Source organism: Marmota flaviventris, chromosome 2 (genome assembly GCF_047511675.1).
Source record: "Marmota flaviventris isolate mMarFla1 chromosome 2, mMarFla1.hap1, whole genome shotgun sequence".
Taxonomy (NCBI): Eukaryota; Metazoa; Chordata; class Mammalia; order Rodentia; family Sciuridae; genus Marmota; species Marmota flaviventris.
Window position 1 is genome coordinate 195,230,982 of NC_092499.1, and position 243,793 is coordinate 195,474,774.

At 49.8% G+C, this 243,793-nt stretch overlaps 2 protein-coding genes across 3 annotated transcripts; both read left to right on the forward strand.

The window, feature by feature from the left end:
* Positions 1-88,047: 88,047 nt before the first annotated feature.
* On the forward strand, positions 88,048-103,883 carry Sall4 (spalt like transcription factor 4). Of its 2 annotated transcripts, none has more exons than XM_027946453.2 (4): positions 88,048-88,177; positions 97,991-100,309; positions 101,085-101,365; positions 103,450-103,883. In XM_027946453.2, exons 1-4 carry the CDS (start codon positions 88,048-88,050, stop codon positions 103,870-103,872), a joined length of 3,153 nt encoding a protein of 1,050 aa, XP_027802254.2. In that variant the 3' UTR covers positions 103,873-103,883. The 2 variants fall into 2 exon arrangements, with proteins under 2 accessions (XP_027802254.2, XP_027802255.2); XM_027946454.2 differs by having other exon boundaries at positions 97,991-98,995.
* An 8,895-nt stretch (positions 103,884-112,778) lies between these two features.
* Atp9a (ATPase phospholipid transporting 9A (putative)) lies at positions 112,779-233,829 on the forward strand. Its single transcript, XM_027946392.2, has 28 exons — positions 112,779-112,920; positions 142,315-142,459; positions 144,173-144,286; positions 151,067-151,175; positions 163,555-163,613; positions 165,265-165,316; positions 166,940-167,034; positions 170,792-170,872; positions 172,160-172,235; positions 178,535-178,611; positions 179,787-179,947; positions 182,134-182,276; positions 183,214-183,326; positions 191,879-192,091; positions 203,945-204,106; positions 210,502-210,594; positions 211,806-211,889; positions 212,701-212,871; positions 215,361-215,459; positions 217,228-217,317; positions 217,429-217,573; positions 218,622-218,686; positions 220,849-221,004; positions 223,156-223,220; positions 224,017-224,125; positions 224,698-224,755; positions 226,469-226,672; positions 229,390-233,829. Exons 1-28 carry the CDS (start codon positions 112,853-112,855, stop codon positions 229,524-229,526), a joined length of 3,144 nt encoding a protein of 1,047 aa, XP_027802193.2. The 5' UTR covers positions 112,779-112,852; the 3' UTR covers positions 229,527-233,829.
* Positions 233,830-243,793: the final 9,964 nt, after the last annotated feature.

The window sequence follows — 243,793 nt, forward strand, 5'->3', positions numbered from 1 at the left end:
CCTGCCACAGCGAGTCTTGTTGAACTCCAGCCCCTTGACATGCGCTAGAGAGGAGAGGAGGTCGAGCCTTAGAGGCATGACTTAATTCATCCTCAGCTGTTTAGGAGCATCCATTCTTGAGCCGATGCTTCCAGAGGGATCTTTGGCAATACAGGAATAAATACCACGAAAAACAAGCATCTATTTTCCAAAAATGACCCAGGTAGAATTGATACCTTAGTGCCTTTTTGTATACTCTTAAGTCACTTAAAAATGCATTTACTTGGGGTTGGGGATGTGGCTCAAGCGGTAGCGCGCTCGCCTGGCATGCATGTGGCCCGGGTTCAATCCTCAGCACCACATACAAACAAAGATGTTGTGTCCGCCGAAAACTAAAAAATAAATAATAAAATTCTCTCTCTCTCTCTCTCTTTAAAAAAATGCATTTACTAGTTCATGTCTACGTCTTAGCACCAAAATAAACCAAAAAAGCATTAATTAGTTTATATTAAATAGAACATATAGTGAAAAGATACTTGTATAAGGATTATTCTGCCATAGGAAGGAAGGAAGGAAGGAAAGAAAAAGAAAAAGGGCTTGGGTGGAGCTCAGTGGTAATGTGCTTGTCTTGCATTCCTGAAGCCCTGCACCAAAACAGAAAGATTTAAAAAGAAGATGGAGGAGAAGAAAATAAAGAACCTGGGTATCCATCTGGTGGGCATTGGGTACATTAAGTGCCGTATAGACCCCCTGGGCACTAACCAGCTGTTAACGGGAATGAACCAGAGCAGAGAGTGACCAGCTGCCAGCCCAAGCTGACCCAGTGCCTGACTATCTACAGACCACAGGCTAAGAGTGGCTTTGATGTTTTTTCAATTTTATCTCATTCTTTGTTTGTTTGGTAACTGGGATTGAACTTAGGGGCACTTGACCACTGAGCCGCATCCCCAGCCCTATTTTGTATTCTATTTAGAGACAGGGTCTCACTGAGTTGCTTAGGGCCTCACTATTGCTGTGAGGCTGGCTTTGAACTTGCGATCCTCCTGCCTCAGCCTCCTGAGCCACTGGGATTACAGACATGCGCCGTTGCACCTGGCTCTTATTCTTTTTTGAGACAGGGTCTCACTGTACTGCCTGGGCTGGACTCCAACTCCTGGCTGCCCTTGATCCTCCCACATCCTCAGAGCCTCCGCCCCACCCCTGACAGCTGGGACTACAGGAATGCCTCTTGTGCCTACTTGAGTTTTACTCTTTTTTTTTTTGCAGTGCTGGGGATTGAATTAGGGTCTCATGCATCCTAGGCATGGGCTTTACCACCAAACTACATCCCCAGCCTGGTGTTTACATTTCTGAATGGTTGAAAAAACAAAAACAAACAAACAAAAGAATATTCATGGTACGTTAAAAAATTCATGAAAATCAAGCTTTAGTGTCCAAATGTATGATTGGAGCAAAGCCACGGGTATCCATTTACACGTCGCTGACTTTTCATCTCTGTCCCCCCTTCGCGGGGAGGCTTGGGAACTGTACTCTCTCGCCCTTTACAGGAAAAGACCAACAGGCTCTGGAAACACTGGCAGGTGCAGCCCAGTGGCGGAGCGCTTGCCTAGCACTCAGGAGACCCTGGGTTCCATCCCCAACATCGGCAAAATTAAAAAAAATTTAAAAAGCATAATGTCAAATTTGAAAAGCCAGGTGAAGAAAGATATGTGTAAAGGGATACTAGTCATGCAATTTAAACAAAAACAACAACAACAACAAACCACTGTGAATTGTTTTGGGATGCTTATGTGCCTGATAAAATATAATAAATGGGCCAGGCATAATGGCCCACACCTGAAATTCCAGCCTTTTGGGAGGCTGAGGTAGGAGGATTGCAAGTCTGAGACCAGCCTCTACAACTTAGGGAGGCCCTCAGCAAATTAATGAGGCCCTGTCGCAAAATAAAAAATAAAAAGGACTGGGATGTGGCTCAGGGATAGAGCATCCCTGGGTTCAATACAACACACACACACACACACATACACCAAAACAAGGCAATATAGAAATGAAAATGCTGAACAGTCAAAGCCACTGTGATGTCTGGGATATTTTCCAGAGGTTATTTTCTCTTTGTGGATGGTAATAATTTAAAACAACAACAACAACCAGAAAAGATCTTTATTCTGGATAATATTTTAAAATTTTCTTTACAAAATAAATGTGAATATCTTACAAGTCAGAGCAAATCTGGATCTACCGCCGGGCCGAGCCCTTTAGGATAAGACGCGGGCCTGCAGCCGCTGGCTTCCCATGCAAGTGCTACCCCAGCGAGGGCCAGGGTTTGCAGCCCTGCGTGGGCAAGCTGGGCCCCGACGGTCACACGTCTGGAGCCCCAGCCTTGGTATTTCTCACACTCTGTGCCTGAGCCTGCTCTGTGCCCTTCCCTGGGCACAAAGGGGAGGAACAGACAAGTCCCCTGCTCCCCTTGCGGCTGCCCTGGTGTCTGCTCCCACACCTGCCAGGGCCTGGATTACTGCTCCCGTTTACAGACATCTTTATGAGGGCATCCACCTCAATAACTTCCAGCAAAATTATAGTGGGGAGTGGGGGGGACTCCGGCTTCCCTTCCCCAACTCCGGGCCCCTCCCTCAGGCCCCCTGTGAATGTGAAGGGTTCCATTTCTGCTTTTATGCATTTGGCGCAAACATTTCTTGTGGCCCATAAACACCTTGGCCACTTTACCAGTGCCATGAAAGATGTTTATGACCCAAATATGAAGAGTTGGTGAGAATCAACGCTTGGGCAAACAGGCTGTGTTGTTGGGGAAGGAGTGTCTTCTAAACACAACCCAAAGCACCCAGGGCCCGTGTGTGCAGATGGGTCCGTGCTGGGCACACCGTGCTCCCAACCCTGGGGACCATCCAGGAGGCGGGCTCTTTACTGTGGCTCTGTGGTCTTCAATGGTCACCGGCTTCCTGTTTGGGTGTTTTTATAGCATTATTGTGTTGCAGAGTGAATGAGGCAGAATAAAATCCGAAAAGATATTGGGCCACAGGTTAATAAAAATCCATTTTGTCACTCCACCGCCTCCCCCAGGGCGGCTTCCTTTCCAGGGCCCTCGGTCTCTTTGTATTGACAGATACCATTTGCTCCTTTACGATGTGATAATAAAAACCTTCAGCCTTGCTCAGTGTTGGGCTTCCCCTCCCCTGACAGGAGGGAGCCAAATGGCTTCTAGTGCCCTCAGCAGGCAGCTTTTCATTAAAGATGATAACTGCAGATGAATGGCATCCAAAGGGCATTCGAGGGAAACAGCAGAATTCAGCCAGGGAAGGGGACAACTGTGGCCACGTGCACATGGCTCAGACGGATGCAGAAATGGTTGCATTTGTAAAACGACCCAGATTTTATGCAATTAAAAATATCTGACGGGCGTGAAGGAATGCTTGAACGAGTCGAGACCGAAGAGCAAAATACAAAAAGCACCGAAAGCAAACATCTAACATGAGGCTCCCTCGTTACTCCATGGTTATGTGTACACAGCAAGAGGTTTAAGCAGTAGTTGCCTAATATCGCCTTTAATCCACCGTATAGTGTGTGATAACCCAAATATTTTCTTTAATTTTCTGTCGTTAATTTGTACCTGGCATTTGACTCTGCAGATAATTTAAAGCAGGGCATGGCGGCCCTCATCTGCAATCCCCGGGACTCAGGAGGCTGAAGCAGGAGGATCATGAGTTTGAGGCCAGCCTCAGCAACTTTAGCAAGGCCCTAAGCAACTTAGCAAGACCGTGTCGCAAAATAAAAAAAAAATTTAAAAAAGGACTGGGGTTGTGGCTCAGTGGTTAAGCACCCCTGGTTCAATCCCTCCCCAGCACAAATAAATAAATAAAAGAGAAGGGAAAAAACAACCTCTGGAGGTTACATGTTACGGAGCTTTTATTTACCTACTTTGCAGCACTGGGGACCCAACTCAGGAACTCAAGCATGTTAGGCAAGCACTCTCCCACTGAGCCGCATGTCTGCACCTTAAATTTATCCTGAGACACTCTCCCTAAGTTGTCTAGGCTGGTCTCAAACTTCGGATCTTCTTGCCACAGCTTCCCAGGTGCTGGGATTCCGCCTATAAAGTCTTATGACATCAGTCATTTTCAAAAGCAAAGGTTTCTAGCCAGCAAAGCCATGTGATTCTTTTCTTAAAACATCTATTATTGGAGCATTTTATTCCCTCATTCAAATCCCAGATTCATTATACCTGCAAGTGGCAAACAAGGCCATATTAGTTGTGACTCAAATTGTACTTCCTAGACCAGGTGAGTGGTGATGGTAACGACCGATGTTTTTAAAAGAACAGACAGATTGCCAGGTCCTCACATTAACTCCCTGACATCTAGACCAATGATTTCACTGAGCACTACTGCCTGTATCCTCTCTGAAATGTCTGGGTTTTATGTTGTTGTTGTTGTCGTCTTCACTCTTGTGGCAGTACTGGGGATTGAACCCAGGACGCTCTACCACTGAGCTCCATCCCCCGCCCTTTTTACTTTTATTTACTTGTTTATTTATTTATTTATTTAGCGGTGCTGGGGATTGAACCCAGGGCCTTGTGCATGCAAGGCAAGCACTCTTCCAACTGAGCTACTGTTTGTTTATTTTTTGAGACAGGGTCTCAGTAAGTTTCCCAGGCTGGTTTCAAACTTGCAATTCCCCTGCCTCAGTCTCCCCGCGTAGGTGGATTACAGGTGTGCACCACTCCATCCTGAAATGCTGTACATACAAATGAACCTACATATGAAACACAAGGCACATTTTTGGTTGAAAAGCACAGATGTGAAAACACATTTGACAATTCTGTCAATGGTGGGCTTTTTTTTTTTTTTACTGACCATAAAAATAAACATTTCAGTATATATAGATCAGCTTTAGTCTTTTTTTTAAAAAAATGCGGATTTCTGGTGTTTGGTTATAATAAGGGCTGAGCTTACTGAGAATCTACTGTGTTTAGCCTGATCCTAAACCGTGTCTGAGCATCACGTCATTGGTTGTCACCATTGGCCAATCAGTCTTCTGGTGTCCTCGTTCTACAGAAGCTGAGGAACTAAGAAGGTAAGTGGCAGAGAAATGATTCATGCCTGCTCCACTAATGGACGGACTGTTTCCAGTTTTTCCATCACAGTCCATGTGTAGTGGTGAGCATCCTTGCCCATCTATTTTTCTTAATGTTTTATCTTTTTAAAAAAAATTTTTGGTTGTAGATGGACACGACACATTTATCTTATTATTTTATGTGGTGCTGAAGACCAGACCCAGGGCCTCACAGAAGCAAGGCAAGTGCTCTACCACTGAGCCCCAGCTCAGCCCCTTGATCATCCATATTTATACTCCATTCCTGTGGGTTAAACTCTAGGTGCAGAGTCAGATTGAGAATTCTGTCTCTTTTTTAATGTAGCCAGTGGGTGGAAGAGACTGTTCTGCACATGTCTCACCCTGGTTGGGACCCACAGACTTTGGAGCCCCACAGATTTGGACTCAATGCTAGGCCCTGACTCAATAGCTGTGTGATCCTGGGAAAAATCACTCTACCTCTCTGAGCCTCAGGCAAAATGGACAGAATGTCATATTACATATTTTATGGTTCTTACAGAATTCGATAAAATGATATTTGTAAAGAGTCTGCATCCTATTGATGCACCGGCACGTCTCTCTCTAGAGCATCAGAATGGGAGATGACCCATCCTGATGGGTGGGAGAGGAAGAATAGCAACCCCAAAACATGTGCACATCCTACCCCTGGAGTCTATGAACATGTCACACCACGTGGCAAAGGGGAATTAAATGAAATGGAATTAAATCTGCTGGTTAAATGGCCTTGAAACAGGGAGATCACCCCAGATGTCAATATGGACCCAAGTCACCACCATGGTGCTTGTAACTGAAAAGGGAGCAGGAGATAAATTTTTGTTTGTTTGTTTTTCTTTGCTGATCACCAGGACCTAGAACCCTGCATGGCACACAGTTGGTGCTCAATAAATATTTGTTGCAAGGCAACTGGATGCATGCATGACAGGGTCCCATGATAACGGGCTTCTGAGACCCCTCTGATGACCTTGGCCTTCTCAGACCCCACCCTGTGTAGAGCCCCTACACTGAATAGGGGAGATCTGTGTGACAGTGGGTGACCTGGGAAATGACAAGGTGTGGATTATCTATTTCCTGGTGTTACAAATCCTAGGAGATCAAAATAAGATGAAGAGCCAGGCCCAGGGATACCCTCCTGTATTCCTAGCCACTTGGGAGGCTGAGGCAGGAGGATCGCAAATTTGAGGCCAACCTGGGCGACTTAGCAAGACCCTGTCTCAAAATTTAAAATTGATTAATTAATTAAAAAGCCAGGTGTGTAGCTCAGTGGTAAAGAGCTTCCCTAGCAAGCCTGAGGGCCGGCGTTCAATCCCAGTACCCAGCCCCCCCCCCCCCAAGAGAAAACTCTCTAGAACTATCTATATTAATTCTAATAGCCACATTGTCGTCACACTGACATTTCCTGAACACTTGCACTGGGCCACACAAATAATCGAGCAAGTCTTCCTGTTTTAAGGTCAGCTGATCGGCAGCCTTGATTCTGTCACTGTAACCATATAACACAGGGGATAGAGGACAGGGAGGATAATTTTGGTTGTCTTCCCCAACAGTTTTAATAGCAAGTGGCAATCCTGTAAGTAGGCAGGGTCAGAATTTCCATTATCTCCACAAGGATGCCCTCGGCCCCCAGGGAGTCATCCTGCTCTTGAGTGTTTTCTTTGAACACAGAGAAAAGTGCTGAAGAAGACCGGGAGGGTGAGGAGAGCACTGACCTCCCCGCGCACCAGGCGTGGCTTCTCTCTCCCTTGACCACCCTGGAGGGGGTTTGCATCCTCGGTCTCCATTCCGCGCATCTGTCTTATGGGCTTCCCCTTCCCACAGGGGTCGTCATCTACGCGATCGTGTAGGAAAGGGAGCTACCCAGGTAGCAAAAACAAGCAGAAGGTACTCGTCATCCTGCACAGGGACAGCCCCAGTAGCTAGATGGCAGATCTTTGCTGGGGACAGAAGGGTTTGCAGGGGTGCTCTACCCCTGGGCTGCAGTCCTCTCGGTTTCCATCCTGCCTGGGCAATCTTAGCACATCAAATTAATGCAGAGACTGGGGACAGCCGGCCCTGCATAATCTGTCACCTTCCCAGAACCACAAACACCATGTGGACTTGGGAGCAGCCCCTTTTGCAGAGGTCAGCTAAATGCACATTCCACATGGGTGACATTCAGGAACCCGCTCATCTGTTCATTTCTGATGGTTTACGTACCAACTAAGAAATAACAACCATATAATTTTTTTTGAGAATTGCTGACCTCCAGGGACAGGAAAAGGATGATTCCTGTCCCATCCTACATTCATAATCTCCAGGTGATGTCATAACTTCACCATTTCCTGGCTGTGGGTCTTTGAACAAGTTACTCCCCTTCTCTGTGCCTCTGTCCCTTCACCTTTAAAATGGACAAAATTAAGAGGGTGTGGACTTGGATGAATTTACATATTCAAAGCACCTTCAGCAGAGCCAGGCACACCGTAAACAGTACATTTAGCTCTTAACCTTCTCATTTTCCCCAGGTAAGATGTGGAAAGCCTGAGACTTAACCATCTGAAGTCCTGGGCTCAGGGTCACACAGTGGAACAGTGCTGTGTCCCCAGTCCCGTCCTGCCTCGCTCCAGCATTCATGGTGTTGACTAGGAGGAGTCAGTGCCCTTTTTCTTAAAGGACCTGATAGTAAATATGTGAGGCTTTGCCCATGAGATGACCTTGGTTAAAATTCCTCAACTCTGCTTTTGCAGTACAGGAGCAAACACCAACAATAGCAAAGGAGTGAGCTTGGCTGTTTTCCAATAAAACTTTATTTACAAAGGAGGCAGAGGGCCAGATCTGGCCTGTGGCTTCTGTCTGCCGGTCTCTGACGTCCACTATTCCACAACAGGCGCCTGCAGTGTTCACGCCCAGGATTGAAGCTGTGCTGAGACAACAGCTCTGTGGCAAGGATTTCCTCCAGCTCCCGCTGTGTCAGAATTTTACATTAACAGAGTGAAGGTTTCATGAGTGCTCGGGGAATGGAATATTGGGTCAGTAACTATTAGCTTCACTTGTTTCCCTTAGAAAAACATATTCATTGCAGTTTATTTTCTTATTCTGCAGGGAAATGTGTACACACTCATTCTGTGGATTTTCATTACAGAATGGGTTTCAAATAGCTGGGCATGGTGCACACTGCAATCCCAGCCGGGAGGATTGCAAGTTCAGGGCCAGCCTGCGCAATTTAGCAAGGCCCTGTCTCAAAATTAAAAGGGCTGGGGATGCAGCTCAGTGGTAGACCATCTCTGGGCTCAATCCCCAGTACCACCTCTGGAAAAAAAAAAAAAAAGGGTTCTGTGTCAAGTCACACTATTTTGATTGACAGGGCTTCCCCTCCACACTACTGAAGCCAGATAAACACAGATCCTTGGACATTTAGGCCTTTATTCAATGTGGCCTCATTTTGGCAATGGTTCCTTGAGAATTTTCTTAAAAATTGAGAGCCACAAACTTCTTTGTCATGCTTAGTCTTGCATTCTTTTATTTACTTATTTTTTTAATGATCGTTTTATTCCTTTATTTTTATGCAATGCTAAGGATCGATCCCAGGGCCTCGCCCAAGCTAGGCAAGCAGCTCTGCCGCCGAGCCCAGCCCCGCCCGATCTTGCATTTTTGTTTGCATGGACGAATGTGGGCAAGTAGGAGAACTGGGCCGATCTTGGAAGCTTTTTGAAATTTTTTGGTGTTTCGAGATACGAAGTTTGCATTGTGAAATCTGAGTCACTTCCAGATAACTACAAATCCCAGATCTGACTGCCAAACGGCAGAGTTTGATTCTACTTAAGATATTTCACTGTGAGGCCTGCAGAAGGTAGTCTCGTGGACTTTGGCTCTTGAGAAATTCCTTCCTCAAAGATGAAATTAATTGGGCCTCAGTTACCGTGTACCCTGTGCGCTCGCTCGGGGGCCCACTGTCTTCCTGGCTTCTGGAGAGGCACGGGGACCCCGGAAGAAAGGCGGGGAGGGGCAGGCCAGGACTGCGGGGACCCTTTTAGTCTCTCAGTTCATTTCTATATGGCTCCACCTGGAAAGTTAACTATTCACATTACAGATAATACAGTGAAATCCAATCTCCTGAGCTAACAGAAATGGTTTAACTGGCTGATCAGCTTCCTCCCTTATCGCCAGCCTTCCCTCTCCCATTTTGGAAAATAAACAGAGGATTTATGAGGAGCTGGGTGGGTCCAGGGTGGTGGAATATGTGTGTTCTGACAGATATTTTACCTTGAGAAGGTAAAATGAGGGGGAAAAAGGACAATAGACACAGGCGGTGTCCCAGGAAGATCAAGGAAGCCATTTGGCCCTGCCTTCAATTCAGGGCCTAAAATGTGGATTTTTGACATTATCTTCAGACAAGGTCACACAGAGAGTCAGAGAGAAACACGGGGAAAAGGAAAGGAAGAATGGTGTTCCACGGACAGTTTTCCCTCAAAATACTCCCGTGTTGGTTTTTCTGTTTGCTTTTAAAAAATTTTTGGTACTGGGCATTGAACCCAGGGGCGCTTTACCCCTTGAGCTACATGCCCAGCCCTTTTTGTTTTGTGATAAGATCTTGCTAAATAACTGAGGCTGGCCTCTAACTGGTGATCCTCCTGCCTTAGCCTCCTGAGTCGCTGGGATTGCAGGTATGTGCCACCTGTAATGTATATTATTTTTCAATATACATAGAGTCAAATACAAAATGAATGTAACTGAGCTTCTCTTGACCCCAACGTCTACTGATGATAAACTCAAAAAGAAACCGCAGGTAGCTGGGCACGGTGACACACTCTGGTAATCCCAGCAACTCTGGAGGCTGAGACAGGAGGATTGCAAACTTGAGGTCAGCCTCAGCAACTTAACAAGACTATGTCTCAAAATTTTAAAAGAAAAAAAGGTAGGGTATGCTGGGGGTGTGGCTCAGCTACATCCCTGAAACTCTTGGGTTCCATTCCCAGTACCTAAAAAAAAAAAAGTGGCTGTGGGCTCCTCCCATTTTGTGGTTCTTGCTCACTCTGATGTCCCCCACTCCCCAGATCAGTTATTCATTCCCAGGCACATAACTGGTCCTGAGGGCCTCAGGGCTGGCCGCCCGGGGCATGTCACATGCACTCTGACTGGCAGGCAGCCTGCCTGTCTCAGCCCTATCTGTGCATCTTCCTAACCTGTGACAATCACTTCCTGGAGATTAAGCTGAATTATTTGGCCAGTGACTCATGAATCCTTTTCTCCCTTGTCACCTTAATTTCATGCCCCGCTTTCTTGGAATGGTGGGGTTCTCCTCCTTCAATACGAAAGCTCCCTGCTTGCTGGTGATTTAGATTCTAATCTGTGTCAACTGGGAGGATTATTTGGAGGAAACCGGTGAGCTGCCTCCACTGGAGGCCCCGGCAGGCCAGGCTGCAGGACCCCGCGCTGTAGGAGCGGAGGGTGAATCCAGCCGTGACGTGTTGCTTGGTTTCTTCTTATTGCTGCAAGCAGAGCTGGTTTTTGGAAATGGCAAATCAACTGCTCACATCTAAACCTCAGGCACCCTGTAGGTATGCAGGTTGCTGGTCCTTTTGACAAACAGAGGTCTGACCACTGGGCTGGCTGTCCCAGGTGGCTGCAGTGCCCTGGGGAGGCAGCACTGGGCTTTCTAGGTGGCCACAGCCTGCTTCTCATGCTGAGGCCCTGGGAAGGTCCTGAGGCCACCCAGCCAAGTGCACTGAGCACCTGCTGTGTACCGGACGGACATGCAGGAAGGCCCAACAGATGCAGCCCTGCCTTGAATACCTATCTGTCAGGGAGACAGCAATCACTCAGCAAGCCACGACTGAGCCGCCTCTGTGCCAGACACCGCTCCAGATAGGAGAAGACCCTGATCTCATGGTGGTCGCTGTGGGGGGGTGAGGGGAAAGAGACCAACAATAAACAAAATAATCTAAGTAACATATACAACCTGCCAGAGAGTAGTTAGTGCCATGGGTTTTAAAAGGGAGGTGGGCACAGCGGTGCAGCTTGTAACTCCAGACTCAGGAGGCTGAGGCAGGAGGATTACAAGTTCGAGGCAAGCCACAGCAATTTAGCAAGATCTGTTCTCAAAATAAAAAAAAAGGCTGGGGATGTAGCTCAATCATGGAGCACCCCTCGTTCACTCTCTAGTAATGCAAAAATAAAATAAATAAAGGAGGCATCCGGATGGGCAGGGATTGCCATTTTCTATCCAGGGTGAGAGCAAGGCATGGCACGTGGAGAAGAGTGTTCCAGAGGCTCTCAAGTGTATGAGCCACGGTCCCCTGTATTTTCTTTCCTTCTTTCTTTCTTTTATTTATTTGGTACTGGGGATTGATCCCAGGGGCACTTTACCACTGAGCCACATCCCCAGCCCTCTTTATTTTTTATTTTAAATTGCTGAGGCTAGCCTTGAACTTGTGATCCTCCTGCCTCAGCCTCCTGAGTCCCTGGGATTACAGGGGTGCGCCACTGCGCCTCGCTCACATTTATTGTGGAACTTGATGTGACTGATTTGATACATACTACCTCAATTGATTCTTATTCCTATTTATTTTGTATATATATTTCCTTTATTGAGATAAATTCACACCCCATAATAGTCACCCTTTTGAAGTATATACTTCTGAGGTCTCAGAAGATTGTACAGTTATCCCCAATATCTAATTCTGGTCCCTGTGTCTTTTGTGACCTCATCTCAGAAGTCACACCCCTTCTTTCCTGCCGTGTCCTGTGGGATCAGGGCTCAGCCCCACCTGGTGTGGGGAAGATGATCAGGGACCCTCCTGGAGACCAGTCACCCCAGTGCTCAATACCAATGAATGATCTTGTTAACTGAGGGGACTGAAGGCAGAGGGGCTAGAAGGCACTGCCCCTCCCCCACCTGCACACCTGGGTGAGTCACTGTCAATTCATCTTCCTTACCCACGAGCAGCACTGGACATCGTTCATCTTCCTTGGAACGTCTACTGAGCTTCTAGGACTTCACATCTGCTTGCTTTTCCTCCCAGTGCACACGTCCCTCTGCCCTCTGAACAGTGCGTCCTGAGCCAGGTCCGGGGACTTCCTCTCCTGTCACACTCCCGGGGGTTCCTGCCCTCACTCAGCATCTGTGCCTTTCCCACCCCCCATCCGCTCCCTGCACTCCAGGGTCAGCCGCCCCTGCCTCCTGGCCTCCTCCACCGGGGCCTGGACAGACTTCAAGTGCATCCTGCGCCAGGCTGAGCATCGTCAGCTCAAACCTGCTGCTTCTCAGGGTTCTCCATCTCAGCCCTGGAGTGCTCCTGTCGCGACGCCTCCCTTTCTCTGATGCACCCGGCCGTCTTCCCCTTAAAATCTTCAGGGTGAGCTGTGGTGGCGCACGCCTGTAATCCCAGCAGTCATGGAGGCCGAGGCAGGAGGATTCCAAGTTCAAGGCCAACCTCGGTAACTTAGGGAGACCCTATCTCAAAATAAAAAAAAAATTTTAAAAAATAAAGGCTTGGGGGTGCGTCTCAGGGCACCCTGGGTTCAATCCCCAGTGCAAAAAGAAAAATAAAAACAACAGTGCCATCTCTGACCCCTTGCTCTGGGCAGAGCTAGTGCCATGTTATGAGGGTCCTCAAGTCGCCTTTTGGAAGGCCCGGTTGCCAGGAGCACAGGCCTCCCGCAGCCACAGGATGCATCATCTCAGAAGTGGCCCTCCGGCCCGGCTTGGTGTCAGATGACAGCATCTGGCGACATCTTGACTGCCACTTATGACAGATTTCAATCCAGAACCATCTGACTAAGCCGCTCCCACATTCCTGACCCTGGAAACTGCGAGATAGTGGAAGCTTGTTGTCTCAAAAGACAGTGAGGTCTTGGGCAATTTGTCACCTAGCGATGGAGACAGGAGGGCCCACCGAGGCTGTGGAGGCGCTGCAGCTGACACGGGCAGATCACCGCCTGGTACCTGGAACCCAGCCCTCTCCACTGCCGTCCTCTCAGCGCCCGCCTGCAGGTCGTTGCCAGGCCCCTTGCAGATGGGGAGACGAGACCTGGCCAGGCCCCGAAGGGCCACTTCCATACCGGCCACAGCCCCAGGCTGTGCAGTTCCAGAGGAGGAGTGTTGTCTCTGTCTGGAGCTGGGGAAGCCCAACCCAAGCTCCTCCAGAGACGGCAAGGGCGCTGACAGCCAGTGGTTGGTTGGGGACCGCAAGGGACACCATGACCTGAGAGTGCTTCATTGCATGTGACGTGATCAGTCCCAATGTTCCTGTCCTCTGTCAAGTGCAACCTTCTGAGTGGAACCTCATTCCAAATACTCCCATAATCCATTAAAAAAAATTGATTGAGCACCTACTACATGCCAGGTTTGTGCAAGGAGCAGGTATGTCCCTTAGCTCCTCAGAGGTCACTCACAAGCCCCCCTTCCTTTGCTTCTTCTATTACAGAGGTTGGGAGTCTAAAACACTTTTATCTTCAGAGACTCTCCTGCAGCACGTAGATGCCACATGACACTACAAGGGCCAACGATGCGCAGAAGTTCCTAGGAAAGGCAGTGTTTTTGAATTTTAAAAACAAAAACAAGAAGTCATTTGTCTCTCCCTCCTCCTTCCACCCTGGGACTCAGATTCAAGCCTGGAGGTGCTGCAGCCATCTTGTGGCTGTGAGGACAAATGCTGAAGATAGGGCAGTGGAGATATGGGGAACTGATCCCTGAAGACATTCATGAGCAGGAGAACTGATCCTGGATTTCTACTCCCAGATTAATGATGGCATGTGACACATAAATCTTTGTCTTTGAAGAAACTTTCTTTTACCTAGAGATAACCATTTGGGGGTGGGGTACTGGGGATTGAACTCAGGGGCACTCAACCACTGAGCCACATCCCCACCCTATTTTGTATTTTATTTAGAGACAGGGTCTTACTGAGTTGCTTATCACCTCACTTTTGCTGAGGCTGGCTTTGAACTTGGCTATCCTCCTGCCTCAGCCTCCCAAGCTGCTGGGGTTACAGGCATGAGCCACCTGCACCCGGCTGATAATCATATTCTTTGACTAATTCATTCCATAAAATATGAAAGCTAAAAAGAACCTGGGGAAGTATCTAGCATAGATGGATACTTTTTGACTCAAGATGTATTCCTAAGAGGAGTGACGTCCTGAGATGGGAATCATCGTGCACATACAAAGGGAGAGGGCCACTGCCACAGAGCACGGGGAATTCTGAGCTCACCAAGTCTAACAGGTGTCCTTGCTGCAGGACTTGTCAGGACCTTCAGGATCCCTGTGAATTTTAGAATATTCCAAAGGCCGGGCACAGTAGCTCATTCCTGTAATCCCAGCTATTGGGGAGGCTGAGGCAGGAGGATCACAAGTTTGAGGCCAGGCTGGTCAACTAAGCAAGACATTGTCTCAGAATAAAAAAATAAAAAGGGCTGGGGAGGTAGGTGGCTCAGTGGTAATACCCTTGGGCTCGGTCCCCAGGAATGGTGGAGCGCCTTCCTAAGAAAGGAATACCCTAAAATATTCAGCCACAGAGCCCTGTCTCCTGAGGAGCATTTCTCTGGGTGTTTCCCAGAACCCACTGGAGACAGGTGGACAGGAGACCTAGGCAGGTCTCCAGCAGGAGCTTGGGCACCCTCTCCTTCCGGTTGTCAGCGGGTTTCCCAGCTGGCGGATGCCCCCCACCCCCAGCTCTCCAACCCGTGCTCTTCTCTGTGTGGACAGAGGCTAGGCCTCAGTGTTCTAGGGCAAGGCTCCAGCCTGGGATGCAGGCCAGAGAGGGCGGAGCCAAGGAGAGAAAGACCTGCAGACCCCCCTTCCCACCCTGGCTTCCTCTCCGGGGTCCTCCAGGGACCTCCAGATCATCTCCCCTGAAATACAGAGCAGCCCTGCCCCACAGGCACACTGAACTCAGGATGAGGAGGGGGTGGGGCAACCGGCCTCCTCCTGAAGGCCACCTGCTCCCTCCGGGAGTTCTGGAGGGAGGCCAGTGTCCCTGTGCCCAGCAGACAGCAGTGGCCCCCCGCGCGAGTCATCCAGCAGCCCTGCACACTCTGCCTAGTGCTGTCCGTCCAGGGCACCCAGGTCAGGGTCGAGGTCCATCTGTGCTGCTGGCTAACCGGGGCCCCCCAGGGGGGACCGGTGGGGAGGTCATGGTTAAAACACATTCTTTTCTTTTATTGCTTACCTCCCTGTAAGTCATCAGGAAGGGAGTCAGACCGTCAGAGGGTGAGCCAGGCACAGAGGGACCGGAACTACCAGCCTGGGCCACGTCAGCCTCCGGAGAAGGCCAGGGTTGAGCCTGGGCCTCCAGCCTCCTTCCCTCTCCTCTCCAACCTCCACCTCCTTCCTCTGTGTCCCTTGTCCACCCTGTTCCTTTCCAGGGCCAAGCCACCTCTGGGAAAGACAGGAAAAAAGCTTAGCCTCACAAGCCTCAGGACAATAAAACACTAAAGCAAGCAGAACTCCGCTTCCGGAGACTCCCCTGGGGGGCTCTACACATGCTATTGCGTGACCAGTGTGGACATATGTCAGTGGACATAGGAAGCAGACACTGCTGCTAGCCAGCCCCCTCCTTATTCATTCATTCATTCATTCATTCTTTTGCTCTACTGAAGATTGAACCCAGGACCTCAGCATGCTGAAGAAGTTGCTCTAGCCCCTGAGCTTCATCCCCCACCTATTAGCCCCATTTTGTAAAGGAGGAAGTGAGTATAGAGAGGTTAAGAAACTTGGCCAAGTCAGGTGTCACACATGCCTGTAATTCTAGCAACGAGGGAGGCTGAGGCAAGAGGACGGCAAGTTCAAGGCCAGCCTCAGCAACTTAGGGAGATCCTGAGCAACTTAGGGAGACTCTGTGTCAAAATTTAAAAAAAAAAAATGATCCCGGGATGTGGCTCAGGGGTCATTTTTTTGCTTAGCAGGTGAGAGACCCTGAGTTCCACCCCAGTGTGGCCAAGGAAGAAAGGAACTTGCCTAAGACCAAGGTGGAGGGCTGGGTTTAGACCCCGACAATTCCAGATTGCATCTGCTTAACCACCATCCAACTCCCTGGAAGGATTGTAAGCAGTGGTGGGTGTCCTCAGAAAGCTCTTTAAGCAAATGCACATCTGATTTGAAATGTTTATGCATCTGGGAATATCTCAAATTCTCAAATCACACATCCTTCTGATTTCGTGTTTCTAAAATACCCAAACATTGCACCAACAAAAACATCAGCACGGCAGTTCTTAAAGAGAGCACCGCGTGCAAAGATCTCAACATCTCAAAAAGTAATTGCTAATTACGAATAAAACCCAAAAGGAAACGAGGGGGCTGTTTGAGGAAATACAGTCCTAGAGTGGGGTGTGTCGCGTCCAAGGCAGGAATTCGACAGGAGTCTTTTCAGCAAGGCTGTCCAAGAAAAGGAACCCTTGGCCTGCTGCAGGATGTTTGATCCTGTCCCCGTGTTAATAAAGTCTCTGCACTCTCATTGGGCCAGCGCCTGGCTGTGCTGTAAAAGGCATTGTCCCCAGAACGTATTTAAATTTCAAATGCATGCCTAATAAAACCGAGCCCAGTGCTGGTTAAATTCTCCGCATAACTCAAGGGGTTATTTCATTTCATTCCACTTCTTTGGAGTTCTGCAATTGAGTTTTGTGCTCTGCTCCCTGCCCCCAAGCTGGTCTTTCTCCCTGCAATCTGCCTGTGGCAATTAGCCTAAAAGATATACCTTTGTGTTCTGGTTTGGTTTAAAAAGGCATTCATCTTGGTTACAGGGAACCGTCTATGCTAATGTGTGTTTTATTTTCAGCGAGTCTCATTGATCTACACTTTGTATTTCTCCCTGCACAACTTTTAAAGGGTCAGATTTCAAAGAGCTATAGCCTCTCCTTGGGGAAGTGCTCCCCCCATGTTTCTGGAAAGGCAAGTGGAATTTCCAACCCCTAGTGCACACGCATGGATTTGTTCACAGGAGTTTTGAGGGTGCTCAGTCTTGAGGCTAAGGGAAGGAGAATTTCTGAAGGTCACCACTGAACTTTTTTTTCTTTTTTTTGTAGTGCGGGAGCGCTGGCTAGGCAAATTTACCACGGAACCACACCCCCAGCCCTTTTTTATTTTTATGTTGAGACAGGATCTTGATAAGTTGCCTGGGCTGCCTCAAACTTGCGATCCTCCTGCCTCAGCCTCCCAAATTGCTGGGATTACAGACATGTCCACCATGCCCCGCAGTTATGTGTACATTGAAATGGCTTTTAGAAAAATATACAAGTCAATAAGACGGTTTCCTGGGTATTATTTCTAAGGTGAGGGTAAATGTGAAAAAAAAGTGAATCAACATAAAGATGGCTTAAGCAAAAAGATTAAATAATTATAAACAGATGATTCCCAGATATGGGGAAACACAAAGAGGGTCGTACGACAGGTTAAGAGGGAAACGGTGACTCTCTTTCAAATCCTCCCTACACACATGAAAAAACTGAGGCACAGGAGGAAGTGGCTGGTCCCCCCAGCTGGGTCTCCCTCTCCTTCCTGGGTGGTGCCATCTCGGTGGAGGCCTGGCCCCTCTGCAGCTCAGCACTGGGCCTGGGCATTCGACCAGGTGAGGGATAGTTCCCGGCAAGAGCAAATCTGTCAGGGGCCTCTGGGAATGTCTTCCACCATCTTAACAAGGGACAAACATCCACAGCGTCAGGGCTAATAAAATGGCACCTCCACACGGAGGGCGGCACCGTAGAGAAAGGAGGGAGGGATCTGTGTCTGGGTCCCAGGGCCCAGGGGCTGCCCGGCCAGGCTGCTGGGTGGGCAAAGCTAGGAGAAGAGCAGGAAGCATCGACTCCCCATCTAAGGAAGGGCAGGGAGGTGTGCAGATGTGTGTCTGCCTGCCTTCAAAAATAAATGATGGAAAGGTGACCTAGAAACGTTCAAAACCAGTTGTCCACAGGGGAAGGAAGGAAAAAGAACTTTCTCTAAAAACTACTTCGGTAGATTTGCCATTGGCCCCGCATAAGTATTTTTCATAACCGAAACCTCGATTCAATTTTAAAAAAGAAATCTATAAAATTTGAATACAAAATGAGCTTCGTGACATCTGAACTCGAGAGCCTTACTGCAGAGGGGAAATAGCTCAAGTGCTTACAGCTTCACAGCTGGGGCAGGTTTGCTGGGTGGGGCTCGCAAGCCTTGGGACTGAGGCTCTGCAAAGCATCCTGAGCTACATCAGCCACCGCCGGGTGGTTCTTCTGTCCTCAGATGGTTATTGGTGATTGTGGAATAAAGCAAACATTTATCGCCTAGGTAAGAAATTACTTTTTTAAAGCCTTTTAAATCTCATTGCAGGTTAATACATATTTATTCTATAAGAAGTTGAGCAAGGTAAGTAAACTTCATAAAAATCACCCATAATTTTATCATTCAAAGAAAACCAATTTTCTGTATATAAGACGTGTGCATGACTTTACAAAATTGACATCATTTTTTTTTTTTTTTGTATTAGGGGATTGAACACAGGAACACTTACCCACTGAGCCACATCCCCAGCCCTTTTTATTTTGAGATAGGGCCTCACTAAGTTTTGGGACTGGACTTGAACTTATGATCCTCCTGTCTCAGCCTCCTGAGTTGCTGGGATTATAGACATATACCACCATGCCCACCTTGGCATAATTCTTATACATATTTGGTAATTTGTTTCTTATTGTAGCAATATGTTTATGCGCGCACATGAGCGTGTGTGTGTGTGTGTATGTGTACACATATATATATTTGCTACAATAAAAATATATATACAATATATATACACACATATATAACATAAAATTAGTCATTTTAGCTATTTTTCAGTATATGGTTCAGTAGCACTAATACATTTCTCTTGGTAACTGTTTTTTAAATTAGTGCATTAAATTTGTCATAGCCCTAAGTTTTCCTGCACTTGCTAGATTGTAATCTCCCTGAGGACAGGGCTTTTCAAAAGTATTTTTCCAACTTGATTCCATATCTTAGTAAAAAAAAAAAAAAAAAATCCCACCACACATATGCAACATCTATGCAGCCCTGTCAATTATTTACTTAATATTTTCCCTTAAAGCAACTCACATTTTTACTTAGCTTAACAGTATGCAATTATCCTCTTGAAACTATAGACTTGGTAAACCGGTTATACATCCTTCTCATATGAGCTGAAATAGATACACAATTTGTAGGATCCCAGTGTTCATCCTCGTGGGGCTTACATCATCCTTTGAGCAGCCAGCTGTGTGGACCACCTTTTGGGAAAGTTCTAGCCCATCACAGTGACGACGAAGTGGGTTTTAGGGTTTCTTCATGATTGCCCTTGTATTTGAGTGTACAGTGTCTGAGTTTCAGTGAACTTTGAGAACTGTGTGGCCACCCCACAGTCAGAACCCAGAACAATTCCCTCGGCCCCTGAGATGATTCCCTCGTCGATGTCCTTGCTGGTCTCCTGCGGCTGGGGCAAGCTGTTTCCTACTTTCTGTTGGACAGCTAACCCCGTTCCTCTCGGTACTGTGTGTGTGAACCCTGTGCCAACTTCAAAGCAGCCTGGGATTTCCCAGAACTAAGGTGAACACCCAGACAGGTAAAACTTCTCTGATCTTTCTTGTATTTTAATTTTCTGTCTCCTCAAGATTTTTTGCATTTTTAATTTTTTTTTTAGTTATAGATGGACACAACATGTTTATTTATTATTTACTTACTTACTTATTTATATGTGGTGCTGAGGATTGAACCCAGAGCCTCACACTTGCTAGGCAAGAGCTCTGCCACTGAGCCCCATCCCCAGCCCTGATTTTATGTATTTTTATCAAAAAAAAAGAAAGAAAGAAAGTCATGGCTTTTGTCATATCTGAGCACAACTAAATAAAGACAAATGATACGAACATTTCAAAGGTGGAGTATCTCAGATCTAACACCCGATACATGTGGTGGCCTGATTGGGGTTTGGACATCTCCCTCCCCTTCCCGAGTCCTTCCTCACCCTCCAAGAGGCCACCCAGCCCTGACGGCAACACTCCAGCCCACGGGCCACCTCCCCACTCACTTGTGTCCAGGACAGGCGTCACTATCCAGCATTGTACTCTTAAATTGAACCCCGAGGCGCGCCTCAGAGTCCTGCACCCCACCTTCCAGGCCATTGCTTGGCTCTGGCCGGCGAGAGGACGTGGCCTGCTGTTCTGATTCAGTCCTCGGTTGAGGTTGGACCATGTCTCTCCTGGCCTCCTGGATCTTCATCCACAAGTTCTCCATTCTCAAGGCCTGAGTTTGCTTTCCTCTGTGAAGACCCGGCTCCAACTCTTCACTTAAGGGCGAAGGAAGGTGTGGCCACACAGGACCCAGGGAGCTGTTCTCTGGAGCGATGGAGCAGTTCTGGAGCCTGGTTGTGTTGGTGGCTACGCTAGTCCATGCATGTGATCACGAGCATCAGACTGTAGATGTCCAAAGTCAATTTAAGAAGCTTTAACACCAATGAGGGCGGGTGATGCTATCACAGAGTTAACCTTCAACTAACAAACAGCAGCAAACCAGTTTCCAACTCACCAGACAGGTGGCTTCATGTGTCATGTAAGTCGGTGCATCTATGTCAGGAGCCTCCTAAGGTTGGAAGGCGTTGGCAAGTGCCAGGCGTAGTGGCATGTGACTGTAATCCCAGCAGATAGGGAGGCTGAGCCAGGAGGATCACAAGTTCAAGGCTAGCCTCAGCAACTTACCAAAGCCCTAAGCAACTTAGCACCCTGTCTCAAAATTTAAAAAATAAATAAATAAATAGAAGAACTGGGGATATGGCTCAGTGGTTAAGCACTCTTGTGTTCAACTAAAAAAAAAAACATGTTGGCGAGAGCAAAAAGACCTGTTTGATTTTGAATGTCTCTATCAGGACTCTTCAAAAGTGGGGTAGTTAACTACTCTGAGGACTTAGGCACATACTTCCTGCCTCCCTTGTTGCTCCCTAGATTCTAGCTCAAGCACAAAGGCCTGTTCGTCACCCCTTCGCTGCCCCTGGAACTTTGGCCAGAGTGCCCTGGAGTGGTCACCTTGCCTGCTTCCCCTGGCTTCTGGTCAGACTCCTGCTCAACCTCCTAGGGCCCCTCCCCTGGTCAACCCCAGTGAAGAGGTGGCTGCAGGTGGACTCCTCAGCCCCTTTCCTGATCTGGGCAGGGAAAGTCTTCCTGAAAGCAGACCACTGGTCCAGGCCCCACAGACCTGATCTCCTGTGGTCAAGGACAGGGCACACTGACAGCTCATTGACGGGAGCTATTCTAACCGTGATCGTCTGAAAACCTGTTAGGAATACAAACTCTGGGCTGGGGGTGTAGCTCAGTGCTGGAGCACTTGCTTAGCATGCACAAGGCCCTAGGTTTGATCCCCAGCACTGCAAAGAAATTTTTGAAAAGAAAAATACAAATTATCAGGCCCAACTCAAGACCTACTGAACTAGAAAATCTGGGGGTGGAGGTCAGTGATCTGTGTTTGCACAAATCGTCTAAGCAATCAATTTGAAAGCCATGGACCTGGAGTAGGGGCCTCTCCTCCTGACTGCCCATCACCCACCATCAGATCCCAGCAGGTGGGAAACAACGGTGTTGGCCAAAGGTTATGGCAACCTTGAGTGTACCTAAGGGCAGAACAAACAGAATCCACTGGAAGGGCCAGGTGTGGTGGTGCCCACCTGCAATCCCAGCCACTCAGGGGGCTGAGGTAGGTCGGAGAATCCCAGGTTCCAGGCCAGCCTCAGCAACTTAGCAAGACCCTGTCTTAAAATAAAAAATAAAAAGAGCTGGGATGTGGCTCAGTGGTATGACACCCTCAAGTTCAATCCCCGCTACCAAAAAGGAGAAGGAGAAGAAGAATTCACTGGAAGGGTTAGGATGGAAATTCAAAGATTAGGTTCACCTGGGACTTTTTAAACCACAGAGACCACCCAGGCTGGGGCGTGGGTAGGCTTCTTTGTGTGTATGTTGCCAAGGATTGACCCAGAGGTTCTTTTCCACTGAGCTACAGCCCCACCCCTTTTTATTTTGTATTTTGTATTTTGAACCAGTATCTCGCTAAGTTTCCGAGGCTGGACATAAACTTGCCATCCTCCTGCCTCAGCCTCCTGAGTTGCTGGGATCACACGCCCGGCTTGGTAGGTCTCTTAAGAGCTCACCAGGTGCTTCAAACCTGCAACCAGAGCTGAGAGCCATCCTAGATGGGCATTTCTCAGAGTTTAGCGCATGAGGAACACCTGGGGGTCCCGCTGACCTTCAGGAAGTGGGGTGGGGCCCCGTCTTCTTTCCCAGCAAGCTCCGAGACGACACGGGGTCGCTGGTACGGCTGCTCCTCGACCCCACTTCCTGTCATGGCTCGTCAACTCTGCAGACTTGTCCCCAGAACGTAAGTCTGTGACCCCCACACCCACCCCCGTCTGTGCCCAGGTTCCAGCCCGCCCACCTCCCCACTCTGGCCCTCCTCACTGTCCAGCTCCCCTGGACACCTGCCGTGGCCTCCAAGCTGGCATATCCTGCTTCCCTGACAGCACCCGTTCGCCGTGTATCGGGGATGACCGCCTTGAACTTGGGCTCAGATCCTAGGGCCACATTCCCAGCTCACGTCCCCTCGGTGAACCCCACAATCTGCAGCCTCCCCGCCCCCGCTTTCTGAGCTCACCTCTTACTGTGATGTCCCCGCCACGTCACTGCGGCCACACTGGCAGTGTTCTATTCACTGCACACAGGACTCGGCCCACCCAGCTCAAGGGGAGAGGACTCAGACGGTTTAGTCCCCATCCCCTCGCTCCCCTCACCCTGCTTTGCTGTTTAGGAGCTCGGTGGCCTCCTGCGTGGTCTGTGTCTCTCTGTGACTGTGCCGCGTGCCTTTGCATCAGCGTCAGCCCTGCCAACAGGTGTCCCTTGGCCACACTGTAATGCGGTGTGGGTGCTCGCTGTGGTTTTTTTGGATGAGCCGATTACCATGTGAATAGTCTGTGTTCCATTTTGAAAATAACCAAAGTGTTTGCTGGGAGCCCAAATAATGTAAATGAGGGAAAGATGGACTGTTTCTGAAATAGGAGACGGGAGAAGAGAATAAAGCCCTGTATGGGACAGCGGTCCCTTGCAACAGTGGAGGACAGGCTCCAGGAACCCCCGGCACCCAAATCGGAAGGTGTAGGATTCACACAGAACCTCCCCACATCCTGCGCCTACTTGAAACCACCATCCCTAGGTGACTCGTCAATGGCGGTGACACTGTATTGTTTGGGGAATAATAACAAGGTGAAAGTCTGTGCATGTTCAGCGCAGACACAGCTGCTGAAAAATATTTTCAGGGGCTAGGAATGTGCAGATAGGGCAGGCCTGACTGTACCGGAGAACAAACAGAGGTGGCCTTCCCAGCCGGCCTCGATGTCACAAACCCTACCCCTCCTCCAGGAGCGGGGTGGCTCCTGGAAGAATGTGTGAGCAGAAACCCCTTGAAATTGTTTCTGGTCCTGTCAAGTAGCAGCACTCGCCTTGTCCTTGTCCCCAAACAGGAGGAACTGCATGGCATGTTCTTGGTGTCACACGTACCACACAGCATACAAAAAACTCACTGGCTGCCCAACCAAGAGACATCCGGCATGTGGGAGAGTAGCTACGGGTCATTGAGGGTGTGTTGGGTTCCAGGGACTGTGTTAAACCTTTGATGTATATCGCCTCCTAATCTATTTTAGAGATGAAGAAGCTAAGACTCAGATAAAGACAATGGTCTAGCCAGGCGTGGTGGTGCATGCCTGTAATCCCAAAACTTGGGAGACTGAGGCAGGAGGATCATAAGTTCGAGGCCAGCCTTGGCAACTTAGTGAGACACTATCTCAAAATAAAAAGGGCTGGGATAGTGGGCTGGAGTTGTAGCTTAGTGGTTGAGTGCTTGCCTCGCATGTGTGAGGCATTGGGCTCGATCCTCAGCACCACATAAAAAATAAATAAATAAAGATATTGTGTTCATCTACAACTAAAAAATATGTATTTTTTTTTAAAAAGGGGGCTGGGATATAGCTCAATGATAGAGTACCCCTGGTTCAATCCTCAGAACCACACATACACACAAACACACAATTACCACTGGTAGCCAGGTGCAGTAATGTACACCTGTCTTCCCAGTGATTTGAGAGGCTGAGGCAGGAGGATTGCAAGTTTGAGGCCAGCCTCAGCAATTTAAGGAGACTCTGTCCCAAAATAGAAAGGGTTGGGGCTATATGTAGCTCAGCAATAGAGTGCACCTGGGTTCAATCCCCAGTACTATTAAAAAAAAATTACTACTGGATGTAGTATTCAGGTTTCTCCAGAGAAACAGAACCAGTAGATGTATGAATAGATTTATAAATATGTATTTTAAGAAATTGGCTCCCATGGTTATGGAGACAGTCAAGCCCATGCTCTACAAGGTGACAGCAGGCTGGAGACCAGGGAAGAGTAGCATTGCAGTTCAAGTCCAGTGGGAATCTGCAGCCTCAGTCTTCATCCTTCTGATTGATCACAGTGCCCAGTTACATTATGCAGAGCGATGGGCTTTACTTAAAATCCACGGATTTAAATGTTAATCTCATCGAAAAACATTTCTACAGAATGGGTTTTTTAAAAATATTTATTTTTTAGTTGTGGTTGGACACAATACCTTTATTTCATTTATTTTTTTAATGTGGTGCTGAGGATCGAACCCAGGGCCTCACATGTGCTAGGTGAGCGCTCTACTGCTGAGCCACAACCCCAGCCCCTCTACAGAATGCTTGACCAAGTATCTGGGCAGTGTGGCCCAGCCAAGTTCACCCAGCAAATCAACCATTCCACTAGCTTTCCTTATACCAAATGAAGTTAGAATAAGAAAGATGTAAGTGACTTCCACAGCCTTCCATCACTCTTGGGGGCTCATCCACCCAGTCTGAGCTCGGAATCTCAAGAGTGTGGGGGGCAGTTGCGTTAGATGCTTGCACCCTCTCAAGGGCAGGGGAAGGGGGAGACCAGGAGTGACTTAGGAAGGTCACCCCACTGGCATTTGGAACAGTGACTACTGTAGTCCAGCACTTCATGGCTTCCAAAGTCCTTTCCCAGCCCCTCAGCCGGCATTTGGAAGGAGGGTGGACACAGCTTCTGTCAACTCCAGCTCTCCGGGGAAGGGTCTGAAGTCGGGGACCTGCAGGGGCATCTGACCGCGGAGAGGTAGAGATCAGACAGGAGGTTGCAGGGAGGTCCTGGGCCCTGGCAAATGAATGAACAGGGCACCTCCTGAGGACCAGGTGGGCGGGCGGAGGGAGATGGCACTGCTGGGCAGGGGGGTGAGTTGAGAGGTGCTTGCGTCAGCCTCCTGATTTCCCTAACTAAAGAGTGTGGTTCTTGGGGATTGGCGCAAACTAGTCATCAGTTTCTGCAGTTTGGGTTTGGAAAATGGACATGAGCTCAGAAACCCATAAAGATGTCCTCTGTATTGGAGAAATCTAACAAATACTGTCCCCTCAGATGCTCCAAGCTCACGTCAGCTGTGGGGAGTCATGCCAATGGTGTGTACCCTTGATAGGATGTGGCAAGAACAACTTTACCAGGGTTCTTCCTCCTCCAGACACGGGTCACCAACTGAATCCCAGTTGAGGGGCACCCTTCAGAACCCCTGACCAGGACTCCTCAGAGCTGTCAAGGTCAAAAATAAAGACAGTCTCTGAGCAGAGACAGCCCAGAGAGACATGGCATTGAAAACCAGGGTGGTGGTGTAGACAGGGTCCAGGCTCAGAAAAAGAAAGAAGAGTAGGTGAAAAGCCAGAAAACCTGAATGAAGTCTGAATTTTGATTAATAACCATGTATCAATTTAGGTCCTTAACTGTAACAAATATGCCATGCTAGTGTAAGATGTTAATGGAAAACAGAATACATGGTAACTCTCATTCAGTACAGTGTTTGTAATTTTTCTGTAAACCTAAAACTGTTCCTAAATTAGGAGTCTCTTTATTAAAAAAAAAAAAAAACATAATTGGCTGGCTGGATGCGATGGTATCTGCCTGGTAGCGATTCGGGAGGCTGAGGCAGGAGGATCACACAAGTTTGAGGACTGCCTTAGTCATTAAGGAAGACCCTATCTCAAAACAAAAAGGAAAAAGGCTGGGGATGTGGCTCAGTGATCGTGTCCCTGAATTTAATTCATAATACTAAAGGAAAAAAAAGAGAGAGAGAGAGAGAGAATTGACTGTTTTGGTAAAAATACCAAAGCTTGTTAGGGTTCATAACTTAAGTAGTAAAATTGAATATGAATACTCTGCAAAAGACAGGAGTGGGGCCGGCAGTGGGTCTCTGCAAGGTTTGGCATTATACGTAGAGTTACAGTATTGTCTGATGGTAGACTGTGGTGGGTTAAAGATGCTGACTATAAACCCTAGTGCAACTACTAAGACAAAAAAAAAAAAAAAAAGAGGGACTGGGGATAGAGTGTGTGCTTGGAGTACACAAAGTCCTGGATGCCACCCCAAGAAGAATGAATGACAGATATGGTAGGAACACAAACCAATAGTGGAGATAAGTGAATCCTTAAAAAAAAAAAAAAAAAAAAAAAAAAGGCTGGGGAGGAATAAAAACTGATTGGACTATAGGAAACAGCGAATTGGTAGACAAATCCAACTGCATCAAAAAATACAATAAGTGTAAATGATCTAAACATTCCAGGTAAAAGTCAGAGATGTCAGGTTATTTGAAAAAATAAGACCCAGTGATATGCCATCTCCAAGAACCCCACTTTTAAATATCAGGACTGGGAGAGATGAGAAGAATAGAAAAAGACAATCCACACAAACACTGAGCTCTACTCAGGTGGTTGTGCTAATTCCAGACAAAGTCGATGATAATTTAAGAAATATTACCAGGAATGAAATGTGACATTTCAAAATGATAATGGGGTCAGTTCACCAAATGACATAATCCTAAATGTGTATATCTTAATAACACAAAAGAATAATGAACACTCTATGGAATTAAAAACAACATGAATTCTGTCTAGCATAAGGAGGGGAGATTTATCTATGGGATAAATTCCTATACATTGAATTGCTGAGTCAAAGTATATATATTCCTTTCCACATTTTACTGGTCAAAGTATATGTTGATTTTAAAGTTTGACACTACTAACCTATTCTAATTTGCTGGCAAATGAAGTTATATCAATTCACACTTCTCCAATAATGGGAGTGGCCCAGGAACAGTCACTATTAACCTTAACCACAGATAAGAAGAGCATCTAAGGTTTTTTGAGCATCTGTTGTAAGCCAGACTAGGATAAAAGTGACATTTATTAACATTTTACTATTAAGAGCGGACTGAGCTTCTTTTTCACCTTGCAGAAGAGTGCCCAGGTAGAGGATTACGAAAAGGATTGTGGATGTAGACAGGGAGACACTCCAAGTTATGGTCATTGCAAGTCCTGAGTACCTCACTTCTATTCATCCACATTTAAAAGTTTTTCCATGCTGTTGGGTAACTAAAAACGGGGCATGGAGTAGCCAATTCATCTCTCATCTTCTCTTTCTCAGGACTTCTTTGCTTTGCTTTACTATTTTGGGTTCAGAGAATGGAAGCTACATTCCAATAAAACTTGCTTTTTTGGTACCAGAGATTGAACCCAGGGGCACTTAAACACTGAGCCACATCCCAGTCATTCTTTTTATTTTTTATTTTGAGATAGAGTCTCACTAAGTTGCTTAGGGCTTTGATAAGTTGCTGAAGCTGGCTTTGACCTTGTGATCCTCCTGCCTCAGCCTCCCAAGCTGCTGGGATTATAAGCATGCACCACTGTACCCAGTTCATATCATGATCTTAAGATTAATTTTCAAAAGCAGATGCCAAGCCATTCAGGAAGAATTTAACTCATTCAGTCCCAAGTTTTCAATGCTGCAACTATTTCAATGAAATTAGCACACGTGCCCTAAAATAGGTTGGAAATAAAATCTGGAGCTTACTATATCATTTATTATCATTAGTGATGTTAATGAATATTATCACCAACCATTTACCTATTACTTTTCTCAAAAGAATAGAACTCTAAAAAACATACTTATTTAAAAGCCACCATACATGATATATTTGTTGCTCAATTTAAGCTTTTATAAAAGTCCCATGCATGGGACATAATGGGTTAATAGGATACACATGGACAGAGCCCAGGAGGGCTGGGGTGTGGCTCAGTGGTAGTATGGCTTACTCAACACCCTTGTGGCCCTGGGTTCCATCCGTGACCCTCCAAAGGAGCCCAGGAGCTTTCCCTTGGGGCTCTTGTGAGTAACTTGGAGGGAAATCCTGACTCCGATTATAAGCAAGGACAAAAATGCGAGGATTCTTTCAATACATCCATCTTCCCTGGCCAAAGCATATCCTTCTCCTCCGCCCCCCACCTCCTGCAGGTCCATAAACAACTGGCTATCACTGAGCCCCTTGGTCAGCAAATAAAGGCGGAGGGCTAAGTAAATTTGCTTCCTGCACTTATTTTTGTGAGGTCACGGACTGGCGCATTAAAGAACTCCACTGTAGAGGGGAGTGTCGGCAACTGCGTGGTGAGTGCTGCGACACCACAGCTCAGCCAGGCTTTTGCTTTTGTACCCACAGGAATCCTTGAGCACAGGGCTTTGTCCCCAGAGGCACCTCTCCTGTGCATGCGCCTGTGTTAGGGCCAGTTCCCTCGGCGCTCTGCTTCCCAGAGGATGGCCATTTGGTCCCAGGGTCTGAGTCTACACCTGCAAATTATCAGGATAATTATGATCTTGAGGAAATTAAGGAGTGAAGAAAGGGAGAAAAGAGAGAGAGAGAGAGAGAGCAAGTCTTCTGTATCCAGAGCTGGATTAGCAAACTCTGTGAAAGGGCAGATAGTTTTTTTCAGTTTTGCAGGCTGATGGCCTCTGCCACAGACAACTCTTCTACATAAGTAACCGTGGTGGCTGGGTTCCACTATGTCTTCACAATGGACACTGAATTTGGAATTTCATGCAATTCTCACCTGCCATAATAGGCCACTCTTCATTTTCTTGTTTCTTATACAATTCAAAAAAATGTGTCAAAGTTTTCTGAATATTTCTGGGCAGGTTTGGTCTAATGTATATACGTTGCAGTCTCTTGATCTGGAACAACTTGGCCCTGGAAATGGTCAGAGTGATGTGGACCCTACTGACAGGGTCTTGATGTAGTCACTGGCAGGTGTGGGCCATGGGGAACACAACTGGGTGATGATTTCTGGATTTTAAAGATCCCATATAGTGAGAAATTCCAGGAACCTGGAGAGGTGCCTCATACACTGAAAAATCCTTATCAGGCTTTTAATTGCAAATTAACCCATCCAAATAAATCCTAAGGAATTTAGCATCCCAGCACACAGCAAACTGTCACCCTGTGTCTTCCTGTGATGCTTCTCAACCTAACACTACAGACATTTTGGGCAAGATAATTCTGTTGGAGGGGACCATCCTGGGCATTGGCCTCTACCCTCCAGATGCCAACATTCCCCAAGTTCCATCAACCAAAAATACCTCCCGGCATTGCCAGGTGGCCCTTAGGAAGCAAAACTCAGTCGAGAACCGAGGATCTAAATCAGCTGTCAATGGAAATTTCCATGATGATGGACACAGTCTTCCAGGTGCTCTCTACTGTGGGCCCCCTGTGCCAGCAGGACAGAGGAGCTATGTGTTTAGTTTTAACTTCAGTTACTTTAAAGTTCGAATAGCCACCTATGGGCCCACAACCCCAGCACGTAGGACTTGAGAGGAGCCAAGGTCCTGTGCTGAGAGAGAGGCCCAGGAGCCAGATGCCTATTCTGATGTGCATTCATTTATTCAGCCAACATGTAATTACTGAGCACCTACTATGTGCCTGGCACTCTGCAGAGGACACATAAATAAATGAGAGAAATAAAGTGCCTGTCCTTAAGGAACTTTCCATTCCAGTGGTGAGGACAGACCAAGACACAGATTGAAATAAAATAATTTTGAGTCACGGTCAGAGCTCTCTGCAACAGAAAAAGGTTGGGAAATGTTCTCCTCTAGATCAGATATTCCAGAAATTCCTCTAGGAAGACTAGAGGGTGGCTTAAATTCAAATATTTATATTAAAATTGGAATGTGAGTTGCTTGACAGTCACAATGTCTGCTCTTAAGAGATGCGGGCTGTTCTTCCCTTTCCCTTAAAAGCCAACGTTCCTTGACCTTTTCCAACTTTTCCGACTCACAGGAGGGACATTAATCTGCCCAACTTTGCATGGTTATCTGGGTGTGGTGGTGCCCGCCTGTGATCCCAGAGGTTCAGGAGGCTGAGGCAGGAAGACTGAGTTCAAAGCCAGCCTCAGAAACTTGGTGAGGCCCTAAGGAACTCAGTGAAACCCTGTCTCTATATAAAAAATAGGGCTGGGATGTGGCTCAGTGGTTAAGTGCCCCTGGGTTCAATCAACAGAACCGAAAGTACCTCTGCAGCAAAGATCCAACCACCTAGGACCAAATAAGCAAGGGACTGTGACTCTACATGATCAGGACGTCCTCATAGCCCACCCCCTGCATCAGGCCAAGGGTCCCTGTCCATCTCTCTGGCCCTGACTTGCATCATCTTCAAGCGGTCACTCATTAACTCCCATCCCTGATACAGCACCATCTACCGAGCGCCTGCTGGGTGCCAGGCACTATTGGAGCAGCCTCAGGGGAACAAATCAGACCAGTCCCAGCCCTCCTGGGCCTGGTAGAGAGGCGAACGTTTAAGAAGAACTTGGATTGGTTATGTAATGTGTAGTGTCCCAGGAACTCTCCGGAACGACGGGCGGGGAGAAACCAGTGTGACTGTCACCTGAGCCGAGTGACACAGGGTGCCCAGGGATGAGGCTGCAGACGTGAAAGCCCAAGGCTAGTGGGTGGCCAAGAAAGGGACATCCCCATCTTCCTAGCAGCAGTGGAGGCCTGTGGAAAGGGCCACCCCCGTCCCCCACCCAACTCGTACACCAACGCCAGCCCTTTGAGGTGCACAGCCCCTGGGTTCCACAAGTCTGTCCACAGAACTGTGCCACCGTCCCCACCTACAGAGCGTCCCAGCCTCCCATCCCCCACACAGAGCCCGTCAGCACCCTCTCCCCTCCCTCCCTCCAGGCCCTGGGAATCCCGAACCTCGTTTCTGTCTGCAGATTTGCCTACTCTGGGCCCACGCAGTCCACCATCTGTGGTCTGTGACTGGCTGATTTCATTCAATGTTTTCAAGGTTCATTGATGTCGTGGCTCATACCTGTACTTTATTCTTTGTTGGTCAGTTTTGTTTTTTTACAGTATCTGTCTGGTTTGTTGGTGGTGGTGGTCCTCGGGATCCAACGCAGGACCTCTGGCACACTAGCCAAGCACTGAACGGCTGAGCCTCACCCCTAGCCCTTTTTACTGTAAGACAGGGTCTCCCAAAATTGTGCAGTCTGGCCTTGGACTTCCAAACCTCCTGCCTCAGCCTCCAGAGTAGCTGGGATTACAGGTGTACACTCTTTATTTTATCAGTTTCTTTTTGTTTTTATTTGCAGTAATTTTTACGTGTATATTATTATTAACTATGTACCTGGTGCTATGCAACAAAACTCTAAATGTTTTTATCTCATGTGATTAAACTACACCCACGAGTGCCTCCCCATTCGTCCCCATAGCTCTTAGCCACCACCACAATTTGCTCCTATGAGTTTTTTTGTTTTGGGATACCAGGGATTGAACCTAGGGGCAGTCAACAACTGTGCCACAGCCCTAGCCCTTTTATTTTTTATTTTGAGAAGAGCCTAAGTTGCTGAGGCTGGCTTTGAACTTGCAATCCTCCTGCCTCAGCTCCTGAGTCGCTGGGATCGCAGACATGCGCCACGGACTAGTGTATCTTCTTTGGAAAACTGTCCACTCAAGTCCTTTGCTTATTTGTTAATCGGGTTTTGTTGGTATTGGGATACAGGAGCTCTTCCTGTATTCTGGATATTAGCTCCTTCTGTGATATATGGTTGACCAGTATTTTCTCCCGTCCCATGGTGGTCTTCTCACCCTGTTGATTTTCTCCTTTGCTGCACAATTTTAACTTGGCTAGAGCTGCATTTGTCAATTTTTGCTTTTTTGTCTGTGCTTTTGGTATTATATGTAAGAAATCCCTGCCCATTTCAATATCATGAAACTTTTCTCCTATGTTTTCTTCCAGAGGTTTTATAATTTCAGGTCACTCATGTTTAGGTTTCTAACCAGTTGAATTAATTTTTGGGTAGTGAAAATAAAAGTCAATCTTTTTTTTTTTTTTTTTTATAAATACAGGGTTCCACTCTGTTGCCCACACTGGCTTTGAACTACTCCTGGGCTCAAGTGATCCTCCTGCCTCAAACCCCCCACCCCCACCCCCAGCAACTGAGTCTGCACCATGGTGCCCAGTGACCATCTTCTTTCTTTTGGGTGTGGAAATCCAGTTTTCCGAACACCACTTGCTGAGGACACTGACCTTCCCCTACTGTGCAGTCTTTGTCCCTTGCTGAAGATCATTGGACCATAGGCTGGAGGGTGTTTTCTGGGGTCCCTGGTATACTTCATTTCTTTTCATGCCTGAATAATATTCCATTGTTTGGATATGTCATATTTATTTATTCATTAATCAATGGACATTCAGACTGATGATTTTCCGTGTTGATTGGTACTGGGATTGGACCCAGGGGTGCCCTGCCACTGAGTTGTACCCCCAGCCTAGACAAATGTTTTCAGCTCTCTCTGCTGTATACCTAAGAATAGGATTTCTGGCTTAAATGGATATTCTGTTTAATATTTCGAGAAACTGACAAACTATTTTCCAAACTGGTTTCATCATTTACACTCCACTGGCAATGTGTAAATTTTACATTTTTTTTTCAATATTTATTTTTTTTTTAGTTTTAGGTAGACACAATATCTTTATTTTACATTTATGTGGTGCTGAGGATTGAACCCAGTGCCTCATGCATGCTAGGCGAGCACTCTACCACTGAGCCACATCCCTAGCCTCTAAGTTTTACTTTTTTTTTTAATTCTAGTCCTGGGAATCAGGGACATTCTACCACGGAGCTACACCTCTAGACCCAGCCTCATTCATTCATTCATTCATTCATCCATCCATTTTTGAGACAGGGTCTCACTAAGTTGCCCGGGTTGGCCTTGAACTCATGATCATCTTGCCTCAGCCCCGCAAGTTGCTGGAATTATAGGTGTGGCTTCTTCCAATTTCTTCACACCCTCACTAGCACTCACTGCTGTCCCTGTTTTATTATACTAGCCACCCTGAAGGATGCGAGGTGCTATCTTATTGCAGTTCTGATTTGCATTTCTCTAATAATGGCTAGTGAGGCGCATCTTTTCATGTGCTTCTTGGCCATTTACTGGTCATCTTTAGAGAAATGTCCAAACCTTTTTACCAATTTTTAATTGCATTGTCTTAAAAACAATACAATTTTTAACTGATGAGTGTTCTTTATATCTTTTGGATACCAGTCCCTTATCAGATATATGATTTGCTAATATTTTATGGAATAGTATTAAATCAGGGTGGTGAAACAATCATATTAGTAGTTTAGAAAAATGGTTTGTGTACGATCACTCATCATTAGCTCTTTACCAAGAGATGAAGATGATGGTGGTACCTGTGGATTCCTTTGTATGTGAAGCTCATCAACTAGCAATGAAGGGGTTTGGGTTTTGGTTTAGAGGGGTCTTTTTTGTTTTTGTTTTGTGTTTATTTGTTTGTTTCTGTCATTTTGCTTGTTTGGGTACCGAGGATTGAACCCAGGAGTGCCTTACCACTGAGATACATCCTCAGTTTGTTTTATTTTTCATTTTAAGACAGGCTCTCACTGAGTTGCCCAGGCCAACCGGGTACTTGAAATCCCGAGTAGCTGGAATAGCAGGTTCGTGCCACAGTGCTCAGCTTAGCAAAGGTGTGGTTTCAGAGAATATCGGTGGTGGCTAGGGTAGTGCTGCATTTGTGAGTTACCTTGTGCCAAGCACCATTTGAAGCATTTCACAAACTTTAAAGTCATTTAATCCTTCCGTAATTATTCTCATCCATTCCACTTTATAGATCTGGAAACCGAGGTATAGAAAATTGATGTACCTTTCCCAGAATACACAGCTCCTGAGTGACAGGCTTCAGATTTGAGCCCAGCCTTCTGGCTCCTGACTCTGAGTAATTAGCCACACACTCTAGGAGCCTCAGGAGCAGCTGGGGATCGATCTTCTCATCTAAAATCTCTTTCCTGATTTATGACCCATGGTAGGCTCTCGGCCTCCTCCTCCTCCTGAAATCAGGTTGTTTCGTCGGGTGATTCCCTGGGCCTTTTTCTGCTCTAAAACCCGTCCTGACTTCGCCACATTCTTCTTGTGCAGGCTTTTAGGGACACTCCCCAACTCACAGTCCTCCTCATTGCCATCAGCTAGAATAAGGTTTCAGGTGGAATGTCTAGGGTGTAGTTTTACAGTCAGGTGTTCCTGGGTTCAAATCCCTGCTCTGCAGGCTGTGTGACCATGGGCAAGTCACTTAACCTCTGTGAGGCTCCAGGTCTATACCTGTTACATGAGTGTGCTAATAAGTGTCCCCAATTCATGGGTTATTTCATAAGTTAAGTGACATGACATTCACAACTCTTAGCTCATACTTTACACCTAATGAACCATCAGTGACAAAGCAAATATATAATGATCTAACAACCCAGTGGTGAAGGTATTATCAGTTTCATTTTAGCAATGTGGACATTGTGGTTCAGTGACTGAACTCAAGATCATTGTTGGTAGGTAACGGACCAGGACTTGGCCTCAGAGTTCCTAATACAAGGTCTTGGGGAGGGATGGGGGGAGTTCCCACCGAATCTCTCCAGAAGACCCAAGAGCCAAATATGTACATTTCACCAATGAATTATTTATTCATTCGTATTCCAGAAACACTATAAAATCTTGTGTGACAAAATGTATAATCCCTACATTTTTCTGTTTCAAAGATATTTACTCAAGGTGAATATAATCATCTACTTCCAAGTTAAATATAAGCAGTATTCAGTCAAAAGGACCTATGAAAACCAAATAGGGACAGTGTGGTTTTATTACAACTTAGTAGCCATAAAAAAAAACCCATCTAGTATGCAATTGTAGAACACACGGGCTTTTCCTGAAAAAGGAAGCAAGGATGATTAAGTCATTAAATTATTAAAGGAGGAGACTTGGAAGGATTAAATTATCCCCCTCTTTTCTTGGAGCTATAGATTCCAAGATCCAACTGAGACTTGCTCACCTGCGACCTCACGTCCCCTGATTGGTTCATTAAGAAGGGCCTGCATCCCTCTCCCCAGCGCCACTGCCCCCCGCCCCCATCTCCAGTCCACATTTGGATTCCGTGAATTGGAATTGGACTATTTGGGACGCATTTCCTCAGTGGGATCAGGCATTTGTGCTTTATCACTGACAGGGAGCCCGTGGTTCTGGGGACGGGGAGGAGTCCCTCAGTCTCAGTGGGGGTCGTTTCTGGAGGGATGTTGACTGAGGCCAGATGCCAGGGCTCACCGGGGACTTCCCCTGCACAGCTACAACGCTGAGTTTGGTGGGTTGGTGCCCACCGCCAGTGCAGAGAGAAATGCCAACAATTTCTAGAAGCCAGACTCCCTGCCAAACTCGATGGGAAACGGGGTGACCGTGGGGCCGCTGGCTGCACATCTGAGGTGAGCAGTTTGGTGAGGGGGGTCCCGGCTGCCCCTCTTAATGAGCTGTAGCTCCGATGGCGTCCAGGCAGCTTGGGCGTGTAAATTGCAGGAAACGCCGAGAACTAAAGATACTCCCTGGAAGCCTGTCAGGAAGGGGTGGCATCGGGGATGTAAATTGCCCTGCGGCTTTTCAGCAGTTTATGAGCTCCCAGGCTCCTCCACAATAGGGTGCAGGATGGCTCTTAACACCTCATTAAGGATGTTTTTTACCAATGCTAATAATAAAAAGCAACCCTAAAAGCCCGGCTCATTTTTATTCAGAATCTTCTCCTCTGGAATATAAAAAGATGTCATAAAATGGAAATACAATGGAGAGTCCAGGCAGCTTCGTGAACTCATTAAAATGCTCACATGGACACAGATCCCGGTCCCAGCAGTCAAGTCTGGCTGGGGTGGGAAACCGACCTCCCCTTCTGGTAAAGGGACCTTGATATTTTTTGTGGGGGGGGGAGCAACACCTATGAGACCCACAATCCCTGTGCTGTTTCATCTCCAGCCGTGAAGTAGCTATTTTAACTTCTGATTCCCACACAGCAATGCCAACGAAACCTTTTAATGAGCTGCCCCTGAAGCTCCCGTGTTGATGGTCTAGTCTATGGTTTCTATGAGGCCAAACTGAAATTTTGAAAAAGAGGGGACAGTGTTGAAAAAGGACGTATTCATACAACCCAGAACACAAGTAAGAACAGTCGCCGCGTGCAAACCCTGCAAGTTGTTTTTTTGTTCTTGTTTGGTTTTGTTGGTAGCAGGCATGGAACCCAGGGGCACTTCACCGCGGAGCCACATGCCCAGTCATTTTTTATTTTTTATTTTGAGACAGGATTTTGCTAAGTTGCTGAGGCTGGCTTTGAACTCATGGTCCCCCTGCCTCAGCCTCCCGAGCCACTGGGGTTGCAGGCGTGCGCCACCCCGCTCAACTTTTTGAAGTTTTTTTTTTTTTTTTTGAGACAGGGTCTCACTGGATTGCTTAGGACCTCATGAAGTCGCTGAGGCTGGCTTCTTTTTTTTTTTTTTTTTTTTTTAATTTTTTATTGTGGGTTGTTCAAAACATTACAAATTTCTTGACATATCATATTCCACACTTTGATTCAAGTGGGTTATGAACTCCCACCTTCACCCCATACACAGATTGCAGAATCACATCAGTTACACATCCATTGATTTACAAATTGCCATACTAGTGTCTGTTGTGCTCCACTGCCTTTCCCATCCTCCACCCTCCCCCCTCCCCACCTCTCCCCTCCCCTCCCCTCCTCTCTCTCTACCTCCTCCACTGTATAACCCTGAGGGTCTCCTTCCATTACCATGCAATTTCCCTTCTCTCTCCCTTTCCCTCCCACCTCTCATCCCTGTTAAATGTTAATCTTCTTCTCCTGTTCTTCGTCCCTACACTGTTCTTAGTTACTCTCCTTATATCAAAGAAGACATTTGGCATTTGTTTTTTAGGGATTGGCTAGCTTCACTTAGCATAATCTGCTCTAATGCCATCCATTTCCCTGTAAATTCTATGATTTTGTCATTTTTTAATGCAGAGTAATACTCCATTGTGTATAATTGCCACATTTTTTTTATCCATTCGTCTATTGAAGGGCATCTAGGTTGGTTCCACAGTCTTGCTATTGTGAACTGTGCTGCTATGAACATCGATGTAGCAGTGTCCCTGTAGCATGCTCTTTTTAGGTCTTTAGGGAATAGACCAAGAAGGGGAATAGCTGGGTCAAATGGTGGCTCCATTCCCAGCTTTCCAAGAAATCTCCATACTGCTTTCCAAATTGGCTGCACCAATCTGCAGTCCCACCAGCAATGTACAAGTGTACCCTTTTCCCCACATCCTCGCCAGCACTTGTTGTTGTTTGACTTCCTAATGGCTGCCAATCTTACTGGAGTGAGATGGTATCTTAGGGTGGTTTTGATTTGCATTTCTCTGACAGCTAGAGATGTTGAGCATTTTTTCATGTACTTGTTGATTGACTGTATGTCCTCCTCTGAGAAGTGTCTGTTCAGGTCCTTGGCCCATTTGTTGATTGGGTTGTTTGTTTTCTTATTGTCTAATTTTTTGAGTTCTTTGTATACTCTGGATATTAGGGCTCTATCTGAAGTGTGAGGAGTAAAGATTTGTTCCCAGGGTGTAGGCTCCCTATTTACCTCTCTTATTGTTTCTTTTGCTGAGAAAAAACTTTTTAGTTTGAGTAAGTCCCATTTGTTGATTCTAGTTATTAACTTTTGTGCTATGGGTGTCCTATTGAGGAATTTGGAGCCCGACCCCACCGACTGTAGATCGTAGCCAACTTTTTCTTCTATCAGACGGCGCGTCTCTGATTTGATATCAAGCTCCTTGATCCATTTTGAATTCACTTTTGTGCATGGCGAGAGAAAGGGATTCAGTTTCATTTTGTTGCATATGGATTTCCAGTTTTCCCAGCACCATTTGTTGAAGATGCTATCCTTCCTCCATTGCATGCTTTTAGCCCCTTTATCAAATATAAGATAGTTGTAGTTTTGTGGATTGGTTTCTGTGTCCTCTATTCTGTACCAGAGGCTGGCTTCTAATTTGTGGTCCTCCTCCTGCCTGAGCCTCTGTGCCTGGCTAGAAGAGTTGTTTTTGATTTCACAAACCTGAAGCCAGGCCTGGTGGCACACACCTGTGATCCCAGGGAGGCTGAGGCAGAATTGCAAATTCAAGGCTAGTCTGGGCAACTCAGCGAGACCCTATGTCGATTTTTTTTTAAAGGGCTGGGGACGTAGCTCAGTGGTAGAGTGTCACGGGGTTCGATCTCTAGCACCACCAAAGCAAAAGAAGTTGAACTCAGATCCCTCCCTGTCCACTGGAAACCTGCTTAGTCCCTCTTCAGCTGGATGCCCCCAGTGGGAGAGCCTTGTCTCTCTGTCCCATTTCTCTTAAGATGGAGGATGGCTACAGCTCCTCTTGGGGTATATTCTGAAATCGGATGCTGTTGGCCGACCAAACAACCAAGAGCAGTACTTAATATTCGTTCATCCATGCAACATGTCCTTCCTGGCACCTATTTTGTGACAGCAGTGCCCAGCGTTGGATGAGCAGGAGTCTGCCTCTCGAGCGACCTTTTGGCACTTGCTCTCCAGTGCAGCAGGCGAGAAGGTAGGACCCATGGGATCTGATTGCCACTCTGCCCCTTGCTGACCTTGCAAGCCTGAAGCCCTGGGGTAAGGAGCTCCCCCAGGAAGTGTGAGCCTTTTCTTGGCTTAGACCAGGGTCTCTCTGCCTCAGAGCTGTTGCATTTGGGGCCCCGAATTCTTTTTTTTTAAGACAGGATCTCATTAATTTGCTTAAGGTCTCGCTAATTTGCTCATGCTGTCTACACTTGTGATCCTCCTGCCTCAGCCTCCAAGTGGCTGGCGTTACAGACACGTGCCACGGTGCTTAACTCTTTACTGGGGGAGAAGGGGACGCAGCACCCCTGGCCTCCACCCACCAGATGCCAGTAGCACCCCACAGCACAGTTTGACAACCTGAAACGCCTTCTAATGCCGCGTGTGCTCTGGGGGCAGAGTCCCTGGGTAACAGCCAGCTCTGTAAATCCATCTCTTGAGCTGCACACCTCCGTTTCCTCCTCTGGGAGCTGATAGCCATCTTATCTGCCTCACAGAGTTTGATGTGAGAAGTGAGGCCTCAGCAAAACCCCATGAGCTGGGGCTGAGGATGGGGGCAGAACCTCGCTGCCTGCTGGTGGAGTCTGCTGGGGGCGGGGGTGGGTCACAGGTGCGCTGAGCTCTGAGATGCTCCGTTTTGTGGGGAGACTCCCCTTCATTCTCTGGGGTGATTTATTGACCTTCCTTCCTACTTGGTCTTTGCCAGGGAAAGGGCCTAGACAGTTCTAGAAAATTAGACTTGACTTTTTAACACGCAAATGCAGTCTGGCAAGTTCAACTGTGGGGCCTTCTCGGTCAACAAGGAAAGTGTCCTTGTTCCAAAGTCCCTTTTCCTGAGGCTTTTCAAGAAGCCCTAGAAAACCCAATTTGTGGAGGAGGCAGATGAGGAAAGAAGAAGAAGAAGAAAGAGAGCAGCTGGTGGGGACCCTGACAGCCTTTAAGGCGTGACCATCAGTTTTCTGAGCCTCAGTTTCCTTACCTGTCAAATGGGGAGAACAACAATGAGCCCATTTGGTTGTGGGGATTAAAGGAGAAAGCGTAAGCTATGTCTTTGCCCAGCGCCTGGTGCACAGAAAGCACAAGAAATGGCACCAAACAAGAAAAACGATTCCGTAGCCCCCTCAGCCCCTGCATCGCTTATCCCCACAGCACAGGAAAGAAGGGACCCATTTTGCCTGGGATTGCTTGGGCCTTTCCTGGTCTCATATCCCAGGAAACCCTTCTGTCTCGTGCAAACAGAGACAGCCGGCCACCTGAAAGGGTGACTTTGAAAGTGATTTTCTGGTGCAGTGTCTTGGCAGGGACCTAGTAGGGTTAAACTGTGACTAGCTGGTGGCTTGGACAAAGCCGTGAGCCCCTCGCCACATGGGCCACTCTGCAGAAGATGCACTTTGGGAGTTTCGAGGGGAGGTTTATGAGCGCCCTTCTTGAAGGCTTAATGGCCCTGGGTGATTTATCCTATCTGGAGAGTCCCTGCTACAAGGGGAAGCCTGCTCCTGAGCCTCTGCCTTCCTCTACCTCAAACCTTTCATCTTCTCCATCCCTATAAATAACCTTATTACGGCCACACAAAGGCACGGCCAGCCCAGCCCGGCCCCTGGGAGACTGTACCTCTCAAACAGAGCTTCGTAAACCAGTTTGACCAGAACGTGAGAGTGCTACGGAGACGCAGGGGAAGGCGGTGGCGGGTCCCTGGGATGCGCTCAGGAGCACTCGCTGCATCCCTCTAAAGTGGCTGCTTTTCCCACAGAGCTATCTTCCTGAATGTGCTCAGGGTCTAAGTCAGGAATGCCTGCCTGTGCTGCACCCTGCCAGGTGAAGCCAAGGGTACTCATGTCCGCCTATCGTGACGTTTCCCAGCTGGACTGTCCGACAGGACTTTCCATATCCACCTAGGTACCCTACAATCTGCACGTCCAATATGGCAGACCTAGCCGCTGGTGACGACCAGACCTGGCAATGGGGACCGGTGCCACCGTTAACTGAATTGTTAACATTATTTAGTTAATTTTCCATCTAACAGCCACATGTGGTTAGTGACTCCCATATCATGCAGTGCAGCTTTAAGCCAATCAGCAAAGGCTGACACTGACCTCGTGACAGCCATACCTAATGATTCCTTTTTCAGAGCCCAATGGTACGAAAGTAACTTTGTCAACCACAGCAGCGACCCTCTGTCCTTAGAGTGTGTACTGTTCACATCAGAGTGACAAACCACCCCAGGGTTAAGAATGTTCTAGATCTTTGGAACTTTGTTTTCTATATCTGTGAAGGTCAACAGAAAATTTGGATCCTTGGAATGAATTAAATCTCAGAAAAAGTTTTCTGTTTTTTTGTTTGTTTGTTTGTTTTTTAAACAAATTATAAAAAAGGTTAAATTGCAAAACAAATGGATCTTATATTAAAGACTGAAGAAAGGCCCAGGGTGTAGCTCCGTGGTAACAGTACTTGCCTAGTATGCATGAAGCCCTGCGTTCCACACACAGCACCACAGGGGAAAAAACATGAAGAAAGTATACAAATCATTTAAAAGTTATGCAAACTAAAACTGGAATAGCCAGGCTCAGTGGATTACTCCCGTAATCTGAGTCACTCAGAGGCTGAGACAAGAATATCAAAGCCAGTCTAGGAAATTTAGCAAAACCCTGTCTCAAAATATAAAAAGGTCTGGGGATGTGGCTCAGTGATAGAGGGGTTGCCTGACATGCGTGAGGACCTGGGTTCAATCCCCAGCACTACCTGTGTGTATGTATGTGTAATGCTTATGTATAACTTTTTTAATATTTATTTTTTCGTTGTAGTTGAATACAATACCTTTATTTATTTTTATGTGGTGCTGAGGATCGAACCCAGGGCTTCGCACGTGCTAGGAGAGCGCTCTACCACTGAGCTACCACCCCAGCCCCTGTGTGTGTGTGTGTGTGTGTGTGTGTGTATATATATATATATTTTTTTTTTACAAAAATGGGATCAATTATGCCTACTAGTCTATATTTTGCTAAATTTTTAATTTTTTTAAAAAAGTATATGAAGGGGCTGGGGATATAGCTCAGTTTTTAGAGTGCTTACCTCTCATGCACAAGGCCTGGGTTCAATCCCCAGCACCACAAAAAAAAAAAAAGATAAAAAGTATATGAAGACTTTTTGTTGTAAAAATGTCAAAAACATGCAGAATAAACAAGAAGTCCACACCCCAGCCACCCCCCTTTCTATCCCCTCCTTAGAGAGAGCCACTGATACCACATGTCACTGATGTACTCTACCAGATCTTTCTCTGTGTGTTTGCATCCAGGTAGAAATATATAGCTTCCCTTCTTGGTACGTTTTGAAAAATGCATTAATTGGATCAAACTTCTATCTGTTGATCTATACCTTTCATTTTTCACTTGAAAAAAAAAATGCCTGTGTCAATTCTTAGAATACAGATGAAACTTGTCTGGTCCCCTGAGTTTCAGGTCAGGCCTGTGGATCTCCCCTTAATTGGTTTAGGTCTCTATACAGTTTGTCTTTTTCTTCCTTCCTTTCCACAGAATCTTGCTGTTACACAGGCTGGCCTCAAACTCCTAGCCTCAAACCTTCCTCTTTTTGAGTAGCCGAAACTCTGGGAGGGTGCCACTGTGACCCACATTCTTTATCTCATTTTTATTTTATTTATTTGCAGTACGGGGGTTGAATCCAGAGCCTGGTGCATGCTATATAAGCTCTCTACCACTGAACTAAGACCCCAGTACTTTTCATTTTGAGACAGGTTCTCATTAAGTTGCCATCCTCCTGCCTCAGCCTCCCAAGTATCTGGGATTATAGGTGTGCACCACTGCACCCAGCTGTTTATGTGATTTTTAAAAGAGAATGTCATTACAGATATAGCTAATATCCCACCCACCTTCCCCTCCCTCATCCCCCTCCATCTTTTAGGCAAACTTCTAGCTGGATGTTGGAATCGATCCTTTTTCTAGATGTTCTAATAATTTTACTTACCAAGTACACTTATGAAAGAAATGGTAAATGATATTATTTTGTGGGTTTTTGTTGTTGTTTTGGTATTTTTTGTTTGTTTTATTTGGGGGGGGGACTGGGGATTGAACCCAGGGGCGCTCAACCACTGAGCCACATCTCCAGCCCTTTTTATTTTTCATTTTGAGAAAGGGTCTTGCTAAGTTGCTGAGGCTGGCTTTGAACTCGCAATCCTCCTGCCTCAGCACCCCCCCAGCTGCTGGGATCACATGCGTGCGCCACCATGCCCAGCTATTTTGTGTTCTTGATCACAAGAATAAGGAAAACCTTATCGTTTCAATTTCAAGTATCATTCACATTCCAAGTCCTCTGACTAAAATACTAGAAACTAAGAGCAAAAGCTGACTATAGGAACCCACACCTGGAGGATGTAGAGCACACTTCTGGAAAAAAAAATCCTAGTTCAAAGAAGTCTTGATTGAACTTGGAGAGGATTTATAACAACAGTAATCAGCACGCTGTACCACTGTATGGGCCGCACCTGAATCCATTATTAGATGGAAATGGAGAGCCTCAAACGCTTACATTTGAAAAGAATAAAGAATGGAAATTATTAAGTCATCATCCTACATAAGAAGTCAGCAAAACAGCAGAGTCGTAATTTTTAAAAAGCAAAGGAACATAATAAAAATACAGGTAGAAATTAACAAAGAGCCAACAGATACGAATCAAAGAAACAGCACAGTTAAGAACAGGCTCGATGAAGTCTCAGAAAGTGGGCAAATGTCCAAATTATCAAGGGAAAAAACAGGTCCAAACCAATAATCACTATGACGCCGCTGCAGCCGTCTGTGCAGGCAAGGTTAAAACACTAGGAACAAATTTAGGTCCATTAGTTTGAAAACTTAGATGCAATGAATTCCTAGAAAAAAATGTAATTTTCCAAAATGGCTTACCCTGTCGAATTGGGGTCTTTAAAGAAATTCACAAGCCGACTCTAAAATTTTTATGGCAAATGGCTAAGAACAGTCAAGGAAGCTCCCGAGGAGAAACAAGGTCCCCCGCCAAGTAGTTAAGACCACCGTATGGATCTGCGGTCACTGAGATGTTGTAAAGTAGGTGTAGAGAGAGGAGAGGAGGCCGGGGGTAAAGAGCCCAGAAAGGTAGCCAAGACGTCATGGAGACTTTTCATCACAGTGGAAGTTCATTAGGTTGGGAGCGCGGGTCTCCCAGGAGTGAGAGCTCTTCCATAAATGGCCAGATGATGACCAGGAAACTGATCCCTGCCCCGTATCCGGACACGAAAACCTCTTCTAAAAGGTGAATTTTGTGATACATAAATCACACCCCAAACTAAAATTATTTCAAGGTGATTAAAGTCATAAATATGAAAGGTAAATGTTTAGGAGATGAACCAGGAACATATCTTTACAAGTTTGAGTTATATAATGACTTCCATACATAAGACACATAAAGAAAAAAAATGGATAAACACAACTAAGTTAAAAATACAAATGGTTGATAAATAAGAGTACAACACAAAGAAACAAGGAACTGGGCGTGGTGGTGCAAGCCTACAATCCCAGCAATCTAGGAGGCTCAAGCAGAGGATCATAAGTTCAAGGCCAGTCTTAGGCAATCCAGCAAGGCCCCGCCTCATTTTAAAAAGCTGGGCTGTAGCTCAGTGGTACAGTGTCCCTGTACTAGTTTTATCAATCCCTAGTTTTAAAAAATAATTACATATATATATATATATATACACATACATACATACATACATATTACACATACCACTATCTGATTATAAATATTATATTTATAGATAGTATAAGATTACCCATAATATATGAAGAATGTCTGCAAATCAATAAGACAAAGAAAAAGAATTCAATAGAAACATGGCAAAATCCTTTTTTTCCCCTGGTATTGGGACGTGGTGATGCATCATGCCTGTAATCCCAGCAACTCAGGAGGCTGAGGCAGGTGGGTTTCAAGATCAAAGGCAGCCTCAGCAACTTAATGAGTCACTGTCTCAAAATGTAAAAATAGCTGGGGATGTGGCTCAGTTGTACAATGCCCCAGGTTCGAGCACTAGTACCAAAAAAGAAAAAATGTAAACCACTATATAGATAGAAGATTACCCAGAATATATAAAGAATATCTACAAATCAATAAGAAAAAGACAATTCAATAGAAACATGGGAAAATCCTTTTTTCCCCCTATTTCTGGCGCGCTAGCACACACCTGCAATCCCAGTGGTTGCAGAGGCTGAGGCAGAGGCTGGGAATGTGATATGAAGGTTCGGGTAGTGCTGTTCATCTCTTTAGAGGGGTTGTGGGCCAATGAGTATTTGTGGCATTGTAGGTAATTCTTTATATCCACATATGTCTCTCTTTTTTTTTTCTTTTTATTGAGGTAGAGTGTTGCCCAGGGTGGCCTGAAACTGGAGAGCTTCTTGCCTCAGCCTCCCAAGTAGCTGGGCTTACAGGTCTACAGCTGTGCAGCGCCATATCTAGCTCAATATTTTTTTTTTATGTATTCAAAATTGCATCCATGCAATGTATTTCCTAAATTTAAGCTGGGCGTGGTGACACATGCCCATTAGCTCAGCATTTTGGGAGGCTGAGGCAGGAGGATCACAAGTTCAAGGTCAGCTCCAGCAATATAGCTAGGCTCTAAGCGACTTAGTGAGACCCTGTTTCAAAATTTAAAAAAATTTAAAAATAGGGCTGGGGTTGTGGCTCAGTGGTAGAGCACTTGCCTCATATGTTTGAGGCACTGGGTTCATTTGTCAGCACCACGTAAAAATAAACGAATAAAATAAAGGTCCATCAACAACTAAAAAAAAAAATTTTTTTTAATTCCCCAGAACTCTTCTCCCCCCCCCCAAAAAAAAATTATGTTTAAATTTTTTTTACCTCTGAGGCAGGAGGATCACTTGATCCCAGAGTCCAAGCCAGCCTGAGTAACACAGCCAGATTCTGTCTTAGAGGGAAGAAATATTACATACATATGGTTGGTTTGGGTCTGCAGCTGAGGGAAGCCGGCTGGAGTAGGGACACTGTAATCGGGAACACGGGCTCTGGCATCACACGGGCTTGGGCTGCATCTTGCAGCCGGTGGCAGGGCCAGTGTCCATTCGGCCATTTCCTCATGGCCAGGTGAGGACAAGACCAGCGCCCGCTGTGTGGGGGCTCCTGGCGCCCTGCTCGGGTTGGATCTGCGGGTCCCCGGGCTCCCAGGAGAGCTATCGGGAAGGCTGGCTGGTTTCTCCTCCCAGTGCCAAGGCTGGGCCTCTGCCGGCTACCCCACGGTCCCTCCTTCATCCAGCACACACTCCTGGATGACCGTGGGGTGTCACTCATGAAAGGCGAGTGACTCACCCCAGGTGGAAGTTCAACCAAGAGAATTCATTGGGGGGCTGCGCGGAGGGGAAGAGAAGGAGGGGCGGGGAGCAGCGGCCTGAGCCTGCCAGCTTCAGCTTAGGAAGGGTGGCTTAGGCACCTGGCGGGTGCTGATGGGCAGGGTGGCTCAGGAATGGCCAGCGGACACTGTGTCCCGCGGGGATTGGTCAGAAAACTCTTGACTTTGGCGTCCTTAGAGAGGAGGGGAGGGGTGTGGGACTACATGACACTGACTTAACTTCGCAGGAAGAAACCCAATGGGGGAAACCCACCCCAAAGGCAAGGTCCCCCCACACCCAGCAAGTCAGCGCCCTGAGCTCTGGAGACAATGACCAGCAAGGCCAAGTCCCTCCCTCCTGGAGCAGACATCTGATTAGGAGGGAAGGGTGTAAACAACTGATGAGGAGCTGGGCAGGAGAAACAGCTTGGTGTCTAGGCGTGAAATAAGGAGACAGAGTACATGGGAGGAGAGGGTGCGTTGACTAGGCCACCAAGAGAGCCCCCCTAGGGAAGTGAGCATCTCAAGACAGCACCCTGCAGGTAGAGGGAACGGAAAGTGCAAAGGCCCTGAGGCAGGACGAGCTGGACTTGTGTAAGAGAAGTCGAAAAGCCAGGGTGACGGGAGATAAGAGAACCCAGGCAGTGTCTGAAGGCACCAGCAGGGAGGAGCCAGGCCTGCAGGGTGCTCTGGGTTTTGCTTCAAGGGCAAAATGACTCACTGGGGTAGTTTGAGTAGGTTAGGAGAGTCAGGGGCCCTGAGTTCTTTTTTTGTTTTTGGGGGGGGAGTGAGGTACTGGAGATTGAACCCAAGACAGCAGTACCACTGAGCTACATCCCCAGGGTTCTTTTTTCTATATTGGGACAGGGTCTCCCTGTGTTGCTGAGGTGGCCTTGACTTGCCATCCTCGGGCCCAGCCTCCCCGACGCTGGGATTGCAGGGGTGGGCCAGCGGCTCCGCTTCCCCAAATAACCCTTTTACAAATAAGGCCCATGCTCACAGTGGACCCGTGCAACCTCAAACCAAGCAAAGGGAAGAGGTGGCGGTGGGGACGGGGTGGGGAACCCTGAGAACCCCCTCTCTCCAGGGAAGACGTCGGTTTTCCTATTTCATGGGGGGTTGGGGGTTTTGGTCGTGGACCCCAAGGGCCAGCCGGGAAGCAGGAAGGTCCCACGCAGACCCGCGGTTCTGTTTTGCCCTTCCAGTTAACCTCTGTCCTGGAGGAGTCTGTCCAGCTCACATCCTGAGCTACACACCAGGAGCCCAAGGAGCAGCCAGTGTCCCCTCCCAACCAAGGGCCCTGGCTGCCTGGGCCCCACCCACCCGTGTCCTGCTGGCCTGGCCCCTGCTCCGGGGCCAGGAGTCTTCCCTGCAGGGTCCTCAAACCTCTCTGTAAGGCGCGAGAGCAGTTGACTTAGACAGCGGCCACAACATCTCCATGGAAACCGCAGCCACAGAAGATGAGCAAACAAATGTGCGGGCCACGTGCCAATAAAGGCACCAAAATCTGAATTTTGTATAATTTTCATGGGTCACAAAATAATGATATTTGAATTTTTTTCCAACCACTTAAAAATATTTAAAAAAAATTTTTTTTTCAGATTACTGATCAAACAAAAACAGGGCGTAGGCTGGGTTTGCCCTCAGGCTATCATTTGCTGATCCCTGATCTTGTGCAGTCCCCTGGCCAGAGTGATTGGCTCAGGGATGGACACGTGACTAAAGACCGGCAGCTCAGAATCGATCCGGGGATTTCTGTTGAAACTATTAGGTAAGGGAGTCTTTCATTTCTGCTGGGATGGCTGAGCAGAAGCCTGCAAGCCTGAGGCTACCAGGGGCTTGTTAGGAGTTGGCTTGAATGAACCAAAAAAGGAGGTCCAGAGACTGAGACAGACACTTGGGCTCCTAGATCCAGCCATACCTGCAGTCTAACATTTTGATTCCCAGAGTTTTCAGTTCCATGAACCAAAGCATTGGCATGAAGTTACAGTAGAAGTGGTGGTTATGGGGTTCTAAAGGAGGATGACCTGGGTTCACCCCTTATTAATTAGTCATGTGACCTCAGGCAAGTCGTTTGACCTCTGTGTATCACACTTTCCTCATCCACAGGGTCAAAATTCCTTATTAAGAAAATCTTTATTGGGCTGGGGATGTGGCTCAAGCGGTAGCGCGCTCGCCTGGCATGTGTGCAGCCCGGGTTCGATCCTCAGCACCACATACAAACAAAGATGTTGTGTCCGCCAAAAACTAAAAAATAAATATTAAAATTCTCTCTCTCTCTTAAAAAAAAAAAAGAGACAGAAATACCTTAAGAAAATCTTTATTGCTGGGCACAGTGCCTGTGATCCCAACCCTCAAGAGGCTAAGCAGGAAGATCATAAGTTCAAGTCCAGCCTGGACAACTTGGCAAGACCTGTGAGAGAGAGAGAGAGAGAGAGAGAGAGAGAGAGAGAGAGAAAAGAAGAAAGAGAGAAAGAGTTATATGAGGCATAAAATTATAGCTGGGGCATTCATGGAAAAATACATCTAAGAAGCTGAATTTTGAGCAAAAAACTTCAGGAAGGGCCAGCTATGCAGATGCCTGGCGAGAGGGAACAGCAGGTCTAAGGCCCTGCAGCTGGAGCACACAGGGCGGTTTCAAGGAATAGTCAGGAGGCCCTTGTGGAATGGAGAGAGCAGGATTTGGAATAGCGCTAAATCACCTCAGAGAGATGGAGAATGTGGGTTACAGCCAAGATTGAGAGTTGAGGGGCTGGGTGTAGCTCCGAGGTAGAGGGCTTGCCTCGCCTGTGCAGAGATCTGTGTTCAATCTCGGCACCAACCGCTAAAAAACCAACTTGAATTTCAGTCTGAGCGAGGTGGAGGCTGTTGTGCAGGGCAGGGGTGCCATCTCACTTAGGATCTCACAGGATCCTTCTAGTTGCATGTGGAGAACAGACCACAGGGTGGGGGGGGGGGGCAGTAAGGAGGCTGGTCAGGAGGTGACTTCACCATCCCAGGGACAGATGCGGGGCCATCGACAGGGCTGCCGGGAGCACCGATGGATGGGGATGGGCTCACCCCGTGTTAGAAGTTAAAGTCCCTCTGAGGTGACTCTGCATCGTCCTCACTGCAACAGCAAATGTACAAGCCCACGGCGGGCACTGCATGGTCCTTCCAAGACAGTGTCCTGCCTCTCCCAGTGGACACGCGGCCTCCAGAGGCCAAGACCTAGAGGAGAGGAACAGCAGTCACCTGGAGCCACCAGAGCAGGAGGGGACCTCAAACCTCCTGAAATGCTTCTCTCTCTTTTCTCTTTTTTTTTTTTTTTTTGGTGCTGGGTATTGAACTCAGGGGCAGCTGACCACTGAGCCCCATCCCCACCCTATTTTGCATTTTATTTAGAGACAGGGTCTCACTGAGTTGCTTAGCACCTCGCTTTTGCTGAGGCTGGCTTTGAACTCGCGATCCTCCTGCCTCAGCCTCCTGAGCTGCTGGGATTACAGGTGTGGGCCACTGTGCCCAGCTCTGAAGTGCTTTTCTAAAATAAAAGTCTCAGTGTCACCCTGGGGACTGTCGGTGGCTGCTGCCCTGCCTATGGAGGGAAGCTGGTGTTCCTTTCTGGGAGGGTTTCCTTTACAAACCTTGCCTCTGGGGAGTCCTGTTTTCTCTATAAATAAAGCAACCATCCCCCTGTGACAAAGACCAATGTCCTCCCCGGGCAGATGGTATTCGGTGCGAAGTGGAGGTGAGGGAATCGGCAGAGGGAAAGAGTGTGACCGACTGTCACCTTGAACCTAAATTATCTTGTTTGTTTCTTCATTTGGTGGAGGACACAGGACAAAATGTGCAGCCTCCCGTCCCTTTGTCAGTGAAGCCCCGTTTATCTACTCGGGTCTAGGCCATCAAGTGCCAGCACCGCGGCGCACACTGTCATCCCAGCCAGACGGGAGGCTGAGGCGGGAGGATCGCAAGTTCAAGAAACCCTGTCTCAAGATGAAAAACTAAAAAGGGCTGAAGATTTAGCTTAGAGGTAAAGCGCCCCTGGGTTCAATCCCCTGTAATACACACAACCCCCCCCCCCCCCCCCCGCCAAAATTAGAATAGAGTCTGGAAAGTGCACCTTCCCAATAAACCACAGGGCTGGAGCAGAAACTAAGCGCTCCCCGGGGTTTCTCTCCCTGTTCTCTTTAGGATCGAGTGCTCCTAGGGCAGCTAGCCACCGAATTCTGTCTCTAAGTGTCCACCGCGCCTGGGACCTCTGTGCTCTCAGGGGTTATGACTGCTGGTCTGTGTGATCTTAACACTCTGGCTAGAAACCGGGCAAAGTATGCATGACTGGGTCAGTGGGTAGGTGGACGGTGGACGGGTAGGTGGACAGGTAGGTGGACAGTGGACGGGTAGGTGTGTAGAAGGGAGGAAAGCTGGACAAAAAGGAAGAAGGCAGGCAGTGTGGGGGGTGACGAATAAGAGGTGGAAGGAAGGAAAGAAGGTGGGGGACCATGGGTGGGTGACTGGGGGTGAGTGGGGCACGGTGGGGGAATGCACGGAGAGCACGCAGCGAACACTTCCTCAGCCCTTACGTGCCAGGTATTCCATATGGATGATGTCAGTTAACCCTGTCCCACCACTTTCAATCCATGGGAAACTTCAGGAAGGTTCCACCCTGGACCTGAAGTCCCCGGCTCTGGGTGAGCATGCCCAGCCGCTCACCACGTGCTGAGGACATGGGTGGACGATTTACCTGGACTCAGATTTTCCTCCAAGGACAGAAGAAAGTTCAGCAAAGCCCAGCCTCGGAGCCTCCAGCCTTCACCGTAACCAGGAACACACCTGAGAAACCTTCCTCTGGCACTCTGCAGACCAAACATGGTGAGCGGGTGATGTTTTAAAAATAAAAAAAAAACACAGCTGTTTCAGGAGCTTCCAATGTACAAATTCCTCCGGCATCGTCCTTGGTCACAAGAAGACTGGAGAACTACAGATGGACACCGGTGCCTCCCTGGTTGTCCCTGCGTGACCACAGAACCCACATGGGCTCTCGGACCGGAGCTGGACCGGACGTTGGCCCCCACGCCCTTCCCACAGGCTGGTCAAGGTGGGTGCCCACCCTAGGCCGGGCAGGCAGTGAGGGAGTGGCTAAGCCTGGTGCTCACAGCCAGCCTGGGTCTCCAGCTCTGACTCTGCAGCCGTGGACTTCCGACTTCACCTCCTGCCCTTGGTTTCCTCATCCATAACATCAGGCTAGAAATAATTTGTACCTCACAGGAGTATTAATAGGGAAGCTTGGCCACAGTATGTGGTCACTGGTAACTTCAACTTGATATCAGCTGGGTTCTTAAAGTTTTATTCATTAAACAATCTCAAAGTATTTAGGCAATTCCATTTTTTTTTTTAGAATAAAGTTATTTAAAATATAGGGTTAAAAATAAGGACTGGGTGCCGTGGTGCATACCAGTAATCCCAGTAGCTTGGGAGGCTAAGCAGGAGGATTGCATGTTCAAAGCCATCCTCAGCAACTTAGTGAGGCCCTAAGCAACTTAGTGAGATCCTGCCTCTAAATAAATTATATGGGCTGGGGACGTGGCTCTGTGGTTAAGCACCCCTGAGTTCAATCCTTAATACTAAATAAATAAATAAAGGATTACCTTGCTCCATAGGCCACTAACCTCCCCTGGAATTACCACTTTGTGCGTCTTTCTAGAATTTCCTTTTACATATGTCCAATTGTTCCACATAAAGTGTTTCCGCCACTTGATCTTGTTGGGTCGACTGTGGCATATGAAGGATTTCTGCAGAAGTGACTCGGATTGGCCTCTTTTGTAATGGTGCTTTATATCTTATGGGCTGTTGGTTTATAATTTATGCAGCCATGGGCAGGGCTTCCTCCTTCTCTTTAACTTTTAATTTCCCTAATAATACATGACTATATTATCTTTACAGACACCCTCAGCAGTACGCATGAGGCTGAAGTCCCCTTTGGTGACCTGTTTTCTTTGCCGCTCCCTCCCTCTGTGGGAACCTCAGCTGTGGGTTTGGAATGTGGGTTTCCAGAACTTCTCAGTGCGCGCCTGCGCAACTGCACCCAAAGGGGACCCGCGGCTTGGCTGTGTCCTCCGTGTTTTCTCTTGCCACCTCCTGTAGTCACTTGGAGCACGTGGGGGGCTTCCCCAGCCACTTCACAGAGTGAAGATGTGTCTGTTCTCTGTAGAAGCTTGCTGTCCTCTGCTACACCCACAGCTTAACCGCTCGGGTGCCTGTTGATTGATGTGTAGGTGGTTTCCAATTCTCTTCCCGTGCGCACTGCTGCCCACATCCCCGTCTGTGGGCACAGGGGACGTTCATTCCTTCATCAGTTATTTGAGCACTGAGTATGTGATAGTCACCAACCAAACACAAGCCCTGAGCTCAGGGGACTTTAAACTTAGGACTCTTTAGAAGGCACATATCTGTCCTCCATCAGTGCAGACAGCACGACTGGTGGGGAGGGAGCGCGGCCCAACCCAGAGCTCTGACTCCCAGGCCCTTGTGCCAGGTGGCAAACCTGGGCAAAACCCCTGGGCTTCCGACCGTGCGCATGCCCAGCGACTCCTCCTGGGGTCAGCGCGAGGACCGACCGAGGTGATGCGCTGGGCACCTGCCCCTGGAACCGCGCAGGCGTTAACTCTCAAAATACAGGCTGCCCCTCAGCCCCTAGGCTGCAAGGTGTCCTCTGGAGACATTTCATGCTCCTGACTTTTAAAAAAGTGAATGCTGGTGGTCACCTCTCTAAAGTGACACTTAAAAAATAAAAAATAGCAAACCAAGGCTTAAGGGAAATCTGAATATTTAGACTTCCCGCCAGTCTAAGCCAGGGTTATTTGGTGAAGATGGGAGGAGGGGACGATTCTGGAGCCTAGTTCTGATGAGATTCCAGGCGTTTCCACTCAACCAACCTGATAATTAATAGGAGCCAGGAAGAAGCCCCTGTATTTCCAAGGGGCGATTCCCGCTGTACCGGCCCCCAAACATCTGAAGGAGAAGCAGTTTGTTAATTGCTGTCTAGACAGTTTATTGCGGCAATAAGATCAAAACCCAGAATCCTAAGGTTTGTGGTATGAATCATGCAGACTAAACAATTGTTTTATTGCATTTACAGAGAACTTGATTTATCACTTCTCAGGGTAATAAAATTCCTTCAGGGTTCATCCGAAATAATTTTACTCCTTTTACACGACTCTGATGATCCCACCTCTCTGGGCTATTAAAGTGTGTTCTCTGTCACATCTGAACAGTGTCTAATCAGGCATCTTGTTGTCATCGAGTGAGGCACCAGGGCCAGGGTGCAGCCTGTCCTGGCAGAATCCCGAGGCGAGCAGGGGACAGGCTGGTGTGGCCCCTGCAGCCCAGCTGTCACAGCAGCTCTGCTCCCTCCCAGAGGCAGCTGGCGAGGGGACAGTTCCTAAGCTCAACAGCACTTGCCCCGTTTGCTGGCAAAGTCCTGGTTTGATGGTCCCCCCCACCCCCATTGACCAGTTTCTGGATGAAATGGACAGAGCTGGACACTTTTTCGAAGCCTGGGAGATGCAGGGACAGACATCCCCGGCTTGCAGCCTGATGCCCTGATGAAGAGTGGTGTGTTAGAGACAGACAGACAGGCCAACACACCAATGTCCATCATGCCCTGCAATGGCCACAGGGTCTAGTGAGCGTGGACCCCGTCTCCCCAAGGGACAGATGGGGTGCAGGAACTCTGAGTGGCTTGCTTAAGGTCACATGGTGGGAAGCACTGGGTCTTCAGACTCCAGAAGTAACTTGAGATATTAGAGTCGGATGAACTTTAATATTGTCCCTAAAGGGACTTCCTATTTCCCTTTCACATTCTACACCAGCTGCAGCTGGATCAGGGGCAGGGGCAGCAAATCCCCAGAGCCCTAGAATCAAATGCTACTCGTAAAGACTGGCAGGACATTCACATCACATACATAATCATTTGATTTTAATTTTTGGAGTGCTCGGGATGGAACCAAAGACCTTGTGCGTGTTAAGCGAGTACTCTACCACTGAGCTAGACCCCAGCCCCCAAATTAACCATTTAAAAGTGACGATTCAGAAGTATTTAGTACATCGTTGGAATTGCACAGCTACTGCCTCTGCTTAGTACTAACACATTTTCACACCCCAGAAGGAAACCTGGTACCCATCAGGCAGCTGCGGCCTCTCCCTTCCCTCTGCCTGCACCAGCCCCTGGCCACATCAATCTGCATTTGTCTCTGTGGATTTATCTACTCTGGATATTTCACGTGCACAGAATAGTATAATAGGTGACATTTTGTGTCTGGCTTCCTTCACTTGCCATAATGTTTTTCAGGGTTCATACACCTTGTTGCATGTGTCGGCACTCTAGGCCTGTTCATGGCTGAATAATATTCCTCTGTGTGTGTACACTTCATTGAGTTGATGGAAATTTGGGTTATTTGCATCCTTGGGCTAGTGTGAATGGTGCCGCATTGAACATATGTGTACCTGAACTTGAGTTCTTGTTTTCAATTCAATTTGGGGGGGTATATACCTAACAGTGGAAATGCTGGATCAGGGCTAGGGATGTGGCTCAAGCGGTAGCGCGCTCGCCTGGCATGCGTGCGGCCCGGGTTCGATCCTCAGCACCACATACAAAAAAAGACAAAGATGTTGTGTCCGCCGAAAACTAAAAAATAAATATTAAAATTCTCTCTAAAAAAAAGAAAAAAAAGAAATGCTGGATCATAAGGTAAAACTATGTTTGTTTGTTTGTTGCACCATACATTAACCCCAGAGGCTTTTACCACTGAGCCACATCCTAAGCCCTTCTTATTTTTTGAGACAGGGCTTCACTAAGTTGCTTAGGGCCTTACTAAGTTTCCGAGGCTGGCCTTGAACTTGCGATCCTCCTGCCTCAGCCTCCCCAGTTGCTGGGATTAAAGGTGAGACCACTCTGCCTGGTACCATACGTATACTTTTTGAGTAAAAACACCAACATATCTTTCACAATGACGGAACCATTTTACATTCCATTCACAGTGTCTCCACGCCTTGTCAACATTTGTTATTTTCTGAATTTGCGTTTTTGATGATGCTGTCCTCCTAGGTGTGGAATGGAACCTCGAACTACTTGCTGCGACTCGCTGCCCTAGTTTCGATTTGCGTTCCCTGGGACTGACGGTGTCTTCTGGTGTGCTTGCTGGCCACTTGATTACCTTCTCCACTTTTTTTCCTGGGCCAAGGATCAAATCCAGCACCTGGCACATGCTCGGCACGTGGTCTCCCTCTGAGCTACATGCCCAACTCCATTTTCGTATCTTCTTTGGAAAGAATGACTCTTCAAATCCTTTGCCCATGGGCTCAGGGTGCTGCTCAGTGTTGGAAATGCTCGCCTCACATGCTGAAGGCCCTGCGTCTATTAATCCCTAGCACTGGGGAAAAAAAAAAAAAACATAGTTTGCAAATCCTTTCCTCATATTTTGATTGGGTTATTGAGTCATTGAATTGTGAGAGATCTTTATATTTTTATTTATTTCTATATATTTTATATACTATATCCTTGTCAAATACATAATTTGCAAATATTTTCTCTCATCTGTGTGTGAGTCTTCTTTTACTTGATAGTATCCTTTAATACACAGAAATTTTTAATTTTAATGAAATCCAGTTTATCTTTTTGAGGATCAAACCTAGGGCCTCGCGTGTATGAAGGAGTGTTCCACCCCTGGCCACGTGCCCTGGGGTTCTGCTTTTCACTTTTGTTACTTGTACTTTGCTTAGTTGATTTTTCCTATTTTTTTCCCCTCTCATCTTTTTTTTGTGTTATGACTAAGAATTTATTACCAAATCCTACATCGTAAAGATCTACTCCTATGTTCTCTCCAAAAAGTACCTTGGTTTTAGCCCTTATGCTTAGGCTTTAATTCATTTTCAGTTTGTTTTTGCATAAGGTATGAGGGAAAGCTCCAACTTCATTCTTTTCATAGAGACATCCAGTTGTTCTAACACAAATACTAAGTGGTGTGGCTGATCTTTTGATCTGACTTTCAAAGATCTGTCGGAGATCCAAGAGAATTTAAGAACACTTCCTCCAGTGACCAGGGTTCGGAGCCTCATTCTTCCTTGCTAGAGCCTGTGAGCCCTGCAGACCCTGTCACTGCTCAGGGGCTGGGGGAAGCCTGCTCCCCTGGAATGGCCTCCAGCCCTCGGTCTTAGGGGAACTGAGGCCCTGGGTCCAGTAGCCCTGCAAGAAGCAGATCCTGTGAGTGACACTGGAGACCCCTCCTCTTGTAAGTCCAGCTGAGACCCCAGCCTCAGCCCACACCATGACTGCAGCCTGTAGGAAGTTCAGAGCAGAGGACCCAGCTAAGTCATGAAACTTTGCAAAAAAACATCTGTTGTAAGTCACTGAATTGGGGGGGTGATAATTTGTTACACAGCAATAGCTAACTAATACACTTCTCATATCCCATACTCCACATTCTTTTCTCAGGAACCACAGTAGCCAAAACTCAGTGATCAACTGCCACTAAGCACTGGCTGGCCCTTATCCCTTCCTGTGTACTCTCGTGTGTACTGTTCACGACACACCAGCAAGGCAGTCCTGATACCACGGCCATTTTACAGTCGAGTAAAGTGAGGTACGGATCGATTGGTATCTTGCCCACGATCACACAGCTTTGAGCGACAGAGCAGAGACTTAAAGCCAAGACCCCTTCTGCCTACTCTTAGGAGCCACTCAAGATTTCATCCTGTGAAATTCCAAACTCTGTCCCTTGTTAGTAAGATAGAGACGTCCGAATGGTTTTCCTGAAGGCCTCTCCCTGGCTTGGCTGGAACAATCTGTAGGAATCACAAAATGCAAGGTCAAAGAGGAAGAAGAGTTGATTCCTTCTCAGTCTCCCTCGTTCTTCACCCTCCAACTCTGGATCCTCGTGGTTGCAGAGTTCCATCCCCAGTACCAAAATAAAAAAAAAAAAAACAAAAAGAGCCAAGTAGCAACTGTCAGCCTTGATCAGGCGCCAGTCCTGGTCAGGCCTGGTGCCCCCCCCCTCCCCAGCATTTCCTGTGGTTGCTCTGCCACCGTCCTATATGGAGAGCATATTTGAAAAATAATATAAACATTTAAACTGTAAAATCTGAAGGGGAAAAAAGCAGAAGACTTCAGAATCTAGAGCTACACAGAGTTCTCAGACTTGGCACCATCCATAAAGGGTAGAAGTGATAAAGTGGACATCGTTAAAACTGAAAGAGTTTGCAGGGCATGGTGGCACATGCCTGTAATCCCAGAACCTTGGGAGGCTGAGGCAGGAGAATCATGAGTTCAAGGCCAGCCTCAGCAACGTAGCAAGACTCTAAGCAACTTTTCAAGACCTTCTCTCAAAATAAAAAATAAAGAGGGCTGGGGTGTGGCTCAGTGGTTAAGCACCCCTGGGTTCAATCCCTGCTACCAAAAAAATAAAAGCTTTTGCTCTGTAAAAGACCCTGAGAAAAGGTTTGCAATCACACACGCTGCAAAGTGCAAAGGAGGAGCCCCTGATACTGGAACAGACAAGGAACCCTCAAGTCTCAACAGTGAAATAAACATCCCAATGGGAAAACGGGCAAGAGACACAGCGGTGTCACCAGAGGATACCCAGAGGGCAATCAGCAGGAGAAAGGAGGTCCACCATCATTAGCCATCAGGGAGAGCACAAGGAAGCATCACCATACACCTGTCAGGATAGTGGAGACGAGTCCCCCAAGGCGGCAAGTGAGGGTGCTAAGAAATCGGACCACACATTCTCTGCTGGTGGGATGTGAGACACCGCAGCCACTCTGAGAAGGAGAAAACGGAACACGCGCCTTCTACATGACCCCACAATTGCTCCCCAAGACACATACCACAGAGATTTGTTTGTTTGGGTACTGGATTAAACCCAGAGGTGCTGTATCACTGAGGTATAGCCCCAGACCTCATTACTTTTTATTTTGAGACAGGGTCTTGCTAAGTTGCTGAGGCTGGCCTCAAACTTGCAATCCTCCTCCCTCAGCCTCCTGAGTTGCTGGAATTACAGATGTGCATCACCATACCTGCCTTCCCAGATAATTTTAATAAATTACAAGGGCTGGAGTGTAACTCAGTAGTAGAGCATCCTTGAGTTCAATCCCCAATACCAAAACAAACAAACAAACAAACAAAGCCTCTCCCAAAACATTACATACTATGTGATTCCATTTATATAACATCCTTGAAAAGTGAAAATGTATATTCACACAAAAATCTGTAAATGAATATTTACAGTAGCTTTATTCACACGGCCTCAAATGGAAAGAACATATTCTGCAAGAGGGGAATGGATGGTCAAATGCAGTGGTGTGTTCGTGCCCTGGAATACTACTCGGTAATAAAAAGGACCACATCACTGGCACCATGGTGACCAGGAAGAATCTCCAGACTCCCGTGTTGAATAAGTAAGCAAAGCCAGACCGCTGTGATGCCCCAGACATGGGAGGCCACAAGTTCAAGGCCAGCCTCAGCAAATTAGCGAGACCCTGTCTGAAATTTTAAAAAGAACTGGGGATGTGGCTTAGCCCTAGAGAACCCTTGGGTTCAGCCCCAGTACCAAAAAAAATTAAAAATAAAAAACAAAACAAAATCCCCAAAAGCCAATTCCAAAAGGTTACTTACAGTTCCATTGATACAACATCCTTGAAATGACACGACTGTAGAACTGACCAGGGGTGGCCGGGTTCACAGGTCACAGAGAGGAGAAGAGAGGGGTGAGGAGCGGGAGGGGACTGGGCAGGGCTGAAAAGAGATCCTAGTGGTTCCAGAATCGTGCTGTGGCTTGCTATGTCAAGGTCAACATCCTGGTTGTCTATTGTACTGAAGTTTTGTAAAATGTTTCCAGTAGAGGAACTAGAAAAAGAATACATGGTATCTTTCTGGGTTTTCCCCCACTCTGGTACCGGGGACTGAATCCAGGGGGTGCTTTAACTTTGAGCTACATCCCCAGGCCTTTTTCAATTTTTTTTTATTTTTTTTTGAGACGGGATCTCTCTACATTATGGAGACTGACCTCGAAATCGGGATCCTCCTGCCTCTGCCTCCAGACTGGCTGGGATCACAGGCGTGCGTCACCCCGCCCGGCCTCTCTCTATTATTTCTTAGAACTATATATGAAGCTTCACTCATCTTCAGATAAAAAGTTTTAAGTGGGGGAAAAAAAAAAAGCCTATTATTTTGAATTAGCTATGAAATTGCTGTGTCAAAATCGGTCTCTCACTGGGGACTTTCCCGGGGTGCGATGCTCCACGTTCCCCTGCTCAGCCCCCAGAGCAGCAGGCGCCTGGGTCCTCCCTTCCCTGAATGCTCCCTATCAGCACAGACAGCTGCTTCCAGCTGCGGGAACACAGTGCCACGGTACGGAGGACCATCACTTATGTTGACAGTTCCCTCTAATGGACGCTGGTTGCTGCCATTACAGTAAGCAGCTTCCCGTACAGTACGCAGCCCATCTCCCTCCACAGGCATCATTTGTCATACAGTCCTGAGTGGGTCTGTAGGATACATTTCCCACAGAATAACTGCTAGGTCAAAGGACATGCACATCTTTTATTTTAGTTTATATTTGAGCCAGTTTTACCTCCCACTCAGATGCTGGAGCCTGTTTCCCCGACACCTGGCAGAAGTGGAGTTCTCCAAGGGCTGGCTGGCTGTTCATCTGCTAGATGGAGAGAAGACTGGTCATTTCTATTTGCATTTTGCTTATGATGCCTGGGGTCAGGTCTTTTCTTCTGCGCCCTGCTAATCTCACTCCCAGGGCTCATTTGCAATCTGCTAGAGGGATTTTATTTTATATTTCTCTGTATCTCAGAGCTCAGCTGAGGGTTTACATACAATGGAAGATTAAGAAATACCCCAAAGATAAATGACCACACCCGACAGAAATCCCCACCCTCAACTCCTCAGGCTATGGTGGACAGAATGACAACCAGAAATCAGAAAAATGTTTCAAGATAAATAACAATGGAAACCAGAGGCAAGGGGGGTTATTTGCACTTACAAAGCCAAGAGCGGCTCTGCCTAAACCTCAAACTTCAGAGGATTTTTTTTTTTTTCTTTTTTCTTTTTGGTACCGGAGATTGAACTCAGGGGCACTTTACCACTGGTTTATATCCCATCCCTTTTAATTTTTTTATTTTGAGACAGGGTCTCCAATTCACCATCCTCCTGCCTCAGCCTCCCCAACCACTGGGATTCCAGGTGTGCACCGCCTTGCCCGGCAGATATTTTTATAGACAGGGTACTAGATTTAAGGACCTATGAACTTTGCAACAGCTGAAGAAAAATACAAAATTCATAAATGACTACAAAATGTGTCATCATGCTAAACTGGCATCTACAACTGGTAGTTTTTAGTAGACTTTCAATCCCAAGAGCAAAATATTCTTTTTTTGGCGGGGGTAGGGGTTACCAGGGATTGAACTCAGGGGCGCTTGACCACTGAGCCACATCCCCAGTCCTATTCTGTATTTTATTTAGAGACAGGGTCTCAGTGAGTTTCTTAGTGTCTTGCTTTTGCAGAGGCTGGCTTTGAACTCACAATCCTCCTGCCTCAGCCTCCTGAGCTGCTGGGATTATAGACGTGCACCACGGTGCCCAGCCCAAGAGCAACATATTCTAACAAAATTATCTTTTTTTTTAAGAGAGAGAGAATTTTTAATATTTATTTTTCAGTTTTTGGTGGACACAACATCTTTATTTTATTTTTATGTGGTGCTGAGGATCGAACCCAGCGCCCCATGCATGCCAGGCGAGCGCGTTACCGTTTGAGCCACATCCCCAGCCCACAAAATTATTAACTGTATACTTAATTTTAGAACATTTCAAAAATCATATGTTTCATTGGACATGGAATGTGGTTGTACTTTAATATTGGGTGTCATATATGGCAGGGGTCACCAAAGCAAGGGAGCCTGGGTCTATTGCATTTGTAGGTAGTATCTCCAAAACTGCTGTGACCTCGTGTGGACTGCAGGAAAAGACCCTTGGTGAACAAACCCCATCTGCCCCTCTCCAGGCTTGCTGAAGTCACAACCTAAATTCTGCTGTTTTGTTTTTACGTCACTTCTGTTGTCTCTCCTGTAATGTACTGACAGCAACTGGACTTAAAATTTCATTAAGAATGGACACATGGGCTTGGGGTGTGGCTCAGTGGGAAAGAGCTTGCCTAGTGTGTGCAAGGTCCCAGTTTCACCCCAGCACTGCAAAGAAAAGGACAAAAAAACAGGAATGTGTCTCCTGAATGGGGCATAAAGCACAGTGGGTGTCCCAACGGGGTGCAAGACTTGGGACAAGCCTCTCAGGTTTCCCAAAACTTGCAAAGGCCCCCAGCATCAAAATGGCCACTCCAAGAAAAATCCCTGGAGGGAAACCCGCAACCTGAATTTGAAGGTGCACCCAGGAGATACAAAAGTGCCCTAAAACTTATTTAATAACGGCATTAACTAAGATCTAGCTCATGCATATTACAATTCACAAAACATTCAAAGTGTACAATTTAGTCCCAGGCCTGGCGTGGAGCAGGAAGGGCCATCAACTAAAAAATATAATACGATTTAGCCAGGGGAGGTAGTGTACACCTGTGATCCCAGCAACTTGGGAGGCCAAGGCAAGAGGATCCCAAGTTCAAGGTCAACCTAGGCAACTTAGCATGACACTTTCTCCCTGGATATGCAGCTCAGTGGTAGAGCACCCCTGGGTTCAATCCCCAGCACCACACACACATACACACACAATGTATGGCGTGGGGCTGGGGTGTAGATCAGTGGGTGTAGATCAGTAAAGCACATGCTACCAGAGGCCCCGGGTTCCCTTCTTAATACCACAAAAACAAAGCAAGGCCTACAACTTAGTGATCTTGGTATATTCATAGTCACTGCAACCATTACAACTATCCATTTCACCACATTTTCTTCATCCTAAAGAGGAAACTGTATTCATTTCTCACTACCCCCGGCCAGCTCCAGGCAAATATTAATCTCCTTTTGTGTCTATAGATTTCCTTATTTCTGGACATTTCATCAAAATGGAATCATACAATAAAGTGGTCTTTTCTGTCTGGCTTCTCAGCCTTGTGTTTTCAGGGTTCATTTGCGCTATGACATGAATCAGAACCCACCTGCCTTTTCTCCCCCTAAATTTTGAGTTCACCGAATTGGAGGTTTTAAAGTTCTCCCAGAACATTCTGGTGAGGGTGTTTTGTTTGTTTGTTTGTTGTTTGGGGGGTTTGTTTTGTGCTTGTTTTTTTTACAGAAGAAACTCAGAATTTGAATAGAGTAGCCTGGTTTGCCAAGAGAAAACGGATGCTTAGACAGGGGAGGTCTTCTGTCCAAGTTCACCGAGAGAGCCTCGAATTGGTCAGATTCTACAGCCTCTATTTTTTAATTTGAGAAGTGTACAATCGTCTACCTTGGTGGAAAAGCCTAATGGATTTAATATATGCTGTGCACATAAACACCTATAAACACAGGCAGGTGGAAACCTACACACTTTATCTATATAATACCGTCTAACCAAGTAAGTCATATGTGACAGAATATGACAGAGTTGTATAACCAAGCTCAAAAGGCTGTTTATTTCACCCGGTCTTGTAGCGTAAACAATGAGACAGTCATTGAAACATTCCTGGGAAGTGTTTATCTGAATTTAAAAGTTCCCCCATCAGAGATAGAAATGACTCTTGGCTCAATAATAGATCCAGAAGATACTGGCAGAAGCTTCCTCATTTGGAAAAATGGGTGGGATTCATTTGGAAAAATGGGTGGGAGAGTGATAAAAAGCCTTGCATGTCTTCATAGCTAAGCAGAAAGAGAGCTGGGCGCACTCGGAGGGCGGTCAGGGTCCCTCTGTGCTCCTGGAGCGCCATCTTGGCCCGCAGAGTCCCTTTTATTAAGCTGTCCCCTTGCCTGCTAAGTCATGGTGAGCACCTGACTGGTGCCTTCTTGAAAGTCCTTTGGAGAGTCTCTCTATAAATTGGGACTCAGTGAATCGAGCTCCTTGGAAACTTCCTTAGCCGGTTCCATTCACCTAAGCTTTATTTTCTATCTATTTCCCCCTTCAGGCACAATTCAGATCTGAGGGAAGAATGCAGAAACAAGAAAGGGGGGGCTGGGGCTCCACAGTCCTTTTTATTTTTATTTTAAGACAAGGTCTCCCTAAGTTTTTGAGGCTGGCCTCAAACTTATAATCCTTCTCCCTCAGCCTCCTGAGTACAGGCATGTGCCACCACGCCCAGCAAGAACTTTCTAATTTTAATTCTGGAACTATCTTTAAAGAAAACTAGTGGGATCTTTAAGAAAAAGAGCCAAGTCACATAAAATGAGGACAACAAAGAAATAATGGCAATAAAGAGAGCCCAGGGAGGTGTGTGTGTGTACCTTCAGGATGAGAATGTCCCTCTCCTCCCTTCCATGGGAAACCTGCCCCTGGGTTGTAGACTTACAATGAGTTCCCCAGATGTCGTTCCCATGAGCGAGGGCTCTCAGAGGAATGAGGGGACTCCGGAGGCTGTGTTTGCTTTGGCTCTTCTTGTTTTAGTAAGGTTTTGAGTAGGTGATCCCTCCAAGTGGCCAAATACTCACAAAGCACATCAAATGCTGGAACTTAACACTGTCCTGTAGCGGCGCATTGCCCCCTGTCGCGTGGCCAAACACGGCTTTTGAAATATTTTGCAGAGTGTCGTTTTGGGTTACCTTGTGAATATACTATAAATATATATTATGTTCTCCCCTTTTCACTCAGATTGGCCCCTGTACAGGTGTCGGGCACCGTGGGCCTCCACTGTTCCTCTGGACTCCTGCACTGGCTCAGTACGCACAGAGCCTCCTCACCCCTCCCCATGGCCAGCATGTCCCACCCTCAACATCTTTGACCTGTTGAGTCAGTTCCCACTGGACGGGCCTTCTGCGTATCTTGGGTCTTCTACCGCTGTGCCCCTTTGACTCATCTGGGTTGTGGCTCATTTCACATTCCAAAGAGTTCATTGTCCATTGGCCAGGAGGAAAACCTTGTGCCTGTGATATGATTCACACTGCCTTTTCGTGCCTTCAGTTGTGTGTGTGTTGGGGAGGGCGGGGGGGTTGCTTTGATTTGGTTTTATGGTTCTGTTTTGGTTTAGTGCCGGGCAGTGGTAGGGATCAAACTCAGAGCCTCAAGCCTTCTAAGCAAGAACTCTACCCCTGAATTACCTCCCCAACCCAGTCATGCTTTCTTATGCTACCTTAATATTTGTATTCAAGTTACTTAGAGTGCACCTGTGATCCTCCAGAGGCTGAAGCAGGAGGATCACAAGTTCAAGGCCGGCCTCAACAACTTAGTTAGACTCTCAGCAACTTGCTGAGACCCTATCTATCTCTAAATAAAAAAATAAAAAGATTAGGGGATGTGGCTCAGGGGTAAAGCACCACTGGGTTCAATCCCCAGTACAAAATAAATAAATAAATAGATAGATAGATAAATAAATTCAAGTTACTTGCCAGGCATGGAGATACACACCTATAATCCCATTTATCTCAAAAAACAAACAAACAAACAAACAAACAAAAAAAACAGCTGGGGAGGTAGCACATGTGGTAGAGCTCTGCCGGGCTCAATCCCCAGTATGGGGTGGGGCAGGAAATCCATTCGCCTCAAAATTGACCGTTATGATCAGTTTAATGCCTGTAATTCTAGGCTTTCTATGCATTTAGGTTTTCATTCATACACACGTATCTCTGCATAGTCAGCCTCCACTTCCAAGAGCTCCATGTCTGTGGATTTGACCAACTGCAGATCCAAAACATTCAGGGAAACAGTTGCATCTCTGTTCCCCAGATGTGGACCCTGTTTCACGTTGCGATTCCTAAACAACACTCTACAACCGCTGCTCACCGAGCTTTTGCTCTGTCTTAGGTATTGTAATAGTCTGGGGATGGTTTGAAGCGCACGGAGGATGTGTGCGGGTTCTGCGAGTTCTGTGAGGAACTCGAGCATCCTCAGATCCCGGGTCATGCGTCCTGGGGCCAATTCCCTCAGGTACCGAGGGATGACCTGGATCTAGTTAGGCAGGTAGACAGGTATTTACCTGTATAAGACCCAGGTATTTGGTGTGTGGAAATATCAACTTCCGCAGCAGTGCTTTTCAAACTTCAGTGTGCCAGGGAATGGCTGTGAGTCTGTGTGAATTTGTTAGGATGTTAGGATGCAGGTTCTGGGTCTTGGGCAGGATCTGAGACTCCCTGTTTCTTTTCTTTTTCTTTTATTTATTTATTTATTCATTCATTCATTCATTACCAGGGAGCCACATCCTCACCCTCTTTATTATTTATTTTGAGACAGGGTCTCTTAAGTAGCTGAGACTGGCTTTGAACTTGCAATACTCCTGCTTCAGCCTCCTGAGTTGTTGGGATTGTCGGTGTGCCCAGTTTTGACTCATTGATGAAATTAGGCCTCCAAGTCCACGAGTGGCTTCTGATGAGTTCACTACCCTCTCTGGGCTCGGAGGGGTAGTGTGTCTTTTAAGAATGCAGCAGACCGAAGAGAGGAGGTCAAGCTTCTCGACATGATCAACTTCATTGGCAAAAAAACAACAAACAAAGTTTCCACCATGTGTTAACTAGCGCATAGAGAAGCACACAGGACCACCAAGTCCCCTCTCCATGCGTGCTGTTCCTCACTCGGGCAGGGTACTCTCCACCAAGATGAAGGCGAAGGCAAAGCATGTTTCTGGAGAGCGTCGGCGCCTCACCAGGACGTCCAGCCTGAAGATGCGAAGACCAGGCCATGTGCCTGGCTCCATGGGTGCCCTCACTGCGGCGGTCACACTGTGGTGGCCTTAGAGCCTAGGATGATGCCTGGCATTGTGCAGGCACCAGGAGGAGGCAGAAGTGTCCAGCGGCCTCAGCCTCAGGGCCTTGCCAGAGTGTGGTCAACAGCCAGGAGTGGCTGCTTCCTTGGGTGTTGTGCCAGGTGCCTGGCATGTGGCAGGTGCTGAGTAAATAGCTGTCAAATGAATGAATCCAGGTCTGTGGAAAAGGCAGATCTCTGAGTCCCCCTTTCCCCAGATGTTTTGACTTCTGCTTTGAGCAGCCCAGCACTAACCTGGTAACTCTCTCTGACTCTGGGCCTCCCAGGAGATGTTGATATTGTCATCACCCAGATACCTGTGGTGACAGTGACATCCAGCCCTTCCAGAGCTTCACATCTCTGTTCTCTCCAGCTCTTGCTGGACCATTTGACAAGTGCTAGGACAGTGAAATCGTTCATTCCTCATCCTTAGAGAGGAGCCCATTGTATTCCATTAAGTGAATAGTCCTTAGGAGCCAATCCCCTGTGGATGAACATTCATGTTAGATTATGTGTAACCCTGAGCGGAGGGCTGTGGTGCACACCTGTGATCTCAGCAACTCGGGGGCCAAGGCAGGAGGATCACAAGTTTGAGGCCAGCCTCAGCAACTTAATGAGATTCTGTCTCAAAATAAAAAAGGGCTGGGAGTGTAGCTCAGAGGTAGAGTATACTGGGTTCAATCCCCAATATGACAAAAAAAAAAAAAAAGATTTAAAGTAATTCAGGATTCCAGATTTTTTTCAGATGTTTACACAGACCTGATTATTCCTGGCTTGTTTTTCTACCCAAAAAAACATGTTCTTTGTGAAAAAAAAATTTTTAATTAAATAATATAAATAAATAGAAAGTAAGAAAACCTGCATCTATACAACCTTCAGTTCTTACTCCCTGGAATTTTTAACCTATCACTATTAAATGTTTGACAATTATTCTTTCAGATCTTTTTGCGTTCACATATAAATATATTCAAATAATTTGGAACACTTTTGCAAAATATTGTATCAAAAGTGTTAATTTTTGCCAGGAGTTGGGGCACACACCTGCAATTCTAGCTGCTTATAGGGGGCTGAGGCAGGAGGATTGCAAGTTCAAAGCCAGCCTCAGTGACTTAGTGAGGCTCTAAGCAACTCAGAGAGACCCTGTCTCAAAATAAAATACAAAAAGAGGTGGGGATGTGGCTCAGTGGTTAAACACCCCTGGGTTCAACACCTACTGCCAAAAAAAAAAAAAAGCTAATTTTTTTCTGGAACGTTTTGTATGTGTTTGTGGTTTTGAGGATTGAACCCAGTACCCTGTTCATGCTAGGCATGTGCTCAACCACTGAGCCACATCCCAGCCCTTAGAATGAATTTCTCAAACATTGTGTCTTAGGCATTTTTTTCTATTGCTACCTATGATTTTAACCCTTTTAAAATTTGGGTTTTTTTAAAAATATTTGCATAGTATTGTAGAATATTAATACATTAATCTTGGGGCTGGGGATGTGGCTCAAGCGGTAACGCGCTCGCCTGGCATGCGCGGGACACTGGGTTCGATCCTCAGCACCACATAAAAATAAAATAAAGATGTTGTGTCCACCGAAAACTAAAAAATAAATATTAAAAAATACATTAATCTTTAAACATTCTTGTTGATCAGAACAAAGTTTTTAAAAATAATTCATTTCAGAAAGAAAATTTTTAGTTTATTATGATGGATACAGACAATGGAGCAAAGGACGATTATTTATTTTTTTAAGAGAGAGAGAAAGAGAGAATTTTTTTAATATTTATTTTTTAGTTATCGGCAGACACAACATCTTTGTTGGTATGTGGTGCTGAGGATCAAACCCGGGCCGCACGCATGCCAGACGAGCGCACTACCACTTGAGCCACATCCCCAGCCCAAAGGAGGATTATTATGCAGTAATTATAAGGAAAGAATCACATTTAACTTCATCAATAGATCTGGAAGTTTCCATGATAGCACCTGAACATAAGAGTCAAGGTTAACATCACACATCATAAGACCCTGGCAGCACCAAGTTCTTGATCTGATTCACTGAGGACACACCACCTCCATGTATTCTTGCCAAAGATACATAACCTTATTCTACTCATGAGAAAGCCTCAGATAATCCTGAACTAAGGCACATTCTAGGAATACTGACTCGTATTCCTTAAAATGGCAAGGTCATGAAGGATAAGGAAGACTGGAGGAATCGTGGCAGATGAAATATGGGATTCTGCACCGGCTCCTGAAACAGAAAGCAGGGAGGGGGGACATCAGTGGGAAAACTGTCAAAGTTTGGATGAAGTGTGTAGTTTAGTTAATAGTATTGTACTAACATGCATGTGCTGCTACAATCACTACAGCATGTTACATAATATATCGTCATAAGGGGCAAAGGCTACCAAGGAATCTCTGTAATATAACACTTTTGAAAATCTAGAAATCATATAAAGAGTAAAAAAAAAAACAAGAAAGTGAAGTATGCAAATTATTCGCAGAAATTAAACATATACAAATCAACACTATATATATATGTGCATTACAGATACATGCATATTTAAAGATATACAGCATAAATAAAGGTAGACATACTGATTCAGGTACCGTGGCATGCACCTGTAATCCCAGCAGCTTGGAAAGTTGAGGCAAGAGGTTGGAAGTTTGAGGCCAGCGTGGGTGACATAGCAAGACCCTGTCTCAAAAAATACAAAGGGCTGGGGATGTAGCTCAGTAGTAGAGTGTCCCTGGGTTCAATCCCCAGTACAGAAAAAGGAAAAACAGTGTTACCTTCCGAGCAGAAGTACTGGGAGGAGGAAGTGAGATCTCCCCAGGACAGCTCTCAGATGCTCCCCGTGCCTGGTCTTTCACTGTCTCTCAAACACTTCATCAGAGACGGCTTCTGGAATCTAGAGCACCAAGCAAGAGGAGGAGAAGACGAAGCCTAATTCCAGAGGTGGCTACAGACCCGCCCCGGGTGGGGCGGCTTCGGCTCCCCCTCTTGTCTCAGTCCTCTGCACAGAACTGAGGTCTGCAGCCGGTACAAGCTGCTGAAGGCCATCATCGGGCCAGGGCAAACCTGGGCCATCCATTCTCCCTCTTTCCGCCTGTTCCTGTGTTTATACTACCCTGTTTAGTTTAATGCACATCCCAAGATTACCCCTAATACACATCCTCAGAAATGTTTATGGAAATTCTTTATAAGCAAACGGTTTTATTTCCCTTGAGTATCTGCAGATACAAAGCAGCGGTCACTTTTTTTTTTTTTTTATTGACAGGCTTAAACACCTCAAATGCCCCTGGCTCCCACCCTGTGTGGATCTGTTGCCCCAGCCCACCCACGCTTCTGTGGGGGGGATGGCAGCTATGAGGGGCCAGCGCTCACCCAGTCCAGAGGGGTCCTGGATTCCAGCCCCAGCCGTCAGTCCAACGCAGGACTCTTGACGACTCCTTGATTCTCTGGTTCTTGCCTCAGGTTTTGTTCAGGTAGGGGGAAGAAGGGCGAGGAGATCACATACCCTTTTTCATTTGTCCCCATCCACCCACACCAAGATTGACTGTGCCCTGAGTGCCGGGCACCTTTTTAGGGGTTGGAGATTCATCAGTGAGCACAGCAGTCGTCTGCCTTCAGATACATCCGTCTGATGGCAGAGGCAGGCACCAAAGAAACACGTGGGTAAATATGATGGCTCCTGAGGGTCACAAGTGCTCCAAGGGAGTTGAAGGGTAGGCAAGAAGGTGGGCGAGAAAAGCTCAATAAAGAGGTAATATCAGAGCAGGAACTTGGGAGAGGGAGGAAGCCAGGGTCCTGGGAAGGGCATTCCGGGCAGTGAGGACAGCACAGGCAAAGGCCCTGAGGTGGGTCCCCTCATTACCTGGGAGGAAAGCTGAAAGTTCCTGCAGCTGGAAAGCGGCCATCAGGCAGTGGAGGTGACACTGGAGAGGCACACAGAGCAGGTCAGTAGGCCTTGGAGGCCAGAGCACAGGCCTGCAGACTGTGGTCTCATTTCAGTGAAAATCTACCAGGAGGTTTGCGCAGGGAGAGGCATGATGGGATCTGTTCTGAAAGCCCCCCTGGCTCGTCTCTGGGGACAATCAGCAGAGAGCCGAGTCTAGGAGACCACTGACTTGTTCCAGAACAAGATGCCGGCTGGTGTGGAGGTCTGACTGGCGAGACGGGAAGAAGCGAGCGGACTCGAGACGGGAGGTGTCCGCGGGGATCTCCAGCAGCCCTCCAGGGCACTGGGAAGGAGGGCGGTTACCAGAGCAGCGTCAAGGAGGGCTTGAGTTCCTGGAGCCATTTCCAGGATGGATAAGAGTGGAAAGGAGCCACCTGGGCAGCATGATCCCCGATGCCGGCGGCCATCGAGTGGCGATGGCATCGGGAGTGAGCAGCTCAGCCTTCTCGGCAGTAACAGCCCACACTTCACACTGGCCGTGACCCAGGCTCTTGGGAAGCACTCCCCACCACTGTTCCACGGCATCCCTGCCACCATCCTCAAAGTGACTGTGGCAATGTCATCCCCTTCCTCAACAATGACACGGAGACACCAAGCAGCATGGATAACTTGCCCCAGGAGACCCCGCCTGGATTTAAACTCATGTATCTTGGACTCTGTTGTGAGTGGAATTGTGTCCAAATGTTGCAACCCTCACCACTACCTGAAAGCGTGACCCTATTTGGAAACAGCATCTTTACAGAGGTAATCAAATTAATGTGAGGTCATCGGGATGGACCTTAATTTTAATATGACTGGTGTCATTTGGGGGAAATTTGGACACAGTGGCAGACACAGGTACAGGGAAGAAACCATGGAGGGGGTCCCAGGGAGGGCAGCCATCCACAGGCCAGGAGAGAGGTCCCGCCCTCACTGCCCTCAGCAGGAACAGCCCCGCTGACCTCATCTTCTGGCCTCCGGAATGGCAACAGTACATCTCTGTGGCTTGAGCACCTGGTTGCTGTGCTGTCTTACAGAAGTGCCCGGAGACTGATGCAGACGTGGAGCTGTAAGCTTCTGTGCTCCTTCTGGGGTGTCCTCCCCACTGAATTGCCCACGGCTGAAAGGGCTGAGCTTATGCATGGCGTGAATCTCTGGTCCCTGGTTTGGGGGTGAAAGGCATCTGATAGATCTCCAATGTCTGTTGTTTGACTTTAACCTTGATCTTGACTTCTCTGCAGTAAGGACTGTCTTCCCACTGGGTCAGGAAGCCACTATGACACACGGGCTCAAGCACTGATGAGAACTTATTTCTAATCACAATATGCTGTGAATAAGCCTGGCCATTCAGGGTCTCCGAAACACTGAGGCTCAAACGGGGTGCTTGAGAAGTTTCTTCTCTTTCTTTCTTTCTTTCGTACCAGGGATTAAACCCAGGGGCACTTTACCTCTGAGCCACATCTCCAGCCCCTTTTTTGATTTTTAGAGACAGGGTGTCACCAAGTTGCTTAGGACACACTAAGTTGCTGAGGCTGGCTTTGGACTTGAGATCCTCCTGACTTTTGCCTACTAAGCCACTAGAAGGTGCCATCTCCGGCTCTGAGGAGAGTTTAATAAAGGGCACCTTTACAAAGATTCAGGCAGAGTGTGGAGAAGGATGGAGAAGCCCCCTGCAGCTGCCAACAGCAGGGAGCCCTCACCTGTGGTGGGGGGAGGGGCTACAAAGGTGGAGTGGGGGGAGGGGCTACAAAGGTGGAGCAGGGAGTGGTCAACACCAAATTTCAAGAGCTCTACCCACAGGAGCTGTGGCCTTCAGGAGTAGGTTCCTAGCTGGCCAGGGAGTAGATAGATACCCAGCCTCATTCCTCCAGGGCCTCCCAACACTACCCCGCTGTTCCCTATTGGCCAAACCCAACAAAGAACCAAGAGATGTTATTCCTGCAGGTCAGCCTCTTGGACACAGAGCAGGGGAGATACCATAAGGAGTGGACCAGAAGGTGCAAACAGAATATTCCACACACTCAGGATGTCCCTGGGGTTAAGACTGGATGGTGGACAGATCCCATTTATTGAAAATCATCCTCTCCCTGCTGGTTATTTATGTTGTTACCCTTTTGCAAGAACCACATAAAATATTTTACATGCTTTTAAAACTCATAAATGTAATGAAGCCAAGATGTTTCCTCAAATGTGCTCCGTAGACAATTCCTGCCAAAGATCCGCTGTTAGCTGACGTCAGGGCAAAAGGCGCATCTCGCGACCCACAGAGCATCTGACATTGAAGCCCATAAACTCATCCCCTCGACCCACAGGGCTTCCAAGATGTCCAGGCTGCCAGTGGATCTTGCAAATATATTTGTTCCTTTATTCACTTCCTGCTATTCATCCCTCATGAACACTTGCTGCTCTCTAAAAACCCCAGTCATCCAGTTGGAAATGCATCTGTGGAGAGAGTCTCCTGTGCTGAGTTCAGGCAGAAATTGTGCACAGAGCCCCCGGTGCAACTTCCCTGAGACGTTGGTAAAAATACATGCAGCCTAAAACTTGTCCTGAGAATCTCTCGGGGTTTGGCATAAACATCAGTAAGGGTGTAGCATCAGGTCCGGGGGAGAGTGAGGCTAAGTTGTCTATGCACCATGCTCCAAGTCTGGTTCTAGCCTCTTCTGTGTAACGGCCACATCCATCCTCCTTGTGATGGGCAAGTGAGAGCCAGCAGAGAGTAGAGCAGGGAGTCAAATCTGATTCCAGAGGACACTCCTGGTCTCCCACACAACTGCACAGCTGCCTCCATAAATGTTCATGCAAAACCAGTCGAGAGGCGGGCACAGTGGTGCACGCCTGTCATCCCAGCGGCTTGGGAGGCTGAGGCAGCAGGACCACAAGTTCCAAGTCAGCCTGGGCCAGTCTTGACACTGTCTCAAAATGAAAAGGGCTGGGAAGTAGCTGAGAGGTAGAGCATCCCTGGATTCCATCCCAGTTGAGAGAGAGAGAGAAGATACTAATACTCAGAGGCACCTACAGTCTGGAAAAGGAAAACTCTTGGTCAAGTAATTTCACAAATACAGCAAAACCATAATTGTGATCACTGGTGTGGTCAGGGAAGTTCTCTGAGAAGGAAGACGCGTGAGAGCCTCAAAGAAGCAAGGGTTGGGCCACATGAATCTCTGCAGCAGAAGTGTCCCGGGTAGAGGGGAAGGTAGGCCAAAGACAGGACCTGGAGGAGGACTCGGGGCAAGACCAGGGGCTGGAGCAGAGGGAAGAGGGCGGGGGAGCAGCCAAGGCCAGAGGAGAGGGGACCCACCCTCCAGGAACATGTTCGGGCCCATGTCTTGGGCTTGGCTAGGTGCACGGGCTCCTTTTCTGCCACCCAAGGCCAACTCTGCCCCACTCTCCCTGCCTCGTGACTACCCAGCTTCCCTGCTGGATCCCTTCAGCACTTTAAATCTCTCCCATCTTTAAAAAACAAAAAAAAATGCCCTCCCATGACCCCTATTTCCTCAGCCACTGCGCGGTCGCTCTCCTCCCTTAACAGCCTCACTTAATCAAAGGCTCACCTGCTCTGGCTCCTGGCTTCCCTCCCTCAGCTCCACTTTCATGGAAACTCTCCTGACACAGGTCACCCAGGGCTCTCCCTGGCTTCCCGGCTCTTATTGCTGAATGCAGTAGGCATTTCCCCAGTTCTTATCGACACCACTTAGCAGCATCAAGATACTAGCGAGTGTGGACAAGTCCTGCCTTCCCAGAGAGCCCTGCTGACTCTCACTCTCAGGGAAGAGGCCCACCTCTCCGTGCCTCCTCCTCTGCCTCCACCTGGGGACCGCACTCCCTGTAGCACCCCAAACCCCAAAGCCAGTGTTCAGGGAAGCACCCAAGACTCTGCTCCCTCTTCTGGGTACAGTTTGCCCTCCATGTCTGTGGACTTCATGTCCGGGGATTCAACTAAACTTGGATCAAAAACATTCGAGGGCTGGGGATGTGGCTCAGTGGTGGAGCACTTGCCTAGCATGTGCGAGGTCCTGGGTTTGATCCCCAGCACTGAAAAAAACAAAATAAAATGGCATCTGTACTAAACATGTATAGGCTTTATTTTTCTAATCATTATTCCCTAAATAAAACAGTATGACAATTATGTAGGTAGCACTTACATCATGGTGGGTCTTATAAGTCATCTAGAGATGATTTAAAGCATGGGGGATGTGGGAATGTTCTGGGACTTGAGCATCTGAATTTGGTTCTGGGGGTCCTGGACCAATCCCACCACACTGAGCAGCAACTGCACTTTCTCCCAGGTGACCACCTACTGCTGCTGCTCCACCATGTATGAACCAGCACCTCCCGGTCCCATCTCCATCCCGGATCTAAATCTGCAGGAGCGACGGTCATCTGCCTTCTGTCGGACAAGCCCTGCCCCACATGCTGGGCTTCAGAGCTGGGACAGTCCTGAACCCCAGCACCCGCAGTTCTAGTGAAGGAGACAAAGGTGTGTCATAGCCTGGTCCCAGCTCCTGTGCCTGGCCCCTCCTGCTGGGGTGGACCTTGGAGCGCTCATAGAGGCATTCGGGCACAACCTGTCCGTCAGGGCATCAGGGCTGTGGTGTTATCAGAAGAATTATGAGGGTGAGATGCGCCAAATGCCCCACACTAAAGAGAGAGGTGACACGCGGCAGTTCATCATAAACATTATTTATGTATTTGCGATAAATATTTTGAACTAGTACAATTTTATAAAAACATAGTGTTTATGACAATAATATTTGCCATTATTCCTATAGTGTTCTTGGGGTTTTTTTCCCCCAAGACTTTATTTGACTCTTCAAATTAGGCTGAGATGAGCAGAAATAGCTAGAGTCAGGGGTCTCCATTGAGGGGCGGCAGCACAGCCAGGTCCAGAGGAGCATGGAACGGGCAGGAGTCACACATGTCCTGCCTGTCTTATGGGCAGGAGTGAGTGACACATTTCCTGCCTGTCTCAGTGTCACACGGGTAGTGTGCCATCTAGACAGGGGCTCTCAGGGGCAATTCCCTCCTTCCCTGGGGGCACACAGCCATGTCTGGGGGTGTTTTTGTCATACCAGGGGGGTGGGGGATGCTCCTGGCATTGAGTGGGTGGAGGCCAGGGCTGGGCACTCCACAGTCACAGGACGATCCTCACAACACAGAATGACCGGACCTCAGACATCAGAAGTGCCCCGGTTGAGCCAGGGACAGGAGCGTCACCTGCGATTCCAGCTGTGAAGGCTGAGGCAGGAGGGTCCCAGGTCCAGGCCATCCCGGGCACCTCAGCCAGACTCTGTCTTAAGTACTTAAAAGAAGGGCTGGAGATGCAGCTAAGGGGCAGAGTGGCCCTGGTCTCAACCCTCAGTATTGCAAAAAAGAAAAAGAAAGTATGTAAGGGGTCCTGCCCCCACTCATTGTACTCCCCCTTAACCAGCCAGGAGGGCCCCGGGAGGATCAGACGGAAGCTGTTTTCCTCCCTGATCTCAGGGACAGACCTGGGCTGGGGCAATGGTGTCCATGGAGGGAACCGTCTCCACATGGCCTCCACCTTGTCTTCTTCATTCTCTTCTCCACCAGCGCCCAGTCTGTTTCCAAGGTACATCAGGTCACATCCATCCCCTGCTTAAACCCTCAGGGGCCCCCACGATGACAGAGCTTGTAAGGCCCCTGTGATCTGCCCCCCCCCCTTGCTGACTGCACACAGGGACGGTGGCCTCACTGCTGATGCCCCCAAGCTCATTCCTGCCTCAGGGCCCTTCGCTGCTTTCTACAGCATTCTTTCCTCAGCTGACAGACTCTCAGGTCCCAGGGTTACCCATGAACACCCCAGTTCCTTCGTGATTCATACGACAACTTGGATTTATTTTGTGTCTCCCTCCCCATGGGGCTGTGAGCTCTATGACATGGGACCTTCATTGCAGAATCTAGGGCAGCTACCCTTGCCCCCGCCCCTCCATTTCCCCCATGGATTGCAGGAGGGACAAATGGATGGCCAGCAGGTGGACAAGTCAAAGCACAGGCTGATCTTCATATTTCGGAATCACGTACCTTCCGACAGGACACACCCCCGTCTCAGCTTCTGTCTCTATCTGTAGAATAACAACATCTGCCCCTCAGAGTAGAAATCTCCGTAGATATCTGAAGGTAATTACATGAGGGCCCTAGCACATTGCCTCAAGTAGAGTTGGAACCTGAAAGATCCTGGTCTTTCCACAAAGTCTCGGAAGACTGGCTCTCCAGCATCTTCCCCCTTGCCCTCCAGCTCCGGCATATTCTCTATGAAAATGTCTCAGAGGTGGCTGGATGCAGCAGCGCACGCCTGCAATCCCAGTGGCTCAGGAGGCTGAGGCAGAGTGATCGCAAGTTCAAGGTCAGCCTCAGCAATTTAGTGAAGCCCTGAGCAACATAGCAAGACCCTGTCTCAAAATAAGGGCTGGGCCCTGTGGCTCAGTGATTAAGCGCTCCTGGTTTCAATCCCTGATATCAAAACACAATAAAATACCCCAGGGTGTATTTTATTTAGCCCACAGGATACCCACGTGTAGCTATGGAATTTTCCATCAGGGGTAGATACTGAGACAGTGGTGGCTTTGCCCAGACTTTAGTTACCATTCTCTGGATTTTGCTGACCTGGGCAGACCCTGTCTCCAGTGACATCTCTGAAACTGGACTTGTGTGGCCCCTCCTGCTAAGCTCCCTGCCCTACTGAAAGACCCACCAAGTTCAGCCGCCAGCCCCAACTCCCCTCCACTCCTCACAGCCCCTCATTCACTCATGCTCTCCTCCTCATTCCCTGCCCACTCGTCCATCCAAACCCCCCAGGGCTGGCATTGAAGCCAGGATCATCTGTGAGTTAGGCGCCAGTGACGAGGACAGTAACCTCAACCATCACAACCAAGATTCTTGAGCATTGCCTCTACCAACTTGTAACTAGGGCCCAGAGGTTGGCAAATGCTCTGTAAAGGACCAGGTAGAAAAATTTTAGTTTTTATGGGCAAAGAGGGCATTATATAGTCACACAAGAGAGGAAACAAATCATCACAAATTTTCAAAGGGTAAAATTCAAAATGCATTAGTAATAGATTGCCATTTCTTCGAACACAGATCTATTAAGGAGAAAAATAAAAATTTTAATTCACTTGAATTGAAAGTAAATGTTTCCTGTCGTTGAATATTGCAGATGTTCCGCTGTGAAACCTGCTGTGTGATCTCCCTTAAGCTCACCATTCCCCTGAAGCCCCCGCAAGAGCCCCAGGAAGCAGCTGTAGAGCAGCGACACCGCCCCCCCCCCTCTCCCACCCCCTCTCTGGGTCCCCCTGGCTCCCTGGCTACCCTTTCCCAGTCACCTTTATAGTTTCCTCCTCTACGTCCCTCTTTATTTTTTTTATTTTTATTTTTTGGTACCTGGGATTGAACCCAGGGGTGCTTAACCACTGAGCCCCATCCCTAGCCCTTTCATGAATTTTATTTAGAGACAGGGTCTCCCTGAGTGGCTTAGGGCCTCACTAAATTGCTGAGGCTGGCTTGGAACTTGGGATCCTCCTGCATCAGCCTCCCAAGCCTCTGGGATTACAGGTGTGCCACGGGACCCTCCCTCTTCCCTCTTTAAGCCCAGTTGCTCCCCATGCCTCGCCCTTACTCTGGTCTCTTCTTTGTCCACCTTCCTGGCCTAGATGATGCCAGCCAGCCCTGCGACTCCAATACCATCTTGTGCTGATGCGAACAGCCTCCTGGTCCTCGCCCTGGACTGCAGACCCTTGCATCTGGCTACTGGTCTGACTTTTCCACTTGAATGTCTGAAGTAGCAAATCAAATACATCCCAAGTGAGTGAAGCCCCCCTCCCCAACATCTGCTCCTCCCTCAGCCCTTCCTATTTCTCTGCCTGTTACTTGCCTCCTTCCAGGTGTCAGGTCAAAAATGTTGGGGTCGTCCTTGACCCCTTTTTCTTATATCCACGTCATCCAATCTGTGCCCAAGTCCAATCAGTCACGTGATTACGACACATTCCCAGACCCCAGCATCTCTCACACCCCTATGGCTTCCATCTTGGTCCACCGCCATCTTCAGGTCCCTGGACCTCAGCAATGGTCCCCTCACTGCCCTCCACGTCTGCCTTTCTCCCCCCTGTTCTAGTGGATCACAGCATTTGGGGTTCTTCCTAAAAAACAAGAAAGATGACATCCTTCCTGTGCTTAGCTTTTCATGTCACTAGAAAAAAGCAAAGTTTTTTTAAAAGTGGGAGAAAGTGTCAGGAGCGATGATGCATGCACCCCTATAATTCCACAACTCAGGAGGCTGAGGCAGGAGGATCAACACTTTGAGGCCAGCCTGCACAACTTAGTGAGGCTCTGTCTCAAAAACAAAAAGGGCTGGGGGTGTGGTTCAGATAAAGTGCTTGCTCTGGGTTTCATCCCCAGTACCATAAATAAGTAAAGCCCTTTGGCTCCTTTGTAGTAACACTGAGCTTAAAACACAGACACATTTTACAGCAGTACAAAAATATTTTCTGTCTGCCCTTATTCTTTTTTCTTTCTTCTTCTTCTTCTTTTTTTTTTTCTCGGTACTGGGGATTGTTCCCAGAGGGCTTTACCCCTGAGACACATCCTCAGCCCTTTTCATTTTCTATTTTGAGACAGGGCCTCACTAAGTTGCTCAGGGCCTCCATAAGGTGCTGAGGCTGGCTTTGAACTCGGGAATCTCAAGCTCCGGAGCTGCTGGGATTATAGGCACATACCATGGCGCCCAGCCTGCCCTTGTTCTTTAAGCTTCTAGTTTAAAAAAAATTTTTTTTAAGTGTTTTACTTTTTAAACTATTTCTCATTTTCTTTCTTTCTTTTTTTAAACAAAGAAAACACAAGCACACACCCTAACCCACACAGGATCAGCTCATCATCTCCGTGTCTCCCAGTTTCACATCTTGTCCCACTAGAAGGTCTTCAGGCAGTAACACCCATGGAGCTGGGGTCACCTATGATAACAAGGCCGGCTTCTGAAATCCCCCTGAAGGGCCTGCCTGAGGCTGTTTGGAGTTACCTTTTTTTTTTTTTAATAAGCAAAAGTAGTATATCCTAAACCAATAATAATACAAAGTGTGGGCAAATACTCTACCACTGAGCTACATCCCAGCCCAAACTTTTCCACTTTTAAAACCCTTTGACTTTGCTAGGCATGGGCCTGATCCCAGCTACTCATATATGGGGTAGGCACACCAGCTCCACAGTTGTCCAATAGCATTGCAGCCATTCCATGCGGCAGCTGACCATATTGCTCTTCTTTTACGGGCACTGCAGTAGGTCTGTCCACACCAGTATCACCCCACCTGCTCAGGTGCTGTACCACAGGGACATGATGTCACCCAGCCACGGGAACTTTCAGCTCCTTTGTAATGTGATGGGACCATCATGTCCAGGCAACACATAACTGAATTTGTTTATCCCTGTTGAAGGCCAAAGCCTCTCCTGTCCTGGAACGTCTATTCTAGAAGGGGCTGTGTCCTCAGTATTTCTTTCATGACTTCATTCCCCCCAAGCCCCATTCTGGGCAGAGCCAAAGTACCCTGCATCACCATTTCCACACAAGCCCACAGTGTGGACATGGATCTACACATTTAAGACTTGAGAACCCCTTGAGTTTTTCATCTCTGAATTCCCAGTACTAAATCTAAGGCCTGGGTCATTACTGGACAAAATGATTACCACTTAGATGAATGTGAATGATACAATGAAGAACCACATAAATAAAATAGCTCTGACCCCCAAACTACCATGTACATTGTTTGTCTACTAAGTATGAGAAAACTGGGATTCAACATTCCTGCTGTCGTCTAAAATAACTTGATAACACAGGCATCCCGAACACCAAGCATGTCAGAGGCTTTAGGCGAATCCTTTACGGCTTTCACAGCAAAGTCACAAACAGAGAGATCAGACTCCCCATTTGTAGGGGAAGAAATCTAAGCACCATGAGGTTGACACCCTGGTGAAGTTATATATTAGATGTAAACTGCAAACCCAAGATCCACCTTGGGCTGTCCCTGCACGCATGTCCACCCTGCTCTCTTGCAGTAGATACAGTTTTTCCTGCAGTGCTAGGGATAGATCCCAGGGCCTCGTGCATGCTAGGCAAGTGCTCTACAGCGAGCTACACCCCCAGCCCTTCCACCCTGCTCTCTTTAAGAAATTAGCTTTCCTATCGCCTGGAGGGCAAAACCAATAGGTAAATACAGAGGGATGTTCTTACTTTCTTGCATCTTCACTGTTTGACTCTTGATCCCAGCAGATCCTGTTCCCTGGCACCTAGTTCCTCTACTCTCCCCCACCCCATCCACCCACCCCCGTCCCCACCTTTTTTTTTGTTCCCTCTCGGGTCCCTTCCTTTGTTTCCCCCACCACACCTGGGGCCAAGTCATTTGTTTACTTGAGATGCTGAGCCAGGGGTGTGTGTGGGGGAAGAAGCTAAAATCTCTCTACACATTAAAACAAAGAAAAGAGCACTTTCTATTCCTTTTCAGGGCCAGAAGACAGTCCTCTCCTCTGCACAAAACCCACTGAGGGTTTATAGGTGGTTAGTTATCTTAACAATAACCCCCTTTGCTTTTCCTTGTGCCAATTAACATTCTCAGTTGGCTGGCTCTAACTGTCTCACTTTTTGTGATTGGGGGGGGTAGGGGGGCAGAATTTTCTGACCAGTTTATTTTCAACTATAATTTATCTTGCAAAGATAGTTATCAATGACAGGAATGTTTCCAGTGTGCTGGACTTTTAACTCCTGAAGCTTTGTTATAATGAAGAAACTTGAGGCAAATTTACAAAAGTGCCTTCTCAGTGGATTTTTTTTTTTTTAAAAGATGAGGGAGGTCCGCGATAGGCACTTTTGGGGTTGGGGGATAAGGACAGGATTTGAGCTTGGTAGATTTAAAAAAAAAAAATAGAAGAAAATCTTTAAGAAAGGTTTTGGGATGTCAGTAGAGAAATATTTAAGAATGAATCAGAGCTACTTAAAAAGGGAATGAAATGGACCGCTTTTCAACCCAAAAATTATTCAATCAATTGACCCTTCGACTTGTTTTTGAAAATCTATACATTTATCTTGTCCACTTACGCAATATGTGAGCAACCTGATAAGCATGTTTTTGGGATGACCCATTTAGCTGGATCACTCAGTTACTGAGTCTCTGGTCTTGCACAAGAGCCCATGAATGAACTAGTACAGTAATACTGCAAAAAAAAACTCCTAAGAGCTGTGAATCCATGAAACACCAGCACTCGTTTCAGAAAGACTGAAGGTATTAGGTCTTCAGGGAAGAAATCCAACATTCCAACAAAACGTCATCTGAAATGAAGACGAGGAACTCAAAATGTATGACAGAGATTGGTGAAGTCAATTAAAGTCCACCCACAGAGTGAAAAACTGTATTGTAAGGGACGTTTACAAAGATTTCTTTTAATGCAGAGGATAAAGCCTTCTAGTATCCTGTTCAGAGGAATAAACAAAATTCCAAAACGTTATCTTTCTTTAATCTCCAGGGGAAGCAGTTAAATGACTCAAATCACACCACGAGTGCATATAAGATCTCAGTTGTGCAATCTTGGGGGGAAAGGGTCAGAATGCAGAGGTTCAGTTTAATTGGGAAGATTAAGAAGCTCCCCAAGAGAAGATAGGAGGACTTGATTGTGATTTAATACTTAACGTTTTGTGAGAAAGTCCTTAACTATTTTTTAAAAAAACAGGTAGATGCTATCATGGCTTTTAAATCACACTACCTGTAGGCTTGTTTCTCAATCCTGGCTCTGTTGACATTTTGGATCAGGTAACTCTTTGTTGTAGGTCCCTATGGTCAGCATGGCCCCCTGCCTCTACCTACCAGGTAGTTGTGATAACGAAAAACATCTTCAAACATTGCCAATGTCCCCTGGTGCAGAAGAGGACAAAGCTGCCGCCCATTTAGAAGCGCTGGTATGAATGAATATAGAGAACCACCAACCACCATTCCCCACAGCATGTTTGAGCCTGAGATGGGTCTAAGGACCACATGCGTGAACTAGCTTGGCTAATCGAGTGGTTGAGGCCCGAGCAGCCAGAAGCACAAACTCTTTGTTCCTAGCCATCTCATCTTCCACTGAGGAACCGACAGCAGGAAGAACACTTCCTGACAATCATTCCTGCTTTAGCCAACTTGCTGGAATATTCTTACTTGGGACGGGAGGCGGGGTGGGGGGGGAGTAGTACAGAGCTGTGGACTTCAATACATCAGTGCAACCAGGAAGACTAATTGGAGCTAGAAATTGTTCGATACCAATTTGGAATTGATGAAATGGCAACAAGCAGGGAGATATCAAAATGGGGAATGGGAGAAGACATCCCCAGTTAAGTGGTGATTATTGCAATTAGCCAACTCTGCAATCATAAATCACGCCAGCAGAAGGGCTCCGGGCCAGGACACTCAGAGTGGACATTTGGCCCCATAACAATTCAGTCTTATTAAATTCGTAGTGTGATCACAGAAGCAGCATAAGCTCCGTATGGAAAACTCTAGAATTTGAGAACTGCACTCCAGGCACGAAGCCTTCCTTTGTAGGAAGGCAGATACCAAATCGATGAAAGTCCCTCGCTTCCAAGAGGTAGAAGGCCTCATCTAGGGACTCTTTTCATATCGTAAAATGCACTTATAGTAAGTATATGGTTCAGTGATGTTAAGTCAGTTTATACTTCCCAAATCCAAACCTTACATTTGCCAAACTAAAGCAGCAGCAGCTACAAAGTCAACTCTGCTTCCTGGCATGAGCAAATGGAGACCCAAAGTGGGGTTACTTTGACAGTGGCAGATCATGATTTATAGGGCCCAGCCTCACCACTTAGCCGTTTTGAGCTGGAATTGCTGGGAATCCTTCATAGGAAAAAAACACACATGTAGGGACTGGGTTGTGGCTCAGTGGTAGAGTGCTCCCTCAGCATGCACGAGGCACTGGGTTTGATTCTCAGCACCACATAAATGTAAAATAAAGATATTGTGTCCATCTAAAACTAAAAAATAAATATTAAAAAAAAAACCCACATGTAGCTGTCATCCTTTCAATCATGTTAGGCATGGCCAAATATTTAGCTACCTTCTTAAAAACAATTTCATCTAGGGACACTTTTCATATCATAAAATGCACTTATAGTAAGTATGTGGTTCAGTGATGTTAAGTCAGTTTATACAGTGGTGCAAGCACCATCACAACTCAGTTTATGATTGCCTTTGTATTCTCTATTTTAATAAAGTATATTTAACATAAAATGTATCATCTTAACCACCTTCAAGTGTACTGCTCAGAAGTGTCACCAACATATTCACATTGATGGTCAACCAATCTCTAGATTACTTTTTAAAAGAGCAAATTTTATTGTGTAGATTTAAAAAATACAATGTGGGCTGGGGATGTGGCTCAAGCGGTAGCATGCTCGCCTGGCATGCGCTGGGCGCTGGGTTCAATCCTCAGCACCACATAAAAATAAAATAAAGATGTTGTGTCCACCGAAAACTAAAAAATAAATATTAAAAAAATTCTCTCTCTCTCCCTCTTTCTCTCTGTCTCTAAAAAAAAAAACCAACAAAGTGTCATGGGATACACATAGTAAAAAGGTACCAAAACATCACAAGTGAAATGTCTGTCCTCTCACATTATAATCAAACTTCATTCTTTTTCTAACAAGAGCAATTAAGATTCACTCACTTATCCAGATCCCTTTATGTCTAGAGAAATTGGAACTCCTACCCCCATTCAAAGATACGTCCCCGGTTGCCCCTCTACCCAGACCATGGCCAACACAATCTACTTTCTGCCTGAGTGGATTGACTTTTCTGGGTACCTCATATAAGTGGAATTACGCAGTATTTGTTGATGTTTTGGTATTTGTTGTTTTGTGACCGACTTATTTCGTAATGTTAAGGTTCATCCATATGGTAGCATATGTCAGAATTTCCTTCCTTTTCAAGAAATTGAATAATATCCCATCGTATCACAGGCCACATTTTGCTTATCCATTCATCTGATGATAAACTCTTGGGTGGCTTCCACCTTTTAAATATTGTAAAGACTATCACTATGAGCACAGATGTACAAATAATCTCTTAGAGACCCTGCTTTCAATTCCTTGGGGCTATATACCCAGAAATGGAATTGCTGGGTTATATGGTAATTCTATCTTTAATTTTGAGAAACTGCCAGACTGTTTTCTATAAGGGCTGCTCCACTTTACGTGTCTACCAACCATTGCCTTTAACATTTTATTTTACATTCAGCTCCAGAGTCATCCGCCACTGATTCATTATCCACTGGGTGGGTCTTCCACAATCCATCACGACAGTGAAGTGCTTGGGATGGACGTGGTGGTAACGTCCACTGTGTGGACTGGTGTAGCCTGCAGTGTGAAAGCCAAGCAAGGGACAAGAACTTATGTCCCTTCTCTCACAACGGTTGTGTCACATGGAGATACGAAATATGGTACACTGAAAATAAAGAAGTCAAAATTGCATTAATTCAGGAGAAGCAGGAGTCAGAGATGGGCATTCTGTAGGCATGCTGGGTTGTGAAAACAAAATATCTAAAACCACTGGCAACACAGTATCTATTTTTACTCTCTTGATCCTGTGGCTAACAGGCAGCTGGAGTCCCCTGCTCTGGCCCAGCATCTCAAGAGAGCATTGGAATCTATATGGCTAGCTTGGGAAAGATCTAAATTCAAGTTTTGAAGCATGGTTTCTAATGAAGGCCTATGCTTTCACATCATTATAAAGTGGAAAAATTGTACATCAAATCATAAATCAAGGACCATCTGTATGCAATGACATCTGACTCAAATTTTGAATCACAGTATACGCTATGAAGGGAGAGAATTGGCTTCTATAGGTACCACAATAATAGGTGGTGCCTTGTTTGGATGAAGGAAGGCTGGGGTTTTTTTTTTTGTTGTTGTTGTTGTTTTTGGAGGGGGGTTGGGATTTGAACCGAGAGTGGGGCCAGGCGAAGGGAGGTGAGGAACAAGAAGGAAGACATTTCCTAGCAGAAAGAAGAATTGGAATTCTGTAGAAAGAAGTAGATCTGCCCTCCAGTGAGACCTACACACTTCACCCAGAAAGTTCCTGGATTCATAATTCAGCCCCCATTTATTTGCTAGTGTTCACAGTGCCAATGGGAGCTACGGGGCCTCAACTTACCCATCATTGAAATGGAAATTGGAAAAAAAAAAATAAAGAATTTTAATGAAGATGAAATAGTAAAACTTCAATATTCACAGACTGCTGAAAAATATACCAAAAAAGCACATTTCCTGAAAATTCCTTTCTGGAACAAAGAAATTGACTGGATTTTAAAAACTCAGTTGTCTAAGAAAAGATATTGAGTAGTTTAGTATCATCCTCTCCTTGGATCACTTCTCTTTTCTAAATCCCTTCCCACCCAGGGCTCTTTAAGGCTTAGGGAATTCTGGATGATTAAATGGTAACCTTTGGTTAGGGACTCCCGCACCCTCCATTCACGCTCCTCTTTGCTCCAGGGTCTTACTTCCTTTTCTGGCTGTCCTATTAAAGGAAGATGCAAAACACGGACTCTGTCCTTTTCTGGATAGGACATTCGTGAGAGCCTTTCACTTGGGGGAAACTTCTGGACATGTGTTGGGGTGATTTCCGTAGTCCCTAGCTTTTTCCAGGGCAGTTTGGTTTTCCTCCACCACAAGTGTTCCTGTTTCCAAGTCGGGTGTGTAGCCAGTTGTAACTGGAGGACAGGTACTGAATGTCCTAGAAAGTCGGAGTCAGCCCTAGGAATCCTCACAGCTCAGCGACTTTCTAGTTAAGTCACTTTGTGTCCTTGGGTCTCAGTTTCCTCATTTTCAAAACAGGAAACAATAGCATCTGGGCTGGGTTCGACCCTCAGCACCACATTAAAAAAAAAAAAAAAAAAGATATTGTATCTACCTATAACTGAAAAATAAATATAAAAAAAAAATAAACAGGAACACAGTAGCATCTTACTTCTAAAGATAAAAAGAGAATGTGTGTTTTATGCAGTGTGCGATATTTACCAGGGGCCCAATCAATTATCATCATCACTTGGAGATTCATGTACCACAAATTTAGCAGAAATGTTTTAATTATCACCTACTAAAATACATATAAACAACCATACCTCACGTTAAGTTTTCCTTAAACTTCTAGTATGTGTTAAGCTGTAAACCACTGTACATTCATTTAGGTTTGTAACTTATGTCTTCTGCCACACAGAGAAGGTGTTGGGAATATCAGTAAATTAGTTGGCAAGGGAAGAGTTAATTAGCCTTTTTATTCAATAGCAGAACTCTAAACAGCTTAGATATCGTATTAATCACATTCTTATTTCCAATTCCATCCTTGGCTGTAATTCCATCTTATTTGCTTTAGACAACTTACATAAACAATATATGACACTTTCAAGCAGTGGCTCAGAAACAGGATAAGTTAGCCTTTTTGGATAAGGCTTATTGATAGCACCAATATTAAAAACGTGATCAAGCTTATTGGTTTTCTGCTTTGGATTGTCCAAACGCCCAGGTGAACACATTTATGAGCCCAGCATTTTATTCTGCTTGCATTCCTTCATGAGCTGGAAAGCACCTCTTACAAGCCGAGAACTTACCAAATAACTAATCAAGAAAATGTAATGCACAGATGTGGAAGGGTTGTATATTTGCACAGTCCCTTACAATGAAGTAAATGTCAACTAGAGGCATCAAGGAAACATCGAGCTTAGAAGAATGAAGATTTCGTCATTCATTCAACAATTTATTGAGCGGTTACATTGTGCAAGGCAGTGAGCCACATTAAATTTATGTAGATTTATGATGTAAATACACACATACCTATCTTCAGAAAATTCCAGGCACCCCTATATATATATCGTTTCTGTAATAAACTCTGTATTGCAAAAAGGCCCAATGATAATTAGTAACACCCAGCTACTCTGAGACTGCCCGTTGGGATTGCATGGTAGATGTAAGAGCATTGTCTCAGTAATAAAATATGATGTTATCAAGACATTCATGCCTCAAGGGAGAAAAATGCAATTGCTTACTGTTTTGATATTATCTCTGACTATGCTTGCTTTTAATCTGTCTTTTCTATATTTAGTAGCCAGTCATTTTAAAGTTAAAAAAAAAAAATCAAAATCTACACTGCAACCACAGACCAAACCTTGTGAATATGAATGGGCGGGGTAGGGGGGTGGCATTATTCAGCACTTAAAGGGGGTAAATCACAGTGCGTAGTTATATGAAACCCGCACATTGGAGGGCCGCTTTAAGAGTTGCGATGGGTGGAAGGTGAATAAATCCCCATTCACCCTTCTTCTGTGGATTCTAAACTCAATTTAAGCAAGGTCAATCACGAAAAAGGTGGAAGGCCACACAGGTCACATCTCAGGGTTTTTTCTTTCTTGTTTTTTTGTAGATATAAGAATTGAATCAAAGTATTTCACTGTGAGAAGACCTCCCTCATCAGCTGGTGGATATCAACCTCAATTTTTGGAGCTCATTACTGAACACCCACCCACGTTCCAAAATTTTTAGGAATGCCTCTGGTTCTTTGGTAAGTATACATAACCCCCTTTTTCCTCTCCAAGGACTCAGATAGTTGGAGCGAGGATGGGTCCCCTCGGATTTCGTCCACGCCCCAGCCAATCTTAGCCCGGATGCTAATTAGCTGAGCTCCCCAGATGAACACGCCTTTGTCACATGTAGGGCCGGACTACAAAGCCCAGAATGCTTCGCCCCTCCCTGATCAATGAGGGCTTATTTAAATGATCTCTGAGGTCTTGGACCCAGGCCAATCAGCTGTCAGGGCTCATGATAAATCGCAATGCATTATTGATAATAATAATTACTGGGACATGCGCGTTCTGGCCGGAGGGGGGTAAATTTCCCAACTCCAGGAATTTGTGGCGGAGAGGGCAAATAACCGCGGCTCTCCCGGCGCCCCGATGCTCGCACCATGTCGAGGCGCAAGCAGGCGAAACCCCAGCACATCAACTCGGAGGAGGACCAGGGCGAGCAGCCGCGGCAGCAGCCGACTCCAGAGTTCGCAGATGCGGCCCCAGCGGCGCCGGCGGCGGGGGAGCCGGGTGAGTGGGGCTGGAGCGCCCGCCGGGGCGCTGGAGTTTCCCGGACGTTCGCGGGACCCTCGAGGGCGCGGGCTGCGGGGCGCTGCGGCTTCTAGTGCGGATTCTGGAACCGGGTTCTGGGGACTCCCTCTAAGGGAAGGGAGGCAGCCTCATCCCCCAACCTCCGTCTTTGCAGATTTTACACTTTTTTTCCTCTTCTTTCTTGTGTAAGTTTCACCCCCAGCTCTTGCCCCTCTTATTGTAAAGTTGACCCCCACTCTCTGCTGTCTCCCTCACTCCTAAAAGGGTCTCCTCTCCTAGTCCTCAGCTTCTTTCTTAATTGGTTCCACTCCTTTAACTAGTAACCCCCCCCCCCCCCCGCGGTAACTTCGGTTCCCCCTCCCTCTCTGGCGCCGGTTTTAAAAGAAAGAGACCCCAAGGCTCTCCTCCCCGTCCACCACCCCTTGGGGGCTTTTGTAGGAGGGTGGAGGAGGGGCGCACCCCTGGAAGACCCCCCGGAGGAGGGCGATCTGTTGCACGCGCCCCTCCCAGGCCAAGTGGGGGAGGGGGCGCGACCTCTGCCCACCCGCAGGGGTTGGGGTGCTGGCCACCCGCGCTGAGGAGGGGGCTGGAGCGCCCTGAGAGTTGGTGGAGAAGAAAACTCTATTTCTCCTTTCACGTTTTTTTTTTCTTTTTTTCTGTTGGTTTTCGCCTTTTCCCCGAGGCTACGCCGCCTGCCGATCTTCGCCCTAACCTTTCGGGGCCTGACCTCCAGCCATCTTTGATTTCCGACTTCCTAAAAATAACCGCGGTAACCAGAGGGGTGCTGGCCCCAGGGGACCCGGGCAGCCGGCGCACAGCCACCCCGCCGTGGTGCACCCGCCGGGCTCCTTGCACGTTTTTTCTGGGGAGCTGGGCGAGGTGAAAGGGGCGAGGTCGGGCCAGGGTTGGGCGGTCGCGGCCAGGGCGAGTTCCTGGGGCTGCTGACCCGGCCCACGTTTCCGCGGCCAGCGCCTCCGGGTCGAGAGGCGTTCGGGACACCAGTGTAGCCGGGATTCTGGGGCAAACTCCCATTCTCCCCGGCCGCTTAGCCGAGGAGGTTTAGGAGCGAGTCGATTTCCCACTATCTCCTCTCCGTCGCGGCCCGCCAAATTGTCGCCTGATAAATTTTGAGCCGTATGCGTGGGGGGAGGGGGCATTTTTTAACCTCCTCTCGGAGCCTGCCTTCTAATTTCCCAGTTGATGGGCTGTGCGTGGCAGCCCCGAACACCAAGAAGCCAGTTCCGACACTGGTTTTGGGGAGAAGACGGTTGCTACTTCTTGGTTCCCGTACTCTCCTTTGGTCGGGGAAGGAATGCAATTTTCCAAATATATACTAGTTAAAATTAAGTCACCGCGTCCCACCACCCCCTAAACAAAATTTCCAGGGCAAATGAAAAATACTGGCTTGCCCGAGGGGGTGGGCGTGGGATTTCGGGGCTTCTGATGGTCAGAGCAGGGCACACTCGAGGGCGCAGGAGCCGGAGTGGACTCCCTTTGTGCCTCGGCTGGGAGGTGGGGGGAGCGTGGAGAGGCTTCATGGCCTGGCCCACCTGGAACAAAAGGGTTAACCCTCCGCCCGCCCGCCCGCCCGCTTCCTCCCGAGAGGAGGGGCGAGCTCCTGGCGCTGACCCCTCCCCTGGTCCTGCTTTGACCTCCTCTTCCCTCTTCATTTTGGGTGGGCGCACACAAGTGGGGCTTTGCACCTTTTAGGGAAAGCTTGTTACCGGAGGGCTTCCGAAATTTACGTTGGCCGGAGCGTAAGTTAGCTGAGCTCGGTCCGAATCTCCGGCCTGGCTGTGCGCTCCCACTGCGATTTGGGAGGGAGTTCACTATTGATCCGCAGGGTTTGTGCAAACCAGCCTGGCCGAGTTGCGCGCGGTCGCCCCCTGGAGGCGAGTTCTGAAGCCGAGCCCTCTGTTGGGAGGCGGGTCCCAGCACCGCCGCTGGCTCACACCTGGTGAGTGGGGCCGGCTGAGGAGGGTGTTGTGCAGAGTGCTAGGTTAGGCCCAGGACGGACACCCCTGGGGATTTCTGCCAGTGACTCCAGCCAGTGCCGTCTGTGCCCATTATTCATCGCCAAGGTTTTGGAATTCTTGGAAAGAATTCCTTGATCCTAGAATGTATTTGCAGAGCCCTCAGTTGCCGCTTTGGGACAGTATAGTTTCCCCAAGTAGGACTTTTTTTTTTTTTTTAATGGCTACATTTTGGATGTTTGCATTTGACGAACCTCATAAATAAATGATAGGTATGATTTTTAAAAATTGGACTGGCTTTATTTTGCCACGCTCTTTGAGAATGCAATTGGGGTGGGGTAATAATTAGCAGGTCAAAAAATCTGCAGGTGGTCGGGAAGGGAGCGAACACTACTTAGGGAAAATTAGCATTTTCTCAAAAGGGTTTCAAATGCCCTTTGTGCTAAACTGGATTACAACCATCAACGATTAAGATTCCCAAGTTTCAAGTAACTTCCTAAAATGACCTACACTGGCTTTAGTGAGGTTTCAGGCCAATTCATCTGAGTTTCCCCCCCCCCCCCCCCCAAAAGAAGAGGGGACTGCAATTTGCCCACAACCCCTTTTTATTCATTAAAAATAAATTGCATCGTTAAATCCGTTCTTCAACTGTAAGAACCGGGCCCCCTACACTCCTGGGCTCAAGTCAGTTACACTTGTGTGGCTCCTGCAGTTAGTGAGTTTTCCTGTAGGTAGGGGCTGGGAACCATTTTGGGAGGCTGGAGACGGTTATCTTTTCCTCTTTTGAAATGTGAAGTGTTGGTGGGTGCTTAGGGAACTCGTTGGTGGTGTTTTTTCAAGGCATTAGAGCAGGGGTTGTGTTCCTGTCTGGTTGCATGAGCTTCAACAGTGTGAACAGGAGGCTAACTTCATTTTTTTTTTCCCCCTGAGTTTTTGGGTTCCTTATTACAACGGTGATAAGATGATAGTTAGATTATTTGAGTTGTAGAAGTGTGTTAAGAATGTGATCAATAATTTTGTTAGAAAGAAAATGTTTTTACTTTTACTATTGTGTCAGGATGGTGTGGTGCTGCTCACTGAAATAATTCTGCAGAGAAAATAGCCTACTCTGTGGTCGACCCAGTCTGGACCTCAGGTACATGATCTTTAGTTCTCACAACCAATTGTGGCTTCAGGTTGGGATGACTTTGCCCACGGTGCCTGGCCTGCTTGGTTTTTTTCAGCCTTGCCCTAAATCCAAGGGGTTGCGTTTGTGGTGGTCTTTGAGCAGTTGGTGGTGGCATGGGGTTATCTTCCTTCTTTCCCAGATGAAAAAGACCTGTCTAGTGTTTGAAGCTGGTTGGGTTTGGTAATCACCCTTTCAGTTTTTCAAATATGCCCTTCTAGGCTTTAGATGAAGAGGTTCTAGGGAAGCAAGTTGGAAATGATGTTGGCACTTGGTTTCTTTGGGCCTTACTGCCCTGGAAAAAGTGATAGGGAACTAATTTCTTGAATTCTTTCCCCTTTCATAGCGCTTTTAGCCTACTGTACTTTGGATTATTTAAAAATAAAAATTCTAGACATGTTTAAAGGCCTCTAAATCCAGACAAGAACTGCATCACTAGTCACTGCCATTAAAAAAAAAAAAAATTTTTTTTTTTCACACTCTGGTCAGGCTTTGTTCGGGAGGGATCCTCAGGAGGGAACAAAGCCCCTTGCCCTCTGGAGTCTGCAAATTTCAAAATGGGGCACATCTCTAACCCCGATGGCCAGATAGATCACACACCTTAGCAGTCTTTTTTGATCTTCTTACTCTTCCTTTTTCACAGAGCCTCCCTGGACGTTGATCCAAGGCTCCTTGAAACTTTTTAAAAATTTTAATTAAGTAGAAATTTAATTTGGGGTCTAATTTGCCATCTACACATTTTTAAAATTAAACTGGTTAACAGGGCCCTTGCCACTGGCTCAACAACACTTGGGGACCTAATTTCCTTTTGTTTTTTTGGTAGGCCCTTATCTGGGTGGTGGGGGAGGGTAGGAGATGTTGTGTGCCTTAGATAATCTGCTCATAGTCATTCTTCTAATATAGGAATGAGAAAGCAGATAAGCCCGAGTCATAATGCTTCCCTCAAGATACACAGGTTTTAATTTTTAAGCGTTTTAGCGTCTCCAGAATTTGATTGGCCTCTAGCAGATTAACTTTCTTCCTGCACAATACCAGGAGTATTCTCTATCCATTTGGCTGTGATTGAATCTAAGACCCCTGCTGGGTTTACTGCATTCTTCCAACTTATTGGATAACTAGATGCTGAGAGATAACATTCCTAAAATTCGGGGTGGGGGTGGGGCCCAGGGATGGAAGAAGGAGTTGTTGTGTAATCCCTCTGAACTTTGCTTTTTTCTTTTCGGGTTAACTTAAGCATACCCAGCCATTGTTCCTCACGAAGTCCTCTTACTCCTTGGCAAATACGCCCTCAGGATGTGCCAGGGGTGGTGGGGATGCACGAGTACTTTTTACTGCACAGGCAAACAGAGCTGCTGCTGTTTTAAGACTCAAGCGGGATGTTGCCGGTGCGGCTTCCAGGCTTGTGTATACAGTGAAGGCAGCTGGTTTTCGGGCTGTAAATCACTCTGGGAACCAGTAGATCCTTCCAGCAGAGGAGCTTAACCTTTTTTATGCCGTCGACATGTTGAAGATCCACGGGATGCCAAGGGAACAGAAGTGCTGTTCCCCAAAATGAGACCTTCGTGATGTGCGCCTGGCCCTCCGTGTCTGCGGGCTCTGCATCTGCAGATTCAACCAAGCACATGTCAAAAAATGTTTGGGGAAGGGCTGGGACTGTGGCTCAGCAGTAGTGCACTTGCCTTGCATGTGTGAGGCACTGGGTTCGATTCTCAGCACCACATATAAATAAATAAAATATCAACAACTAGGGGGGAAAATGTTTGGGGGAAACCTTGCATCTGTACCCGCATGCACAGGCTTTTGTCTCTTGCCCTGGCTCCCTAAGCCACACACTTTAGAACAAGACTTCCCCTACATTTACATTGTATTAGGGGTATTATGAGTCACCTGGGGAGGATTCAAAGTATGCAGAGGGATGTCCACATTATATGCAAATGCTGCGCCATTTTGTATCAGGGACTTTAGCAGGCATGGATTTGGGTATCCCAGAACTGGGTCCTGGTCCTCCTGCTTGTACCCACGGGCCTATATTAATTAATATAATATATAACAATTCCTAATACAATAAGTAACAAAATCAGCATCCTGTCAGGTAACCACCAAATTGTCAAGTCATTGCACCAACTGTAGGCCATGTGAAAATGTGTGTGTTTGTTTGTGACAGTGTCACAGGCTCTGCTGATACCACTGTCACTTATTCCTCACATGCCAAATTAAAAGAAATGCCCATTTTCAGTTCTTACGAAAGTATTTTTTTCCTAATTTCATGAACCCCTGCTTAAGAATGTCTGCTTTAGAAGCTAGGGCTGTGGCTCAGCGGTAGAGAGCTCACCTGGCGTGTGTGAGGCACTGGGTTCAGTTCTCAGCAGCAAGTAAAAATTAATTATTGTGCCCATCTAAAACTAAAAAAATTAAAAGACTGCTTTTAGGAGCTGGGGTTTGTGTAGTTCATTGATAGATCACATCTTTAGCATATACAGGGCTCTGGGTTCAATCCCCAGCACTCTGCCCAACAACAAAAATTCCTGCTTTAGAATGTACCTTCAGTGAGAGAATATTGCCCCTAAAAACGATTAACATCTACCGGGGAGAGGGACAGAAACATTTATTGATATGATACTGGTTTGTGATGCTCCAAAGAAACCACAGTGTGATATACTTATGATACATTATAGCAGGACATGGTGGGTCAGCAATTTACAGAGACCTGTCTAGAAATAAGGGGCTGGGTATGTGGCTCTTTGGTAGAGCACCCCTAGGTTCAATCCCAGTACCATGCGGGGGTGGGGGGGGGTGGACTAGGTCCCTTGTCTTATTGTCCTCCTTAACTAGTATCTAAGAACTCAGTACTTATTTATTTTTAGTTTAGCTGTATGTCACCTTGAGCCACTTAATTATTTCTGAGCCTCGGTTTTCACATGTACAAAGCGGCAGAAAGATGCTGGTTTGGTTAAGTGGATTTGAAGATAAATGAGTTCAGGCACAGGCCTTTGACGAGTATGGGTGGTGGGTAGAGGTTTGCCTGGGCCTAAGGAGCAGCGTGGAGAGCTTGACATTTTTGCGGGAACTTTTGGGTCTTCAGAAGCAGGAGAGAGACACAAGGGTGACGCGAGGAGTTAGCTTGACCCAGGAGTTTTAGATGTTTAATGTCAGTCTAAAAGAAGCCATAGGACAAAGGTGGGTACAGTTTACAGTTTTCTCTTCCACCTGAGTTCCCAGGTGCATTCTCCAGGAGGTGGATACCAGCAACTGTTTCTCTTGTATCATTTTCTGTTTCCATGTACATATTTATGTCTTTATCTGTGAGCCCAAATGGGAGCACATTATATACACATCCTGTTCTCTTCCCTTTTTTTCCCTCTTATGAAATAACTCCTGGGCGGTTGTTCTGTGGAGGAGCACACTAACACAGTCTACTTGTCTTGGTAGGATACAATGTTCATCTTTTGTGCACTCTAATTTATTTAACCAGAAACTTCCTGATGGACAGTGTGTGTCCATTTGTGTACTTGTTTGTTAATATGAGAAATGCTGCAAGAAATACCTTGCAATACAGGAAGTAGATTCCTAACAAAGGAATTGCTGAGTCAAGGAGAATTAAACTAAAATTAAGATGTTGCCAGATGACTCCCTGAAGAAGCTATATCCATTTATGTTCCCTACCTGTGGGTGTATTTCCCCCAGAGAAAGTTTTTGACACATAATTACAAAATTGCTTTTCCAGAAAGATTGTGCCAGTTAACACCACCCCCATTACCTACCCATACGCACTGCATTTGAGCACATGAATTGCATTAACAGATACCATTGATCTGGGAATTGATGAGATTTTTTTTTTCGTCATCTTTGTTTTTTAACTTGACTCTTAACCTAGGACTGAGTCAGAGTGCTATGGAGGCCTTAGGTCTTTGTGCTCTGCCTCCCCTATGCAACTGTCTCTGGAAGTAGCCTTGTGGCATCATATCCCTTCTGGGGCTGAGGATGTAACTTAGTGGTAGGGCACTTGCCTAGCATGCATGAGGCCTGCGTTTAATACCCAGTACTGCAAAAAAAAAAAAAAAAAAAAAAAAAAAGAAGGATGTGGAGGGAGGAATAGTGGTGGCACATGGCTAATCCCAGTGACTCAGGAGGCTGAGGCTGGAGGATTGCAAATTTGAAGTAAGTCTGGGAGAATTAGCAAGGCTCTGTCTTCGTATGAAAAATAAGCATCCCTGGTTCATCCCAGTGCCATAAAGAAGGAATGTGTGTGGTTTTTCTTGTGTGTGTTTTACATGTGTTTGTGTGTTGAAAAGAGGGATACTTTTGGAATCTCAAAAATATCCCTGAGAAAAAATAGCTGCAATGTAAAGACATGAAAGGAAACATACAAATGGTGGGTCCATCCTTGCCCCCACAGCCCTGCTTCCTCTGCACACAGTAGGTGGTGAGCATGGTTGGTGAGGTAGGCACTGGATGACTTTGGAAGTCTTCTTTTTACTCAGTCTGAAATTGGTAAAAATGAAGTCAGTTTATTAAGGTTGTTCTTCAAGATCCATCCTTCCTCCAAACTATTGGAAGCTTTTCAGTCAAAATCCATGGTTTACTAACATAAAAAGCAATTGTTTATTTATTTGAAAGTGGTGTGCAACCTTGCCTTGGCTCCATCTACATGGAAAAGTCACACATAGGCTTCATTTTAAACAAAAGAAGTCCTGCTACTTCCTGCTTCTGGGGCTTACATCACCTGACTTGTGCAGCATGCAGAACTTACACTCTTTTTTTTGCACTGTGGGTGAACCAGGATTTCCTTTGTCACCGCTGTAAACAGTTTTGCCTTTACAAACAAATAAACAAACAAACATGTGCACACTTGATAACATGGATCTTTGTGCTTGTGCAAATGTGTGTATGGCTCAGGTTCACAAGCCCAGAGGTGCTAGGTCTAAGATGTGCCTTTTGTCCTGAGACTCCAAGCTCCAGTGCCTTCTTTGGGGAGGGCCTAGCCTACCTGATAGGGTGGCAGGAGGCTGGACAGAGACTCCCCACCAGGCTTCAGATTCCTAGGACCCAAGCCTCTGGGTACAGCACAGTCCTCAAAAGGGAATCAGAATGTGTACGCTAATACTAACCCTAATCTGGATAGGATCCACTTGCCCAAAAAATCTACGGGTCAGTCATTTTTAAGAAGATAAGACTCAAAATAGGACTTAGCTTTTGTACACAGATGTTCCTTGACTTATAGTGGGATTACATCCCGATAAACCCAGAGTAAGTTGAAGTTATCGTGAGCAGAGAATGCAGTTAATATACCCAACTGACTGAGCACCCCCACCTAACCACGCTGTGGTGCTGAAGATCTCACTTGCTGCTGGTGATTCTGTGGATTTCCAGCATCACAAGAGAGGATTCCCAAGCAAAGGTCAAAATGCAGAATTCCAAGTACTGAGCCTGTGTTGCTGTCACACTGTCATAAGTTGAAAAAAACAGCTGAAGGATCCTAGATCAGGGATCGTGTATTTCATTTCAGAAAAATAGAATTATAGCAGAAGTTGTTAGTATGTGTGTGTGTGGTGGGGGGTCCACCATTTCTTTCCCCTACTTCCATACTTCTCACTTTCTATAAAGGCTTCTTTTTCCTCTTAAAATCCTAAATGTTAAGACACTGCAACGGGTTTGTCGTAATCCGAAAAGTCAATGAAGTCTTTCTACGTTTGTGTCTTGCTTGGGCATTGCAGTCTTTTTCCGTGTGTTTCCCACATATGAAGCTGTTCTGGGAACATTCTTCTTGTCCTTCCTATCTCAATTCACCCAAGTTGCTGTGCTCTGTATTTCAAATGAATTTAGTGTTACCATCTGAATTATTGGCACCTTTAAGCTTTTGCTGCCCCTGGAAAGCGGGTGCCGGGTGCGTTGGTTGAATGAGTCATTGACTGCCTTTCACTTACTATGGGCTGAAGAAGGAGGTCAGCAGCCATGATCTGAGCAGGTTTAATGTCCTTCTCTTAGACAGCATAACCCATCTGTTTGCCTCTGTAAGCTGACTCTGAGAGAGGTGCAGGGGTTGGGATGGGATTGTTTTGATAAGTTATATTCCTTTCCTAGGGTTGCCATTAACCGTCTTAGACTGGATGACTTAAATGAACTGAAATTTATTCTCTCACAGGTATGGAGGCCAGGCCGGTCCAAATGTAGGTGATAGCAGGTTTGGTTCCTTCTAGAGGCTCTGAGGGAGACATCTGGTACATCTCAAATCTCTCTTTCTCAAATAACAATACCAGCCTTGGATAAACCTAGGCCCAGTCTAGTTACATTTGCAAAGACCTTATCTGATCAGGTCACATGCACAGGTTCGTGGTGGGGGGATGTGCCACGTGGGGAAGTAGGACCATCTTTTTTTTTTAATTCGTCCCCCTGGTGCTGAGTTTGGAACCCAAGGCCTCACATGGGCCAGGCGCACACTCTACCACTGAGCTGGCGCTGGCCATGTCTTTTGGGGGAGCATAATTCAGCCCACAGCTTTGTTCATTCCGACCTTTTGGGTGCCTCTGTCTCCGAGGCCAGCCTTCTCCCGTGGGAACACCCGAGGAGTGCCTGTCATTGAAGTCTGGTTCTTTCCTAGGTGTCATGTGTCCTTTCCTTGGGTTGAGTTCTTAGCTTTTTTCTGTCTTGTCACAGGTGCTTCAATGAACCACACGGGCAGTGGCGATGAAGCAGGTGGGGACAAAGCCGCTGCGAAGCGGCTCCGCCAGGAGGACACTCATATCTGTGAGAAATGCTGTGCCGAGTTCTTCAGCCTCTCGGAGTTCTTGGAACATAAGAAAAATTGCACTAAGATTTCACCTGTCCTCATCATGAACGACAGCGAGGGACCAGTGCCTTCAGAGGACTTCTCCAGAGCCGTGCTGAACCACCCGCCGCTCAGCCCAAGCAGTAAGGATGGTCACCAGGGGAGCAGCGGCAGCGCCAAGGAGAAGCCGGGCGCCGAGCCCGTCATGTACTTGAAGGCAGAGGCCACCCTGCCGCCCTCGCCCCAGGACATAAGCTATTTACCCAAAGGCAAAGTGGCCAACACTAACGTGACTCTGCAGGCACTCCGGGGCACCAAGGTGGCGGTGAACCAGCGCAGCGCCGACGCGCCGGCCGCCCCGGTGCCCAGCGCCCACGGCATCCCGTGGGTCCTGGAGCAGATCCTGTGCCTGCAGCAGCAGCAGCTCCAGCAGCTGCAGCTCACCGAGCAGATCCGCGTGCAGGTGAACATGTGGGCGGCGCACGCCCTGCACTCGGGCGGGACCGACGCCCTGAAGACCCTGGGCAGCCACGTGTCCCAGCAGGTGTCCGCCACCGTGGCGCTGCTCAGCCAGAAGGCCGGAAGCCAAGGCCTGTCTCTGGATGCCTTGAAACAAGCCAAGCTACCTCATGCCAACATCCCTTCCACCGCTGGCTCGCTGTCCCCAGGGCTGACCCCCTTTGCCCTGAAGCCAGACGGGTCGCGGGTGCTCCCGAATGTCGTGTCTCGGCTCCCGAGCGCTTTGCTACCTCAGGCCCCAGGTTCTGTGCTCTTCCAGAGCCCTTTCTCCGCCATGGCGCTAGACCCATCCAAGAAAGGGAAAGGGAAGCCACCGAACATCTCCGCTGTGGATGTCAAACCCAAAGACGAGGCGGCCCTCTTCAAGCACAAGTGTAAGTACTGTAGCAAGGTTTTTGGGACTGATAGCTCCTTGCAGATCCACCTCCGCTCCCATACTGGAGAGAGACCCTTCGTGTGCTCTGTCTGTGGTCACCGCTTCACCACCAAGGGCAACCTCAAGGTACACTTTCACCGACACCCCCAGGTGAAGGCGAACCCCCAGCTGTTTGCCGAGTTCCAGGACAAAATGGCAGGAGGCAATGGCATCCCCTATGCACTCTCTGTCCCCGTCCCTGTAGATGAATCGAGTCTCTCTTTAGACAGCAAACCTGTCCTTGTAACAGGGACCCCTTGCTTAGGGCTACCTCAAAATCTCTCTCCGGGGACTAACCCCAAGGACCTCCGGGGTGGCCCGCTGCCCGGCGACCTGCAGCCTGGGCCTTCTCCGGAAAGTGAGGGTGGACCCCCACTATCTGGGGTGGGACCCAACCATAATTCCCCAAGGGTTGGTGGCTTCCAGGGGAGTGGGACCTCCGAGCCAGGGTCAGAGACCCTGAAGTTACAGCAGCTGGTGGAAAACATCGACAAGGCCACCACGGACCCCAACGAATGTCTCATCTGCCACCGAGTCCTAAGCTGCCAGAGCTCTCTCAAGATGCATTACCGCACCCACACTGGGGAGAGGCCTTTCCAGTGCAAGGTCTGTGGCCGAGCTTTTTCTACCAAAGGCAACTTGAAGACGCATCTTGGGGTTCACCGAGCCAACACATCTGTAAAGACCCAGCATTCGTGCCCCATCTGCCAGAAGAAGTTTACCAACGCGGTCATGTTGCAGCAGCACATCCGGATGCACATGGGTGGCCAGATTCCCAACACGCCTCTGCCAGACAGCCCCTGTGACTTTACGGGTTCCGAGCCCATGATGGTCGGGGAGAGTGGCAGCACAGGTGCCTCCTGCCCCGAGGAGGTGGAGAGCATTGATGTAGATGAAGTAACGTCCCAGGATGCCCCCGCTGGCTCCTCAAAGGTCCCTGCACCTCTTCCCAGCACCCACGTGGCATCACCCACCCTGGGGTTCCCTGTGATGGCTTCCCTAGATGCCCCAGTGAAGGTGGGTCCTGCCCCTGGGGGCCTGCAGCGCCAGAGCAGCCGAGAAAATGGCTCAGTGGAGAGCGACGGCCTGACCAACGACTCGTCCTCGCTCATGGGCGACCAGGAGTATCAGAGCCGAAGCCCAGATGCCATGGAAACCATGTCCTTCCAGGCCGTGTCCCCGGCCAATAGCCAAGCAGAAAGCATCAAGTCCAGGTCTCCCGATGCTGGGGGCAAAGCTGAGACCTCCGAGAACAGCCGCCCCGAGATGGAAGGTGATAGAGCTTTGGATTTCACTTATGTCCCTTGTGGGCTCAAGGTCATCAAAAAGGAACCTGGGTTGAACTTTTGCAAACGGAGTATGATGTGAAGCAGCTCCTCTGTAGGGCAATTAGCTTTCCTGTACTTCTGGGTAGAGGGACATAATAACCACCTCTGTCCTAGCCGTGAACAGGCTTTTTACTTATAGTGGTTAATGCAAATTGGGTATGGACAAGCATCATTATTGTTGGTTTTTATTTTTGTTTTTGACCCCATGGGGATCTAGGGGTAATCTTAAGCAAATCCCAGTAGCAGTGGGCAAAACTGCTTTTTGGCCACTGAAATGAACTATAGATTCTGAGGTCTTGCTCCCTAATGGAATGTTCACAAGTCATTTATGAAGGGGGGGAGTAATATCTTAAGTGTACAAATCAATTTGGGGCACGTATTGATGTCATTAATAGTAAGATAGGGTAACAGGTGCATCATAGAATCAGATAGATAGGTCCTGGGCAGGTTTTAAAGGTAACTCTTGATGCAGAAACTTGAACTTGAGTTACGTGTATTCCCATGTTGCCCATTCTTTGATGCAAAACCGAAAGGGTCCGTTTTCCAGTCTCTATTCTTTGTGCAGATGAACAATCCAAAGGCAAGCTGCTGGTGAGGTGTCATTTCCTGTAAGCCATCTCCTCTGGTTTAGTGGGCAGTTGTTTTCAAAGCTGTCTTGTTTCTAAGGATGAGTGGGTGTTGGATGATAAAGGTTTGGATTTTCTTCCCCTCACATACTAGGTCGTAGCAGTCTCCCATCAACGTTTATTCGAGCACAACCCACCTATGTCAAAGTTGAAGTTCCCGGCACATTTGTAGGACCCTCCACCATGTCCCCAGGCATGACACCTTTGTTAGCGGCCCAGCCACGCCGACAGGCCAAGCAACATGGCTGCACACGGTGTGGGAAGAACTTCTCATCCGCCAGTGCCCTTCAGATTCACGAACGCACACACACTGGAGAGAAGCCTTTCGTGTGCAACATATGTGGGCGAGCGTTCACCACCAAAGGCAACCTGAAGGTGGGTTTCGCTGTGCTTCCTGGCAGGGTGATTTATCGGTGTGTTTCGTGATAAATTCCACTTAAGGAATTTTGCATGTGTGTGTGTGTGTGTGTGGTACTGGGGATGGAATCCAGGGCCTTACACATGCTAGACAAATGCTCTACCACTGAGCTACATCCCCAGCCCAATAAATTCCATTTAAGACAAGGGAGGTGCTGGGGGTGTAGCTCAGTGGTAGAGCACTTGGCTTAGCATGTGTAAGGCTAGGTTCCATCCCTAGTACTGCAAAAAAAAAGAGGCAAGGGATATATAATCACATCTCATAAGTGATGGCTCTTGAAATATCTTTTTTTTTTTTTTTTGGTACCAGGGATTGAACTCGGGTACTTGACCCCTGTGCCACATCCCCATCCCTATTTTGTATTTTATTATTAGAGACAGGTCTCACTGAGTTGCTTAGCCCCTTACTTTTGCTAAGGCTGGCTCTGAACTCGTGATTCTCCTGTCAGTCTCCCAAGCCTCTGGGATTAGAGGTATGTGCCACTGTGCCTGGCTCTAATTTTCTTTTAATAGTTAAGGGCTGGGCTGTAGCTCAGTGGTACAGCACTTGATGGGACATCGAGCATGCATGAGGCTCTGGGTTTGATCCCCAGCGCAGCCAAAAAAAAAGCTAAGTAGATCCATAGAATAAGTCTGGAAACAGAAGATCTTTGTTATTAGTTGTGAGCTAATATTGATCATTTATGCATTGGTTTAACCTTCCAGGCTTGACAACCACTGAATTTCTGTTTCCTGGCCTGCTAAGTTGAGTTAAATACCATGATTAAATATGATTATTATATAAATGCATGTCCGGAAGCACTGGAGTTTAAAACAAACAGTAGCCTCCAAGTTAATAGCTGTGCAGCTGAGTCCTTCCAGAGAGTGGCCTGTGCTATTACTGCTGTAGGAGGAGCTGCCCCCGTGAAGGGTGAAAGTGTCCTGCAGATGGGAAGAGGGCTCTGGGGTTTTCCACCTGGCCCCACCTCTGGTTTGCTGTATAGCTCTGAGCAATGTGCATCCCCCTGGATCTTTCATCAGTGCGTAAGCCCCTGGCTTGTTTGGGCAGGTGGCTTGCTGTGACTCAGTCTCCCTGGCTGCCCTGGATGGTGGTAATGATGAACTCCAGGGTTATTCTGGAGCAAGACCAAGTGCTCTTAAGTAGAACCTTCGCAGTCACTGCTAGCAACAGCAGTGAGCAGCGCTAGTGATGCACAAGCAGCCTCTTCTGTTCCGCCCCCACCCCGTGGGGTGGCCACTGGTCTCCAGGGTGTCAGTAAAGATGCATTGAGTGCCTGAGAAACCTGATACCTCACGCAAGGGTTTTTAAACTAAAAAAAAGAAGCTAAAAAAAAATATTCCAAAACTTGAAGGGCAGGCAGGAGAAATAATTATGGAAAGCATCCAGGGGACAGGTAGGGGGGTCTTTCCTTAGGAAGACCTACATTGAATAGCATCTCCTTCTCATCATGGCCTTCTGTGGCTTTCCCAACCAGATTTCAATTTTGTTTTTTCCCAGTGCTGGGGATAGAACCCAAGGCCTTGGTTTTTGTTGTTATTGTTTTTTAATGGTACCAGGAATTGAATCCAGGGGCACTTAACCGCTGAGCCACATCTTTAGCACTTTTTGAGACAGGGTCTCGCTGTGTTGCTGAGGGGCTTGCTAAATTGCTGAGGCTGGCCTTGAACTTGTGATCCTTTTGCCTCAGCCTCCCAACTCCCAAGCCACTGGGATTACAAGCGGAATAGGACAAATATTGACCTTGACATTTGGAACGGTGCCTGGCATGTAGCAGGTGTTTGCATAAGTACACACACAGAGACAAGAGTCTAGGCACTGCCTTGGTCTCTCTAGGCAGGAGTGCTGGCCAGATACTGCCAGATCTCTGCTTCCCCCTTACCCAGTATTTGAATTTTTATTTTTTTTATATAATCTACTTCCTGAATGAAAAAAAAGTATATTGAGAGACACTCGTTGGGTAGAACCAAAGCCACATGCAGGCTGGTTTGGTCTTGCTGGGGAGCAGTAGAATATTTGCTAAGAAACTCTGTCCTGTCCGCAGGTCCACTACATGACACATGGGGCAAACAATAACTCAGCTCGCCGCGGGAGGAAGCTGGCCATCGAGAACACCATGGCCCTGTTGGGTACGGATGGAAAGAGAGTCTCCGAAATATTTCCTAAAGAGATCCTGGCACCCTCGGTACGTGTGGACCCTGTCCCTGTCGTGTGGAACCAGTACACCAGTGTGCTCAATGGTGGCCTGGCCGTGAAGAACAACGAGATCTCCGTGATCCAGAGTGGCGGCATTCCCACCCTACCGGTTTCCCTGGGGGCCAGCTCTGTGGCCAGCAGTGCCACGGTCTCCAAGATGGACTCCCAGTCTGGGGGCAGTGCCGAGGTGGAGAAGCCGGGTGTTGCCGACAGCGTTGCCAAACACCAGTTCCCTCACTTCCTGGAGGAAAACAAGATTGCAGTCAGCTGAGCCCAGGAGAACCTGCCAGCCAGGAGAAGTGCAGATCTGGTGTAATGGATGGACTGGTTTTTGGTTTTCTTCAAGAACCCATCTCCTCTTTTCTTTATTCTTACTGATATGCAAATGATGTTTACGGTTGTGACCTCAACCTTGGGCAGTCCTACAATCACGATTGTTGCTATGCTGCTTTGCAAAAAAAGGAAAAATTGAAAAGCAAAAATAGGCATACCAAAACAGACTAGAACCTTTTTATTTTTATTTTTATTTTCTTTTGGAAAGAAGCGGGTCTTGCAAAGTAGCTTTGTTACTTGCGACAAACTGTATGTATACATAGAAGCTTTGTACAACCTAGAGTGACTTCCAAAGACTGTTGCCTCTTTCAGGGTGAAACAGTTGGAAATTACTGAGCACCCTGGTGGAAAAGACAACTACTTAGCCTAATTGGGTGGGTGGGGGGTACACTCTACCTCCAGGGCAACCAAATGTGCATAAGTAAGTGGATGGACACCTTCTGCCCTCTACTTAGGGGCCTGTTTTACATGACCTTCAATCCTGTGCCCATCTTTTTTTTTTTTTTTTTTTTTTTTAATTTTTGAATGTACTTTAAAAAAAAACAAAACAAAACAAAAAAAACCCCTAAGGTTGTAGAATGAACAAAATTCCTTCAACCTTAGAATCTTAAGTAGGATGCCCTTTCCTGGACTTATTTTAGTCCTTAGGGAGCCAATGTGTGTTGCTGCTTATTTAAAGACAGTTCATCTGAAGCCCCAAGAGTGCCAGCTACTCCCCACATGTCCAGATGCCTTGTCTTCCCAGATACCAGAAGAGTGGGGGTTCTCAGGTGACGTGATGTAGTTTGCCAGTGCCTACTCTATTGAAGAACTACATTCTCATTCTCAAGAAGAAGCTCATGGAAGGGCGTACTTCTATCACAGGTTCACATTTTCTTCTTCTTTTTTTTTTTTCAATTTCCCCAGTGCAACTTACAACAAGTAATAATGAAGATTTTTATTTTTCCTTGAGTTGCATGAAGGCTACGAAGTTGAAACAGGCGAGTCCTGGGTGTGAAAGCTTTAATTTATCTACCTCATTTATTTTTTTATGTTAGTAGCCATAGTCTTTATTTTCCTATTTTATGACCGCTGAAGTATTCCCAGGCCCTGTCTTAGACCTAAGAGTTGACATATTGGTGGGAACAGCCAGACATTCACGATGTCTTTGTGATTTCCTTTTTCAAATCCCCTTTCGTGCATGTGATAATGTAGAGCAGATGCCGAGATACTGCTCTAATGGTTGAATGAGGAAGGAGAAAGAAGGACCCGGCATTGGGGCCGAGGATTCTTTCCCTCTGTTCGGATGGCCCTTGTTGAAACGTGGATCAAGACTGTTACCCAAAGTTTTGTCTTAGTTATTGCACCTGGCTTTAGGATCCAAAAAAGAAAAAGAAAAAAAATATATGTTTTTGCCAAGTTGTGCCTTTCCTTCTGGAATTGTAAGTGAACACAGTCATAGCGCCTGTTTACACTGTGACGCGGATATTGTTACGGAGAACACCCCAGTGGCTCTCACTGCTGAGCTCACAGTGCCTAGTGAATGTGTGACCAATGGAGAAACCCCTGTAGGACCTGCTGATGCTGTTTGTCTGTTGCAAAATAAACTTTGAATGTTTTTTTTCCACTTACCAGGTGTGTATGTTTTCTGATAGTTTCAGTTCCAAACCTGAGAACTTGACCATCATTTTCAGTTGTCTTGTGACCTTCTGTTTCCTAAAGATACACAGCTGGTTACATCCACACTGGACCTGCTTCCCGGGCATACATGAGACCTTTCTACCTGCGGTTTTTAACCTCACCGCCACTACTTCTTCTTTATCTTCTTTTTTTGGTACTGGGGGTGTACTGTGCACTTAATTTAGGTCTTCCGTTAAGTGTTCTTGCCGTAATTAAACTATATTAAAAGGGAATGGAATCGGGTGTGGTGGTGCACATCTATAATCCCAGCACTTCTGGAGGATGGCACAGGAGTTCAAGGCCAGCCTCAGCAAATTATTTATTTTTTAGTTATAGGTGGACGCAATGCCTTTATTTTATTTATTTATTTTTATGTGGTGCTGAGGATCAAACCCAGGGCCTTCACATGTTAGGTGAGCGCTCTACCACTGATCCACAACCCCAATTCCAGCAATTTAGCTCAGCAACTTAGTGATACTCTTATCTCAATAAATTAAAAGGGTGGGTAATGTGGCTCAGAGGTAAAGCACCCCTAGGTTCAATCCCAGTACAAAAAAAAAAAAGATTGTGCTGAGAGTCACACAGGAGGGAGTATTTAGTGCAAGGGAAGGTTCTCAGGGTGGTGGAGAACCCATTTTCCCAGCCATGTTTTCAGATGTCTTCCCAAAATCCAACCCATTTCTGGCTAATTCTTTTAAAATATCTGAAATCCCTACTTGCTCTGGGCAGAATAGCTTGCTTCCTGGGATCTCAGGTTACCTTGCATGCAAAGCAGATCTAACACTGGGTGCATGGAGTTAGAGTGAGATGGTGTAAGAACTGTTTAGAATTTGCTCCAGCTCTGGATCAAATGGATTTCTCTGGTACTGATGGGGGAGGTCACGGGTTAAAAGGCTGCTGGCAGTGGACACCATCTTTACCTTAAATGTGGTCCAAACTTATGAACATCCATTTCCTGGCATATCTCACTGTCTCCTGATTGTTGGCTTTAAAAATACAAAATTGAATGGCATGCCTGTAATCCCAGTGGCATGGGAGGCTGATATGGGAGGATCATGAGCCAGCTTCAGCAACAATGAGACTAATCAACAGTGAGACCTTGTCTCTAAATAAAATGCAAAATAGGGGCTGGTGATGTGGCTCAGTGGTTGAGGGTCCCTGAGTTCAATCCCCAGTACCTAAATAAATAAATAAATAAATAAAGCAAAAAAGTCTCAGGGGCCAGGCATAGTGGGAGGCTGAGGCAGGAGAATTGCAAGTATAGGGAGGTCCTGAGCAGTTTAGCAAGACCTGCTATAAAAAAGAAAAGGGAGGGAGATGGAATGTGGTTGGGTGGTTAAACAACCCTGGGTTCAATCCCCAGTAACCACTACAGAAACAAAAGCAGCAGCATCAGGGGTGTAGCTCAGTGGTAAAGCATTCAAGTTCAGGCAACTAGGAATATTGATTTGAATTTAAAACCGGGCAAAGGGCTGGGGATGTGGCTCAAGCGGTAGCGCGCTCGCCTGGCATGCGTGCGGCCCGGGTTCGATCCTCAGCACCACATACAAACAAAGATGCTGTGTCCACCAAAAACTAAAAAATAAACACTAAAATTCTCTCTCTCTCTCTCTCTTTAAAAAAATAAATAAATAAAATAAAACCGGGCAAAACGTGGACTGTAGCCACAGGGCAGATAATGAGCTATATTAGGGGGAAATTCATTTGCATTTCTATAAACAATCATTTGCATTACTATCAATTTTCTGCAACTTACATAGTTGCAAAATAGCTCAAAGGCGGTGAAGGGCACTGCTAATCTTGAGGAGTCCTTGTCATCAGGTCCTTGTTACCTTTCAAGGTCGTTTACAGCTCCTCCAAGAAGCAGGGTTTGTTTCTTATTAACTGTCTCTCGCACCTGGAACATTCTAAGACCTGAGTGATGGCCTCTTCTGTTGGTTTTCTCCTGGTGCTGACTCAGCACGCAAAAGGCCCAGGGATCCATCCCCAGCACCACACACACACACACACACACAGTTTCCTAGCTCTATATCTTGATTGTAGAAAGCTATTAACCTAAGGTGTTCTTAGTGAGGGGGTGGACAGGATTACCAAGTGTTCAGAGACAAAGGTTTAAAAATTCTTTAACATCACCTATGGCTCCGTGATTCTCAAGCCAGGGATAATTTGCCCCCACCTGACGTTTTACAATGTTTGAACACATTTGTGGTCATCACACTGGCACAGGGCTGCCACTCGCATCCAGTAACATCTTTCCATGCAGGATGGTTCTCTAACAGAGACACTCAACCCAATGTCAATGCTGCCAAGGTAGAGAAGCCACTCTGGGGAATACCTAGAGTGTCCATTCAGAGATAATACATTCAGGCGGAAGATTCTAGGCTCCAAGAGGACCTCATGTCCTCTGTCCCCAGCCTCGACTCCTTGCCAGCTCACCACCAAGCACCGCCTCCTTAAGGCAGATCCTAGCAGCCACCGGCCAGCATGGAGGTCTGTGAACTGAGGCTTTATGGGGTCAGAACGGGGAGTCTCAGGGATATTCTGGCCGGTGCCTGACATCATGGGGTATGTTGTGTGAAGTCTATGGACCAGTTTCTTTGGTTTCTGGAAAGCAAAATTCCCAGTCCTTTTCTTTCTTTCTTTCTTTTTAAATTTTGAAACAGTTCTAGCTAAATTGCCCAGTCTGGTCTCAAAACTTGCGAATGTCCTGCTTCAGTCTCCTGAGTAAACTGGGATAAGTGTGCACCACCTGCCTGGCTAGACTGGCTTATCTTTCAGAGACCTTTCCAGGGGTCTAGGAGTTAGACTTCTTGCACCCAGGGCCTGTTAGTTGGAGAGAGCTGTTATGCACCCCCCAAAGGGGAGCTGTTCCTAAGAAGGCTGAACCATGAGGTGGGACCATGGGGCCAGGAAGAGACACTGTGTCCCTGGAGGCACACCCCTGTCTAACCTGCCTGTTCTGTCGCTGCACAGACCCTGCCCTTCTCCTAGGGTTGGAGGGATTCAGGACAAAAATGAGAACATCTAAGAAGCACTTAGTACAGTGCCTGCCACATGCTCAGTCCTTCCCCAAGGTCTGCTCTTAAGCTCCTACTGTTATTACCATGAACCATATTAAACTGTGTCATTAGATCACATGATGTACCACATTAAATACCTCCAGGAACTGCCCTGGAGGAACTCCTGACCTTTTTCCTGCTTCATGGAACCATCTGGATCTTTCTCACAATGAGATAAAATGAAACAAAAGCCTTTAAAAGTCTTACTTCCGCAGTGACATAAGCCTGTAATCCCAGCAGCTTGTGAAGCTGAGGCAGGAGGATTGCGAGTTCAAAGACAGCTTCAGCAACATTGAGGCACTAAGCAATTCAGACCCCATCTCTAAGTAAAATATAAAATAGGGCTGGGGATGTGGCTTAGTGCTTGAGTGCTCCTGAATTCAATGTCCAATACCTGCCCCCCCCCCCCCAAAAGAGTCTTGCTTCCTGAGGCAGCCTTTGCTGGAAGGCAGTATTTAAAAAATGCCTTCTCTCCTATTAAAAAGAATATTTGGAGAAGCAAAAGCAATAAAAAACCACCCATGATTCCCCCCTGTTTTATATGCAGGTGTTATTACCTTTGGAGGGGCTTCATAGGGACTTTTTTGGTCTTTAAGATTTTCTGTTTAACAAAAAAAAGTAAAGAAAGTTTCTATGTAGAAATTTTATTTCAGGCTGGGGTTGTGGCTCAGTGGCACAGCGCTCGCCTAGCACATGAGAGGACCTGGGTTCGATTCTCAGCACCACATAAAAATAAATAAATAAAACAAAGGTTTTGTGTCCAACTACAACTAAAAAATAAACATTAAAAAAAGAAAACAATTTATTCCAAGAAAACATTATTGTGAAAGTAGTAATATATGTTGACTAGAGAAAAAGTATATTGACAAAATGAAAAGAAAAAAGTTTCATCTGGATGTGCATACATACTAATGCAAAATGTTAATGAGAAAAACTATGAGTCAAGCCTGGGGTTGATTATGGAACATGTGGTGGTCTCTTTACTGTCTGCTCTAGTTTTCTGTAAATTGAAGACTACTATGACCAAAAAACAAAACAAAAGACTATTAATTTTGTTTCAAAATCCATCTGGCCCATCCCAGTAGCACATGTTGGTAATCCCAGTGACTGTGAACTTTTTTTTGGAGGAGGGGTACTGGGGATTGAATGCATGGATGCTTAACACTGAGTTACATCCCCAGCCCTTTTTTTTGTGTGTGTGTGTGTGTATGTGTGTTTGGTGCTGGGGACTGAACCCAGGGCCTTGTGCGTGTGAGGCAAACACTCTACCAACTGAGCTATATCCTCCCCAGCCCTTTTATTTTTTTATTTTTTTGTGGTGTTGGGAATTCAACCCAGGCTGTGCATGCGAGGAAAGCACTCTACCAAGTGAACTATATCCACAGCCCCTTCCCCAGCCCTTTTATAGAGTTTATATTCTATTTTGAGACAGGTGCTCTATAAGTTGCTTACGGCCTCACTAAGTTGCCCAGGCTGGCCTCAAACTTGTTGTTCTCCTGCTTCAGTTGCTGAGTTGCTAGTATTACAGGCATGTGCCAACTTGCCCAGCTAATTTCAGAGATCGGGGAAACTGTGTCAGAGGGACCATAAGTTTGAGGCCACCCTAGGCAACTTAGTGAGGTATAAACAAACAAACAAACAAATCTATCTGAACTATTTTATCCATTGATAACCATTGATAATACTGGGCATTTATTCTTGGATTGGGGGTAAACAATGTTCATAGCCGGAGTAGTAGCAGTCGTAACAGGTGACTTCCCATGCTCTCATGGCACTGAATACTTCCGACACTCTGTCGTGAGGAGCCTCACAGAGCTTCCTTTGTGCCAGGCACCCTCTTAACATGCATGATCCACTCATGCACTCCTTCTGAGGATCCCGGGAGACTGTTACCATCACTATCCCCATTTTAAGATCAGGAAGCCGAGGCCCTGCAGATCTCCTAACTTGCCTCAAGCTCCATAGCTGGGAGGTGGTGGAAGTGACATTAGGACCCTCGATGAGGGGGCCATGCCTGGTACCGCATATTTTAGAAAATAAGGCAGTTGGGAAAGTGGACATAGGTTCCTTCTTAAGGACCAGAGGGAGACTGAATGTACTGGAATCAGGATTAGTTAGTGCCGGAAAGTGTCATGAAAAGTGTGGGTCCTGCTTTCTGGGGCATAAAGCCTTTAAGCCCAGCCTAGCTGCTGGCTGACCCGTGGCTTTGTGCAGCCACTCTGAGCTTCTGTGTCCTCACTTGTGAAGTAGGTTGGATCGTTCACACTTGGATTACAGTTGGGGGAACATGGAACTCTGTGCAGGTTTTAGGTGCTTGATAAAAACAATAGCTCACGTTTATTGCATATATCAACTGGTTGCAGCTGATCTGAGGGTGGGGCTTGAAGGGGCTGGCACAGGGAGATTTAGCGGGTAGCTATGTGTCCTACATGTGGAGCATCCTTCTGGATGTAGGAGAGAGAGAGAACAGGAAGCACAGGCCTATTAGCCAAAGAATGCTATTTCCTCCTCAAAGTTACATGCAGGAGCTTCTAACGACCGTTTCCTTCCGTTCCTTTTTTTTTTTTTTTTTTTAATGGCAGCCTTGGAGGATTGAACCCAGGGCCATCCCCAGCCCTGACATGCTTCCTTTCTTAAGCAACTTCTTTAGGACATAAGTCACACATCCCAAACTTAGTTGGGATCCTAATAGCTCCACATTTTTTTTTTTCCACACAGTGCCCCAGACAATGGGGTATTTGGTGGTTCCACCCTATACGGAGGCAAACATACTAAAAGCTGTCCACATCCAACATGAAATATAATTACGTGTAACTATTTGCTTTAAGCTGGGCTTGGTCACCGCATGCTCTGTAATCCCAGTGGTTGAGGAGGCTGAAGCAGGAAGATCTTAAGTTCAAAGCCAGACTCAGCAATGGGGAGGTGCTAAGCAACTCAGTGAGACCCTGTCTCTAAATAAAATACAAAATAGGGCTGGGGATGTGGCTCTGTGGTTAAGTGCCCGTGAGTTCAATCCCTGGTACTCAAAAATAAATAAAATAAATAAAAAATAAAAGTTTGCTTTAGTTTTAGATTGACTTATTATTACATTTTGAGGCTTTATACATATTGACTTTTAACCTCCTTCCTCTTTCCCAAACTTTTTTCCTTGTGTTCACAAAACTTCATCAGCCCTTTGGAAATTTTGTGGGTCATAGACATTATGTGGGTGCAAATGTGGATGTGGAAGGGGTCAGGTGTGACTTTGAATCACAGGACACATGGTAGAGCCTGACTCCATGTCTGAGGACTGAGTGTGGGGCACATTTGTAAGTCCGAAGAGGTGGCTGGTGGAGTGAATGTGGGAATAGAGTGTGCCAGGTAGTGTGAGGGTGTTCGGATGAATGAGGCAGTGTGTGCAGTTGTGAATTCCAGGAGTATAGGTGGAGAGTGAGGGTGTGGATCCAGACAGGGTGAATAAAGGGTGAGGGAGTCTGAAAAGCTGAGTGTGTCAAGGTGTATGTCCCCATGTGACTATGATTCTTGGGGGGCACACATGTGTGAGATGTAAGGTGTACGGACTTGGGTGACCAAAAGGGGGTGAGATGTGGTTGGTTGTGCCTGCGTGTGCAGTGCGCGTAATTGAGGATATGGGGTGTTGCTGGGGGTTCTGCGTGGCAGGATGTGTGCATGTGTGAACATGACTGTGCCTGTGATGGGGTGAGTGTGGAAAGGTGCGCGTGAGACTGTAATCGCTGGAGATGGGTGGGCCTTGAGCAGGGCTGGCCGGTGGGTGGATGCTGGGGGTGCGGCGGCAAGGCGCGCGCGCGTACGGCGGGGCGTGGGCGGGGGGCGCGTGGCCGGGTGGGCGCGCGTGGGGGGCGCGCTGCGCGGGCCGGGGGCGGGGACACTGCGGCTGCCGCGGCGGCGCGGACACGGCCGGGCCGCCCCCCGTGGCAGTCGCGGCGCGGAGCAAGCAGGCGCAGCGCGGAGCTCGGGCTCATGGTGCGCCCGTGTCCGTCGGTCGGGCCGCGCGGGCGGCTCCGCGCGTGGCCCGGCGCTCGCGACCTCGCCCCTTCGCTGAGGGCCCGGCCCGCCCGCTGCCGCCGCCTCCTCCCCCGGGGCGGCGCGGCGCCGGCGGGCGGCGGCGCGGAGGCCGGACCGGGCGGCGGCCCAGGCGGCGCGGGGGGCGCGGCGGCCAAGGCGGGCGGCGCCGCCGACATGACGGACAACATCCCGCTGCAGCCGGTGCGCCAGAAGAAGCGGATGGACAGCAGGCCCCGCGCCGGGTGAGTGGGCCCGGCGGGCCGCCCCCCCTTTGTCCGTGCGCGCCTGGGAGCCCGGGTGCCGGCGCTCCGGCCGGCCGGGCCTGACAGGTTGGCTGCGCGCCGCGCCGGGCGCCATGAGCTGCGGCCGGGCCGGGCCGGGCGGTGGAAAGGGACCCTCTGAAGCCATCCCAGCCTGAGCCCGTCCCTTTGGGCCCGAGCGCCTGGCTGCCTCCTCCGTCGCCCACCTTCCTCTGGAAACCCTGGGAAGCCGGCCTGCCCAAGGCTGTTTACAGGCGTGCGGAATTAGAATCCTCCGAGCCTTTTCCTCGTTTTATTGTTTCGAGATCACTCCCTGCAGTTGTAATCTCGACTGGGTCTGGAGGAAGGCTTGCTGTGCTCGGGGAACATTCCTCGCGAGCGCAGATATGCTGCCTTATGGGGGGGAGGGCGCGGCCTTCGCAGCGGGTCCCCCATCAGCGCCTCCAGGTCGCAGTCAGTCGAGGCTGCGCGGAGACCACCTGCCTCCCGACCTTAGGTGGGTCGGAACTGGCAGCTGCAACACGGTGGGAGGGGCTTCCGCTGGCCGATTGACGACGCTGTCCCCGCAACCCTCCCCAGTTTTGGGGAAGGAGTCCCCTGGTAGGGACAGGATTTGCCAATGCCGTGCCCTTCCCGCAGCGGCGGACCGCGAGGGCAGTTTAGGTGTGGAAGAGGCGGGCCCGGCGGTGGAAAGGGACCCTCTGAAGCCATCCCAGCCTGCTGGGGTTTCCCTTCCTTAGAGAGAGCACGGGTTGCTACTTTGTGTCTTGCCGCTTTCCCGTGCAGTGGATGCAGGTGACCTGTTGAGGTTTTGAGGGGCTGTGGCATCGCCTGGAACAGACACACCTGGGAATGAGGACTGGGGGAGCTCATGAAAATGCAGATTCCCTGGCTTCGCCCAGACGCGCCAATCAGAGTTCCCGGGGGTGGGACCTGGAGATGTGCATTTTCACAGGCCGCGCAGGTGTGGGTGATGCCCATTGACGGCTGAGAACGCAGCGGGGCGGGGCCTGCGGCCTTAGGACCCGCCCTCTCTGGGACTTCTCTGGGGCCGCCGCTTCTTGCAGCGTCAGTAGCTCGGAACCGAGACGCAGGAGTGCGGCGGGACGGGTGACATCCTAGGGTATCTTCCCTCGGTGTCAGTGGAATTTTTAAAAATGTAGAAATATATAATATACATATACACGAGTATGAATTACATGTATGATCATAGACACGTGTGTATGTTCTGTTACCCGCGGCCGGATGTTATATTGAAGAAACAGGCTTGAGGTTAAGGTCTGCACCCGGGTGCAGGCGCGTGCCACCGCAGCGGCTGCTCTTCTGTGTTTTTTCCCCTTGGGTGTTTTGTGGTGCTGGGGATCAAACCGAAGACCTCCTGCCTGCTAGGCGAACTTTCTTCTGCTGAACTACATCTCCAGCCCCAGTTCTATATTTTAATTTTTACATTCACTTGGGCTCCAGGCTTGGAATCGCCAGTTTTGGAATTGATTTTTTTTTTGGAACTGATGTATTTTCTAAACAGTGATGTGGACTCAGATTCAAATCATGTATATGGAGTGCTATGCATTGCCCCCCCCCCCCTTTTTTTTTTTTTTTGGTAGTGGTGGGGATTGAAGCCCGGGCCTGGAACATGCATAGCCCACCCGCAGTAAATCTTTTAATGAGTTAAAATGATAAGCAGACTCTAAAGCTGTGTCACGAACGATTACCAAACGCCTACTAAGTGCAGGATCTGTGCCAAGTGATTCCACCTGCCCAACAGGTGTGGGTGCTCTAACTGTGTAATTTCCTGGGGAACTTAAGGCCCATCCCAGACCCCCTTCTAACAGTTGGCCCTCTGTGGCTATGGATTCAATAAACTGGTTGAAAAGATTTGGGTGGAAAAAACTGCCTCTGTACCAAACATGTACAGACTTTTTTTCTTGTCATTATTAACTACACAGTGCAAGAAAACAGTGACATACGGAGTAGCAGGTACATTGTATTAGGTGATCTAAGTCACCTAGAGATGATTTAGAGCACCGTGGAGGATGTGCCCTAGGTTCTATGCAAATACTACACCATTTTATATAAGGGACTTGAGCATCCTCAGATTTTGGTATCCCGAGGAGGTTCTGGAACCCACCCCCATGCTTACCGAGGGATGACTGTATATGTTTTTTGAAAGCTTCCTCATTATTTTAATATGCAGTCATGGTTGAGAACCTCTGATGCAGTGCATAAGAGAAAAATGCAAGGAATTTTTAAATTTAAAAAAATTTTTTTTAGTTACAGATGGACCTAACATCTCTATTTTTATATGGTAGCTGAGGATCAAATCCAATGCCCCACGCATACTAGGCGAGCACTCTACCTCTGAGCCACAACCCCAGCCCCACAAGGAATTATTCTTAATTGATAATAGAAATATGCACTGCTCATGTGGAGGCCTGGAGGTTGTGCTGAACATAATTTTGTATTTTAAAAAGTAAGATTTCTGGTTGGAATTGGAATGGAGGGTAATATCCATTTTAGAGTTTGCCAGTTTGGGAACTGATTTTTTTTTTTTGCGGGGGGGGAACTGATTTATTTTCTTCTTAAAATATTTTTATTAGTTATTGATGGAATTTATTGATTTATTTGTTTTATGTGGTGCTGAGAATCAAACCCAGCGCCTCACACATACTAGGCAAGTGTTCTACCACTGATCTACAACCCCAGCCCAAGAACTGATTTATTTTATATACAATGATCTGGATTCAGATTCAAATCATGTATCTGGAGGGCTATGCATTTGCATTTTGTGTGTGTGTGTGTGGGGGGGTAGTGCTAGGGGATTAAAGCCAGGGCCTGGAGCATGCTAGGCCTGCACTCCACAGATATACACCCCTAGTTCAGTTATAATCTGCATTTTTGGAGAGTAGCAATGTCAATGTGGGAATTCTGGTGTTTGGAGTACCTTGGGAACAAAGGCTTCCTGAATGTAACTGTGGGGGTGGGAGGGTGTGCTAAAGGAAGGAGAGACTCCTGCTGGATGGTCAGCCTCTGCTGGGCACTTGAGATGAACGGCCTGTGTCCATCCCCACAAAAACAACATGTTTTTGAGGTCAGTTTCCAGTTTCTTCATTGTGTAGACAAAGATGCAATGATATTAAATGTTCAAATGATCACAGAGATAATCAGTGAGGGGGGCATAAATGTGGATGCAATATACTCATTTCACCTGATGTCCCTCATAATAAAGCCATGGGGGGGGGGGGCTGGCAGCAGTGGCCCACGCCTGGGAGGCTGAGGCAAGAGCATCGCAAGTCTAAGGCCTGCCTAGCAATTAAGCAAGAGCCCGACTCAAAAACAAAAGAAAAAGAAGAAAGGGCTGGGGATGTGGCTCAGTGGCCAGGCGCCCTGGGTTCAATCCCTAGTCCCCAAACCAAAAGACAGAAAATGCTGTAGGTTGGGATTTTGGTGAAAAGTCAGAGAAAAGGTGCCCTATGCCCCAGGGGACAGTGTTACTAACACTTCCCAAGATTTGCCTGTTTGCTGAGGCCTCTGGCCCCAAGGTTCTTTCCTCCGATGAGAAAGGTTCCGCATCTGGGGACCAAGGACTGTCGAAATGGCTGAGTTGGGAAACTAGGCGCTTGTGCCACTCTGCTGGGAAGCATTTTATGACGCTGCGACCTTTGCTTCTGGCAGTGTGGAGTCCCCCTGGATGGAACACCAGGGACTGGGTGTCAGGTGCCTGGTCTCGGGATTCAAGGAGCTGGGTTCCAGTCCAGGCTCTGCCCCTTACCAGCGGGCTGATCTTGGGAAGCCTGGGTGGGTCTGGGTCTTTCATCTGTTCAGTGGGAGTAAATTGTACGATGGCAGGGTCGGACCCTTGGTGCATGTAGAGTTTGGAACAGTGATGTTCAATTTGCCTTAGGTATTTACTGGGGCTGGTAGTAATAATCGTGTGTGTGTGTGTGTGTGTGTGTGTGTGTGGTTTGCCTTTGGGGATCTCCAGGATTCTCTATTAAGAGGAGGGCCTGCCTTTGCTGGTAGGAAATTTAGAAATGTCACAACTTCATTGCTCTTTTCTTACCAAATTCAGGGAAATAAATAACCATGTCAAGTATTTCCTCCAGGCATGTGGAAGCCCTGTGTTACCCGGGAGGTGCGGTGAGCTCCCGCCGACCCGACCCTTCACCTGGCCATGATAATTCCAGGTGTTGTGGCCAGGTCGGGCAGGGATGCTTTGATGTTTGATGTACTTGCACTTGGGAGATGAGGAAGTCTGGCAGATGAAGTAGGTTGAGAAGGAAGAGCCGATCATCTGGATTCATATTCTATCACTAGGATTTTAGAAAACAGCTTCATTGAGGTGTTCCCATTATAAGGCTATGGTTCATTGATTTTCTTTTAAAAATAAACCCACAGAGTCATGCAATCCACTTTGTGAACATTTCCTTGTCCCCAAAGTCCCCATTAATCCCTCTTGTAAGCTCCAGGCAACCGCTGACTGCTTTCTTTTCCACACGTTTGCCCTTTCTGGAAGTTTATATAAATGGAACCTTACTTCGTTTGGCTTCTTTCACTTAGTGGAATGTTACTGAAGTCCCTTTTTATTGCTTATTAGAGTTCCACTGTGAGGATGTGCCACCTTTGTTTATCCACTGGCCTTGATGGACGTTGGGAAAGTCTCGAGCTCGGGGCTGCGTAAATAACGCTGCAGAGAACCTTCCAGGCCTCGTGGGCCTGGTGGGCGTGTGCTTTCATTCCCCTGGTCCGCCCTGAGTCCTTGAGACCCTGTGTCTGGTCCTCTGTGTCTTCCCCGCCAGCGCTGTGGGTGCTCCTGCCCCACCACCCTCAGTCGGCTCCTACCCGTGGCAGTTGCCCATGGTTTGGTCCTGGACCTCCTCCCCTGCGGGCGAGGGCATCTGCACCCACGGCCTGAATGACACCTCGCTCAGGTACCAGGCCCTTCTCTCCTCCCCCGACTGCTCCGTAGGGGACCAGACTCGGGGCATGCTGCTGCCGGAGCCTAGTCTTCTATTTTCTTGATCCTCCGGGAATGTGTGGCCTGTCCCTTTCCAAGGCCCCTGGGTCACCCTGGAATCTGCAGATGTCTCCCTCAGCACTGCCAGGCATCATCCTCGTCCCTGTCATTCCTGCCGCCTGTCCTCCTGCGTCTGTGCTGCTGACTGGTCATGAGTGTCCACCTTGCAGCAGTTGGCGCCCGATGCTTGGATCATGAAAATGTTCTGCTCAGAACCAACCTGTGGCCTGGAGGCTCCGGGACGCGCTGCCGTGCTGCCCTACGCTGGGCAGCCACCCCCCCTAGGGGCTGCGGAGGTTCTGATGTCACAGTCTAAGGGGCTGGGAGTGTAGCCCCGCGTGGAGTCCTTGTTTCGCATGGGTGAGGTCTTGGGTTCCATCCTCAGCGCCACCAGCGCCAAAAAGTAGCAACAGCGAATTCCCAAAATGACATCATTAAAATTGAATAAAATTAAAAGCTCCGTTCTCAGGGACACTCACCGCCTTGCAGAGCTCCAGCTCCAGGTATGTGGTGCCTTCCGTGTCACCGGGGGTTCCGCAGTGCTGCGGTGGCCCTGCCCACTCCCGCCTCCTCTCAGCACACTCCAGGTCCTTCCTCATCCAGCTGCCCCTCCTGGGCTCCCTTGTGAAGCAGGCTCTGTGCACGCGGTTTCAGATGTTCTGCCTGGAATGTTCTTCTGTACCTCTTCCCCTTAGGTTCCATTAAGCTTCACTGGGGTCACGTGTTACCAACTAGAGATCAGTTCCAACTCTGGGAACCGCTCAGAGCACCTGCTCCTCCTCTTTCTCATGCAGTTGCAGTTTGACATGGGCTGGCATGATCATTCAGCTGGGGGCACCACAGGGCACCGCTGGCCAGAGTGTTAATCCCTGTTCCACCGAAGCTGGCATATAGTAGGAAAAATAACTGGGGCCAGGCTCCAGATTACAAGAGGAGAGTGAAACCTCGCTTCTAGGAAGGGAGAGAGAAAACCCCTCCTGGTGAGTGCAGGCAGGGTGTGTCTGCTGTTCACACACTGCGGCTCATTCTCCATCTTTTCTCTTGATGGTTCAGAAATCTGCTGGTTAGTGGAATCAAGTCTGCGTCTCTCTCTTTCTTTTTAATTTTTTTGTACTAGAGATTGAATTTAGGGGTGCATAGCCACTGAGCCACATCCCCAGCGCTTTTTATATTTTATTTAGAGACAAGGTCTCACTGAATTGCTTACAGCCTGGCTAAGTTGCTGAGGCTGGCCTCAAGCTTGAGATCCTCCTGCCTCAGCCTCCTGAGCTGCTGGGATTACAGGCGTGCACCACCATGCCCAGCAGACCTAAGTCTCTTTAACACATGGATTTCAGAGTGTGGGTATGCATTTGGGGGTTCTTGGGAGAAGGAAATGGCAAGCAAAGAGGTGACCCTGGGTCCCCTTGGTTTGCCTTGTTCTCTCTCCCTCCACTGAGGACGGGTGGGGGTGTGTGGTTTCTGAGATGGCTTGATATCCATATTCGAGACCCATGTCCAGTGAAGGCTGTTTTGAGGGGAGAGTTATGTTTTGTGTCCTTTCATGATCTGGTCATCACGTGTGGCCCTAAGAGGAGGAGAGCCGAGGCTTATTGTTCTAGACACAGGAGGCGGCCACGTGGGAGTGACAGCAGGGCGGTCAGGAGGCAGTAGACGGGGCCAGGGGAGCTTCAGGTCTCGGTCTTCAGTGAGGGTTCCATGAGGAAGCAAGTGGGGCAAGTGCCCGGCACCGTCTGACTGGCTTGACTGGTTTCAGTGGATGCTGGCAGCAGAGGTGTCTCTGGGTGCCTGACCCTGGGATGGTCAAGGCCAGGAGGAGGCCTCCTGTGTGTGTGTGTGGGGGGGCAGATAGAGGCGGTGTGGCTCTAGCGGGTCAGCCTGCCCCTCGGAGCTGTGCTCCCTGCAGGTTGGACGCCTTGGGAAGTTACAGCTTGAGTGGAGTGGTTTCCTAGCTTAGTTCACCTGATGAGGGTTAGAGTAGGCAGAGGACCTTCCAGATGAGAGGAAGTTCATGACCTTGAGATGGAGAACCATCCTGGTTTGTCCCTGTGAGCCCATGGCAATCTCAGGGTCCTGAAGAGTCAGAGACAGAGCTAGGAGGGTGTCAGGAAGATGAGGCGGTGCTCTGCTGCTTCCCGGAGAGGAAGGAGCGGCCCGCACCCTGGGGAGGCCACGAAGCCAGTTCTCCCTGGACGGAGCAGAGCCTGCTGACGCCTCAGCGTTAGCCCCGTGAGACCCGTTTTGGAGTATCACTCTCTGGAACTGTCTGGAACTGTATCAGAAGCCACAATATGTTTGCTTTGCTTTATTTATTTTTTTCCTTTGGTGGTGCTGGGGATGGAACCCAGGGCTTCAGGCATTCTGGGCCAGCCCTCTGCCACTGAGCCAGGTGCCCAGCCCATATATGCATTATTTTTAGCCACTAAATTTGTGGTAGTTTGTTACAGCAACCAGGGCAGCTGGGAGGGCTGAGAGACCTCGGGCACAGGCTCTCACCCTGGGCTTCCCATCCCCGGGGGTGGCTGGGTATCAGCAGGGAGCCTCTCCTGGGGGGGTGCCTCCAAGGCATTTCCAGGTCTTGCTTACCTTGTACTTGAGAGCCCGGAACTTAAGTCACCATGTCTGTGTGACTCACTGCCTGTCCATGAGGAAGAAACAAATGTGTATTTAGGACCTGCAGGTTCAGGCTCTGAGCCAAAGTTTCCCATTTATAACACAGTGGCCTTTGATATTGGCCTTTTTTTTTTTTTTTTAATCCTTGTTTTACTGATGAGGAAACTGTGGTTCAGAAAGGTTAGGCAGTTATTTAAAGCCAGGAGTGAGTGGCAGAAACGAATTAGAACCCAGATCAGTCTTGAAAACTGCTGTATTAAAAAAAAAAGAAAGAAAGAAAAAGAAAGATAAGAATGTTGTAGATTAAAATTTTTTTTAAAAAGATTCATTTGTGTGTGTGTGTGTGCGCGCGCGCGCATGCACATGCGATAATAGGGATGGAACCCAGGGTGCTCTACCACTGAGCTGTACCCGCCTTTTTTTTGGTACTGGGGATTGAACCCAGGGGTGCATTATCACTGAGCCACATCCCCAGCCCTGTTTTGTATTTTATGTAGAGACAAGGTCTCACTGAGTTGATTGGCATCTCTCTTGTGCTGAGGCTGGCTTTGATCCTCCTGCCTCAGTCTCCCGAGCCGCTGGGATTACAGGTGTGCGCCACTGTGCCTGGCCCCAGTCTTTTTTATTTTTTATTTTGAGACAGGATCTTTCCAGGTTGCTGAGACTGACCTTGAACTTATGATCCTCTTATCTCAACCTCTGGAGTCCATGAGATTCAGGTGTGTATCACTGTGCCTGACTCACTGATTTTTAACTGATAGCTGAAAGCACAAAAGTTGGGCATATTAACAAGCTGTAATTCCCAGAACAGGATGTGGCTTCATTGCCTGTGGTAAAGAGTTTGGCTCTAGGGTTGGAGAGACCTAGGTTAGTGGGCCAGTTTTTCCCTTCTCCTGAGTGTGGAGGATCTGAAATGCTTGGAACTAGAAGTGTTTTAGACTTCTAGTTTTTAAAATTTTGAGATATCCTGGGGCTGAGACTGAAGTGTAAACACAAAATTCATTGGCATTTGATACATCCTTGTATACATAACTCAAGGTTGTTTTGTACGGTAACTTATTTTGTTTTTTTGAGATGGGGCCTCTGTGTTGCTCAAGCTGGTTTTGAACTTGTGGGCTCAAGCAATACTCCTGCCCCATCCTTCCACATAGTTGGAACTACAGCTGGATGCCACCATGCCTGGATTTTTAGTATTTTATTCTGCAACCTTATTGTTATTATTATTGTATTGGGATTGAACTCGGGGCACTTCACCACTGAGCCACACCCCAGCCCTTTTTATTTTTTATTTTGAGACAGGGTCCTGCTGATTTGCTAGGCCCTTGATACGTTGCTGAGGCTCCTTTGAACTTGCAATCCTTCTATCTCAGCCTCCCAAGCCTCTGGGATTACGGGTGTGCCCCGCTGTGCCTGGCTGGGATTTTCCATTTGTTGCATGGATTTAGAGACCGTCAGGGTTTGGAGTGTGGATGTTTAGAGTGCAGGTGCTCAACCTGTTCTTGTCTACCCCAAGCTCCCTTTCCCCCCTGTGCCTCAGTTTGCTCTTTTGTAAAGCAGGGCCGTGGGGAGGGTGGCCGTGGGCGTGAAGCTCACAGAGGATGGAGAATCCAAATGTCAGGAACTCTGCAGCCCATAGGGGAGGGCTGGGCCTCGAGCGAGTTCCCATCCTGGGTGACACGACGCTCTTTCTAGGACACTGCGCAGGGTCTGACAGGAGCAAGAGCTTTGGTCAGCAGTGGCTGCAGAGGAACCAGAGCCACCAGAAGTGGTATTGGACCCTCATAAATACACCTCAGGTTGCTGAGCCTTGAGTGATAGGGCTGCTGCAGGCCAGTGCTGTTTGTAGCCATCCTCAGTGTGGTACCAGGGCCAGGGTCCATCAGATGGGGGATTCACTGTTCATGGCACCAAGAGAAATAAGGCCAGGGAGGGAGGAGTTCTTACTACAGACAGTACAGATAGGGCTGTTTTTGTTTGTTTGTTTGTTTGTTTTTCTCTTCTTTCTGTTTTCTTTTTCAGGACTAAGGATTGAACTTAGGAGAGCTGTACCACTGAGCTAGACTCCCAGCTCTTTTTATATATTTATTTATTTATTTTTAGATAGTATCTTGCTAAGTTACTGAGGCTGGCCTCAAACTTGTGATCCTCCTGCCCCAGCCTCCCTAGTCATTGGAATTATAGGCTGCACCAGCATACCTGGCCCTGCAGATAGGTCTGTTCAATCTAATGCTTTGACCTTTTTTTTTTTTTTTTTTTTTAAATTCTGGTAGTGCTGGGGCTTGAACCCAGGGCCCTGTGCATGCCAGGTAAGTGCTTAATCACTGAGTTATATCTCCAGGCACCAAAAGTTCTGAACATTTTATTGAAGGTGTCACTCGTAATTTTTGGTGTAAAAACGCCCTTTCTGTGACGTGATGAGGTAGCATCTGTCAGATTCTCATTATTCATAGGAGTTGTACTCTGTTGTCCCTGTGAGCGCAGAGTTACCAAGTGCTGACCTGTGGCTTCCAGGGGAAATATGGGGTTTGGTTTTCTCAAGCTGCTAGTTAGTTTTCATCGGCAGATAATACAGAACCCTGCCTGGGGCGGGGGGGCTGTTTGAAGGCCCCATGTGTGAGACACGCTGTTGACTCACTAATGCTCAACTCACATCTGTCCATCACACATACCTGCTCTGTGGGGCACCTCCCGTCTTCCTCCTCTGAGGAACACTAGACAGTTCAGCCCTGCACTAACAGGCCGTTATTTTATTTCTATTTAATTAATTAATTAATTAATTACCAGGCAATGAACTCGGGGGCATTTGACCGCTGAGCTGCATCCTTAGCCCTATTTTGTACTTTATTTAGAGACAGGGTCTCACTGAGTGGCTTAGCACCTCGCTTTTGCTGAGGCTGGCTTTGAACTTGTGATCCTCTAGTCTCAGCTTCCCGAGCCGCCAAGATTCCAGGCATGTGCCATGGGCACCGGCTTGTTTTATTTGATTCTGAGCCAGGGTCTCTCTGGATTGCTGAGGCTGGCCTGGCAGGTGTAATCCTCCGGCCTCGGCCTCCTGAATAGCTGGGAGCACATATAGGGGCCACCGAGCCCCAGAGACCGTCTTGTTATTTATTTATTTGGGAGCTGGGGTTGAGCCCAGGGACTCACTCCTGCTAGCCAAGTGCTTTACCTCTGAGCTGTAGCCCCAGCCTTCTAGCGACCATTTTCAGTGGTGAAATCACCCAGAAAAAGCACAGACATACAGAAAACACAGCTTACAAAACATCTCCTGTCGGGAACGTGACCTGCAGCCAGGAGACAGGTGGCCTGGCCGGAGCATCCTGCGCCGGGCCCTCTTTGCCTTGTGCGCATGTCCAGGGATGACTGTGACAGTTTGGGGTCGCAAACTTTAGGGACCGGGTGAATTCACAAGTGGGGAAGCTGCAGGTTGCCGGCATCCGCCGTGCAGGGTGGGGGCAGGGTGGGGTGCGGAGCTCCAGGGTTGTTCTTTAAGGAGCTCCTGGGAGGTGTGTACAGTGGGGGTTGGGTTTTAAAGCCCTGCCTCAGCTGTGCCGTGTGTCTGGGGAGGAGCCATGCTGGTGGGTGAGACCCAGCCATGCCTGAGACCAGAGCAGAGGGCTCAGAAGGAGCCTTGGCAGTGGGCCATCAGGAATTGCTCCCTGGGCCCTCTGCCAGCTGCCCAGCTGCACCCACGTCACCCACTGCCCCACCCCACCCCACCCCCAGCTTCTGCCCACTGCATCATTACCAGCCCTGTTAGGAGCGTGGCCATGCCTGCTGGGCCGCCCAGCTTTCCTGCAGGGAGGGCTCTTCCCTGCCCAAGGTGAGCAAGGAGACCTTGACCTTGGCCATACGGGCAACACATTGGAAAGAGGAGGCAAGGCTTTGAGCCATCCCTCTCTGGACTTTTGGTTGTTATTTCTCAAAACACAAAGTTCTTGGGGTATCTTCACTCAGATGCAGACATTGAAAGTCAATGACAAGGGCCAGACATGAAGTGGCTTTCCTCAGGGCAGTGAGTGGACTTTGTTTTCTAAAAATCATTTTTTATTTTTATTTTTCGTGGTGCTGGGACCACTAGGGCCTTGCTTCACATTAGGCAAATGCTGTGCCACTGAGCAACACCTCCAGAGCCCAGACTTCAATTTAATTTAGAAAGAAAAAGACTTCTTATCGTTTTGTGGGGGGCAGGGACTAGAGATTAGACCCAGGGATGCCTTACCATGAGCCACATCCCGAGTCCTTTAAATTTTTACTTTGAGTCAGGGTCTTGCGAAGTTGCTGAAGTTGCCCTCAAGCTGTGATCCTCCTGCCTCAGCCTCCCACGTGGCTGGGTTTACATGTGTGCGCCACTACGCCTAGTCATGACAAACCTACACAATTAGGATGGTGCTAATTATATTAACTATTGTTTTTGTTCCTTATTCCGTGTGGGTTTCAGATCTTGATCTATATATAGATGGAAAGTTTGGGAATAGATATAGATAGAGAGAGAGAGAGAGAGAGAGAGAGAGAGAGAGAGATGGGAAATATGACCAGAGCTCACTTGCAAAAATTTGGAGTTTAGATTAGTAGTTATTTTTAGGGTTCCTTTGGGTTGTGCCAAGGAATGCTTGATCTCTCTTTATAGTGTGCATTGTGGCAGGACATTTCCTTCTAGAATACATTTAAACAAAAGCAGGGAATCAGTTGAAAGAAAAATATGCAGTCAGTAAAGTTCCTGTGGCTTCTCTGGTGCCCGGCCTGACATTTGGGAGGCAGTGGCCTATGCCCAGGTGGCTTTGTCTGAAACACAGTATTCTTGCTGTGAGGGCAAGAATCTCGTGATCTGGTCTTGCTCGGAGAGGACAACAGCTGTGTGTTTTGCCCGCTGATCTGTGGAGAGCCTGACTTTTAAATAGCGGTTCGTTTTCCAGGTTGCCTTAGTGCTTAGTGGTCTTAGTGCTGTGTCGTGAGGTGAGGACGGTAGGGAGGGACTCTCTGCGGGAGGAAAGGCTTCTGGTGAGAGCTGGGAAGGAGGGCTGGGCCGGAGATGGATGCTCTTCCCAGTTAAATCTTGGTGGCATTTGCTGAATGCCAGAGAACCGCCCCCTGGCCGCTGTCCCTGGCACAGCAGCCGCAGTGTGCAGTGTCAACCCGGCTGGCAGCTCATCGGCCTGCTGAGCCGGTTCAGGGGGAGTCAGCCCGGCAGGTCGGCCTCAGCCCTTCTCAGTCTTGGTGCCGCTGACACGCCCTCCTGGGGGCACTGCATGACATCTGTAGCGTCCTGACCCAACCCTCTGGATGTGAGGAGACCTTCCACATGTCACCAGACATTGTCAAGTCCCCCCCCCCCCCCAGAACAAAATTGTCAGCTGAGGGTCTCCTCATTTTTTCTGTTTTTTTTTTTTTTTTTTTTTGCAGCCCTGGGTTTGATCCCAGCAACACTCCACCACTGAGAACATCCTCAGCCCTGTTCATCTTGAGGCAGGATCTTGTAGTTTGCAGCCTGGCCTTGAACTTGGGATCTTTCAGGCTTAGCCTTCCAAGGAGTTGGAATTACAAGCATGCGTCACCAGGAGTGGCTCGTAGCCTGTTTAAAAAAAAAAAAAAAATCTTGTTGGGCCAGAAATTTGTGTTTGGACTATTGTTCTTGACTCTGAGGTCAGCTTTTTGATTTTAGTGACCAAGGAAGCTTTGAGCAGAGGACATTTGGGGAAAGTGGACTGCATTGTGCCCCCCACCCCCAGATCTGTGTACTGAGGCCCTGCCCCCAGGACCTCCCCCGTGACTGGGTTTGGAGGTGAGGCTGTGGGACAGATGACAGAGGTGAGGCAAGACCTGCCCCTCTGACTGGTCCTGATAGGAGTGGAAATGGGGACACAGACACAGAGGACACAACCCCCTGTGGCCAAGAGGAGAGACCTCGGGGAAACGGACCTGCAGATGCCTCGGCCTCACCGCCTCCAGAACCAGGCCAAGGTGGACTTGGGCTGCTGGAGCAGCCTGGCCTGGCCTGCTCTGCCCCCCAAGGGTTCTGGTGTCGGGTGGCTCTGCTGGTGGGCGTGGTGTCTCTCCGCACTGTCAATCAACCGATCTTAACTGATGTGGGTGAGTTCACTGGCAATTTGATGTAGACAGTGCAATCCTGAGACCTGTCTGAAAACCTGTTACAAAGTTGCAGGCCTAGAGCTGAGGGGCTTGTTCCCCACCCACTCCCCAGGAGTAACCTGAACCCCTACTGTGTGCTCTGAAGGGCGTGGCACTGTCCCCAGATGTTTGTGCTAAAAGTGTTTACAGCACTCACAATTCCTGGTTTTGCTTCCTAGGGTTGTCGGTATTTCTTGTTACTTTGGTTGTAATAATTAGATGAGAGTAATAATTGCTAACCACTATTGCATGCTTATTAGGTAAAGTTGGGCACTATTAAAAGGTTTTATAGGGATTGTCCCATTTAATCCTATTAATGACCCATTTTACAGATGGTAAAACTGAGGAATGGAGGAGCTTTCTTCTTCTTTTTTTCTATTTTAGGATTGTTTTGGTTTAGAATGATATTCAGGTTTTTTTTTTTTTTTTTCTCCCCTGGTTCTGGGGATCGAACACAGGGGCACTGAGCCACATCCACAGCCCTATTTTGGATTTTAGAGACAGGGTCTCACTGAGTTGCTTAGCACCTCACTGTTGCTGAGGCTGGTTTTGAACTCACCATCCTCCTGCCTCATCCTCCTGAGCTGCTGAGATTACAGGCATGCGCCACCTTGCCCAGCTATTTTTATTTTATTTTATTTTTCGATACTAGGGAATAAACCCAGGGGGCACTTAACTACTGAGCTACATACCCAGCCCTTTTTATTTTTTATCTTGAGACAGGGTTTTGCTAAGTTGCTTAAGGCCTTGCTAAATTGCTGAGGTTGGCTTTGAACTTGTGATGCTCTTGCCTCAGCCTCTCAAGCCACTGGGATTATAGGTGTGTGCCACTGTGCCCAACACTCATTTCAGTTTGTTTGTTTGTTTGTTTTCTTTCTTTCTTTCGTGGTGCTGGGGATTGAACCCAGGGCCTTGTGCATGTGAGGCAAGCACTCTACCAACTGAGCAATATCCCCAGCCCTCATTTCAGTTTTTTAAAAGACTCATTTTAATGAGAATCTCTGCAGCAAGTACTGTTTCTATGCCTACTCCTATTAGAGATATTTTGCAGTGTCTATTTAGAGCAGATTTAAGAAAAAAATATTTTTGTAGTTGTCAGTGGACCTTTATTTTATTTATATATGGTGCTGAGAATCGAACCCAGTGCCTCACACATGCTACGCAAGCGCTCTACCCATGAGCTATATCCCCAGCCCATAGAGCAGATGGTTTTTGTTGGGGAGAAAGGAATTAGGGATTTTTGAGGCTTTGGGGAATGGGAGATATGTGCATGTGTGCTCTGTGAATCTTGGTGAAGGCTCATTATTAGCAGAAGTAATGTGACAGAGGACAGTTCTAGAAATTTCAAATTGTCCTCGTAGCTATAAGTTCTTCAGAAACAGGGTACCTGCTGAGCCTGGTGGCAGATGGTCTCCTGTCTTCTAACAGCGGAGATTAGCTTTGCCTGTTGTCCTGTTACTTCTTTGCAGTGCTGGGGATGGAACCAGGGCCCTGTGTGTGCTGGGCCACCTCTGCCTCGCCCCTGCCTGTTGCTGAACTCCGTACAGATGGGGTCATGCGGGGGGCTCACGGGTGCCTGGGTTGTGGTTCCACGTTAGGTTTGTAAGATTGAACCACGCTGTGTTGTGTGTGTGTAGCCGACCTTTGTCTAGTCCTTATGGACGCTGTAACAGAGCATAAGCTGGGGACCTTACAAATAGCGGAGATTGCTCTTCTCACATTTCTGGAGGCTGGAAGCAAGATCAGGTGCAGATGGCAGCTTCTGGTGAGGGCCCACGCTGGTTGGTCACACACTTCAGTTTCCTGCTCTGTCCTCACCCTGAAAGGGCCAGGGCAGCTCCCTGGGTGTCTTTTATGATCCCATCCTGAGGGTCCCCTCTCACCAACTCTAGGGGCCTCTCCTCCTCATCTTGTCACCTTGTTGATTCGGATTTCAGCCCGCAAATTTTGGGGAGAGACAAACATTCTGACAGTAGCATCAATGCATGAGTGTGTCACGATCCGTTTCCCATCCCCCCTTGACGGAGAGCCGGCCTGTGTCCAGTTTCACCGTCCTGACCTTCACCTCGGCTGGCAGGTCCAGCTGCCCCCTGTGCTGGCCAGCGCCCGTCTGTCTTCTTCACTGCGCCACTCTGGTGAGGGTATTGTCGCGTCACAGTTTTCTTTTCACTTGTGATTTGAGAGTGGCTCCCTTCTCTTGACCTGAGGTTAGGTTTCAGGTATACAAGGTAGCCACGTCGTGGTCACACAAAATTGTCCCATCACGGTAGCCACAGCTCCCTGGGCCTCCAGGTTCTAGGCCCTCACCCAGTTCTGCCTTCCTGAGTCGTTTTTGCTAGAGGGGGACAGGGGAAAAGTCTGAATTTAATTTCCCCTTAATTGAAAAATGAGCATGTGTGTGTATAGGAAAAATTGGAGAACAGACAAAAGCAGTGGAGGAAATAACAGTGTTGCTTTCCCTTCAAAGCCAAACGCAGGCGACACAAACAGTGGAGCAGCCAATGTTTTCTCCCTGTTCTATTTCTGTTTGTACATTGTTTTTTGTTCTGCTTTTTCCACTTAGCATTTTAATGGTTTTTGGTATCACAGTGTCTCTGCAAATGGTCCTTTACATATATTTGTTTATTTTTATTTTTTTAAAAAATTTATTTATTTATTTATTTATTTTTGTGGTGCTGGGGATTGAACCCAGGGCCTTGTGCATGCGGGGCTAGCACTCTACCAACTGAACTATGTCCCCAGCCCACACTTATTTATTTAGATATTGGAGATGGAACCCAGGGTGCTTAGCCATTGAGCTACATGTCCAGCCCTCTTCCTCCCACTTTTAAAAAAAAAAATATTTTTTCTAGTAGATGGACACAATACCTTTATTTTATTTTTATGTGATGCTGAGGATGGAACCCAGTGCTTCACATGTGCCATGCGAGCGTTCTGCCAACTGAGCCACAACCCCCACACCCCCAGCCCTTTTTATCTTTTATTTTGAGACAGGGTCTCTAAGTTGCTGAGGCTGGCCTCAAACTTGCAATCTTTCTACCTCAGCCTCCTGAGTTGCTGGGATTACACGTGTGCACCCCTGTCCCCCGCTGCAAATGATATTTTAAATGACAACAAAGGCTGGGTAGCATGTGGGTGGGAGGTGCCGGGATTGATCCCTAACAACACACATACACACATGCAACGTGGTGTTTCTTTGAGGAGACATCTTTCATTTACTTAACTGGTAACTTATATTTTCATAAGCTGATTAGTATTTTCACCTTGAAATAGTGTTTTCACTCTGAATATTAGCTCTCCAGCGCAGTCACTTTAAAAGCAAACAAAGGGAAAATTGGGGATGCACAGTTCTGAAAAGTCCCTTGTTGATGGGCCTCCAATTCCAGCTACTCTGGAGGCTGAGGCAGGAGGATCACAGTTCAAAACCAGCCTTCACAACTTAGACCCTGTCTCAAAATAAAAAGGGCTGGGGGTGTAGCTCAATGATAGTGCACCCTGGGTTCGTACCCCAGTATGAAGAAGAAAAAGAAGTCTGTCTGGGGTTGGATAAGCAGGAACACAAAGTGACCCAGAACAGTTTTGTACCTGACTCTGCAAAAAACCCATGCTTGAGAATCATGGCCTTGGATTTTGGACATTTCAGAGGGTTGCCAGCTATTTGAAAGGGTATTCAGATCTCACAGCTCTATGCACTTAAGGGCACGAAACTAAAAATAGCTACTGTTGATTCATCCATTCATTCCTTCCTTCAATATTTACTGTGCACGCTTTCTTGGGCAGTTTTTTTTTGTTTTTCTTTTTTCTTTTTTGGTGCTGGAGATTGAACCCACTGAGCTGCATCTCCAGCCCTTTTTTATTTTTATTTTGAGACAGCATCTTGCTCAGTTGCCTAGATTGGCCTCCTGTCTCAAAATCCCAAGTGGCTGGGATTGTAGGCATGCGCCAGTATGAGAGGCTTCCCTGGCTACTTTTTTTTTAAAATACATATTTTTAGTTATAGTTGGACACAATACCTTTATTTCACTTATTTATTTTATGTGGTGCTGAGGATCAAACCCAGGGTCTCTCACATGCTAGGCCAGCGCTCTACCACTGAGCCACAACCCGGTCCTTCCCTGGCAGTTTTAATGTTGGGAATGTAGTACAAACACCAGAGGCAACATTCTGTCAGCATGAGTTTACTCTCCAGAGACACATACAGTATTCTTGGAAGATTTTTTTTTTTTCCTGTACATGAACTTGAACCCGGAGGCATTCTACTACAGAGCCTGGCTTCCTTAAATAATTTTGTTAGCTCTGTTGGTTTCTTAGGTGCCAGCATTCCTGTTCTAGGGGGTTTTATTTTTGCCATACTGGAGATGGAACCCATGACTTTGTGCATGCTAGGCAAAGGCTCTGGCACTGAGCCACATCGCCTGACCTGTCCTAGGGTTTTTGTTTTTTTTTTTAATATTTTTTTTAGATGTTGATGGACCTTTATTTTATTCATTTATTTATATGTGGTGCTGAGAATCGAGCCCAGTGCCTCACACATGCTTGGCAAGTGCTCTACCAACTGAGCCACAATCCCAGCCCCCTGTCCTAGGTATTTTAAGTGAGCTGTCCTGTGGCATTATTCATGGCCCAGTACTAGGGACCTCTGTTATTCCTTTCCCAGGAGAATGAGGCTTAGAGGGGTTAATTAACCAGCCCAAGGACACACAGCATTGCTGCCTTCTTGCCTCCCGGGCTTCCTCTGAGGGACTTTTCCAGAGCACCTACTCTAAAGGAGCCACCTCCCACTCAGTGGCACATCCCCTTTTCCGTGTTTTTTGTTCCCACCCTGCCCACCTACAGAATGTTTGTCTTGTTTTAAGATCGCCAGTGCTCGGTACAAAGGCTGCCATATAGTAGATGCTCAATAAATATTTGATGACTGAATCAGCAAGTGACGACCAGGAGCCGCGGTTCCTGTCAGGCCTGCTTGCCCAGCGCCCTTCGCTTTCTTCAGCATGAATCATCCTGAGGCGCTCTGCAATCTTGGCTCATCAGGAGGTCTCATGGTGGGCGGTGCACTCAGGAGCTTTTGGAAAAGGTGTATACTTAGTATCGGAGCCAGGAGGGAAACAGTGGAGCCCCTTTCTGCACAGAATAAAAAGGGGAATCTGGACATTTCTCCTCCCTCCTGCCTCCCTCCCTCCCCTCCTTTCTGCCCTCCTGGCAGCCAGCCCTTACTTAGAATGAGCTGCAGACGCACCTGCCATCTGCCTCCACTCAGGCCTGGGTGACAGGTCTCAGAGGAACCAGGCCCGGGTTATATTGATCCCGTGGCTGCGGCTTGTCTGAAAATGCCCCTGTTCCCACCCCAGCAGCTCCCCAGAGCAGTAGCCAGCAGCGTCACCGAGGCTGCGGAGCAGTGGCCTTAAGTGGGCTGAGAACCCAGGGCCTTGTGCCTGCAGGGCAAGAGCTGTGTCCCTGAGCCACACACAGCCCCTGTCACAACGTGAAGCTGGCCTCCCTTGTTGCACTTAGGGAAGTGTCTTCTGGTCTTTAACTAGTGGCTTTTAAGTGACATTTCAGTTCATTTGTGCTGTTGTAAGTTATCCTCTTCAGAGGATATCTTGATGCATAAACTTTCCTCTATTTTTGAAGAATATTCATCGGCTGTGTTCCTAAGTCCCTGGTTCCCAAGTCCCTGGGTTCAGTGGCTTCCCCGGGACAGGTGGCCGGGGGTTCAAGGGCTCCAGTTGCATTTCACTGCGTAGCTTTCTGAAGGGCTCTGCCATTTACACCCTGCAGAAGCCTGTGTTTCCGCATGTTCAAGGGTCAGAACCAGCTGGTGGCCTTCCCCACCTGCCACGTCACACAGTACCACTTTGTAGATGGCTGGTGAGCCTCACTTCTCTGGGAGCGGTCAGGTGGTTATTGAAGGGATGTTTGGTGGTGTGCAGCATTCGGTATGTGTTTTTTGCAGGAATAAAAAGGAAATCTTTCTGGTACCAGTTCTGATGTGAAGCTGTTGTGTCTGCAAAGGGCAAATGCACCGTCCGCTTCCCCGCACGGGGGTTTGCAGGGTGCATTCCCTGGCCGCCGGATGTTGGTGGGGAGGGGTGTGCGCCCCTGCCTGTTGATGGCACTGTACAGCTGAGCGGTGTCTCCTCCTCGGCACCTGCACTCCCTGTTTCCAGGGGTCAGCTGCTTCCAGGGAGCAGGTGTAGTAACCTCTGGCATTTTTCAAGCACCTTTGAAATGCTTCCCATGGCTTCCAGAGGGTGTCTCGGGGCCAAAGCCACGCCCTGGGGAGCAGTGTGGCCCGGGCTGCTGCCCAGGTCTCCTCAGGGAAGGGTTGCCAGTGAGGTGGCCGCTCCCCGGGGCAAGGGCTGGCTGCGGAGAACCCTGAGGGCCGCCGGAGCGTGGATTCAAGCAAGACAGCCTTGGTTCAAGTTAGGGCTCTGCCGCTTACAGACTGTATGACCCTGGGCAAGAGAGTTCTCCTCTGAAAACTGAGCACGGAGACACTGCTCATTACGGGCTGCAGAGTTCCCAGCCCCCGGAGCCCCGGCCCTGGGCAGGACAGCGGCAGTGCTGGCCACACTAGCGAGGCTGGCGCAGCAGGGCGGGTGGCATCCTGCTGCATCCGGTCACCTGGGTTCCTCCCGAGGTTACTGTGCTGGCAACTTAGAGGTGTCCCTCATGTTCTGCAGCAGGGTGACGTGGACGTCAACTCTGTGGCTAAGAGCAGCGGCTCTGGGTCAGCCTTTGGCCCTCAGCTGCTCTGGGGGTCTCTGAGATGCAGTTTCCTCACCTGCACAGGAGGCGGAATCAAGGCCTGCCCTGGGCCTGAGGAGGGTGGGGAGGTGACGCAGTGAGGGCTTTATTCTCTGTGATTTTACCGTGTGTGCATGCCACACTTGATTTTGCTTATTGTTATTGTTCTGGTGTCTGGGGGATTTCCTTCCCTGGGAGTCTGGTAATTCTTTGGCATTTTGGAGGCTCTTTCTTTTAATTAATCAACTAATTTTAATTACGTATATATGACAGCAGGAGGCATTTCGATTCAGCGTACACAGTTGCAGCACAACTTTCCGTTTCTCTGGTTGTACGCAGAGTAGCGTCGCACCCTGCATGCAGTCACACGCACCTAGGGTAATGATGTCCACCCATTCCATCATCTTTCCTGTCCCCGTGCCCCTTCTCCCCTGGCATTTTGTAGGCTCTCGCTGTGTGCCTGGCTCTGGCCGGTGCTTGGACCAGACCTTTTCACAACTTGTGGCCAAATGATCAGGGGTAAGTGCCCATGGTGAGCTAGAAGTGTGTGAAGGCCCAGGGAGTTATTCACCAAGCCACATGCATGAGGCACCCAGGGCCAGCGTTGGGAGGCAAATAGGATCAGATCTTTGAGAACCAAGGCTGCCTGCTCAGAGCAGGGTCACTCACTGTTTGAGCAGCAGGGAGAGATTTTTCATATTTTTTTTGCAGTGCTGGGATCAAACCCAGGACCTCACACATGCCATACAAGTGCTCTACCCCTAAGCCACATCCCCAGTCCTAAGTTTTAAAATTTAATTTAATTTTTTGGTACTAGGGATTGAATCCCGTCTCCCTAAATTGCTGAGGCTGGCTTTGAACTCATGATCCTCCTGCCTCAGTCTCCTGAGCTGCTGAGATTACAGGCATGCGCCACCACACCTGACTTAAAATTTATTTTTATTTCATTTTATTTTTTGGTACGAGGGATTGAACTCGGGGGCACTCAACCACTGGCCACATCCCCAGTCCTATTTGTGTATTTTATTTAGAGACAGGGTCTCACTGAGTTGCTTAGGGCCTCACTTTTGCTGAGGCTGGCTTTGAACTCATGATCCTTCTGCCTCAGCTTCCTGAGCCACTGGGGTTACAGGCATGCGCCAGCCACCACTCCCAGCTAAATTTGATGTTTAAATAGAAAAAAAGAAAGTTGAATCTATCATACAGTCACATGGTTCATTGTTTAAAATGGTTCAGAACCACATTCATTGCAAAGTCAGTCTCTACAGTTAGTCACTATGTCCCCCTCCCCAGGCACTTATACTTCTGATTGTCTTTGAGAATTTTAGGCATTTATCTAAAACCAATTGTTTTATATCTATATACAGATACACACACACAAAGATTTTTCTTTCCTTATTCAATTGTTAGTATGACTTACACAGTGCATATTTTCCCCCCCACTTAATAATGTGCCCTGGGCTCATTCCATATCCGTTCATAATATTCTGTTCCATTTTTAAATTTTTATTTTAATGCTTTTGTAGTATGCCATGGAGTAGATGCGCCGTATTTTCTTTAGCCAGCCTACTGATGGACACTTAGGTTATTCATAATGGTTCTCTATTCTTAGCAGCACTGTAGTGAACGACCTTGAAGGCAAGGCCTTGTGCCCGTGGTGGACAATGGGGATCACCTTGAAGGGGAGTTGCAGGGCCAGAGTGCAGGTGCACTGGTAATTGTGATGGCTGTCAGGAGACGCCCTCCCTCAGGGTTGCGCTGATTGAGAAACTATGTTTCTCAATTATCTTTGAAAGTACCTTTGTTCTTCCTGCCCAGAACAGGTGTTATTAAGCTTGTGACCTTAGTCACTGTGATGAATAAAAATAATATCTCAGTGTGGTTTCAGTTTTGCATGAGTATTAAAAAACTGAGTTGGGCACGGTGGCACACACCTGTAATCCCAGGGACTCGGGAGGCTGAGGCAGGAGGATCACAAGTTCAAGGCCAGCCTCAGCAACTTAGTGAGGCCCTAAGCAACTTGGCAAGACCCCAAATAATAGATTAGACAGGGCTGGGGATGTGGCTCAGTGTTTAAGTGCTCCTGGGACCAATCCCCAAGTATCAAAAAAATGAACAAAAGTGGAATCAGTTTTGCTCCGGAATCTGTCTGGTCTCTGCCTGGAAGGGTCAGGAGCACTGTGTGGTGCGAGCCAACCTGGCAGAGCTGAGGTGTGCCCCATTCCTCAGCCCCAGGGTTGAGCTGCTCATTCTTTTGTGGTGCTTGCTGGGCCCCTGAAGGCTGGACTTTGCCAATCCTGGGCAAGTGTACCCGCTGCATCCTCAGCCCAGCCAGGGTTGGGTTTTGAAAGATCCACAGGGGATGGGGGAGAGAGGCTGGGCCGCAGGAGGTCTGGTGTGAGCAAGCCTTGGAGGGGGCTTGTGGGTCTGGAGGAAGGTGAATGGCGAGGGGGCCGGGCAGTTCCGGAGCACACCTCCAGGGTGCGGGACGGGGCTTGGTGGAGGAGCTGGCCCACAGGGGAGCTCTGGATTTGAGCCTGGTGATTATCAAATCATGTGGGCTTGGGACATTTGTGAGGGGAATTGTGTGCCCTGCAGGGCTACAGAGGACTGGCAGCTCCCTCACCCAGGACACCCGGGGTTAACAGTGGGGCTGTGTGTGTGTTTCTCAGTATTTTTTTTCCATGCTCGTGGTAACAGATTGTAAAGTCAAATATAGACGAATAAATTACCTTCCTTCATGTTTCTCCCCTTTCCTTGGATCTTTCCCTGGAAGGTCTCTACCTCATTCTTTAATTAATATTTTATTTTATCTTTTTGTGGTGCCAGGGATCAAACCCAGGGCCGCCAGTGTGCTAGCAAGTGCTCTGCCCCCGGGCTGCCCCCTGGATCACCCATGTAGTGGCTGCAGTCCCTCGTGCATGACACGCCATGTGATGGCCCTTGATTTGGAGGTTGTCATTCTTGTTGCTTGCTGGGCCCCTGAAGGTTTGACTTTTCCAGGGCTTTGCTTCCTCTCTGGCTGCTCTGAGCATCCTTGTTCCCATTGCTCCCTGGCCAGTGTTTAGGCAGGGGACATCCCTCAGGTGGACTTGCTTGGCCAGAGGGTCTGAGTCCCACATTCCCACAGCAGTTGTCCCATTCATGTGGCTTTTCTCATTAAATGGTTGGTGGCCTCCCGGTTCTCCTCCACCCCGTGCTCGTGGCCATACTACCGTGACCTGGGGATTCTGTGCATCCTTCTGACTGCAGATTTTACTTCTTCCTAATTAAAAGGAAAAAAAAAAATCAGCCATTTAGATGTATTTAGAACAAAGTGCAAAGGTTTCTGCTGATTCTTTCCCCTGAGCCACTGGTCCCAGATGTATCTCACTTTTTTTTTTTTTTTTTTTTTTTTGGTGTGTGTGTGGTGCTGGGATTGAACTCGGGACCTAGTGCATGGGAGCCAGCACTCTGCCAACTGAGCTGTGTCCCCAGCCCCTGAGATGTGTCTCTACTGAACTCATTCCTAGACCTCCTGTGCAGTTTGGGAGCCACAAGATCACTGTGGCTATTTAATTATAATAATGAAATGGAATGAAGTGTCACATTTGGGGGCTCGGCAGCCTCAGATGGTGAGTGGCTGGTGACTTGGGTGGCTCTGGTGTGAACAATCCTGTCATGGCAGAAGGTTTGGGACAGAGTGGGGCTGTCAGCCTCAGGGCTGTTGACATGGGGGATGGGGGGATCTGCCTCCCTGGGGGGCTCCCCTGGACTGTGGGGTGTTCAGAGGCTTTCCTGGCCTCCTCCCACTAGACCCTGTAGGGCTGCCCTCCCCTGCTTGTGACAGCCACCGCTGTCTCTAGAATTGCCTGGGGCTGGGGAGGGGCAAGGTCACCCCCTGCTTTTCTGAGAACCAATCCTGGGACAATTTTCTCCACATTGCTTTTGATTTTCTTTACGTTCTTCCCGATTTGCTGAATGTTATTGCTAATACTATTTTTTTTTTTCTAAATATTTTCTTTTCTTTTTTTTAGTTGTAGTTGACACAATACCTTTATTTTATTTATTTGTATGTGGTGCTGAGGATCGAACCCAGGACCCCGAACGTGCTAGGCGAGTGCTCTACTGCTGAGCCACAACCCCAGCCTTATTTCTTTTTTAATTCTCTAAAAACGTTGGTGTTTTTGTTTTTTTGTTTTTTCAGTGCTGAGGATGGAACCCAAGTTCTCACCTAGGCTAAGCAAGTGCTCCACATTCCCCAGCCCTGAGCAAATATTTGCCAAGTGCCTGCTGTTGTGGGGATGCTGGGAGCCGGGAGCTCTTTCTGTGGAGGCTGGCCCTTGTTACATTAGTTACCTTTTTCAGAAACATTGTTCCCTTGGCCCTTCCCTGGTGGATTTTTTTTTTCCTTTTTGTTTTTTCAGCCAGGTTCCATGAGACCAGGGCAACACACTCTCTTGTTGTGACCATTATTCATTTTATAGTCAAATAATAAGAAAATCCACTTTGATTTTCCTTATATGAGTGGTGGAAGTAAGAAACAACGTATCTAAATCAGGCGGGTGGTGAATGGCCTGTAATCCCAGTGACTTAGAAGGCTAAGGCCAGGCTGGAGGAGGATCTCAAGTTCAAGGCCTGTCTTAGCAACTCAGTGAGGCCTTAAGCAACTTAGAGAGACCTTGTCTCAAATGAAAAATCAAAGGTCTGGGGATGTAGTTCAACACCGGGTACCCCCCCCCCCCCAAAAAAAAAAAAAAAAAAAAAAAAGCAGTGTATCTAGCCTGATATGGTAACCTAGTTGTTATGACTGTTGCTATAAACATATGGGAAAGTTGTTTGTTTCTTTCTTTTTCTTTTTTTTGATCTGGAAAGATTGCTTTCAGGAAATAATATCAATAATAATTGAATGCCTGTTATATGTGAGGTGCTGTCCTGCACCCTGTATAAATGAATTCCCAAAGTCCCAAAGTAATTAAGCCAGGCAGGACTTAGACAAGAGGTGGGAATGGAAGATGCCCGGCCCAACGCTGCACAGCCAGTGTGGAGCAGGGCCGGGGTTTGCACTCAGCTCTGGTGGCCAACACCTTGGCCCCAGGGTCCTGCCGTTACAGAGCTGTGCTTGTGCACTTCTCACTCTCAAGGATGGTGTCTTGCAGCCCATCTCCCCACCTGTCTGGAACTGCAGTAGAGGATTCTTCATCTCAGTGGGTAACGGACAGCTCAGTTTGGTGTTAAGAAACCGCAGCAGCACCTAGGATGCCAAGGTGACAGCTGCCACAACACGGCTCTGGGAAACTGTCCCTCTGGGGATGTCCCACCTAGGTGCTGAACGTGACCCATTAGGCAAACAGAGTATGGTGGAAGCTGCCAGGGAAAGAGGGGGATGCGGGTGTACAACCCACTGTCCACGGGGAGCCCGGCTGCCACCTCTTCTGTCTGGGCAGGTGTGGATGATCAGATGGCTGTAGTATATTTGGCATCAAAAGAGGTGTCCAAAATGCAGGCAGGTGATAGTTGTAGTTGCTTTGTGATAAAGTTTCAGCCATTCCTGGATGATACACTTCTTTTTCAGTCTCCGTATTTCCACTTTTTAGCCCCAAGCACTTGCTGATGTCTCTGCAATAAGGAGAGGAAGCGGTGGGGTGGGCCTCGCAGCAGCATGCACCTGGCACGGGGAGCATGCTTTGCTTTCTGTCGTCCTATTTTGAGGTTGCCCTTCTGGTTAGGGGAGTGGTGCTGCTTTCCATTAGTGGCCATGGTATGAGGTTACCTTCTAAAATAAATGTATGCAAGTGGGTGAGTCAACTCAACACAGCTAGTTTGCAAATAAAATCTAGAGCAGGAGTTCTCAACTTCGCACTCTTGGCACTATGATCTGGAAATGCAAAACCAACAGGAATGTATCTTTGAGGATGGTCCAGCCATGTGACAGCTAGAAATCCGAGACAGGAGATTTGGGTAGTAATTAATACATAGCCAACTAAAATTGGCTCCATCAAAGTCAAATAGAACAACCTAGGAATTCCCAAGACTGAGGAGTTCAGACAGTGGACAAATCCACGTGCTCTCCTGAGGTTGTTCCCTGCCTTGCTGGGGATACTTGGGGAATGGGTGTCTGATGGAAAAGAAGCTGGGATTGCTTGCCTGTTGTGATTGCTGACTGTTCAGAAAACACTGTGTGGAAAGTGCAAGTTACATTCAGTGCAGGTGGAAAGTGAATGGGGGAGGTGAAAATCAGATTGAGTGAGTTGGACTTGGAGCTGATCACACGGGGCTCAGATGATGGAGGCCTTGCTTTATCCTCTAGCACCTAGCCCTGTTTCACAGTGAGGTGCTGCCTTAGGAGAAGGAGAGGGTCTTGTTCCAGTCCTTGGCCCTCACAGGACCTGGACTAGTACTTCATATCAGGTGACATTTCATAAATGGATCTTTACTATAATGAATTTAGCTGAAAAGCATTGAGTCTCCTAGACGGTGCGCGCACAAAGGGAAAAATGCCAGTGTTACCCGAGGATGTGCAGGAGTTTCCCCTACTCCTTCCTCCCGGGGGTGGGGGGTGGGATCAGCTTGCCCTGGAGGTTTCCTGTGTGCGTCTGTTGGTGTATCCTCTTGCTTTTGTGCAAAAGAATGACATCTCTCAGCACCTCACTTTTCACGAATTTCATTCTTTACCGGTTGTTAGGAATTCCATTTTATGGATGAACCCAGTGAATTAACCCAGCCTCCCCCTGAGGACAGCTAGATTCTTTCCAGTCTCTTGCTGGCACAGTGTATGCCTGCTGCCAAGAGCATCCTGATGCTTGGTGCTCATGCACACACCCGTAGGTTAATAATGAGGGGTGTAGCTGGAGAGTTGATGTGTAGAAGCTTCTGCCAAAACAAAACAGAAAAAGCCTACAAGTTTAATCCGATACTGTGCGGCCCTCTCCATTCTTTCTCGTTTTTCACTGGAAACATACAACTGTGAGACCTATCACTGCAGGATTATTGCAGGATGCAGAGAGAGTGCTGGCTCTTAGAGGGGTCAGTCACGGCCATCACAAATGTGTCTGCCCGTGGAATCGCGGTTGGCTGTCAGATGCACTCTATTTCCACTCCTCCCTCCCTCTCTCTCTTTCTCTCCCGCCTTCCTTACTTCCTACATTCATGCAATCTGGCCTCAGTGAATATCCACTGACGGCCGGCATGGGTGATTTGTGGCCAGGAGCACGTGGGCAAGGGGTTGGGCTTCTTGAGACTTCTATGTGTCTGACCTCTGAACGACTTAGAAAGTGGCCAGCAGGACTGAGTTACTAGAAGTGATACCTGTCCCTTTCTGAGCACACTCCACTCCCAGCCCTGGCTTACTGGAATGAGGATGCTATTTTTAAGAAAGAGCATTGTGTTTCATCGTGGAAATTTTGAGCATCTGAGCAGGCAGCTTGCTGGCTGGCTCAGCTTTAGGGTCCTGAAGCACAAGGACTGTATGGGTTCAGCTCTGGACTCCAGCATCCCACCAGGACGTGGCCTGCAGGAGGAAGGGCAGAAGGAGGGTCCGCGGAGGACAAGTGATCATGTGAGTCATTGTTGCTACGTCCGGTTGGTTTTATTTCAGTTGTCGACATCTTGGGGGTTGGAGAGCTGGCAGGGCTGGGATTCTCTTTCCCAGGCTGTGCATACTGGAGCAAGGTGAGCCGCTGGCCTGGGCACTTCCACTGTGGTGCTGAAGGGGCTCCTCCTTCTCCAGACCCCTGGTTTATCAGCCCTCTTGTGGGTGAGCTGCCCTTCACGGAGTGGTGCAGATCCCAGGCATTCCTTTCCTTCTCCGGGGCTGAGCTGGGAGGGGGGTGCCTGTGGGTTGGTGCCGACGAGCTGCCCTCTGGGGATAGCAGGCTGAGGTGGTGCTTGGGTTGGGTGTACTTCCGGCCTCGCGTCTCCAGGTTCTGCTGGGCTGAGAGACATCATCTTTCTGGTTTCCACCTCCAGGGTGTTGCTATAAAGGACAGCCGGGGGTGGAGGAGACTCCTGGCCCCTTTATGTAATACTCCGCCACAGCATGGCTGGAGGAAAGACTGTGAAGGAGACCCAAGCCCAGGCTGAGACTCCACTGTGCCTCACCTCTCCATAAACCTGGGTGCTTTGTTTTGTGCTTCCCTCTCTCATCTGCAAAATGTAAAAAGTAATAGTGCTTTCCTTTTTCTTTTTAAATGAATCCTGCTCTTTGAAATACGTAATGTAAGTTTGGGGGAAAAATATATGTAAAATACATATATAACCCGGGAGTGCTTAACCACTGAGCCACATCCCCAGCCCATCTTTTATTTTTTATTTTGAGACAAGGTCTCACTAAGTTGCTGGGACTGGCTTTGAACTTGTAATCCTCCTGCCTCAGCCTCTGGAGCCTCTGGGATAACAGGCATGCGCCCTGGGACAAAGTATCTTTTACTTGGACCATGGCTCTATTTTCCCATCTCACTAAAGGACAAAACCCCAAATATGGCTGTGTTCCTGACCTAGCCAAGACCTAGCAGAAAGGCATTCTGAGGAGAGTGAACAGATGTGGAAGGCCTCTATTTTGTTGGTGTGACATTGATGTGGGCCCAGCCTGGGAGATGTGGGTGTGCCTTTGGTGTGTGGGCGTGGCCTTAATGTGAGTCCAGCCTAGATGTGGTGTGACCCTGGTGTGTGGGCGTGGCCTTGATGTGGGCTCAGCCTGGGAGATGTGGGTGTGCCTTTGGTGTGTGGGCGTGGCCTTAATGTGAGTCCTGCCTAGATGTGGTGTGACCCTGGTGTGTGGGCGTGGCCTTGATGTGGGCGTGGCTGGGTGTGGCCTCCATGTGGGGCGTGGCCTTGACATGGGTGTGGGCGTGGCTGGGCGTGGCCTTGATGCTGTGGACTTGTGTTTCCAACAGGTGCTGCGAGTGGCTGAGATGCTGTGGTGGAGGCGAGCCCAGGCCGCGCACTGTCTGGCTGGGACACCCCGAGAAGAGGGACCAAAGATATCCTCGGAATGTTATCAACAATCAGAAGTACAATTTCTTCACCTTTCTTCCTGGGGTATGTGGCTGGCAGGTCCAAACCCTTTTCTTTTCCCACCACAAATTGAATGGATGGTGCCAGTCTTGGCAAAGTGGAGCCCCTGGGCAGGTTTGGCGAACACTGTGTGTTCTTTTTGCTGCCTTCGTCATTGATGATTCATCTTTCCTGGCCTGAGCACCTGCAGGGAACTTCCTTCTGTCATCAAGGCTGTGACACTCTGCCTGTTTGGTTAGAATAACTTCCCATTTATTTGATGTGTTGAAACTAAGAGTGGGAAAGGTATTTTGGGAACCCAGCATTATAATAAAAACATCAGCAGAGAATATCAGCCACACTTCTTTTTTTCCTCTTCTCACCATGAAACACATGCTCAGGAGTATAGGAAAATTGGAAAATGAAAGTATAGAGGAAAAAAAAAAACTAAGATAAATTTTAACCTTGCCATCTGGAGAGGGACATTCTACTTACATGTTTCCTGGTGAACGTTTCTAGAGTCAACGCTTCTCCATTGACTTGTACAAATCTACGGATGGACTGAGCACACTTTTCCCCAGTACTCACCCAAATTACATTTCTTTTTTTTGTCTAGCATGACTTTGTGTGTGTGTGTGGGGGGTGGGGTGGGCAGAGGAACTTGGGGGTTGAACCCACCGAACTGCACACCAGCCCTTTTTATTTTTTATTTTGAGAAAGGGTCTCACTAAGTTGTTGAGGCTGGTCTTAAACTTGTGACCCTCCTGCCTCAGTCTCCTGAGTCGCTGGGATTATAGGCATATGTCACTGTGTCTGGCTTCCAATATAGCTTTGAAATATAAGCCTGTTGACTTTAGAAGGGGCAACAGCAATCAGTTCAAATGCAGGAAGGAAAAAAAATCTCTAGTGTGAGAAGTTGGGCAACGATAAGGAAGCCTGGGTATGTTACAGTGTGGTTCAAGATTAATTTGAATGTTTTTAGGGGTGATTTTGACTATGTTTATTACTAGCTGCCACAAACCACAACTTGCCCAAATCTGTGTATCTTAAGTCAAAAAAATAAAAGTTGTCTTCTCTCTCATGGGAAATCTTACGTGCACTGGTCACTGTCCTCTGTCTTGTACGTATGCCATCCAGATTGTATGGCTACCAAATTCCAGGGCCGGGTAAGAGGTGTACTGGCTTTAAACTGCCTTAGCCTAGAAGAGCCAAGAAACTTTCTCTCCTGCTCATTGGTCAAAACTAGTTACATGGGATCAGTCTCAGTCCCAGGGCTCGAGCGAGCAGTCAGAACTCTGCCAGAACACCCCGACCAGGCTAGGATTCCACAGTACTGTTTTGTGGTGTTGAAATCCTATTTAGCCATCACTATTTGTCGTCCTTTTCTGATCTGACTTTTCAACATAAGCATAAGTTTTAGTAAGAAACAGTTTCTGTAATAACATTTCCAGTTGCCTACCTGATTTGAAAAATATATAGTTGAAGAAGTAAAGCACCACAGAATTAACGCCCCATGCATGCCACCGCCACTAACTACTGTTCTGAATTTGTTGTTTACAGTTCCCGTGGATATCTGTTTACTTTTTCAAGTGGAATTTTCACTACCCATGTGTTTTGCTGGGTAGATTATGGAATTGCTTAAGCTCTATGTGAAGAGGGGCATGGGAATCGAACCCTCGCCTAAGAATGTTTTTAAATATTCACTTCCCACACCTCACCCACCAGGTGAGCCCTGAACATCTCCTCTCTACCTTCCAGGTGCTGTTCAACCAGTTCAAGTACTTCTTCAACCTCTACTTCTTACTTCTCGCCTGCTCCCAGTTTGTTCCTGAAATGAGGCTTGGCGCTCTGTATACCTACTGGGTCCCCCTGGTGAGTAGATCAGCCTCCTTCCTTGAGTTGCCGCAGAGGTTTGCAAACAGTTCTTTGTCTCCTCCCACCCACCCCACCCCGATCTCAGCAGCAGGCCTTTTAGTGCCCTCCCGTCAACACATTGGGAGTCCCCAGGATTTTAATGTCAAACACGGCCAAGATCAGACTGCAGCAAAGTCTGGCCATTCATCCGTCCGTGAGTCAGTTGTCATTCATTATTGCACAAATTACTTATTGCGTTCTATTGTATATGGCACAATTTTAGACTCTGGGGACACTTGACAAATGATAAGACAAATCCTCTGCCCTCATTAATTGTATTCGAATTGTTTTCTCAGATCACGTTTTCCGTTTATTCTGTGTGGGGTGTTACAGTGTGGCGGTTGGAAAAGCAACAAAATCTGTGCTTTCGTGTGTCTGGAGTGTGACAGAACCGGCTGGCCCCTCCACTCCTTCTCTCACCTCCTTTTCTTTCTTCTCCCCCTTTTGGAAAATGGTTACGGAGCACCTACTGTGTGCTGGGTGAGGGGATCACAGCAGTGAGTGGAATAGGTGAAAGTCCCTGTCCCTGTGAGCCTGATGTTTGCGGACACAACATCTTTGTTTGTATGTGGTGCTGAGGATCGAACTCAGGCCGCACGCATGCCAGGCGAGTGCGCCACCGCTTGAGCCACATCCCCAGCCCGAGCCTGATGTTTGGAGGAGCCAGACAATCCATGGATAAGTGCCAGTGTTTCAGCTGCTGTGGAGACAGGAGGGTGAGGCCAGGCTCCGTGGCTATCCCAGCTCGCTCAGTGCTGCCTGTGGGTGGCGTTGGAGGGGCCTCTTGCCAGGGCAGCCGTGAAGGCCTCGAGGCGTGATGGGAATGGGGTGGAGTTTTCCAGCGGGCTACAGTGCCCTGCCCCTGTGCTGAGCATGTGCTTAGAGCATTGAGGAACAGAAGAAAACACAGAGAGGGCCAGCCTTCTACCCCCTGCTCTCCAAACAGAGGCATTATGTATGGAATTATTTCTCACCAAGTGGGACTCAAGGGGAACCCGTAGGTTCTCACAAATCTTGTTAAATTTTTTACTTAAGAGAAAGTTGTAAAATTAGAAGACCTCCTTCCACAAAAGCCTTGTTGTTGCTGTTGGTGTTAGCAGGCGGGAGACGATAGGATTTGGTGCAGAAGTACTTCCAAAGTAGAGAGCCAGCTGCCGAGGGACGACCGTGGGTGGGTGTCATGCACCGTGTGTGCCAGGTTAGGAGATGTGTTGTGCTCAGAAGAGGAGGAGGCGGATTTCTTCCCCAGAAGCAGCAGAGGTGCTCTTGGAAGTCAGGAACAGTCTTCTCTTGCTGAGTCACTTGTGACTGAGGTGGGATGCTGGGAGAATCTTCATCCAGGCCCCTGTCTCTGGGGTGACAGACCCTCCTGTGCCTGATGCTTCACCAATGCCAGGTGCTACCTGTGCTCCTCTGCACTGGAAGTGACCCTCAGGAAGCCTCACCTTATCAGCTGAGATGCCAGAGGCAGCCGGGCTCATAGCATGAAGCCTGGGGATGACAGGGAGCCCACGTCCCATCCAGACATGGGCAGGTGCAAACCTGACCAGGGGCTGCCAGACCCACGTGTTGGCAATTTGCTTTACATGAAGCACCCTCACCCCCTGCATGGATCAGACCCTCCGCCATTCACTGCACCCTGGCACAAATCAAACCAAAAGTCATTGTTTTAAAAAAGTGACAGTGTGCATGAAATATCATTTATCACGCTACCTTCTGCTGATGATCTTATGACGTAGTTGAGGCAGTACATTGCTGGGGATGTGGCTCCATGGTGGGGCGTTGGCTGGCACACATGAAGCTCTGGGTTCATTCCCCAGCACTGCGGAAAAAAAAGAAAAAAAGCAATAAGTCCACATGATTCAAGAAACACAGAAACGTCCATACCAAAAAATATCTGCCTTAAGCTACTTAGTGATACCCTGCCTCAAAATAAAAAGGGCTGGGTATGGCTCCGTGGGTAACCACACCTGGGTTTAATCCCCAGTGTCTTCCTGCAACCAAAAAAAAAAAAATTTTTTTTCTCAGGCAGTCACTGACCTTTCACATGCAGGGTAACATTGTGTTAAACTCTAGATACCCGTAGGTGCCTGTGTTTTATAAACGACATCCCAAGATGTCCACAAGACAGCTGGGCGTCCCCTGCCACACCTTTCCCCTCAGATGTGCTGTGTGCCTGCCCTGTAGGCCTGTGGCTCTCCTCTCGTGTTATATCCATCTGCCCAGCGTGTAGTGTCAACCCATCATCTGATCAGTTCTTGGGGTGCAAACATATTAGCACCTCTCCAGCCTCATTTATATTGCAATTGGCACCCATGTGGGGAGAAGACATTGGCCACATCTGTCAAAAATTTGCTCCCCTTTTCACCTGGATTAACGTAGACGTGGTTGAACTATGCGGCAACCTAAATGACTGATGATAATTGGGTAGGAAATAAGGTAAGCTCTGTTGAGTTTTTTTCGGAGGCATTTATTGGAAGTTCCCATGCAGAAAGGATCAGAACAGGAAACAGGACTCCTTGCTTGGGATAGAGAACACGGGGCTGCGGTGAGCAGAGCGTGGCCTGGGTTCACGCTCGGGCTGTGCAGGACAGGGGCTTAACTCTCCATTTCCACGCCGAGGAGCTTGGGAGATCATGAGGGGCTTTGGAATTCTGTGTGTGCTGCAGAATGCAAACGGTGTCCTGCCCAGCGTGGCTGATGTTACTCAACACTGGGAGCACACGGCGGTACTCAGTAGCTGCCCAGTGGTGGGCTAGCTGTACTCTGCAGTTGCCCTGGAGTTGACGGCTATGAAGTAGCTCCGTGTGTGCTGACGTGCGATGTGCACCGTGGTTTTCATTGCATGAGAAAGGAGGTTGCAGAATAACGTGAGCCATATGTTCCAAGGGTTGTGATCACCTTCTGGCAAGTGCTTCTTTCTAGGCCTGATTTATGGGCAGCAGCCAGGAGGGATTTTCCCCAAAGCTGGGTAACTGTGGAGCTGGGAGGTGCCTTTTATCCTCTTAAGTGTTCTTGACCTCACCCCACAGGACTCACATCGCAAGTCACCTCAGTTGCTGAGTCACCAGAAACTAAGTAGATCATATGTGCATTCAGGTTTGAAACCCTGTGGGAGGAAGTCGGTCCCTCCTGCGGTGGGAGGCCAGGTGGCACCTGGGGCTGGTGAACCAGGAGCAGAGTGACTTTATCGCAAGTGCTGCGCCCTTTCCCCTACTGCTCTTGTCCCCATCGGCAGTGGTGCTGGGGAGGCCCCTGCCTAGTGGCAGCTGGATAGGGTGAGGCAGGTGGCCTGAAGCCTGGTAGTTAGGGCCTGGGATGACCTGAAGGGTGCCTGTCCTCTGAGAGGAGTCCAGCCTCCTCTCCGGTGTTGCCTCCATGCTAACGCGATGCTCTGAGTTTTCAAGAGAAGCCAGGAGCCTGATTGTCAGTGTAGGCAGTAATTACCGTTTTTTCTTTTAGCCGCGGCCTCTGCCACCGCCTCTGCTGGGGGTGGAAGCCAGGCAGGTGAACAGCTTGTCTGCAGGTGCGAGCAGCCTCTGGAGGTCTCTCATTTCATGCCACGGACCTTTTTCTTTTTTGGTACTGGAGATTGAATCCAGGGGTGCTTAACTGAGCCACATCCCCAGCCCTTTTTTGTATTTTATTTAGAGACAGGGTCTCGCTAAGTTGTTTAGGGCCTTGCTAAATAGCCGAGGCTGGCTTTGAACATGTGATCCTCCTGCCTCAGCCCCCTAAGCTGCTGGGATTACAGCCATACACCACCCCACCCAGCCCATGGGCCCTTTTATATTGAGCTTTTCCAAGATGCTTAAGTTTGGGGTGTTTGTCTTGTATTTCTACCACTCTTAATAAGGACTATAGAAAGGGGATGACGATTAAAGACGAATTAGCATCTATTTTTCAGGTGATGGTGGCTGATTTCTTTTTAGTGAGCGCGTTATAGTTGCCCACGAAACCGTGGTTCCTTGTGATGAGTTTGTGCACTCTCAGGACAGTTTGGTGACTCTCGGTCTGCGGTGCCTCCCTTTCCCGTCCCTCCTCCCTCCCCTGGTTCCCCTTCCTCTCCTGCACTCTTCTCCTTCCTCCCCGAAGAGATTTTTTTACCTACAAAATAATAAGCCTCTTTTCTTAGCCTGTTTCCTCATCTGTAAGACAGGGATCGTCACATCTAGGTCCTGACTTATTAGGAAAATGAAATGAATTTTTGCAAGAAAAAAATGCTTCATGTAGTTCATGATGTATAATAGGAAATTCTCAGAATATGTCTTTTGTTTTGCAATCCTGGGGCTGGAACCAGGGCTGGACAGACACTCTACCAGGGAGCCACGCCCCCAGCCCCATGTCCTCATTTTAATTTTGAAATTCTTACAGTAATGACAGTGCTACTTGTTGTCTAGGTTAAGTTTGAGGGTTTAATAGCTCTTTTCCTTACTATTAACATATTGGGGGGGGGAAATTCTTAGGAGATAGCTTGAATGGTTTGTATGATGACCAAATAGTAAATCTGGATGTTGTCATTGAGGTATAAGGTACACTACCAGACAGCACACAGCAGGTGAGTTTTCAGGTCTGTTTTGACATGTTTCAATACTCAGATAAACCACCTCCATCAAGATACAGAATGTTTCCGTCACTGTGGAAAATTCCCTCCTTCCCTCTGCCTCTTCTGGTCACCTCCCACCCCCACTGGAGGCAATTACTTTTTTGATTTTTTTTTATCCCCCATAGATTAGTGTTGCTCTAGTAAATCAATCTCTTCCCCCCCCCCCCAAGTTTTTCCCAAACTCTTGGGCTCAAATGACCCCACTGCCTTAGCTTCCTGAGTGGCTGGGCTTAGTCTATTTTTGATGTACAACTTTACAAAAGAGGGTTAGCACCTTGGGAACTGCTTGTCTGCATGATGGCAGGATTTCCTTACCAGCTCAGACTGCCCCCCTCCCAGTAAAACTCTTCCTTAAGAATTGGTGGATGTTAGGGATATCTTAAAGTGGATAGTTGGAATGTATTTCTGGATGACGTTCGCATCCTTTCCTAAAGCAGTTTTTAACCTAGGAGTTCAGATTAATCAGAATGTGTGTGCACATGTGTGGCAGGTATGATTTAGGTGCTATTTATTTGCAGCCCAGAGGTTAGTGAGTCGATCCTATCTTTGAATGAACCACAATTTTCTTTAGCATCAATGGGATTTACCCAGGCCCAGGCAGAGAGAAATAGAAACTGGAACATTTGGGGAAAAAACACAGCGAAAACCCAGATTCTGGTACAGAACAGCAAAACAGCAGTTGGGGGTGGGGAGAGTTCTGCGAACCAGGTCTGAGCTCCCTCCAGAACACATTTCTCTCGCCTTCCTGTGTTGTCTGGTTATGCGTTTATTGTGAAATGTACCCGTTTTCCTTTGGCTGGGGCATGTGTTTTACATCTGATTGGAAGCGGGAGCAATCCCTCGGTTGTAACCATGCGTGGGTCTTTGGAGGAGTTTCACGAAGCTGCACATCCCTGGCAAGGTTTATGTAAGAGATGTAAAGTCCTTTGAGTTGAAATTAATCTTTTTGACAGGATGAGCAATATGAAAATGAAATCCTCAAAGGACCACAGTGCTCACCCCTGGGCAGTAACTATTCCTGCAATCTTTAAAAGAAGGCAGAGGGAACCGGTGGGAGAATACAAAGATGACTGTGAAAGTGTAAGAAAAATGAAGGAATGATTTTGCTTCTATTGATACAAGAGGAAAAATCTGAATTGGAAATAGATTGTTGCTGTGGATGCCTCTTCACTCTCCCACCAGATTTTTGGGGGTCCTGAACTGAGGGGAAGGTCCATGTTTTTGTGGTGTGTTTTAATGTTTATTGGTTGATACTTACATGGTCAATGCTTTACTATGATTTCTTTATAAAAAAGTTAAAAAAATTAAGTGGTGGCATGTGCCTATAATCCCAGCAGCATAGGAGGCTGAGGCAAGAGGATTATAAGTTTGAGGCTAGCCTCAGCAACTTAGTGAGGCCCTAAGCAACTTACACCATGTCTCAAAACAATAAAAAGGCCTGGGGATGTGGCTCACTGGTAAGTGCCTCTGGTTTCAATCCCTGGTACAAAAAAAAAAAGTTGAAACAAGTTCCTTTCAGTCCAGGAAGTTAGAAAGTACTTTAGCAGGTCACTTGCTCTTTGTTGTTCATAGGGACAGCATTGTGCTGTGCATTCTGGAAGGTTGACTTCCCCTCTCTGCTGTCAATGCAGTGGACGGCTCTTATTATTTTTTTAACGTTGCTGAATGGTCCCTGTTAGTGACCCCGTCCACCTGGGTTGCTGGAGATGCACAGGAGGATGGCTTCCTTGCTCTGTGGTGTGGGTGCACACGGCCTGATGAAATGCATTTTGACAGTGGCACCGTGAGTGAGAGGTGTCTGTGAGCAAGTGCGTCCCTGACCTGTGGAAAGACGTCAGGTTTCCTAGGCATTTCCCTCCCAGGCCCTGCGATGGCGCATGTGGGTGTGCCACATGACGCTGGTGGCCGCCTCTGTGTTTCTCTAGTAGCGTGTCTCCAGGTGTGAGTGAGCGTGTGTTCCCAGAGGGAGAGCCAGACTGGGGCGTGTGCAGGGCGGTGGTGCGGGATGATCCCTGGGTCCTGCCCACTGCCCTGCTGAGCGGCCTCTCACCTCTTCTGCCCCTGGCATCTGCAGGAAGGTATACAGTTGTTTGTTTTAAACAGGGCTCACCCCCTGTCCCCTCTCGTTTCAGGGCTTCGTGCTGGCTGTCACTGTCATCCGAGAGGCGGTGGAGGAGATCCGATGCTATGTGCGCGACAAGGAGGTCAACTCCCAGGTCTACAGCCGGCTCACGGCAAGAGGTCAGCCTGGGCTTTGGGGCCATGGGTTGCAGCTGTCACAGGCCGCTGACGGTCATGGGAGCAGAGTTGAAGGCCTGGGCTGGGGTGTGGCATGTGGGGAGACTGTCGCTCGGTCACTCGGTTGCTTGAGCTTGGGAGCGGGGACGGCACGGTTCCATCTGCCCTGGGCCTGGTAGGACTCGGGCAGCTTCTTTGGTCCAGGGCTCTGCCCCTGGCCTTGTAAGAATTGGTCCCGTCAAATACCTGCCCGTGGTCAGCCTCCACCTGGAGTTAAATTCTGTGCCCTCCTGAGCTGCCCGCTCCCTTTTCCCCGCTGGCTGAGGAGGAAGAGGGCGCCCTCCTGTCACATGGGAGGCCACGAGCAGCTTTCAAAGAGGTTCTCTGTCGGCAGTGATTGCTCTCCAGGCAAACCCTGCAGCGTTAGTTTTCACGAAGACAACACATTTACACAGACGCTGTATCTGCAACATCGTCTTTGAAGGCATCGTGAGCATGACTTTGACCTGAAGACCAGGGGCCTGATGAACTTGGTCCCTGGCCCCTGGTACGATTTGCTGCACATTTTAGATGGTGGCACTTTAAAGCCCACCCCAGTATACCCCCCGGAGAAGCCAGGAGCGGCCTCGCCAAGGCTGCCTTCTGTTTGAAGGTGAGCCAGTCTGAGTGGAGAAAGGTGCAGTCGGTTGTCCTCTAGGATGACTAGCTCTCCTCAGGAATTCATGCTGTTTTAGGAGAGCCGAGGGGAATCAAAACCATGCCTCGCCTGCGGGAAACTGAGGATTCCGGCAGAGATGCCCAGGGGACTTGGTTCCTGACCGGGGTCTGAGCTACAGTGTGTAGTTCAGCTTCCACGCAAGCAGTCTGTCCACAGGTTCAGGATTTTTCGTAGTATTTTCTTCCAGGAAAAATGTTGGGGTGATGTGTTTTGGGCTCATCCACCAACAATTGAAATTCTAACATATCCTGACAGCGTGGGTATGTTCAGTGTTTATGAATACATTTTTATCGTTGGTGGTCTTAGAAATTCATAGTTTCTGGGATGCGGGGAGATTCGGAGTTGCTCTAGAAATGCTGCATTAAGGCAAAGCTACTGTATGTAGGACGTTTTGCCACCTAAAGAAAAAAGCCAGTGTAATCTCCGCAGAAGGTTCCGGCTTTCCGCGTGGGTAGTCAGAAGACCTTCGGCAGGGGCCTTTTTGTGGTCGTGTATATTAAATCCGCCCTTAATAACATATTCTTACTATAGCATCGAAAATGCTTGGCAACCGACAAAAGCCCCACCAGAGAGGGTGCAGAGGGTCTCTCAAGCTCAAGACAAGGGGCCCTGGGCTCCCACTCAGCCGCCCTCCTCCCTCCTTGGTTCTTTTCATATTGCAGTGGCTTTTCCTGTCCTCCCTGAGCACCCCTTCCCAGCCCCTGCCATCACTTCACTCAGTTCTTGAAAAGACGCTCAGGAGAATTGGCAGATGGCTCCAGCATCAAAAACTTGTCTTCCTTTGTTGGTGGCCTTTTGTGGCCCATGGCCCCCATTGTCCCGCCGGTGCAACCGCGAAGGAAACAGAACACAGTTCTGAATATTAGCCCAGGCCCTCGCTCCGCCATTTGTCTTGACCCCAACAAAACAGCGAGCCGACTGTCAGCCTGGAGAGCGACGGAGGCGACTCCAGTTACTTGATACACTTAGGGGGAGGCCCAGAGTCCCAAGCCCACACTGTGAGGCCGCAGCGGGAGGAAGGAGAGAACCCGCTTTTTGACTTTGCTGTTAGTATTTCCTTAAGGGACGCTTTCCACCAACAACACCTCGTTGAGTAAGTTCAGAAGCAAAATGAAGTAACTGTCCAGGATTTTCAGAAACAGATGACCTTCATCAGTAGGCTGCAGGCCATGGTCTTTGCTGACATTCTACAGCATTTCCTGATTAATAGTAGCCATATTTGTACCAATGTAGCTTTTAAACCTAAACTTTCTAGCTAGTGGGAAAAAAAGTTGCAAAACTCCTCTAGGGATCTCCTGTGAGCCCCTCGCAGAGGCAGCCATTGTTAACAGTAAGCACATCTGCTTTTTTAAGGAGCCTCTCTACACACACCCCGCGTCATCGGAGAGTCAAGTTGCGGAGGAAATTCCTTTTTATCCCTAAATATTCGTGTCTAATTCTCAATAGAACATTTCTTGCACATAACAGTGCAAATATGAAAATCAGGAAACTTACCCTTGATCCATTACTATTGATCTCATTTATAGTCCTTAATCAAATTTTGCCATTTGTCCTGAAAAATGCCCTTTGTGGATTTTCTCCCCCTGGTCCAGGAACCCGTCCAGCTCACTGGTGGCATTTCATTCTCGCTCCTTGGCCTCTCACCTGGTACAGCTCCTGGGTTTCTTTGTCTTGCATGACATTGACTTTTTTTTTTTTTAAAGGACAGGCCAGTTTCAGGCCAGTCCCTTGGTAACATGTCCCTTGGTTTGTATTTATCTGATGTTGCTTCAAAATTAGATTCACGACATGCATCTTGGTTGGGAATTGATATACTTTTAAATAATTGCCAAAGGTGCAGATTCTTATTGGCAGACAGCTATAGTTTCAGAGGCTTTAATTTAATCAGATTAAAAAAAATTTCAGACTTACTCAGACTCAAAAAAAAAAAAAAAAGAATGATTTTAGAACAGCTGAGCCAAAAGCTCTGATAATGAGCACCTTACCATTGGAAGGAAAGTGGACCACGGTTAACTGTTTTTGTTTTTCTTGTGCTGCTGGGGATGGACCCCCGGGCCTCACACAGGCTAGGCAAGTGTCCTGAGTCCTGCCCCTAGCCCAGATAACAGTTTTCAAACTGCATTTTTCTGTGTCCTTTGTTTTCACACGGGGGGTTTGCTGTTGGGGTAATTCTCGTTTTCCATGGGCCTTGACATATTTTTAGTGGGAAGTTCTGAGTTCCCCTCAGCACACACACCGTTGCCATGGTGAAAGCATCTGTTCTGCAGAGAGGCGAAAGCCAGAACTTTCCTTTCAGTCCAGACTTTCCGGAATGCCCCGTCTGACAAGAGAGCACATATGTCGGGAGAATTTTAAATATTTTGGATCAGCACAGGATTCGGTACTGAGTTAAAGATGGAAATCAAACCATTCGACAGAGGTGTAACTGGAATCAATGATAGCTCACCCCAGCTGTATTGAGCGAATTGACCCTGAGCAGAACAGGCCATGAACATCTAAGAATGTTCTGGAGCCTCGGTCCAACAGATTTTAAAAATAGCTGCTTCCAACACGTGGGAGTATGGTGGCCCTCATAAGGACCATTCCCTCTCCTGACACTGCCTTGTTCCTTCTGAGCAGTTCTGGTAGTTGAGAGTAGTGGTTCCGCTTGTGCTCTGCAGAAGGGTCTCCACTGCACCTCTCCCTGCTGGGTGGGCAGGTCCTGTTAAGTTCCCAGCAACTAGGTTGTTTTAATGCCCCCCCCCCCCACTGTGGAGAGTTGCTACCTTGTACCTCTTGCACAAGAGAACTTGGCACTGTGCCTACAACTTTATGTGAACTGGAGAAAGGCTGATGGTTTTGCTGCAGGGGTTGGTTAAGGGGTATATAAATGGAGGCATGAGCCAGAGGTTTGGGAACCCATCTGAGAGGAGCTGTGATGTCTTTCCAGAGGAGGTGACCTTTATCCTGAGTCTTGGATACCAAAGAGCAGGCCTGGCCACGGGATTTGTGGGACCCACTGTCAGTCAAGCCTATAGGACCCATGTTCAAACGTCATTTAAGAATTTCATAGCCAGGTGCAGTGGCATGTGCCTGTCATCCCAGCTATGTGGGAGCTGAGCCAGGAGGATGGGAGATCCTGGGTGTCCAAGGGCAGCCTCGGTAGCTTAGTGAGACCCTGACTCATTATTGGGGATTGAACCCAGGGGTGCTGTACCACTGGGCTACATGTCCAGCTCTTTTTTATTTGTTTGTTTGGTTTTAAATTTTGAGACAGGGTCTGGCTAAGTTGCCAAGACTGGTCTCAAACTTGCCTCAGCTTACCAAGTTGCTGGAATTATAGGCATGTGCCACAGCACCAGCCAAAAAAAAAAAAAAAAAAAAAAGTTGCTCGCAGGAGAGCATTGGACTGAATGTGGGACCCACGCCAGCACCCAGAGGGTGAGCCCGCGAAGCCTGCCCTGGTTAACAGAGCTTCCAAGAGCCTTGGGTTGAGCGGAGGCTTCTGCTGGGGAGCCCGAAGCCTGGGCTGCAGGACCCCTGGTTCTGGCTCCACCTCGTTCTGCCCAGTCAGACCGCGCTTCCTGAGCCTCTCCCTCCGGAGAGAGAAAAGAAAAGACCCGGTAGGCCATGGAGGACCTGAGTCTCTGGGAGGGTGGATTCTGGAATCCAGGAATTTGTATATAAGGTGTGTACACAAGAGGCACTTCAGCTGTTTCAAAAAAATGCTTCCCCAGTTGGGAAGCAGGAGAAACGGGAAGGACTTCTTCCTACCCTGAGCCCACCAGGTGTGGTTAAGTCCTAGTTGGTGGTTATTATCATTTTTTTGTGGTACTGGATATGGAACCTAGGGCTGCTCTACCACTGGCCTTGAACTTGCAAGGCTCCTGATTCGGCCTCCCAAGTTGCTGGGATTATCAGCGTGCAGCGCCACCAGGCCTGGCCAGTTGGTGATTTTAAACAACCCTGGGGATGTGGCTTCCAGAGATGGGGACACTGGGGAGAAGAGGTTTCTTTCTCACCCACCCCTCGGGCCAAGGCTGAGTAGCCCATAATAAGATCTAAACTGTCTGAGCTGATGGGGCTAGTTAAGGACAGAACTTGGTGTTTCTGACCAGCTTGTCTGAGTGTAAACCCTTAGGTTTTAAAGTCAGGCACCTACTATGTGCAGCAGCTGAGCTCAGCACTTTCCCAGACGGTAGCTCATTGATGACTGTAACATTTAGCATTAACACATACAGCGCAGACAGAGGGCTTTTAGGATTTTCAGGCATCTTAAAACACATTTCTGAGTCCAAAGAAACCTGTCATTGCAGCCTCCTCATTCCTTGAAAGCCAAGGGGAAGCCGTGCCACAGGAGAAACAGGTGCCCCTTCCCCCTGGGTTAAAAACTCACACTAAAGAGCAGTTTGGGGACCTTTGTGAATTTTTGTAATTATGAAATTGTCTTCCTATATGAATTTGGCATTGGAAATGAAGCCAAAAAAAGAGAACTTGAACTAGTAGTGGACCCAGAAAAACAGTTTTGTACTCGGAAGATTTGGTTGATCCCAAGCACCTCAAAAAAATAAATAAAATAAAAAAGATTTGGGTCGGGTCGAGAAAGACTAGTTAGCCTACAAATGACCTCTGTCTGCACTTACTTTCCCCACACCAAAAGTGTGTGTGCCTGTCCCAGGCGGTGGGGGCCCTGGATTTGCATTGTCCCAGGTGCATTCCGGGGTCTTCTCACCAGGAGAGCCTTCCCAGACCAGCTCCTGATCAAGGGATAACAATCAGTGGATAGTTCACCTGGAAAAAAAAAGTGCAAATGGCATAGTGAAGGCGGTCAACACTGCCCCTGTCCTGCTGGGCACACCTGGACCGATGGCTAACCAAGTCCTGCTCCAAGGATCAGTGCCAAGGGCTGAGACCCCTGGCATCTTCGCTTTCTCCTCTGCATGTGGTGAAAAGCCGGGAGACCTTTCCTCTCCCAGTTCTTTCTAGGCCCTTAGCCACGCTGGGCACCCTTTCCCAGGTGTGGAACCACCCATGAGCTCAAGGATCTCACCTCCCTTTGAAGATCCCTCCCCGCTTCCCCAATTTCATTCAAAATCTGCTCTGAATAATTATCTGGGATTGCAATTAATGTGACTGCATTTTGAGACCTGAGAATACATGTTTTTCTTTCCTTCCTTCCTTTCTTTTTTTTTTTTTTTTTTTTGGTTGTTGTAGTTGGACACAATACCTTTATTTTATTTATTTATTTTTATGTGGTGCTGAGGATCGAACCCAGGGCCTCGCATATGCTAGGCGAGTGCTCTACCGCTGAGCCACAACCCAGCCCCTTTTTTTCTTCCTTTAAAATTTATTTATTTATTTTTGTGGTTTTGGTGATGGAGACCAGGGCCTCTTGCATGCTGGGCAAGTGCTCTGACACTGAGCTGCACCCCCAGGGTGCAGTTTTCTTTGGGGGAGTTGTGTTCTACTGCAGTTGATGAGAAGGCAGAATAACGTGGGGAAAATGTGTTAACGGGGAATTATTCGGCTCAGGTTGATTAACTTAATGAAATACCACGCATGTTTTCAAAGTATCCACTCTTGTTCAACCTGGGTGAACATTAACGTGTGCTTTTTGAATTTTGTAAAGGAAGCCATTGTCAGGGATGGGCTTTTTGATGCCAAAGCCGCAAAACCGCAACAATCCTCCTCTTAGGATCTTGAATGCTGTGCAGTGAGCAGAGAATTCCCCTTCCCAGGCTTCCCTCCCTGAAACTCAGAGCATCAGTCTTATTTAAAACAGATTTTGCCATTTTGGGGGTCATGCAGTCTTGTTAACAGAAGCGAAGTTATTCCAGTTCTCTAAGGGTGTGTTTTCTCTTTTCCAATATTCAGTTTCACTTACTACAAATCAGTGGTGAACTGATCTGTTGTTTGATGAAAAAAAACAAACCCTGAAAAAAATCTCACATGCAAATGGCACTGTTATCTTCCCCAGAGCCTTGCCCCCTGCTGGGGTGTTACCCTTCTTCATCATTTTGGGCACTGGAAGCTGGCAAGACTATTATCTATTTATTTAAAAGCCTCTGTTGGATATGAGCTTGATACATTTAAACTTTGGTCTTTTTTTTTTTTTTTCCCCCTTTCAGTGTTTTAAACAAGAGCAACAGGAAGGAATCGTGTATTTATAATGATACTTTTCAAGCCTGTGCTCGTTTTCAAATAAGTCTTTTCTTGGGATGTGGGGAATGCAGACCACTGTTTGAATATGAAAATTTCCCCTTTAAACCTCTGAACTCTGCTGGGTCTGCGGAGGTGTTTTAACATCAACCCCAGGAAATGTACACAGGGTGCAGAATTTACAACTCATCACTGTCACAGTTAGATTAGAGAGTGAGTTAAAGAGTAATACATTAACCAGGGCTAGTGCGTGGAGGTTGTTGTTGGAGATCTACAAAAGCCATCAGTGTCCCCCCCCCACACAATGGAAAATGGAGGAAGAACTGGAGCTGTTTGGCATCAAAAAATAGGCCCCACATACTAGCACCCTGGAATTTTTAAGAAGGAACATTTTTGTTGGTAGGCTGTTCTGCGGTTTGAATTGTCATTGGCTTGTTTCAATTCAAGGGAAACATCTGGTTTCTCCCTGCAATGTAGACAAACTGCTCTTATTCTGAAGCTGTCATCCATGAAAGGCCTGGGGTGGACTCGGTGGATTTGCTTATGAAAGGCTTGGGGTCGCCTCTGTAGAAACAAATAGCTCCAGTAAGTGGAAGTTTGCTGCCCATAATAAACTGCCCGCAAGGCCACTCGGGTGAAGTGGCGAAAGCTGGAAGGGATGAATTTATTGGAAGACATTTAGTGATTTGGGATGTGGCGGGGAAAGAACTTTCCACTTTTGCAAAAATCTCGTACCCAACTTTTAGGTAGTTGCAAACCTAGAGCCTAGAAATGGGGGCTGGGATCTTAGGGGACCCAAAAGGGAGAAATGCAGGGTTCTCCCGGGATAGGGCCATGTCTTCCTGGGTACTTTAAAAAGAGGTTGCAGGGTGCTGTTACTTTCCTTGCTGACCCGCTGTATAATTTGCAGGGCCCTTGGGGTTTGTTTTTTTTTTTTTTTTTAATGAAAACAGTAGAGCATGCCCAGCATCAGAGTACCCAGGAAAACAGTCCTGCATCTTAGGAGGCTCTCAGGGAGGTAGGATTAAAAAAAAAAAAAAAAAGTAGGAGTGCTTGTGTCTGCTGAGTGCAGTATTTTTTTCCCAGCTCAGTGGGCTGCAGGGAGAGCTGGCTATCTTTTGAGATCTGTAACAATCACTGTGAAAGTGTTATTTTTTTCTTTCTCCACAGACTTTGTTAGGAAGATAGGAAGCTCTGCCAGATGGCTTCTCTGTATCTTGTTATCTTGTTCTTCTTCCTCTTTTTTGTAAGAACTTTTATTGAAGACTCAGAAAGGTGGTTGATGGAAGGTCAGATAGTGCGTGTTTGTGGCCCTTCACATAATCTGAAGTTTTTTTTTTCATTCTGGGAGCGGATCCCAGATAAGAGTATGCAGCTCTTCCTCACATCTAACCTGGGCCCCTCTCTCCTCCGATTGTCTTTCTCCCTACCAGACTGCGCCTTCCCCCCTACCAGACTGCGCCTTCCCTACCCCAGCCCAGGAGTCCTTAGATGGCCATGTTTCATTGAGATGCGCTCTGCCACTGAGCCCTGAATTACGTATTTTTGATGACAAGGAAATGGCACCGTGAGATGGGAAGTCCAGATTTATTTCACCAAGCATCCTGCATTGGTGAAATCAAGTGGGAGCCTGGAAGTCTCTCTGCGTTGAAGCTGTAAAGCTGAGACTCACTCCCCTCCCCTGGATGCTAATGATCAAACCCAGCTCAGCAGCACCAGTGGCCTGGTGGTGGTGTGGCTCCCCTGGCCCCCGAGATGGAGGGGAGGTCTTTGGCTGTTGGGCAGGAATGGCTGGAGTGTTCACATGAAGGATCGGCCTGCTGGGGTGACTCACAAACTGCTCTGCAAACACGGTGGATTAAAGGGTTTTTTGTTGAGGTAGAACAGATGGACAGAGGGAGGCACAGTTCAAATTAACTGATCGTAAATCAGGCCTCTGTTGTAGAAGGGGAAAAATCTGGGCCTGGTCACTGAAAAAAACCTGAGCTTATTATTTTTTTCTTCTTAGAAAACAACCTCATGCTTACGGTAAAAAATGAAGAATTTAGGGCGCTGGGCTGTGGCTCAGTGGTAGAGAGTACGCCTTGCACGTGGGAGGCTCTGGGTTCCATCCTCAGCAACCACATAAAAATAAATAAAGATAACTGTGTCCATCTACAACTAAATATATATATATATTTTAAATGAAGAATTTAGAAAATATCTATGCCAGAGGGGGGTTTAGATCCTGCATCTCCAGGATCATGACCAGGCCTTTCCGGAGAGGCCTCCTGATTTTGTTCTCTGTCCTGCTCACGGATGGACAGATACATGAGCAGTTGTCGTTTAGCCAGAGCTAAAACCTGTGCTTGCCTTCAAGTTAACTTGTAACGCAGTCCCCAGGATCTGAACCCAGGTGTGGTTGTTCAGAAAGGCCAGCAGCCTAAATTTAACTCATAAACCCCAAAGACAATGTGTAAATTTGTGTTTGGGAAAGTTGGGGCAGGCTCAGGTGAGGGGAACTTCATTGGCGCTGAGGGCCAGGTTGAATTTATGACCTTCCTCCAAGCAGAGCCTCCTGAGCCCACCGGAAAGAAGGCTGGGTCCCTGCCCGCTCCCGTGGCTGCCCCCTAGTGGAGCCAGAGAAGGTTGCTCAGTCAGTCAAAGAGTTCTCTCTACCTACCCCTCTTCCAGGGCCCTCAGCTCTGCAGACTATTCCTCCCTTTCCACCCAGGTTGCATCAGAAGTGTCACATTGTGGCCAGTGTGCAGGGGGAGGGGTCTACAGGGGTTGCTGTGGTGTGGGCCAGTTGAAAACTTTCCCTGTCATTATTCTCTAAACAGTATGACGTATTTACATGGTATGAGCACCCTAAGTAATCTAGAGTGATTATTCAAAATAATGAGAGATGTGGATGTGCTCAGCTTCTATGCAATGTATAAGGGACTTGAAACCCCCCCCCCCCCTCCCCCCGAGTTTGGCTTCCACGGGGGTCCTGGAACTGATGCCCTGCAGATGCAGCTGTACTGTTTGGATTAGGGCCCGCTGGCCAGCCTCTCTGTAAATGTATTGACCAAAGCCTGAGACAATGAAACTTGAGGCCTGTGGGTCTCCCTGGTGTTCCCCGGGCTCAGCCACTGGATGGGGTCAGCAACAATTTTAGGAAATGAGGCACCACTCTGTGCTAGAGGCTCTCCTAGTAGGGTGAGTTTGAGAGCTGTGCACCGGCAGTCCCAAGATCTTTCTAGAAGCCATAATATCTGTGTGTAGAACTTGTGGTGGCAGCCCTGCTTATGGTTCACATAACCAGGTTGAATAAAATGCCAGGATTGTTTAGAATCAAACTCTGTGGCTATTATTGCAGAGAGTCATTTGAACTGACATCTGAATGCTTTGAAAAATGTCTGTGGTCATAAACCACTTAAAATATGCACCATTAATGAAAACATAGAGCCGTGCACACAGATTATTCCAGCATGTCTTTCAGTTCTCTGTGAAGTGACCGGAATTCAAGCGGGAGATGCTGGTGAGCGCCAGCTACTGTGGACAGCAGGTGTGCCGAGGGCACAGTGATCATGGTCCCCAGGCATGGTTTTGCTCAGGGGCATTTTGTTTTTGACGTTTGCTTATTATTTTTTCTCTGTGTCTCAGCTAAACATCTGCAAAGTAAACAGGACACCAGTAACTGGTGAAGATTTTATGGTGTTGTTTCCTTGTATGAGAATCTGACCAGACAGAAGGTCCGCTTCCTCTGTGGTGTGCTCACAGGGTGCTGGACCGTCCGGCTCAGGTCAGCCCTTGCACCTCTTTTCTTGCTATTCCCTACTTGCCACAAACCCCTCCACGAGAACCCCAGCCGTTAGCCACGGGCATGCTGCATACATGTGCACCCTTCTCTCATCTCTCAGGCTGGATTTTTATCAGTTCCCAGTAACACCGTGTCCTTCACATGGCTAATTCTGGCCCCAACTCTCCTGCAAAGGATTGTGGACACCCCCTTCCAAGCCCCAGCTCGCTCATTTGCTGTTTCTGCCCTCGAGAGTGTGAGTTCCGTGGACCCTCGGCCCTCAGAGCACCTGGTATACAGCAGGCATTTAGTAAACGGGCCTTCTCTGTGCTGGGCACTGGCCTCCCGAGCCCCCCAGCACACTGGACTCCCTGCACTGCTGTTGTCACGTGCGTCTGGCTGTCACTAGACCTAGATCTTGGTTGGCAGCCACGGTTGGCCGTGGCCGCATTCAGCTCCTTGTTTGTTTTTGTAGAGCCTGAGGGCAAAGAATGTTTTTCACATTTTAAAATGTGAAATGTAAATGTGCAAAAGGGTCAGAGCCCTTTGGGAAAAGAGCTGTGGGAGGGGTTGAGGGCATCGCCTCCTGGCCCGCAGCCTGGACTCCTCACCGTCTGGCCCTGACCACTGCACATGTGGTCACTCTGAGCTCGGCCACGGGCTGGGGAGCTACGAAGACCATCTTTTATCTTTAACCCCAGGACACAGCACTTATGAATCAATTTTGAGTTGACCTGAACTTGTGGGTTTTTCTGTCAGGAAGCTGGAGACGAGACCGTCCCCTGATGGTGACCACAGGGTAAAAAGGCGCTGGCAGTGTGTATATTAGTGTTTAGCACAGCGTTAGTGTGTGATATTAGCTTTGATTGTTGATTCAGATAAGCATTTAATAAAAATCATGTAGTCCGATCATCATCGTAGCCAAAGTGTATAGCAATTGTCCATTAAAAAGTAAATCAGGGCTGGGGTTGTGGCTCAGTGGTAAAGCGCTTGCCTAGCACGTGTGAGGAACTGGGTTCGATTCTCAGCACCATATATAAGTAAATGAATAAAGGTTCGTCAACATCTTAAAGAAATTAAAAAAAGGAAATCAGTCATTTTGGTTTAGCTTTTTTTTTTTTTTTGAGGGGGGCTGCTGGTGTTGTTGAAAATTAAAATTTCACTTTTTCTCCTGGATCTGACTCTTAATTTTGTCCCTCTGCCTTTAAAAAAAATTCTATTAGTCGTTGATGGACCTTTTATTTAAATATTTATATGTGGTGCTGGGAATTGAATCCAGTGCCTCACACATCCTAGGCAAGAACTCTACCACTGAGCCACAATCCCAGCTCCCCCTTTTATTTAAAAAAAAGTTATATTTAAAACATTTTTTAGTTGTCGATAGACCTTTATTTTATTTATTTATATGTGGTGCTGAGACTTGAACCCAGTGCCTCACACATGCTACCCTGAGCCTCAGCCCCAGTCCCTTTTCCTTTCCCTTTTGAGGCAAAAATAGAATCCCTTGTAGCTACCTGGGAAGTCTCAGTCCCTGTTAAGACAGGTGGTCTTTCTGGAAGGACATGAGTTATTTCAGTGCCCTGTGAGGTAGGACCCAGTGTCTGTCTCTGCAGCAGGGACCCTTTTCTTGGGGAGCCAGGAGATGCTACTGGAGGGTGCCGTGCATCAGGGCACCTCCTGTGCCCCTGGAAGGCTCCAAGAGCGATGGAGCTGTGTTGAAATGCACTGTGGCAGTGATGTGTTGGCCTGTTGCTTTGCAGGGACAATGAAGGTGAAGAGTTCCAGCATCCAAGTGGGAGATCTCATCATCGTTGAAAAGGTGAGCGGGGCTGGACGCTCGTCCTGGGCTGGTCTGCGGGGTGAGCGCGTTGCACAGGGAGTCCGCGGTCGTGTGCGTATCGGGCAGACAAATTGAATGATGCTTTTTGGATTCTATCCAGTGTCTTTGCTTGGGAGAAAAATCTCTTTGCCATGAGATAAACAAAATATTTTTTTCAAGGTTTATGTGAATTGGGTAGAAAGAAATTCTGCTTATGAAATGTACAGCCATAGCCAGGCACAGTGATGCACGCATGTGATCCCAGCTACTGGGAGACAGAGGCAGGAGGATCACAAGTTCAAGGCCAACCTGGGCTACTGAGTGAGACCCGTCTCAAAATAAAAGTGAAATAACTGGGAAGGCAGCTCAGTGGTAGAGTGCTTGCCTCACATGTAGGAGGCCCCAAGTTTGATTCTCAGTACTGGGGGTGGGGAGGGGAAACTCAAACACCCCTACAAGTACAGGTTTTGATGTCCTTTTTTCATGTTTATTATTTGGGCTTTAAAATTTTTTTATTCAAATAAAATCTTCCAGCTAAGTGTGGTGGCGCACACTTATAATCCCAGTGGCTTGGGAGGCTGAGGCAAGAGGATCATGAGTTCAAAGCCAGCCTCAGCGATTTATCAAGGCCTTAAACAACTCAGTGAGACCCTGTCCCTAAATAAAATATGAAAAAGGGCTGGGGATGTGGCTCAGTGGTTAAGGCCCCTGGGATCAATCCCTGGTACAAAATAAAATACAAATAAAAAGTACGTAAATAAAATCTTCCCTTTAAGTTTGCTTGATACTTAGAAATACTTATCTAATCATCCTTTTGAGCAATATCAGCTTGCATTTTCTGACTCACACATTGTACCTGCCAACCATTTTATGAGGTCAGGGGTGAAGTTTAACATGCGAACAGTAAAATGTCCAAAAATGCATTTTTAAAAATAGCCCTGTTAATGTTTGTTGCCTCAGCAAACACATCTCTTTTTACTATGTGTGTCTGGAAGGTGTGAGATTTTTGGGGTGGCCCTGGAGAATCTTGGAATAATATTTGATTAGAGAAGGATTTCGTGTTACCTCGTTTCTGTAGGAACTGAACTATGCCCTTTTAAAAGGATGAAATCCAAGAACTCAAGGTCGATTGAGGGGAGTGGAACTCAGAGCCGCGTGTTGTCAGACGCTCTTCTGTTGGTAGCTCCGTGGGGGCTGCTATCAGTTTCCTCTTTGTTTCAAGAAAGGCTTTTGTCCATTCTTACCCTTCCACTTTCCTATTAAAATCCCGCTAAAAGCCAGACATCGCTCTGGGGATGGGTAGAGGCAGAAGGGTGAGCTGGGTGTCCCCGGGGTGTCTGTGGACACCTGGAGGAGCGCCAGCCTCGGAGCGGCTTCGGCCCACGCCTTGGCTGGGGTTCCAGTGGGTGCTGGTTGCATCTGCAGGAAAACGGGGAGCTTCCTTCCTGAGATGGGATTTTATTAGGGGCGTGTAAAGCACCAGCAGCCCGCCATTGTCCTCAGATCCCAAACAAAATGACCCTCCAAATTTGTCTTTGACAAAAGCAGAAACTTCAAAGAGGGGTGGGCTTCGGTTGGCCTCCTGCCTCGGGGTGGCTGGAGACCCCGTCCGTGGCTGCCCACCATGACAGTCTTCCTTTTCCTACCACAGAACCAGCGGGTCCCTGCTGACATGATCTTCCTGAGGACATCAGAAAAAAATGGTAAACATCTGAGATCAATGTGGAACGTAACCGTTAACCTTTCAGTGGTAATTTGGCAAAATAATCATTTGAAAATGCAGCCGAGGTGTAGATATCATTTTGGAGCCCTGAAGGTGAATCAAAAACCTCTTCATAGTAGAGCAGTCTTTTAAAATGGAAAGTGTTCATTATTAGATTTTTGTCATTAAAATGGTAGTTGGAGCCCTGATGACTGACATCTGGTGAAGCCACGCCCACAACAGAGCCACACCCACAAGCCTTGATTTTCACCCCCCACCCCGCTTTCTGGGCTGTGTTAGGCTCAACTTCAGGAGTCGGTGGACAGGAAGTGTGTTGAACAGAGGCAGACAGGAATTTTTCTCATGGAAGGCGACACCAGTGGCTGTGTGAGATGGGCGGATACAGAAACTGGGAAGGGGCAGGCACGTTTTCTGCAGTGGCTTCCTCTGCTCCTATTCACTGTTTACTGCAGTGAATCTCAAGCCTCCACGGCCCTCACCTGTGGCAGTTACTCCCTAGCAGGCTGCCTGCCTGCCTTTTTATTTAAGTTGTTCTAAGGAAACAAGCCCCGCCCCAATCTGGCCCAATTGGAGATGTTTGAACATCTGAAAAATGGGCATTCATATTCCTTTAAGATTGTTGCAAACTATTTAATTATGAATTGACTGAAAGTAAAGGTAAAAATTCATACTAATAATATTTATGTAACCGGGAGAGGGGACAGAATGCACTAGGTGAAAACAGTCTTTTAAAAACTGCAGCAGTTAGCCTTGAATTGGTTCTTGGGTCCTGCTCATTGAAGACAGCCGGTGGCTTAGGGCCAGATGCGCCCCGGCCACCTTCCACAGTGATGGGAGTTCTGCTGCAGGGGGTCTCGGTCTGCACTGCAGAGTCAGCAGGGCGAGCACACACCTGATGGCCTTCACCTCCCTGGGTGCTGGCACTGTGACTGTCTCACTTTCTACACAGGGGACAGGTTCAGAGAGGGCACATTCCTTCTTAGGACAGGAAGCCAGTGAGCAGCATAGCTGGGATCTGTCCCTGATGGTCTGGTTCCTGAGGAAGGGGTCATAACCCCTCCCAGCATGGCCTCAGGGCTAGCCACCCTGTGCCAGCCACTGGACCATTACTGAGTCCTTACAATAAGCTGTGAAGGCAGGTTCTTCTCATTTTTAAAATGAGGACATATTGTGGTTTAGCTAGGTCAGTGAACTAGCAGCACACACACGTAGTCCCAGAGACTCAGGAGGCTGAGGCAGGAGAATCGCAAATTTGAGGCTGGCCTCTGCAACTTAGTGAGATTTCGTCTCAAAATAAACAGTAAAAAGCACTGGGGGTGTGGCTCAGTGGTAAAGTGTCTCTGGGTTCAATCCTCAGTACTAAAGCAAAAAAAAAAAAAAAAGAAGAAAAAGAAACTAGATTCACGGGGAGAGAATGGTGGCATAAGGGCTTGAACCCAGATCTTTGTCTCAGAGCTTATGGAGGAAGTGGGAAGGAAGGTATTTATTTTCTCTTTGGGTCATTGGCCATCAAACGGCCATTTTTGTAAGGAGCTGCTTAGAACGGCCAAGGAAGGATTCTTGGGTTTTGAGTAACTGGACAGTCCCCAACTTCCCTCCACAGGGTCTTGCTTCTTGCGGACGGATCAGCTGGATGGGGAGACGGACTGGAAGCTGCGGCTGCCTGTGGCCGGCACACAGAGGCTCCCCACGGCCGCCGTGAGTAGCTTTCCCTACAGAAGTGCTCGCGGCCACCAGGTCATAGGAGGGCTCTCAAGCTCAGATGCCCTCCAGGGCCAACAGGGGACGTCAGATGTGCATGGGGGTTGGCGGGGGACTGTGGGATCCCAGAGAACTTCCACGGCTCCTCAGTTCCCTCCCGTGTGGCCGTGCCCAGGGCAGATTCCACAGGCAGGACCCGAGCTCCGTCTGGGGTGGCTCAGAGTCGCAGGAGAGCTGGACAAGCTGCCCGGCAGAACATTAAAGGGAAATCAGAGCGTGTCATTCCCCTGCTCAGGGGCCCCACACCATCCGTCTGCATGGTGCTCGTCTCTGACCTTGCCCTCTGCCCCTCTCCACTGCCCACTGGCCTCTTGGTCAAGCATGCCTCTTCCTTGGACATCTGCCCTTGCCGTTTGCTCCCCAGAAACCCTCTTACCTCAGGTCTGCCTGGCCCGGTATATCCAGCATGCCATGTAGGTGTCATATACATGCCATGTAGGTGTCACATAGATGGCATGTAGGTGTCACATAGGTGTCGTGTAGGTGTCCTGCACAAGTGTCTTATTTTCTGGCCATTTTCCCCTGGCATTCCCATTCCACCCACCTCCAGGCTGACTCCCTGTGAGCAGCTGCTCCTGGTGACCCTGCTGTACCCCCAGTGCATGGGACAGTGGGTGCTGACAGATGGCCACAGTATTGGCCAAATGTGATTTAAATGCCCAGAGGTTGACTTGCCCACCGGCGTTCTGGAAGGGTTAAGAACTTGTCCTGTGTTCCTGTCACGTGGATTGATGCCGTCTAGTGGGAAGGGAGCAGGCAGGCCAAAGTTTTGGGTCTTAGTACAGTTAACGTAACCATAAACATGGCACCGCACTGGTGGTTTTTCATGGCTAATAAAAAAATGAGGTAGCACCCTTCATAACTGGTTTTTATTGGAGGGGGGTTCTGAGGATTAAACCCAGGGGCACTACATTCTCAGTCCTTTTTTTTAAAAAAAGTATTTTTTAAGTTGTCAATGGACCTTTATTTTATTTATTTATATGTGGTGCTGAGAATCCAACCCAGTGCCTCACACATGCTAGGCAAGCACTCTGCCACTGAGTCACAGTCCCAGCCTTCCTCAGCACTTTTTGGAGACAGGATTTCACTTAGGCCTTGCTGAATTGCTGAGTCTGGCCTTGAAGTTGTGATCCTCCTGCCTTAGCCTCCCAAGTGACTGGGATTATGGGCATGCACCACCGTGCCTGGCATGACTGTTAATTTTTAAACCAGGAATTCTAGAAGAGTGAGTTTTTAAGTACAGTGGAGGATCCCCCCAAAACAGTCATGAGATGGAGCCAATTTAAGGCTGGATTCAGACTTTGGGTATGTGTTTTACTTCCTGGTGAGAGTTCTTCAAATAAAGGATTCCCATTCTCAGAATGATTGAAGGTCTCTGTTCCGGGGCCCAGAAGCACAGGTGCCTGCGTATTTTGCTGCGTAGAGTTGTGTTTGCTAGTGTGCTTTGGAAGCAGCTCCCAGTTTATAATCACCCGCTTTGACCCTCGTCCTGGGCTGGGGCTCAGAGGAAGAGAAGATCTGCTGTCCCCGCTGTCAGGGGACACTTGGCCTGAGTGGCCCTCAGGGGTCTCAGTGGGAAGCAGCATTCTAATAAAGCTGAGATTAAGAGAATTATATGAAAAGTTTACCTGAGTGATACACAAATACATTCTTTTCATTATTATTAACTGTGCGTATGGAAAGATCTGGAAGGAAAAGTGAGAAGAGGCTCATGGCCTGACCCCAGCTTTTATCTTTTCCCAGAGGGGGGGGTCATGTGATGCAGGTGGTGGTCCTTTCAGACCCTTCTCAACAGTTAGTATGCCGACTATTTGCAGGAAGTGGCTTACACAGATGGATCTCTACTGCTGTGTGAGGTTTCCTCCCTCCAGGTTTAATGTGTCTCTGGGCTTTTTCTTATCAGTTCTCTAACACGTATGCTTAGGGCGCTTCCTAGTTTTCGGGAGCCTGGGCCTTGCCTGAGGGCTGGCCCCGGGCCTCAACTCCAGACCCCTGTTGCTGAGTGCTTTTGTTGTTCCCAGTTTGCCTGATGGTTTTTGAAAGAGAACCCAGAGATCAGAAACCCAGGTTTTTCACGTGAATCCGCACATGCTAATGTGGATAGCTCACTAAAAATGTAACACATACCCTCATTCTTTTTCGATTCCAAGACATGTGGAGATCGTAGTGTATCCATTTTCTATCCCTTAATATTTTTAGTCAATTTTATGTTTAGAATCGGGTGTCTTGGTTTGTTTTTGTTTTGAATACTGGGAATTGAACCCAGGTGCACTTTGCCACTGAACCACATCCCCAGTCCCTTAAAAAAAAATTTAAAACAGAGACTCCCTAAGTTGTTTAGGGCCTCACTAAGTTACCGAGGCGTGAAGTCCTCCTGCCTCAGCCTCCTGAGTTGCTGGGATTATAGGTGTGCGGCACCATGCCCAACTGGTCTCTTGTTTTTGAAGTAGGAGAATAGAAGAATCTAATAGGAGAATCCTTGCTTCCTTTTTCCTATAAGAATTAGGTCAAGTGTAGGAGAGGTAAAAAGAAACTGGTGAGGGGCCATGGTGTGTCTCGTTGGTAAAGCGCCTGCCTGGCGTGCACAAGGCCCTGGGTTGGAGCCTCAGCACTGCAAAATGGGACGATAGATAGATAGATAGATACATACATACATACATAGATGGATGAAGCTTTTTAAATGGCAGGACTGGGCCATGCCAGAACCGGCTGGTGGCAGGAGCTGCCCTTTTTCGGGAGTCAGCTGTGGTAGCTCACCTGGACCTCTGCAGGGCCAGGATGCCCTCTGCCCGCAGGGCCTGGCTTGGCGGGCTGTGTTCAGGGTCAGCAATAATGGTTTTGGAAGAACTTTGTTAAATGGAAGAGGAGGTGAGAAGAGGCAGGAAAGGAGGCGAGGAGAGGAGACAAAGCAGATAAAGAGGTGAGGGGGGAGCTGGGTACAGTGACAGGGGGGATGGCCTGAGGGTCCCCTGCTCAGACTCTGTCCTCGGTGGCGGCTGCTGAGAGCTGTCTCCCACACGGTGTCCCCGTGTCTTGAGTCCCTGCCGTCAGTTCTTTTGGACACACACCCAGAAGTAGAATTGCCGCGTCCCGTGGGGATTCTGTATTTAATTCTTAGAAGAAGCCCCTGCTGTCCTCCACAGCGGCTTTACTGCCCCAAGTCCTCACCAGCCGCGCACCAGGGTCTAGTCCCCCTGCCTCCTTATTTTTTAATTTTTAACTGTTTTTGTGGCGGTCCTCTAGTGACTGCGAGGTATTCATATTTTCTTGAAAGGGCCTCCTTCCCAGGACCTTGTACACAAGTGGCGCCTAATTGTTTCTTGGGTGAGCAAGTGTTTTATTGGCATGAGCAAGTCTCATTGGTCAGAGCTCAGCAGAGGGGCACTTGCCCACGACAGAGGTGCTCATGGCTCTGCAGCATCTCTGGCACCATGGGGCCTGGAAGTGCTGGGCAGACGCAGGTCGTAGGGTGTCACTGGGCTCTCAGCGGGCTTTGGGGTGTTGGACGTAGTGACCCCTGCACTAACTTCACAGAGGCGTTTCCTCATCTTTCTACCCGCCCTGTGATTTTGAGAGCCTGTTGGCTGGGTTTGGGAAACACAGTGGTTCTGGAAAGAGAGTGCGTGCCTCCTGAAACCCGGACCCCGTGCTGACCTCTGTTTTAATCCTACCACATCCCCCCCCTGTTGAACAGGACCTTCTCCAGATTCGATCCTACGTGTATGCAGAAGAGCCAAGCATCGATATTCACAACTTCGCGGGGACTTTTACCAGAGTAAGTCAGCTTGCTGTAACGGAGCTCCCATCCTGGAGTGTGCTTGAGCTGGGGCTTGTGGAGGAGGCCCTGGGAGGAGGCCCTGGGAGGAGGCCCGAGGAGGAGGCCTGCAGAGGAGGCCAGCGGAGATGCTTTGATGGATCTTTGCCAGAGTGTGGTTTTATTCAGGGCCGGCCTGAGATTTCCTAACAGCAGCCCCACCTTGAAAGCAGAGGGATCTTTTCTCAGTAAGGTTGACAGGCCAGAATTCTCTCCCAGCCTTAGAACGGCGTGAATGACGTAGAGCCGAGTGTGGAGTGATTAATGTCACTGATGCCCCTGTCCCCTCCAGGTGGGTCCCAGTCCTCCTCTTCATACAAGTCCTGGCTGCCACTCTTGGACCTTTCAGAATACTTGCTAATCTTGGATCTAGGTTATTTGAGGATATGAGACAGTAGATTATAGAACCCCAGCTGCCCTGTCTCTGGTCTCTTTCTCTAAGCCTCAGCCTGGCCGGCACAGAGCCTGAGTAGTGGCTGTTGCACTTTAGACCTCTCCTTGTGCAGTAATTCTTTAGTGTTGGAAATCTCCACTCTTTATGTCACAGAACAGCTTTCACACACATTTCCATGAGAGATGAAAACTCTGGTGTGGCAGTGGACAGGCCTGGCCCCCTCCCCCGGCTGAGCTGTGGGCTTCCCGCCTGTGGCCTCCGGATTCATGGGGGGCCCTTCTCCTTGCCTAGAGCAGGGCAGGCTGGAAGCCGTAAGGCCCCTGTTTGGTCATCACCCTGTACCAGCGGGTTCTACAGCCACAGTTTCAACACATCATGCATCAGAAACATTCCAGAAAACTCTAGATAGGGCAGAGGGGTGGGAGGGGAAGGGAAGGGGGATGGGGTTAGAAATGATGCTGGAACTTGGTGGACATCATTACCCTAAGTACAGGTGTGAAACACAAATCGGTGTGAAGATAGTTTGTATACAACCAGAGAAATGAAAACCTATGCTCTGTACGTGGAATAAGAATTGTAATGCATTCTGCTGTCAGATATATAAAAAATGTTTTTAAAAAGTTCCATAAAAAAACTGTGCCTGTGTGGAGCGTGTAGAGACCTTTGTTGTTGTCGTGAGCACCACAGCCATTCACACAGCACTAGGACTGTGCTCGTGTTCTAAGTCACCTAGAGATGACGGGACTGTACGGGAGACGTGCGCAGGACTTGGCTTCCCTGGGGTCCTGGCACCAGACCCCACAGAGACCGAGGGACACTAGTAGACAAACACGGGTCTGTGTGGTCTCTTCCAGGAAGACAGTGACCCGTCCATCAGCGAGAGCCTGAGCATCGAGAACACGCTGTGGGCTGGCACGGTCGTGGCCTCAGGTGAGACCGCGTGGCGGGGATCGCGCTGGCGTTAGAACGGTCACCTGGCGGTGGGAAAGCCAGGTGCCGGTGGGGTGCAGTTTCCCCCGAGTTCTGGCATCTCTGGGGAGCCTCACTGACATCTCATGTGGCCGGGACGCGTACAGACGCCTAGAGGGGAGGCCACCGTGGCCTGCGGACTGCGGTGTTCCCTTCTTGCCGCTTCCGTTGCCGTTTCTAGTCTGTGCCAGAGATCGAGTGAGCCTGGCCCGTGTGGCCGGAAGTTGTGTGCGTGGGGACAGCTGCCCATGTTGGTGTGTGTGTGGGAAAGTGCACTGGGGAGGGGCCGAGCCTGTGGGAAACACCAAGGTGAAGTGGGCGTCCATGGCTTTGGGGTCACGTGCTGGGTGAAGAGAGCAGGAGGGCCCCAGGACCCAGAGTGGTCTGCTGCTGCGGTGGTCGATTGCGGGCCGCAAGAGGCAGCGCGGCAGGCACTGGACTGGGTCCTTCATTTGTGTCACACCCTCTGCTTCACCCTGGACATCACGCCGAGGGCGGGCACTAGTATTATCCCTGTCCTGCATTTGAAGGAACTGAGACTCGGTGAGGTCGAGGGACTTGCTGAAGGCCACACAGTGGGTAAAAGGCAGAGCTGGGATTTGAACCCAGACACTTTGCTCAGATGAGGAACTTACCATGCAGCTTTTAAACATGGTATAGCACCCCGTGTCCGTGAAAGAGCGGGTCCGCGTATTAGTGTGATCAGGTCCCATGACAGTCCCACCACTGGCCACTTTTCAGACACCCCCCCAATCCCCACTCACATCCTGTTGTCTTTGCTTGGTCTTCTGGTGCTCTGTAGTTCATCAGAAGTCAGATCAGAATTCCATGTGACCAGGGGAGGAAAGGGGCACGCAGGCATGCCATCCTGGGTGGCCACTGTTTGGTGCAAACAGGCAGAGACTGGCTCCCTCTTTTTTTTTTTTTGCATCCCTTTCCCGCTGTCTGTGTCATTTACATCATGTCCCTCCTTGCCCATGACTAACGTGTGAGGAATTGGTCCTGAAGACTCTGCTTGGCCACACCAGGGCCCCACGGCTCACCCATGGACACGGGGCCATGCAGCCCATTCCCGCTCTGCCCCGCCCACTCCCCCCACTCTGCCCCGCCCATTCCTGCTCTGCCCCGCCCACTCCCTGCCCTGGAGGCTGTGCAGTGTCTGAACTGGTTGCTTTTCCTCAATAGCTTTTTCTCTTCTAGTTCACCCTCTTCATAATCCTACGTAGGCCCTCAAGCGAGTGCCGTGTTTTGCCTTTTAAATTTTGGGGAGGCTACCAGGGATTAAACTCAGAGGCACTGGACCACTGAGCCACATCCCCAGCTCTATTTTGTGTTTTATTTAGAGACAGGGTCTCACCGAGTTGCTTAGCACCTCCCCGTTGCTGAGGCTGGCTTTCAACTCTCAATCCTCCTGCCTCAGCCTCCCAAGCCGCTAGGATTACAGATGTACACCACCACGCCTGGCTGCCTTTTAAATTTTTGTCTAGGTGATTGACATACCACATGTTGGTTTGAGTTTAAAATATAACAACTTCCCTTATGTTTACTGTTCATTAATATTTTTTAAATACATATGTGAATTGCCACTTTGCCTACTGTGCCCATTTTTCTGTCCATATATATATATATATATATATATATATATATATATATATATATATTAACCAGGGATTAAACCGGGGGCACTTAACCACTGAGCCACATCCCCAGTCCTTTTAAATTTAGAGATTGGGTCTCAGGAAGTTACTAAGGGCCTCTCTAAGTTGTTGAGGCTGAAGTTGGAATTCGTAATCCTCTTGCCTCAGTCTCCTGAGCTGCTGGGATTACAGGTGTGCACCACCATGCCCAGCCCTGTTCATAGGTTTTTAAAAAAAATATTTCTAGGAATTCTTTATGTTGTGAGACTATCATCCTTCTGTTTGATCTTTTTTTTTTTTTTTTAATATTTATTTTTTTTAGTTTTCGGCGGACACAACATCTTTGTTTGTATGTGGTACTGAGGATCGAACCTGGGCCGCACGCATGCCAGACGAGCGTGCTACCGCTTGAGCCACATCCCAGCCCCCTGTTTGATCTTAATCGCAACTGCTGTTTCCCTTGATCTTATTTGTATTTTGATCTAAAAGTCTAGAGTCTCTATCTCATCACGCCTATGATCCTGTTTTCCTTTATAATTTCTGGTTTCTGTGACATGCTTAGACAAAGCTTCCCAGTTCAAAAATCACAGAACTATATGGTGACATTGTCTTGCAGTGTTTATATGGCTTTATGTTGAAATACTTGATGCAGCTGGAATTTATCTTGGGGAGAGATAGAACAGCTGGCTAGCAAGGAGTCTCCTCGGCTTGAACCCTGACAGAGGTGGAGGCTGGGGAGCAGTCAGCTCCCGAGAGAGGGAGGCAGGAGAAGGCGGAGTGCTTCCCATGGAGAACGTGTGTGCGGAACACCTGCATAGGGCGTGCAGGAGAGCACCTCACCGTGCCGCACCTGGGTAGGGCTGCAGGGTGACAGGTGCTTGTGACCGGCACAGCTCCTTACCCAGCAGTAGTGTGAACAGTGTGTGCTTCTGTTCTTGCAGAGGGTTAGACATCTCTCCTTCCGTGTAAACCATGCAGGAAATCACACAAGTCCTAAATGTAACACGTGTGGATTTTAACACAGACCCCTGTGTGACCAGTACCCACGGCAAGAAGTGGGATATTACCAACCCTCTATCCCCAGAAACTCCCCTCAGCTCACTTCTAGGCCCCCACCCCACCAAAGGTGACCACCACCTTGACTTCCCGTAGCCTGATTTATCCGATCAATTACTCATGTGGATGGCATTAACGGCTCAATAACAACTACGTCTCCGTTCCCTCGGTTTTCACTCTGGGGTCTCGTTCTCCTTCACGGAGCCCCTGCTCCCTGCTGGGTCCCAGAGCTGCAGCAGGACCCCCAGGTGCTGGGCCCAGCCTCGTGGGCTCATGGCTTACAGGCTACAGAGGAGGTGGTAGAAATGGGAACGAGTTTTATGTATGTTCTCTGAAACTAGTAAAAAAGGACATTTGAGGGTTCTGAGGCGAGGGACCAGGGCTCCATCTTAATCTCAGACGTCAACGACAGTGAGAAGCCTGATTTTTCAGGCACTTTGCTGCGACAAGCTTGTCTTGGTCTTAGGAACTGAGCCTCAGAGAGGTGAGGCAACTCGCCCAAGGTCACCCAGCCTTGGAGAGCCCTCACCTGGGAGGAGGACGGGGAAGGCAAGGCGGGATCTGGAAGATGGATTCGATTTCAGACCATTGTGGGGAGTACATTGTGGAGTCAAAGATGCGGTTTCCCTCATCTGGATTCCTGCCCTGTGCTTGGTTTTGTGGGAAGAGAAAGTGAGCAGTGCTTCTGTGATCCGTGATGTCATCTGCTGTGCCCTGTCACCTGCTGTGCCCTTCAGTGGCTGTATGTTTTGGGGTGATGTGATCTCCCGGGCATTTTCCATGAACTTAGTTGGCCTCCGTTTCCTTACTGGTAGACCCCTGGCTGCACTCTGATTCCGATGTGACCGCGGGGTGAGATGCCTGGAGCCGTGTGCTCAACTCCAGAAAGAGCCAGCAGGAGTGCGGGCAGCCCTGGGGGGCTGTGCATCTCTGCTCCCTTCAGAATTCCCCTCCTGCCTCTGGGTCAGCCCACTGTTGTGTCGTGGAACTTTAAAAAATAAGAAAGCTTGCTGGGCTGGGCTGAGGGTCCAGCTGCCTCGGCGGGCATCCATCTGGGGAAGATGTGGTTGCCATGGTAACCCAACACAGTGCTTCAAGGCAGAGGAGTACCAGGGCGATGGAGGAGGCAGGGGCTAAGGAGAGCTGGGGACTTGGCAGAGGAGGAAGGCAGGATATCAGGAGCCCAGGGTTCTACCCCAGTTCTCAAACTCTGAGGTCCTCCCTCCCCTAAGTCTGTAGTGTGGTCCTAATCTAGAGCAGGGTTCTTTAGACCTGTGCATGACCAGTATGTGGTGACGTGTGTGCTCCGTGCCACACGAGTTGAACGTGCCCGGTTGGACTTTGCCTAACTCAGTGGGCTTCATCTTCAGATCCACTCTGGGGCGTTGCAGCGAGGTCTCTTAGGAAGGTTCCTGAGCACACTCTTGGGTTCAGCTTGTCTCTTGTCGTGAGTGAGGATCAAAGTCATCGCAGACTAACCCTGTTTAGCCCAGGCAGGACCCCACCCTGCGGCAGAGCCAATGAGCGCCTCCCGACACACCCAACCATCCGCCTGGCTCCTGGGAGAAGCCACGTGGGGGCTGGCGGGGGGAATGGCAGGGACTGTGCTCCACAGCGAGGAGGACACAGAGAGCAGAGTAGGACCCGGAAGGTGATAACGTAGGAAGGGGTCAGAGGGCTGGGGTGGAGAGGTTTGTTGGGTCAAGAGCTGAGAATTAGGCAGGGGGTTGGCAGGGGTGGGACCGCTGCGAGCTGAGAGCAGGTGCCTGTCTCAAGGGGTGACGGCTTTTTCACACCAGCTGCTTAGGCCATCGAGGAAGGTGGACCCAGGGTCACCCGATCTTCCACTTTCAGGAAAAGCCAGTGGTTTCAATTTTTTTAGGAAAGCTCTTGAATTTAAAAGTTGATAACTAATTCGGACTGTGGCAGTAGGGGGCACACCCAGCCCAGCGTGCCTTCTCCCCAGGGCAGCTGGGAGGGTGCTGGGTTCTGATCTCCTGGAGGCAGAGCGGTGGTCCTGGGCACAGAGCGGCTGTAGATGGAAAAGGCCATTTTCAGCAGCCTTTGGTGGCACCGTGGTTGCCAGGCTACTGTGGGGATCGTGCCCTTTGGGTGCCCCTGGTTAGTAGGACCCTCCTCACCCTGGGCATCGGGGTCGGGCTGAGCTGCGTCTGCCCTCGTTTGGTGGAGTGGCCACGTGGCCGTCCCCGGCTCCTCCCAGGCGTGGCTCCCACAGTCTGACCATCTGCTCTGGTGACGGGCCGAGGGAGGGATGCTTGTGTTCACAGGAGCCTGCCATCTGCTGAGGACTGCGCCGCTCTCCTGGCCCGCCATCTGCTGAGCTCCCGCGAGGGGAGCTCATTGTGCAGGATGTTTCCGGCCTGGCCGGGTGCAGGAGGGGGACTTGGGGCCTCTTCCCAGGGCTCTTTGTCCAAAGACGGTCACAGGGCCGCAGTGGGGTCGGGCTCCCTGACCCAAGATGTCTCTGGAGTTCTTGGTGTCTTCGCCGCGTCTCTCCAGCAGTGGGTTTCAGAGAGTGCGTGGGGAGAAGGCAGGGTTTTTCTTTTTCCTGTGGAGACTGTTCTGGGACCTTCCCTGAGAGCAGGTGGGGCTGGCCCCTTCTCACCAGTTTCATCTCAGGTGTGGCCAACTCAGGCGCCCACCTGTCTGCTCCCAGTCGTCCCCACAGAGCTGGAAGCTCTGCCGTCCTCCCTGCCGCCTCGACAGATATTACCAGATTTCCCCCCAAAATACATTGCACAGTTTACACGTAAGCCACCAGTGTGTGTGGCAGGATCCATTTTCCTACCTCTTGGCCAACGCGGGACATTGTCAGTCTTGAACTTTTGCCCACCTAGGGGGCAAGCAGGCTTGGGTTTGCGCTTCTTTGATCCTCCACTCAGTTGAGCAACTTTTCTAACGTTAACTGGCCGCTTGTCTTTCTTCCGTGAACTGGTTGTTCCTGGAGAGGCCGCGGTCTTTCCTTGTGCCTGGAGGGTGGAGGGGGAGGGCAGTTCTTGGGAAGGGATTTCCCTTTGCATAGGCTCCCAAATGGCCACGCTGGACACAGGGTCAGAAAGCAGTCGGCCTCACTGAGAAGAATACACTCAGGAAAGAAGGGTGTAGTCTTAAGTTTCCCTGATGGTGTCCAAAGGCCCAGATGTTCCATGCACTCCTGGGAGCCTCTGAGGCTGATGGCACCAGGGACCACCTCGATCCCCGACTCTCCTGCCATCAGAGGCCTCTGGACTCCCAGGCTGGCACTGCTCAGTGGAACCTTGCACAGCGAGGAGAATGCTCTACTCTTTGCTGTCCTGCCAGGCGGCCACTAGCCCCATGTGACTGTCAAACACTTGAAATGCGGCTGGTGAGAAAGGGGAACTCTGTAGCTTATCTAATTTTGACTGGAGGTTAATTTAAGCGGCTTGTCCTGCTGCTCAGTGCAGCCATGGATCTTTGGTGGCCCAAGGTCCGGTTGTTCCCGTGGCGTGGTGTCAGTGGGGTCCGACTCCCACTCGATAGCCGCCTGTGTGGGCTGATGTGTTTTGGGACGGGGTCTCGTTCCAGGTACGGTTGTGGGAGTCGTCCTCTACACCGGCAGAGAGCTCCGCAGCGTCATGAACACCTCGAACCCGCGCAGTAAGGTGTGTGGGGCCCCCGGCACATGGCGACCCTGGCACGTCAGGAGCAATGTCGGTGGGTGAGGGTCAGCTCCAAAAGCAGGGGCACTGGCAGTGTTCTTTCATGCACATGTAGGTGTGTTCTTTCCCTGTGTGTGTGTGTGCACACTCACACACTGTATAGACACATCCATATTCACACGTGAACACAGGAGGTTTTAGCAGCTCGTAAGCTAAGGCAAGCTGCCGAGGACGCGCAGGTGAGAGTCGCTGCCTCCGTGGGTGCCTGTTTCCCCCTCATAGCAAGGGCTGGGGTGCAGGGCAGTGGACGCCCCGAGCTCCCTCCTAGCACTGCAGGAAAAAATCAGTCAGTCCTCATACAGCCCCACGAGTGCAGGTGACTTCCGTGGCCCTTCCTCATGTCACGCAGGGGACATTCTGCGGGCTCCTGGTGGGAGAGGGCAGGCCTGTGGGGTTCAGCGCCCCAGGAGCCCCTGCTGTGGCCAGACATGCAGTTGGATCAGTTGACACCCCCATCGTCACTCCCCCCACACTGTGACCCCCCCAGCCCCTCCCGTCTCCAGGTTTTAAGAGACTGTGGCAGAGTGATTTTCTCTGCTGGTACAGCGGGCGACTGCTGTGCTTCCCAGACTCGTCACCGCCTCCACCAACCCTCTGCACATGCTTACGTGCTGGTTTACCCTTGTTCTGGGCCATGTTTTTTGAAGTTGTGGCTCCGATGGGCTAGTTACATCTTGCAGGGAAGACACATGACAATAAACGCATAACTATTAAAACAATAATGTCCACTAAGGCAGCATCGGACCCTGGGTGCCCAGAACTTCCAGGCAGCACCCAGAGGTCCTGTGGCATGGTGCTGCGAGTGTAGGATCCCAGCCATTTCCCAAGGCCACTGTGCAGGGTGGCAGGGGCTGTGCAGAGCGCAGGGCAGCCCAGCGCTGAGGTCACGGGCTCCTGTGTTTCTGTATCTAAATCTTCTGAAGTTATTAAAAACAAACAAACAAAAAAAAAACCACAAAACTTTGAACTCAGAATTCTCTGAGGTCCTTTGAGTGTCTGTTCTGACCTCCAACCACAGAGCAGCGTCCTCTGCTGGGAAGGAGAGTCCCCGGGGCAGGGCCAGCTCCGCGGGCTGCGGGCCATGCCGGCTGACTGTGAGTCTCTTGCTTCGCCCACAGATCGGCCTGTTTGACCTGGAGGTGAACTGCCTCACCAAGATCCTCTTTGGTGCCTTGGTGGTGGTCTCAATGGTCATGGTGGCCCTGCAGCACTTTGCTGGCCGCTGGTACCTGCAGATCATCCGCTTCCTCCTCCTGTTTTCCAACATCATTCCCATCAGGTGAGCAGGGCTGGTCGTGGGTGCTGGGAGGTCTGCTTCCCGCTGCTCACTGCAGGACCGTGGCCCTGTGGCCCTTAGGGGGAGCAGGGGCAGTCAGGGAGTGAGTGAGCCACGCTGCAGCGGAGGAGGCTCCCTCCAACCCTCCCGTCTCCTCTGAACGCCTTTCCTTGAATTTTTATGGATTTCCTCAAATATGAAGGAGACCGCTGCTTTGGGGGTCTTCATGCTTTGGAAGATACAATTTACTTTTTCCTTAGAAAGCCCACTGAATACATTTCATGCCAAGGAATGGAAGCAAGTCTGCTGAGTCAATATGCTCATGACCTCACTGAGGAACTGCAGCTTCAGGAAGGGCCCTTGGCCTGACCTTCCCTACGGGCCCCGAGACATGCAGATTCTCTTTGGAGGGCTGTCCCGCACATATCAGAGCCCGAACAGCATTGATCACCAAGACTGGAAACTGGGACTGCAGCGAATGTGGCTGGGAAAACCTTGCAGCAGCCTCATCTTCCACTAGCTCCATCCCATATTCTCATAGTAACACCCACAGAGTTCAGTCAAGTCCAGACGCCCATGTGTCCTGCCACTTCCTCACAGATCCATTATTCTTAGGGTAAAAAGTACACATACATCGTGCTTTGGCCATTGCTGCACACTCTGCTCTCTTGTGAGGATCACCCGAACATGTAAAATTAATAAAGCCTTTAGGTTCCTCTCCTGTTAAAAATGATAATTTACATAGTGGAATGTCATAGTAGGAAGAGTGAACATTCACATTAGCAAAAAAAAAAAAAAAAAGAAAAGAAAAGAAAAAATGACCTGCAATCCTACAACCAAGGTGATAAGCTCTTCTAATATTTGGGATATATTTTTTCTATACCTCTTTCTATTTAGAAAAAAGGAAATTCGTCTGTACATAAAATCTGCATATTAAAAAAAATCAGAGCAGGGCTGGGGTTGTGGCTCAGAGGTAGAGCGCTCACCTAGCATGCGTGAGGCACTGGGTTCGATCCTCAGCACCACAAAGTAAAATAAAGACATTTGTGTTCACCTATAACTAAAAAATAAATACTAAAAAAAAATCAGAGCACTGTTAGAAATAATCTTTCCCAGCAAATATGCCTGTGCAGTTTTTAGAACTGTATTTTGTAGGTGTGATGATTGATTGCCTTTGCTGCATAATTCTGTTTTTCCTCTATTATAAATGATTAGTGAACTTAAACTAAATATCATTTTTCCTGAAACTTATCACACTTACAGTCTCTCTTACCCTTGGTATGTGTTATTTTACATTTTGTCTTGTGTTCTGCATATTTTTGTTATCCGGGTTAGAATTTGTTTCTCTTTCAGGATGGAGACTGTTGTAGGATTTGTTCCCTCAGGGCAGGGTATTGTGTCCTGGCCAGCAGACTCTGGAGGGTGGTCTCAGCGAACAAATAAGTCTGCTTTATTGCTGGTGATACAAGTCTTCCTAGTGTGATCCTAAGTGGAGTCATGTTTTTGTTTGTTTGTTTTTGTTTTTAAATTTTTGTACTGGGGATTGAACCCAGGGGTACTGAGCCGCATCCCCAGCCCTTTTTATTTTATTTTGAGACAGAGTCTCACTAAGTTACTTAGGGCCTCAACAAGTTGCTGAGGCTGGCCTTGAACGGGTGATCCTCCCGCCTCAGCCCTGAGTTGCTTGGATTTCAGGCATGTGTCACCATACCCAGCAGGCAAAGTGAATTTTCATATGAATCAGGGCTAGTTAGTACAATGGCATGCATTTTGATTAATTTATGAGATCATGAAATAATTTGAAAATTTCTATCTCTTGGTAACAAAGAATGAATTCAATAATGAATTATAATAAATACTACTATATTAAACGATATTAAAACAAGTAGCACATACGTAAATGAATATTACTCAGCCTTGAAAAAGAAGGACATTTTGACACATCCGGTGCTGCCGACGACCCTTGAGAACATTCTGCTCCCTGTGGAGTAAGCCACACCCAGGGGCAGAAGTCCCATCTGTTCCCACTGTGGAGGCCCCTACAGTAGTCAGGGTGATGACGGTAGCACCACTGTGTGGACGTGCTCACTGCAGGGCGCGGTGTGTTTAGAGTCCATGCTGTTGGTGTGAAGACACATTCGGGCCTTCTGTTTGTCCTTCTAACCTGTTCCTTCTGGCTTTCTGCCCAGTTTGCGTGTGAACCTGGACATGGGCAAGATCGTGTACAGCTGGGTGATTCGCCGGGATTCCAAAATCCCTGGGACGGTGGTGCGCTCCAGCACGATCCCCGAGCAGCTGGGCAGGATCTCCTACCTGCTCACAGACAAGACAGGTGAGCGCTTGCGGCCTGCGCAGCACCCGGTGCACAGTGCCCTGCAGGGGGTGGAGAGGGGAGGGGGGCGCCGTGCTCGAAGAGGAGCGGGGCTCTCCCTCTGGAGGGGAAGAAGCTGCTGCGGTTTCTCTCCTCACTGTGGGACGAGTAGAGGCTGGTGGTGGTGGCAGCAGGGGCTTCCATGGGACTAGTTAACGCCACACTCCGTGCTGGAGTTTGTGAACGGTCACTTGGTTAATGCCCGTGCCAGCCCTGTGCTTAGGACATATTTTCCTCATGAGGAAAGGGGCAGTGAGAGGTTAAGTGCTGTCACAGGCACAGAGTGGCCGAAGGAGGCATGGGACCCGGGCAGTCTGGCCACAGTCCTTGTATCGCCACCGCACCCCAGTTCTGCTCCCCCCTTTAACTCCTGTCTGACTGAGGTCCTCGCAGTGGGGAGGAACAAAGATGGGGGTGGCGACCGGAGCCTAACCTTCCTCTCCTCCAGTTAGTGGCTGCAGCGTAGGAGGGAGGTTGCTGCAAAGATACCAGGTAGCTCCCCAGAACAGCCAAGCCAGGTTTCAGGAAGGAGAGGGCCAGGAAGGCTCTGGACACACCAGTCTCCGTCCCCCCAGGACGGTCTCGGCAGGGCTGTGCCATTGGGGTGACTTGACTATTCATCTTCCATCCGTGACTCTCTGCTCAAGGGTCAGGCTCCTCCCAGGTAGAATCTGGTTGGCCTGGGGTACCTTACACACAACCCTCTTGTCAAGGGAACACGGCAGCTGTCCTGATGGACAGTCCTCCTGGCCGGCCTAGAGAATGGGTGTGGTCATGGTTCCATGGCAACCCAGCAGGGGAAGGGGACCTCTCCTGCCTACTCCAGCCCGGGCAGCGCTGAAGCCAGTGGGTGACACGGAAGTATCGGGTCCCTGTTCTCATCTGTCTTGTGTTTCAGGAACTCTTACCCAGAATGAGATGGTTTTCAAGCGCCTTCACCTGGGAACGGTGGCCTATGGCCTGGACTCCATGGATGAAGTGCAAAGCCACATATTTAGTATTTACACCCAGGTAAAGCCCTCCCTTGAAGTCCCCAAGACAGCGCCTGCACATTTCTTAATGGCTATATTGAGGTGTAATCACAACAGTGTAAGTTTATCCACATTTAAGTTGTATGTTTAAAAATGTATGATTGCTAGTTTTGACTACATTCACACCGTTAGGCAGCCATCCTCATGATCTGTTTTACCTTCATCAATCCAGAGAAAACCCCGTACCCTTCAGCATTGCTCCCCATGTCCCCAGTATCTGCTCCCCAAATGTACATCACCATCAGTCTTTTACATTTTGAGCGAAGTCATAGTGGATGATGATTCCCCTCTTCCTCATCTGCAGGGTGAGTCTGCCCCACTGAAATGCTAACAGACACTGGGAGAAGCCAAGATAAAGTTGTTTGCCCAGGGCTGGGGCTGGCGCTCAGTGGCAGAGTGCTTGCCTGGCAGTGTGAGGCACTGGGCTCAATCCTTAGCACCGCATAAAAATAAACAAATGAAATAAAAGTTGCGGTATGCATCCACAACTACAAAAATTTATTTTTTGCAAAAAAAAAAAAAAAAATTGTTTGCCCAGCATCTGGTGCCACAAGGAGCTCTGAGCGCCTGTCGGTTGGTCACACTCAAGTTAGAGAACAGTCTGTTTTCCTTTTCCCTGGCTCTGAGCCGAGCAGTGGTCACCGATGGTCTCATGCACGAATCATGGTGTCGTTACCTTTAGTTTCTTGTCTGTGGTCAACTTGGTGATCTGTGAAGGAAACTAACCTATCAGAAGACTCAACTTACTGCTCTCACTTTTTTCCCCCTACATTTTTTACAAGCGGTCACTCTTTCACAGATATTCCTAAAAGGTAGGCCAGTGGGTCCCCACTACTGCTGCTCATTAGAATTGCGGGTGGTGCTTTTATTGGGCTGGACACTCTAGAGATTCAGGTCCACTTAGGGCAGGGTCCCCGCTTGTGTTAAGAGTTAGTTGAGACAAGACGCATAAGGCCCTGGGTAGTTCTGAGGCACGTGCAGGGAAGAGGGATGCTCCATGAGGCCAGCTCCAGGCTGAAGAGACACTTGTTTGGAGAGAACAAGAGAATGATGAGGCCACATTAGCCTAAATTTGTCAAAACAGATAGTGATTACTTAGAAATCCAGTTTAAAATGTCAGTGTTGCAGGGTGAGGTGGCACATACCGGTAATCCCAGCAGTTCAGGAGGCTGAGACGGGAGGATCCAAGTTTGAACCAGCCTCAGTAACTTAGTGAGGCCCTGTCTCAAAATATAAAAGGTGTGCAGACATAGCTCATAGGTACAGCCCCCAAGTTCAATCCCCAATAACCCTCCCCACCACCAAAAAAAAAAGAAAAAAGAAAAAGAAATAAATATCTCTCTGTAAAGGTTAAAGGCAGAATCCACGAACCCTTCCCAATGTGGTTATAGTTGATATTTAATGTTCTGGAACATTGGCTTGGACAGCCTGGATTTGCAGGCTCCCTCCTAACAGTGGACATGAGGGTGGGTGTTAAATGGAGAACAGTTAATTGGACACGTTTCACGACGTCGGCCATCTACAACTGCAGAGAAGCCTTTATAATCTTGTAGGCTCCGTGGGTCAGCATTAGGGCTGGTCTCCAAATGGGTCCGTGGACCTTTTTCAGAGATGTTCTTTAGGATTTAAAAAATTATGAGGAGTGTCACTGGATGGGGAGGACAAGCCACACAGTGCCCATTCCTTTCTCTATCCTTGTGTGGCTGTTTTGTCTCAGGGTCTCCCGTGCTGGTCCTGGGCCCTGTTATGTGGTCCCTGGGGGCCTCCCCTGTAGCTGCTGATTGCTCCCTCTTGGCCTCCAGCCCTGAATGAACCTGCACACCGAACCCTGCATATGTGGTGTCACTGCTGGGCTCCCAAGGGCGTGTCCCCAGATCCTGGTTGCTTCCTGCATCCCCTCCACCTGCCTCTCTTCCAGAGGTGCTGGCCTTAGTGCATGCCCCTCACCTACCTCACCACTCACCAAGGACCTCCCAGGTCTCTCCCTGCCACCTGCAGCCTCCAGGCACCTCTTGGCCCGTGGCACCTGCTTCTACCAGGCCACCTGCCTTTTGTCTTCAGGCCTCTCCACTAACCCGGCAGTAATGACCCTCTCCCTTGCCTGGCTGTCCACAGTGGTGTCCCGTCTCCTTCCCTGTCTCTTCCTCCAACCCAGGAGCACCCAGGAGCACCGAGCTCCCTGGCTGGGTCGTCACTGTTCCCTCCACACCTGCAGCGCAGCCCTCCTTCCTCTCCAGTGCCCTGGGGTGGCCTCTCCCTCCTCTTCCCACAACAACCCCCACCTCCCAACCTCCTTCCTCCCAGGCTTCTCCTGAGGGTTCATCGTTCAGCTTGTCCTGCTTATCAGCACCTGCTAAGTGTCCGCAGGTGTGTTGACATGGTGACGATTATACGAGACAGCTCCGTAGGTGGCGGTGTGGACCCGCAGAGGCGCACCCTGCCCGTCTGGCTGGTATTTTAAAGAGCCTGTGGCGTGGACAGAAGCCAGCCCATCTGGGATACTTGTGTATTTCACCTTTTGTGGCTCGTTTGTGGCTTCACGCAGATAGTGCTGTTAGTGATAAAAGTCAGAGAACATTTCTTGTCATGAACGCATCTGCCGCGTGCTCCCTCCGGGGCAGAAGCTCCTGAGTGGGTTTGCCTTTCAGGTCTTGGGTCTGCGGTTGCTCAGGGTTGGGGGTGAGCTCATATTAGAGGACAGTCCCACCCGGGGAGGCTGTCAGCTTCCTGTCTGGACACGTCAGGGTCCTACAGGGAGCACACAACTCCTTCTGTGATAAGACATGAGGACTTCCTCCTATTTTTGTGCCAACTTTACTGACTGCACACCCCCAAAATTCAGCCACTTTAAGCGCACAATTCAGTGACTGTTAGTGGATGTAGAGTTGTGTCTCCATCGTGCCCTTAGAGTATGCCCCCACACCCAAAGGTACCCTGGGCCCATGGCACTCCCTCCACAGCCTTCAGGGCTTAGCAGTGATTCTGTAGCAGTCTTTCTTAAAGTGTGGTGTTGGGGACCCTGGGCCACATCACCTGAGCCACCAGTCGGAAGCCGTGGGAGTTGCGCCCACCTGTAACAGGTGACCCAGGCGAGTTGGGGCACAGAACAGTGGCTGTGACTCAGGCTCACCCTTCCTTTCAAACTCCAGCACCTGAGCTGTGGACCTGAGAGTCTGTAAGGTGCCCCACCGGCGAGCAAGGAGAAAGGGTCAGAGCACCCATCATCCCCAGGATCTGTGCAAAATGTAGGTCTGACCCACGGGGCCGAGGGTGACCCCGGGCCCGCCCACCACGCCTGGGTGAACACCTGTCGGGTCCAGTCCTGGAAGGGCCCCGCAGGAGGACCCCAGATTCCACAGCTGCTTATTCTCAGTGTGTCAAAAGGCAGGTTGCGGTTTACGAGTGTCCAGGTGACTGGTTTTAAGGCTGTTATTTAACTAAACTAACCTCATAAAGACGGCGGGGCAGTTTTAAAAGATTCCGGCAGGAGACTGCAGATTATTAATGCCAGGCTAAATAAACAAAAGGAAACGGTCAGCCCAGCAGGAGGTCAGGCCCCAGCAGGCCAAAGCCCGGTGATGATGCTCCCCTGGCTTATTGATCCGTTTATGGGTAGCTGTTTTTAAAATCGAGATGTAATTTAAAAACCACAATCTCCCCCCTTTTAAAAAGCATATGGGTCGTGGTTTTGAGCATTGCCTACAATTCTGTGCAGCCATGGCTGCTAATTTCAGAACATTCCATCACCCTGAAGAGAAGCCCACACCCCCCAGACCCCCTTGTCCCTTCCTCCACCCCCTTTCCCAGCTACCAGCAGCCACCAGTCCACCCTGTCTACCCGAGTCTGCCCCTCTGGACTTGGCATAGTCATGGACCTCAGCGGCGTGTGGCCGTCTGTCTGTCTGGCTTCCTCCACGTGGCACAGTGTTCCTGGGGCCGCTCCAGCTTGGAGCGTCTGTCAAGCACTTCTCTTCTGCTGAACGGCAGAGATGATGATTTGAAACTTAAATTTGAATCTGTAGTTCTTGGCGCCCTTACCCTGAGTATGTGTCATTCTGAGGTTTTGGTTGGTGATTGAGACTTATTTTTTTTCAACATTTTAGAATTTTGGTTTTTTTTTTTTATTATTCTCAATAAATGAACCCAATATTGCTACTAGGTAAATGTGCAAACATGGGGGCCATCCCCCAGTGTTTTCCCCAGCGTGTACATGACCAAACTGTTTCAAGGCTCCTGGTCTTCCTACCTAGAGTTTCTATGTTACTTGACCCCCTCCCAGCAAGCGGAAATGCCTTGGTTTGACTAGTTGACACACGTCTGAGACAGAGATGAGGCGCTGTGGCGGCCACGGGGCCCACCCAGACCCCCCACCCAGGGCTCGGTGCGCCTCACCTGCTGGGTCTCTGTCAGTTCATATCTTCCAAAAGACATAACTCTTTCAACCCACGTACTTCCATCTGTGCCTGTCCTTTTCCTCGTAGTATTTTGTCTCTGATGATGTTTGGGGCTTATTGAAATTGGTGCGGAGTGTTTTCATGACCAAGTGTGAGTTGGTGCACAGGATGTGTACAGTTTGTCACTGTGTCCTGCGTGCCAAATGGTAGTCTCACTTTCTGTGTCCACAGGAAACATGAAGGAGGCTCAGTTTATATATATTTTTTTAAGGAAGAATTTTTTTTTAATCTGTGAGTTTTTCTTGTGGACACAGAGCCTACTTTGTCTTTTTATTCATTTAAAATATGTTATTTTTGGAATCTTCTGTGTTCAGGTCACTCCCAAGCCACTGGGATGACAGGTGTGTGCCACCCCACTGGCTTTTAATGCAATCTTTAAAACAACTCCAGTTAAAAAACAAACAAACAAACCCCACAAGGAACAAATATTGAAATTTTAAGCGAAGTCCGGGTCTCACTTGCTCACTGAACGCCTTGGCCCCTCGCGGGCTCCGCTGCACCCCTGCTGGTTCCCTTGGTGGCGGCAGCTCTGAGCCTGTCTCCATGGCGTGAAGTTCCTTGTCGTCGGCAGTGGCTACCAACTGCCCGCTCTCACAAGACCCATTAACATCACCAACGTTCATGCGTGGTGACGTTTTAACTGCATTTGGAAAGACGACTGATTCACGATGACCCAACGGTGAATTCGGGTGTTAATCTTTCCTGTCACACTGCCTGAGATTCTTGTCGGAAAGTGGCCTTGCCACCGGTCATGGGTGACATAAGGACGCCGACTTTTCCTTGAGTCCTGGTGGCTCCTGTGCTGTGTGGGATGGACTCTCAGTGCCCTGATGCCACATGCCCTCCCAGGGGCCCTGCCAGGGGCCTTTTGGGAGCATCTTGGTTTCCCTCCCCATGTGCACTTGCCGGTGGTGGTGACATCGTTTCTGACCTCATGGTGCGTGTGGCCCCTCCCTCCTGAGGGGGGCCGGCGTTCTCCCCGGGGCAGAGTCGAACCCGCTCCGTGGCTGCCACATCTGTTTTTGTTTTCCCCTGGTATTTTTTAAGTAAGAAGAAATGTGTGTAGGTTAAAGGGCCCGTGGGAGGAGGTTAGGGGTAAACACTGTACAACGTGAAACTCTTCCATATGGGCACCGGGGGCCTTTTGGAGACGGGGCCCAGAACCCAGCCCTGCGCCCGCTCAGCGGTCGGTGGTGGGGCTCAGCCGCGTGCGCCTGCCCCTCGGCCTGCGGAAACCTGTGGCTGTCCCTCTCCTCTCTGAAACCTCTTGGTAGGGAAGCAGGGCAGATGGTGAGGGACAAATTGATGAAGGTGGCCACGTTAAACCTGTCACCAGGGATGCTGGCTGGGGCCACCATTCTGGCTTTCTGCTGCGGTTCCCCGGTTTGAAAGCGAAGACTCGGGAAACCCTGCAGCCTGCTCCTCTTCTTGCCTTGTTGTCATTGTTTTGCCCAGAACACAAGACCCCAGGGTTCTGTGCTGTCCCCATTGAAGTATTAGGGGAGCGTCTCCCCTCTGTGGAATCAGATTCTCTACGAAACCCCAGGGGTCCCCAGGCCACCCCTTGCTCTGCCTTCCTGTCCAGCCCACTCTCACTGAAACTTGCTACCCGCGGCAATTACCTTGTCAAAGGCCTTGTTATTGCCCCTGATCTGAAATAATGATCCGGCCCAGGTGCCAAGGAATGTGGGTAAAAATGAAGACACGTGTCGGCGGCTGCACGAGATACATTTATGTAGGACATAAATCACGAGCCGCGGGGAAACACTCTTGCTGGTCTCTCCAGGAGAGACCTTTTCTGTAAATCTTCAGTCCTCTTTATATTTTAAAGTTAAATTCTTTATAATTAAAAGCACTTGGCAAATAATGATTCATTGAAACCGGGGTTCTGATTCATTACTCTAATTATTGTTACCATGCAGTGCCCTTTGGCCTGGAAGTGAAACTCGTGTGCTATTGACACCAGAGGTTAACAGAGCCGGAAGCCGGAGCACGGCGTGTCCCCACAGTGACCAGAATAATTTAGTAATTGTCTGATTACCTGGGGAGTCTAATGCACTACTAAAAATAGTATTAAAAAATTAAACGAAAGTCATTTTCTTGCTTCTTGTGACCCATCTGTTCTCTATTTGGGGCAGCCGCATGTCACGGATACCAAACGCAATTCATCCTGAAAGATCACGTAGCTCCTGTTGGATAAGTTTTTTTTTTTTTTTTTAAATGTAGAATTCGGAAGCTCCCTAAACATTTCTGGCTTCCAGAATTCAAGCTGCTGCAGGCGATCCTTTGTTCAAAACTGTGATTTAAAAATCTGGAACTGACTTGGCCAATTTCTTTTTTAAAAATATTTATTTTTTAGTTTTCGGCGGACACAACATCTTTGTTTGTATGTGGTGCTGAGGATCGAACCCGGGCCGCACGCATGCCAGGCGGGCGCGCTACCACTTGAGCCACACCCGCAGCCGGCCAATTTCATATTTATTCCTCCTGGGGAAATGGGGAAAAGTCCATGCTGGTTGAGAATTCCCTGTCGCCACCTCAGGGATATAGATTATGGACTTGTTCATTCATTCAGCCGGTAGCTGTTGCATGCCAGGCCCTGGGTACTAGGGACACAGTGGTGAGTAGGTCTCAGGGACAAGCTCTCTGTTCCTTCAATGGGATGGAAGAGAGAATCCTCAGGCACAAGAAGCCAGTCGTGGGCAGTGAAGATGGTGACACACAGGGTGCTTGGTGAGTGACTTGCAGTGGAAAGGGAGGTCACCCAGGGCCTCTCTGAGAAGGTGACATCCGAGTTGCTGCAGAAGCCTGGGGCATGTGTCCAGGCAGAGGCCACAGCAGGTGCTCAAGGCCCGAGGCAGGAAGAACTGTGGGAGATCAAAGGACAGACAGGCCGGTGTGGCTGGAGCAGATGACCGAGGAAGACGACGGATAGCGGGAAGCTGGCTGGGGCTCCATGTGCCACGGGAAGGCATCTCGTTCACAAGTGGTCTTAGCTGGGTGTGGTGGCACAGGCCTGTAATCCCAGAGACTCGGGAGGCTGAGGCAGGAGGATCACAAGTGTAAGGCCAGCCTCAGCCATTTAGCAAGACCTTGTCTCAAAAAGTATGAGGGGCTAAGGATGTAGTTCTGTGGTAGAACCCCCTGGGTTCGATTCCTGGCACTAAAAACAAGTGGTCTCCCCCAGTGGTCTTATCCTTTTGTTTCTGGTGCCGGTGGGCCCCAGGACCTCTCTCAGGCAGAGCACCCTGTCGAGCACCGAGCTGCACCCCAGTCCCGTACTTGTTATCATACTCCAAGGCAGTAGAGCCCTTCCTTCAAAGGCAGGCTGAGGTGGCACCTGGTGCGTCACATGGGTGGGAGGGGGCTGCAGTGCTGCTGTCCCCCTTCTTCCACGCTTGGTGCTGAGCGCCCTGCAGGGCGTTCCTAGGCTGGGTGTGGAGCTGTGTAAGACCAGGCCCACCAGCCTCCCCTCTCCATTTTAGGAAACTGAGGCCCAGAGAGATCACAGCACGGCTGCCCACGACCCTCCTGTTTGCATGTCACTGATACGCCTTGGGGGGCCTGCCCTGGGTCGCCCCACTGTGGCTCTGTTGGCATCTGCTGAAGTCGTCACCTTCCATTGCACACCACAGAGGAGGCACATTTAAAGCAGTGGCTCTGCACTGAGGATGGTTTTGTCCCCCACTGGACCCTTGGTGACCTACTTTGGGCCTCCTGTCACCAGTGGTAGCTGGTGGTCTACCACGCTCGCCAACGTCCACAGCAGCGACTGGCCCAGCCCACGTGTTGGTGGTTCCTGGTGCAGAAGCCCTGCCCCCCAATGCCAGGACCCCCTTCAGTGCCATAGAGTCCTCACCGTGACACCCCTGGCACCGTCCCCAGAAGACAGGCTCACACTGTCCATAGGCAGAGTGACGTTCATTTATCATTTATTTTCCCCTCTTTATGTTTGTTTTTTGCTGAGGTTAAAAGATTAGGTTCCTGGAAGCGAGGTGTCCTCGTCACCTGGGTCACGGGGGCTGAAGCGGTGGCCGTGCGCTGGCTCCCTGTCCTCATTCGCATCTCTTCCCTGCAGCAGTCGCAGGAGCCGCCAGCTCAGAAGGGTCCCACCGTCACCACCAAGGTCCGGCGGACCATGAGCAGCCGCGTGCACGAGGCCGTGAAGGCCATCGCCCTCTGCCACAACGTGACGCCCGTGTACGAGTCCAACGGCGTGACCGACCAGGCGGAGGCCGAGAAGCAGTATGAGGACTCCTGCCGCGTGTACCAGGCGTCCAGCCCCGACGAGGTAACGGCAGGCGCGGAGGCCAGCTCCGTCCTTGTCCCCGGGAGCGCAGATGTCTGTGACGCTGCTTTCAACTTCTTTCCCATTTCCTTTCTCTTTCCAAGAAAACTTTGATTTTGATAATAGGAGCAATTTAAAAAGTGTTTTTGGTACCAGGGAATGAGCTCAGGGACAGTGGACCACTGAGCCATGTCCCCAGCCCTTTGGTGTATTTTATTTAGAGACAGGGCCTCACTGAGTTGCACAGGGCCTCGCTTTTGCTGAGGCTGGCTTTGAACTCGCGATCCTCCTGCCTCAGCCTCCCCAGCCACTGGGATTACAGGCGTGGGCCACTGTGCCCAGCAGTAGGAATAATTTTTATTCAGTGTGAAAAAAAATCCAAATATTTTGGAAAGACATGAAGAGGAAGAGGAGCCTATTGCCACCTCCAGGTACTGGTTCTATGAGTGTTCAGGTCACATCGGCCCCCTCGGAAGTGCCCTCTGGGGACTGTGGGCTGTGCACTGTGGCTCTGTCTTGTTGGGTGCCCGCTGTCAGGAGCCCCTGACACTGGTGGCTTCTGCTCCTGGTGGCATTTCCTGTGATCACTCCGCTGAGGTCTTGTCTGCAGGGCTGCTCGCCATCTCCCTCACCAGCTGGTCTGGTAGCCGCAGCCCCGGGGGGCAGGGCCAGGGTTTGAGCAGGCCGTCCGGTCTTTTCATGTACATACAGATGTCCTTGTAAGATGGGACTTCTCGTGTAGACGTGGTTTCGTGTCCACTTTTTTTTCACTTACTTTTTTTCTCATCTTTGCCAATTTTCTCAAACATGGTTAACAGCACTTCAGGGTGGCTGCGTGTGTGCCTTAACATCTTTATCTGTGCTCGTGTCCTTAGAACCTGGTTAGACCTGATATTCATTTCCATGACTTATTTATTTTGGTATTGGGGTTGGATGCAGGCATGCACTCACTGAGCAACATCCCCAGCCCTTTTTATCTTTTATTGTGAGGCAGGGTCTCACTGAGGGCCTCGCCTCAGCCTCCCGAGTCACAGCGCACAGGTGGGTAGCGCTGTGTCTGGGTTGGTCCTCATTTTTAGCAACCGTGTTTAGAAGCGTTTTGCAGTGAGCACACTTGACCTAACATTTCCAGAAGTGGTGCGATGGGGCTCCTCATTGAACAGGTATTGAGGGCTCGTCACACGGAGTCTTTGCCTCTGCAGCCCATGTCCCTGGAGTAGTGAGGCATAGAGCACCCGAATCCTGGAGTCCCAGCCTCACCCGTGGGTGGCCGCTCCTGGCTCTGCCTCTATGTCCCTGAACCCTGGGATCCACCATAGGGTTGTTGGGGACATTGGTAGGCAGGCGGTAACCCTGGTGGTCTGATTGGGTATTTTTAAGGCTCATGATACCAATTGCCAGTGTTTCCAGCTTTTTCAAAAAGCCGTTTTATTCTTCTACCCATGCTGCCAGGTCTCCGGTTCTTTTCCCTTCCCTCTGGGAAGGGGGGCTTCACTGAGTGAAGGACGTGCCTGAAAGTCTGGGCTAATCTGCAGCATCTGGGAGCCTGTTGGCGAGGGCACCCGAGGGCCTTTTCCAAGCTGGGAAAGGGCACTGGGATGAGCCTTCCCTGTCCTCAGGTGTCGGAACTTGTCATCTGGAGACTCCTCCTTGCAGACTGCTGGGTGCGGGTGGGGTGGCTCGAGCCATAGAGCCCAGTTCACCCGTGACCGTGACCGTTGACATTCGAGCCAGGCTTTTTAGGAGAGAGAAATGTTGCCCGGCCCCCGACTTGTGAGCTGGGAGTGTGTGCAGAGGGGGAGGGGTCAGGAGGGGTGGTCTGCTGACCTGCTGGGCCTGCAGCTCATCTTCGTAACTTCTTGAGGCTCCTCGGGTTTGTTCTGTTGGGTCTTGTTTTGCCCACTGGGAGTGGGAGCAGATACCACGGAATGTCATTTTATTTACTTATTTGTTTGCGTTCCTGGGATGGAATCCAGGGCCTTGCGCATGCTACACAGCTGAGGAGATTCAGCTGTGAACGAGGACCATGTCCGTGGTGGTTCCTGGAGCCTGCGCCCTCTGATGGGGTCTGCACTGAGGAGGACCTCAGCAGCCCTGTGCCTGTGGGCGCCGCTGATACGCATCTCTCCGGAGGTCCTTCCGCCTGTCCACCCTGCGCTGTCCCCACTGAACTCTGATACGTTTGTTTTAGGGCTGTGCAGAGGTTTTTCCAGAAGGGTAAATCTTCCATGGAGTGCTTTGGGCTCCTGGGCTTCTTGTCCCAGGCGTGAATAGCGCTTTATCTCTTCTGTCCGTTAATGGTGCTTTGCTGCAGATTCCTCTTGTTTTTCTAAGATTCTGAGTCACGATTGAACAAACCACAAACAGAGCCATTCTCCTTTGTCTCTGGTGTCCTCATGGAGTCCAGCACCACCACCCTGTTGGTGGCTGTGGGTGCGTGTTTACCCCCCCGTCATTATTTATTCGTTATTTCGTGGCTATAGAGGAACATGTGAAAATACCGATGAGGAAAGGGGCAGCCGTAATCCCACAGAGGGGGCAGCCGCTAGGAATTTTCTGCCTTCTGACTTCTTTCAAAGGATTTGGCAAAATACCAGCGTGTTTATAGAAATACGTCACGTGACCCAGAGGGGGCCAAATCTAGTTCAAGTGGCATCTTTCAGAAGGCTGCAGTGTTTCCAGATCCCGGTAGGATTCCGCATGGGCTGGGCTGGGGTACATTGTACCTTTGAAATTCAATATCAATAAAACCTGGCCAGCGGTGGCGGGGTCAGTGGACACAGCGCAGGGAAACCAGCGTTCCTTGTGCTGCTGAGCTGCTGGCGTAATTTCTACCAGTTGGGGGAGGATCCGTTTCCTGTCACAGAAAGGAGGATTTCCCCAATTTGTTTCCTGTGCACATTCCGCTTTGGAAGCCCTGAAGGGTCTTTATTCAGCGATAGATGACAGCCTGAGGGGCGCTGGCCCTCCCTGCTGCAGACGCTGGCTACCAGGAAAACGAAGTCCCTCCAGGGTGGAGCGGGGCGGGTCCCAGCCAGGCAGCCTCTGACACTTCAGGGCATGTGGCAGGGTTGGGGGCACTGGGGGTGCAAGGTGGAGATGTGACATTAAAAGCACTGCTTCTTGGGGTGCCAGGTCAAGGGGCGCTGCTCCTCCAGCAGTGGGAACCCACCCCGCGGCTCCAGGGTCTCCTCTGTGAACTCGTCCTGGTAAACATGGCTTTGTAAAGCTTCTAAATCACAAGTGTTCACTGTAGAAAATGCGGAAATTACAGATTCCAAAAGGAGTTAATAACATTGACCTGCAGTGCTCACCATTGTGAGATACCCCTCCCCACCCCGTGCAGTTGTGTAGCGTGTACGTGTACACAGGTAGAGGCAGATAGTGTGGGCATGCACGTGTGTGGACATGCACCCGCTGGGTGTGACCACATGGATGTGTGTGGACTTGCAGGGCTTATGTCAATGACACCCTCTGGTCATATCGGGCTGTGCCCTGCAGAGCTCAGTGGTTTCAGAGCAGCGAGTTCCGTGTTCTAGGTAGTATGTCAGACGTTCCAAGTGGCTTCCACAAGGCTGTGACACAGGGTGCAGAGACCTCTCGAGGCCCCCGTATCAGGGCCTCCTCTCCCAGGATTCTTCCTCTGCGGCTCCACCGTGACGAATGTCGGAGAGATTCTTTGCACACACTAAAATCCCCCTCACCCTTTAATCATTCCAGTACTTTCAAAACACAATCACAGCGTCGAGATGCAGCTTGGGACTTTGCTCTTAGTGACCTGTTGGTATGGAGGGTGCTGTTGCCGGTGACCTCCGTGGAGGCTGGAGTGTTGCTAGGTGTTTGTTGTGGGTTCCTGTAGCTTTTCAGTGACATAAGCCAAAGCCCACCTTTCAGGGATCTCCCTTGCACTGACACGTGCTGGGTAGGCCCTCGTGTGGCCCTCCTGCTCCCCGGAGCCATCACTGGCCTGTTTAACTTCCCTGTTCTGGCCCCTCAGCTGTGTGATTTTAGGAAAGTCACCTGTTGTACCTCAGCCCCTTGTGGGTCCGGAGGGGCTAGTACCACCGACCTCAAAGTCCTCGGTGAAGACCAGGGTTAGGGCCAGAACGGATGCGGGCAGTAGTAGGAAATGACTGGCGGTGGAGTACCCACTCCGTGCTGGCCCTGGGCCGTGGACCTCTCAGAACATAGGGTCACCATGATCGTGCTCACTTTGCAGGTGAAATGTAAGTTGGCCGAGGAGCATTCTCAAGGTCAGTACAGAATTGCACACTCAAGTGACAGGTCATAGTCACAACAAAGGGACACTAAAAATTATTCTGTAAAATTACCTTGGGCTAATTGGGCACAGTGGCACACACCTGCAATCCCAACAGCTTGGGAGGCCGAGGCAGGAGGATTGAGAATTCAGAGCCAGCCTCAGCAACAGCGAGGTGCTAAGCAACTCAGTGAGACCCTGTCTCCAAATAAAATACAAAAGAGGCTGGAAATGTGACCCAGTGGTTGAGTGCCCCTGGGACAAAAAAACAAAAACAAAAACAAAAAAAAAAAACACCTTTGTCAATGTGTGTATGAATTTCCTGTTTAGACTTGGTCTCATCCTCAAGATGTCTCATCGGGAATGTGTAGATATCCCAAAATATAAAACCGGAAGCGATTCTAGTTCTGTGCATCTTGGTTAAGGGCTGATGTCCACCTGGACCTGGTATCATTCCACGTCTGTCCCTGTCAGTTCCCTTGGTCACATGGTGCATTATCGCTTTTCAGCAGCCATGTCTGTGTAAGAGGAGCTTTTTCAGGTAGTTTAGAGACTTTATTCTAATAGCTATCCTTACAGTGCTCGTCGAATTGAAAACCAAGGGCACGCGGGCAAATCAGTTGATCCTAGTTGTGTACTGAAAGCGTTAGGAGGCTCCACAGCACCAGGTGAGCCAGTCCCCCGGTTTCCCCAGGGTAAACTGGACAGTGGCAGCCTCCTCATCTTTTTCTAGGCAAACGGAGCCCTGCGGGCTGAGCGGGGAGCTCCTTCACACAGAGTTGGGGGCTCCAGGGCCTATGAGTCTGCCGTGGACCAACCCTCCCAGTCTGAACGGCTCCCAGGCCTCTACCCGGTGCTGAGCGGGTGCTGGGAACAAGGGCTGCTGTGTCCCGTGCCAGACCCTGTGTCCCCCACAATGGCCCTCCCAGCCTGCCCCCAGGTGGTGCTATGGAATGCAGGTGACCTCCAGACAGGCAAGTCACGGGGTCTCTACTAGGACCAAGCAGTGGATGGCAGTTTCTGTCACCCTCTTGTGTTCCCAGAGGGGAATCGCTGACCCTAGGGGCCAGCATCCATGCTGTGCACCAGGCACGATCTCTCTACTGTGTGCTCAGGGGTTCTCTTTGTCTTGTGTTTTTGTTTTAAAAAATGCACTGAGTTCAGTTAAAAACCATCCACCAAATGGATCCCAACACCAGTCTACATGTAGCCCTGGAGCTCCAGAGGACAGGGGTCCACATGCCTAAATCCCTTCTTAGTGCTGACAGGGACTTGATTCTCTTTTTACAATAAAAAAAGCTGAATAATATTGCATAGGAGTACCAGAAACTGCCTGGGTGGAAACAGAAAAGCTTTACACATGGCTGCAGCTGTGTCTGCACGTGTCCAGCTGAGGGCGCTGCGCACTGACCAACCCATGGCGACAGCTTCTGGCACTCAGGACCACAGAGTCGCACGTTTGCCACATGAAAGGAAAGTCAGGGTGGGGAGGAGGAAGCGAGGGGTAGGGGGTTCTGGTTCACTTCTGGTTCTGGAGCTGATTGAACAGCCAGTCTGTCCTTAGTAGAGTCTGTCCCCACTGTTGACACATGTGGCCTGAATGTAACAGCTCCCGTGACTCAGCGAGTGCAGCCCAGCTTGTCTGTGATTTTGGTGGCGTTTATGACATTGGGGAGGACCTGCTTATTGGCAGACCCCAGGGGGACGGCCTCCTGGAGCTCATACTCAGCCAGCCTCCTCACGACTCCTCACGGGTCTCGTTCCCACGCTCTGTCACTGCTGTGTACCCCAAGAAGTGAGGCCTGGTGTTCTGAGCGGCCCCATAGCGGCCGGATCTTGTCCTGGCGCACACAGGGCAGCCCAGGGTCTGTGCTCACTGTTCTCCAGGCCGAATCCGTGGTGGGAGCGGAGGCCACGGTGCAGCACCGCCGTCTCCCCTGCCCCACCCAGGCCCGCCACGAGGCTGCACATTTCTTTTTTGCCAAGAAGGCCCTTGAAGCGGTTGGCAGGGATGTTCCCGTCCTTGTGGGTGGGTGGCCGGAGGCGTCAGCGGCGACTGCTCCGAGCCAGACGTCGGTTTTGCGCCCACAAGATGCGGTGCCAACCAGGAGGAGAGATTTAATAGCTGCGCTGCATTCTGTGGCTTAGTCACCACGGGCGATTCTGTCTCCTGGGCTGATCATCAGGAGGTCCCCACTTGGGACATCACACATAAAGCCTGGTCATGATCATGCCCTGGGGTCCAGGTTAGCTCCCTGCGCCTCTCTGGTGGTATGAGAGGTGCCCCCGGGTCCTGGGGTGCTGAGCTCAGGTGTAGAACCTCTGGGAGGCTGGGGCGTGGCTCAGTGGCAGGGCACTGGCCGGGCTGCTGCGAGGCCCCCAGTTCCATCGCCAGCACAAAAACAAAAGCAGCCACCTGGGAGCCTCGAGCCCCTGCAGAGAGCAGGTGGGCAGCCAGGCCTGTCGCATCCACGTTCCCATCTCAGTGAGTGTAAGCGGTGTGCAGCTCCCCTAAATGCCTATGTCCCCAGGGTTCATCTCCAGGCCTGGGGGCAGTGACAGCACTCTGACATGTCACCACTGGGCTTGGAGCGTTGAGTGAGAAGGATTCAGGGCAGAGGTGGGCTGCGCCCTCTCAGGGCCGTGCCGCTGTGGCTCAGAGAACAGAGGTCGGGACTTGGAGACCCTGAGCGGAGGTGGTGGTGACCGCCCAGGCAGGAGCTTGGCGCGGGGTTCTGGTTGGTCACAAGGGAGTGGGGCTATTTGAAGCAGGACCGCAAGTGTTTGGGGGACATTGTCGGAAAACCGTCAGTTAAGTCACCCTGGATATTAGGTCACCCATGGGTCTGGGATGCAGGTCTCATCCCAGTGACTTAAGCAGAGTCATTTCTAAATAACGAGATGTCTGTGGCGACGACGCCATCCTTTCTTTCCAAGTATCATTTATCAGAGCTGAGAGGCGGCTTTCAGGTATGGGAGACTTGGGCCCAGGTGGCCTTGCCTCTGCTGTCACCTCCCCTGCCACCTCACCTGAGCAGCCTGTTTTTGTTTGCTCTGTGGTGTCTTTAAGACCTTTCCTTCAAGCAGTGATTTGAAATCACTGTATGTATTTCTTTAAAAAAATAGCTCCTCTTGGGACAGGTCAGATCGGGAAATAGTGGCCCATCTTCCACCTGGTAGTGGTTGACTTCGCTGCTGGGTGTCCACTGCTGGATGTCTGCCGCCTCAGTTTACCCCGGCCCTGTGCCTGCCCCGATCCTGTCTGCCACCTGCTCATCCCTGTGGGTGTCTGAACCTGCAGCCACCGTCCAGCACATGGTCGAACGTGTTTCCTTATTAAGGAAAGAAATCCTTAGACCCGTGGGTAGATGTATGGAGTTAGGGAACTGAGGCTGGACGAGGACCACCTGGCTCCTCCGTGTGTCTGAGTGTCTGTCCTGTCGAAGTCACCAGAGAGCCCTTGAGTCAGACGTCAGACTCGAGTCTCTTACGTGCTCCTGCAACAAGTGCATACCCTGCTTCTGACAGGAGTGCAAGGCTGCCCAGTGCGCTCCCCCCAGGCTCAGAGAAAAATCAGTGAATCTTGTCCCGGGTGGTCCATTGCCAACCACAGATGATGAAAAGCCCTTTCACAGGTGGCTTCTGGCCCAAGTTCTTGAGATGGCATGTAAGGAGGGAGAGCAGTGAGCTCTGCCCTTTCACGTCCTCCTTGTACCCAGAGCAGAAGACACAGCAGAGGCCCACATGAGGTCCTCCGCCTGGGTCTCGTTCCCATCTCGCGGATTCCTGCGCCGTTCATGGTACAGAAGCTGCTGTGCCTGCTGCTGCTCTGACCCCCAGTTCTGTCCTGAGGCCCCGCGAGACCCTGACCCAGGCTCAAGGCCCTGAAGTCTTCCCCGTCATGTGCTGTGGGATGATCCCCGTGAGCCCCTCAGCTCCACTGAGTACCCCGTCTTACCCCCCAGGGCTCTGGGGGCTTTGTGTGTTTGGTTAGAGAGTGGGTTTAAATGAACACTGACCGTGTTGCAGTTGGGAGCAGGAAGTGGGGAGTGAACTGCCCCCTGCCGGGCTCAGGAGAGGATCTGGAGGGGGCACCGAGGTTCCCTAACTCCATTGAGGGGCTTGCTATGGAAGAAAGCATGGTTAAAAGTACATACAGGGGCTGGGCTGTGGCTCAGCGGTAGAGCACTCGCCTAGCACGTGCGAGGCCCTGGGTTTGAGCCTCAGCACCACATAAAAATAAGTAAATAAAATAAAGGTGTTATGTCCATCTACAACTAAAAAATAAATATATATTCTTTAAAAGTTGCATACAGTTCTAACCACTCTTCCTCAGGGACATTTGTCTGTTTTGAGTGTTCGGACCTGTAACTCAGCATTTCCTCTTGCACCGGCCTGGGGGATCCGTTGCTAGGTGAGCAGTCGGCAAACAGGGCTTCAAAGGCTTATGCAGAGCAGTAGCAAAAAGAAAGGTGAAAAGGAGAGAGAGACCTGATTAGACCTTTCTCTGAAAGGTGGAGGTAGGTATAATGGCATCGTCTATGGGTCAAAATTGAAAGCTATTTAATCCCAGTTAGTTCACTATTAAATAAGATGGAAAAGTCTTGAAATTAACTTCCTGCTATGTGAGCGCCCTCGATGTCAGCAACAGAAGCAAAACCAAAGATCCGAGTGCAGCCAGCCTGGGCCGTGGGAAGGACAGGCCGTGGGGAGCAGAGGCCTGGTCGGGGCAGGGGGGACAGTGGTGGTGGGGCTGGGGCCTGTTGTGAGCTCCAGCTTAGGTCCTTGAGGTGCAGCGGGTCGGCCCACACGAGTCCCAGGGGTTCCAGAAACAGGGAGCTGGGGGCGGCCCTCTCCCAGGGCTTCCACAGTGCTCCCTTGGTGAAAGGGACACCGTGCTGGAGGGGGACAGTGCTGGGGGGTAGGCCATCCCAGGGAGAAGTGACCTTCTCTGCCTCCCAGCAGCGCAGAGGCGGGGGCCAGGACTGTTTCAGGCCCGGGAACGTTACACAGAGGCGTCCCTGACCTGCGAGAGCGGGCTCACGGCTTTCAGCTACTTGGTGTTGCAAAGGTGACACGTGGTCCATGCACTCTGCACTTCATTTTGGAGTTTTGCTCTCTTCCCGGCCAGCTTTGTGCGGTCCAGTCCTGGGCAGCGGCTGGGGTGCAGCTCCCAGTCACAAGAGGAGATGACCCACACCCTGGCGCCTGGGTGGCCCAGCCAGGTGGGTGGTGAGTTAGGTATTGAGTGTACTTCCCACCTACCAGGTTTTCTTTTGTCTTTTTTTTTTTTTTCCTGGTATTAGGATCAAACTCAGAGGTGAACTACTGAGCTACGTTCCCAGCCCCCCTTTTATTTATTTATTGTTTCAATTTTATTTTGAGGTAGGATCTCACTAAGTTGCCTAGGCTGGCCTCAAACCAGAAATCCTCCTGCCTCAGCCTCCTGATTTGCTTGGATTACGGGTGTGTGCCACACGCCCAGCTTCACTTAGGACGTGTTCAATTCACGACGGGCTTATTAAATCTCCCCTGTGATCAAGGCCTCCGGAATAGCCTCTTTCCCAGCTCAACCCTCTCCAAACACCTGCCTTTTTATTTTTCCCCTAAAGATTAAACTATAAGAAGAAAGTGGCAGGAGATACTTTTTTTTTTTTTTTCTTTTTTAAAGACACCGTGTTTTAGGGCTTAGATCTGAATACAAAGACGGCTCCTTTGGTTGAACATTAGAAGCCGTCCTCTGCTTGTTTCCTGTTGCTGTGGTAACAAGTGACATTTTAAAATGAAGCAAAGCTGCTCTCTCTCAGCCGTAGGTCAGAGGTCCACAGGAGTCTCTCAGGGATGGGATCAGGGTGTTCACAGGGCCACGTTGCTGCTGTGGGCTCTGGGGTGGTCGAGTCCTTCCTCCTGGGGCTCCCCAGTCTGTCCACGTTCCTGGTTGATGGCTCCTTCCTCCCTCTGCAAGATCCGTGGTGTCCCCGCTCTCTGACCTCCTCCTCTCACATCTCTGGCCACAGACCCAAAGGGCTCCCCTGCAGGACTCATGGGATCACATGGGGACACCTGGGTCCCCTGGGGTGATCTCACCCTCTCAGGGCCGCCTCCTGGTCACATCTGCAAAGTCCTGGGAGGTCACTTTCACAGGTTCTGGGGACCAGGGCTGCTTTGGGGCCATTCTTCTGCCACTGTACCTCCCATCAACCTTCCAGTGGTGACCGTGGGCTGGGGTGGCCCCACTGGGGACGTGTGTTAGGGGCCCGGAACCCAATGTAGGCCCGCGAGATCTGGACGTCCCGGGATTGGCACTCTCCTGTGGTCTCGTCAGGCTCAGCTAGACCTCGCAGAGGGTCATGTCTCAGCCCATCACAGCGGCCGGCCCAGGTTGGCGCCCCTGGCCTGCTGGGTCTCTCTATCCCTCTCACCACGGAGCTGGCCCTTCCCGCCTCCCAGGAGTGAGCAGGGTCCCCCTCTTCTGGGTCTCCTCTGCATACAGTGGGCTGTTCATCCTTGTCCGCCTGCCCACCCACTGTGGCCTCCCTCCCGTGCAGGGGGCCTGCCACCTCCGGCCCCTCCCCACCCCCTCCTCCTCCCTTTCCTCTCCCCTCTCCTCCTTCTCCGGGAGACCCCAGGGGTGCTCAGCAGACGTGTTTTAATTTCTTCATGGACTTTCAAGACATGAAAACCAGTTGCTTACATTTGAATGTCAGGACATCTCAGGACGAGTCCAGATCTCAGGTTTTTCTTGAGAAACTGGAAGCTCGGGCCATCCTGGGCCACATTCCCGCAGGGCTGCCTGCTCCACCAGTGTGACACAGAGGCGGCTGCCCCCTTGGGCTGGGATCCTGTTGGCCTGGCCTCTCCGCTCATCTGCAGGACGCGGTCATCATCTGGCTGTGCTCTGGGGTTTGCGACTCTACCTCTGGCCCTCAGGGCCGCCTGGCTGAGGCTGTGTCAAGGCCCCACTGGGAACAGAGTGTCGTAGTGGGGGGACTTTGCCACAGGCAGGTCCAGGGCTCGCCTGGCTTGGCCTCTGCCACTTCTCTGCTCCCGTCACCTTGGGCTACTCATCTTGGTGTCCTTGTCTGTGGGGACTAGTTCTCCCAGCCTCCTGCCATCGACTCCCTACTGTGTGACCTGCTGTGGTCCCATCCTGTGCCCTGCAGATTGTTGTGACCTGCCTCTCTGGCCACAAGCACCCCTTCCCAGTTACGATAGCCACGTCCCCTGGCAGCAGCCATGCCCTGCTGAGAACCCTGTCGATCCTCCCCGGGGAGGGCACGGGCTGAAGTGCCACAGCGCCTGGCCCTCCTGGGGCTTGTTGGGCTTGGCGCAGATTCTCCCAGAGAGCTGGTGTGGTCCCTCAAGGCCGTGCCTGTGGTGTGCAGCCTGCTTTGGGGTCTGAAGGACCACGTGACCTTCCAGAGGGGCAACTGTGAGCATGGGCCCCCGCAGACCCCCTGGTACAGACACTGTCATGGGCGGCAGCCCCTTGGGCCGAGGCCCTTGCTGTCCCCAGGTGCAGTGACTGCGTGTCCGTCATCTGTCCCTGCTCTTCCTTGTGCCTGAGTGTTCACATGCGTGTGTGTCTTCGTGTTTAGGTGGCCCTGGTCCAGTGGACGGAGAGCGTGGGCTTGACCCTGGTGGGCCGAGACCAGTCTTCCATGCAGCTGAGGACCCCTGGCGACCAGATCCTGAACTTCACCATCCTGCAGATCTTCCCCTTCACCTACGAGAGCAAGCGCATGGGCATCATCGTCAGGGTGAGTCCCGCCCCGCACACCCCGCACGCCCCGTGTCCCCAAGGCCTTTCTAGCCCTCCTCAGGGTGGTGTCTGCCGCCCAGACCCACACGGGAAGGTGTCTTCCTGAGCAGAAAGAGGTCCAGTTCATGGGGGCCCACACCAGGCCTCCGCTCAGCCCTGCCGGGCTGCAGGGAACCGAGGTTGCGATGCCCGTAGGTGGGCAGTTCCTGGTTACATGTGATTCGTTCTCTTTTGTTTAATTAAATACACACGGTTGAAGTTCGACTCAGAGAGCCATCTTAAAGTGAGCGATTCTGTGGTGTTTAGACCTTCCTGATGTTACATAGGTCCCCAACGTGGTCAGGTCTCAGAATGTGTCAAATCTTCATCATCGACAAAAGCAGCCCCTCGCCCACCCCGGCTCCTGGCAGCCACCGGTCTGCTTTCTGTCCCGGGGACTTACCTGTTCCTGGCGTTTCATGTGAATGGAATCAGTCGCCGTGGCCTGTGGTCGCCGTGGCCTGTGGTCGCAGGCTTCTTTCCTGGAGCGTGTTTCCCAGGTGGCCCCTGCCGAGGCGTGTGTCCGGTTTCACTTCTCCTTTCGGCTGACCGTATTCCATCGCCGCATGATCGGGTGGATACTGTCCTTATCCTAAACGCTGAGACCAGAGGGTTTTGGATTTCAGGTTTTTTTTCTTGGATTTTGGAATATTTGCAGGGAGGTAACGAGACACCCTGGAGGGGAGCCTTGGGTCTAAGTGTGAAATTCATCTGTTTCCTATGCACCTTGCACACGTAGGCCCAGGTCATTTTCTATAGTGTTTCCAGTGCACTTGTGTTTGATCACAACTTGCCTCAGGACACTTGTGGAATTTTCCACTTGCAGCGTCATGTTGGTGCTCAACAAATTTTGGGGTTGGGAGCATTTGTTTTGGGTGAGGGGTGCATGACCTGTACCATATTTTCTAATGCGTCCACCCACTGATGGACTTTCGAGTTGTTTGACCCACTGGCCGTTGTGAATGGTGCTGCTGGGATTGTTCAGGGACAAGAATTTGAGAGCCTGTTTGGGGGTTTGGGGTTTGACACTATGGAGTCAGGCAGGTTGGTTACCTGGTGGCTGGGTAACTCTCTCTTCAGTCTTCTGAGGAATTGCCAAATTATTTTCTAAAATGTTGTACCGATTTATTTTCCCACCAGCAATATATTAAGTTTCCATTTTCTTCACATTCTTGCCGGCACTTGTTACTTAAAATTTTTGATGTGTTTTGATTATGGCCGTCCTTAGGGTTATGCAGAGGTATTGCATCATGGTTTTGATCTGCATCTTCCTAATGATTAATGGCACTGAGCACCTTTTCATGAGTTTATGGCCATATCTGTATCTTCCAAGAATGTCTTTTCAAGTCCTTTGCCTAGTTTTTAGTTGGGTTGTCCTCTTGTTGATTTTCTAAGGGTTCTTTATATATTCTGGGTATTAGACCTTTATAAGATATGTAATTTGCAAATCTCTCCTTTTATAGGTTGTCTTTTCACTTTATTATAATGTCCTTTTATGCACCAAAGTTTCCAATCTCCATGAAGTTGAGTTTATCTGTTCTGGTTGCTGCTGTTGGCTTTGGTGTCACATCTAAGAATCCATTGCCAACTCCAAAGTCGTGAAGATTCACCCCTGTGTTTTCTTTGGGGAATTTTACAATTTTAGCTTATTGGGTCATTGGAGTCCATTTTGAGTTAACTTTTACACATGGTGTGAGGTAGGGGCTTCACTCTTTTGCATGTGAATATCCAGTTGTCCCAGAACCATTTGCCAAAGAGACTGTGATTTCCTCCGACTGCTCTTGGCACCCTGGTTGTGAATGACCCCTGTGTTTTTTAGTTCATGTGGTCACAGAGTGGGAAGAATGGTGACCAGTCAGCAGTGTCATTTTCTGTACTATTTTAGATTTTTAACCTACTTTCCATTGACACACAGCACATGCGCAGGGCAGGGCAGACATATAAGCGTGCAGCCCCACTTGTTTTTTGCGGGGTGATCCGGGAAGCTTTCGAAAAGGATATTTAAAACAAAACAAAGCAAATAAAACAGCTCAGCTCTTTCTAGCCCACTTATGCTCCCAACAGTCTTCATGGTCAGTTCCAAGGTGGCTGAGAGCCTGGCGTCAATGGCAGGAGAGGTATGTAGCCACAGCAGTAGTGACAGTGGGAGGGTCACCAGTAATAATGTGGGGTGACAGTTAACCAAGGCTTGCTGTGCACCGGTGGCTGTTCTGAGTGATGTGCATGGTAAGCTGCCTCACTTGCTTCTCACCGTAGTGTAGCGAAACAGGCACCATTTATGACTGAGGGGCGACAGAGCAGGAAGCTGAGGTGTGGAGGGCTGAGGAGCCACCTGAGGTCACACAGCCGGACCATGCCAGCAGGGATCCAAGCCCAGGCCGTCTGGCTCAAGCTGGTGCTCTTTTCCTCTAGGACCCAGGGCTAGGGTGTGCCAGGCGGTGGGCCCCAAAGCTCAGGGGCACCTGCAGCCTTGTTGGGTCAGTTAGGCATTGCTGCCTTGCAGGTGACACCACCTTCAGTGGGTTGAAACAATGACCTGTGCAGTCCCTGCTAGTCTCTGTGGGCCAGGCAGCCGGGCGTAGCTTAGCTGGGTCCTCTGGTCAGGATCTGTGAGCGGTCAAGGGGCTGGCCAGGGCCACTCGCTCTAAGGTCTTGCTGACGGGATCGATGTTGTCAGGATTCAGATCCCCGCGGGTGGGTAGACTGAGGCCTAGCTCTTCACTGACTGGGAACCAGGGACCGCCCTCAGCTCATGCCCAGCCAGCTGTCCATCAGGGCGAGCAGCTGGAAACGTGGACAAGCAGGGAGATACCTCTGCCTGCAACCCAGCATCAGAAGTGACGTCCGATGCCTTAGCCTTCGTCCAGGATCACAAGCAAGTTCCTAGGTCTAACCTGTCCTGAGGCGGTGACCAGCGAGGCGTGAATACCAGGAGTGGAGGACACTGGGCACTGCCGTAGAGGCCCCTGCCTCGGCACTGTGGGGGGACACAGGCGCTCTCTGCCTGAGCTGATGATCCAGAGACGCACGGTGTGGACGTGATGGGAAACGTCCCATTCTAAGGGACTTTTATTTCCAGTACCAGTGGGGACTCTCAGACTGTGTGGGACCTGATCCTTGGCAACTTTGGGGTGGGGGGAGGCTCTTCTCCCACACAGCTGTGCTTTCCCACTGGCCCACGCCCGCCTGCCCTGAGCACACATCTGCTGCCCAGCGCGCCCAGCCTCACTCCTGTAGGTGAGGCTTCCTGAGGAATCCAAGTCATTATCTCCTACAGAATCGCTCCAATTTCATTCCAGCATTATTTTTTTTTTTAAGTTCTAGGGCCATGGGCTCTGCTGAGGTCATTCAGGGGCTGAATCATCATCGGAGAGTCCCCAACGCCCACTTCTCTTAGAACAGGCGAGCGGGACACGCCGCCCTTTGTTTGGTTGTAAGGGACTCTTGTTCCAGACGCACGTCATGCTACACGAGGTGGCACATGGCCCTGGGTCTCCCCACGGCAGAAGGGGCCTTGCTGGAAGTGGGGGTGCCTGCAGGTGGCAGGTCTGCCTCACCTACGGCAGCTCCCACTGCCTGAGAGTTTTTAGAACCAGCGTTCACAGTGCAGGTGTTTAGAACAGGTAACGATGTCGAGAAGGGACTATGAATGGTTCACCTCCATTCAGTTTTTTTTTTTTTCCTGAGCATATATGACTGTGAATATCCACACACATTTCTATAAAATTGGCATTGAACTTTTGATCAGTCTTTCCAAGCTTCCCCTCCCCCCCTTTGAAACACATGCAGAGGAAGGAAATTTTCTTTTATGATTGAAATCTGATTTTAGTGTGTGCACGATGCTTTGTTGAAAATGTACCGCTATTTCATTCACTTTTTATTTTTTTCTTCAGTACTGGGAATTGAACCCAGGGGCTCACAGCTATGTCCCCAGCCCTTTGTATTTTTTATTTTGAGGAAGCGCCTTGCTAAGTTGCCCAGGCTGGCCTTGAACTTGGAATCGTCCTGCCTCAGCTTCCTGAGTTGCTGGGATTACAGGCGTGTGCCACCTCACCCAGCTATTTACTTTCCTTTTCTTTCCTTTTTTTTTGGATGCTTAGGTTGTTTCTCATTTTTGACTACTTAAAAAAAATAATATCGTGATCGTCCACCTCGGCAGGCCGTCTTCAGTGGCGTACCTATTATCTTGCTGATTTTTCCTTACTTTCTGAGTTTTCTCTTTATCTCTGGTTTGGGTGGAAATCAGCCTTACACTGCACAGATCTCACTTTGCTCCTCTGATGTGGCCATTCTCACCCTGCGCTCATTTGACAATCTCTGGAGACACTGTGGGAGTCACAGCCCCAGCCTCTAGTGGGTGGAGACCAGGGATGCCGTGTCCTCCGGTGCACAGGACGCCCCCACAACGAAGAACGGCCGGGCTCCGGACGTCACTTGTACAGAGGCCGAGACACCCCCTTCTAATGTGGCCACACAGCCTGCCTGTCGTGTGCGGTGACTCTCCGGTTCCTGATGGGAGGAAGTGTTGGTCCCTGTATAACCTCTCAGCGTGCTTTAGCGACTGTGGGCGGTCACAGTGTTGCTCTTGCCGGCTTCTTGCACCCTGCCTGCTGGACGTGGGCAGGCAGGCTGAACCTGGAGCCTGTCCTCGCCCTGCAGGGCTCTGTCCTTAAGCAGGCAGGGGAGGTGGGAGAAACTGGAGGCTCTGGGACACTTGTCTTTCCAAAGGAAGGCCATGTCACCTGTTAGGTTTTTGTTGGTACAAGATGTCCACCACGTCCCCAGCTTCCCACGTGGAATGACGGAGTTGGGCCGGTAGAGCCGGTGCTGTTGGCATTGTCTGGGTGAACGAGGCTTTGAGCAGGTGCCGGGGAGGACACGTGGGAAGAGGAGCCCCACTGCGGTGCGGCACAGGCAGCCGACTCTGAGTGTGCGGCGCGGCTTTGCCACGACGTGGGAACGGAGTGAACTGGCGATGAACTGGGCGGGAGGAAATGACTCACAGAGGAGATGTCCATTCGGTGTTTACGTTGGACAGCGCGCCCCAACTCTCTGGAGCCTCTGTGTAGTAAAGGAAGCCAGGCGGGGGGCGTTGTTTCCTGCAGCCATGTTGGTGAGCGCCCTTTGGGTGGAGGGGAAGGGAACCTCCCGGGCTTTCATGTTCAGAGCCTTGTGCCTGGGGGGACTTCAGTGAGTCAGCGCTGTTCCTAAAGGCTGTCCGGAGGGGGGTGCGGGAAAGCTGGTCCAGAGGAGGCCTGCACCCCTGCTCTGCCTTTGGGCGTCCGTCCGTTCTCAGGGAAGGCTTTTGTGGGCATTTGTCTTGGGCTTCCCCGGCAGCAAAATTGAGGCACAGGAGTCAGTGGCCCTGTCCAGGCCCCGCCTCCCCGTCTGGAGGCCTGGAGGAGAGAGCGGGGTGGGATCGGGCCACACGCCTCCAAGCAGGAGCTCCCAGTGGGGCGTCCAGCAGCCGCACCCCATCCCCTCCCGCACTCGCTGAGTCGTGCCAACCACCAGCGTCTCTAGACATCGCCAGGTGCCCTGTGGAGAGTACGCTGCCACCTGACCAAGGCCAGGGGCCTGCTGCCGTCCCATCAGGAGCACCGGCACGGGAGGGCTGTATGTGGCCGGTGCCCGTGCCCCGCGGGATGGCTTGTTTGGGCCATGATGGTCCCTGCAGTGAGCACTCTCAGCCGAGGCAGAGAGGAGAAGCCCAGGCGCACACAGCAGCCCTCCTGCCTGGGCAGCGGTGCCATCAGAAAGGCGGGAAGATCTGTGTCACCATGTCCTAGCAAAGCCCCCCTCGTGTGGTTCCTAGATGAGACTGTTTGTCACCCGGGGACATTTGCTAATGTCTAGAGGCCTTCCTCGTCATCCCCACGGGGCTGCTGCTGGTGGGTAGGGGCCAGGCGTGCTGCCGCCCACCCCGCAGGACACAGGCCGCCCCGCTGCGGAGCATCCAGCCCGTCAGGTCAGCAGAGCTGAGCTGAGGACCCCGGGCTGCACCCTGGACCGCAGTTTGACCGGCTGGCAGTTCCCTGTGTAGATCTACAATCATGGAATAGTCGAGTAGCGTGGGCGTCCACTCCCCCGGAGTAGTAATGACTTTAAAAACAGGAGTCTTAACTTTTTTGATCTTGCTTTCATCATTTAACAATTTCCCAAGCGCTTTGAGTTTTATTTTCTGTGGCCTTTGCCCCAAAGCGAGGCCCCTCTTGCTTTTTATCTTCGTCCAAGTGGCAGACATCGGCATCCTCTCGGCTTGCTCAGTCCACCCCCAACTGTGGGCAGCGGGCCTGGGGGTGGGGTGGGGAGCAGTGTGTCCTTCCTGCTCTCATTCCTTTCCGCCCCCTCTAGGATGAATCGACGGGAGAAATCACCTTCTACATGAAGGGGGCGGACGTCGTCATGGCTGGCATCGTCCAGTACAATGACTGGCTGGAGGAAGAGGTGAGCGTGGCGCTGAGTGACCCTGGGCCTCGGGAGCGTGTGTGGAGAGGCTGCACCCAGTGTGGAGGCCAGTCTCTGTCTTGGCTCTCTGTGGCTGCGTGACCGTCCACCCTGAGACTTAGCAGCTGGAAACAGCACACACTTATTGCTCATGGGGTCTGTGGGTCAGGGACCTGGGTGTGGCCCGGCCTGGCCTCTGCCCTGGGGGCTCCTGCAGACTGCAGTGGGGACCCAGTGGGGGCTGTTATCTCCTCTGAAGACTCGACCTGGGCAGGGTCTGCTGCTGGGCTCACTGAGGGCTGGGGTAGCACTCGGCTTCTTGGCTGCTGGACTGAAGGCCTCAGGTCTCTCCAGCTGGTGGCTGGTGGCCGCCCCCTGTCTCTCACCGCCCGGGCCTCTCCCTGTGGCAGTGCGCAGCCTGGCAGATGGCTTCACAAAGTGAGCAGGCCAGGGAGCAGGCGAGGGCAGGCGAGCTGGGGGTCACCGTCTGTGGCACCTAATCCCACAAGTGACACCCCCCATTCTTGCTACCTTCTGCCAGGAGCACGTCACAGGCCCAGCTCACAGCCTAGGGGCAGGTGACTTCCGGGCATGAGTTCCAGGACGTGGGGTCACTGGGGGCCACAGGCCCCACTTGGTGAGGTGGGCGTTGGCCAGAAGCGGGAGGAGGCTCAGGTCTGCCGGGCCACCTGTGTTTTCTCTCAGCTCCAGGGGAACTCCCTGTGTCACATCCAGTGACATCATCATTCCACGTAGGCACTGCACACCAGTGCCACTCGGCCGGCCAGTCCCACGGACAAACCACCCGGGCCTGGTGTGTTTTTCAGATAGGGTTGTGCTCGGCACGTGGAACCCACGGAGTGGTCTTCACCTGACTGCGTGTTTTGGGGGGCCCACGGGAGCAGCCACTGTACAGCCAGTGGTTATCTGGGAAAGTGTGCCCGGGTTAGTGAGCTGTTTGGTTCTCCAGCAGCCAGCACTCCCTGGCGACTCGAGTTTTGAAACATGCCGTGCCCGTCACAGAAAGCCTGCGAGGGAGCCGCGGTTGACCTGTGGGCCGCCCCTCTGCAGCCTCCCCACGAAGCTTGGCTTTGGGGACCGTCACTTGGGGAAAGCAGTTTTCTTTTCCCCTGTCCCCTTTGGAAGGAACACAGGGCACTTTGGTGGCCAGGGCCCAGCACAGCCCCTGCTGACCTCTGTCTGCTTTGCAGTGCGGCAACATGGCCCGGGAGGGGCTGCGGGTGCTGGTGGTGGCCAAGAAGTCGCTAGCGGAGGAGCAGTATCAGGACTTTGAGGTGCGTTCGTTGTCCCTGCAGCCCCGCCCACCTCCCGTCACACCTCCCTCTGGGGCCTCCTTGCTCACTCCCAGCTGCCCTGACGTCCTTTCTGAGCCCCCCCCCCCCCCCCCCCCCCGCTTCCCCACTGCGCTGTCACCTGACGCTTGCTCTCCTCTCTGCCTCGAGCTCTCTCGCCCCACAGAACTCCCTGGCTTCATTTGGGTCTCAGCTCAGATGCTGCTTCCTCCAGGAAGCCTTCCTGGACCGGCTGTCTAAGGCAGCTCCACCTCGTCGCTTTTGACCCAACACCCATGTAACTTCCCTGTTCAGGTCTTTTTTTTTTTTTTTTTAATATTTTTATTAGTGTTCAAGGACCTTTATTTTATTTACTTATTTATATGCAGTGCTGAGGATCGAACCCAGCGCCTCGCACGTGCTAGACAAGCACTCTACCACTGAGCCACCCCCCAGCCCCCTGTTCATGTCTTTTAACATTCACTTCATCCATCTGCCTCTGGAACAAACTCTTTCTGGGGCCGGGGACCTGATCAGGCTGGCTTACGCAGGCGTGTGACGTGACTTCGGAACACTGGGAACAGGTGGCGCTATTAGAGCGCGAGTTCTTTAGGCTGCAGTGGAGGTTGGGAGTTGAATGAGGCTGTGGCCTGCTCCTCCCCTCCCCTGCATGTCTGGTCTTGCTCCCTGCTGGAGTCCGGGGTCCTGGTCTTGCTCCCTGCTGGACCCCTGGTGCCCGGCACAGAGCCAGCGTGCCAGGGGCGGGGTGGGCCGCGCCCTCCCCACCCTAAGCGGAGACTTGTTGGTGTGCCAGGCCCGCTACGTCCAGGCCAAGCTGAGCGTGCATGACCGCTCCCTCAAAGTGGCCACCGTGATCGAGAGCCTGGAGATGGAGATGGAGCTGCTGTGCCTGACCGGCGTGGAGGACCAGCTGCAGGCCGATGTGCGGCCCACGCTGGAGACGCTGAGGAACGCGGGCATCAAGGTAGGGCTGGCGCCCGGGAGCGGAGCTCGGTGACGTCAGTAGTCCCTTCCGCAGATGGAGGACTTCAGAGGGAAGAAAGTGAGGGTGGGAGGAGCAAGAGGGGACCAGAGTGCCCCTGTGGGATGGGCCACCGCTGCCATTGTCCTTGTGTTTGTCCTCTCTGGCCACCTCCCCATCACAGCTCCTGAGGGCTGGGACTGCATGTGTCTCCTGGTGGCTCAGGGCCCAGCTCAGCGCCCATGGGCACGTGCTGCACGTGGCATTCCAGCCGACTGGCCTGCTGGTGGCCGTCTGTCCGTGTGGATGAATGAGGCAGTGACTGACCACCTGACAGAGCCCCGAGCCAGCAGAGTGCCCTGTTCACATTGCACCTTGTTCCTGGTGGGAGAAAGTCCAGCCTTTATTCTCAAGGGGCCAGTAGAGGGCGCCAGAGGTCCAGGCCCTGTCGCAGGGAGGCCAGTCCTGTCCCTGTGCCCCTGTGTGATGGATAGTGAGCAGACATCCAGAGGGCACTGCAAGACCCTCATGGTCGGCCGTCACTGGTGCCATCCTGAGCCTGAGCACAGGTGTCCGGCTGCAGTGTGCACAGCAGCCTGCCTCGACGCTGACCCCGTGCAGGAGAGCACGCTGCCCCAGGAGGGGGGGCTGGAGAGCCAGGAGCAAGTCTGCATGATCACGCGTCACATGCTGCGTGCAACTGTGTGGGCAGCGTGGGTCTATTCACATCAGTGTCACCACTTGTGACATGGGGAGTGTTGTGCCGTGATGTCATCACTAGGGCATGGTTTTCCAGCTCCTTTGCGGTCTACGGGACCACCGTCATACATGCCGTGGTTGGCAGAACACCGCCACGTGGCCCACGCCCTTTTAGTTAACAGGCTCGAAGCTCTGAGAACATGCTGTCCCCTGGCTGCACTCGGGAGCGGCTCCCTGCTGCGTCCTGGGGCTGGAGTTTGGCAGAAGTGGCTACTTCAGGCCAGGCCCTGGGAGGAGTGCAGGTTAGACCCAGATAGGAACCAGCACGCGGCCCACTGGGGCCTCGCGTGCATGCAGGTGTCCCCGGAAATCAGGTCCCATCACGAGCCTCTGGCTCAGGGGCCTGGTGTTGTAAGGAAATGGCCAACAGGATCCTGTGTGCGTGGCTTGGGGGGCAGGGGACCTGCCTCGGCTGTCCTTGGTGTTTGAACTCTGGCCCTGGTGGGGTCTGTGCCCTCTTGTCTCTGGGCTTTGGAGATCTGCTCGTGTCCACCTTGTCCTGGGCTCTCGCTCCTGCTCAGCACTGTCTGTCCACGGGGCCAGGTGTTTGGTTCCCGTCCCGTGGATCTGAGTTCTCTGGTTGTTCCGGGGGAGGGTGGCCGCAGCAGCCTGCTGGGTGGTCATGTCTGGGGCGTGACCCTTCGCAGGCCAGCAGTGTTAGAGCCTGGGCATTTTCCGCTCGGGCCTTTGACAGAAACGGAAACCCTGCCGGGAGGTCCTCACCCTGGGGAGCGGCACTGCTGCTGGAGCTGGGGTCCTGGGCACGTCTCCCAGTGCCTTCCTGTCCTCAGTGAGGGGCGTCAGCTGTGGGACAGCTATGATCCCAGTTTCCCAGACTCAAACTCCCAGCTCCTTCCTGGAGTTGGTTCTCTTACATGAAGTCAGAATGCTGGTGCCCAGCCAGGGTCCCCTGGGAACGTTGAGTGAGGCCGACACACACCTGGGGAAACCAGACGCATCCCCTGTCCCCCGCTGACTCCAGGGGGACCCCGTGGCCTGGGTTCCCTCCTGGCTTCCCATCCACTTTCGTGACCTTTGGCAGGTGGCTTGACCTCTCGGTGCCTCTGGGTCCCACTTCACGGTTTTCGTGGAGGAGAGATCACTGAACAGGTGCAGCACTGCCGGGTGCCACGGGCCCGGGGAACATTTACTGCATCTTTTTTCCTAGCCCTCCCGGCCCCTGACTCCCAGACCCCTCCCTATAGGGAGGGTTAATGGGGTGAGATGGCCGAGCAGGGAGCATGTTCCAGCTGGACTCTGAAGACCCAGACTTGGGGCCTGGTTAGGACAAGGGCTCACTGTGTGGCTTTGGGCAGGGCACCTGCCCTCTCGGGCCCACAGAAATGAAATGCAGAACAATTTCATAAAAGAGGGGGAAGCACCTGGCATCTGTCTGGAGCATGGAGAAGGACCGTGAGGTCACAGATCAATGTTTCCTGTAGGAGCCAGAAGTGACCCCTATCATAGTCTTTAGGATAGGTTGCGTGCTGCTTTGGATTCCCAGGGGGATTACGAGGTCACAGACCCGCCTCGGGGAGTCTCTAGAAGCTTGTGGCGATGGTCTTTGTAAACCTTCCTGCTCTGCCTTTGCTGCCAGCCTGGCTGTTGAGGCCCAGAGCCCTGGACGGGGTACTCCTGGGGTGTCGGGGAGGCGACTGGGTCGGAGCGTCAGCTCAGTGCTCTGGGGAGCTCCCAGCACGGGCACCCAGGACCCCTTCCTGCCATGATTTCAGGTGTGGATGCTGACGGGGGACAAGCTGGAGACCGCCACCTGCACAGCCAAGAACGCACATCTGGTGACCAGGAACCAGGACATCCACGTCTTCCGGCTGGTGAAGCACCTCTGTGCTGGGGCCGCATGGGGGGTGCTTGGTCCTGGGACCGCGTCACTCAGTTGGGCCCTTAAAGAGGGAAGGGATCAGCTGGCTACCTGGTTTGCTTGCTTTGCGTAGATTACCAAGTGACCGGGGCAGGGGGAGGGATTCCTCCGGGTGGGCTGAGGAGCAGCTGGCTGCAGCCCCGGGTGACACTGTGACCTGTCCTGGGACTGGAGGTCCCGTCAGCTGCGCCCCCAGGAGACACAGCCAGGCTCTATACACAGAGTGTGCCTGGGCTTCTGGAAGTTCCCCTGACCCTCCCAAGGCCAAGGTCTCTGGAAAGAAAGAACCGCTAGACCCTGGCCTGTTGGGAGGCATTTGGGGCCACCAGGGAGACTCGAAGGAAGCTCTGAATTGGGTGGGCCCCTGAGAAGTCGCCCTCCATGTGTGTGCCCGACTGACCCAGGGCGTCAGGAGCCCTGGGTGCAGTGGCTCTCTTGATTCTGGGAGGAAGGAGGACAGGGTCCCCTGGGGCAGGGTGCAGCAGAGCTGTGAAGCTAGGTAACCAGAGGGGTTCGGATGTTTTAGGGTCTCTGCCTTTGGTGCACAGCACACGGAGCATCAGGGGATCCAGCGAGGGTTGGAGCTGTGGCGTTGTGCACAAGTGGACACGTCAGCCTGTGTTACTGGTGCATTCTGCTCTCGTGATTGTATTTGTGACCACAAAACCAGTATCTACAGCCCTTTCGAGGCCATTTGCAGATACGTGTCACATGGCAAAAACTAGAAGCCGACACGCACCTTCCCAGCCGAGGCCGGGCAGGCACAGTGTCCCTCTCCTGTCACTTCTCAGACTGTACAGTGGCCTTCCCATAGCCCAGCTAAGTGTCGAGTGTTAGCGTTTTTGTGCTTTCGTTGGCAGCTTGCTGGTCCAAGTGGCCCTCATCACGGGGCCCTGGAGCTGGGCAGTGACCCTGAGCAAGGGGTCAGGACGCATCTTAAGGAGAAAGTACAGTCCCCTGAGCTGCGGTGCTGGGCAGTGTTAAGGGACCTAGAGATCTCGAGACAGAGACACAAACCAGGCGTGGGTGTTGACCAGCGTGGTGTGGGCAGAGCCGTGGAGGATCCTGACCTGTGCCCCTAGAGGAGCCCTTGAGGATCTGCTAGTTCAGTGTTCTCAGCAACCTTGTAGAATGTCGCTACCGAGAATCACAGGAACCAGCTGTGTTCTGGAATCAGGGCCCGCAGGCTGTGGCTGCGATGTGCTTTGTCCTGTTGGGATGTAGAAACGCCCACCGGCTTACAGGTTGTGTTTGGCTGCTTTTGAGGGTCAGGTTGGGTCTGCAAAGCCTGCAGCACTTAACATCCGGTCCCTCGCAGAGCAGCTGCCAGCCCCGCTGGACGCCGGCCTCGAGGACCTGCCCTCCAGCACATAGCTGCTACCTTAGGCAGGCCAAGGACCCCACCTGGCTGTCCCTGAGTTAGGATGCCGAGCTGTTACCATTGGGCAGCTCGTAGAGTCGCTGTGTCAGTGAGTGAAAGGCCCCCGGCACACTGCCAGGCCCCTGACGCGAGTGCAGGCAGCTCTGGTCCCAGGGAGCGGAAGGCCATGGTAGCTGTGCTATTCTCCGAAGCCTGGCAGACGGGACTTCATCTGGCTCTGGGTCTGGTGGCAGAGGAGGGGAAGGGCCTTGGCCATTGTCTTCACCCTAGTTCCAGGAAGCTGCTGCTTATTCTGTCACCTCCAGAGAGCGAGGCTTTTCCATCTGTCTGTCCCGTGCAGGTGACTAACCGCGGAGAGGCCCACCTTGAGCTGAACGCTTTCCGCAGGAAGCACGACTGTGCCCTGGTCATCTCTGGAGACTCCCTGGAGGTGGGCATGGGGACCCTCGAGAGCCCGGAGCTGTGGGGCAGAGCTGCAGGGGCTAAGCTGTGGGCTGGGGGTGCCCTTGACCCACCCACCTGCTCCCTGCACCCCCTCCAGGTTTGTCTCAAGTATTATGAGTATGAGTTCATGGAGCTGGCCTGCCAGTGCCCAGCGGTCGTCTGCTGCCGCTGCGCCCCCACCCAGAAGGCCCAGATCGTGCGCCTGCTGCAGGAACGCACTGGGAAGCTCACCTGTGCAGTAGGTAAGCTCACCTGGGCAGTGGGTAAGCTCACCTGGGCAGTAGGTAAGCTCACCTGGGCAGTGGGTAAGCTCACCTGTGCCGTAGGCAAGCTCACCTGGGCAGAGGGAAAGCTCACCTGGGCAGTGGGTAAGCTCACCTGGGCAGTAGGTAAGCTCACCTGGGCAGTGGGTAAGCTCACCTGTGCCGTAGGCAAGCTCACCTGGGCAGAGGGAAAGCTCACCTGGGCAGTGGGTAAGCTCACCTGGGCAGTAGGTAAGCTCACCTGGGCAGTGGGAAAGCTCATGTGGGCAGTGGGTAAGCTCACCTGGGAAGTAGGTAAGCTCACCTGGGCAGTGGGAAGGCTCCCCTGGTCAGAGGGCAAGCTCACCTGGGCAGTGGATAAACTCACTTGAGCAGTAGATAAGCTCACCTGGTCAGTGGGTAAACTCACCTGGGCAGTAAGTAAGATCACCCGGGCAGTAGGTAAGATCACCCGGGCAGTAGGTAAGCTCACCTGGGCAGATGGGACCCATCCTGTTGGCCCTGTCCCGCTCTGTATTGGATTTCTTTTCCGTGAGGCTAACAGGACACAGACCCGGTTTTTCTGCGCTCCCTGGGCCACTTTGCTCGGGGCATGATTGTTCCCACCAGGGGCTTTGGCTTGCCCTTGTTGTTGTGTTTGGTGTTTCCCTTTGGAGAGGGCACGTAGGCGAGCCCAGGAGTCGCCTCTCCTCTGCCCTGGCCCAGGGTCCCTGCGTTCCAGGGTAAGGAGGGCCCCACTCTGCAGAGCCAGTCTGGCTCCGCTCCCTGCTGGTCATTACTGAGAGGTGTCGCAGGTGGCTTCCTTCACCCTCCCAGCTGGGTCTGTCCATCAGCAGAGCGGGAACGGTGGCAGTGGCTCCCAAATAATGCTTATGAGGGCCCAAAGGGGAAGAGGTCCCTTTTGGAAGTGGGGCCACCGTGCCGGCCACCACCCGTAGGTGCTGCCGTTGGTACTGTGGCCCTGCCAGGGGGTCTTTCCTGCCCTTCTTCACCTCTCCTCCTCCCCTCTGCTCTGTGTGTCCTGCAGGGGACGGTGGCAATGACGTCAGCATGATTCAGGAGTCCGACTGCGGCGTGGGGGTGGAGGGGAAGGTGAGACGCCCCCGCCCCGCTCCTCTCTGGGGTCTTCTCGTCCTCTTCCTTCCCTCAGAGACACAGCCCTGGTCCCATGGAGAGTCTAGGTAAGGAGCACAGGGCCCGAGGCACCTCGGAGCACCTGGAAGCCGGCATCCTCAGCACGGTAGCACATGTACGGACAGACGATGTTGGCCTTTTGCTTGCCAAGACCTAAATCGACAACAGCAGCAACAAAAAACGATGTGGTTTTTCCACATTCCTAGTATCCAAGGGTCCTCAGGCCCTGTGCCGGTCTCCTGGGCCGTAGGGAGTGTGGTGGCCGTCCACCCTCACTAAAAGTCCTTGGCAGTGAGTTTTAGTTTGTTGTAGAGCAATTTTTGCTTTTCGCTTCCTGCCTGCCTCTTATGGCTGCTCTCTCATCTGTGATCCGTTGAGACGGCCGGGGGAAGACTGGTCTCCAGGTTTGTTGGAACCCCGTCTGAGTAAGTGCAGAGGCCCGAGCAGGGCCCCGCGGCTCCCCTGGGCCCTGTTGCACATCCTCAAGATCTGGCTGAATTTTTCCCTTCCCACAGTTTCTTCAGTTCCCAGCCAGAGGTTGATCATTTGAGTTAGAAAGGCAGATGATTCTGGAGTGAGATATTGAATTTGAAATCTTGGTGAATTTCTTGGAATGTAGGTTTGAAGAAGCATTTTGAATTTAATAAAATTATAAGTTCCTATATAAACACAAAAAACCATTTTCCCTTCTGTTAAAAATTATATTCTGAATCCTCCTTTTTTTTTTTAAAGGGCATCAAAGTAGTAAGTTCTTATGATGAAAAATTAAAATAATTTTAAAATAAAGTGCATCTTTTAAACTGCATCAAACTACCAACATGGGGTCTTCATCCAACATTTTACTATGGGTGTACAGTTGGGTGCATACATGTCTGTTGCATATACCGTAAACATATTTTACACATGTATGTATAGACATATTATTTTTGTGTATAATCTTAAATTAAAAACACACCATGCACTTTGTTATGCATCTTGCTTAAATCCATTCCATCTTGGATTTCTTTCTACATCAAGAGTATGTACAGACATCGTGTCTTACCCTCTTTTTTATTTTGAAAAATGTCATCCGTTCCGAAAGTTTGAAATAGAACAATGAACACCCATCTGCCCTCCTCTTTGATTTACCAGTTGTTAACACTTGCCACGTTCTCGCTTTCTCTCTGAATCAGTTGAAAGTAAATTGCACACGTAATCTCGTGTCACCCCTAAGTGCTTCAGCATGGCTCCCAGAACAAGGGTGTTCTCCTGTGCCTGCAGGAGAAGCTTATCACCCCAGATGTAAGACCAGTGTGACCGTAGTGTTGGAGAGTCATGGTGGCATTTCCCCAGTTGTCCTTGAAATGTCATCTAGCTTTAAAAAAAAAAAAAAAAAGATCCAGAAACCAATCAGGGATCACAAATTTCGTTCATTAGCATGTTTTCATGTCTCTTTAATCTTCTCTAATGTAAAACACTTTTCTCTCTCTCTCTCTTTTTGGAGGAGGGTATTTTTTTGTGACATTGTTTCTGAAGCATTTGGGACGGTGGCAGAATGGGCCACAGTGTCTGTGGGTCGGGTTGATCTGTTCCCGTCCCTGTGCACCACAGAAGAGAAATTGCTGGTCCCCTGTTTGTCGGGGCCTGGGTGTCCGGCGGCCCCGTTCTGGTGCCCAACAGGGACCTTTCAAAATAAGGGGATTCCACGAGGTGTTGCACCACGTGTTGTTTCCACGTCTGCCCGCAGAGAGCTGTGTTCAGGCCGCTGCACCTCAGTGTCGACAGCACAGGTGTCCCCCTCGTGCTGGCCTCTGAAGGGAGCCGGTGGACAGCACAGAGCCCCGAGTGGTTCTTTGCTTCTGTGCGCATCTCGGGCACGGAGCTCTCGGGGCTCCCGAGCACGCTCAGTTGACCCCCACGTGACAACTCTCCGTGATGGAGTATGTTCTTTATTTAAAGAAATTCCTCTTTTAAATCAGATTTAGACTTGGACCACCAACTGCATATAACTCGAAACCAAAGAACCTCCTTATTGAATTTCTTCAAAGATCTCCTTACCGTGTCTTATTTTTTCAATTAAAAAAACGTGTCCGCCTTGACCTCTTGTGCTGCTGACGGTGCCCAATTTCCTTGGATTCCAGGAAGGAAAACAGGCTTCGCTGGCGGCCGACTTCTCCATCACGCAGTTCAAGCACCTGGGCCGACTGCTCATGGTGCACGGCCGCAACAGCTACAAACGGTCGGCCGCCCTCAGCCAGTTCGTCATCCACAGGAGCCTCTGCATCAGTACCATGCAGGTGGGTGGGCAGCTGGCGCCTCTGTGCAGGTGCCCGTGGCCACAGCGTGCAGTGGGCGGGCAGCTGGTCCTGGCGCCCAGGTGCAGGTGAAGGTGTGCTGATGACGGATAAAGCCTGGGCCTCAGAGTAGGCCTGGTGCTGTTCCTGGGCCAGTTTAAATCCCCCACGTGGCGTGTTAGCTGGTGGCTCTCGGGCAAGTCACTCCACATTGCTCCCCTCTTGAGAGGCGATGGCCCTGCTTGCTGTGGGGCCTGTACGTGAGCATGAGCAGTGGAGCCCGTGGGTGCTTGGCATGGAGCAGGTAGGTGACCATGGTGGCAGTATGGCAACAGGAGTGAGTTCTCCCTGGTGTGCCCCAGTGATGGGCGCAGAGGAGACCGCAGCGTGAGTGCTCACATCCTGGTTTTTGGGGTGCAGAGGCAGGGACAGCGGGAGGAACCCCAGAGAGTGGCCTGGTTCTCCCGAGCGCTTCCTGGACCTGGGTGTCAGCTGGGTGCTTGCAGTGCAGGTCACCTGCATCCTCGCCACAGCCTCACCCACTTTACAGCCAGAGCTGAGGCCACCTCCTCCCCAGGGGAGGAGAGGTTTCTAATCACACAGAGTGAGTCGGTCCCCAGGAGGGCGCTCTCTCTCCTGGGCCTCACCCAGGCCTGTTGGGGTGGCTTTTGCATTTTTAATGTCTGTTGCATCGTGAGTGAGGCCTTGAAGTGCTTTCCAACAAAATGTCCTAAGCGCTAAACAGCTGCGGCTCCTCAGACCACATCTGTCCTGTTCATTTATGCTGATTCACCGTTGAGCTGGGAAATGCTGGGTGTCAGCCACTGGGAGACGGATGAGCTGGTTCTGGGGACTCCAGCAGGGCCTGGCATTGCCGTATCATTCAGAAGGACAATTCTAGGGTGTGGCACTGCCCCTTGTGCTGCAGATGGCCTTTAACCCCGTCTGCAGTGACCCCTGGAAACGGTCTCAGACAGACACGGACGCGGCGTTTTTACTTCTTGTCCAGATGAAGACCAGGGTCCACACACCCTTCCTAGAGGAAGGGGCGCCTCGTGTTGATTTGTGAAGTCAGCAGAGATTCTTGACATACAGTCGTCCTGTGTCACAGTCCCACCTGAGTGACAAGGCACTGAAAATGGCAGAGGGCAGCTCCCAGCGTCCCATGGTCACAGCGCTCAGTGGCACTGTGACCTGAGCTCTGTGGCCGGTGAGCGTGGGTCTCCTTGGCTCTCTGCCTGCTACGGGTGCTGGGGAGCTGCTCTGGTTAGAGGTGCCTGGTTACCAGGACCGTCCACTTTCCCTCCGTGTTTGGTTATCATGAACCCTCTAGGTGACACTGGCCCCCTCTGGTTTTATCTAGTGGAGATGAGTCTGGACTCTGCCATCCCGCAGTCACCCTGTGGGTGTGCAGGGGCCCTGGGGCTCGGTGAGCCCGATGCAGTCCCCTCCTCCTTCCCACGGTAGCTAATACCTCCTGGATCGGGAAGTGGCCTTCAGCAGGGCTTACAGGTGTCTTTTTGGCTTTATCTGATTGCAAAGGCCGCCTGCCAGGTGCTGTTTCCCCAAACACTAGGAGGCACGTGAGAAGCAAAGCCTGGCCCGCCACCCAGCCTGAAGGTGGCTGGTGCAGCGCACAGGGCTCATCCCTGACAGTTCCCAAGCGCGGGCCAGTGATGGGCGTGGTCATTCTGAGCTGTTGGGGGTGTGGTCCTGGAGGCAGGGCCAACCTCCTTCCTGCAGGCCCTTCTTCTCCTCCATGTCCCTTTCTGTGGACTGTGGCAGCTTTAGGCTCAAGCTTGTGGGTGGCTCTGGAGATGTGCTGGGATCGTGCGCAAAGCCTTCCCGGCTCTTGGAGCTTCACAGTCTCAGAGGGGCTGAGCATGATGCTGGAGCTGGGTGAACCAGTCTGACGCCTGGCTTTGGCATAGAGGAGCTGTGTGGTTTTGAGCAAGCCACTCACCCTCTCTGGGCCTCGCCTTCCTCACCTGTAGAATGGGGATAATGTTAGCAGCATCACATGAGCTCGCACACACGAAGTACGCGTAACCTCGGCTCCGTGTGCCGTGGCTGTGCAGGGGCGGGTGTTTTATTAGGTGAACACGGGGACCCTTGCTGTGGCCCTTGGTGACATCCTCTTTCTCCCTGGCGCAGGCGGTCTTCTCCTCTGTGTTCTACTTTGCCTCCGTCCCCCTCTATCAAGGATTCCTCATCATCGGGTAAGGATCCATGCCACGTCTCCTTTTCTTTAATGAAACTTCCCTAAGATGCCACGGAGGGGGAGGGAGAAGCAGCGTTGTGTAGAGACCCTCTGGTCCCCCGGCCACTGTGGACTGGTGGCCCCAGGAAGGCAGGCTCAGCAGGGGAGCAGCCCTGGGGTGTCCGGCACAGTCCGCTGACTTACTGGGTTTTGCTGGTTGCTTCAGCCTGAGAGCAGACACTGGATTCTACCTGCTTCTGATTGGAAAGGTAGAGTGTCCTTTGCTGGTTCCTGAAAGACTATGAACAACTAGCCAGAGTGGAGTCAGGGGTTCCCTGAGCCGTGCTCCATGTGACTGCCTGTGACCCGCCCCAGCTTCCCTCACCGCCCTCTCCTCACTGGTTCCTGACAGCCACCCCCCTGCCTCAGGGCCTTTGCACTGGCTGGCCTTGTACCAGGGAGGCTCTTCCTCCAGATGCTGGCATGGCTGTTCCTGTGGGTGTGGACTCAGATGTCCCATTCCTCAGCCGCCCTCGGTGATTGCACCCCCCCACACACATGTGCACACGCAGGCCTCACTCCCTCTTCCCCATTAGGGTCTCCTCCTCTGGGCTTGGTTACTTTAGTTTATTTGCTACTGACCCAGAGACCAGCCCGAAAGCCTGGAGCAGGTGTCTTGTCTGTTTACATCCCGAGCCTCCAGGGCTCCAAGCCGGGCCTGACGCGTGGTAGGCGCCCAGTGCGCAGGTGCGGAGGGACAGCTGGGCCGGGCAGGTCCTGCTAGCCGGTCTCACCCGTGGCCGTCTGCTCCCCAGGTACTCCACGATTTACACCATGTTCCCCGTCTTTTCTCTGGTCCTGGACAAGGACGTCAAGTCAGAGGTGGCCATGCTCTACCCCGAGCTCTACAAGGACCTCCTCAAGGTGGGACAGGTCACCCCCCCCCCCCCGTGTCCTCCCGGTCACCCATCCTCTCCTTCCCCCTCTTCTCCATCTTCCCTCCCTGCTGCTTCTCCTCCACGCTGACCCCCGTGTCTGCCTGGGACACAGTTGATCCCGTGCCCTCCTGCTCTGGGGACAAGACGCGGGAGTTTGGACCTTATTCTGAGGGCGGTGACGAGTGCCCTGTAAGGAGTATGAGGTGGCAGACTGGAAAGAGCTGCTGACCTAAGAGGCCCCCGGGGTTCCAAGTTGAGCTGCAAACTGCATCTGCCCCTAGAAGTGCCCTCCACACGCGTCCAGAAGCCACACGTAGTGAGCGTGGTGTGGCTGTGTGAGGTCTCCTCGGCTGGCCTTCAGAGGCGTTTCCTCAAAGACTTATCCAGACCTACGGTCGGTTCCTCGTCAGAGAGGCCATCGCTCAGGGTTCAGCTGTGCACTGGCCTCTTGGGTGGAAGCGGGGAGGAGGCCTCGTGTGGGTAGAGGAAGAGTGACCGGAAGGCCCGTGGGGCCCTGGGTGGCAGTAGCCTGCTCTGACCTCTCTGTCTCTCATTTAGGGGCGACCGCTGTCCTACAAGACCTTCTTAATATGGGTCCTGATTAGCATCTATCAAGGTAAGGATCTGCCGCGGCCTTGGGCTCTGAAGGTCACCGCAGGGGTCCTTCTCCCTCCTGTGGCACAGGGAGTGAAAAGCCAGACCTGAGGTGGACTGGGGCAGGTGGCAGTGACGCGGGGTCCTGCTGGGTGGGTGGAGGACTCCTGCCCTGACCACCCAGGGTGGTGGTGAAGTCAGAGGGTAGTCGATTTGTACGTCCCAAACACAGAGTGCTCCCAAATCCGGGACGTCCAGCTTTCGTGTGTTTGCTGACACACATGATGTATTTGTACAGTGCTCCTGGCCTTTCTGTCTGGACAGGGACACGTAGAATCCACAAATAAGCACGTGTACGTAGGGTTTCATTCTGAAGGATTTTCCACTGTGGGCGGCGTGATCAGAAAGTGTAGAGGCCACTGAGCTTGTTGGCAGAGGGTTCAGTTGTCATTGACGTGTTTAAAAAATGTTTTAAAGATGTTTACCAAACCAGGTACAGAGGCGCAGGCATGCATTTCCAGCTACTCAGGAGGCTGAGGCAGGAGGATCTCAAGTTCAAGGCCAGCTTTGGCAACTTTAGTGAGACCCTATCTTTAAAAAAAAAATTATGACACGGGCTGGGGTTTGGCCCAGTGGTGGAGCACTGTCCCAGCCCGTGTGAGGCCCAGGGTTCAGTCTTCAGCACGGCAGAAAGAGAAGAAGGAGGAAGAACGCGCCACAGGGTGGTCCCTGTAGTGGGTTAAAAAATACAAAGTGCGCGTGAAAGTTGTCAGTAATGAGCGGTCCTCTGTTCTGCCCTCGCCACCCTCAGGCCTGTTCATAAAGGCAGTCACTAGAGAGTTGGGGTGTCAGAGTTGCTGGCTGTCTCCTCTGAGTGACACTCTCAGTGTCTTGGACTAGGTCCCGATCAGCCTGCCCCTTGGGCACTGGAGAGGCTGCCACTGCTCACCCCCATGCTTCCTGCCCTTCCTTGGCGGGGCGTGGGGTTCTCTCCACTTCCCCCCTGTGCCCTGGGTCACTGGTGCTCATATAGGTGGTGAAAACATTTAATTAACCTTCACCACCGTGACCACCATCTGGCTCGGTGGTGAGCATGTCCCTGCTGGGCGCCATCTCCAGAACTTTCCATCCTACAAATCTGACACTCCTTCGCCACTGAACAGCAGCCCCCTATGTCCCCTCCCCTGTGGCTGGCACCCACGTCCTACAGATACCTCCAGCCAGTGGCTGCATGCAGCCGCTGTCCTTTTGTGACTGCTGTTCCCATCATTAATTGTAGAGTGTGCATGTGTGTGTACACAAACCTGTGTGTTCGTGTGTGTGTGTGTGTGTACGTACGTACATGTATCGGTGCTGGGGACAGAGCCCAGGGCCTCCCATGTGCTGGGCGAGTGCTCTGTCACGGGGCCTCATCCCAGCCCTCATTTTAAATATGTTTAAACTTCTGTTTTTCCATCAACTCCAGCTAGTCATTCTGTCGCTCTTTTCCTCCTTCTGCCTGTACAGTTACAGATTATCTATTTGATAAGGTTAGAAAGGAAAATAGGAAACTATAGATTTGAATCCTCCATGAAGCATCATTCGCAGCCTCGTTTAGGGAGCAGTTGCTCCCAGAGTAAAGGAGCAGTTCTCCGGGTCCCGGGCCAGAGCCTCTGGAGGGGCGGGGCGTGTGCGAGGGGCGGGGCTTGCGAGGGCGGGCCCAGGGCACCTGCACGGACATTCCTCCGGTTTGCAGGGAGCACCATCATGTACGGGGCGCTGCTGCTGTTCGAGTCGGAGTTCGTGCACATCGTGGCCATTTCCTTCACGTCGCTGATCCTCACCGAGCTTCTCATGGTGGCGCTCACCATCCAGACCTGGCACTGGCTCATGACCGTGGCGGAGTTGCTCAGCCTGGCCTGCTACATCGCCTCCCTGGTGTTCTTACACGAATTCATCGGTGAGCCCCCGAGTGTGCGCAGGTGTCTGTCTGCACCGCCCAGCACTGCCTCCTGGCTCTTGGTCCAGCGGCCCTTCGCTAGCTGTCCCGTGTTCTTGCCAGTGCCTGCCTTGGGCCAAGTGGCGGCTGTGAATCAGTGGGTGCCTTTGAGGGTGCAGGGTTGTTCTCAGAGTAGAGCATGCGTTTGTATTTTTACTTTGTTCATTTTTTAGGGTGCTGGGGTACAATCCAGGGTCTGGTACACGCTGGGTAAGCACTCTTTGACTGAGTTGCTCATCAGCCAAAAGTGTGTTTCCAAAAACCACAAAAACCCGGGCACTCTGGTGCATGCCTGTAATCCCAGTGGCTCAGGAGGCCGAAGTGGGAGGATTGCAAGTTCAAAGCCAGCCTCGGGGGGCTGGCTCTACCTCAGTGGTAGAGCCCTTGCGTAGCATGTGTAAGGCACTGGGTTGGATTCTCAGCACTGCATATAAACAAGTAAATAAAATAAAAGTCCATCAACAATTTATACATAGAATATATGTAAAGCTAGCCTCAGCAACTTAGCGAGGCCCTAAGCAACCTAGCGAGAACTTGTCTCAAAATAAAAAGGGGTGGGCATGTGACTCAGTGGTCAAAGCCTCTGGGTTCAGTCCCTGGTATCAAAAAAGAAAAAACAGAACTAGCCAGCTTAGAAGAGGAATCCTTTGTCCTTCTAATTCTGAAAGGGCAGAATAGCCCCTTATCCATGGGTTGCACATCCGTGAACTCAACCAACCTCAGAGCCCAAACATTTAGCAAAAAAAAAAAAAAAAAAGTTGGGTCTTAACTGAATATGTCCGGCCTCTCTTCTGGCCGTTCTTCCCTGAACAATACAGCGTAACAGCCGTCTGCGCGGCGTTCGCCTTGCGTTGGTATCAGAGAAGATTTAAGGCTCTGGGAGCTTGTGGGGTGCTAGGCAAAGACTGTGCCGTTTCACACAAGGCACCTGAGGATCTGTGGATTTCAGCATCTCTCCCGCCCCCCTGGTTGGAACCCCTTCCCTGTGAACCCCGAGGGCTGGCCCTGAGAGCTCGCTGGGGGGGCGGGGGTCAGGCACGCAGGTCCTACTCTTGAGCAGGCTATGAGATGGCTCCTGATGGTGGTAGGGATGGCCTCTCCTCCTTCGTGCCTGTGCTGACTTTCCAGACCTTATTTTTGGAGGTGGGAGGCCCCTCCGCTGATCCAGCCCGAGGAGTGACGGCTGCCACCGTAGTGGGCACTGGCCCCTTGGTAGATGCACAGGGAGCACCTGCCCTGCGCCAGCAAGATGGGCAGACATGATGGGCGGGCTTACAGGGGGTGGCTCTTCATATCACAAAACCCATGACAAACAGGGAGGTGAGACTGTAAGCGGGCGTGGCAGAGATGGCAGATGTGAGCTGCAGACAGACACACCAGGGCCCGGACAGACTCCCAAGCTGAGCCCAAATAAAAAGTGTCATGGAAACTTCCAGATGGGAAAGTACCCCCCCCCCCCCCCCCCGCCAACCAGCAGTAAAGAGTCCAGGCTGAGCTGGTGCCCATCAGCACTGTCCTGGGGCACCCCTGCAGGGCCACCAGGATGCCACCTCTGTGCATTCTGGGTGCACAGCTGGGTAGTTGGACTCCCCTTAACCCCAGAGATCCTGGATGGGGCCATGTGGCCCCACCACCAAAGGTGTGGGGTTGAGCAGCTCTCCCTGTGTGTGTAAGGGCAGGTGTGTCCAGTAACAGATGGACAGCAGGCCTGTGGCGGTAAAATGTCGTGGGGAGGTAGATTAGGGGCAAAGCTTGCAAAGGTTCCTTAGGGGACAATAATAAGAAAAAGGACGAAGAAATCCCCTTGAACCTGGAGGCATCCTCGGTCAGGGCCCTTCTGCCGGCTTCCGAGCTCCTCTTGAAGGTTTCAGTGAAGATAACAGGAGAGAAGACCGGGAGCTGCCTGCCTGCCCTGGTCTTTCAGGACGGCCTGCGTGAGCACCTACTGTGTGAGCAGGGCTCAGGCCTGAGGCAGAACAGGAAGCCCGGCTTGGCTGGACCAGGGCTGGGTGAGGGCGCAGGATCCTAGGTCCTGGACCCAGCGTCTGTCCGTGCCCACTGAGGGAAAGTCGTTTGCTCGGGCAGCTGCTTCACGAGGCCTCGAGCAGCCTCTTCTCTCTAGAGAACCTGAGATCCAGGGTTTAGTGTCCTGCGGCAGCGGAGGACGTACCCCATCAGTGCCCGAGGACAGGACTGGTTGGACAGGGGCGTCTCTGCCCACCTGGCACCGTGCCACAGGTCCTCCTGGTGGCCCCCCTCCACCACGCGGGGCTGAGAGAAAGCTGCAGGAAGCAGAAGCCTGCATCTCAACGTCGCTCGGCTCCCCAGGGGCTGGGTTTAGACGCCACCTGTCAGATTCCAAATCAAAATAACACTGTAAGAATGGTTTTCCCTGAAGTTTCTTTTACTAGTATTTGGAAAAAAAAAAAAAAAAAAAAAAAAAAAAGCACCTCCCTGAGTATCAGGAAGCCACAGGGGAGGACAGACAGCGGGACGAGACAGAGGTGCGGGAGGGTGGGGTGTGCTGCCAACCCAGGGCGCACCCTCAGGGGCCAGTGGAGGACGGGGCTTGGTGATGGGAGACTGCTTCCCTGTGACAGCGGTGTGGCTGTTTCTGAACTGCACGGGCCTTCTGGAACATTCCCACATGCTCACTGCTGTCCTTCCGTTGCTTGCAGATGTGTACTTCATCGCCACCTTGTCCTTCCTCTGGAAGGTGTCTGTCATCACCCTGGTCAGCTGTCTCCCCCTCTATGTCCTCAAGTACCTGCGAAGACGGTTCTCTCCTCCCAGCTACTCGAAGCTCACGTCGTAGGCTCGGCACTCGGTGGAGGGGACCTGGCCTCTGGGCTTTCCTGGTGGACAGAGTTCAAGTTCCATTTGTGTCACCGCCACCTGTGGATTTTGCAGTCATCGCTAACATGTGCAGTTTCGGTGTGGCCAGGCTCTGTGCTCTGTGTCGGGACCCAGTCCCAATGCTGAAGAATCAGGAGGGAGGGTCCTGAGGTCCCCAGTGTGCCTGTGGGAGCCCTGTGGCCCTGTAGCCCTGTGGGAGTGAGTGTGAACACATAGCAGCCGGGTGGCTCCGCAGAGAGGCTTCTGCAGGCCCCGGGCAAGCTCCTTATGACTTGAATTTTGTTGTCATGTGATAAAGCTTCTGTCTAGTTGAAGGTGGTAGAAGGCTTTTTTTTTTTTTTTTTTTTTTAAACAGTCCTATCATGTGCACTCTTAAGTCTTTCTCATCTTACAAAGCAGTTTCAGGAAAACATGAAGCTCTTAGTGAGAGTCTGGAAGAAAAAGACAGTGATGTTTGGTGAAAGTTATCCGAACCCGGATTGCATTTGGAAATCCTCCCTGTCCTAAGGCGGCCCCGCCTCAGAGCATCAGGAAAGGTACCCGAGAGGAGGGGAGGGGGCCCTAAATCCAGCCATCACCCTGGATCCAACTCAGCGGTCCCGGCCTCCAGTTAACTTCACCTGCCACCTCGTAAAAGAATCCCAGAGGTGTGATCCTGCTTTGTTAGGAGCTGGTGACAGTTACCAAGCCAGTGGCCATCTGAGGACACCCCCTGACGTTTTCAGCAGAGTTGTTTTAGCAGGAAACGTGCCACTGAACAGCCCCTAAATGTGTCGACAGTGTGATAAGACTCGGCTAATTCTTCAGACAGCGCGGCAGATGTGACTCAGACCCTCTGGGCCCCGAGCGGAAAGGTCAGGGCCCGGGGCTCTTTGCAGCAACCTGTTTCCTGTTAGGAGGAATTATTGTGGGCGGACTGAGCAAGCGAGGCATCTTGCCGTGTCGCCATTCCCGGTGGCAGCCTTCAAAGCCAGGAGCCCCGTGGGAGGAGGCCGGGGCTTGGGATCTGGAATCAGTTCCCCTGCCTGCAGATTTCCAAGGGAACTCGCTGAAAGGCCGCCGGTAGGCAAGACTTCCCCCATCAGGATGGCCGCACGCCGTGTGTTTCTTATAAAGCAGCGGCTGCTGCCTGCGAGGAGCCGTAGTTGGCAAGTGTCCCACGTGGCGGGGAGAGCAAGGCCTTGGGCTCTGACTACAGGACGGTTAAGTCAGTGGGTCAGCAAGAGCTGAGTGTGGTCGTCGTCTCGGATTTGTGACAAATTCTCTATGTGTGCAAACCCTGCAGAGCTTCAGTGCGACACTAAACTGTGTGTGCTTCGGGGATGGAAGTCACAGCCTGCTTGCTGACGCCTGCCACCTACCTGAGGGAACCTGCCTCCGAGAGTTGGGGACACGAGGATCTGAGCTTTGGAGTGCTCTTGACAAGCCCTTGTATTTTGTGATGCCCCTTTAAAACTTCCTAGGGTGGCAGTGAGTTGCAGATTATTGATGTCATTTCTGTTTGTTTTTTCAGATTCTGTAATTTTGCAATATTTCCCCTCTTCGCCGGCCATTTCTGCCAGGGAAAGTCCTTCAGAAAAGATGTCTCGCCTTGCACGAGTGGTTGCTTAGGGAAGGGGTCTTTGTCCAGAAGCCCCAGCAAGCTTGAGCAGGTCCAGCGTGTTCACTGAGTGATTCTGTGTGGTGTCAAAGGTGGAGGAGGAGCGGGGCCCACGTGGGGTCATGCACCTGTAATCCCAGTGACTCTGGAGGCTGAGGCAGAAAGATCGAAAGTTTGAGGTCAGCCTTAGACCCTGTCTCAAAAAAGTAAATAGGGCTGGGGGTGTCGCTCCCTGGTGGAGTGCTTGCCTAGTGGGTGCAAGGCCCTGGTTCCATCTGTGGAGGAGGAGGAAGTGTCGTTCAGTGTTTTTGATCCTATGAACCCGGAATCTTAACTCCATGGCAGGTTTGAGGCCTGAACCAGCGTAACTCCCAGAGGCAGGCGACGGCTCCTGCAGGTAGATCATTGGCACCCCGCTGGAGAACTAGGTATTTCCAGCACACAGGGAATAAAGCTGGTCCCTCTGATTTTTTTTTTTTTCTTAATTCCCAATTTCTAATGAGCGAACACCTGACCCCCGGGAGGAAGGAGGCTCCCGGGAGGCCAGAGGCCACGCCTGGAAGCTGAAGGTGCTGGGCAGCTCCTCCGCGAGCCCCTTGTTCTGCTGTCTCTCCGTGCACTTGGGTGTGGGCAGCTGTGGGCAAGAAGGACTGAACCCCCCAGGGAAGCCGCCATGCTATGGGACCATCCCTCAAGAAGGCAGCCTGCTGATGTCACCCACCAGGGGTCCCTGAGCACCTAAGGATGTGCGCCGCTGGCAGCCCAGGAGACCCAAGGGCAGGCATGGCACAGCCGTGACCTCAGGAATCACACAGAACCCCAGCAGAGCCCGGGTTCTCAGCGGTGGAGGAAGCGAAGGAGACCAGAAGCCAGGAACTTAACTATTTTGTTAGTGTCTCCCAGGTTTGTCAGCCTTGAACACAGGATGCCGTTGGCCTTTCTCTTGGTTCATTGGCCTGGAAAGAATTTCTGTAGAGCACCATTGAACCTTTATCGGACACTTGAGGTCTGAAGGCCTTAGGGCACAGTCTCCACCCCTTGAACACCTCCTTAAAGTAGAAGTCACAGCTCCCTGTGCCCACGGACAGCACTAGCAGGTTCTGCCCCTGTGAGAGCTTCTACTGTGATTTTGTTATGATCGTATCTCCTGATGAGGGTGGAGGGTAGAGTGAGCAGGATGGTTTGGTTCCTCTGCATCTGACAGTTTTTTTTTTTTGGGGGGGGGGCAGTACTAGAGATTGAACTCAGGGGCACTCGGCTGCTGAGCCACCTCCCCAGCCCTATTTTATATTTTATTTAGAGACAGGGTCTCACTGAGTTGCTTAGCGCCTCCCTTTGCTGAGGCTGGCTTTGAACTCATGATCCTCCTGTCTCGGCCTCCCCAGCTGCTGGGATTACAGGCAGGCGCCACCACACCCAGTCTGACAGTTTTGATGCTGATTTGGTCATTAATTCTGCACGTGTGTGGCTAAGGTGCTAGGAGAGTCGGGGATGCTAACTTGAGCTGCTTGGAGAAAGTCCCAGGGAGCATCTTGAAATTGAGACCAATGCCTGCCTCCAGGCTCCCGAGCTGGTTGCTCCCACCCCTGGCAGGATGCTACCCAGCCCCAGGCGAGCTCCCCATTGAGTGAAATCTGTGTGGCACGCATCTTAAATACCATCGTATTTAATCTACCAAATCTACCAAGGTTTCCTCAGTTTATTCTCTGATGAAATTATAGGTCGTACTGACAGTACTTTCTGATGTAATTTGAATTTTGTGCTCACTGGAAATTGACGTGTTAATGCCTTTTCCCCTCCAGACTTTTGTTTTTCCACTTGGTCTTATTTTTGCCCGGGGGAGGGGCATGCCCACATGCCTTCAGGGCAGCGTTTTAAACTTTTGCCAAAACTTCATACGGATCTGCACATTCTCCTGCTCCCTTCTATTGAAAGCAAACACCCGTCGGCCGTTATTATCTTTAATCTTGTGTGTGTTTGAGATTGTGTGTGTGTCTGTGGTGTCATCTCAAGCTTTTTGAAGACTGTATGGTTTTTATTGCGTTAAAACTCCATCGCTCCCAGCTCTGTTCCTGTTTTAAAAATAGACCGGGAGCTTTGTAAATACAACTCGTTTTATTTCTCCTTCCTTTTAATGTAAAGCTTTTTGTTGTTTATGTGTACCTGAAAATATCTTCATTAATTCTGTTCATTTCCCCTGGGGAAACAATGAACTGTGTATTGGAATGGACCCGAGGTCGCTCCTCAACATGGAGCCCAGAGCCTCTCGACTACAGCAGCTCCTCCCGCGGGGTCGGAGCGCCGCGGTAGACAGAGCTGGCCTGGGTGGGGAAGGTGGTGTTTGTGGTTAAGGTGGGGGGTGTGTTTGCAAATGAAATCATGGCCAATGGATCCCTTTGTTATCCCGGGTGAACACAGCCGTGTCCGGGTCAGGGTCCCTCCCTAGATCTCTCTGTGTCACCCTCGTTGCCGTGCTCACCAGGACAGGACAGCGTCATGATGGAGGACAAGCCCTGCGCAGATGCTTTAATTGACGGAGGGTCCATCCAGTTGATTCGGATTCTCGGCTCGGTGAGGACACATGTGTTTCCGAGCGGATCCATTCATTGTGTGCCAGTGTGGCCTATTGCTGTTGCCCAATAAAGCTTGTGTACTTCCTGCCTTTGGGGATCGTTTTAATTTGTATGGAATCATGAATTCTGGTGATGGAACAAGAACTTTCTATAAAGCTCCCACTGTGTGTTTATCTTGTGGTGCATTAACAGGTCCAGAACTTTTTCCCAGTTACATTTCAAATTCGGGGGGGGGGGGGGAAAGGAACCCAAATCAATGCATGGTGTTACCCTGGTCCTTCCCAGATGTGTCAGAAATTCAGAGTGGTTCGTGTAAAATGGGAAAAGAGAAAAACAGAGATCAGATAGTATTTACCCACACAGCGCTTGATGACGATGAAGTCTTTATTTTTAAATCAAGGGATGGAAGGTTTAAGAATGTGGTCACTTTCTTTTTGGGCAAAGGAGGTTTGGAGGCTGGTGCATAAGAAGCAAGGAGGACCGTGCTTTGTTAACCTAACCCAGTGACCTCAGCCAGGGGTGATTTTGTCGCTCATATGAAATCCATAGACACCTGAGTTTGTTGGGAGGTGAGGAAGGGTGCCACTAGCCACTGGTGGGTGGAGGTCCATGGTGCCACTGGACACCCTGCAGAGCCCAGGGCATCTCTCCTGTCAGACTTACCCCACCCAAAGTGTCCATGGTGCCAAGGTTGAGGACCCTCATTTCCTGGGCATGCATCAATTTCGCCGTTGGTCCCTTAATTTGTAAAGGGGCCCCATGGTGTCAGTGCATCTCTCTGGAAGCAAATTCCGCATTAGGCTGGCCAAGGGCTGCCATTAGGGTAAGGCTGCTCACTTCTCATAGGTTCATTGGAAAGGACCATTCTGCGTTAATTGATTAGAAAAAGAATCATAATTTTGCCCATTTCTATTCACATTGGCTTCCCTGGACAGAGGGGACCTCGCGCGCTCTCAAGGTGGAGACCCCCAGTACTTTTCCTGACACGTGCGCTGTCAGCGTGCTCCGGGGACTGCGCATTGGCCCTCAGTGAAATTCCATTCCCCGGCCGGCGCTGCGCGTCCCTGCCGCCAGGGGGCGCCCGAGGCTAGGGAGAGCCGCGGTCCCTTCTGCTGCCTGCGCCCTGGGTTTCCACTGAAGCTTTGGTGGCTTTGGAATTGATTTCATGGCCAGCGGCCCCGTTAGAAACAGACATCTCTTTTCATGTTGTTGACCAGAATATTTTGCTGGGCTTGGTTAAAAAAAAAAAGTGTTGGGAGAGTGAGAGATGAATATTTATTGGATCTTGGATATTTGCATTTTTGAATAATTGGCAACTGGACTCCCTGTAACGAGGTTTAGAGACGAAATGTTCCGACGCCCCGCGCACTGGGGCTGTTTTTGTTATGAAACTTCTCAGGGTGACACGAAGCCCTGCGGTATTTGCAAGGAGGCTGGTGCATGATGGATTTGCTCACCTCAAAATAGAACTGCAGCCGGGGCAGACTTTCCAGAAGTCGGAATACAGTAACAGAATTCATCCAGGACTCGCTAATTTCCTACTTGAAATGGGTTACATAACCGCGCGGCCGCCTTCGCGCCTCTCAGGACGCCCGGCCAGTGATGGATGGTGAAATCGATCATAAAAAGCTAGAAATAGCTCCGCCACACTCTGGGAAAACGATGAGTTCTTTTTTTTTTTTTTTTTTTTTTTCTGATACCTCCTCCTTTTTATTTTTTCACCCAAACATTGCATAATGTTAAAAAAAAAAAAAAAAAAAGTCAGCTCTTTCCGTGGGGCGTTGATTTCATTCTCCATGTGGCTGTGGTCGGAGGGGTAACTCAAGCGCTCGGGGGCTGGCGGATTTTTGGAGGATCACGCATTCCCAGATCAGTTTTCACCCAGAGCCTGAGCAGGGAAATCGCATCTGATCCCGGGGTTCTCTGCCTCCCCCGCCCGCTTCTGTGGGTGAGACCTCTGCACCACAGCGTCTCCCCAAAGGTCGGGGATTGGGGGGAGCGCCAGGGCGAAGCCACCCTCCACTTTCCTGTTGAGGCTTTGACTGGGAGACTGTTCCCCCTACATTTTGGGGTAACTGAGTCACGGCATGAAGTCACTGGCCCCATGACCCACGCTTGGTGACAAGCCAGGTCTCCCTTCTTAGAATTCAGTCTGCAGATTCTGTTTGCTTATCCTAGGAACTCGCTGTTCTCAGCCTCTGTCGTCCATTTTCAAGAGATTTAGGAGAAATAAACGTTTTCTTTTATTAGGACAGATAAACCCATGAATATTTTTCCTTTGAGAAAGATCGCAGAGACCAGGGACACATGGGATGTACTGACGTTTTTATCCGTCTGTTCACAAAATATTTACTGAGAGCCTGCTTGAAGTTGGGCACTGATGTGTGGGCTGGGGGCCTGGCAGAGGACAAGACACAAAACCTGCCCTCACGGTGATTGTATCTGTCTACATGTGACAGGGGACAGCAAGCAAACAGACAGACGCAGCATCAGGACATGAGCCCTTGAGGGTGAGAACCGGGTAAGAATCCGGGTGGAGAAAGTGAGGGGAGTCAGAGAAGGGCCCTGTGCAAGGGCCAGAGCAGCAGAGGCCTGCAGGATGAGGAGCACTGACCCATGGGACACCATGAACGGGCATTCAGGCAGTGGTGTGTGTAAAAGCCCTGGGGCAGGAGGGCTGGGCACAGGGCTGGAGCTTTGAGACCAAGAGGGAGTCGAGGAGGTGAGGTAGGGACAGGTAGGGCCTGCAGACTTTGGCACTGGGTTAAGGAGTTCTGTTGATCAGGGACCCATCCTGACGGTCTCATATCACATCAGTGTCACACAGACTCCAGTGAAATCCCCTCCACTGGAACCTGCCTGCGCCCATGCCCAGTATTTCAGCATGATTTTATTGGCATGGACCATGTTGACTGTTAAAGGAGAAGAAGCCAATCTTTGGATGAAATTTCTTCTTGCTTTACCAGCAAATAATACCAGCCTGTAGCCTGGAGTGCCACGGGCAGAGAACAGTCTAGAGTCCTGGAAAAGAAGCCACAGGGAGCAGCCCCCTAGGATTGGCAGGTAGGTCTGGAGGAAGAATAGGTCAAGGAAAAAGGATCTTGGTGGCCGGATCTGTGGTGCCTCCCAAAGATGCCCACCCGGGTCAAGTTTCGAGGCTGATGCGTTTTGCAGTCGGAAACTCTGGAGCCCGGGCTGCGTTCAGATCCCTCCCGAAGAAAGAGAGTAACAAGAACAGGCTGTGGAAAAGAATGCAGTTAGTGTCTTAAAGATGGGCAAATATTCATTCTCATTTGTCCTTTTATGCGAAACAGATTTTTAAAAAGGCAATCTGAGTAGCTAATGACAACCAGAGCCCTGCTGATGCGGGGGGCGGGGGTCGGCGGCTGAACGAGGCCCCAACAGCTAATCAGGCCCAACGAGAGGTGAGTTGATCAGCCTGGAAATTGCCCAGGCATTCTTCAAAGACGTGGCCAGTAATTAGGGTTTAGGATGCTGCTCTTTATGCACATAACTTAGCATAATTTTATTAGGCAGCTCATCACCACCAGAATTTGAGGAAATCAGGCCAAAGAACATTCTGGAGCTGGGCTGCCGTCTGTGGATGGGGAGACTTTTGCTCTGCCATGGCCCCCTGGGCTGGAAGAAGACACCAGGCAATGGCAGTGCTACCTTTCTTCCTGGTCCTGATGGAGCGGGAGTGGGAATGGAGGCGAGGTCACGTTGGGGGGACGTGCTGGAGTTGGGGTGGGCAGCCTGGGTGGCGTGTCGGTGGCCCAGGTAAGACGGGGATAGACTTGGCTTGGGTGCCAGTTCCCCCACTCACTAGCTGGGGACGTGGGGCCAATTCCTTAAAGTCTCTGAGCTTCTGAGGATCAGCAACGAGGCAGTGCTTGGAGAAATGGCCGCAGCTCCTCTACTGGAGGCCTCTGAGCCGAGGGAGGTGGTGGATGAACAGGCACCGTCTCTCCCAAGCTCAGAAGTCCTTCAAAATGGGTTCACGGCCTGTTTTCCCCAAATGCTGCTCAGGGTTCTCAGAGGATTCGGAAGCTTGAGTGGGGAGGCAGCAGCCTGCTGTCCTGGGTCCTGAGGTCCTGTCCGTGCGCCCACATGGAGGTGGCCCTGCCTCTGAGGTGCCAGGAGACCCCACCTGGAGCACACACCCCTCGGGGGCTGGGAGGACGCGTAGCCACAGGAGCGAGCAGAGGGCGCCCGCCCCAGAGCCCACGCGCCCAGTTGAGGGAGGGAGGATGCAGGCGACAGTAGGATTGGCAGATCGTTGGGAGCTTTTTAAAAAATATATATTTTAAATATTTGTTAATAGAGCCGAAGGCAGAATTTTCTTGAGTTTAACAAAATAAACCCCAGAGCTCGAGGGGAGAGGGGAGGAGGCGGCCCAAGCTCACCTGGCCAAGAGGGGGCTTCACTCCTGGCTCCTGCTCCTGCAGGTCTGAGGGACACCGTGCGTGGGAGCCGCTGGCTTCCAGGGTCCGCCGTAGCCCGCCCAGGACCGGTCCGCGGTTAGGGCTCAGCAAACCTTTGGACAGTTGAGCATTTCTTTGTTTTGTTTTTAAAGTTCTGGTGAAATACTCATAATGAAATGCACTGTGTTCAGTGGCTGCGAGCCATTGAGTAGGAGCAGGTTCTGGAAGACTTGGGAACCTGACCGGAGTGGGTCCTGCCCTCCGTGGCATCTCACCTTGGAGAGCGCTGTCCACCAGCAGCCCGGAGGCTGGGGCAGACGGGATGACAATAAGAGAAGCTGGTCGAGACAGGCCTCCAGAGCAGTGTAAGATGTCCCAAAGAGGCAAATCCACAGAGGCAGAAAGTAAAAGGGTGATTGTCGAGGGCTATGGGGATATAGAGAGGCCAGGGACTGCTGATGGGTTCCCATTATTTCAGCATGACTTTCTGGGGTGATAAAAATGTTCTAAAATTTTATTGTGGTGGTTGTGCAACACTGAACTTCCTAAAAGCTGTTGAATTATGTACTTTAAATGGGTGGGTTTTATCATATGTCACTTATATCTCAACAGCTATCTATAAAACCCTGCAAACTAATTTTCAGAGTGGCTGTACCAGTTCTGCCTTCTACCCCATGTGTGTGGTGGACTTCCAGAGGTGCCACATTCTTGTCTGCACTTGGTATTGTCCACAACTTACTTTAGCCACACTCACAGGTGAGCAGAGGCAGCTCTCCACGGGTGTAAGTTGCGTTTCCTTAGTGGTTAATAAGATCGCCCATCTCCTCCTGTGCTCCTTTGCCACCCTCTGGAAATAGCACATCTTCGTAAGTGAACTGTTTATGTCTTTCACACATTTTTTGGGGAGAGGGGCATTTACAGGGGATTGAATTCAGGGGCACTAGACCGCCAAGCCGCATCCATATTTTGCATTTTATTTAGAGACAGGGTCTCACTGAGTGGATTAGCGCCTCCCTGTTGCTGAGGCTGGCTTTGAACTTGCGATCCTCCTGCCTCAGCCTCCTGAGCTGCTGGGATGACAGGTGTGCGCCACGGTGCCGGGTTCTTTTGCAGGTTGTTTCCTTACTGTCGAGTTTTGAGAGTTCCACCTATTGGAGATCCAGGTACATTGTTACATGTGGGATTTGCAAGATGTCCCCTCCCACAGCTTCCCTTTTCCTTCCCTTTATTGTCCTTATTTTGAGTCCTGCAGGGCTGGATGGGTGCGTTTGCACCTGCTCACCTCCTAGTCTGGTTTCTGGGGCCGGCTCAGCGGCGCCGTGTGCCCAGTGCTTTCCCGACAGCATCTTTCCTTGTCTTTCCTATCAGCTACTTTGAGGCTGGTGACCTGCTCAAGGTCACACAACTTGCAGGTGATGGTGGAGCCGGCCTGGGCCTGGCTGTGGCCAGGCAGCTGCCTCCTCTGCACCACAGTCTGCCTTCTGTCTGACTCCCCTCATTCCTGGGACCGTCCTCCCTCCAGCCCTGACCTACATCCCGGGGAATTGCCACACTCTCTGGCCGCTGTCACTGTGGCTGTTCCCACCTTCTAATTATGAGCAGAGCCAGCTCAGGATGGGTACAAGCCTCACACCATGAGTCACTGCGGGGATGTCGTCACCCTGGGGAAGAGAGTCCCAGAGCTGTCTGGAGGCACCATTGACGTCTATCACATATGCATTTATACTGCACCTACTGGGTGCCAGGCAGCTTCTCGGTGCTGGGCATGTGTGGGCCTTAGCGTTTGGGGGCCCCACTCTCAAGGGCGAAGTGAGCATCTGACCTAGGGGGAGGAAAGCCCCTTCAAGCCTGCTCCAGTGTGCCCTCAGAGAGGCCGTTCTGACCCCTCTGGTGTGGCAGCCGTGCCCACCTCAGCCCCTCAGCCAGTCTTGTTCACAAAATTGTAAACTCTGCAGGGCTTTATATGCAATTCTGGGTGCCTGGGAAAAGGGGGCACGTAATGGGTATGCAATACATGTGAAATAAATAAATGAAGACAGTCAAGAAGGTGATTGATTGCACTGTGAAATAAGTCTATGTGCAATTAAATCAGGGTGCCTCCGGAGAGACTGGCCAGAGCTGGGTTAGGGGAATGTGTGAGGCTAGTTTAGACTTGGCACTCATGGACAGTATCCTTCAGGAAGTGGCTTTTGAGTTGGAATCTGCAAGATGAGAGAAGCTAGAGTTTATAGATGTCAGGAAAGTGTTCCAGGCAAAGGAAATAGCACATGCAAGTGTCCTGTGGCAGAAGAGTTCACAGCATCCAGGAACAGAAACTAGAGCAAAGGCAGCTGGTGCTGATGAGTGTCATGGGGTGGGCCTAATAGGAAGGCATCTGTTCAGCCCCTAAGCCTGCCCTCACCATGCCAGGCAGCTGACCTCTGACCTTTGGAGGTAAGCATGGAGAGTGGACCCACTGTGCCCCATGTGGATTCCCAGAGCCAGAGATGTCATGGATGGGCTCTTTTCCCAGACCACACTGCTTGCCCAAGTACAACTGGTTTCCTTCTCCAAGTCCAGGGCTGTGGCTTTTGGTGGCTGGCTCAATCCATGAGAAAGGCTTTGATTCTCAAGAGAATCTCCATGGCCCCAGGAAACGCCTCTCAAAGACAAGACTTCTGAGCACTGCGGTCTCTCTAAAGGGGGAGCGCACGGGGCTCTTCCACCCGCATCGTCTGAGTTCTCGCTGGATCCTTGAGGCTGAGTAGCTTTAAACTCAACGGACGGACGGACAGTCAAGGAGCACAGGAAGCACTGACATCCTAGACCTGGCAACTTTTTAGCTATGAAATAAGGATAAACATTGCCGCTCTGGGCCTCGGACCTTTCGCCTGTACAGTGTGTGTGTGTGTGTGTGTGTGTGTGCGCGCGCGCGCTCTCACTCGCTCCTTGGATAACAGCTGCTGCTGGGAGCTGCCGTGTGGCGTGCAGGGCTGGGACCCCCTCGTATCCCTTAGGGCCCTGGTTGCATGCAGCAGAAATAGGGGTTGGGTGTTTACTGCCAGGATGCGGAGTGGCCGCAGACTGGAACTGATGGGAACAAGGACACGCTGGAGATGCAGGTAGCAGAAAGCACTCCTGGAACTGGGTCCCTGCAGTTTGTTTGGCCCCTGCGGCTCCTTTGTCCCCTTACCCCTACCCCATCACCCCACCTTGCCTCACTCAAGAGTCAGCTTCCTAGTGTGAGAGCCTGGTGGGCGGAGCTTGGGTCACAGGGCGGGGCGTTTTTGCTGACAGCTCTCTAAGACTGGAGAAGAGGGCGTGCCTTGAAGGGGTTTTTCTCTTTTCCTCAGAAGAAGAGGCCAATGGAAGTTGGTGGTCCAGGAGTGACAACCTTGACTTTGCCCCTGAACTCTTGGGTCAAGACTGCCAGCTCCTATTCTGTCAGATGAGCGCACTGAGGTCCACACCAGGGTGATTCTCAGAATCTCTAGGGAAGCTCTCCCCAAGGTGGTCTCCTTCCAACCGCTTAGAAAAACCTTCCCCAATCCCCTTACATCTTATTGGTCAGTACTGGGATGCACGCCCACCCCTAAGCCAATCACTGGGGAGAGGGGAACGGATAAAGACCAATCAGAACTGAGCCTGGTCTGTGAGGCCGTGGGGGGGCGTGGCCGTCGGAGGGCCCCGGAGCTGTCTGCTGGCTTCTGTCATCTCAAGAGACGGTTCTGTGGGTTGGAAAACAGGATCAAGGGGCCTTTTCAGTCTGGAAGATGCTCTTGAAATTTGGTTTGTGCTGTCACCATGGAGCATCCCATGGGAAGCCATCTGTCACCCCACCAGGCAGCTCAGGGCCCCATGGTATCCAACCTCAAAGGTGGCAAATCAAGTCCTGAACCTCAAGAAGAAGCAGGTGGTGGCAACCGTAAACCAGGCTGCGGCCGAACTGGGGGAGAAAGTCATCGTTCCAGACCATGTGGACGGCGGTATTGACTTAAGGCAGGTTTAATGATGGTGCTGACTAAGCTCGGTTCTGCCTGTTTGGGGCCGTCGCAGCTCAGCTGTCAACTCCCTGGCCTTCCAGGGGGCTGACAGTTGCATGGTGGCGTATTTGCACTCGCGTGTAACCTGACACAACCACCCTTCTCAAAATTTGGTAACTAAATTTGAGGTGCTGAAAGAAATATTGCAATTGAAATAATGCTTTCGGGAACGTTTATATGCCTTGGAGTGAATTAATATCTCGGAGAAAAAAGCCCCTTCTCTAAGCACAAATACATACTTTTCACATTCCTTTTTAGGCACCAAGGATTTTAACTGCAGTTGTAAGTCAGATTTCACAGGCCACATATTTCAAGTATGGAGTTCATTAAATGTGTGAAATTTGACATTTGCTTCAGGGCGTGGCTAGGTCCCTGGTAATGAATCACAAATTGTGTTGGGCTTTCTGATCAAGTTCAATATGCTAAAACCCTGGTGGAGTTGCAGGAGGAGGGAATTCCTCTTCAAGCCTTCTCCAGGGTTGGTTCTCGTGGGAGCCTTGGATGCACCAGATTTCAGTAAGAGCTGTGGTTCTACCTGTCTTACTCAAGCTGAGAAACATGGAAGGTATATTCTTATAATTGATTTCTGAGTTGTCAGTATATTTATTAATCCAATGGCCATTTACTGAGCACCTATTTTGCCAGGCTCCGAGGATTCAGTGGCAGATGAAACAATACCTGGCCTGGTGGAGTTTTGCAGTTCTGGGGGTAAACAAATATAGTTAACTAATTTATTTATTTTCACAACACTGGGGAATGAACCCAGATGCTTTACCTTAGAGCCACATCCTCAGCTCTTTTTATTTCTTATTTTGAGACAGGGTCTTGCTAAGTTGCTGACGCTGGCCTCAAACTTTCAGTCCTCCTACCTCAGCCTCCAGAGTTACTGGATTCTACGCGTGTGCCATCACATAGAATACTTAATTTAACCAACCATTATGCAATTGCCAACTGTGAGAGGTATTATGAAGGAAAATCTGGGATGTTCTGAGGCCCAGCTGTTATGGAGAGACCTAATTCTTTCTGTGAATAAAAAATAAGATCTTTCTGGAAATGATAGTTGAGAAGGGGTAAGAGCCGGAGCTGTGTTGTGGAGGGAGAGAGGATGGTGACAAGACCTGTCCTCAGTCAGTTGACATTTAGACATTCAATGACCACCTGAGGTGCTCTTGATCAGGCCTAAGGATGGGGAGAAAGACTTGAAACTTGCATCAGTTGAGATTCACGGTTGCAGGTGACAGAAGCCCAGTCTATTAGGAATTTATTGGATCATATACCAAAAGAGCACAGAGCAGGACTGGCTTTAGGCATGGCTGGATCTAGGGTGCAAATGATGTCAGGCATCCGTCTCTATCCTGGCTCTGCTCTGCTTTATACTCGATTTTTTTCTCAGGCCCCCCTCCCTGGTGGCCCCAGCAGCCCTGGCTCACATCCCAGTTTCCCAATCCCAGCCAAGACAGTGTTTCATTCTCAACAGCTCCAGCAGAAGTTCTCGGTTTGAATCTCTGCGAGATTCATGCGTCTAACTCTGCAATAATCACTGTGGCTCGGCATGTGCAGTGCCCTGGTCTGCCAGGCCTGGGTCACCTGCCCTCTGTGCAGCCAGG

Excerpts from the sequence above, each read along its gene's own strand:
- Sall4 (XM_027946453.2), top strand. The coding sequence starts at position 88,048 with ATGTCGAGGCGCAAGCAGGCGAAACCCCAGCACATCAACTCGGAGGAG. Across the intron at positions 100,310-101,084 it reads CAGCCGCCCCGAGATGGAAG|GTCGTAGCAGTCTCCCATCA; the intron begins GTGATAGAGCTT and ends CTCACATACTAG. Across the intron at positions 101,366-103,449 it reads CCACCAAAGGCAACCTGAAG|GTCCACTACATGACACATGG; the intron begins GTGGGTTTCGCT and ends TCCTGTCCGCAG.
- Atp9a (XM_027946392.2), top strand. The coding sequence starts at position 112,853 with ATGACGGACAACATCCCGCTGCAGCCGGTGCGCCAGAAGAAGCGGATG. Across the intron at positions 182,277-183,213 it reads CCTGCTCACAGACAAGACAG|GAACTCTTACCCAGAATGAG; the intron begins GTGAGCGCTTGC and ends CTTGTGTTTCAG. Across the intron at positions 212,872-215,360 it reads TGAGGAACGCGGGCATCAAG|GTGTGGATGCTGACGGGGGA; the intron begins GTAGGGCTGGCG and ends CCATGATTTCAG.